This window comes from Carcharhinus amblyrhynchos, chromosome 3 (genome assembly GCF_965287045.1).
Source record: "Carcharhinus amblyrhynchos chromosome 3, sCarAmb.v2.hapA, whole genome shotgun sequence".
In the NCBI taxonomy this organism is placed as follows: domain Eukaryota; kingdom Metazoa; phylum Chordata; class Chondrichthyes; order Carcharhiniformes; family Carcharhinidae; genus Carcharhinus; species Carcharhinus amblyrhynchos.
In genome coordinates, this window is record NC_137326.1 from 110,974,592 (window position 1) to 111,218,384 (window position 243,793).

At 40.9% G+C, this 243,793-nt stretch overlaps 2 protein-coding genes across 4 annotated transcripts; one reads left to right on the forward strand and one right to left on the reverse strand.

Annotated features, from left to right (window-relative positions):
* Positions 1–32,194: 32,194 nt before the first annotated feature.
* psmd2 (proteasome 26S subunit ubiquitin receptor, non-ATPase 2) lies at positions 32,195–77,225 on the reverse strand. Its single transcript, XM_080185708.1, has 21 exons — positions 77,075–77,225; positions 70,377–70,433; positions 69,827–69,991; positions 64,353–64,474; positions 62,719–62,943; positions 61,490–61,648; positions 57,114–57,258; positions 51,195–51,255; positions 50,051–50,197; positions 49,861–49,967; positions 47,581–47,708; positions 46,267–46,354; positions 44,410–44,572; positions 41,857–41,958; positions 41,103–41,248; positions 40,164–40,247; positions 38,548–38,716; positions 35,890–35,984; positions 34,930–35,056; positions 33,411–33,529; positions 32,195–32,618 (listed from the first exon to the last, which is right to left on the reverse strand). The coding sequence occupies exons 1-21, from the start codon at positions 77,195–77,197 to the stop codon at positions 32,436–32,438; spliced, it is 2,715 nt and encodes a 904-aa protein (XP_080041834.1). The 5' UTR covers positions 77,198–77,225; the 3' UTR covers positions 32,195–32,435.
* Positions 77,226–88,916: 11,691 nt separating this feature from the next.
* On the forward strand, positions 88,917–243,574 carry ece2b (endothelin converting enzyme 2b). 3 transcript variants are annotated; one of them, XM_080185711.1, is made up of 19 exons: positions 88,917–89,148; positions 157,275–157,361; positions 160,137–160,281; positions 165,613–165,828; positions 194,901–195,025; positions 209,370–209,516; positions 211,878–211,943; positions 213,635–213,823; positions 217,204–217,346; positions 221,670–221,784; positions 225,699–225,809; positions 227,891–227,989; positions 233,323–233,400; positions 235,743–235,846; positions 237,194–237,304; positions 237,404–237,471; positions 239,372–239,562; positions 241,094–241,189; positions 241,836–243,574. In XM_080185711.1, exons 1-19 carry the CDS (start codon positions 89,116–89,118, stop codon positions 242,010–242,012), a joined length of 2,301 nt encoding a protein of 766 aa, XP_080041837.1. In that variant the 5' UTR covers positions 88,917–89,115; the 3' UTR covers positions 242,013–243,574. The 3 variants fall into 3 exon arrangements, with proteins under 3 accessions (XP_080041837.1, XP_080041838.1, XP_080041836.1); XM_080185712.1 differs by lacking the exon at positions 88,917–89,148 and adding an exon at positions 140,768–141,014; XM_080185710.1 differs by lacking the exon at positions 88,917–89,148 and adding an exon at positions 142,049–142,302.
* The last annotated feature ends 219 nt before the right edge of the window (positions 243,575–243,793 follow it).

The window sequence follows — 243,793 nt, forward strand, 5'->3', positions numbered from 1 at the left end:
GGGAATCCTGTCTATTGCCTCATTGTTAATAGATGAGGGTCGGTTGAGGACAGCTTCAAAGTGATCAGCCCTTCTCTACAGGATCTGAGACTTCTCTCTAACTCATCTGTACTCAGGAGGGGGGAACTACTCTGAGAGATTGAGGTCCGTAGAGAGCGTTGAGGGCTTCATAGAACCTTTTCAAATCATTTCTGTCAGCATATTCCTGTATTTCAACTGCCCTGGTGCTCAGTCAAGCATTCTGCATTTTACGCAGGACAGTTCTGGACTGTCCTGCATAAAGTAGGGCCTGTATCTCCTCATCATTCTCATTGAACCAATCATGCTGCTTGAGGGTAGAGGGTCCGAGCATCTTCAGTGCAGATAAATGGACAGCATCCCTGAAGCGTTCCCAGTCATCCTCAGCACTGCCTGTGAGGTGTAGGTCAGCAAGCGTAGTTTCTAAGTCTTCAGCCAATGCTGAAGCTATGCTGGAGTTCTTTAGCTTGGCTGCATTGATTCTTTTCATAACCTTGCTTCCTTGTGGTTGTCTCTTGGGTCTGATGCGGAGCCTCATTTTGGAGACGATGAGCCTGTGATCTGTCCAGCAGTCAGCACCACACATGGCCTTGGTTTCTCTGACATCCTGCCTGTCTTTTCTCCTGACAATGACATAGTCAATAAGATGCCACTGCTTAGAGCGGGGGGTGCATCCCGGAGGTCTTGTTATGGGTAGGTAGATGGAAGGTTGTGTTGGTGATGAGGAAGTCATGTGCTGCACAGGTCTTCAGTAAGAGTAGGCCATTACTGTTACACTTGTCCACTCCATGCCTACCAGTGACTCCCTGCCAGATTGCAGAGTCACACCCTATTCTTGCATTGAAATCGCCAAGCAAGATCAGCTTGTCGGTACTGCTCACTGCTGATAATAAGGCTTCTAGTTCTTCATAGAACTTGTCTTTCATCTCGTCCGCGTTGTTCATTGTGGGGGCATAGGCGCTGATCAGGGTGGCTTGACTTCTGTTCTGTAACAGAAGCTGTAATGTCATAAGCCAGCCGTCCACACCTTTGGGTAGACTATCAAGTTTCCGAACAGGGTGACTCCTGATGGCGAATCCAACTCCAGCATCACGACGCTCATCGCTGCCACAACCACTCCAGAAAAAGGTGTATCCACCTCCAGTTTCAGTCACTGACCTATGTTGGCAAGACGAGTTTCACTCAGGGCTGCAATGTCAGTGTTGTATCTTGCAAGCTCTCTGGCAAGAAAGGCTGTTCTTCTCTCTGGTCTGTCTGCTGTAGGGTTGTCCAAAAGTATGCGCACGTTCCAAGTGCCAATGATAAGTGGGTCACCTTGTGTTTTATTTTGTTTGTTTGACCACAAGGTGGATCCCCGCCAGTGGCGGTAAACTGACCATGGTGTAGTGAAGCAGGCAATGTTTAGGGCACCTTTTCTAGCCCCTTCCTCATTCTACAGAGGTGAGCAGTGCGTTCCTGAAGAGGACTGCTCAGTCACCCAGGTAGACGCCGAGTTCCACTGCTGCTTCAGTCAGTAGAAAATGACCATTGGACCTGAGCTGCCTGCGTGCACGTCCATGACTACAGCTCCCAGTGTATCCACACCTGCTGCTTCATCGCTCGCCCATTGCCACAGGACTTCAAAGATTGAACAGGACGATGATGATGATGATGATGGTGTCGAGACTAGCGTTTGATTTGGATTAAAGTGAGGGAGGGTTGCGATCGTCAGCCTCACTCTCTCTTCCCAATTCCCACCTGGATCCAGTGGCAAGACAAGAGTCGAGGCGGCTGGAGATGGGACTAGGTGTGATGGATGACCAAGACGTCTTCTGTGTTTTAGGAGGTGTATGGAGAGTCAGAGAGGGGTAGTACCTCTGGTGGGGGAACATGTCGCGTCCTTTTCAGGGCAGTTTGTCCATCCTTTGTCCCCACCTGGCACTCAGCTCTCACCGGTGGCTCCCCATAGCTGTTTGCACGCGACAGCAGCCACACACCGGGCAACGGCCTCAACAAGCCGGCTAAACCAGGTGAGGGTAGCCGACAGGTCTCAACCCTCGGTGAGATAGGGAGATGTCTACCACAGCATGTGAAGACAGAGTCCGGCGGATTGAGCAGAAGAGACCAATGGAAGGTCCAACAGTCAAGAAGGCGGCCTCGGCAAGCATTGTGGAACGCGAAGAGCAGGGCAAGACACAGAAGACGCCCTGGTCATCATCATCTGCTGAGCCTATGTACAGTAAGAAGTCTCACAATACCAGGTTAAAAGTCCAATGGTTTATTTGGAATTAGGCGCTGCTCCTTCAACAAAAGCTTGGGATTCCAAATAAACCTGTTGGATTTTAATCTGGTATTGTGAGACTTCTTACTGTGCCCACCCCAGTCCAATGCCAGCACTTCCACATCATTGTTATATAGGCTTACTTGAATAGCACGTGCAAGTACTTTCTCAATGTGATGAGGGTGTCTGCCTCTGCCTCCCTTTCAGGCAATATGTGCCAGATTCCCACCATCCTGTGCTACGATCTTTGCTTGCTAAATCCAAGCTGACTCTTCTTGATTAACCTGTGTTTTCCTCATTAATGATGAATACAGCCTCTCACAGTATCTTCCGATAATTATACCCACCACAGGGGTTAAGCCATCAGTCCCACAACAACTTAGTCTACCTGTGGGATCTTCCAGTGCTGCTGAAGGTGACTCTCAAAGCCGTTTCCCTGGTGGTGGGATGGGTGAGCCACACAAAATGGCATAGACATCTGCAGGACTGGAAGATCCCACTGGCAAACCATAGGCAAGACGAACCATTGCAGAAAACACACCGCAGAGGGGAAGGTGTGGCAGAAAATATCATCCTTTCTTTTTCTCTCTTTTTAAACAATGGTAAATCATTAGCAGTTCTTCAGTCCTCTAGCACAATGCTTGTAGCTGGAAAGGATTGGAAGGTGGTACTTGGAACTTTGTATTTCCTTCTCTTAACAACCTGCAAAATATTTCATTGGAGTCTGACAATTTTTGCTCTTCCTTTCTCACTAAGATTATCCCTTTCAATATTCCAAACTCCTCGCCCTTTACAATAATGGTTGAAGTTTAATGACTCCTACACATTCCCATGCACCCACCGTGCACGAGAATTCAGAGTGGGAATTCTGCTGCCTCCCTGCTAATTAAGTCTGGGGTGGGAAGGTCTTTTCAAATGGACACCATTTGATGAAGCCCACTTAAGGGCTTCATTTCCCCCCCTCTTCCAGTATTCAACCAGCAGGAGGTGGGAAGGCAGGAGAAGGGGAGTGTAACGATACAGAGAGACCAACAAGCAAACCCTGGGTTTGCCTGTGGCCTAGAAGGAGTGGCCCTTCAATTAAAGATACTCAGTGCCTGATTGAGAGTCCTGACACAGAAAGGAGAAGTCTGCTCTGAACCACACCACTTCCAAGCCCTCTCCTCTGACCACTGTACCCCCACCCTGATGGTGACACCTCTATCTTGTTCTCACTTACCTTTCTCCAGGATCCAATGATACTTCCTGGTGAAGGCCCAAGTATATTACCACCAGATGGAGGAAATGTAGATAAGGAGCAGCCATCTATTCTGATGCATATCAACTAAACAGCCATACCTTGAAAGTGGGAGAATAACTCCCTCTAACTCTTGTAACATCAAGTTCTTCTGCAAAGCAGCTTTTTGTTAACTCAACTACAAGAGGCTTCACAGCTTACTGACAATCCTCTGCATTATAAGACCCTCACATCAACTAAAGCATCAACTCATTTAAGAAACTTCCTACAGAAGACACTGAAGCAGCCATTGAATTGTGATTGTATTTATTTCCCTCATCTGTATCTCATCTTTTTATGACTGATAATGTTGAATGATTGAGTGAGTGAAATATCACACTTCAATCAGCAAGTGTGTGACAATAAATAACTTTCCTTATATTTAAATTCACTAAAAGCTTGCTACTTGAATTACTTACATTGGAATAATAACTCTGAAGCTAATAAAACACACATCCCTCAACACAAAATGCATTAACCGTGGGCAGCGAGAAAACATGAATTCTGTCTGTGACGGTTTATGTTCACTTGACCAACTGTGGATCCACAGACTTAGAATTGTTACTAAGTTCAAGCTACATTTTATAACAAAAGTGTTTTGCTGATACTCTTGGTACAATTCCAAGAAGTGTGACAGAATTGACATGTTTAGCTGAGAGTTTCCTGCATGCCAGAAATACATAATGAATGATAAACAAGGGTGGAGCCCCAAATTTGGCTGAATACCTGTTCATATTGGCACAGACATGCAACGTAGACATATTGCATAATTTAACACTTGGAGGAAGATGTATTGCAGCAATTTATTAAGTGCATGATATTAACTAATGCAAGCTTACCCTTTACAAACAATTTGGGGCATTAATCTGCAGATAGTGATTCTGACAGTTAAACCCAGGTTACATCAACCAATGCCCTCCAGCACTGAGTCCTGTACAGCCTGTGAGATCAATAGGAAGGCACCTTGTTAGCAGAGATCCAGTGAGTGCCTGTGCCACCATATGTCTCTATCACTTGTGGGAATCTATGTTGCCCAGCAGTTGTCCTGTAAGGGTAGTCTCAAACTTGTCTCCAAAAGACCCATTCTTCCCTCTTTTGGACAGCATGGTAGCACAGTGGTTAGCACTGCTGCTTCACAGCTCCAGGGACCTGGGTTTGATTCCCGGCTCGGGTCACTGCCTGTGTGGAGTTTGCACATTCTCCTCGTGTCTGCATGGGTTTCCTCCGGGTGCTTCGGTTTCCTCCCATAGTCCAAAGATGTGCGGGTTAGGTTGATTGGCCATGCTAAAATTGCCCTTTGGTGTACTAGGATGCTTAGGTTAGAGGGATTAGTGGGTAAAATATGTAGGGATATGGGGGTAGGGCCTGGGTGGGATTGTGGTCGGTGCAGACTTGATGGGCCGAAGGGCCTCTTTCTGCACTGTAGGGTTCAATGATTTTGGCCTGCTATAAAGAGATATCAATATTACAGTTCCCTGCCTTCGGGGTCCAAACCACTCATTGAATCACTTCCTGCCCTTTCACCAATTTGTGTGTGGCTTCCTTTCACAATTTGAGGTATGTCTCAAGGGTCACATGTCTCAGTCCCCTGTGTATTGCTGCATTCCTCTCTAATGAAGGGAAACTAGAATTCCCTGTGTAGTCCCCTGCTGACATGGCTATCTTGGAATGAACACCTCTTTCAAGGTAGAGCTAGATTTTTCAATGGCAGTCAGGACTCAGTCTATCTAGGTCTCAGTCCTTTTCAGAACTGTTCTAGTGGATTTCTGTCAGAGTTTTGGCAGGTGTCTCGAAGAATGCTGAGGAATTTTGCCTCCAAAGTATTTACAGAAGTATCAGCTTCCAATTAATGTTCCGTTAAGGTTATTCATTGTACTCAGCGATAATGTTTAAACATTGGGCAGAGGAGGGTGGTGAGGGAATGGCAGAATGGACAGAGAATAGCACAGGAGATCCAAAACAGCTTTTACAATATTGGGATTTAACCAATTGATTGTCCCATCAGCACTGCTGCCTCTCAGCACCAGGAACTTGGGTTTGATTCCGGTCTTGGGTAACTGTGTGGGTTTGCATATTCTCCCCATGTCTCCGTGGGTTTCCTCTGGGTGCTCCGGTTCCCTCCTGCAGTCCAAAGATGTGCAGGTTAGGTTGATTGGCCATGATAAATTATCCCTTAGTGTCCAAAGATATGTAGGTTAGGTAAATTAGCCATGGTAAGTGTACAGTGTTACAGGGATAGGGCAGAAGGGAGAACCTGGGTGGGATGTGCTTTCAGAGAGTTGGCACATACTCGATGGGTTGGATGCCTCTGTGCACTGTAAGGATTCTATGGTTCTATGGTTAGTATGAGGGCACATTGACGTGAATCACAACAGGTCTCCCACGACATGCACCTAGCAAGCAGAACCTGCCTGAGGCTCACATGGCCCTTCTCCGCATCTACTCTATCCAGGCCTTGCAGTATTCTACAAGTTTCAATAAGATCCCCCCTCATCCTTCTCAACTTCAATGAATACAGACCCAGAGTCCTCAACTGTTCCTCATATGATAAGCTCTTCATTCCAGGGATCATTCTTGTGAACCTCCTCTGGGCCCTTTCCAAAGCCAGCACATCCTTCCTTAGATACGGGGCCCACAACTGCTCACAATACTCCAAATGGAGTCTGATGAGAGCCTTATACATCCTTAGAATACATCCTTGCTTTTGTATTCTAGCCCTCTTGATATGAATGCTAACACTGCATTTGCCTTCCTAACTGCCGACTGAACCTGCATGTTAACATGAAGAGAATCTTGAATAATGACTCCCAAGTCCCTTTGTGTTTCTGATTTAAGAAGAACATAAGAACATAAGAAATAGGAGCAGGAGTAGGCCATCCAGCCCCTTGAGCCTGCCCCGCCATTCAATAAGATCATGGCTGATCTGAAGTGGCTCAGTTCCACATTCCCGCCTTCTCCCCATAACCCTTAATCCCCTTGCCTATCAAAAACCTATCTACCCGCGTCTTGAATATATTTAGCGAGGCAGCCTCCACCACTTCAACGGACAGAGAAATCCAGAGATTCACCACCCTTTGAGTGAAGAAGTTCCTCCTCAAATCTGTTCTAAGCATTTCCTAAGCATTTTCCCATTTAGAAAATAGCCTATGCCTCCATTCCTCCTTCCAAAGTGCATAACCTCACACTTTTCCTCATTGTATTTTATCTGCCCCTTCTTTGCCCACCCTCCCAACCTGTTTAATTCTTTCTGCTGCCACCCTGTTTCCTCAATACTATCTGTTCCTCTACATATCTTTGTATCATCTGCAAACTTAGCAACAGTGCCTTCAATTCCTTCCTCCAAATCGTTAATGTATATTTTGAAAAGTTATGGTCCCAGCAATGACACCTGAGGTACACCACTAGTCACAGGCTGCCACCCTGAATAAGACCCCTTTATCCCCACTCTCTGCCTTCTGCCAGTTGTCTACTTTAGCAAAGCGTTTGACAAGGTACCACATGCTAGGTTGTTGCATAAGATTAAATCTCACAGGAGAGGGTGAGGTATCTAAATGGATACAAAATTGGCATGATGACAGAAGACAGAGGAAGGTTGTAGAGGGTTGTTTTTCAAACTGGAGGCCTTTGACGGTGTGCCTCAGGGATCAGTGCTGGGTCTGCTGTTATTTGTCATTTATATTAATGATTTGGATGAGAATTTAGTAGGCATCATTAGTATGTTTGCAGATTACACCAAGATTGGTGACATAGTGGACAGTGAAGAAGGTTATCCCAGATTGCAATGGGACCTTGATCGATTGGGCCAGTGGGCTGATGAATGACAGATGGAGTTTAATTTAGATAAATGTGAGGGGTTGCATTTTGGTAGATCGAATCAGGGCAGAACTTATTCAGTTAGTGGTAGGATGCTAGGGAGAGTTATAGGACAAAAAGATCTAGGGGTACAGGTTCATAGCTCCTTGAAAGTGGAGTCACAGGTGGACAGAGTGGTGAGAAGCATTTGGCATGCTTGGTTTCATTGTCAAAACATTGAAACAGGAGTTGGGTTGTCTTGTTGAAGTTGTACAAGACGTTGGTAAGGCCACACTTGGAATACTGTGCACAGTTCTGGTCACCCCATTATAGAAAGAATATTATTAAACTAGAAAGTGTGCAGAAAAGATTTACTAGAACCAGGACTTGATGGTTTGCGTCATATGGAGAGGCTGGATAGACTGGGACTTTTTTCTCTGGGGTGTAGGAGGCTGAGGGGTGATCTTATAGGGGTCTATAAAATAATGAGGAGCACAGATCAGCCAGATAGTCAATATCTTTTCCCAAAGGTAGGGGAATCTAAAACTAGGGGGCATAGGTTTAAGGTGAGAGGGGAGAGGTACAAAAAGATCCAGAGAGGCAATTTTTTCACACAAGCTGCCAGGGGTAGTGGTAGAGGCAGGTACAATTTTGTCTTTTAAAAAGCATTTAGACAGTAACATGGGAAAGATTGGTATAGAAGGATATGGGTCAAATGCAGGCAATTGGGATCAGCCAAGTGGTTAAAAAAAGGGACAGCGTGGACAAGTTGGGCCAAAGTTTCCATGCTGTAAACCTCTATTACTCTTTGACTCTATCTGACACAGGAGCTTTATCATTTCCAAATTTTAGTGCTTAATCTGTTCCACCTCATAGTAACTGCCCCATATCCCTGACCAGTTGGAGAGAATACTTTCGCTGAGCTTGACTATCCTAACTCATGACCACTATTTGCACTTTTAGCCAGGGTTGTTGTGTTGCAATCAGGAAAGGGAGCCCTGACCGACTCTCTGGTTTCCTGCCTGGAATACTGCTTTCAGTTATAGTTCAGCTGCTACCCCAGCTGAAGTCAGCCAATTCTGCACAAAGCTGGGACTTTCCTAGTTTGAATGCCTCAGGGGCAGAGAGACCATCTTATTCCATCTATTAGTTGCATGTTTAGTGAAAACTGATAGTGACTAGTGTGGAAATACTTTTAGTCCAGGGGGATCATATTGGCCCTTATTCAAATTTCAGATATGAAGTAATCTATGATCCAGTTAAAAACAGCTCATTTAAAGGCATTCATTGAACAATGTTCACCGTATGAGTTAGAAACATTTTCACAGAATTATCCAACACATTACTTAGCTCCACCCTAATGTAAACTTTAAGATGACCCCTGGTCCTCCTGCACCTTTTCAGTTGAAATAATTGGTCTACATAAACACAGGCTGGTCCCTTCATTATTTTGTCAACCTTGATTAAATCAATCTAAATCTGTGTTTCTCGAAAGTCTAAAGGCCCAGCTCATTGAATCTATCTGCATAAATAAAATGTTATAAATTAGGAATTAATCTTTACAGACGCCTCTGCACCTTTTCCAAATCCTCAAAATCCCCAAACTTTCGAGGAGATCAAAACTGGGCACAGTATTCAAACTGAGGTCTTGTACAAGGTCAAAACAATGTCCTTTGTTTTATAGCCAACAGTCCTGGGAATGCACTGTAGAATTCTTTTTGCTTTAACTATATGGTTAAAATATTTTAAAAATAGCAAAACACAACTGCTAAGTACAGCTGTGTTTATTGACAGGTGCACTAACTGTTCTAATCTTGAGTATGTTTCAAATTGTTTCCTCATAGATCCAAGACAGGGATCATTAACTGACATGTATTAAATACATTCATCTTCAGTTTCCTTCACATCAAGAACTCATGAATTGAGTAATCATAATCTATGGGATCATACACCATTGTTTCATTAGATGATAGACAATATGGCATTTTTGTGAGCTTTGTTCCATGGTACAACATTCAATACATAGTGAAAAGTATCAAAATAGCAAATTCAAAATAAAGATTCCACTATCTTCAATAGCCAATTTGAGCATCCAGTTGGTGTGGCATAATTCCAATTTTTTGGTTCAGATCTCCAATGGAAGCACATGATGACAAGTCTTCACCTTTTTTATGTATAAAGGTGCCTGATGATAAAATCATTGACTCACACGAACATACGTATTAGGAGCAGAAATAGGCCATTTGGCCCCACAATACTGCCTACTCCTCACTTTAATCCCCTTGTTTGTCAAAAATTTATCTAGATTTGCCTTAAAAATATTCAGTGATGCTGCTGGGGAAGAGAGTTCCACATATTCACAACCTGCTGGGAAAAGAGATTTCTCTTCAATTCTGTCTTAAATGGAAGACACCTCATTTTTAAATTGTGATCCCTTGTTCTGGTCCCACCCACAAGAGGAAATATTCTTTCAGCATGCACTCTAGAAAGCCCCTCAGGATCTTATATGCTTCAATGAGATCACCTCTCAATCTTCTATACTCCAATTGAGACAGGACCAAACAGTCCAACCTTTCTTCATAAGATAACCCCCTCTTCCCAGGAATCAGTTGAGTCAACTTTCTCTGAACTACTTCTTGTGCAATTATCTCCTTTATTAAATAAGGAGACCAAAACTGTACATGGCTGTGGTCTTACCAATGTGCTCACCACTAGATGTGATCTTACCAACTGTACAATTGTAGCAAAATGTACCTACTTTCATATTTCATTATCCTTGAAAGCTATTCTGATCAGCTACAACACTGGCATCTACTTGGCAATGTAGAAAATTACCCAGTTATAGCCTGTCCACAAAAAGCAGGTCAAGTTCAATTCAACCAATTACTACCCCATTAGTCTATTCTCAATCATCAACAAAGTGATGAAAAGTGGCATTGACTGTGCTGTCAAGCTGCCCTTACTCAGCAATAATCTGCTCACTGACACTCAGTTTGTGTTTTGCCAGAATCATTCAGCTCCTGACCTCATTTGAACCTCGGTCCAAACATGGACAAAAAGCTGAACACCAGAAGTGAGGTGAGAGTGACTGCCCTTGACATCAAGGCAGCATTTGACAGAGTGTGGCATCAAGGTGTTCCATCTCCAACTTCCATTTTCTCTCCAAAGTCATTGATCAAAATGTGTCACCTCCCAAATCTATGTCCACCTTTCCCAGAACTCCATGTTGGAATCTAGCCCCTGTCTCAATATCTGCCACAGTGCCCAAGGACCTTTTCTTTATTCGAAAACACAGCAAGTTTTCGCATTTAGGCTGATAATACCCAAATCTTCCTTACCACTACCTCTCTCCATTCCTTCACCATCGCTAAGTTATGAGACTGCTTTCCTGACATCCATAACTGGATGAGCAGAAATTTCACCCATTAAATGCTCAGAAGATTGAAACCATTGTCTTTGGTTCCTGCTATTCCTTAGCTATCAACTCATCCCTTTTCCCAGCAACTATTTTGAGGTTGAAACAGACTGTTTGCAGAGTATCTTATTTGACTTGAATATTCCAACACACTCCTGGCCTACCTCCCACATTCTACCCTGCGTAATCATCGAATCCCTACAGTGGAAAAGGAGGCCATTCGGCCCATTGGGTCTGCCCCTCCGACAGAGGATCCCATCCTGGCCTTTTCCCGTGCCCCTACGTATTTACCCTGCTAAACTGCCTAACCTACACATCTTGGGATATTAAAGGGTAATTTAGCATGGCCAATCCACCAATAAACTTGAGGTCATCCAAAACACTGCTGCCCATACCCCTTTCTTCACCAAGTCCTGTTCAGCCATCAGCTGTGTTCCAGGGTCAGGTGAAATGGTGCTTCTCCTATTTCTGGGCCACCCCATCTCTAGGTATTTTGCCTACCTGCACATAACCGCTGCTTCACTGTTTTCATTGTGCATTATAAACCTTGCCTGTGTACCAGGGCCTTCAAAGCGAGGCAGTGAACATGAAAACAAGTAGATATGTTTGGATAACTTCCTTTTTACCATAAGTCCCAGATCAGTAAATGAGAGCAAATCTCTGAAATTCATCTTTTTTGGTTTTTCTGGCCTGTTGCCCCTTCTTTGATCCTGGCTTCAGAACACATATTAGCGGGTGTTTGGGCTTATCCCCATTGCCGTAGTATTTTAGTTGCCAAGTATTTCAACTGCCTTTGTGCGTACCAGAGAGGTCCCTAGTTCACTCTACAAACACTTCATTCTTGCAGTGTCAGAGTGGATTTACATATTTAAAGCTGTTTTGTTCTTCATTCACATTTCCTTCTAATTGTCTTCAATTAGCTGCCTGCCATCGCAGAAGTTAAGCTACTCCATAGAATTACTTCGGTACTTAACCATAGAAACACCAGTGAGATATCTACTGTGCTATTGTGCTGTCAGAAGCTGATTAGTTGATGATGAATGCAAGAGGAAGTCTAGAAATCCCGGTGAAGATATTGAGCAGAATTTTAACTGGGAATAAGATTTAACTTGCAGGTGGCATATGGCTGGCACCAAAAGAAAGCTCCTTCAGCAAGATCATGGAACTTCATAATTTAACCCTTTATTACCTAATGTTGACCTTGTGAATTTTATGCTGTACCACACCCACCCTAGCCTAAGGCAGATATTTCTTTGCTGAGGTTCGAATGCAGTTCTCTATAGATGGGCTCTAACCAAGGTTGTATGAAGTATGATTGTCATATAAGGGAGGATATTGATGAAGTTACATGAGCAGGGAGAGTAGCGGGTTTGTGTGGACCATAAATATCATCATGGACTTGTTGAATGGATTGGCCCATTTATGTGCTGGTTATTGTACATAACTCTATGAAATTCAATCCTCTTAAGATAAAAGTAAACATTTATTAGCATTTTAATTTTATTTGTAACTTTGCACTAGCCTTTGGTGATCTATGCACATGGACACTTCCTTTCATATCCAGAGCTCCTAGTCTCTCACAATTAAGAACATTTTCTTATTGTCTTATTTTAATTCACAATTCATCATGATGAACGCCATCTGACATGGTTTTATCTATTCATTCACTCTGCCTATTTCCTTTATAATTTTCTGCTCCTATCCATTCTCTTTTCAACCTTGGATCTATAACTGTTTGTTCTTATTACCATGTCTTTTACACATGTGGTGAAAATTTGTGGTTACAGATCCAGGACACTAACTATCACACCAACCAATCAGAGAATGTTCCCCTTATCACTACTCTGCCTCTTACCTCCCAATCAATTACTAACCAATTCAGTGTGAACATAGAACATAGAACACTACAGCACAAACAGGCCCTTCGGCCCACGAGTTGCGCCGATCACATCAACACCTACCAATCCATAGACCTATCTATAACCCCCAATCCCACTAAATCCCATATACTCATCCAGAAGTCTTTTAAAAGACCCCAGCGAGTTCGCCTCCACCACCAATGACGGCAGCCGATTCCATTCACTCACCACCCTCTGAGTGAAAAACTTACTTCTGTACTTGCCTCCCCACACCTTAAATCTGTGTCCTCTCGTAGCGACCATTTCAACCCGGGGAAATAGCCTCTGAGAATCCACCCTATCTATTCCTCTCAACATTTTATAAACCTCTACCAGGTCGCCTCTCAACCTTCGTCTCTCCAGGGAGAAGAGTCCCAGCTCCCTCAACCTATCTTCATAAGGCATGCCTCCCAATCCAGGCAACATCCTTGTAAATCTCCTCCGTACCCTTTCAATAGCTTCTATGTCCTTCCTATAGTGAGGTGACCAGAACTGCGCACAGTACTCCAAATGAGGCCTGACAAGGGTCTTATAAAGTTGTGCTTTGCGTTTTGATAATAACCTTTTGTGCATAAAGACAACCCCCAGCTACTCTATTCATCAAACTTGTGACCTCCTCAATATATTTAGTTACATTAATCAGACATGACCTACCCTACATAATCTCTTTGATTAGTCAGACTTGTCCAACTGTTGAGTCATTACATCACTGGTGTTTGATTCCAGTAACTTCCCTATAGTTGATCTTAAACTGACACACCTATATTAGCTGTTTTCTCCCTTCCTCCTGAAGTACTAAGAGTCATATTTGTGTTTTTTCAGTAATAACAGCTGGGGGTTACATTGGTCCTGGCTTTGTGCCAGGAACATAGGAATTAAGAGCAGAAGAAAGCAATTGAGTCCTGTGAGCCTGCTCCGCCTTTCAATAGCTGATCTATCCCTGATCTCAAATCCACCTCCCCACCTGTTTCCCATATCCCTTTAACCTGTTTTAATGTCAGAAATACATCTATTTTCTTCTTGAAGCCATTTAATGATTCAGACTCCACCATGCTTTGGGACAGCGAGTTTCACAAATTCACCACCCTGCGTGAGAAATAGTTCCCCCTCATTTCAGTTTTAAATCTACCAAATCTACCTACCTATACCTGTGACCACATGTTCTAGATTGCCCCACAAGGGGAAACGTTTGGTCTATGTTTACTAAATCAATCTCTTTTAATATTTTACACACCTCGATCAGATCCCCTCTCATCCAACTCCAGTGAGTATAAGCCCAAATGTTTAATGTCTTCTCAATACATCAACCCTTTCACCTCCGGAATCATTCTGTTGAATCACCTCTGAATTGCTTCCAACGCCACCACATCCCTCCTTAAATAAGGGGACCAAAACTGGACACAATACTCCAGATGTACTCACCAACACCCTATAGAATTGCAACAACACATCTCTACTTTTATTCCCTAGTCCTTTATCAATAAATGCTTCAGAAACATCATGGCTATGTCTAACTTTTTCACCACATACACAATCTCTTGAGTTGAGATTGGGGCTTTGGTCCATTTAGTCCATAAACTAATCAAATAACAAGCCATTTATTCTCTTTGTCATTAATATCAAGAGATGTCACAAGCAAACATTTAACAAGAGGCAGAGCAATAATATCTTTATTTTCACACGGGTTTTCGATATTCCTGAGTTTTTTTTGTGGATAAACTATGTTGATCATTGATTGACAATTTTTGCTTATCAATTGCTAGAGCTGTTGTTCCTGAATTTTCACTTACCGTGGTAGACCTCAAAAGATTGGAGCCAACTTTCCAGTGTATACATATTAGCACAGAAAGTTGCTTCATTTGCAACCTTTGTACCGTGACCTTTCATTTCACAGTTTGTGCACGTTGTATGTGTGCATATACGCAAAAGGGTGCTTGAGTTAAAAGTTCTGCATCAACCCAGAATGGAAGGGAGCTGAAGTGTGAAGAGTTGGGATGCTGCTGCTCACCAGGTATCTTTGTGGATGGTGTCTTCAGTGTGTCTTGCTGTCAGTATAAAATTATGCTGACTCTGACCGGTTTCATGATGTGGAGGTCAGTTATTTTTAGGTCATTGTTTGCTTACAGCTGCAGAAATTCTCAATCTTCTGGCAGTAGGCCTCATTGGCAAAATGCAGCTCTCCAACCACCTTGTCCCAGGTAGCAGACTTGGCATGGTAGCAATTAAGGAGGAGAAAAAAGGATTGTGTGAGAAAGTTACATCAATGGGAACAAGGTGGGCTTTCTTACTTTGGAATTTGCATCTGAATGCACCTCCCAGTTTCAGTTTTGCCACGATGGGAAAGAATGTTTGCCCTGGCACCATTGGCAAGAGAGATTTGCAAGGGGTTTGAAAGGTTAATTGGTAAAGATATGAAACCTGACTCCAATCTGCCACAAACCTGTCTACTTCTGGTATAATGAGAGTACATTTAGGGTCCTCCAGCTAAACCTCTTGGAACAAGCCAGACTGCAACTATGATATTTAAATGAATCCCCATTCCTCAAATGTAGAGAAACTTGAAAGGCAGTGGGTCAGGTTTCCTAGGACTGAGTAAACCTGGCAGTTACTAGGAAGTGGGAACTGCCAGTTCCAGTAATTAAGAAAATTTCCAATCCTGAGCCAAGAGAAGAATAGTAGTTCCTCCCATTCCCCTCATGCAAATCTTCTGCTATGATCTGCCTAGCATTCCAGGAACTTCAGACCCATCCCTGCCATCCCTCCCTCACTGTGGTCTCTCCCATTCTTCTTTCTGCCTTATTCTGAGTCACCCCACCATCTCCTGCCATTGTCAGGAACAGCACCTGGTGGTCTGCAGCTCTGGTACACCATTGACTTCCCTGCTCAGCAATAGATCAGCCTCTCAATTTGGCCTTCTGCTGGGTGGGAAGGAGAGTAAGACAATGACGAGACAAGTGAATTTGGCAAGACATCCATGTTCCTAGCATTTCCAGGTTTCCCAGCTGTAAGCACATGCCCCTGTTCCCGATAAATTTGGGCCCCATAAAAAGCAGGGCCCAAATTCTGGTGCATAGAACTCTACATTAATACAATCTATGTTAGCTGTGACATCATCAGAGGTCATATTTTGCTTCCTGTTATTGTTACAAAAAACGTTTAATCAGCTCAAGGTCAAATAACTTTGCAAGTTTTCAATATAATAGGATTGAACCTTAAAAGCTTCCAAGAAGCATCAGATGAGATTTACATTGATAAGAATGTGGTTCGTACCTATTCATGTGGACAGAATGAAACCTAAAATTTACAAAGGGTACTTTTCAACATTGGCATCCTTTTCATCTTCTGGACTGGAGTAGCCTTTGAACGATTCCCACAAAGCAAAACTAGCTCACCACAAGCTTTCCTGATTTATAATGTACTTTCAAATGCCACTCCCACACAGCTGCATCATCACACACAAGACAACAATTTAATTCAATAGAGCAGCCAAAGTTGTGCTACAATCTGTAATAGTGCAACTGAAAAATGGACTCATATTTAAAATATGTGTTTCATGTAAATCAATTGAAAAATAATATATATAGAACCCTTACAGTGCAGAAAGAGACCATTCAGTCCATCTAGTCTGTACGAACCACAATCTGACCAAGCCCCAATCCCTGTAGCCCCACGTCTTTACCCTGCTAGTTCCCCTGACACTAAGGGGCAATTTAACAAGGCCAATCAGCCTAACCCACATACCTTTGGACCATGGAAGGAAACTGGAGTACCCAGGGGAAACCCATGCAGACACAAGGAGAATGTGCAAACTCTACACAAACAGTGACTCGAGGCTGGAATCAAACCCAGGTCCCTGGCGCTGTGAGGTTGTCGGCTAACCACAGTGCCAGTAATCATATGTAACATATTATTTCAAAAATGTAAATGAAGGACCAATTTTATGAGCCCAGGGAGTGTCTATTAGTTTGAATCAACCACCAACTGTGTTTGGAATCAGATCTCAGCTGCCCAAAATTCGCTGAGATCAGTCTTACCAATTTTGTAGTGTTAGCTTATTTGAATAAATAGCATAACCCTGTCGCATCGTTTTAATCTTGCACCAGCAACAAGCCTAATGGGCATGCAGAGCATAAAGCTTTTTAAACTTCAATCTGGACAACTATGTGAGCATGAAAGCTGAGCTAGCTGAAGTAAACCGGGACACTAGGTTATAGGATAGATCAATAGAGTAGAAGTAGCAGGCATTTAAGGAGATAGTTCAGAATATTCAGAATAAGCACATTCCGACTATAAAGAAAAATTCTAAGGGGATGGCCTTCCATCTGTTGTTGAAATTAGGGAAAGTATCAAACTTAAGGAAAAAACACATAATTGTGCAAAGTTGACTGGCAGGTCAGATAATTTGTTAGAATGCAAAGAACAGCAGAGAATAACTCAAAGGATAATGAGGAAAAAAAATTAGAGTATGAGAGGAAGCTAGTGAGAAATGTAAAAACAGATAGCCAGAGTTTCTACAGGTGCTCAAGGAGAAAAGAGAAATTAAAGTGAGTGTTGACCTATAGAGAGTGAGAATGGGAAGTTAATAGTGGATATTGAGGAAATAGAGGATGAAATGAACAAATATTTTGCTCCTGTCTTCACTATAAAGCATATTAAAAAACATTCCTGTAATAGCTGTAAATCAGGAGATGTAAGGGAGAGAGGAACTTGGTGAAATTACAATCACTAGGGGAGCAAACTGATGGAGTTGCCGGCTGATAATCTCTGGGTCCTGATGAAATTCATCTGAGGATCTGAAAAGAAGAAACTAATAGTAGGTGCATTTGGAGGAACGGTCCCATCAGACTGGAAAGTAGCAATCCCTCTATTCAAGAAGGGAGGGAGACAGGAAACTGCAGTCCACTTAACTGCAGTCCACCTGTCTCAGGAAAGGTGTTAGAATCAATCATTAAGGAACTGGGCTCTTAGAAAATCTCAAGGTAATTGTGAAGAGCAAACATGGTTTTACGCAAGGAAAATCATGTTAAATCAATTTATGAGAGTTCCTTGAAGGAGTAACTTGCGCTGTGGATAATGGAAAACTGGTCAAAGTACTCTATTTGCATTTCCAGAAGGCATTTGATAAGGTGCCATATCAAAGATTGTTGAGAAAAATAAAATCTCATGGTGTAAAGAGTAACCTGTTAGCTTGAATAGAAGATTGGTTGTTGGCAGAAAACAAAAAATACGCATAGATATTTTTCTGATTGGCAAGATGTGAGGAGTGGAGTCCCACAGGGGTCTACACTGGGATCTCATGGTAGCTAAGTTTATGGATGACACAAAGATGGGTAGGTGAGTATGTTGTAAAGAGGACATAAGGATGTTACAGATGGATTTAGGTAGGTTGAGTTTATGACAAAAATCTGACAGATGGAGAATAATGTGAAGTTGTTCACTTTGGTAGGAAGACTAAAAATGGAGAACAGTTGCAGAACTCTGAGATACAGAGAGATCTAGGTGCATGAATCACAAAATGTTAGTATGCAGATACACCAAGTAATTAAGAAGGCAAATGGAATGCTGTCTTTTATCGTGAGAGGAATTGAACATAAAGTAAGGCTGTTCTGCTTCAGTTATACAGGGCATTGATGAGATTATGTGTGAAATATTGTGTGCAGTTTTGGTCTCTTTATTTAAGGAGGGATGTAAATGCATTGGAGGCAGTTCAGAAGAGGTTTACGAGATTGCTATCGGGAATGAGTGGGTTGTCTTATGAGGAAAAATGGGTCAAACTGGTTTGCTTCTGCTGGAGTTTAGAAGAGTAAAGGGGACTTGATTGAAGTATAATAGATCCTCACAGAAGGACTTAGAAAGGACCTTTTCTGATGTGGGTGAGTTCAGAACAGGGGGCACTGTTTTAAAATTAGGTGTTGCCTTTTTAGGACAGTGATTAGGATTTTTTTTTCTCTCAGATGCTTGTGTAAATTTGAAACTCTCCCTCAGAAGAGAGTGGTGGCAGAATCATTGAATATTTTTGAGACTCTGGTAGACAGATTCTTGTTAGGCAACAGAATCAGAGGTTATCGGGGGTAGATGCGATTGTGGAATTTGAAAAGCGAACAGATCAGCCATGATCTTATTGAACGGTGGAGCAGGCTGGAAGGGCAGAATGGTTTCCTCCTGCTCCTATTTTGTACATTTGTACCTGGCCCGCGGTTCAAATTTAAGGGAATGTATGCAAATCTTATTAGATCAACTCTCTACCTTTCACACTTCGTACAATGCAATGCCAAATGAAATGGACAGTGTTCTTGGTGTAGAGACAGTACTTTGCTTCCACAAACACTGTGCAGTGGTAAATGCTTCTAGTGCTGTCATGGACAAATGCACTTGTGAGCGATAGAGCAGTAAAGTCAAGGTCAATCTTTATATTGGCTCTCTCACCATCTGTTGTATATGTATTCTGACTCCCCAAAGCCTGTTCATCATCTACAAGACACAAGTAAAGGATGTGATGGAATACTTTCCACTTGTCTGGATAACTGCAGCTCCAACAACACTCGAGAAGCTTGACACTAGCCAGGACAAAGCAGCCTGCTTTATTAGCACCCAGTCCAACACCTTGAACATTCACTCCTTCCATCACCGATGAACAGTGTGTACCATCCATAAGATATACCGCAGGAGCTCACCAAGATTCCTTTGGCCCTGGCTTGCAAACCTAAGACTGCTGCTACTCAGAGAGACAAGGTCAGCAGATTCACGAAGACAGCATCACCTGCAACTTCTCACCCAAATCATGCAATATCCTTACTTGGAACTGTATCGCTGTTCTTTCACTGCCTTTGTAGGGTCAAAATGCTGAAACTCACTTCTTATCAGCATTGTGGGTATACCTACACCACAGACTGCAGCGATTCAAGAAGGCAGCTCACCACTATCTTCTCCAGGGCAGTGAGGGATGGGGAATAAATGCTGGCCTAGCCAACATCAACTACATCTTGTGAAAGAATGAGAAAAATTCTTCAGGACTCAGTCAATGGAGATACTAACAAGCCATTATTCCTGGTGGACATTGGAGCCCCCACCCAGAGTACATTCTGTGTCTTTTCCATCCATTATGCTTCCTCCAAGTAATGTTCAGCTTCGAGGAACACTGATTACTATCTGAAGAAGACTGATAATTGTCCATCAGCAGGAGATTTCTTGCCTATTTTTTGACCCGAGACTTCATGTCTTCTAGAGGCACTGTTGAAGATTCCCAATGCCGTATTCACTGTATAGCGGTTCCCCCATGTCTTGTGGGCCTGTCCTGCCAGTGAAAGAGGAAATATCCCTGGCTGCTAATGGAGCTTCTGGGACTTTGATGGTAGGTCTGAATCTGTAAATATGACTACATTAGGATTTTGTTTGGTTTGTCTGTAAGACAGCTCTCTGTGGCACCAGTTCCTGGATGTTAGTGAGGAGCACTTTGCAGAGTCATCTAGGTTGAGTATCATTTGGTGGAGTCCTCATCTGGTGCCTTGGTTGCAGCCAAGTGATCTGTCCCTGTTTATTCTTAATCTTTGTAGCAGTTTGATATGACTAAGTGACTTTGTGGGCCATTTCAAAGGGAGGTTAAGAGCTGTATTGTTGTGGAACTGGAATCACGTAGGAACAAGGTAAGAGCGGTATTTTGTTCTTGTACACAATCCTGCAATGATTCTTGTATGTGGACACCCAAATCTATTTTCTCCACCACATTTCTTAATGTCTCCAATTGAGAGAATACATCCACTTTTCTTTCTTAGATTCAAAATGGATAACCTCATACTGTCCAACATTGAACTCCATTTGCCACAGTTTTATCTGCTCAGTTAAGCTATCTTTGTACCTTTGCAGCTTTCTGATCCTATTATACTACTTGTTGTTAGAAATGGGTTAACAGACCTTCCAATAAAATGCTAATTTGATGCCAATTATTCAATAGAAGGCACTGATATATAAAGGGGCTACAGGTGTCACTGGGTGTTGGTGGAAAATTGCATGTGGAGTTGGATCAAAGAAATAAAGGTAGTTTATGAAGAAGCAGGACTCATGCCTCTTTTACCAAATGCAACGGGGAAGCTCGAACACTTGTATCTTATGTATCTTCATTGACAAACTTGGATATTAAGCCCTCTATTCCTTCATTCGGGTCACTTTGGAAATATGGTGAAAAGAGGCCCTATATTACATTCTTCATTTGTTGATAACTTGTATTTGAAAGATAGCGGGGGTGATTCTCCCAGAGCCAGGAGACTCAAGCGGAGGCTGTGTAATGGGCCCCTGGCTAGACGCGGTGGCTTTGGCACATTTCCAGCAGCTGGATTTCAGGTGACGTCAGTTCCAGAAATGGGAGAAGCCAACAAAGAAAGTTGTGCAATGTCGGTCTGAGGAATCAGCTGATCCCATCTGGGATTGCTTAGAGTCAGTAGACTGGTCAGTATTTAAAAACTTTATGGTGTCTGCTGTGGACCTGTTGTGGTGGCAGATGAACTGTAATGGATCCAGGCAATGTGGGAGGCCAGAATTGATTTGTGCCATGATTAACCTTTCAAAGCACTTCATAATGATGGATGTCAGAGATACCAGATAATAGTTATTAAGGCGCGTTGCCCGGCTTTTGTTTGGTACCAGGGTGATGGTTGCCTTCTTGAAGCAGATAGAGTATGTTACTAACTTCATTAGTAAGTGTGTAGAAGGCTGTGTGCCAAAGAAGTAAATCCATGTGTTCCCCAACCAGAAACCAGGGATGAACAGGGATATCCACTGCTTGCTGAAGTCCAGGTCTGAGGCGTTTAAGTCAGATGACCCTGACCTATACAAGAAAGCCAGATATGATCTAAGAAGATCCATCAAAGATTCCAAAAGGCAGTGCTGGACCAAGCTAGAATTCCAGGCTAGCCACACAGACTCCCGCCGACTATAGCAAGATCTGCAAGACATAACAGGCAACAAGATGAAGACATGTAAAATTGCTGGCACCAATGCACCCCTCCCCTATGAGCTCAATACATTCTATGCCCATTTCGAGCAAGAGGTCAGCGAGAGCATGCCCTCTACCCTGGAAATGTCGGACGAACCAGTATCCGAGGTTACCATTACAGATGTCAGAGCAGCCTTCTCGAAGGTGAACCCACAGAAAGCAACAGGCCAGGATGGGGTACCCAGACTAGCACTCAGATCCTGCACGGATCAGCTGGCAGGACTATTCACAGACATCTTCAACCTCTCTTTATAACAATCTGAGGTCTCTATCTGCTTCAAGAAGATGACCATCATCCTGATACCAAACAAAAGCCAAGCAATGCACCTTAATAACTATCCTCTAGTATCTCTGACATCCATCATTATGAAGTGCTTTGAAAGATTAATCATGGCACGAATCAATTCCGGCCTCCCACATTGCCTGGATCCATTACAGTTCATCTGCCACCACAACAGGTCCACAGCAGACACCATCTCCCTGGCCCTACACTTAATGCTGGAACACCTAGATAACAAAGACTAGCCTGGAACTCTACCTATGTCAGACTCCTATTTATTGACTACAGCTCAGCCTTCAACAAAATTATTCCAACAAAGCTCATCTCCAAACTCTGTAGCTGCGGAGGGGGAAAAGGGGTATTGGGACTGCTCCTGGACATGTGCAGGAGCCCAGCAATTGGGTGATGTGGGGCTGGGGGGGTCACACGTCCAGCATTGCAGGGTCATGGGACTGGCCAGTGACCAAGCTGGCCAGCAATTGGGAGGCTGGTAGTTCAGGGATACTGCACATGTGCTGATCTCTGCTGTGACAGATTGGTGCATGAACAGTGGCTGGTTCAGTGCTCTGCTGCCAGCCTCTCCAGTGGGAATAGGCCCTGCGCCCTGATTTTTAGCATGCATCACACTAGGGCACTCTGCAGTACATGGAGTGTGGGAGATTCATTTTGAAAATCCGACTGGAAAAAAAGCGGGATTTACTCCAAATTTTATGCGAATTCGGCACTTTTAAGAATTGGTTTGGGAGAATCCCACCCAGTATTTTGTGAAACAATAAGATGCTGATGTATGGACTAAGCTTGCTGTGTGTGAGGTGTTTGTCCAAATAATTCTCCTTCATGCTGTGAACTCCTAGATAAGGGAAAGGTCTTTTCCTGGTTCTGTCGGTGAAAACTAGGATGAAATTGTAGGCCTTATTTGTTGGAAAAGTATGAAACAGCTGCAAGGTATGAGGCTGCAGGATGCCCTAGTATAATGCTCAGAATGATAAATGGCCCAGCAGATATTTAAGCCAGAATTTTGTGGCCCCTCCTGCTGTTGGAATCTTCTGGCCCTGCTGAAATCATAGAATCCCTACAGTACAAAGGAGGCCATTTGACCCATCGAGTCTGTACCAACCACAATCCTATCCAGGCCCTATTCCAGTAACCCCACACATTTAGCCTGCTAATCCCCCTGAGACTAAGGGTCAACTTAAAATAGCCAATCAACCTAACCCTCAAATTTTTGGAGTGTGGGAGGAAACCAGAGCACCCAGAGGAATCCCACGCAGACATGGGGAGAATGTGCAAACTCCACACAGACGGTGACCAAGACCAGAATTGAACCCAGGTCCCTGGTGCCGTGAGGCAGCAGTGCTAACCACTGTGCCACCTGGACATATTCAAAGATCCATCAGTGCACATTTGAATGGATTGCTGCACCCACCATGGGGAGCCTGCCATGGAGGAGCCGACCTTGGCTTTGCCAGAAGAGTCTGGATTAAATAGTTGAGTCCTGCTGAATCAAGGATGCAGCGTTTGACTTGTCATGAATATCATATTCAGTCCCATTTAAGTTGTTTGACAATACTGATTGCACATTTAGGTGTAAAACTTGGTTGGCCTGATAGTGGCTAGGAATGCTTATCTGGAAGCTGGGTATGAAACCACATTCTTATAGATCCAGCATTTAATTCCTCACATGATTGGGTTTCTGTGAGGTAAACAGCTGCTGCTGAATTACTTCACCTCCAACTAGTGGAGCTATCTCTCTGTGGGATATGGTGCTGTGGTCAGAAAAAATATGGCTGGGCACTTAAATATTTTATAGGGAATGGATGACCTTACATCTGTTCCAAGCACAGGGAGAGCTCAAACCTGTGCTTGTCATTTATCAAATGATTGATTTTACCATTCAGGCTTTCTCTCAACATATTTGTGTTCCAAGTGAAAAGAAAGGATCTTCAAATAGAGACACGCCTTTGGTCTGAAAACTGTGTCCATATACACGTTATCACTGCAAAAGAATGTCATTAAAGATATACAAACAGATTAATTCTAATAGATTTCCTAATTTTTGTAATAACCAGAAGCAAGTTGCCAAGCACAATACTTCATAACAGTTTTGCGATTTTGTACAGAGGTTAAAATTAGCATATGTCTTACACAATTTGATTAAATGGCTGGACTTTTGGATGAAAGTCTTTTTGTAGATGTTCAAACTGTGGATAAGAAACTTTTTGTGTCAGAAACATCCCAAAGTGTTTTACATGCAGTAAATTGTTTTGTAGCATTGTTTATGAACATGTGACCTCTGAAACCAATTTTGATTATCGGCTTCAATAGAAACGTTAGCCAGGATTGAAGGAACAACTTTGAATTTATATAGCACCTTCGGTGACCGCGGGGCACCCCAAACAGTTCCATGAAATACTTTTAAAGAGTAGTTTGTAATGTTGGGAATCATAGCAGCCAGTTCGTGCACAGAAATAACTCTCAAACTCATAAGTCAGCATTGGACCTCCAGCCACTAAAGGCCCCAGTGGGGTGAAAATCCCACATCTGAGAACTGCTGGCCAGTCGGACACCATTACTAGCAGTGCCACTGGGAGATTGCTGCTGCCAGTAATGCACTGAGGCTCAATCCCAGAATTGACTCTGGATCCCAAGACACAGGTGAATGAGGGTGAGATAAGAGTCCTGTTTAGGTGTCGCCAAATGGCAGGGGTCCAAAGGAGTTGGAGGGAAGAGCAGAGATATGCTTGCCATTGACATATGTTGAAAGGTCTTGCAGAATGATATTCAATCTGTTTGGCTGCATTATGAACGTAGCTTCCTTGGCCATCAAGTCTTGGGGTTGTACTAGAATCCAGAGCTTCTGGCTCAGCGACAGGGATAGTGCCTACTGTGCTACAATTCCTGCAGACCTATCTATAGTGTATTGAAAATTACATTGTTCATTTTGTGCACTAAGGCTGCCATATACCACAGAGGGAGTCCAGAAAGAGAATAACAGGATCCATGTGTTAACAGCACATGTAGCTTCTCACTGAATCTTGCCCAATCTTACCATTTCTAACCAAGAATGTCACAGTGGCAATGAAGAGGGTGAAAACATGAAACATTGCTTTCAGGTATGCAATTTAGGAAGACCTTTGCCCACTTTCTGCAAATAGCACTGCATTTCAAGTTAGAAAATAAGAAACATATTGAGGTTGTTGGATGCACAAGAAGCATGCCAGCTTGAGATTAGCAAGAGAAAGACACAGTAGCACAGTGGTTAGCACTGCTGCTTCACAGCTCCAGGGACCTGGGTTTGATTCCTGGCTTGGGTCACTGTCTGTGTGGAGTTTGCACATTCTTCTAGTTTCCTCTAGTACTCCAGTTTCCTCCCACAGTCCAAAATGTGCAAAAATTGCCCCCTAGTGTCCTGAGATGCATAGATTAGTGTGGAGATATGGGGGTAGGGCCTGGGCAGGATTGTGGTTGGTGCAGACTTGATGGGCCGCATGGCCTTTTCTGCACTGCAGAGTTTCTATGATTCTACAAAAGACAATGTACACTGGCAGTGAAACTGCAAAAATAATTATGCAATCAAAAAAAAACTTGGATCATCAGAGAGGTTTTTCTTTGAAAGAAACATGATCCTTGGCTATCAATCCTGCACCTGCTGCATTGCTGATCGAGATCTGATATGCAATGAGGACATCATCAGTAATCTCACATTTGTAAAAGTGTTTGTGATGTTTCAAAGGGGCGATGGCAGGTTTTGGAATCACAGGTGACAAAAAGAAAATGGCCTTACTTTTGCGTTATGGAGGTGAAGAATTGAAAGTTACTTTTGAGAAAATTCAGACAAAAATGCACAAACAACTTATTTCATGCCCAATTAAGATGCAGTGTACAAAACAATGCCTTCTAATGTGCTAAGCAAAAAACAAACAAGGCAATTGGTCAATATTGCACACAGTTGAGACTATTAGCAACGAAATGCGACCTTGGTTATGTTAAATGTGTCGAAAAAGAAATCAAAACACAAATAATCATAGGTTGCTCTCTCATCGGCTATGCTGAAAAGTTTACTTACTAGTGTCACAAGTAGCCCGACACTGCAATGAAGGAGGGAGAATATAGCATGGTCCAATCCACTTAACCTGCATACCTTTGGACTGGGAGGGGAAACTAGAGCATCCAGAGGAAACCCATGCAGACACAGGGAGAACATGCAGGCTCTACACAGATAGTGACCAAACAGACCACCCGGCATCAGCCTAGGCACCAGAAATGACAGTGGCAAACCAGTCTATCTTGCAAGTTCTTCCCACAATCTGTGCCAAAATTACAAAAGCTGCCTCACAGACGAGTCAAGACATCACCAATGCAGCACACATACTGTACTGAAACATGAGTCTTGAACCTATAACCTCTGACTTAAGTGAGAGCGCTACCATCTAAGTCAAGCTGGCAATGTTAATTAATTATTGCATTTTTAACAATGTATTCTTTTTGGCACTTTGAATGATTGGGTAGTATATTGGGGAAGAAAAGTTGAGCAGTAAGAAATGTATTAAGGTGACTGCAAGCACAGCATGAACAAGTCTAGTTTCAAGTTTTCACTTGCATCACAGTACTAACTATTGCAATAACTTTTCAGTCAGCTCATAGGTAGATTGAATTCCATTGGTAAGTGTGCAAAGAGTTTAATCAGTTAAGCAGGAGGAAGCAATAAATTGATTAATTACTGCAGAAGTTAGCACAATTACTATGATCATGGGATACACTTCTTATACCATTTAAAAAAACACAAAACAGAAATCTGTCAGAGTTACAGGTGTTAGGAAGATTACTATCACTTTCAGAGTACAGAGCTACTAAATTTGAGGATGCTTACACTAATCATCCTCTCATGTTCAACTCCTTAACTCTATTCTCCAGGAAACGACCTGCAAAGCAACAAAAGTGGGCTCACAAACCAATCTGTCCAAACAATGTTTCCATTGTGGTGGTGCTTACCCACACTGGATAGAATGTCCTGCTGAAGTCCATGAAAAACTCAACCACTTTGTTTACATTTGTTATTCATCAGCAAAATCAACTACCCAATCCCATCAGAAGGATGCCACATATGCTCAGCACAGCAAAATGGCAAGAGAATGTAGCTAATCAGGAATGATGTAAACGCATTATAAGCAGCTCAGAGAAGCTTTACTAAACTAATACCGGGGATGGGCTGCCTTCTTAGGAAAGGTTGGGCAGGCCAGGTTTGTATTAACTGCAATTTGGAAGAGCAAGAGGCAACTTGATTGAAACACTTAAGATTCTGAGGAAAAACAAACAGGTTGGATGTGGAGAGGAAGTTTCCTCTTGCAGGAGAATCTAGAAATAAGGACCACTGTTTGAAAATAAGACTGAGATGAGGAAAATATTTTTCTCTGATTGGATAGCAAGGCTTTGGAAAACCCTTCCTCAAAACTTCATAGAAATAGGCTTTGAATATTTTTAAGACTGACAGTTAGATTCTTGATTTAAAAGAGTGAAGACTTGCTCCCAATTTGTATGTATCCAGAATGTCACTGTGAAAAGCTGGAAGGCCAATGAAGAATCCCAGCACCATCTGCATTGACGGCATCCAGGTTAGTACAAGTGTGACTCCCCTCAGACTCATTACAAGTGGATTTCCTGGATTCTGTGTCACTCTTTTTTTTCCTGCTTCTTCGCCTCAGCTGGACTCATCATGGTGATGGCAAGACATCATTTTTAAATAGTTAAACTCCAGCAACATATGGGAATTACCAACCTTCTCCTTCATTCTCTATAATATATAAGATGGACGTGTCCTGGAGTGTACTTTCTATATCAGGGAAATAGAAACATAACTTGTGTGGATTCCCAGTCACTTGGTTTGGAAACTTTTAGGAATGTTTATGCTTTTGATGAAAATCAGATAGAAATGATAGAAACTGATAGAAATGACAGGAGTCCTATTTGTGCAGCAGATTTAAAGAAATTGGTTTAATCTGTTGAGAATATATTACTTTAATATGGATTTAAAATGTATCTATTTTATAATGAAATAGTGTTTACTTCAGATTCTAGACATTTTGTATCAGAACTTAAAATGCCAAATAATTTGTTTTCTGGAATCAATGATCTTGGAGGGCTGCTACATCATAGAAGGCCCCATCGAAACAGCACAATTCATAACAATTTAAAAGAGAAGCAACTAAATATTTTCAAAAAAATTGAAGGCACAAAGAGTAAGAACAAGAGAAGGGTATTAAATTCATAACCTTTTCAAAGTTGAAACTCATAATTGGGTCCTTTGGTGATGTAAAATTCTATGCTTTATCTACTGGGACAGGGTATATGAAACCGTACCTCAAAGAATCAACCAATAAGTTCAGAGGGAAAGGATAACAGTAAATTTGTTTTGCAATGCATTTTCAAGGGGATTGGTGAAAAATATTGAAATAGATAGCCCACAATTTATATTTATTTCCCTCCTCCCATTATGATGCCAAAAACATTTGAGTATGGCTCAGGTGCAGCAAAACCCATGGGTGTTTTATTCTAATGGTTATTTTTCAAATCAAGAGTTAGGCTGAGACTAGTCCCATTTAATTGGGGATGGGGAGAAGGAATACATCCTATCTGCCAGTTCTTACCTAATATATACATTGTCCTTACTTATCATTGCAAACAAATGGACCTCAGCTGGAAGGCAAATGCCCTTTCTTCATCCTAGGTTAAGTTCATTCTCCTTTTCAGTACAAGGTTGCAATTAAGGATAACATTGCTAAATTGGACTCACATAGGAGCAATGAGCTCAAAAGTTTTGACACAAAAAGATATATGGCTGACAAATGAGATTACTCTTCAGAGGAATTTGGACCACTTAATCTGAAAGTTAAGAGCTGAATGACTAATAAGTTTTAATGTGGATAATTTTAAGGTACTGCATTGTTCATATTTACTTTTCCAATGTATTAATTTGCAAAAAAACTTTGGGTGTGATTTATTATTCATTGAAATTTCGTAGTCAATGTATTGCTATTATTGACATAGCTAATTAAATACTAGCATGCATCTCAAGGGCATTGGAGCACAAGTCAAAACAAGTTATTCTAACCTTGGACAGGTTATACTGAAGGCCACTGGATAAAAGCAAATTACTGCAATTGCTGGAATCTGATACCAAAAGAGAAATGCTGAAAAATCTCAGCAGGTCTGGCACATTTGATATGTTCTGGAAATCAGGGAGTAAGGGTGCTAACTCAAAGTGGAACAGACCAGAATTGTTTTTCACCAGAAAGATTGTAATTCCAGAAGTGAAAATAAGAGTAAGGTTTTGAAAAATGTTCATAAACATAATGTAGATTTCCCAGAATGAATTAATAGGTAAAGACCTCATACTAAAAATTTAAAGGTAAGGACCTTATAACACATCATGCAGAACTGAAGGGTCCCAGGATTGAATGGCGGCTTTCACTAACTATCTGCATCAGCAGTCATAAGCTCTAGGCAGCCTTAATTTGGCTGGGCTAGCAAGGGGTGGCAAAAAGCAGCCAGAAGTTTTGCTCCCAATAACTCATACTGGAGACTGAAAATGTGAACCCTGGATTGTGAATCAGGTAGGCACAATACCCCATGTCGATAAACCAGGGAGTTACGTTTACATTTCTTAACTGTACATTTGAAGGATTAGTGGTGGATATGTGGACAGTTGTCCAGCCAAAATTCAATGTAATATGACAAGAGTCTGATAAAATCATTTTCCATAAAACATTAGGCCGATGTTGAATAATAAAACTGAACCAATATTCCAGTTTCAGCTAATCACCTTTTGAGCATTCCCTTAGTATAATTAAATATGTAAATTGAAACTTTTGTGGTGGATTGTTTATGAAAGAAGCAAGTCAATTTTATCCCACATATTTAAGGCAAGCATAGCATCTTTTAACACAAGAGAATCAGCCTCATCACCAGTAAGTTATGGATTATCACCCAGTATTGTTTAATCCGCTGCTGCTGCTTCTGACATTGAAACACAAATTCTGAATTTCAATGTGAAGTCCCAGATTTGACAAAAATATATTAAGCCTAAAATTTGCTGGAACAAAACATTGAGCAGTGTTTAGAAATGTGAGCTGTTAAAAAGTGTGAAGAGATCTTTGATGCATGACAGGAAAGACATTCCTTAATCAATTAGATTTGAGAAAACAAAGGAATGATGGGTAAGAAAATAGACCGAACTACATTTAAACACGAGGGAGGAAGAGAGAAAAAGATTAAATTTTGGGAACAATTTACTACTATCTTCAAAAATGTAACTGCACAGCTTTAGTTGTAGCCTTTGAGCTGGCAAAGTTGAGTGACATTGCAGGAATACAAACCTTATACAAGGGTCCTTCCATCGTTAAGTGACAGCCTCAACTTTCTGCTGAGAGTTTTATTTATCTTGGCACTTACGGGCAAATAGTACTTGACAGAAGAATAAATTACTTTATCTGGAACTGGAGGATAGAATTATGAATCATTAATTTCTGAACTAGAAATATTTAACATTTAATACAAAATTAAACCGGTTTTGGACATTATGTCCTGAGTAATGAAATCAGTAATCACACACCAAACTGTAGTTTTCACAAAATTGAAATTAGCATGCAGCAAAGTGAGTCAAATATTGTATAAAGAAAATTCACTGTGCTCAAACTGACCTGAGTTTATGTATATTTAAGAAGTATACTTTAACCAGATTGATTAAAACAAAAAAAAATCACTTAACTTAGGTTAAACTACTTGAATGAAATTGAAGATTTAAGTGAAATTCACAGCTAATATTAAAGTTGAATTTTATTTGTGTAGCTAATCAATGGTTTGGAATTGCTGTACAGAATGCAGATCCAGGAACCATACCAGATTATATTGGCATCGGTGCACCATAACATAGCTTTACAAGAATGATACCTGGACTCCAAGGGTTAAAATGCAGGGAGATTACACAAACTAGGTTGTGTATACATGAATTTATAAGATTAATGGGAGGACTTGATAAATGTTTTCAAGATATTAAGGGAAACAGGTGGTGGATAGATCAAAATTATTGTTGCTGGCTGGGGAGTACTTACGTGGTGAAAAACTGCGGCAGGCGACAGTGCAGAGGGACCTCAGGGTCCTTGTGCATGAGTTGCAAAAACCCAGCCAGCAGGTGGTCAGGAAGGCTAATGGGATGCTGGCCTTCATAGTGGGGGGGATTGAATATAAAAGTAGGGAGGTCTTGCTGCGGCTGTATAGGGCATTGGTGAGGCCGCAGCTGGAGTACTGTGTGCAGTTTTGGGCGCCAGACTTACGCAAGGATATTTTGGCCTTGGAGGGAGTGCAGAGGAGGTTTACTAGGCTGATGCCGGAGTTGAAGGGGTTGAGCTATGAGGGGAGGCTGAATAAACTAGGCTTGTACTCGTTAGAGTTTAGAAGAATGAGGGGAGATCTCTGAGACATATAAGATGATGAATGGGATGGATAGGATAGAGGTGGAGAGGCTCTTCCCGCTCAGAAAGAACAGTAGGACTAGGGGGCACAGCCTCAAGATAAAGGGGGGGCGGTTTAGAACAGAGTTGAGGAGGAACTTCTTCACTCAAAGGGTGGTGAATCTCTGGAATTCTCTGCCCGTTGAAGTGGTGGAGGCTACCTCGCTAAATATTTTTAAGACGCGGGTTGATGGGTTTTTGATAAGAGAGGGGATTAAGGGTTATGGGGAGAGGGTGGGAATGTGGAACTGAGCCACGACAGATCAGCCATGATCTTATTGAATGGCAGGGCAGGCTCGAAGGGCTAGATGGCCTACTCCTGCTCCTATTTCTTATGTTCTTATGAGTGTAATATTAGGGGTATGGTTAAAAAGTTAGAGCCAGGTCTTCTACAAACAAAATTAGGAAGCATTTCTAACAAGGGGTGGCAAAAGTTTAGAATTTCTACAGACTGTAACACAAGCTAGAGTAACTGCTAATTTTTAAATCTCAGATAGATATTTGTTAACCAAAGATATTAGGGATACGGGACAAAGGCAGTTAGGTCGTAGATCAACCATGATTGCAACGAATGACAGACTTAGAGTGAAATGTCAGACTCTCAGATCCTGTCCTTTTGATTATGAATTTAATAGACAAACCAGTACTGAATGAAGTTTAAAATGGTTATTTCACAAACCAACCTTATACAATAGTAACATTCACTATTTTAATATAGATAAACACGAACAATTACTGTAAAGGACAAACATTACAAACCTTTATTGGTGGACAAGAAATAACTTTATTTAGATTTGTAGCATTATAACAAAATTTAAATGAAGTACATCCATCATGCGGTAAAGTAATATAAAATAGAAGTTCTGAACCAATAATTAAACTGGCTCAAGAGCAGACTGGTAATCATGTTTACCAAAGGACCAGCAGTACTTTCTGGGCATGGATGGTGACTATTCTCTAAAAGGATCCTCATGTACAAAGCGCCAAGTATTAACCACAAGCTACACACAATAATTGGGATTTTTGCGTAAAATGACAAACCCCTCCAGGATAGGAGTTAGAGGCGTGTACTCTTCAGTTGCCAACTCAGCTCTTTCGCCATGTGCTAATAGCACAGGTGTAGTGTGTGTCTGGAATCCTGTGATGGTCTTGGGCTTGCCTGCTTGGCCTACAACATCCACAGCCTGGAACAAAATCAGAAGAGTTAGTAGATCTTTTCTAATTATTCAATCCAACTTTAGATTACAAGCTTACAGATTCCCTAGTTAAAAAAAAAATCAATCCAGTCACCAACAAATGCTTCTACTAATAAAGAACAAGGAAAATTGCAGCACAGGAACAGGCCTTTTGGCCCTCCAAGTCTGCAGCAATCGTGCTGCCCGACTAAACTAAAACCCCTATCTTTCCCAGGACCATATCCCTCCATTCCCATCCTATTCATGTATTTGTCAAGACGCCCCTTAAAAGTCCCTATCCTATCGGCTTCCACTACCTCCCCCACCAGCAAGTTTCAGGCACCCGTCACCCTCTGTGAAAAAACTGGTCTTGGGTGATGTGGGACAATAGCATCAGGTAAGCCTCTTAAGATTTTCCAAGCTTCACCCTCACCCCAAGGAGGAGCAGGGAAAGAAAATAAAGAGCCTGTCTAAAATGTAGCTTTTTCCACTGTCAGCAGCCAAGAACTCAAACCTGAGAGAAATTATGGAAGCAAAATTTGGATCTTTGTAATTATTGGCTGTGCCATATTGTACTCAATGTATGAAATAATGTAGGAAGAACAAGTAAATACATTTAATACAATTGTTTACAAAATGCTTGAATTGTGCCTAAATCTATAGCAAAAGCAAGTCTACCTTGTATTTATAACTCAAAACTCCATATATGCTGTCTTCCACCCCTTTTGCTGCAGATTGAGCTAAATTATAGTTAGTTCTAAACTTTTAAACAAATTTTGTCATTATCATGCAGTTTCATACCTGACCAACACGTACTGATACTGGCAATGGTTGAAGCTCTTCATCAAACGTAACTAGCATACGAGGTTGCATTGCAGCAACCAGCCCATAAAGAATATAATGGGACTTCCCAAGAATTACTGTAAATAAAGTGATTCATTTTTAGACAACATTGCACATTAATAATCACTAATTTCATGAATACATTTATTTTAATTTGCTACATTTTCCAACTTTGTACAGATGAAGTTTTCACATCTTCCCACTAACACAAAACATTTGAGTTAGAGAAGCCCACTTAAGTAAATAACTAATAAACTCTCCATATACAAATGCCTATTCTTCAATGGTGACTGGCCTGTTAATAAAATGATTTATCAAAGCAGAAAATACTCAGAAGGTTAGGCAGCATCTGAAGAACTGTTGCAAGTGCTGACATGGGGTCATCAAATTACAATGTTAGCGATAAGTAAAACAAGAATCGACATTCAGGCGGTGGTGGTTAAAATTTACCCATGCCAGATATGACTACTGTGTTGAAGAGTCCTTTTTAAAAGAACTGTGCTGCATTGCAATATTGTAGATGATAAATACATTTGATTACACATGAGAACCATGGGGCCATTTATACTGTACTGAAATTTCAATCCAGCTTGTTCGTTTTTTGCCAAACTTGACATAAGGTTAAAAGATAGAAGGATACAACAAGACAAAATATTGCAGAAGGAATCAAATAAAAACAAAAAAACCTAGTAGGTCGGGCAACAACTATGGGGAGAGATGAGACAATACCGTTTAAAAGTCAAGAATAACCCCAAAAAAGTTGTTAGATTTTTGCCACAGCAAAGAAAATTGCAGTGAAAATACTATTGAATCGTAGAATCCCTACTGTGCAGATGACGACCATTTGGCTTATTGAGCCTGCACCGACAGCAATCCCACTCAGGCCTCATCTCCATTACCGCATGCATTTACCCTGCTAATCCCCCAACATTAAGGGGCAATTTAGCATGACCAGTCAACCTAACCCCCATATTTTTGGCCAATGAGGAAACTGGAGCACCTGGAGAAAACCCACAGACACATGGGGACAACGTGCAAACCCCACAGACAGTGCCCCAAGGCCAGAATTGAACCCAGATCCCTGGCAATGTGAGGCAAAACAGCTAACCACTGAGCTGCCCTCAATTGAGAACTGTAAATGATGTTCACACAAATATGCATTAGGTGATTGCAATGAGTTAACAAAATAAATGTTAACCTTGTATATCAGACTTGACAGGAGTCACAAAAAAAATTCTCAGTGGCCTTAACCTCCTGCACTGCTGTAATTTTCTGATTTTTCATTCAACGCAGTCTCCAAAAGGAGGAGAGATTTAAAAAAAGCCAGGAAGTGTTAATATATAACCTGAAGTTAAATTACAAAGCTTCAACTTTTTTGTAAACACACTAAAAATATATTGTTCAACATAGGCACCATTAACATATTAGTACTAATGAAATCAACCATGCAAAGCAAATTATATTGAACAAAACTTACTGTTCTTCACATCAAGAAAAGAGACAAGTACAGTAAGAAGACCAGCCACTGCTACTTGGCTCATTAGTTGTCTGTCACTGTGGTACGGACACAATGTCAGTGTTCCCTTTCCAAGGTGAGTCAAACCCTACAGGAACACAAATCAAACTTAAGTTTGAAATACATGATTTTGCTTTAGATTTCACATGAGATAGTACGTAGTGCTACGCTGGCTTTCCATAAGACAAGATGGCCACTGGCACTTTGCCTTCCAGTGAAACAAGTTACTCCACCTAGTGTTTCAAACAAAAATGGAAGAAATCATTCCAATTGAAAATAAACATGCCCACAACTCCTGAACTCAAACAAATAAGCCACACAGTTACCAATTATGGCACATTCATTGGAGAATTAATTTTATAGTTAACTGTGTTCTCATTTGGAAAATTTAATCTACACTAGTACAAAAAAGTGGCTTTCCAACTGACCACAGCAAACAACTTTCTCTTTAGGAATTTTTTTTTGCTCGTGGAGAGTTTCATTGGTGCAAGACCTTTGTTACAGCTTGATCAAAAAGCTTTATTCAAGTAAACCTTATCAATGAGCATTTGAACACAAGCAGTTTCAAAGCTAAGTCGTCTCTGCAACAATGACATTCACAAGAATATATTTTCAATGTGCACTATGATTTGATCTTTGTTATATTGTAACTCCCATAAAGTACAGATTATTCAATGTTATGGACCCAATTTTGAATTTGTCTCATCTGACCTGCAAATAAATTACAAAGTGGCACCAACTAGATTGAGGAACACTAACATTGGAAAAAAAAAATTTCAGGATTGAAAAGGAGATTAAAAAGTACAGGTTTGATTTTGCATTTCAACAGTTAGATGTTATTTTATCACTTCAAATCTTAATTTATCATCTTAAATGATACATCAGTAACTCAATTTTGATTCAGTAGAACTGTCCACCCACCTGCGCTATTCTAACCATGAAAAGATTATTGGGATCCTTGGCATGGTACTGTGCTAACTGTCGCAGCATGGCTGCCAATCTGGCATTGTTTGTACCTGTAAATAGAAGGATTAATTAAGAATGAAGAGCTCATGGTTTTACAGCATTGTATAACACCTTCACAATGTCCCAAGTGAATCATTTTGAAACTGCAATTACTTGTTTAGAAAATTCTGTCTATTTGCATACACGATTCAACAAACAGCCAATAATAGTTAACCTGATAACTTGAAAGGAACTATTTAGCGCCTTTCATGACCATTGGCCATAATGTACTTTGAGATGTCCAACGAAAAACTTCTGAAGTGTAGCCACTGTTGCAATGTAGGAAATGCAAGCTCTCTCAAACAATGTGATAATGATCAGATAATCTTTTGAGAGATGTTTGAGGGCCAGGACACTGGGCTAATTCCCCACTATTCTTTGAAATAATGTTGTAGGGTTTTCTTTCTACCTGAAAGGACAGACAGGACTTCATTTTAATGTCTTTTCAGATTGCAGCTCTCCCTCAGCACTGAGAATATCAGTTAGCCTAGATTGATGTGCTCAAGTTCTGGAAGGGAACTTAAACCCACAACCTTGTGACTTGGATCAAATGTTTACTAACTTAACTCTGGAATCAAATCCTCCATGTGAACTAATGTTGTTGGCTGGAGGAGGAATGTAGTAGGCAAGGATACTGCACAATTTATTGCTCCTTCCTGAAAGTGCCATGAAATATTTTATATTTAGTTATATTAAACCGTTGGAGATTAATTTTAAAGCCCGACATGAAAACTGCACTGTTGACAATTTGTCCTGCACTAGTGCCATTTAGATTGTGCACCCAGGTCTATAATAGGAATTGAGCAAATCAATTGTCTCATTCAAATATAAGAATTCAACAGAGCCAAGCTGAAAATATAACTCAATTTCACTTGTGTCCATATGGATATTAATTTTGGGTACATTGTTTGTTTGTTAAAAAAATTAAATTTACTTTAAAGATCTAACATTAATTTAAATGTGTATTAAAAGTATCCCAGTACATTAAAGTACACAAATTTTTCTTCCGTCAATGTAATTTGCATGTTTGATTAACTTTCACTGTTAGACCCTGCTTTTATTCTACAGAGTCATCTTCAATGAATTCCATAACAGGTGGCTGTCCCTTGGTTAAAAAAAGGAACAGCTAAACAGAAGAATTGTACACAAGTACCCATCACAAAGTCACATTTAGTCAGAAACTTCCCTCATACTATGATAGGTCTGTTTATACCATCAACAGAAAAACAATTTGCTAACTTACTGCTTGGAGTGATTTTCAGTTATACACATCAAAATTATTTTATTCTTGTCTGTGTAAAATCAGTTTATTTTAGACAGGGAATTTTGACAATTAGGGAAATATGAAATAAAATGGCTTGCATGCACAACCTCAAGTTCTATTAAAGATAGGACCAGGTTACCAGCAAGAAGCTTTACTGTTTAAACTTTAAGTTTATTTATTAGTGTCACAAGTAGGCTTACATTAACAGTGAAGTTACTGTGAAAATCGCCTAATTGCCACACTCTGGCACCTGTTCAGGCGCACAGAGAATTTAGCCAACACACCTATCTAGCATGTCTTTCAGACTGTGGGAGGAATCTGGAGCACCCGGAGGAAACCCACGCAGACGTGGGGAGAACATACAGACACTGCACAGACAGTGACCCAAGGCTGGAATTGAACTTGGGTCCCTGGTGCTGAGAGGCAGCAGTGCTAACCACTGTGCCACCACAGCAAGATATGAGAGAACTATTGGTTGGCAATGATAGAATAGTGCTTCAAGTAAATAAATTATTTACTCTCAGGATTAGTCACATTGCTTCCTTTTGACCAGCATATTGTACTTCCGTTTGTGAATGGTCACAACAGGATTTGAGTTAGTGCCCACAAGTAGGAAGAGTAGTTGTTATTGTTTGCCTTCCTGGATATCTTCGTTACTTCAGAGACTCTCTTAATTTTAAGCAAACTGAGCTAAGTGCTATAATTCATTGCTTTTATCACTGAAAGACATGTCACGTTGAATTACGTGTCCCAACCATAAAAAAAGCTTAAAAGTTGAGGTTTATGAAGTATCAGAAAGTATCTAGATACCAAAGAATGAAACATTTCTCTTTAAAAAAATTTAAGTTTAATAAACAGCGCAAGGCAATGGTCCAAATCGTTAACAGAAAATAACCAATGTCCAAGGAAAATGGCATACATGTTTTAACAAGGTACAGTCATGTCACCAGTATTGTAATTAGTGTTTTAGAATGTTGTCCTTTGACTCCATATTGGTAAAATGAGTTGCCTCCTAGTGTGTTCTGGGCATGAATCAAGAATTCAAGTATTCAGAACAATGCATTGCCAATTATTAGATTTTAAATAACAAGTATCAAAATAATTTTAAGAACATTGACAACAGTGGGATAGAACCAAAATTTTGCTTAATTACTTCATTTACCTCAACAAATATAAACTTGCAGTTTCATGATATAGAGGCTTACTTAAAAACTTAAATTTTGCTGTTATTGAAGACTGACTTGGCACATTGCCATTAGATTTTACTAGAGAATTAGTCAACATTTCCAACATTAGTATATGTTACTCACCACTTCCAACCATGCCCATTGCAAAGATAGAATTATGAGATACTTCTGGGTCAGCATCATGAGAGAACTTGCTCAAAGTGTCCAGTATACTCAACCGTGGATTAGAGACCGAAATTAATGCCAATGCCAGAGGTACAGCACGTCTTAAAATAGGTTCACCATACCTTAACTGCCATAAAAAGAATTCAATGTAATTTTTGGTGTTAAAAATCTCAAGGGTAAATTGCTGTTTTAGGTGGTTTGGGCAATATCCTACATTTTACAATAATTCACTTGAATAATGGGCAGTATTCTAATAAGACTTAGAAATATGTGATTATTCAGTCATTTTAGGTGATAACCATCCTTCTATGTAAAGGTAATCTCAATGGCAAAATGTCTAATATCAAATAGCTCAGAAAGATTTATAAATAAATACCAACTACACATACATACATTTCTGCCCACAGATAGTTGTTTCTCAGCAAACTGCAGAGAATGATAGAACTTTCTTCAAATATACTTACATCTAAACACCAATTCCACACTAATTTCAATTAATCAGAGGAGGTGTATTTGTATAAACCCTTTAATATTAAACTGAACACTTCACAAATGGAGGCAGTAATGCTGTAAAAGCTTGCTTAAAAGGTTATTTTGAACACATATTTGGCTCTCAAGATGATAGAGAAGGAAAATGTGAATATCTACTGAGTTTTCAGGTCAGACTTTGTGCCTAGACATGAGCTTACTGAAGGCAGGCAGACAGATAGGATCTGATTATGGTCTTCAAAAATAATTGCAGGTTGATAAATTAATGGAGCCAGATAAAACTAGGAACCGTCCATTTGAATTTAGGGAGCAAAGAATGATGGAAAATGAAGGACTTTCATATGTCTGGCTTCAAAGGGTAACTGCCAGGTAGGAAAGTATTCCAGAGGTGGCAGAGAGTGTATACCTTTAAGTGTTATGTTCATTTGTGCAAAACTACAGGATCACAGGAGAGTGAGATTGAAGGTAATTAAGTTGCAGTCTCTTGAGTTTGTCTGATCACCATTAAGGGATCAGACAGGATTTTAAATAGAGTTTCCTGAACTGGGTACAGGACTTAATTCTTTCCTCTTGCCTTTCCTTGTAGTTGGGTTTATAGAGATGAATCCAGGAAGAAAAAGAATGAGTGATTATGGGTCCTTGTCCAAGAACAAAGTTTTAAATGGAGCAGAGAAAGTGGTGTGGTTGCGTTCAGGCAGGGAATGCAAGAGTTGGTGTAGCTGAAGACATGAGAGATGTACGAAAGAGTTAGACCCCCAAAGAATACTGCTGGACAATTACGATTGAAGAGTTGCAAAGAAAAGATGAACAAGATCATGATGGGATTTAAATTAGTTATTGCATATTTGCAGAAGGTAATTCCAAAGAACATGAAACTAGATAAACTATCAGTACAACACAAATATACTGTTCTGTTCAATAATTGACTAACAGGGCCAAGGACTCCTTATAACATATGCTAATAACTGAACAGCAAATATGGGAATATAGCTACAACTTCAAAATGACCAACACTTACTAAAAGTAAAACACTTAATAAAAGTAATTTTCAAAAGCAGAATTTTAAAATTCTCAGAGGAACTTACCAAATGTCCAAATGTACGCAGAGCCATTTCTGCTCCAATCTCTTCTCCCATGGCAATTAAAGCAATACCAAGCACTGCTACTCCCTACAAGTTTCAAATCATAACTAAATAAATTATTTGAGTCATTAATCATCACTGAACTCTAAAGTTGTTATAATGCCAAGTAAAAAAGGTTACTTTTGAATTCTGTACTTTTTGATTTAATCAATTATAAAGTCAGATAATGACATTAAAATTAACTTGCGCAGTTAGAATTAAAATTTGTCACAATTATTTCTTTGAAATATGCTTTCCAGTATTTTCTCTGAAGCATTGGGAAATTCCATTTTTGGCCAAAACTCCAGATTCAAGTTGCGAATGAACAATTGTATGGGCATTTTACTTCGAAAGCAACTTTCACTCAATTGCATCACTGTGTGAGATGGTCTCATACTAATATTCCATTAATTGCAAGGGGTAATTAATAGAAAGGCAACAGGTCTTGTAAAAGTGTTCTTAAAAATTAATAAATAATTGACCTTTTCTTGGTAGATATTACTGTTAGTAAATAGGTTACATAGATTAAGTCAATGAAATCACCAAGAGAAGCATCCAATCACAGTCCTGCATCTCCCTGAAGCAGATGTAACTTAGCAGGTTGAAGCAAAAATTGTAGAACAGTAATTTGACTCATTGCTCTTCCCTTGTTTAAATTTGACATGTGAACTCATTCCATTTAAATATGATTCACAAATCTGTAGTTATAAACAAATTACTTGGTCACAGAATGTAAACAATTTTATATTTCCTAAATTCTATATATATGTAAAAATCTGTAAGGAAAATAACTTGGCAACTTCCCATGGCAGTATCCATTTCAAATCTTGCAAGAGGAATGGATCTTCATCATGCAACTTTAAATATTAGACAACAGTTACGTTCTGCTGGTTTTCGTCATACCTGGTGTGCTCCCATATCTGCGGCATTCTCTTTTTTGTCCTTATCTTTCTCTTTCTTTTTGTCTTTATCATCTTCTTTCTCTTTTGAATCATAATGTTCACTGCAAATGTGGAGTAATTGCTGGACTTTCAGTACATTACCAGAACCTAGAGAATTATCAATGAGATAATGGAAACAGAACATTGCCTACAAATCAATTAAAATAGTTAATTCCTCATTCAGTTTATCAAAATGACTTCCACTTTCTCTCCTGTGCAGCTCTCTAAAATAGCTACCTGGAGATAAACTCTCAGCTCTCTGACTAATTTAATCATTAGTAATTCTTAAATAACTCAGTCGACTAGTTATTTCTCTTTGGGAAAAGCGCTCTATCAATATAAGGAAATTGATATACATTTGATTACAGGTATGAAACCAATTTACATCATGTGTTGGTGCGCCAATTCCTGTGCAGCAAGGAGATTGTATTTTCCTGCACTGTACTACCAATCAGGAGGTATAGCAGAAAAGGTAGATGGGATATGGGTCCCTATTGTTGGATTCCTGCCTTGCAAGTGCCACAAGTGATCTTCCTAACCTTGTCAGCACTCTTACTTCTCAGTTAAGACATTAGAATAATGTTGTTTATTCAATGTCAAAAAAGAGGAGCATTATATTTTACTGTCTGGTGAACAAAAATGCCTTACCCAAACTATTTCAACCTGTCAAGATGGCATCCAAATCAGATTAATTAGATTTATTTAACTATACCAACCTGCATATGCACAAACATCTACCAAAGTATTGGCAAAACTACGAAATGGCTCAGACACGACTTCCAGGGCAGCCAGAATTGCCTCAATGGCCTCACCTTTTCCTGTGAACCAGAAATACATTTTATTAAAAACCTTACACAATTTTAACTTTATTTTGCAGCATGTCACACACAAATTTTATATATGCACAATAAGACTAAAATAGTTGGTTTGGAATTGCAACGGAAGAGAAAAACCACAAGTTTAGTAAAATCTGAATGTTGCAATACATAACTGGCGAATAATGAACATCTTAAAAGGAAAAGACAAGCTTCTGTGTTGACTGAGAACTTCCATTAGAACTCAGTGTTCAAAACAAAAATGCACAGCATTACAACATATTAAGGCTATGTGGTCCAACCAGTTCATGCCGCTGTTTATCCTTCATGCAAACAAGTTATTCTATCCACATTTATTCACTCCATTTCCATCTCCCCTTAAACCTTTCCCTTCATTCATTTTCAAAATTTAATCTTTATTTTTATGGTTTCCGACTTTGCCCTTAAAACAGAAATGAAATACACAGTTTCACAACTGTGTGGGTAAATTTTTCCTGATTATTATAAATCTTATGTTTAATCTTGTATCTATGCTCCCTTGTTCCAGATCCTCGAAGTACCAAAAAAAGTCTGTTTTTATCTACCTTGGCCCAATCATCGATAATTGTAAATATTCACATACCATCCAATAATTTGTGCTCTAATGAGAAACAGATCTTAATTTTTCTAAAACTATTATATTTCGTTATGAAGTATCATCCTCCATCTCAATTTCCCCCAATATCTCCCACATGGTCCTCGTCAAAAAGGCTTTTCTGAAATCCACATGCAGCACACGACCAATCATGGCTGTTAACACATCAAAAAGTTCTCTTGTAGGATTCCCTACAATGCAGGAGGTGGCCATTCAGCACTTTGAGTGTGCATCAACAGCAAACCGACTCCAGCCCCTATCCTCCTAACTCCACGTGTTTACCCTGCTAACTCCCCAATATTAAGGCACAATTTAGCATGGCCAATCAAGATAACCTGCACATCTTTGGACTGTGGGAGGAAATTGGAGCACCCAGAGGAAACCCAGAGACATGGGGAGAATGTGCAAACCCCACACAGTAATACAAGGCCAGAAGTGAACCCGGGTCCCTAGCACTGTGACGCAGCAATGCTAACCACTGTGCTAATGTGCCACCCAGGTTTATCAAAACGATTGCTGGCTATTTTGTTTATCTAGGTTCATACATCATCCTTAAAATACGATAAAATCTTCCCTACCTCAGTTGTCATTACCAGGTTTAGCACAGTCTTTTTCAAAATGAGCTGACACTGGCTGCTCACCAGTCCTCTGATGCACACCCACCCAGGAATGCCCTGAAGTACAATTTCCAGGTTCTTGATTTGTCTTTTTCCCTTTCTCCCTTCTTTGTATGGATACTCAGTTCTCAGTCATCTCAGCTGTGTCATCCTTTAACTTGATTACCTTTTCTAAAATGTTCCTTTTATCGGCAATGATGGTGTCCATCTTGCTCGACCACCTCATGATCCACTTTTTCACTGATATCTTTCCTCTTTAGTCAAGAGTCATGTGGATGCATTAAATGCTGTAATTTTTATCTACAAACTGGCAACCCTCTCAAGGTCCCAGCTCATCTTTAAAAATTCCCTTTTTATTAATGTAAGTGCAAATATGCCACTTATTTTTAATGGTTTTTACATTTTTCTTCATACTTCCCCCAAAGCTTTCTTTGTCCCATTTTATCTTCATTCTCCTTCAGTTTTTTTTCATTGCTTCTTATTGGCTTTCTTCAATTTTAAAATCGGTTCTAACCTTTATTGTGGCACCCTAACTATTAGCACTCTTGCTTTTTTTTAAAAAAGGAACCTACTTATGTTGTGACTTTTCAAAATTTAATATATTTTAACAATTGCTCTAAATCCGTGTGCCAAACTCCCTTCACCTAATAAAAAACAAGAGCGAGCACAATAATTTCAGCAGAATAACTAATTTAAATGTAATAATTATTTTTTCCTCTCCTCTCAAGCTGAATTTTTCAGCAACATGCTGAAATTATTCTCCATATGTTGCTTTCCTTCCAGCAAGCCTATCCACCATCAGCACTATCCTATCCTAAACCAGTATTATCGCTCGTTTAGTAAAAGAACCTGTGAATCAATGATTGGCAATTAGGAATAAAAAAATTACTTTTCACTCCTTAGCCCAGGGATACCAAAGCAAACTGCTGGTCAAGCTGAGGTCAATTAAGCATATCAGTATTTGGAAATCTCATTGGTGTGCATGTCTGTTACCTGATTCCAAGTCCAATTTAATTTAAAATCTAAGTTGGAATAAAATAATGACTTTGAGTATGCAGCCCATGTGCTGCCAAGGCCAGATCTTCAGAAAATTTGCTGAAATAACTCAAATTTTGAGAAGTCCTGAACAAAGCAGAAAATTAAAATAATTAAAAGCAAGTCATTTTATAGAATTAGCACTTGTCTTGCTGCAATACTTCTTACCCAAATGGTTGAGACCTAGGCCTAAGGGTAGCCACCTGGCATAAGTGTCCTTCAGCTCCTGTTCTGATTTTTCCATTATAGTTTCTAAGATGGTGGAAGTAACTTCTCCATTGCATGAGCCCACTGCAATCATACCACATGCCAGAGCAGTCACACCTATTACCTGCAAGTTAAATTTGAAAGCAAATAGTTAGGCAACTACATAGAACATGCTAATATTTATGACTTAGTGCATATGGAAATGGAATAAAGGCAACAACCCAAGAAACTGCTTTCAATAATACAAGTACACATTTTATTTAAGTTTCAATGCAACATTAGTAGGACCCAGGTATATCTCATTCATTCATCTGCTGTGGCTGTTGAATTTCTAGCTTCACTGATGTGAGAAAATCCAGGTCACACCATCCACCTTTCAGGAGAAACCTTTAACAATATTCTTCCAGCAACCAGATCAAACCCAAATTTAAATAATTTAAAGTTGGATCCCTGTCTGAATCAACTCCACAACTATTATGCAACAAATGAATTGAGTTAATTGCATGAAAACTAAGCCATTATAAAAGAGCCTAAAAGGCAAAAGAAATCAGTGGTAAAGTTGGCACATGCTGAAAACTGCTGAAAATGCTTGATAACAATAACAGGTGCTAAAACCAAAATTGTTCTGTTCAGCAGCATTAATATTGCTCATCTTCAGGAGTTAAAATTTTAAACAAAATATTACTCGTGATCAGCTCATCTATTGTTATTTTTGTTTCTAATTTCACCATCACATCCACTGCCAGAATCATACCAAATTACAAATGAGACTTTATGCTGACAGAATGATTCATCTATTTGGCATGTACTTAACTAAAGAGATAGAAGCATTTGTTCTAATTAATCGATTTAAGACAAAATAATTTACTGCATCTGCAAAAAGCAGTTGGTTGATGGACTTCATATTTACAATTATACTACAGTTTATATGTTTTTCTACAACCAATGCCAAATAGACACGTATTGCTGCACTGATTAAATTATAGATGTCTGAAGATTTTCCAGGTGTTGTACAAGACAAAAATTTTGCTAAGAGTTTTAAACATTTTAGGAAAAGTGGTATTTCAAAATGATATGTTCCCTATAGCTATTTTTCCCACTTCATTTTTCCTTACTTCGAAATTCTGTCTCTAATTCGCTTTAGTGTACATCTTCACAAATCTAATGATCTATTGGATACCCGCTCTTAATTGTTCTGGGTTAGATAACTTGGGCTTTACCTTATTTAAAAATTCAATTTTCAAAAACAAATACATAGCAAAGCATCAGACCTTAATGTATCAAAGCACTTAAGGTAATAAAAGTAATTTCACTGTAAAATCTAAAAATAAGAATCAAATACAAGCAAGTCTCATTCATCATTTCTTACAAATCTGCAATTCATTCAAACGTACAAAATTTTGCTTTCACTATCCTATCCAGAAAACTATCCCCAATATAAATAGTTTTTGTGGTCGTCCATTATCCATGTTTTCAAATTTCCTTAAATCATTGAACCCAAAAGCAAAGATGGAAACCATTCAGCTTAACATGTTTATGCCAGTTTTTTTGAAAGACAATTAATACCATATCCTGTTCTTTACCCATAGCTCTCAAATGCTTCCTTCAGAATAGGGAGAGAAGAATGGAATATGAATTTCACCACCCAAAAAAGTCCCCCACTTGCCCGAAGGTTACTTAGGGTAGCAACTGACCAATGCTCTGAAAGAAGATCTCAATCTGATTTTAACCTCTCTCTTTCATTCAGCTTTCAACTGATATCCTGCAACATTTTCAGTTTTCATTGAGAATTTCAACACCGGCAGTTTTTATTCATACCTCCATGCTGGATTTAGAATCTCGTGTCACGGGAAGGAGGAGAGCAAGTACGTCTTCCCGATTTGAGCCTGCATAAGCAAGACCAAGCCTGCCAACCGAAAAGTTAAAGAAATTACACTAAGACACTGCATACAATCAGAATCAGGGGAAAACTGTCCACTAAGTTTAAATTCATCTGTATGTTTCACAACTCTATATACTTCTCCAATTAATATCTAGAGATTGATGATGCCAAAATTAAAAATATATTTGGAGAAATCATGCATAAGATTAGAATTCTTCATTCTACAAACTATTCTTCTTGGCAAATGGCCTTTAAAATCCAGATGTTGGCATTATTTCATACAGAAAGCGAGTTCCTTATTAATCTTTAGCGAACTGGACAATAGAACTTCTGAAGATGTTATATGGACTCGAAATATTAACACTTTCTCTCTCTAAAACTGCTGCCGGACCTGCTGAGATTTTCCAGCAATTTGTTTTTATTTCAGGTTTTCAGCATCCGCAATATTTAAATTTTGCTATAGAAGAGAACTTGTCAATGCACTATCAGGATGTTGGCACTGCAAATCTGAAAATTAATCCTGCAGCAATAGCTTAACATGCAAAATAGTAAATGATCAACTATGACTAGAACTCTAGAAATTAAACTGGCGAGAAACCAGCCTATTGTTTCAATAAACATTTTGCAAGTTCCACCTCAAAAATGAAAGCAACGTGAAGACAAAAGAAATATTTTAAGTTGAACAGAAATTAAAGACATGGCACAGAATACAGATAAAATGATAGGAAGAGAAAGTGTTCTTAAAAATATTTTTGCAGCATTGCATTACAATTAAACAAATATTAATGTTAAATTCAGGAATGCAGAGGTGAAGAAGTAGGAAGTCCTTGGTTCAGGGAAATTTTTGTCTGCTATATTCACTTGTAGTCATTCAACATCCATATTTTTTCCGTCAGGTGCTTTATTATTTCTAGTTTAGCTTCCCTGCTGTCATTCCCTTATTTTCTAATTGGGGATATCACATTTCACCACTGAATAACTGATTCTGTTTTTAACATTTCAGTGTTTATTAATTCACACATTGTAAAAATGATATTTAAGTGAATATAAAAGCAGCTCATTCAAGAACTGATGGTATTTCATTTAGCCACCTTTCAAAATAAAACTAAATTAAGTTTGCAACATGGTGACTAAAGTTCCAGAATGACCCAGTAAGTTTTGCCAATCTTTTGAATAAACACTGTCAATAAAGTACAATTGGGATCAGTTAGATGGAGTTTACAAAATGTGCAAAAGAAGACAATGCTTACCCAAAGATGGCTCCAATTCTCATCGTATTACTGCTGTGTAGGACATAGTCTGAGAGAAGAGCAAGTGCTGGATCACACTCATTTCGGACACCAGAATTTACAATACCACATGCAAGCAAGGCACCAGACTGGAATAGAAGGCATTGATGGTTAATTGTTTGATCAAATGATAGACAACTTAAAAATTGCCCTGACATTACTCAAGAGTTGTAATTTTTCCGAGCACTGTTTGTTAAGTAGGGATGGCAGCACAGTGGTAATATTACTAGACTAGTTTGTAAAGAAGTATTTCATGAGATGCAGGTGTTGTAGGCAAGGTCAGCATATATTGTGCATCCTTAATTACCTTTGGACCAAGGGCAGCTAAGTTTCAACCACATTGTATCTCAAGTTACATGTAGGCCAGACCAGGCAAAGATGGCAGATTTTCTTCCCTCAAGGCCATTAGTGAACCAGTTGCTTTTTTGCAGCAATTAATGGTAGATTCATGGTCACCATTATGGAGACTAGCTTTATATTCTAGATTTATCAATCAAATTCAAATTCAGCGCACTCCTGTGATGGGATTTTAAGCCACGTTTCTAGTGCATGAGGCTCGACCTCTGGTTTACTAATCCAGTAGTATTACCACCAAGCCACTGTCTCCCCAAAGGCCCAGATTAATGTGCCAAAGACAAGAGTTAAAATCCCTTCATGCAACTGGGGAATTTAAATTCAATTAATTACTACATCTAGAATAGAACGCTTGTCTCATTAATAATGTCAACACTATCAGATTGTCGTTATTAACCCATCTAATTCACTAATATTCTTCAAGGGAGGAAACCTATCATCTCTACGTGGTCAGGTCTACACAACTCCAAATCCATAGCAACACGGCTGATTCTTAACACTGTTCTAAAATGGTCTAACAAGTCACTAATGGGCAATAAATACCACCCTTGTCTGTGATACCCAAATTCCATGAAAGAATAAATAATAAATGGTATTTACTCTGAATAAATGTGGTTGAGAAAATTACTATAGCACTTACAAGTATTTGCATCTGTAGTAACTAATTATATTACATCTAAAATATCTGAATTGATAAGATACTATTAAACAAATCATGGTCAGAAAGTATTTTAAGCCAACAAATTAATTTCTGGTGCACCCGAGACTTGAAGATTGATCTTAAATGAAGCTTGCTCCAGAACGCCCAGAACAAAAAAGGAAATAGGTTGGACTTTTATCAAAATGCACTGGAATACAACTTCCTAGAAAGACATTTTAACTATTGTATTGCTAAAATCTATAATGTAGAGCTTCTGCTCATTGCATTTTCATCAATTGCATGAAATAGACAATAGATAACAAACAGGACTAATATTTTAGTGCAAAAATAGGGCCTAAGTCTTTATCCAAATGCCAAATTTAAAAAAAAGCACACAATTGTTGGCAAAAGTTGTTCATAAGGAATAATTGTAGCAGAATTCAATTTTTTAAAGGAATCAAATCACCTGGCTTTATTTCAAACTGCTCTTTAAAAAAAGACTTTATTCAGGTTATGTATAAGCAATACCTTTCTAATCAAAAATTGAACTGGAAGAAAAACACAAGTTCCTACACAGTGATAATCCACTACGATAAGGATTGTCTGTAATTTTTGTAACATATAAAATCTTTAAAACATAATGTGTAAAACTGCTCCACAGAATTGGGAGGAAACACAAAGGAGCAGTTATTTCCCCCGAAATAAAATGGTAGGACTGGAAACTAAGGATGTTAACAAAAATAATTCAATTCACAGCAAAATCAGAATACTACTAACAAGTGAATCAGCATTAGTGACAAATAAAATTACTTGTTTAGAGAATCCATTAGCAGAGCTGTATTAAAGTGGAATTTTTTGCAAGCTGTCAACTTTAAAAAAAGTTTAGAGTGATTTTCCTGAAGCTTTCAGAGCAGTAAGTGGCCTACGTTGGATTTTCCTGGATACATGGGCTGGAACTCTACTGATGTTCACACCAGCAAGATTCTCCAGTTTTCAGCAGTGCACCCCCGCCTGCAGGATGTCATTATTGGGCATTCCCATTGACAAAGGTGGGAACCAGAGAATCCTGCCGCTAGCACACAATCTGCCACCTCCCGCTGGCAGGTCAGAGAATCTCACCCAAGATGTCTGGATATCTTTTTACATAACATATGAACAGCTTGGCATCAGGGAACATAGTCAGGGATCCACATAAACTTGTCAAATAACTTTAGACATATGAAATATATTTGGAATTTAGGCCTCACCTTAATATAGTCTTCCGAAGAGTACAAATACTTGTCAATTTGTGTCAAACCACCATCCACATCCCAAAGTAGTATCATACCTAATGAAGCAGCAGCACTTAGCATGCCTAGTAACAAAAAAATGAAATGGATCAATTACCCAGCCAGTACATCATGCTTGATATTTTAACAACATTCGGGAGGTACTTACCATGGTCTTTGTTTTTGTATAGCCATTTATTACCATCTTCTGTCAACAGTTTATCTTGTCCAAATGCAGCATTTACAAAACCATTGACAAACGATGAAGCGAGGTTCATACGAGCAGAATCAATCTGGGAGCCAGTGCTACCAAAACCTATAAATTAAAAAACTTCAGTACTTTAATTTCTAAACACAAATTTTTCTTATCGAGCACACAGCAGTACTCTTACACTCCACCACTAATAATACATTAAGTATTTCGTAAAAGGTCCTAATTATTCCAAAGTTTCATCTTTTTATTACATCCATTAAATCTTCTTCCAACTCTAAATGTTGATGTGCCACTGCTCCACACAAGTGAGACCTTCTGGTACCTTGCTCAAATAAATATCTTTCATTTGTAAGTCCATCAGCTGTTGGCTGCCTATTAAACCAAGACAGTATCACAGTACTGTCCTTTCATAATGGCTATACACACATTTTACAGGTTAGAGTGTTTGTTATTTGATGTCACTACTGTAAACCTCTGCCACCATCCTCTTGATGGGTGATTTGGGAGGATGCTGACAGAAAAGGAATTGGCTTCATTAGATTTTCCTTGATACATGGTGCCTGGATATCTTTTCACGTGGCATATCTGCACTTGCAACAGCTTGGCACCAGGGCACATAGCAGGTTGTTAGAGTCAATAGCTTTGGCTATGTGCTGGCAACCGCCTGTAAGTGCTTATGGGGCCAATTTAATGGGTCAGACAACGAGGACGCGACTGCTCAGCATATCATCCATTTGGCATTTTCGGAAAACAGGACAACTTCACTTATTGGCCTCTCATTATTGAGAATGGATATGTTCATGGATCTCTCTCTTTAAACAAGGTATAACCATTTATTTGAAATAGCTTTAAGAGATAATGAGAAAATAGCATTCAAATTCCATTCGATATTACTTCACTACACAGATTTCTATCAAGGCAACACAAAATTACAAAAAAGTTAAAACAAATTTTGTCTCCCAAAGTCAGCCAACACTAAAGAGCTAGAAATGTTGAGACTAATTTCTATTGGTATCACATTGAGAAATGTTAACCTTCACTAACAGAAAAAGACAGTAATGATTATAATAGTCCCACTTCTATACTAATGCAAACTTACGGTTATTTTCCAAATGTGTCTTGTAAATATCCTCTGGTACTTTAGGCTCCATAATGTCCAGCTGGGGAGAAAACAGATATTTCTTGTATCTAATAGTATAACTGAAATTTGTAATAGATTGTGCTTCTCTACATTAATAGGCAAATTTAGATTAACCTCTCCCTGTACCATTTCCTTTATTCTTTGGAAAACTTTCACCTTGCTGTTCCCCATCTCTAACCTCTACAAGTTCTTCAACTCCTAAAAGTTTGGCATCTGATGCATCCTTCCTCTTTTCATTCCACAGCTGGTAACCCTGCCTTCAGTACACAGGATTCATGCTTAATTTTCTCTAAATATCTTTCCAGCTCTGTCCAACATTAAGACTTTTTAAAAAATCCGTCTCTAATATCTAACTTATCAACAAATCCTCCTGCTTTGGATCAGTGATGATTTTTCCTGATGCAGCTGTGAAATGCATTGTAGTACTTAGCTATCTAAAAATCAGGCTGCTGTTTGCATGCATAACAATAGAATGGGGGGATAGCATGGCTGAGCATTGCCAATCAATCAGGCCATGGGCTTAGCACAATGCTTTTCTCAATTTGAAACATCCACAAGCAGCTTCTATAGAGTCATACAGCTCCACAGCATGGAAACAGGCCCTTTGGCCCAACTTGTCCATGCCACCTTTTTAAACCCCGAAGCTAGTCCCAATTGCCTGCATTTGGCCCATATCCCTCTATACCCATCTTATTCATGTAACTGTCTAAACACTTTTTAAAAGATAAAATTATACCTGTCTCTAACATCATCTCTGGCAGCTTGTTCCAGACACTCACCACCCTGAGAAAGAATTGTGCATCTGGACTCTTTTGTATCTCTCCTCTCTCACCTTAAACCTATGTCCTCTAGTTTTAGACTCCTCCAGCTTTGGGAAAAGATATGACTATCTAGTTGATCTGTGCCCCTCATTATTTTATAGACCTCTATAAGATCACCCCTCAGTCTTCTACATTTGAGAGAAAAAGTCCCAGTCTATCCAGCCTCTCCTTATAACTCAAACCATCAAGTCCCGGTAGCACTCACGTAAATCTTTTCGGCACTCTTTCTAGTTTAATAATATCCTTTCTATAATAGGGTGACCAGAACTGCACACAGTATTCCAAGAGTGTATTTAATTGAAGACTGTCAGAGACAGCCAAAATGTGGAGGATAAAGCAGCAGCGTAGAGACAGTAATATAAGTATTGGATTCCAAAAATTATGTCGTAGCTGCAGGTGAGGGCATCACTGAATAATGTATAAGAACATAAGTAGTAGGAGGAGTAGGCCATCTAGCTTGCCCCGCTATTCAATAAGATCATGGCTGATCTGAAGTGGCTCAGTTCCACTTTCCCGCTTTCTCCCCATAACCCTTAATTCCCTTGTCTGCCAAAAACCTATCTACCCGTGTCTTAAATATATTTAGCAAGGTAGCCTCCACCACTTCAACGGGCAGAGAATTCCAGAGATTCACCACCCTTTGAGTGAAGAAGTTCCTCCTCAACTCCGTTCTAAACTGCCCCCCCTTATCTTGAGGCTGTGCCCTCTAGTCCTGTCCTTTGAGCGGGAAGAATCTCTCTACCGCTACCCTATCCATCCCTTTCATTATCTTATACATCTCTAAGATCCCCCCCTCATCCTTCTAAACTCTGAGTACAGACCCAGTCTATTTAGTCTCTCTTCATAGTCCAGCCCCCTCATCTCTGGGATCAGCCTAGTGAACCTCCTCTGCACTCCCTCCAAGGCCAAAACATCCTTGCGCAAGTGCGGCGACCAAAACCACACACAGTACTCCAGCTGCGGCCTCACCAGTGCCCCGTACAGTTGCAGCAAGACCTCCCTGCTTTTATATTCTATCCCCCTCGCTATAAAGGCCAGCATCCCATTCGCCGCCTTGATCACCTGCGGCACCTGCAGACTGGGTTTTTGCGACTCATGCACAAGGACCCCCAGATCCCTCTGCACCGTAGCATGTTGCAGCTTTTCACCCTTTAAATAGTAATCCCTCTTACTATTATTCCTGCCAAAGTGGATAATCTCACACTTGCTAACATTGTAATCCATCTGCCAGGTCCTCGCCCACTCGCTCGGCCTATCTAGATCCCTCTTGCAGACTTTCCACACCCTCCGCACAATTTGCTTTTCCACTTATCTTTGTGTCATCAGCAAATTTTGTCACCCTACACTCAGCCCCCTCCTTCAGATCATCTATATAAATGGTAAATAGCTGAGGCCCCAGCACCGATCCCTGCGGCACTCCACTAGTTACCAACTGCCAATCAGAATAGCACCCATTGATACCAACTCTTTGCCTCCTATAAGACAACCAATCCTCTATCCACGCTAACACCTTACCTCCAACTCCATGCCCCGTAACCTTCTGAAGCAACCTTTTGTGCGGCACCTTGTCAAACGCCTTTTGAAAATCGAGAAATGCTGTCTACTGCACTAGTCACATCCTCATAGAATTCCAAAAAAATTTGTCAAACACGACTTCCCATTAACGAATCCGTGCTGAGTCTGCTCTATCAAACAATTCTTCTCAAGGTGCCTCGCTATTTCATCTTTGATGACGGATTCAAGCATTTTTCCAACAACAGACGTTAAACTAACCGGCCTATAATTCCCTGCCTTTTGCCTGCTACCTTTTTTTAAACGGTGGCGTAACATTAACCGTTTTCCAATCTTCCGGCACTTCCCCAGAATCCAGCGAAGTTTGGTAAATAATCAGTAAGGCATCCACTAACACCTCTGCCATTTCCTTCAGAACCCTGGGATGCATTCCATCCGGTCCTGGGGACTCGTCCACCATCAGTCCCGCTAGTCGATCAAGCACTACCTCTCTAGTGACAGTAATCGCATTCAGGCCCTCAACTCCTACCATCCTTCTATCTTTAATATCCGGCAAACTATTCGCGTCCTCCTCCGCGAAGACCGAGGCAAAAAACTTAAGGTCTCAGCCATTTCCTCAACTCCCACCACTAAATCCCCCTTCTCATCCTTTAAGGGTCCCACATTCACTCTAGCCAGCCTCCTCTTTATATATTTGTAAAAACTCTTACTGTCCTTTTTTATATTTAGTGCTAGTTTAGCTTCATAGTCATTCCTTCCTTTATCAACTTCTTCATCAATCCACTACTTTTAGCCACTCTAAAAGTATCAGCTTTTAATTTAATACTCTCCTTTATCCCTTCTCCCACATTCCTTCTTTACCATCGGAATATATTTCTGCTAAACACCGAGAAAGATCTCCTTAAAGATCCTCCACTGTTCCTCAGCAGTCCTACTGACCAATCTGCTCTCCCAATCTACATTCGCCAATTCCTCTCTCATCCTATGTCCATAAATCCTGCATAAAGAGGAGTTAATTGATGAATCCAATGATTTAAATATAACTGGCTATGGAAGATTGAAAAGATTACAGTAAGAACTCAAACTTAACTATGTTCTAAATCATATTTGGGGAAAATCTTTGGACTGCACAAGTTTGGATTTGAAACAAAAACTTTTCCCATTTTATGTTATTAACATCAGTGGCTGTTCTGCGTGGAAGAGTAAGGTATCTAGCAAAGAAACCCTAATCTAAGAGTGATCCAATTTGTTGTCTTTCAATAAAGAGGCCAAGAACCATTACTTCTCAATTCCAATGTAATATTGTATCCACTGCTTTAGGAGAGTTGATACCGCCCTGGTGGCAATCATATCCCCTCTGCTTACTTCTGCAACATTCAAGACAAATAGATTGAAGGACAAATAAGGCTGATCTGGTACATGCAGGTTATGCAGGATATTCTCAAAACAAACTTGAGCTCGGAAGAACACATTCAAATTTGTTTTGAGACAATCTTGGACATTGGTTTTTGAAAGCCACAACATTCACTGCCACTCAATATTTGTACTTTGTTTTGTATAGCTCTATGGCTGTCTAGCACTAACTGGCATAAAAACACTGGAAATATTCAGCAGGTCACGTGGCATCCTTTGAAGAGAAACAAAGTTAATGTTGATGGCTTTTAATTAGAACTGGAAGAAGTTAGAGATGAAGTATAGACTCAGGAAAAGGAGAGAGAGAAAAGAACAAAAGGGGAAGGTCTGGCCAACGTGTTAAGCAATTCCAGAATTTTCTGCTTTTATTTTACATTATACGCATTTGCAGCTTTTTCCTTTCCTTTGGGTGTAGGGGCAGCGCAAATGGGAATAGCAGAATCATAACTGAAAGCTGTCCAGAACAGGGGCAGAGATTGTGATCTGAAGTTGTTCAAACACTGAATCAGGAGTTCCATACAGTGTCTAACTAAATGATGAGGTGTTGCTCCTCAAGAGTATGTGGAGCTTCATCAGAATAGCACATGGGTCCAAATGGGAGAGGGCAGGGAATTAAAATGACAGGTGACCAGAAGATTGGGGTCAGACTCACAGACTGAATGGAGCTGTTCCACAAAGTAGCCAGGTAATTTATTTGGTGTCACCAGTGTAAAGAAAACTTCATAGGGGTGGGCAATACATCCTGGCTTAGCCAGTTACACCCATACCCTGAAAATGAAAGCAGCAGCAAATACAGCAATATGTAATTGAAAGAAACACATGTACATCTCCAGATGTACAGGACATGTTGTTTGAGGGGAGGGTTGTTTGGGGTAATTTAAGACTGCATCAAGGGAGGAGGAAAGATATGTCTGGATGTGGCATCACACTAGAGGTGACAGAAATGACAGTATGACCTGTTGAACATGGAGGCTAGCGAGGTGGAAGTTACGGACAAGAGGAACTCCATCATGGCTCTGGGAGAAGGCATCGGGTGAAAACCAAATTGTAGGAAATGGGATGGACCTGGTTCGAGGCAGTGTCAAACATGATGGAGGGAACTCCTGGTTGGGGAATTTTTCTACAGAACAGGATGGGAGGAAGTGCAGTCAAAGCTGCTTTTGTTTATACTTGGTATGTTCGATAGCCCAGATCCAGAAATGTAGACAGAGAAGTCAAGGAAAGAAACAGCATCAAACTGAAACTGTAACTCCATGTTTGTCTCTCTACAGATGCTGTCTGATCGGAGTATTTCCAACACTTTCTATTATTATTTCAGATTTCCTGCACTCTCCGTGTTTTATTTTTGTATTGGAGCCAAACGGCATCTGGTTTGCTTCTCAACATCAGCTATATGATGTTGAGACATCTGATCTTAACAAGGTTACTAGTTCAGTGCAAGAGTGATAATTCCTTGGAGGACCTTTGCAATCTTTCCTTTTTATACACAATTACTGTTGACATTCTTTTGCTGCCAAATGGTGCTAGCAAGATCCAAGTAAATGTTATCTGGATATCATCAGTCAATGCTGGCATATTGCAGCACTGAAGTCTTTGGCACTACATGGCACAAATGATCTTTATTACAGACTGTTAAAGATAATTGCATTTCAGCGACGTTATTCAGTCAACTTCAGAAGTCTGATTTCTCTGTTCAAAGTGCCTAAAGTTTGGCCGTAAAAGGACTTGCCAGTCAATTTTCCCTCCAATTAAGGAAAGCTAGCATTTATCCGTTAGCATCCCTGGCTGCCAGTACAATTACATAATGACCAGAATACCCTGTCAATCATCTCACTGCTGTTTTCCTGTCTCTTTAAAATACTTTCTCACTTTATCAAAATAACTCTGATCTCAGCAGCCATCACTAGCTCCCACACAGTTGGTTTGACCTCAATAAAACAGTAAATATAAAATGCTTCTGAAAGTGTTTTTCATCAGTCTGTAGAATCCATATTGAACAAATATTTTCCATAATCCAACCAAATATTTCACATTTAAGTTCAAAATAGCGTTATTTGGAAGCACTGCAGAATAATCTTCCTTTTGTCTACAGCAAACTTCAAATAGTTGCATTTGTTAAACTGTGCCTTACCTCTCTTGCAAGGGCCAAGAAGTTGCTGTTCAATTGAACATTTGACATTATCTCTGTCAGATCTTCATAGTCCTCCACATCCTCATTTAGTTCCAAGAATACACCATGGCGACCCAACATAAATGCTACCTGCTTCTGAATAACACTGTAAATCAAGTAATATTAATGAACAATGATCACAACAAACAAGTGTTTATTGTAGCTTTGTATCACTACTTGATTAGCATTAGAAAATGCGTTCTATAGTTCCACAGGCTCAACTGCCCCATAGGGCCTCACACGGTTGCAAATGCTCAAAGTACATACTGTTCATAGGCTACACCATATCAACCATTCAAGCCCAAACCTATTTTCATTTTGTCTGCATATAATCGGAGTGACTAGCTTATCAAGGATGCCTAAATCTTAATATGGAGAGGCAGTGGCATAGTGGTAGTCACTGGACTAGTGATCCAGAGATGCAGGGTTCAAATCCCATCACAGCAGGTGTTGAAATTTAAATTCAATATAAATCTGTAATTAAATATCTAATGATGACCATGAAACCATTGTTGATTTTCATAAAAATGTTACTAATGTGCTTTAGGGAAGGAAATGGACCATCCTTACCTGGTCTGGCTTACGTGTGACTCCAGACCCACACCAATGCAGTTGACTCTAAAATGCCATCCAAAATGCCCTAGCAAATCACTCATTGAATCAAACTGCTGGAAGAAGTTAATAAGGAAATGAAACCAAAGTTAAAGTTCATTTATTAGTGTCACAAGTAGGCTTACATTAACACTGCAATGTAGTTACTATGAAAAGCCCCTAGTTGCCACACTCTGGTGCTGGTTCGGCTACACCGAGGGAGAATTTAGCATGGCTCAATCCACCTAATCTGCACATCTTTGGACTGTGGAAGAAAACTGGAACACCTGAAGGAAACCCATGCAGACACAGGGAAAACATGCAGACTCCGCACAGTGACCAGACGGACCACCTGGCATCAGCTTAGGCATGATGTGGGAATGCTGGCGTTGGACTGGCGTAAACACAGTAAAAAGTCTGACAACACCAGGTTTTAGTCCAACCGATTTATTTGATAATACTCACAAGCTTTCGGGGTTAGTCCCTTCGTCAGGTGAATGGAGTGTTCTGGCCTCAGACAGAGCATATAAAGCACAGACAGTTTAGAGATTACTGATTAAAATGCGAATCCTTACACCTAACCTGCTGTTCAAGACCTGAAGTGGCTGACAACGTGAGTGGAAGGAGCACTGATCACAGGTTACAGAGATGTGTATTGTCTCCAGACAGTACAGTAAGTGAGGTTTTGCAAACCCAGGCAAGTCACGGGGGTTACAGATAGTGTGACATGAACCCAAGATCCCTGTTGAGACCGTCCTCATGCGTGCGGAACTTGGCTATCAGTCTCTGTTCAGCGACTCTGCGCTGTCGTGTGTCGTGAAGGCCGCCTTGGAGAATGCTTACCCGAAGGTCAGAGGCTGAATGCCCGTGACCACTGAAGTGTTCGCCAACAGGAAGGGAACAGTCTTGCCTGCTGATTGTCGAGCGATGTTCATTCATCCGTTGTCGTAGCGTCTGCATGGTCTCCCCAATGTACCACGCTTCGGGACATCCTTTCTTGCAACGTATCAGGTAGACAATATTGTCCGAGTTGCAAGAGTATTTACCATGTACCTGGTGGATGGTATTCTCACGTGTGATGATGGTATCCATGTCGATGATCCAGCATGTCTTGCAGAGGTTGCTGTGGCAGGGTTGTGTGGAATTGTGGTCACTGTTCTCCTGAAGACTGGGAATTTTACAACTCATCCGCTTTATCCTGGACCACAATGTCTTCACCTTCAACAACCAGTTTTTCATCCAGACACATGGAACAGCCATGGGGACCAAATTTGCACCTCAATATGCTAACATCTTCATGCACAGGTTCGAACAAGACTTCTTCACTGCACAGAATCTTCAACCAATGCTATAAACTTGATACATCGATGACATTTTCTTCCTTTGGCCTCATGGTGAAGAATCACTGAAACAACTGTATGATGATATCAACAAATTCCACCCCACCATCAGACTCACCATGGACTATTCCCCAGAATCAGCTGCATTCTTGGACACACGCATCTCCATTAAGGACGGTCACCTCAGCACCTCACTGTACCGCAAGCCCACAATCTCACAATGCTCCACTTCTCCAGTTTCCACCCTAAACATGTTAAAGAAGCCATTCCCTATGGGCAAGCCCTCCGTATACACAGGATTTACTCAGATGAGGAGGATCATGACAGACACCTCCAGACCCTGAAAGATGCCCTCATAAGAACAGGATATGGTGCTCGACTCACAGATCGACAGTTCTGATGCGCCACAGCGAAAAACCGCACGGATCTCCTCAGAAGGCAAACACGGGACAGTGGACAGAGTACCCTTTGTCGTCCAGTACTTCCCCGGAGCGGAGAAGCTACGACATCTTCTCCGGAGTCTTCAACATATCATTGACGAAGACGAACATCTCGCCAGGGCTATCCCCACACCCCCACTTCTTGCCTTCAGACAACCACACAACCTCAAACAGACCATTGTTCGCAGCAAACTACCCAGTCTTCAGGAGAACAGTGACCACAATTCCACACAACCCTGCCACAGCAACCTCTGCAAGACATGCTGGATCATCGACATGGATACCATCATCACACGTGAGAATATCATCCACCAGGTACGTGGTAAATACTCTTGCAACTCGGCCAACATTGTCTACCTGATACGTTGCAAGAAAGGATGTCCCGAAGCATGGTACATTGGGGAGACCATGCAGACGCTACGACAACGGATGAATGAACATCGCTCGACAATCAGCAGGCAAGACTGTTCCCTTCCTGTTGGCGAACACTTCAGTGGTCACGGGCATTCAGCCTCTGACCTTCGGGTAAGCATTCTCCAAGGCGGCCTTCACGACACACGACAGCGCAGAGTCGCTGAACAGAGACTGATAGCCAAGTTCCGCACGCATGAGGACGGTCTCAACAGGGATCTTGGGTTCATGTCGCACTATCTGTAACCCTCGTGACTTGCCTGGGTTTGCAAAACCTCACTTACTGTACTGTCTGGAGACAATACACATCTCTGTAACCTGTGATCAGTGCTCCTTCCACTCACACTGTCAGCCACTTCAGGTCTTGAACAGCAGGTTAGGTGTAAGGATTCGCATTTTAATCAGTAATCTCTAAACTGTCTGTGCTTTATATGCTCTGAGGCCAGAACTCTCCATTCACCTGACGAAGAGGCAGTCCCCTCGAAAGCTTGTGAGCATCAGCTTAGGCACCAGAAACGACAGTGGCAGACCAGTCTATCTTGCAAGTTCTCTCCACAATCTGGGGGTTTGTACCACAATCATGACAGCTGTCTCACAGATCACTGTGAGGGAAAGCCACTACCAAACAGCACACACTATTGTACTGAAACGTGAGTCTTGAACCCATAACCTTCTGATTTAAATGAGAGCACTATCATTTAACTCATGCTGGTAATATTGAGTAATTACTGCACTTTTACCAATGTATCCTTTTTGGCACTTTTAATAATTGGATAAAAAATTAGAATGGAAAAGTTGAACAGTAAGAAATGTATTAAGGTGACTGCAAGCACAGCATGAACAAGTCTTGTCTCAAGTTTTCACTTGCATCACAGTACTAACTACTGCTATAACCAGGTAGATTGAATTCCATCAGTAAGTGTGCAAAGAAAATGGTTTAATCAGTTAAGCAGGAGGAAGCAATAAATTGGTTAACTACTGCAGAAGTTAGCACAGTTACTATAATCATAGCTTAGGATACGTTTCTTGTGCCATTAAAGGACACTTATAAAAGGAATAAATATCATTAACTTAAACTTCTGCGTAATAACATGCAGTATATAATTAGGATCTTTTTTGTTCCACGCAGGTTTCTGTACCCTTCTTAAATTTGCCACTTTGAGAAAAATATTTTCTCTGTCAATCCACTCCAAATGTCCTGAGTAAAATTGTACAGCAATAAGCAGTACAGATCAGAGGAATCTAGGTCACATTTTCAATCTGTGCTGTCAGCCAATTTCAGCTGAAATAATAGTTTGGATTCTACAACTGATTGCATGACAGAATGAACAAGGGAAAGGTACTTGAATACAAACAAGCACAGAACTATGGTTCAGCAAAAATCAGTACTTTAGAAAAGAAAAGGAAAACAAATGAATTTGGTGGACTAATAAACAATAGTAGTGTATTAGAAATGCATTTTTCTAGTTTTTAAGGCAACTCTTTCCACTACAGACTTTACACGAAACATTTTAACAATTAATCAAATACATATTGATTTGAAATTATTACATACACATCTTTACAGGAAGTAAAAATATCTTCAACTAGTTCCATGTCATTTAACATCAGAGCAAGGCGCAGAGCCTCAGGGAAGCGATTGAATTTCCGGAAAATACTAAGAGCACATCGAAGTAAAGCAGAATTTTCTGGTTCAGGAACATAACTGACACAGCTGAAAAAGAAAATTAAAAAAAATCACTTGAAGCACAATATACAAAATAACGCACCATAAAATTTAAATAATATTCGATCACAGTTAAGGTCTGCATTTTATCAAGCCAACTCATTCAATAAAAAGAATATCTTACAAATTGCAAGACTTGCAGTAAAAAATTTCCAGTAAATTCTAATCAGAAACAAAATGTGTCTAATGTAGAAAACAAATAATGATGGTATGTAATACAATGAATTATGACAAAAAATTGAATCGGTAGAATCTAAAGATAAGGTTCACAATCTTTACTAGATTGTAAAGAGGTTTAGTAATGCAACTTTTACTACAACTTTTCCTCAGACAGCAAATTTCTACTCAGCCACTCGAACAAGAGCTGGGCATGCACATGAAGCTGATTTTGTTTAAAATCATAAAGGAGGCAAATAAAACTTGATTTTCTAATTCAACACAAACACATACTATACTCAGCAAGCCATGACGAAGTGCAAACCTCAAGTGAAATGGAACAAGCAGGCTGGGTCTGATCAGACGAGAATCTGATAGCAATTAGTCCCCAATTTTAAATCACATATTTGATCTATATTGTTTGATTGATATTAAAGTCAAGGAACCAATCGTAAAGGAATCTGGGAAGCAAAGAAGTTAACTTATTTGGCATGGGAATTTTTCACAACAGGTCGAGAGGCAGGAAGGTGCACTGGTAAGGGATTGCAGCGTTTCCATGGGCTGAATGGCATAATTGCTGTGACAATTGATGTAGAGTTTCCATTACAAACCTGAACATAGAAATTTATAATGTAAAGATTAACAGGAAGATCATAAGAATTAAGATAAGCTACTTAAATGAAAATATTATACAGATAATGATGGGATAAAGTTATTCAAACGCCTTTTTGAGTCAGCTAGGAGATTTTTCACCTTTCTAACAGAGGCAAAAGGCAGTCAAAAGTTGAAACTGTATTACACATTGAACAAACTCAAGATGTACTTAAAGCTATACACAAAGTTAATTTCCAACTAATATTATAATTCATGTTACAAAAGCTGCAGAAAGATGCTTCACACACCTTGTTAAATATAAGCAGACTTTAGAATACGCATTTTCGTCAATATAATCTTCCAGCATATTGAGATGTTCAATCTCCATGAGAAGATCACATGCCTCATGCTCAGCATTGTGAGCCATATTATACGGAACTACCTCTTTTACCAAGGTGAGTAGTATTTCATGCTGAGCTTTATCATTCTCATCTACCTCCTGCCATTCTTTCGCAACCTCACCTGCCAGATGCCTGGAAAAGAAAATAATGTTAAGATTTCAAAAACTTAAGAAACCACCTGTCTGCAGTCAGCTGTCACAACAATCATAAATCCTGAAAAAAATTAATTAGAACACATAGAATAGACATTTTCACTTATGAAAAGTACTCTCATCAGATCTGAGTGCTAAATGACATGCACAGCCATTCAGATTTAACTATCACTTGTGCTTCACCTGGACAAGTTTGTTATTTGCTCCATCTCTTATAAAGCCCCAGGAGACATCATGCCTTTGGGCTGGATAATCCCCTCGTGATGGGCATAAATGCTGGTCTAGCTGGTGATGTCCACATTGCGTAAATTAATTTTTAAGAATCAGATATTTACATCAATAGCTTCAACTGAATTAATGCTAACTGTCAGGAATAGATATGGATATAAAAAAACAAAAAAGATAAAGACAGAAGTGTTGAAGAAGCTAAATATAAAGGTAGCAATACAAGGATCGAACTCAATACTATTGACGAGTAAGTTTGCTCTGGTTCCTAGAATTTTCTTTTTTGTTATATAATTTCAGATGTATGAAAGACTGATAGTTCATGGTGGCCTGCCTCTTCCCTTGCCCCACACCTGCAGAGATATGTCCCTCAAATTATACATAACCAATCAACTCTTTCTAACAAAGATAGATGTCTATAGTCCTTTGTAGGCTATGACTTTTGTATCTGCAATCTGAATATTGACCCCCTGTTTTATCCTCTATATGCAAAACACTTCAAATATTTTAGATATTTAATTTCCCTTACTATCTTAAAATAGTTATTTATATAGCATGCTATCACAGCCCTTAAATATTCCAAAGCTTTGAAATGAATTAGCTCAAAACAAGGTCACAGATTTTATACAAGGCAAATATCACAACTATTCTGCAAACCAACAACAATAAATTGAGTAACCAGTTAAACTTTATTTAAAGACTGATGTTGGTAGAAATTTGTAATCAGTAAACAAAGCACCTTTTTCCTATCAAGGGCAATTTTATACTAAGGAAATTTATCATAGGTTACATTATTAGTAGACAGCTTACGTTTCCTTTTAAATTCTATCAGGCTTGTTCCAACATTATTGGACTGGTTGTATAGGTTTAAAGTAAATTGGCATTTCTACCTTAACATAGCCAGGTTCGTGCAAAACATAATCTAGAATACCACCATATGGAATTGAGTCACCTGGCCCAGTTCGTTTGTGCCTGCGTTTTTCATGAGCCACCTTGTTTGCTTCAACTTTCCTATCAACCTAATATCTTAATATTCCACTTTTCCCAAGTAACTATGTAAACACCTTTCATAATTTATGCCCTATGGCAAACAATTTCACACAATAACCTCAACATGAAAAATATAATAAAATAATGAACGAGAGTTTTTTTGTTAAAACACACCTGACATATTCATGCCCCCATGAAGCCAGTTCTTCCTGAGATCCTTGAAGCCTATATTTCAGACATTCCCGGTCTCCGCTCATTGTCATGGCTAAGACTGACACAATGTCAGCACAAAACCTCTGTAAGAAAAAGATTACTTCTTCTTTAATGAACATTCTCACTTTTCCTTATAATTCAATTAAACTGGCTCCTTGAATGAGGCAGTTGATTCTTGTGTTAAGTTTTGTCAACTTACAGAACAGGTGCAGCTCTGCATTGAATAGGTGCCATTTGAGCCTCTCTCCCGTAGCTCAGCTGGTGAAAATAGTTATCAGTTCAAATATACAGTTCAGAAACTCTTAGGATAAATATTGTTTCAGACAATGATTAAATTTCACCTGGTATAAGAATATAGGCATTTGAAGACTAAAATTGTCAGGTTGTTTAGCTCTGATCCAGCTACTCCATAAATATATCAATATGACTAGAGTCCGACTCCTGTACCATGACATGTCCACTGTCAAGCAGGCTAACATCAATGGCTAGATTTTAATTAAGTGGAATTCTATGTATCTAAATACCAAATTACAATCAGTGTCTGTGAAATTATATCAGGTAGGACATGTACACCTTGAGAACGGGACAGAGAGATGAGTAGAGGGTTGGAGAGCAGAGGGGAAAGAAAAAGATCTTCAGAATATTAAAAATTCACCAGTAAACTAATGGGATTTTGTACTATTTCAAATCTTCTATTACGGAAAAGAACATTTAAGTTGACCATAAAATCCACAAGAAGTGTTTCTATGCAAGTACTTTAATCACACTTCTGTAGTGCTCCGTAATAAGATATTTAAATAAAGAGCAAAGTCACAACTAAGAACTTTAAATCTAAAGGTCAGCAATGTTTTAGTATATTAGTGAAGCTTGCTTGTCATTGCTCAGCAAGTATGTGTGCGCTATTTTATAGCAAAACAGGAATACAATGTACTATCCTGCAACTGTGTTTATTAAAGCCACTTGCCCTTTTGTTGTAAGTGAAGATGCATTGAGAGAAGTACGATATTTAATTGCCATTTTGTCAAGTACTATGAAGTTTGGAACAATTTTATGCTGCAGTTCAAAAATACAGTTCAGAAACATCCAGCATTTAAATGCTGTTTGTAAGTATAAAAATCTATTTTGAAACACATTGTATACAAATAATGACCCATTGGGTCGTCATGGCGAATCTCAATGTGTTACAAATACATTTTTCTACGAGGCGAAGTCATAGACTGGGATATAATTTACAACACAAAAACAAGCCAATTGGCCCAACTCAGTACACACAGCTCCAAAGCCCACAAGGTCATTATTTTTCTCATCGTGTCTGTGTTTGCAAGGCAAACTCATTCCATTACCCAGCTCTCTCCCCATTGCCTTGAAACTTCCTCCGCTTCAAAGAGTTATCCACTTTTACCTTAAAAAATATGCAAGGCCCCTTAACTCAACTTCTACCCTATAATCTTACATGATACAACCGTCTTTTATGCCAATAATTTCTTATAACCTCTTTTACTTTCTCCACGACTGCTTTAAGTTGATGATTCACTGCCAGAAGGCATTGTCTTTTCTTGCGTCAAAATTCTTCATAATTTCATGAACCTGTTAAATCTCCTGCACTCAATGGAAATAATCAGTTTCAAAGATCTCCTTCTAACAACTTCCTGGCCTCAGCTTTGTGCCCCCTCTCTGGCTTTCCAAAATGGGACACCCAAAATCACAGATGCTATTCCAACTTGCCTAACTGATATCTAGCATGACTTGATCAGTATAAAATTTAAATCAGATTTTAGAAGTTATTTCATTTACATGTACAGAAATTTAGAAATGTGCATTATTTCAGCTTACAGGGTTCAACATTTTAACGTCTTTTCCTGACAATAAAAGTTCTACAGTACCTAGCTTCAGCTTCTAAAGTAAAGTTTATTTATTAGTTATGAGCAAGTCTTACATTTACGCTACAATGAAGTTACTGTGAAATTCCCCTAGTTGTCACACTACGGCACCTGTTCAAGTCAATGCACTAAACGTTTACTGGTTGTTGTGGGAAAATAAGATTTGCTTTAAGTTGTTTCCCTTAAAGTTGCACTTTTCAGAAATGTGACAATGTTAGGTGAGGAATTATCACATCTTAAATTACCCATTTTTAAAATCCAAATTTCTATTGGCCTTTCCTATTTGCATTTTCACATTATGTAATAGATCCCGTGGCTGTTGCTGTTCATCCACTCACATCTGCTACTTGCCTGCTCATTTAACTAACTGCTGCATACCACGCTGAAGTCTTTCATAGATCTTGTGTTTACTGACCTTTTACCTTACTTCATACCCAAGTCTATTGCACCAATATCAACTTCAAAAACCCAATTCTTTCAATTCTTCTCTTTCGAGGAACATCCTAACTGCTTCCTATTCATCAACTAACCCACTATCCACGTTACTGCATTTCTTATGGCATGTACATGAATTCTCTATTAAAGTCTTTTATGAGACAGTTCCTTCTGAAAATCCATAACCACTATTTGTGTTCTCTTCATCTATGCAATCAGTTTCGCTTTCCAAAATGCTTATTTGCCTTTAACAAATCATACTGACTTTCCTCAAATAACCCATGCATTTCTAGAAGCTTATAATGTTACTTTCAACTACAGATTCAAAATAAAAACAGAAAAAACTGCTGGAAATGCTAAGGTCTGGCAGCCCCTGGAAAGAGAGACAGTTAATATTTCAGGTCTGTTGCCTTTCATCTGAGACATTAACTCTGGTTTCACTCTCAATAAATGCTGTAACACTTGGAGTATTTCCAGCATTTTCTTTTATTTCAGATCTCCAGCATCTGCGATATTTTGCTTTTGTACTTCTCTACATTAAGTTTTTCACAACTGACAAAGCTGTTCTTCCATTACCTGGTTTCCACAACACTCCCTCAAGAAATATTGATACATTGACTATCTACACTAGAGTTCCTTGCACTTTACATGTGCAAGGATGAACAAACATGGGCATTGCTTTTATTTCTCCTAACTTGCCTTAACAGTCTATGATGGGTGTCTGTCCTATGGGTGTACTTCATAAACTATCAAGTGCTTGTCAGTTTGAATTCTAGGTTACAGTCTGATTGATTTTTAAAAGTTAATGGTAACATTTGTTAGACGTGAATACAAAGAATGAATAGCTGAGAATTTAGACATGGAATTTAAATTCATTTTGAAAATTAGATAAACATTAATTTAATTATTCCTAAACTTTTTAATGTGAAATATTGAAAACCAAGCTGACAATGTTACATCTGAGCTATTAATCATTATAGCTGCTGACAGACCTGTTGCGTTTTTGTAAAAATTTCAAGTTGTGCTGTTGTGTATTCCTAGTTCTTGAAATAATAGGGAAAGCATTTCCAAGGTATATGAGAAATTGGGAGGAATAGATTGCATGACCTGACCTGTTGCCATCAATCAGATCAGTATTTGGCACAAAGATCCTTCAAAACCAGAAAGTGCTGAACCAGCAGAATTATTTGTGGCTCCTGCAATCAGATTGTCTTTGAATGGTTAACTGGCCCACAGCACAGAGAACAGGTTAGAGGAATTCACTTATTCTTCAGATTGAAGAATCAGGAAATCACCATGATGCATAAATCTCACAGGTGATCATTACAAATACAAGACATATCTTCCATCATTAAAGCAGTTTTGAAAACCACACCACCTAAAAAATGTCCAGCAATACTATTATAGTTCTCAGAAGATTAAGTTATGCCTTGAAAATAATAGTATTTTATACTCAAATTTGAAAATGATTACTTCATTTACATTCACAGACATTTGGACTACATCCCAGGAGGTCCAAAGGAGATAGCTGTGGAGATTGTGGAGACATTGGTGGTGGTCTTTCAGCAATCACTGGAGTCAGGGAAGGTCCCAAAGGACAGGAAAAGGCTAATGTAATACCCCTGCTTAAGGGAGGTAGGCAGAAGGTAGGAAATTATAGGCCAGTTAGCCTGACCTCAGTAGTGGGCAAGATCTTGGGAGTCCATTATTTAGGATGAAATTGCAGAGTACTTGGAAATGCATGGTAAAGGGAAGCTGAGTAAGCATGGCTTCATCAAAGGGAGGTCATGTGTGACAAATCTGTTAGAATTCTTTCAGAAGATAACAAAGTTAGATAAAGGAGAGCCAGTGGACATGATTTATTTGGATTTCCAGAACACCTTTGACAGGGTACCTTACAGGAAGCAGCTAAATAAGCTAACAGGCAATGATGTTAGAGGCAAGATACTGGCATGGATAGATTAGCTGACAGACAGAAGATGGGGATTAGGGGATCCTTTTCAGGATGGCAACTGGTGACCAATGGTATTCTACAGGGGTTAGTGTTGGGACCACAATTTTTCACTATATATATTAATGATCTGAAAGATAGAACTGAGGGCATGGTTGCTAAATTTGCGGATGATACAAAGATGTGTAGAGGAAGTGGGGAGGTTACAGAATGATTTGGACAGGCTAGAAGAGTGGGCAAAGAAGTGGCAGATGGAATACAATGTGGGAAAGTGTGAGGTTATGCAGTTTGGTCGGAAGAATAGAGGAATAGACTATTTTCTGGATGTGGAAAGGCTTTGGAAATCTGAAGCACAGAAGGACTTGGGAGTCCTGGTTCAGGATTCTAAGGTTAAACATTCAGGTTAAGTTCGCAGTTAGGAAGGCAAATTCAGTGTTAGAGTCAATTTCTAGAGGGTTAGAATACAAGAGCAGGGATGTACTGCTGAGGCTGCATAAGGCTCTGGTCAGACCTCATTTACAATATTGGGAGTAGTCTTGAGCCCCATACCCAAGGAAGGACTTGCTGGCCTTGGAAGGGGTCCAAAGGAGGTTCACAAGAATGAGCCCAAGAATGGAGAGTCTGTCATACAAAGAGCAGTTGAGGAGACTTGGCCTATACTCCATGGAGTTTAGAAGAATGAGGAGTATCTAATTAAAAAACTTACAGAATACTGAGGGGCCTAGATAGAGTGGACATGGAGAGGATATTTCCACTACTGACAGCGACTACAACCCGAGGGCACAACCTCAGAGTGAAGGGACACTCCTTTGAAACTGAGATGAGGAGAAATTTCTTCAGCCAAAGGGTGGTGAATCTGTGGAACTCATTGCCACAGAGGGCTGTGGAGGCGAGGTCATTGCGTGTCATTAAGACAGAGAGAGGCCCTTGATCAATAAGGGGATCAAGGGTTATGGGGAGATGGCAGGAGAATGGGTATGAGAATCATGTCAGCCATGACTGAATGGCAGAGCAGACTAGATGGGACAAATGGCCTAATTCTGCACCTATACCTTACGGACTTGAATGGAAACTTGATATTCAAGTAAATTGCAACATATGAAATCATGGAATTATCTTAACTATTTCATTAAAAAAAACGTGATATTCATTACTGCACAAAAAGTTACCTTATTTTCTCCTGATGGCATTTTTTCATAGATTTCCTTAAGTTTGTCATAATGTGGTCGAAGAAATTTAAGTGGCTTTGGGACAGATGTCATAGAGGTGGTGGATGAACGAATCTGCCTCCTAAGTTCCTCCAGAGCAGCCCGATAAAGTTTTGTGTCCGATTCCTGGAAGGAAGTTAAATTTCCCAGATTTAGAAGCATGAGGGATGTAACAAAATGTTCTTTTGAACTATTATTTAGTTTCACGCAAATAGACTTCAATCTCAAGTTGCAAAGTTTAATGGTAAAGCAGAGAAAATACCAAACTTTTACAGTAACCAGAGCACCTGGAAACATTTAAGATAATGACATAGGAATGCATTTAAGAGGACCACTCGGTAAATTTTTCTTTTGCAAATTTCAGCTAAAATACAGGACTACTACAGGTCTTTGCATACTTGTCTGAAATATTCAAAAACTTCACCTTTTGAGATACAATAGGAAATGTGGACACACACTTCACTGTTAGGGAACAAATCTCACAAAGGAAGCAAATGTAAAAGGGACTTACACTCAGCCTTTCCACAAGCATCTCTAGTTCTTCCTGTAACTGCTTATCTTCGTCAGACTGAAAAGAAATTAAATCAAAGATGGGAAGTTGGCGTGCAAATACTTTTATAGAACAAGGCAACAGTTTACCTATTAATTACCAGGCTTTTGATTCATTTTGAAGAAACAACATATAATTTATAGATTACACAGGAAAAACTAAATTCACATTGAATCTTCCTAACCCCACAGCATACCTATTCTAATAGACATATTCTAAATGGTAGCAAATTAAAGAGATAGATACAGTGACGTTTTATCCTATTTTTGAAGAGCTGGAGTTTAAAACAAAATGTAGCACATGTTCTTAAAGCTGATTTGTAATATCGCGTTTACACTAAACAACTGAAATCCAATGAGGAATACTTTAAACAAGATTGAGTACTTCTTATTTGCTAGAACTCTTCCATTCCCACACATTTCTCCCTGAAAAAATTAAACGTAACAAAAAAACATTATTTCAAAAGTTTAAGACATTCCCCTTTGATGTTACTTTAACCCCTATCCATTTTGCTTTTTCACTCAATTTGATGGTCACCAGACAGCTCTATATTTCTTTACTGCTTTTTATGGAAGTAATATTACTCGTCAGATGTCCTGCAAGAGGTTCTGGCCTGTTCTCTCGTATGGCCTTGGATTGCACATCAGCGACTTGCATTTTGGATCAGCCTGAAGACCGGAGGGTTTTTGCAAACTGTCAGTGGTTCACCGACCACCAGAAGACCAGTGCACAATCAGAATCTTTAATAATTTTAAAAGCCACGGTATACAACATGTCATTCTTTTCTCCACAATGAGGCATGGTTGTGATGCTGGTCAACACCACAGTGGCCATCAATTCAAAAAGTTCAAATCTATGCCAAGATATGAAACTGAGTTTAAGAAATATGATAAGATGCTGTAATTACTCAACTGGTTCATTTCTGTCATCCCTACCTAGTATTGCCTATACGTCTCTCATTATCTGGATGAGATCAACCAGGGCTGGACACTAAATCCTTGCCAGTGTAGAAAAAGAATCATTGTAACAAATATCAACCCCAAACTTAAGTATTTCACCCACTGGTATCTCAACGCAATTTTTTTTTTGCAGAAACTGATCTTCGATGCACTTATTTTACTTTGGGACATGTGGAAGAGCATCAGGTTAACACACTGATGAATTTCAATGAATAAAACATTGCACCACATTGTAATGAAATGTCAGTACATTGCTCAGCTTATTAAAGATTTAAAAACGACATGATCTGGAAAGAATATTTATAGTTAACACCTTATGAAACATCCAGTTTCAGTGCCCCATTAGCATTCAAACATCGATGGGCCACAATTTAAAATAACATCAGTTATTTCATTTTTCAAGGGGAAAATGGGATACTAAGAGGATTTTTTTTATTACTTGTCTCAAAATTCTAAGAGCAATGGCAAACTAGATTAGATTAAGCTACTCAAAAACCAAAATTCCACAAATCAGCTAATTGTGGGGTAACTGATTTATTAAGCTTGAGGTGGATGTATGAAGCTTGTGGTGGATGTATGAAACATGTACTGTCACCTGAATGGCAAAAAACATCCAGGAATATTAAGTAGGGTCTTTCCTATAGGTGCTGCCTTTAAGTCATTGTTCAGCCACAACTTATTTAGGAATCAAAATCATACAGCACAGAAAGATGCCATTCAATAATCATGGTTGTGCTAGCTATCAAGTACTGGCTTTTTGAAAGAGGCCTGTGCTTAACCCCCTCTCCACTCACATTGTCTATACTTTTAAAACTTGATTACCTGTAAAGACCCACATTCCAACCATTATTTGTAAATTGAGTTGTGTCTATATATACCCTGTTTGTGAACACAACTCCCACTCACCCGATGAAGGGGCAGTGCTCCAAAAGTTTGTGCTACTGAATAATCCTGTTGGATTCTAACCTCATGTTGTGGGGCTTCTTACTATTTTTGAAAGAGCTATCCAATTTAGTCTCACCGCCCAGGTTTTCCCTCCAGAAATTTTCCGACAGAATCAGATTCCACCTTTTCGTGGAGTGTTTTTTAAATCTTAACACCCCGTAAGAAAAAAAAACTCACTTCTCTCATTCTTTTGACAATTATTTTAAAACTATGATCTTTGTTTACCAATTCAATCATGAGGTCAACAGATTCACCCCACCTCCTTGATCAAAACCCTCTATTATGTTGCCCATTAACCTGCTGCATTGAGAACAAAGCCAGCTTCTCCAACTTTTCCAAATAACCAAAATCGTTCACCCTTATCATCAGCCTGGTAAACCTCTTGTATCCAGTCTACAAGGCCTTCGGATCTTTCCTAAAATGTGATGCCCAAAACTGTAAACAATAGTTATGCTGCAAATAGTTATTTATGAAAATTCAGATGACTTTGTTTTCGTTTTCAATATTTTTATAAAAACAAGCACCTCTCACACTTTCAAAGATTCATGGATATGCACCTCTTTAGTCTCTCTGCTCTTGGATCACCTCAAAATAGTCCCAGAGCATACTATGTCTCTATGCTGTTTCTCCCATATATGCAATAAATTACATCCACCGTGCCATCCTTGTTTATTTCACTGGTTTCCATATGTTCTCCTGGAGTGTGCCACTGTGCATCTCAATATTAACTATATTACTGAGTTTAATATCATCCATAAAATTCAATATTTCATAATCAGAAAAATACTGCTACTCATGGTCTGTTTTTCAGGATGGTGATGGGAGAAACTTGTGGCAATGAACCAAAGCTTCTTTTACATTGTCATGCAACATAAAAACAGTTTAATTGTATTACATGATCTATTTCACCTCTAAGCAGCAGTTCCCACACTGAGAAGCTTGGACGTGAGAAACAGCAATTGCAAACATCCCCTCCCTTACGCCTTGTCCAATATGTCGCAAGTATAGGATCGTTCTCTTCTCAAGGCCATTTAAAAATGTTGCCTGCCGGGCCACAGCTACACATTTGTTTGAGCTGTCATAGTTGCTATGTCTCCCACTGGTGCACCCAAACATGTGGGAGAGATGTGGTCGGGAGAGGGAGAAAAAGCACCATAAGATACAAAGAGGAGCTGTACACAGCTTCTGTCATTAACGAGAGCGCGCTTGGCTGAAACTGCAATGACCAACAAGAGCATATTATGTCTATAATAGCAAAATACTGTGCATGCTAGAATCTGAAACAAAAACAGAAAAGGCTGGAAAACGTCAACAGATCTGACAACATCTGTGCAGAGAAAATAGAGCCAATGTTTTGAGTCCGTATGACCCTTCATCAGAGAGGGGTCATCCAGATTCAAACATAAGCTCTATTCTTTCTCCACAGATGCTGTCAGACCTGCTGACATTTTCCGTTTTTGTTATAGCATATTAATGTCTGTTGTCTATTCAGAAGCACGCCATTTTCCCTGGTGTGGGGGCGGGGGGTGGGGGTAGCATGTCTCCACATTCAGTTCCTCATTGCCCTTGAAATTTAAGTCTTTTTTTCCCCAAAGCTGTTGTGCGCGCAACAGAATCCACAGTGTAACTGCAGCCTTTGGGATTATATCAGTGTCATTTGAAATCCTCAGCAGAAAGTTAAAAGTTTATTTGACTCAAATCACATTAATTCAACAATGCTAAAATGGTCTTTAGGGAAACTTGGTGTGACACTGCTACAGATCAGTAATGCTGACTGTAAGGACAAACGTCAATAATATCTGTTGCTGCCCAGCTCATGAGAGAGAGCAGCTCGGATTAAATAATGTACTCCTGGGACTGTAAAATAACATTTTTATAAAGCATGTTAAACACAGATTTTTCAAATTTATATGATGTATTCTGTATTAATCTATAACACACACAAACCAATTATACACAATTTTTTTTTTGTTTGGTTTTTGTAGGCATCTGAGATCATGTTAGTTTTCAAGTGTTAAAATGAGGTCATATTGGAAAATAGCTTGAGAAGCACAGCTTTAAAGAATATTGTTAAAGTGATTATTCCTACAACCGCATCTTCAAACTCAGTGGCCTGGGGCTTGACTCCTCCCTCTTCGACCAGATTCTGACTTCCTAACCCACTGACCACAATCAGAAAGGATAGGCAACAATATCTCCTCCATGATCATCCTCAACATTGGTGCCACTCAAGGCTGTGTCTTGAGCCCCTTACTATACTCCTTATACACCTGTGACTGTGTGGCCAAATTCTCTTTCAACTCAATTTTCAAGTTTGCTGATGACACCATCATAGTGGGTCAGATCTCAAACAATGATGAGACACAGTACAGGAAAGAGATAAACAATTTGGTGAACTGGTGCAACGGTAATAATCTCTCTCTCAATGTCAACAAAATGAAGGAGATAGTCATCAATTTCAGGAAGCACAGTGGAGGACATGCTCCTGTCTACATCAATGGGAACGAAGTGGAAATGGTCAAGAGCTACAAGTTTTTAGGTGTCCAGATCACCAACAATCTGTCCTGGTCTGTCCATGATGTGGATGTGCTGGCGTTGGACTGGGGTAAACACAGTAAAAAGTCTGACAACACCAGGTTTTAGTCCAACCGATTTATTTGATAGTAAACGCACAAGCTTTCGAGGTTTCCCTCTTCGTCAGGTGAATGGAGAGTTCTGGCCTCAGACAGAGCATATAAAGCACAGACAGTTTAGAGATTACTGATTAGAATGCGAATCTTTACACCTAACCTGCTGTTCGAGTCCTAAAGTGGCCGACAATGTGAGTGGAAGGAGCACTGATCACAGGTTAAAGAGATGTGTATTGTCTCCAGACAGCACAGTGAGTGAGGTTTTGCAAACCCAGATAAGTCACGGGGGTTACAGATAGTGTGACATGAACCCAAGATCCCTGACGGTCTCAACAGGGATCTTGGGTTCATGTCACACTATCTGTAACCCCCGTGACTTGCCTGGGTTTGCAAAACCTCACTCACTGTGCTGTCTGGAGACAATACGCATCTCTTTAACCTGTGATCAGTGCTCTTTCCACTCACATTGTCAGCCACTTTAGGACTCGAACAGCAGGTTAGGGGTAAAGATTCACATTCTAATCAGTAATCTCTAAACTGTCTGTGCTTTATATGCTCTGTCTGAGGCCAGAACTCTCCATTCACCTGACGAAGAGGGAAACCTCGAAAGCTTGTGCGTTTACTATCAAATAAATCGGTTGGACTAAAACCTGGTGTTGTCAGACTTTTTACTGGTCTGTCCATGTCAACGTTATTGTTAAGAAAACCCACCAATGCCTCTACTTTTTCAGAAGACTAAGGGAATTTGGCACATCCACGACGACTCTCACCAACCTTTCCGGATGTACTATAGAAAGCGTTCTTTCTGGTTGTATCACAGCTTGCTATGGCACCTGCTCTGTCCAAGGCCATAAGAAACAAGGAGTCATGAATGAAGTCCAGTCCATCACTAAAACCAGCCTCCCACCCACAGACTCCATCTACACTTGCCTTAGAAAAGCAGTAAGCATAATTAAGGGCCCCACACATACTCTCTTCCACCTTCTTTCTTTGGCAGAAGGTACAAAAGCCTGAGACATGTATCAACCAACTCAAGGACAGCTTCTTCCCTGTTGTCATCAGACTTTTGAATGGATCTGCCTCGTATTAAGTTGATTCTTATTTACACCTTAGCTATGACTGTAACACTATATTCAGCATTCTCTTCTTTCCTTTTCTATGTGTAGTATGTTTTGTCTGTATAACACACAAGAAACAATACTTTTCACTGTATACTAATATATGTAACAATAATAAATCAAATCAAATATATTACCTAATACCCCTATGGCAATTTGTCCCAACCACCAGAGCTATTTACCTTATTTAAACCAAGATGCTCATAATAACTATGCACAAGACACCTTAATGAAACATTTTCGTCAAACAGATTTAATGCTCAGTGGAAATAAACCACTGTAGCATAAATAAACAACTGAGACACTAACGGGGAAAAGCCCTCATGAACTTCCTATTCATATATTTAAACGCTGCTTTGGATTTCAAATTCATATCGTCACACACAAGCATTAAAATCGCCTTCATCCGGCTGCAGAGTTTACATTCATCGGAGTTAAAAACATTATTTAAGATAACTTAGAAAGAGGGTGTTTCAAGGTACCAAAAATTAGGTAGGGATATTTAAAAGCCAATTTTACGCCTCCCGGAAGGCCAGTGGGGCAACAGAGCTGGAGTGGTTCAAACACTCCACACATTATCAATAAACAACTTGCTTGGTTAGAGACAAACTCCAAGGTATTTCATTCTTTAAGGAAACATACCACATGCTGAGAGCGTTAGCGCCGGAACCATTCTCAGCATAAATCGCTAGCCCGGCGATTCAGGACCATGTTTAATGAAGGCGGTCATTAATGGGCTGGGAGTCACGGCTTTAACTAGGAGCGGCCTAGTTTGTGCTGGGAGGCCGATGCCGGCTCGGCAGCCAGGCAGGAAGTTTGTTGGTGAGGGTGGGCTAGTTGGCAGGAGCGGGGGGCGGGGGGAGATGAAGAGAAGGTTGTTTAATGGGGCTGAAGATTGGGAGAGAAGGCCTCAGCCTGGCTGAGTGACTCTGCAGGAACCGGCTTTGGCGCTGTTTTTACCCGGCCGCAACATGGCCGAGGCGGAGCCGCCGGCAGGATGACCTTACCAGCTCCTGCTCCTTGTCCTCATTCTCCTTCTTGTCCTTGCCGCCACTCCCCGCCGCCGCTTTCTCCTCGCCTTTCCGCGGCACCGCCGCCTGCTGCTGCTGTCCTTTCTTCGAGTCCTCCATCACCGCGCGCAGCTCCCACACTGCGGAATGCCGGGTAACCGCTCCCCGCGCCGACGTCACCACTACGGCGGCCGGGTCGGGCCGGGCCAGGAGGAGAATGCGTTTTCACAACAGGCCAACTGCCAACCGCTTGTTCAAAACAACGACAACTTAACCAGCTCTGACCAATTCTCTAGTCTCTCTCCACAGATGCTGTCAGACCTGCTGAGATTCTCCAGCATTTTTCCAGGGTTCTATTTGTTTCAGATTCCACTGGAAGTGGTACTGCAGTGTTTTATCTTTAACAACTTCTTTTTCAAACCTTTCTAAAAAAAAATTTTTATTTCGTCCAAAAAAGACCAAATTCTGAATGAATCCAATTCATGGGGCAGGATTCTCCAACTGCACTCGCCTCAAAACCGGAGAATCCTGCCCAAGGTCAATGGATCTTTACAATGTCTGCCCACACCCACTTCCCGCCTGCTACAATTCCCATGGTGGGCAGGATGGGAGAATTCTGGCCATGCTCCCCACTATAGGGTACAAACAAGATCCAAGCTGATATGATGAGGCATTGCACCCCATTCTGGGCTTGATCCAAACTGATAGGATGTGGCATTGCACCCCATTCTTGGCTCGATCCGACACTTCATCCTAGCCCATAGGCCAAGATGGCTTTGAAAAATTTCATCAGGTGATGCCTTGGTTGAACCTCATCGGCAACCCCGATCATTAACTCTACCCTAGCTTGGAAAATCAACCTGCCTGTGACAATGCCCTGAAAGCAATGTGGTGCTGCCTGCGAAGTCTGGCACTGATTCCTGTGAACGCTGCATGATACAAAGAAGGAGAAATAGCTTCAAATTGACGAGTGATAGGCAGATTGTCAGGTGCAAGTTGCTTAGGTATCGTTGTGAAACATGTCACTCTAATTGGATGTCAGTGTGCCTGGATGATCCAGTGTGAGGGAATGATTCTGGAGAGGAGTCCTTTTAATGAGATGCAAATATTTTGAAATGGTGTTTATAACAGACCACAGTGAGAAACACAGCATGCCATTTGAGAGCTGGAGCGCACAATTGTGACATAGTTTTACATCAATGTAAAACCAATATTTTAGCCTTTCCATGCCCACCGTGAAAGGGAGGGGAAAATTCCAGCCTTGATGCTGAGTCAGATGTTGTGGCTTCAAGCTGTACTCTAGGAATTTGAATCAATATTTAAAGGCGACATTGTGGAAATGCTGCACTAACCAGCGTGCCATCCTTTGAGTGAGTGGGCATAGTGCATTCTACACTACAAAATCAAAAAAAGGGTTGATGCTGGAAATCTGAAATAAACACAGAAAATGCTGGAAATACACAGAGGGTCTTCCAGCATCTGAGGAGAGAAGAAACCGAGTTATCAGACAGAATCCTGTGCTTTCACTACTGGGGAGCTTGGCAGCAGATATGGAATATAATTAGGGAGGATGGTGGCATACCAGATCCCTACCTTCTTCCCTCTTCTGCAAGAATTAAATTCTAGATGGGAAAGGCTATAGTCAGCCTTTCAACCCTGCTGTGTTTTGAGGCCCTTAAATGGCCAATAAATGACCACTCATCCTGTCACTATTGGTATTGACCCAGTGGTGGATGGACCCATCGACACACAGCATACACGACCGGTTTGTTGTCTCTGGTGGGGGGCATTGTCCCTCAGTCAAAGACACTCAGTGCCTGATTGAGGATCTGGATATGAAGAAGTGGAAAGGAGCTGCCAGAAGCAATCGCTTGCCTTTGTTGCAAAACCCAACACCTTTTTCCCAGTGAACCCCACCCCACGAAATAACTCCCACTACCACCATCACCACCGTCAACATTACCTACCTGCAGCTTGGGTTGCTCCACGGCCCTGGGAATGGACTGCCTATCATTGAGTCATAGAGTTATAGAAGTTTACAGCATGGAAACAGGCCTTTCGGCCCAACTTGTCCATGCCATCCTTTTCTTAGAAACCCCTAAGCTAATCTCAATTGCCCACATTTGGCCCATATGCCTCTATACCCATTGAACACATGTAACTATCTAAATGCTTTTTAAAAGACAAAATTGTGCCTGCCTCTGCTACTTTCACACATCTGTGTGAAAGAATCGCCCCTCTGGACACTATTGTATCTCTCCCCTTTCACCTTAAACTTATGCCTTCTAATTTTAGACTCCCCTATCTTTGGGAAAAGATATTGAATATCTATCTGATCTGTGCCCCTCATAAGAACATAAGAACATAAGAAACAGGAGCAGGAGTAGGCCATCTAGCCCTTTGAGCCTTCCCCCGCCATTCAATAAGATCATGGCTGATCTGTCGTGGCTCAGTTCCACATTCCCGCCCTCTCCCCATAACCCTTAATCCCCTCGCTTATCAAAAACCCATCAACCCGCGTCTTAAAAATATTTAGCGAGGCAGCCTCCACCACCTCAACGGCAGAGAATTCCAGAGATTCACCACCCTTTGAGTGAAGAAGTTCCTCCTCAACTCCGTTCTAAACCGCCCCCCCTTTATCTTAAGGCTGTGCCCCCTAGTCCTACTGTCCTTTCTGAGCGGGAAGAGTCTCTCCACCTCTATCCTATCCATCCCATTCATCATCTTATACGTCTCAATGAGATCTCCCCTCATTCTTCTAAACTCTAATGAGTACAAGCCTAGTTTATTCAGCCTCTCCTCATAGCTCAACCCCCTCAACTCCAGTATCAGCCTAGTAAACCTCCTCTGCACTCCCTCCAAGGCCAAAATATCCTTGCGTAAGCGCGGCGACCAAAACTGCACACAGTACTCCAGCTGCGGCCTCACCAATGCCCTATACAGCTGCAGCAAGACCTCCCTACTTTTATATTCAATCCCCCTCGCTATGAAGGCCAGCATCCCATTTGCCTTCCTGACCACCTGCTGCACCTGCAGGCTGGGTTTTTGCGACTCATGCACAAGGACCCCGAGGTCCCTCTGCACTGTCGCCTGCTGCAGTTTTTCACCACGTAAGTAATAGTCCTTCCTACCATTACTCCTACCAAAGTGGACCATCTCGCACTTGCCAACATTAAATTCCATTTGCCAGTTCCTGGCCCATTCGCCCAGCCTATCTAGATCCTTCTGCAGACTCTCCACACCCTTCACGCAATTTGCCGTTCCACCAATCTTGGTGTCATCAGCAAATTTCGACACCATACACTTGGTTCCCTCCTCTAGATCATCTATATAAATGGTAAATAGCTCATTATTGCCCTTGATAGGATCACCCCTCAGCCTGCTACGCTCCAGAGAGAAAAGTCCCAGTTTTTCCAGCTAACTCAATCCATCAAGTCCCGGTAGCGTCCTAGTAAATTTTTCCTGCACTCTTTCTGGTGTAATAATATCCTTTCTATAATAGGGTGGCCAGAATTGCACACAGTATTCCAAGTTTGGCCTTACCAATGTCTTGTACAACTTCAACAAGACGTTCCAACTCCTGTATTCAATGTTCTGACCAATGAAACCAAGCATGCCGAATGCCTTCTTCACCACTCTGTCCACCTGTGACTCCACTTTCAAGGAGTTATGAACATGTATCCCTAGATCTCTTTGTTCTGTAACTCTCCCCAGTGCCCTACCATTAACTGAGTAAGTCCTGCCCTGTTTCAATCTACTAAAATGCGTCACCTTGCATTTATCTACATTAAACTCCTTCTGGCAAAAGCCATTGTCTCCTTGATGACGCTGCTGAGCACAAGAACTACCAACCTCTAATGGGCTGGTAGTGCTTGGTAGGTGAGGCTTTAGTTTACAGCGTTTTGATTCCAGGGGAAGGCCCACTGTTAGCCTTGCCAATGCCTGATCTGCTTGTGATTTGACTTGCCTTACTGAAATGAGGCAGCACAAATTCCACTATTTAAGAAAGGAGGGAGAGAAAAAGTGAGGATCTACTGACCTGTCAGATTCTAGCAATTCTACTGCTACTGATGCCAGTCTATCATGAAAGATGTAATAACTGGACCCTTAGAAAATAATGGTAGGGTTGGGCAGAGACAATATGACTTTAAGAAAGGAAAATAATTTTTGACAGATCTGCTGGAGATTTTGGAAGATGTAACTAGCGGAGTAGATAAGGGAGAACCAGTGGATATGGTGTATTTGAAATGTCAGAAGGCATTTCAATAAGGATCCACTCAAACGGTTAACAAACACAATTAGAACACCTGGTGTCGGAGGTAATATACTGGCATAGATTGAGAATTGGTTAATTGAATAAATTGATGAATTGAATAAAAAACAGGGCAACAATAAATGGGTCATTCTAAGGTTGGCAAGCTGTGACTAGTAGGGTATTGCAAGAATCAGTGCTTAGGCCCAGTGATTCACAGTCCATGCTGACAATTTGGTTGTGGGGATCAAATGTAATATTTCCACGTTTTCTGATGATACAAAACTAGGTGGGAATGTGAGTTTTAAGGAGGTTCCATGAGGCTTGAAAGAATTTAGATGGGGTAAATGAATGGGCAAGAACATGGCAGATGGACTATAATGTGGCATAATGTGAAGTTATCCTCATTGGTGTGTAAAACAGAATGCAGAGTATTTCCTGACCGGTGAGAGATTGCGAAATGTTGACATTCAAAGGCACCTAAGCACCCTGTTCATATGGCAGTAAAAGTTCACATGGAAGTGCAGCATGCAATTAGAAAGGCAAGTGGTATGTTGCTCTTTATTGTAAGAGAATTTGAATAGAGGAGTAATGATGTCTTGCTGCAATTGATTTGATTTGATTTAATATTGTCACATATATTAGCATACAGTGAAAAGTATTGTTTCTTGCGTGCTATAGAGACAGAGTATACCGTTCACAGAGAGGAAAATGAAAGAGTGCAGAATGTGGTGTTACAGTCATAATTAGGCTGCAGAGAAAGATCAACTTAATGCAAGGTAGATCCATTCAAAAGTCTGATGCAGCAGGGAAGAAGCTGTTCTTATGTCGTTTGGTGGGTGACCTCAGACTTTTATATCTTTTTCCTCTTGGAAGAAGCTGGAAGAGAGAATGTCCAGGTGCATGCGATCCTTAATTATGCTAGTTGCTTTGCCAAGTTAGCGGGAAGTGTAGACTGGTCTTACCTAAGGAAGGATACACTTGTCATGGAAGGAATGCAAAATAGTTCTCCAGAATGATTCTTGGAATGGCAGGATTGTTCTATGAAGCAAAATTGAGACTGTATTTTATAGCGTTTAAAAGAATGAGTGGTGATCTCATTGAAATACACAAAATTCTCATAGGGCTCCCCAGCGTAGTTTCAGGAATGCTGCTTTTTCTTGGCTGTGGAAAATTTAAAACTGGGGAGCATAGTCTCAGAATAAGATGAAGGCTATTTAAGGCTGAGATGAGGAGGAATTTCTTCATTCAGAGGATGATGAATCTTTGGAATTCTTTATCCCAGAAGGCTATGGAAGCACAATCATTGAGTATGTTCAAGTCAGAAATCGATTTGAGTTCTGGATTTAAAGATATAAAGGGATATGGAGATAGTGCTGGAAAATGACACTAAGGTAGAACATCAGCCATTATCTAGTTTTATGATGGTATGGGCTCAATGGGCTGAATGGCGTACTCCTGCTCTTATTTCTCAGGGGCTCTCTATCTGGCAGGCCAGGTAGGAGGTGGTGGCATTGTGGAAATGGACTGGAAATCCAAAGAGCCTGGATGATGCACTGGGGGCCTGGTTATGAATCCCAGGAGATAGTGAAACTGGAACTGAATAAAAAAAATCTGGAACTAAATGTTTAATGATCACCATGAAATCATTGTTGATGGTTGTAAAAACCCATCTGGTTCACTAATGTCCTGTAGAGAAGGAAATCTGCCATTCTGACCTGACCTGGCCTATATGTAACTCCAGACCCATATTAATATGGTTGACTCTTAAATGCCTTCAGTTCAAGGACAATTAAGGATGGGCAATAAATACCAGCGCAGCCAGCGTCCATATCCCAGGAATAAATTTTTAAAAAGCTGGCAGGCCAGATTTGCATACCTCAATAAAATTCCACCCAGTAGGTCATGACTTTTCATTAGAAACATACGAGGAGAGGCAATGGATAAGTGATATTATCGCTAGAATATTAATCCAGAAATTCAGCTAATGTTGTGGCCACGGGCAGATGGTGGAATTAAGAATCTACTGACGACCATAACTATTGTCAATTGTTGGAAAAGCCTATCTGGTTCACTCATATCCTTTAGAGAAGGAAATCTTCTGTCCTTACCTGGTCTGGCCTATATGTGTCTCCAGAGTCACAGCAATGTGGTTGTCTCCCAACTGCCCTCCTAGGGCAATAAAGGACAGGCAATAAAATGCTACGTTCTACATCATCTCCTTTCCTTCCCTGTGTACAATGTGCTTTGTCTATATAGCGCGCAAGAAACAATACTTTTCACTGTATACTAATACATGTGACAACAATAAATCAGATCAAAATGCTGGCCGTCCAGCTATGCCCATGTGCCACGAATGAATGAAATAAAGATTTCATGGTACTTTTCAAAGACTAGCTGGGAGATTTCCTGCCGTTCCAGCCAATCTTTATTCTGCGGTCAACATCTATAAAATAGATGATCTAGTCATTTTTTTTAACAGTTTGAGATACCTTACTGTCGGCATTTTGGTTCCTGGGTTTTTCTGCAACAGCATCGACCCTTCAGAAGTACAATCAATATTGGATGTCCTTAACACGCGAAAAGCGCTTTATACTTAGTTCTTTAATATTTTGCAGGCTTCATTGTAGCATGGAATGCATTTTCACAGTTGAGGAGGAAGTTTATATATATGTATATATGAATTGAATAGCCGCGAAATCAAATACTATTCCATATTCAAAATCCTTCAGTCTACAGATGTGTGTAAAGAAGCTCAAGCGGATCTAATTTATGGAAACTTTTTTGTAGTTACCGGAATATTCAGGCATATTCCGGAAATGTCCTCAAGGTGTCACTCCGATTCTTTATGTCGAATACCAGTTCCATCAGCAACACTCATAAATAAAAGCAAAGAACAGTTTTCCCATCGTATGAAGGCACATGGCACATCTTGATATTTGATAAAATCATACGTATATAACGCTCTATAATTAGAAAAGGAAAGGGACATAATACTTAGAGGACAGGAATGTGTTTGTTTATATTACGATGAATATTCAAAACGTCTTTGAACACGTATGATTTACCAACTTGCATTTGTCAGGCTGTGGATAGGGTATTAAAAAGAAACAATTTTCTGGTGAGCTGGCTGGTAAAAACGATCTCTCTCTTTCTCTTTTCAGTACCTAAGAGATTATAGTTATACTTGGCAAAGTGTTGTCTTCTGTAGGTTCTGACTGACCAGGAAATTCTCCTAAGCAATACAACTGTCTATTTAATAGTTGATTGCAAACATCTTTTCCCCTCCAATTATTATATATTTGAAAATATCGGCTCGCTGCACGTTACATTTTGCATGATTTTTAAAGTTGGAAGGAGTTACTGATTACTTATTGGACAAGAGGTTAAATTGGTACAGATTATGCTAAAAATACTATGTTAATTTTATTATTGCATAAAAGATTACGAATTCATGCATCAAATAAAATTATACAGATTACCCTGTTCGTTTAGGGTAATGGTTTTCTATGTAACATTGAAATCAATATGAAGATAATGTAATCCAATCTCTTCTGCCACAGACTATTATTGTTACCATTGGTCATGTCTAATTATTATGAATTTGCCAGAGGCCAGACCTCTTATATTCTTTATGACCCTTGCACTGCATTCTAACACTTGAAACTAAAATCGTTGTTGTTATTCTGACAATTTATAGACCTTTAATACAGAAAAAAAACACTGTTAAACTGCAATACTCATACCCATTTAATCTGGTTTGGATTAACTGCTGAACAACATAAAATCCATCTTTTAGTCAGCTCTTTTCTGCTAAATTCAATAATTGTATCTAAAAGCTGTGTCATGCAAATGTCACTAACTTGTAATGGCCTTCACTGATTGATTACAATTTCTATATTGTCTTTCTTATCGCCTTGCACTCACAATCCTCTGCATAGTCTGGTCCAATTAATATTGGATTTAAATAGTTGTTTGCATAAAAACATTTTAAAAACTGTCTAAAGCAGAAGTGGTTTTAAATTTAATGTGTTAAGAACACTACTGATGTTAAATGCTAAGGTATCTCAAACCTGGAAGAGTAATTGGAACACCAGTTCTTACTGGTGGCCTCTTTTAAGGAAAACTTTTCATTTTCTCCATACGTGCAGCATTGAGAAAATTGTCGCGATGTGTTGCAGGATTTCAAATCTGACCTCGAGATATGTAAATCCTTTCATCAAAAACAAAACTTTTTTTTCAAATAAACAACCGGCATTTGGGACCAAAACTGGCAACAGGTGAGGGCTCATCCAGGGTTTGAACCCAGCACCTCTCGCATACTCATGCAGTGAAGTCCCCAAAGCAAGGATCATACCACTAGACCAGCGAGCTGTGGAAATTTCCAATTTGGTCTCATGTGAGGAAAGATATGCAAACTAATGAGAAACAGTCAGTCTTGTTACATTCAATTAATAAAGGATATTTATTAACTTAAAAAAACACAAGAATGACAATTCACTGCAACAGTCCATCTGTCTAAATTAATAGCAACACACATACCGTATCACATGAAATTAACCCCAATTATCTACATTCCTGAATCTGAGAAATGCCCCTTTCCCCAATCAACATCCAATATTTAATAACTTGAGCTAATGACAGCATATAGTTATTACCCGTAAATTCCCTTTCAGTTTTAGAAAAGCTTTCTTCAGTTCAGCCAAGCCTTTTTTTATTTTTAAACAAAGGCTTATATCACCAGCTTGTTTTCAGGACAGCCTGCTCTCTCCTCCTAGGTGTGACTATGGTGGTGGCTGCTTCCCTCTCACTGTATTCAGTTATCCTACAATGGATGTATTGTTTCCCTCCTTTGATGTTACCCTATCTAGATAACACCATAGACCAGACTTTTAGCATATAGGTGCAAAGAATTTTCTTATCTCTGCACTTCAAACTCACCTCTTTCACAGTTTGGAACATCTTTTTCTATACACCATTGTTCAACTCCTAGTCACTTAGATAAACACTTGTTTTCCTACTGCTACACTAATTCACATAATCAAAATCATCCCATCAGACAACTACACTCATTGGTTCTCCTTTGATCTAATTCTTTACTTTATTCTATCCCAATTTCTTTTTAATCTTGATTTTACTCAATTCTTGGATTTTCCATTTATTCCAGAGCCCTGATGTGGAAATAGACAAATGACTAGCCAGCACTTGAATGAAAAAACAAAGGCAAATGTTTCCATTGGGTTCTTTCATCACAATATTGTGTTCTACTGAAGGGTTGTAACCTGCAAGTTAACCTATTTTTCAGTAAGATGCTAATTCCAGTCTTTACCAAAGATTTTCCCTTCTTTGTCTTGAAGTAGTCTTCTTTCCAATGAACAGTTAAGTCAGTGCTATTGCCAAGAAGTGTAGGAGAGTTAGCCATTGTGTTATGGTCACTATTTATTCCTCACTCAACATCACAAAAACAGGATCTGGTCAGTATCACATTGCTGTTTGTGGGAGCTTACTGTGCACAAATTGACTATTGGGTTTCCATTGCTGCAGTAGCAGCTCTCCCTGGATTCTAGGATGATATCCACTCAGGGACATGAGTTTTTGCCATGGGTCATCATGTGATTGATTAGCACATGATGCAGGATGTCCCATCTGGACAACCTGTCCAGTCCATCAATGTTGAATTTGCAGGTGTCTTACATCTGAATGCTTTTGGAGCTAACTTCAAGAAGAATACTTATGTTTGTTCAGTGCAGCTCAGGAATAATCAATAAGCCGCCATTAATAGTGCTTATGTCCTGACCCTAGACTCTGGTGAAAATGTTAAAGGTAAGTTCTAGTTTGACCTTGATGAAGTCCTCACTCCATCTTGAATGGAATCATTGGGCAAAATAGGATGGGAAATGCTAATACAAATAGAGTCATCCTGCCGACAAAGTATGCATAGCATAGTCTCTTGACAACAAACACCCTCCTTCATGAAAAGAACAAAGAGGCATTCTCGACCAAAGCATTGGCACTTCCTGAGTTACTTCCTGTTCAGGTCAAAGATCTAAGTAACGGGTGTATCACTGGATCTATATTGGTGACTCTTGCTTGCTAGACAGATTATAGGCTGTTTCCTATATTATAATAGTGACTGCACTTCAAAAGTATTTCATTAGCTGTAAAGCACTATGAGAGGTCCTGTGTTATAAGTGCAAGTTATCTCAAGGAAAAGATGAAGATGTAGTCGTAATGTCACTGGACTAGTAATCCAGTGGCATTAGCTAATACTTGAGGGACATGAGTTGAAACTGCACCATGACAATTGATGGAACTTAATTCAATTAGTTAATAAATTAAATAAAATTTTAAAACTCTGGAATTAAAAACTTGTCTCCCTAATGGTGTCTATGAAGCTATAATTGATTGTTGCAACAATCCGTCCCCTTTAGGGGAGGAAATCTGCTGTCCTTATCTGGTCTGGCCTATATGTGACTCCAGAGGCACAGCAGTGTGGTTAACTCTTAATTGCTTTCAAGAAAAATTAGTGATTGTGGGTTTCGACACGGGGCAGTTGGAGGAGGGGAGCTGAAAGGGTTACTGGCGTGTAGGGGTCAGCAAGATAGTGGGGGAAGGGTAGATGGGGTGCCAATGGGTTGTAGTGGGAGGGCGTCCAGTGAAAGCGGGACGAGTCAGTGTCACAGTTGCTTCGGGATTAGAAATGCATTAAATGCTTCTAACTTTCCCTGGGTTACCATTCTGCTAAGATAGTGGAAACCATCCCAAGTACCTGAGTTACATCGGAATATCGATGATATAAGATAATAAGGTAATTGCCGATCGGATTTTTAAATTTCCTGGACAGTCCTTGTGTGGGGTCTCCGGGCAGTTGCGTCTCTCTGTGTGTGCGGTGTGTATATATATACAGGGAGGGGATAGTGTCCTAGTGTATCTTCTGGGTTGCCTCCTGAGTATGAACACTCCCCACCCCCAAAGAACGAAGTGCTGGGTCATTATTCATCAGCTTTTTCCGAAGAAAATACACCAACTTTCAGGGCGTCAATTTGACTGTAATGGGTCTATACTTTTAAGGAAGCGTTTACACTGTCTCCTTCAGCGTGTCAGACTGAACGCTGTCATTTGTCAAATGAATATTCCACAGTACCAATCATGCTCCAACTCACTGACCAGTTGCTAATAAAGAAGCCCCTTTAGCCTATGTCGGAGTTTGTGTGTATGTGTGTGGCGGATGTGAATAATCTCAGTGTAATTAACCAGCCCCACTCGCGTGTTCACGGTGTCAGTGTTTAGCTGTTGATCACTTTCCATCTCCCAGCCTCATCAGCATGAAAGCTGAACGGCTGACAGACCTGGAAGCGGAATGAAATTCTAGTTGTGTTTTGCACTGAATAAATCATGATCGGAGCGTATATATTGAGGTGCATATGCCTTTGCCACACCTGATGTGTTGCCGGCCAGCTCCGAGCTACAATGGATTGCTTGTCATAGTAACGGGGTGCGCATTATGTGATTGGAAGAGAAGCACCTCAGCAGATTGCTGGGCCTCCAAGGCGCGGCCATCCTCATTCTGTGCATCCTCTGATTCATTTAGCAAACAACAAGCACGTCGCCGATTTTGAAAATAAACAACAAAAAAAACCCGTTCTTTATATTTCTACAAATAAGTAAACAAATACATCCTGGACAGCTTTCCGCAGGCTGCGATTAATACGACAAGCCATGTCACTCACTGATGTTTTGATCGCCGAAATGTTAGAGGCGTGAGAGACCATAATCTGTTTCCAGCATGAACGTGGCTCTACAAAATCTCAGCAATAATGTAAGTTCCGAGCCGGCTTTGTTGATACTTGTATGTGTAGTGGTAGACATGCAGTGTGGGCACTATGTGATCGCGTTTATTGCAGAGTGAATTCACCAAATCAAAAATAACAGGAGGATTAAAGCCTCTCTTGATGGCAGTAAATAAATATTTGTTTTAAATGTAAACTGTAAGCGGTGTTTAAATAATCCGGCGACCCCCATAAACACTGCTTGCAAATAATAATTTATGATTGGCATAAAGGTTTAATGGAAAAGTACTGGCAAGACGGCTGTCCATTCTGCTTTCGAGTATGAAAAAGGACCTTGTGTGTTTCGGCATCACTACGAGATGTTTTTAAATATGATACTTTACAAAAATGATCTGCGGCATTGTTGTGGATCTTTGCACAAATAAGGAACGTAATGTGTTCCAATCGCGGTTTTGTTATAGTTGTAAAGCGGGCCATAGTTCATTTCCCTGGACCGCAGAGAGAATGGTTTTATATGTGGAACAGATCGATCCTGAGCTGTTGTACGAATTGAATTTTCTTTTTTTTTAAGAAAAAAGCTATGGGGGCGATTTTTCTTTGCAATTCCTAATACAAAAGTTGGAGATGAGAAATGAGCACTTTCCAACATGCATCTTAATATCGCGCGTCTGGGTACAAACTGCCCCGGTGTGAGAATATTATTGTCATGCAGTGATTTCCTGGAAAGGGAACAGAAACATTTACTTTGCCTTTTTGCTCCTTTTTGCTTTTTGCCTTTTACTTTGAAATCAAAGTAAACTCAGATAGTCTTTAAAGGGCGAAAACAAAAATCGCTCACCAATGATATTCGTGTAACAGGTGACCGCATTGAGAATTGCCAGTTTGTTTGTATTTTTATGAGCACCGAACCCAATCTAAAATAATTTTATTCTAGCCTGGTATGTATCACCGTTGTGCTTTGGTCAATTGTCTCTACAGGACAGGTAAATTGGATTAAATAAATGATTTCGCTTTAGAGGGCTTGTGTACTTTTTCTGCTCAATTTTGAATACTTACATGTTGCAAATAGATATTTATTATCCTTTTCCCATATACTAATTTATCTGCACGCCAATTAGGTATCTGAGGTTGGTAAATTGACACCTACTTATTGCAAACGATATTTATTTACCAATACAGAAACATGATACCAATGGTAGGTTTAACTGGTGGTTTAGGACATTTCTCCATTAGCCTCATGGATTGAATTAGCCCTGCACATTCCTGTGTTTCTTTAAACAGTGATTTTAACAAGTACTTATGTCATGTGCTACCATGGTGATGTACAGATGATAAACATTGTACTGGTTTATGGGCTTGGGGGAAAAAAAGGTGCTGATTAACATAATATAATTCCCAAAAAATGTTTAACGTTCAGCTATAATTACTGGACGGAATTCATTTTATATTAATATCAATATTTCTTCGCACAGTCAACAATACTTAAAATGTTAGACTGAGGAGAATTCATCACTGTATAAATTGTGATTCTCCCTCTTATTACCATTAAGAGCTTTTGATAATTGGTGTTAACAATCCACCTCTTTTCTGAATGCATCTCTGTATTACAATAATGCATATTTCAATACAATATTGCTCCAAGGTTTATCTGATGACATAATACATAATCAATATTATCAGAAAATGGTTATCTGATTAACCTTAATGTAAAAATAATTAAAGGTGCTAATCTGACAAACACCGAGGAGCAAAATCGAATAGCTCCGATAAACAGACAACGGATCATAAAATGCAGTTAAGCTTGGTCATTGCTTTTATCCTGCCTGTCAATTTAAATGAATATAGTATGCAGCCCAGTGCTCAGTGAGTGCATGTCTCAGTGGGAGCCCCAAGTTTATGCGAGGCTCCCACCATTTAGAGCCGACCTGCCATGCATAAAGTCAGCTGCACCTCTTACAAGATATAAACATTTTAGCTAGAGAAGTGATTTGGGAAGAGAATCTGAACAGGTAGAGTAAGACTAATGGGACAGCAGGGGAAAGAGCCATTGTTCTCAGATACCCCAATGGAGGCTTTGATGCAGGAGGTGGAGAGAAGGAGAGATGTCTTCTATCTAAAGGAGCCCACTCAAGCATATACTGCAAAAACAGTGTGGGACCAGATAGCTGTGGCAGTCAATGATAGAATCTTGACTCACGGTCCTTGATGGAGTACCATGAGAAGCCTCACATGAGTTGTAAATGTCAGTGAGTGTCTCTTCAAATGCCATAACCATACCATATCCCACCAACTGCACCTCTAGCCTCATGCATTGCTCAATTCACCACACTTCTAGCACTCAGCTACCAAAAATCTCTATCAATCTAATTCATGCCTAATATTCATAGCTTCATCCAACCCTCACAATTAGCACTGCTGTAAGCCTTATATCCACATCTCATAACTTTGGACACACGGGCAGATGTTCAACCACACCATCCAAGTATATTGTACCGTACTTGGTGACACATTTCCTTATCTTATGCAGGACAAAATGAGACATAATTGAAAGCAAAAACACAATTTATAAGGTAAAGGTACAGATCTATCTCCTTACCACCATGGAGGACACAGCATTGCCATCATTGGAGTCACCATGACTGTGGCCCTTGACAGTGATGGGTTGAAGCCATTAAAGATATGTTCATACCTACTTCTCCATCTCCTTCCCCCCCATCATTCACTCTCATACTTGCAACCATCAGCACAGATATTGACACTTTGCATTCTTTAGACAGTAGCTTAAAGGAGGAATCTGCATGAAGTATGACACTGGACCTCAATAACCTGCAGCCAGTGCAGAAAAGAGTTTGCACAGCCTGCCAGAGTGCAATGTCACACATTTATTTTGTTGCAGAGGACTCACTTAAGAACTTTGAAGGGGTAGTCTTTAGGAAAAGACTGAAATAAAAGCAAAATACTATTGATGCTGAGGATTTGAAATGAAAACAGAAAGTGCTGGAAAAACCCAACAGGTCGAGAGAAACAGAGTTAACAATTCTTGTCATTATGACTCTTTTTCAGAGTCAGACTTGCTGAGTTTTTCCAGTATTTTCAGTTTTATTTTCGAAGAAGGCTGATGGTTATACATTTTTGAATGCTTGGTGCATTAGCTGGCCTGATTAAAAAGCATAAGGTTGTTCAGGAGCATGGAGGAATCTGGCACCAACTTGACACAGGGTTTTGTGCAGATCTTGGAGACCAGGACTCGCCAGTATGGAAGTGGTAGCCTACTCTATCAGACCATTTGCAGATTCAACCATTTTGTAAGGTCGGCTCATTGATGTCTCAACTTTCATTGCAGTACAAGAAATGAAACCCCAATGTCTAAGCGCTGGCTTGGAAACTTCAAAATTTATTTATTAATCACGAGTAAGGCTTACATTACAGTGCAATGAAGTTACTGTGGAATTTCCCCAGTTGCTACAATCCTGTGCCTGTTCAAGTCAATGCACCTAACCAGTATGCCCTTCAGGAAATCAGAGCACCCAGAGGAAACCCATGCAGACAAGGGGAGAACATGCAGCCTCTGCACAGACAGTGACCCAAGCAGGGAATTGAACCCAGGTCCCTGGCACTGTGAGGCAGTAGTGCTAACCACTGTATCATCCTTATGAATGTTTCTGCCCGGTTTCAAACCAGGGACCTTTTGCATGTTAGCCAAGTGTGATAACTACTATACTACAGTAACAAGTGACAACTCAGTAACAACTCAGGCTGAAGTCACGCAAGCTCAGCCTGATGTCATGCAAATTTAGATTACACCCATAAGCTCAGTTTGCTGCTGTGCAGGCTTAAACTTTTAACATCTTAGCTACTGGATTCAAACAAGCTAACATGATTTCACAGCAGTCCAAGAAGCTGTTTTCCAATGCAATAGCAAACAGGGATAAACTTTCAAGGGCAATGAATGTGCACTTTGCTGGAGATGTTCACATCCCAGAAATGACTATATATAAATAAAACATGGATATCCGATGCGTGGGAACACCTCCACTTCCAAGTCCTGATTTGGAAAGATATTGTCACTGTTGCTGGATCAAAATCCTGGAACTTCCTCCAAAACAGCACTGTGGGTGTACTTACCACAAAAAGATTATAGTGGTTCCAGAAGGTGGCTAACCACAACATTCTCAGGAGCAATTCAAAATGGACAATAAATGCTGGCTTTGCTTAAGTACCCACATCCTAAGAATTTAATTTAAGAAAGGACTGGAGTTTGTGAGATTCTGAATTCGAAAGAAAGTAACTCTAGCGTTATTTTCATGTGTTCTGAGCCTTCATGGAAGAGATTTTCAGTGCACAATTCTTTCCTGAATTTGTCATAAATGTGCAACAGTTAATATCAGTCTAGATTTTGCTTGAGTATGATATCTTGCTGCATGCCCCATTAGTTTATTTTTGCTCACCTTAAAATGTTTTGTCTTGTTTGCTGATGGAGGTAAAGCTGATATTGGTGCATCGGATCCAATAGGACATCTGGGATGTCAGTGAATGATGGGATCAATGGTCTATCTCCTTAAAAAATGAGATTTAAGGATTAAGAAAATTTTTAAAAAATGTAAATTAAAATCAAAACAGGTACAGAAAGAGAAATAAGAGAGAAAGGAAGATTGAGTTAAATGGGACGGAAAAGAAAAGGGTAAAGTAAGAAAAACATATAAACATATTAAATTGCAAAATTTTAAAACTTTGGTGATATTTATTACTTGTGGGAATAAGATATTGCAGTTTAAAATGTTTCCTTTCAGGGAAATTGAGTGGCATTGCAGGAACTTAAATTCCTAATTCAAAATGTACTTGCGATGTTAAGTAGCAGCTGTAACAGTGTGTGTGAGTTTAATTGATAACTAATACACACATGCAGCAATTTCAAGAAAACACAAGGAGGTTGAAGGTGAGCTGCCATTTTCTTGAGGCTAATAGTGAGTGGAGTGTTGCAAATTGTCCAGCAACCTGTAGCTATTGCCAATTCACAGGGTGTCTCTTCCTAACTACATTGGTGGGTGTCCTTTGTTGCCATTAGATTTGAATATTTCAATATTCTTTTGAAGAAAGAACAAAGGTTGGTTGGTCTCTCACTTTATATCCTCCATAAACGTCAGCTCATCTAAACCCCTTACTGCTAATATCCTAACTTACACCACATTCAGTTCACCATTACCCATGTTCACTGTCCAACATCGGCAATGCCGTAATATTATAATTCTCATCCTTTACTTAAAATCCTTGGATAGCTTCACCCTTTCCCATCTCTGTATTCTCCTCCAGCCATACAATCCTGAGAGATCTTGGTGCTCCTCCAATTCTGGCTACTTGCACAATCCTGATTTTCTTTGCTCTGCAACGGGCAGCTGTGCCATCAATTGCCTAGGGTTACTCTCTGGAGTTCTCTGACTAAAAATTCCCGCCTTTCTTTCCTCCTTTATGACACTTATTAAGATCTACCTCTTAGTTTAACTTTTGGTCACATGTCTTAACATTTCCTAATGTGGTTTGGTGCCACATTTGTATCATAAGTCTCGAGGAAAGCAGCTTCAGACATGTTGAATGTGCTGTATTATTACATTACATGGCCTTAAAATGTGAGGAGAGAAATGGAATAAACTAAATATAAAGATTTTAAAATTGATAAAGGAGCCATGAGATATAAAAGAAATAATTATTCAGTAGATTGTATGATCTTCAGAATTCTTCATGATTGAAATAAGTGTAATTTAATCAAATGCTCAGGAACTGAGCTTGGTGTTTGGTGTACTGTTCAGATGGTTAATTTTAGCCATCTTTGTTCATTGATAGATTTTTGTTGGTGTTTAATTTGATGCATCAGATGTGCAGAAACCATTTTGTAATTCGTTGGTGCATGGTAGCAATCCTTCAATTTTTCCATGGATTACACAAAATCCTTAATGAAACCGTGTTGTTCACATTACTGTTGATAAATCATTCTCATTCAACTAAACCGCATCCAGCCTGAGGTTATAATCGAAAGATAATATTGATGAGACATTGCCTAGGTTAAATCCTCGAGCTAAGAGATGACATCCCATTCAGGGACTAGGGTTCACATGTGCTGCTGAGCCATGAGAAGACTCTTCACTTGTAACCCAATCCTTCTGGCAATTTTTTGATATGCACCATGAAAAAAGAGAGTGAGGAAAAGTAAAATAGGAAAATAAAACAGCTTCAGTCCACATAACACATCTGACATTAATCTAATCTAGTGTCTGCTTGAAGACAGTGTCCATCTACTTAATTAAACCATCTCCATGTCCATGTCAGTGTCCGGTCCATTCAGCTGTATACCAGCATGGTTATATTACATAAGATCACATAATATGAGCTAGACATTGCTGCAATGGAAGGCTGGTAATTTCTAAAGGCTAGCAAACTCGCAACAACAATTTTGTTTCAGATCAATAAACTGAAAATCTACACCCTTATGTTTTTAAGAATATCTGCACAGCCTTGATTTCTAATTAAATTTTTAGTAACATACCCAACAATTTTAGTAAAGCAACACTTCTGCTAACATTTATGTTTGCTTGTGGAGTGATGCCTTTCCTTCATGAGATCACCCTCCCCTCTTCAATAAGCTGCTTCATTAACATCTGGGAACTGATCCCCAAGTCACGAGAGTCAACTCGCTGGCAGGTCAGCCAAAAGACTGGCATTGTTACACTCCATCATCATTCCTGATTATGTCCTGTCCATTGGCAGGACAAATCCATGCCAGGCATGGGCACAGTGGTATAGTTGGGGTGAGGTGACCTTTAATTCTGGTCTCCATGATGGCTCATTGTTTCAGATGAGATATGGGCCAGGATACGTCCTGCAGCTTGCAATCTACTGACCTTCCTCAGCTGATGAATTGATACTCCTCCATTTAGACCAAAACTTGGAGGGAACGCTGAGGGTAGAAAGGGAACTGTATGAACTCTTGGTGGGATGTAATCACCATGAGTGGCTTTATGGTGCCAACCATTGTCTGAGCTGGCCAAGTTTTGAAGGAGATAATTGCCACACTACCTCACTGTGGTAGCTGATGAAAGAACTGACATGAGACAATAACCTGCGTGACTTTGCCCTCACCAATCTACTTGTATGTAGCAGATGTATTTGTCCATGACCACATTAGTAGGAGTGACCATCACACAGCCCTTGTAGATACAAGTTTCTGTCTCCATTGTGTTGTGTGTCAATACACTATGCTGAATGGAATAAATTAAGAGCAGATCTGGCAACTAAAACTGAGCATTCACGAGGCAATCAGTTCCTGACCTCTTCACAGCCTTGGTCCAGATACGGACAAAAGAGCTGAACTCAAGAGGTGAATTGAAGGACACTGCCCTTGACACCAAGGTGGCATTTGATCGTGTGTTGCATCAAGGTGCCAGAGGAAAACTGAAGTCAATGGGAATCGGCCAAATGTGGGCAATTGGGACTAGCTTAGAGGTTTAAAAAAAATGGGCTGCATGGACAAGTTGGGCCGAAGGGCCTGTTTCCATGCTGTAAACCTGTATGATTCTATGCCACATTTTGGAACCTTCCAGAAAAACTGGAATGAGAGAAAGGTTGATGATGAAATGGGTTAAGCCCTGCTGAAAACGATAGAAAAGGTAAAGACCCAGACCTTTCTCAAGTTAATAGAAGTGAAGGGTCAGAAGACAGGTTTAGTTCAAGGATTGGCATGCTACTTTTGTGAAGGTTGAATGCTGGAAGTTAAAGAGCAAGTCTGTCACGTTTGTTTCATCGAGAGATGTTCTCCAAGTTGATAATGTCCTGGTAAAGTTCATAACAGCGGGGGGAGTTTCCCCCATATTCAGAGAGGGTCCCATCAGGTGAGGGAAAGCTTATAGGGAATTTTTTCTCAAGGGTAAATTATTCCTATGTTCATCTGGCGAGACAGGCAAGTTATTTATTATCCTTAGTGATACAAGATTAGCATAGTCACTGATATTGGCAAGTGGCATAAAGCTTTCTCCAAAAACCTTGCTGAATAAACCAGTATTTATTTGGGATATTAATGGAAATTATTTACTCATCCCTTTATTTAAAGTTTACTTTAAGTGTGGCTTAGTTACTAGTCCTGTTACTGTGAGTGCCATTCCTACTTTACCTTGTGGAAGATGGAAATTTCATGTTTGGAAATGATTGGTTGGGGATAAAGTATAACCATTTCCAGTAATCTTGAGAAAGTCTATTGAAAGTTGAAACTGAAATTGTACAGGAAAAGTTGGGTGACACAAAAGACCCAGCTACCTTTTGTAAGCTTGCCACTAAAATTAATGTTTTGATTCATGATGTTTTTCATAGCATCATAAATTCAGTCTTCTAATTTAAAAATGACATGAGAGCGTCAGGCTGAAAAAGAAATGTTAAGAGCAGGTGAAGACAATGTAAAGCCGCCTGAATTAAAAGTGCAGAAAGTGTCTGAGCAAGATGAAGCAAAACAGATAGCAAGAGTGCTGAAAGCTAATGATGATAAAGAGGGAACAGGCTTCGAAGGAGAATGGAAAAGCTGAAGCCAGTTGGCCCTATGGAGCTGCAAGAAACAATGTGTTCTTGAACATCATTTTAAAATTTTAAAATGAAGAGCCAATCACTCTTGCTGGTAATGAATTAGATAAATGATAAGGGCACAGCTGATGTTAAATGTGAGGTTATTCCAATTCTGAGAAGGGAAACTTAAACATCTGCTCTCCACTGTATATTTGCAATTTGGTATAATGCAAGGAAAGATATGAAAGCCAGTGAAGGATGTCCCAGACGTCTGTGGCAATTTTAAATAAAATAATTGTTTATCAATACAGTACACAAGAAAGTCAACTAAAAATAAACTCACCAACTGGAAGGCTACACATATTAACCCCAAATTTACCCTGTTCCAACAACTTTATTTCCCTAATTTCAGAGCTAATCCTCTCCGAGCAACATCCTGCAGGATTTCAAAAACTATAGGCATGATCTAGTAATGGTTACCACACCAGGCACTAATATATATTTTGTTGTTAGTGCCTGGTGTGGAAACTATTTCTGGATTTGGGTGTTGCTTCTGATGTAGAGCAGACAACTGGCTGTTCAAACAGGCTTCTCTACAGGCACAGCTTGCTGGGAGTTCAGAGCTTTTCCTGCAGCAGGCTGAGGTCTAAAGCAGCTAACTTGTATAATTGAAATTACTTCTGGTATACCATTTCCCCCCTTAATCATCTTTTATCTGAATTAACATACTCAGAAGTCACTCTTAACTATCTTAATTTCATGTGTCTGCCTTTTAGAATGTACTGTAATTGTAAAATTCATAACTTATCTTATCCTTTGACCTCTAACATCTTACTCAAATCTTTCATTTTCTATTCCCCTTTGTTGCAATTTGCCTTGGGTAAACATCTATTTACAGGGTTATTTGGCTTATCAACATATCAAAAGCACTAGTTCCATCAAACTAGCCAAATTGTCTACACCACTACACAATTTCCATTTTTAAATAGTTCTTTTAAACATTCAGCTGGCAGAACACATTTCCAATTACTGGATTTTCATGAGTTATCACGATTTTCTGACACAAAGCTCAAATGGAGTGGGAGGAAGAAAAGAAATAAAAACATTCAGGAAATGAATAAAAGAGAGCATCAAGTGTTCTTAGCTGAGCATGGACGTGGCTTGAATTAAGTTCTTAAAGCAACCAAAGAGGATCTTACTTGAAAGAAAAATGAACTGCTTGCATAACACCTGCAAAAGAAAGCTGAGTGGTTAAATCATGGAGAAGAGCCAAAAGTTAAACACAGTCCTAAATTTCAACAGGATCATGAAGTGAATCCCATAGTTATGTGGGACAATTTAGATGTGTGGCTGGTTCAGACTTTCTTCACATTAGAAAAAAACATGCAGACATGGAAGAAAATGGAAATCAGAAATTGGAATCTTAACAGAATGCCTCAGATTCTGTTTGAAACAGTGAAAACCCTGATGACAATTTGTTGTCTAGCACAAGAGACAAACACAAGAAATTGCTGAATTCAGATGGTTAGACGTGATGTGATAGGAGGATTTTGCCTCAGACTCCATTTCACAGCGGCCAGTACACTGAATCCAGATGGTTTGTCGGCAGTCAGCAATGCTGTTCCTGACTAAGTTAACCAAACAAATTGTAAAACCTTTGGACTCCTCACGAATGCTAATCCAGTGTCCTGACTGTACAAAGTTCAATACAGATTTTTAAAAAAGCAACATGAAGAGTGCAAAACCAAGGAGCACATATTGCTTCCATTAGTGGGCCAGACTAGTTGGTTAGTCAACAAAAATGCCATGCAATATTGCAGACTTGGTTGGTTCATGCATTGGGTTTCCAAGGCTACCACAGGGAGTTAATTTAAATCCAAACTATCATGAACAGGTCTGTTGCCTTGATCCCACTTATCAACCAGCCATAGATACAAATTGATTGTTGTATTACTGACTGCTTGGTTTCTGCCGTTGGGAGCTGTGTAGCTGGCACCAAAGAACCCTATGAGTGACTTGACGACCAGTACAGTCGATCATAAAATTGCATTTGTTCCTGATCACAGTATGGATACATACCCGGATCCATCAAACAGTGGTTCTATAATTCGGAGGTATAGCTTCTATTTTTTGAAAGCCAGTCAATATTTATTGAGCGTGAATTGTGTTTTTTTTAATTTAGTCATGGTTTACGTATGTTTTTGGCAATGCTGGCATTTAATGACCATCTCTTGTTGCCTTTGAGAAATGCTGTAAATCTTCTTGAACCACTGTAGTTCATGTTGGTGAAGGTGCCCCCACAGTGCTGACAGGTTGTGAGCTCCAAGCTAATTGATCCAGTAACAATAAGGGAACAGTGATGTATGTCCAACTCAGTATGGTCTGTGACTTGGTAAATGGGGGGAAGGGTGGGGGGGAACATGGGGCTTATCGTGTACTCTTGCATCTGCTGAACTTGTCTCCATGCACCTGATATACCTGGTCTTCCAGGTAGTGAAAGTTGTGGTTTGAGAGATGCAGTTTCAAAAGCCTTGATGAGTTTCTGCAGTGCATCCTGTGGATAGAGTGCTGATAGAATAGTGCTGATGCTGAGTGACACTGTGGTTAGCACTGCTGCCTCACGGCATCAGTGACCTGGGTTCGATTCCAGCCTTGTGTGACTGTCTGTGTGGAGTTTGCTTGGGGCTTCCCCTCAAATGCATTTATATTATTTGCCTTAACCACTCACTGTAGTAGTTAGTTCTACATTCTTAAGATTATTTGGGTAAAGATGTTTCTTTTGAATTCTCTATTGGATTTCTTGGTAACTATTGAATGTTAATAGCCTTTTGTCATGCTCTTCGCCACAAGAGGAAACAATCTCTCTATATCAACTTTACCTAAATCTTTCAGAATTCTATAGATCTCTAAGTCATCCCGCAGGCAGTTTTTAGAAGAGAATTCGAGCCAATTCAGTGTTACCTCATCAGCCATGCAACAGACATGTTCTTTTTATTCATTCGTGGGACGTGGGCATTGCTGGCAGCATCTATTGCCTATCCCTAGTTGCCCTTGAGAAGGTGGTGATGAGCTGCCTTCTTGAATCACTGCAGTCCATGTTTGAACTTAGGCTGTAATGAAGTCAAGAGCTGAGTGATCTTGGCAAAACCCAAACTGGCCTCACTGAGCAGGTTATTGCTGAGCAGGTGACACTTGATAGCATTGTTGATGACCCCTTCCATCACTTTACTGATGATCAAGAATAGATTGATTGGACAGTAATTGGCCAGGTTGGATTTGTCCTGTTCTTTTGTGTACAGGACATACCTGGGCAACTTTTCACATTGCTGGGTAGATGCCAGTGTTATAGCTGTGCTGCTAGAGCTTGACTAGGGAAGTGGTAAGTTCTGAGCACAAGTCTTCAGTTCTGTTGCCGGAATGTTATCAGGGCCCATTGCCTTTGCAGTATCCAGTGCTTCCAACTGTTTCTTGATATCATGTGGAGTGAATTGAATTAGCTGGAGGCTGGCATTTGAGATGCTGAAGACCATTGGAGGAGGCGAGATGGATCACCCACACGGCACTTCTGGCTGCGAATACTTCAGCCTTGTCTTTTGCAGTGATGTGCTGGGCTCCTCCATCATTGAGGATGGGTATATTTGTGAAGCCTCCTCCTCCAGTGAGTTGTTTAATTGTCCACCATCATTCTTGATTGGATGTGAAAGGACCACAGAGCTTAGATCTGATCCATTGGTTGTGGGATCGCTTGCTCTATCACTTGCTGTTTTTGCCATTTGGCATGCAAGTAGTCCTGTTTGTAACTTCACCACGTTGACACCTCATTTTTAGGTATGCCTGCTGCTGCTCCTGGCATGCCCTCCTGCATTCTCCATTGAACCAGGGTTGATCCCCTGGCTTGATAGTAATGGTTGAGTGGGGGATATGCTGGGCAATGAGGTTGCAGATTGTGCTGGAGTACAATTCCACTGCTGTCAAAGGCCCACAGTGCCTCATGGATGCCCAGTCTTGAGTTGCTAGATCAGTTCGAAGTCTGCCCCACTTAGCACAGTGATAGTGCCACACAACACAATGGAGGTTATTCTCAATGTGAAGGCAGGACTTTGTCTCCACAAGGACTGTGCAGTGGTCACTCTTGCTGATACTGTCATGAACAGATGCATCTGCAGCTGGCAGATTGGTAAGGATAGATCAAGTATATTATTTCCTCTTGTTGATTCCTTCACCACCTAGTGCTGACCCAGTCTAACAGTTATATCCTTTAGGAACCAACAAGCTTGATCAGTTGATGAGCCATTCTTGGTGGTGGACGTTGAAATCCCCCATCCAGAGTACATTTTGCACCCTTGCCATCCTCAGTGCTTCCTCCAGATGTTGAATGTGGAGGAATACTGATTCATCAGTCAGAAGGAGGATGGTACGTGGTAACCAGTAAGAAGTTTTCTTGCCCATGTTTAACCTGAAACTTCATGGGGTCCAGAGTCAATGTTAAGGATTCCAGGGCAACTCCCTCCCGGCTCTATATCACTGTACCGCCACCTCTGCTGGTCTGTCCTGCTAGTGGGACAGGACATATTCAGGGATGGTAACGGTGGTATCTGGTGTGTCATCTGTAAGGTATGATTTGTGAGAATGACAATGGAAAGACTTAGACCAGAAAAGCTTGGTGTTCTAGCCAAAGGAAATGTGGAAAGGATTTTACAGCCTTGCTCAAGCGAGACTGGAAATTCCTGCCCGAGTTCAACGGACATTTCCACTGTCCACCCTTCACCCGCTCCGATTCCATGGCAGGTGAGGCAGTAGATTTCTGGCAGAAATGTCTCACTTGTACATCAGTAGGAAAATATGCTATTTTTAAAAATATGCTTTACTTTGATCTCTTCTGATCTGCCCATACAGTGTGTGTAATATACTGGTTGTGAAGATAGCTCATAAGAACATAAGAACATAAGAAATAGGAGCAGGAGTAGGCCATCTAGCCCTTCGAGCCTGCCCCGCCATTCAATAAGATCATGGCTGATCTGTCGTGGCTCAGTTCCACTTTCCCGCCCTCTCCCCATAACCCTTAATCCCCTCTCTTATCAAGAACCCATCAACCAGCTTCTTAAAAATATTTAGCGAGGCAGCCTCCACCACTTCAACGGGCAGAGAATTCCAGAGATTCACCACCCTTTGAGTGAAGAAGTTCCTCCTCAACTCCGTTCTAAACTGCCTCCCCTTTATCTTGAGGCTGTGCCCCCTAGTCCTACTGTCTTTTTTGAGCGGGAAGAGTCTCTCCACCTCTATCCTATCCATCCCATTCATCATCTTATACGTCTCAATGAGATCTCCCCTCATTCTTCTAAACTCTAGCGAGTACAAGCCTAGTTTATTCAGCCTCTCCTCATAGCTCAACCCCCTCAACTCCGGTATCAGCCTAGTAAACCTCCTCTGCACTCCCTCCAAGGCCAAAATATCCTTGCGCAGGTGCGGCGCCCAAAACTGCACACAGTACTCCAGCTGCGGCCTCACCAATGCCCTATACAGCTGCAGCAAGACCTCCCTACTTTTATATTCAATCCCCCTCGCTATGAAGGCCAGCATCCCATTCGCCTTCCTGACCACCTGCTGCACCTGCAGGCTGGGTTTTTGCGACTCATGCAATTGACAGTTTTCCCAAACTTGTGTTAGTCTTATATGTTCAACGCCAGAACATGCACAGCAATAGCCTGAGTTCACTCAGCCTCTATCTTATAACCCCTTTTCTGCTTTTTGTAGCCTTGCATCATTTCTTAAATTCCAGCATATCCACAGGGTTTCCCCATCAGGTGATTGGTAAAATTGGAGAGAGGGTGTAATTGGCTAAGAATAGCCATTTATACAATTTCTTCTAGTGAGCCACTGATCATGAGTTGCGAATCAGGAAAATCCAGTTGGAATCCAGAGCTTTGTTTTCTATTAATTTCTCATTGCATTCAATGATCTATTGTTATGAAATAGTGGCCCAACAATGGTTTGACTGCCAGCCAATCAGAATTGTTTGAAATACTGCAGGGCTTTGGACTTAATCTTATTTTCTCTGCATTTAACCTTTTGGGCTTTAACTCCTGAGTTCCCCAATATTAGATTTAGGGGTACCCCAAAGATACATTGGGGAATCCCTCTTAGAGATTCGCAGCTAAGGGTTTGTAAAGCTATTGCCCAGAATCGCAAACTTCCTCTGGGCAATTGTCCTGCACTGAGGACTATTTGAAAATGCAATTTTAATCGCAAACTTTGGATGGTTTAGACCATGTTACACCAGTGGTCAGCCAGAAAATGTTAACAGAATTAAAACCTCTTCCAACTTCTGGGTAACTGTTTTACAGACCCAAACCGAACCTCCATGGGACTCACCCCACATACCCATGGGTCTTCTCCTGACCTCACAAGGGATTCCACATTCCACACCCACCCCCCTCCCCCACAAGGGATTCTCCCACCCACGAGACTCCTAACACCACGCACACCACCACCATCCCCCCAAGTCTGATAGGACCTGATCTGATGTGTACCCTCCACTTCCCCCGAGGCCTATATAATTCCAAACATTTCTTTGTTTACTATTGTAATCACTCCCTTCACTCTGTGTCAAATTTAATTAATGTTTTTATTATCTGATGCAATATATCTGCCTGCATCACTCTATCACATTGCAATTTTCACATTTCTCAGTTTCAAAATTGCTACATGTACATGCTTATACTGTGTTGTTGCATTATCTCCTGAGGCATACTTCCCTGCTTGCTTTTAGAAAAAACAGACATTTGATTATTATAAAGTTACATTTGGTGTAATTTTTAACATGGTATTGGTTTGTCCATTTCTTTTACTCCTGCAGATCACAGACAACGGAGGCTGCAGGCAGCAAACATGGTTTTGATTTTCTCTCCCCCTTACAGTGGTAATTTAGACTTGGGTATTGTTCCACAGGCACTGGCAAACAGCCCCATAAATCGCAGCAAGTTCAAGGCACAGAAAGAAGCCTCTTGGCCCATCATGTCATTACCAGCCGAAAAGTGAGTCAGCCAGTCCAATCTCACTTTCCAGCATTTGGTCTGTAACCCTGCATGTTATGGCACTTGAGGTGCATATCGAGATGAGTGGAGGGCTTTTGCCTCTTCTACACTTTCAGGCAGTGAGTATTTGCTTTTAACTAGTTTATTAATACTGTATCTAAACAGGATATAGATTAGGCTTGTTGCTCCTGAGCACGGTGTGTTCCATCCTCTCACTCAAGAATCTAGCACGTGGCTGACTAATGATATATCATCATTATATATCACTCTTTAGCATATCCATGTACTAACCCATCGCGGTCAGAATCAATCCTGTCTTTATCCAATATCTGTACTTGCACTTACCTGTTGTACTCTTTCTCAAATTAAGGAAATCATTTGCATTCACATAGTGCTTTTCATGACTGCAGGATGGCCCAAAGTGTTGTGCAGTACTTTTGAAGTTTAGTCTCTATTGTCATGTAGAAAAATGTGGCAGCCCATTTACAGAGTGGGGTCCCATAAACAGAATGGAGATAAGTGACCAGATTATATTTTTTAGTGATGTTGTTTGAGGGGTAAATGTTGATATTTACACTGGCAGAATTCTTGCACTCTTTAAATAGCTGTTTGATCTTTTACATCCACATGTGAGGACTTACAATGTGAATGTAGCCCAATCCATCACGCAATCCAGCCTCCCATCAATTGACTCTGTCTATGCTTCCCGCTGCCTCAGCAAAGCAGTTGGCATAATTAAGGACCCCATGCATCCCAGACATTCTGTCTTTCACCTTTGTCCTTTGGGAAAAAGATCAGATCTGAGGTCACGTACGAACCGACTCAAGAATAGTTCTTCCCTGCTGCATCAGATTTTTGAGTAGACTTACCTTGCATGAAGTTGATCTTTCTCTACACCCTACTGTAACACTACATTCTGTACTCTCTCTTTTCCTTCTCTATGAACGGTATGTTTTGTCTGTATAGAGCACAAGAAACAATACTTTTCCCTGTGTGTTAATACATGTGACAATAATAAATCAAATCAATTTTTGAAATGTAATAACTATTGCAATGTGGGGAAACGTAGCATTTAATTTGCACGCAGCAAGGTCTCACAAACAACAATGAGAGTAATGATAAGATATCCTGTTGTTTGGTGTTGTTGATTGAGAGCTAATCTTCAATTGTGCCATGAGATCTTTCACAGCTCTGAGAGAGGAGATATTTAGTCTTAGCTGAGAGATGACACTTCCAATGGTTATCAATCCTGCACTGAAGTGTCATTCCAGAAAATGTATCCAAGTCTCCTGAGTGGGGCTTGAAGCCATGTTTTCTTTTCAGCAGCAGGAGTGATACTATTGACCTAAAATTAATCCATTTAGAGCAAGAAGCCAGGCATTTTTTGTAAGTTTTTAAAAAATTGTCTTCCATATTTTCATTGTCTCACACATAACCCCTAAAATAGTTCAAAAAATTGTCTATACCACTCAGACCAAATGTCTTGTACTCATCTCTCAGACCCAGTGAACTGACCCACACTTTTCACTGTGATACTGTAACTCTTTACCAATACCTGTTACCTGGCAAACAGTTATTCTCCCTTTGTTGGATCTATGAAGTCTTCGACCCTGTCTACTCAACAAAGCTGGGAGAGCACTATACACCTAATGAGCTGATTATTGGGCTGACCCTGCCTCCAGTTGTAGCTGCCACCCGCTACTACTGGATTCTTCATCATTTGTAGTTCCTCTAATTTACTTGCTACCCATCCTAATGACAATCTTTGGGCTGGTGATTGGGAGTGAGGCAACTTATGACCACTTATCCTCCTCCTGTGGCTGTTCTCCTGCAGGATCTTGTTGAGAAGGATGCAAAGGAAAGAGAAATGGAATAAGAGTTAGTCTGGCACTGACAGTCTGAGGTACATGAAGGGTGTAGGTAATAATTGGAGTCTGTTTCAATAAAGCCCCATCCTCAGAATCTCCGCTATAAATGTGCTCTCAGAGGCCACAGATCTCGGGAGCTTGCTGCTCTAGTTAAGAGAGGATCATGATGTTACAAGCTTTTCCCTCAGCCTTAACTTCTCTACTTTTTGCTATTCACCTTTCTTTCCTTCAGGAGAGAGTGAAGTTTATGAGTAGCTAGTGAAAAGATAATGCATGTATGAGGTCTGTGCTTGTTGCACAAATGCTGGGGGAAGGGGTAAAGTAAGATACATGATTGGATGGAAAGTAAGTAGCTGGAATGCAAAATGAAGGAGATATCAGAGAATTCCCATTTTTGGAAAAAGCTGCTGTCAGTTTGGATTGAGAATAAGGGGGTGACTAAAGGTAAAGGATGTGATGCAGTGCAGGAAATTGTTCAGAGTTCTGGGGTATGGACCATTGCCAATTGTTATTCAGGGAGAAGCACAATTAAGAACTGTACTCACCTTTGCTGCTCGTCAGGTTATTGAAATATTTCTTGCATTGAACCCAGGTTTTGGACATTACAATCCCAGCCACCTCTCTCCAATTCCAATGGATCTTCCTCCTTTCTCACTCATTCCACTAGTATCTCATCAGAGAATTAGGGATTTGGTGGGCCATGCAGGGATTTTAACTCAAGCCATGAGCACACTATCAGCTTCACCTTTCCATCCAAGTTATAAAGCATTCTGACCTGGACTTCCATCAATATTCCTTCCCAATTGCTGGATTTAAATTGTGGGATTTCATACCTCACATCGCCACCATAAAGGACTACATCAGTTCCAGGAGAAAGCTCAACATCACTTTCTCAGGGCAACTAGGAATGGACAATAAATACAACCTTGTATTACACATAACTTGCAAGAACAAGATAAAAGACTTGCATTTATATAGTGCCTTTCATGACTACTGAACATCCCAAAGTTCTTTACTGAAAGTGAAATGCTTTTAACGTGTAATCACTGTTGTAGGAAAGGTGGCAGCTAATGTATGATAAAAGGGTTAAATGATTTAATCTGGCCTCAGGTGTTTTCTGAGCTTGCTGAGAGTTTCAAGAAGCACACGTGAAAGGCAGAAATTTCCAGTGAAGAAGACACTGTATAGATACATATTGGACAGCTTGGCTACATGTCTACACAAAATGCTCTAACCACATATGAGTGGTTAGCACCTTAGAGAATATCTAAGGTAAAAACCTAAAAAGGTAAAAATGTAGCAGAGGGTTTTACTTACTTTATGTCTGGAATCATATCTTATGGTAATGTAATGATGACTTAAAATCCTTCTCAGAGAAGTATTCACTTTCTACGATCACAAATATACTGTAATTTTAGCAAAAAAATATAATTTTGCAAGCAGCCAGTCAAAAGGTGTAGTTCAGACAGTAGGGTTCAACACATTTATATTGCATGTGTTTTTTTTTAAACACAGCTTAAAAACTCACCAGAAATCACTTAGTGATGCCAAATAGATCTACAGAGTGATAAAACAAATATAGCCAGCTGTGCCCAGCATATTATGGCTGACAGTGGGGAACTATTGCATATTGTAGGGCACTGGGGTGGCTCTAGGATTTGCCAATAAACGGTATCTATAGGAGGAAGAAAGAGAAGATATACTGCAGGTTGCTCTCCCAAATCTGTTAAAACTCAATACGCATTCTGGGCTAGAGATGACTGAAACTTTCTTGAATTTGTTTATTGAATGAATCTTATAAATGTTCAGTGTGATCTTCAATGGTGCTACCTGGGTGGTAAGCTGGACATAATGGATTACCTGTCCACTGCAAAGCCCATCTGATTTTCATGTAATTGACTGTCAGAGTGTGGCTCCTTTCAGGTCACATGACCCTCCCGCGTCTCTCAGAACAGAGCACACGAATCTCAGCTTATCAGATGTTAGGACGTGGGTCCAGGTAGGTGGAATCTGCTGTGTGAGCCTGGGAGTCAGTAGGACTAGACCTGTATCTGTACTGAGTGTGTCTGTACATAATGATAACTGTTCAATAAGTCATTGCTCTGAATGAAGGCTTCCTTGTCATATTGCCTCATGCTACAACAATGGTGGCCAGAACATAGTGGCTACAGTCACAAAAAGTCAACATTTGGAGGGACAAGGATGAGTCCATGAAAACCTGAAAGGAAGATTAAAAAGTCATTTTATCAACCATAGTTGAACAGCTATGCTATTATTTGAGAAAATTGATTTATTTGGACCTGAGGTCAAAAGTTGGGGCCAGTACATTGAAAGGCTTCGATACTTTTTCTGCTGTCAACTAAATAATTTCTGAAGTAAAGCAGAAAGTTATTTCACTCAGTTTGCGGCCCACAAACAAATAACTTTGTAAGAAGCCTCACTTCTTTGGAGGCACTGGATACCAAACCCTTTGACCATCCAGTCGCACTATGAGGGACCACTATAATCCCCAAGCCTCCATTATTATGCAGTGCTGTAACTTCCATCCATCCATAAGGGACAAGGGGAGACCGTTTCTGTTTTTGTCACTAAGCTTTGCCAAATGGCTGAATACTGTGTGTTTGGCCCATCTCTAAGTAATATGTTACGTGACTGTCTCATATTAATAGTTTGAGCATTCAGAAGAAGTTGCTGGTAAAAACTAAAATATCCCTGGACAAGGCAGTTGAATTGGCTCGAGTGACTGAAAGCGCTGCAAGAAACGTTCTGAACTGCAAGACATGGGAGACCAGGTGAATCAAACATGATGGGAAATGAGCAGCACAGCGGAGCCCGAGAAAAGGAAGTCATCAGCCAGATGGGTTTGACCCGTGTCATCACTGCGGGGGAGACCATCCCCAAAACAGATGCAAGTGTAAAGAATTCATTTGTTTCAGATGCAGTAGGAAGGCTACATGCAAGTCAATGCAGAGTCACACTGCCCCTAGTTTCCAAATAAAACTGGAGGACTTCAGTGAATACTTGAGGAAGATTGGATGAAAAGTCCAAAGTTTACAAACTCACCATTCATAGAATCATAGGGTCCCTACAGTGCAGAAGGAGGCCATTTGGCCCATTGATCCTGCCACGACCACAATCCCATCCAGGCCCTATCCCTGCAACCCCATGTATTTACCCTAGCACTAAGGGGCAATTTAGCATTGCCAATCAACCTAAGCTGCACCCAGAGGGAACCCACACAGACACAGGAGAACATGCAAACTCCACATAGACAGTCACCCAAGGTCGGAGTTGAATCCGGATCTCTGGCACAGAGAGGCAGCAATGCTAACCACTGTGCTGCATTATAAAGATATATAAAACATCCCCCATTGATATTTTCTTATGGTTAATGGGCAACCATTACCTATGGAGGTCCATACCGGCACTTTGGCTATGGTAATGGGAGAGCAAACGTACAAATATTTGCAGGACGGCTTGCAACCTTTTAAAGCTTAGCAGTACAATGGCCAAGTTGGCAGCTGATATGGAGAAGGCACTGAAGACAATGGGCACAAGGCCAACACCAGTGTCCTATCAGCACCAGTCTGCTCAGCTATCTTTGATGATAGTGAAAGGACAGGGGCCTAGTCTTATGGGATGAGATTAGTCAAAGCAATCAAATTGAACTGGCTGGAAATTTTCAGCATTAGGAATGGGGTTTACCAGGAACTCTTGTGCAAATATTAAGGAGTCTTTGAGAGCACTGAGGTGCATGTGAGGAGTTAAAGCCAAATTTGTGTGAATTCTGGATCAATGCCAAAATGTTTAGAGCCTGGCCTATCCCTTATGCCCTACATCAAGACGTTGAAGCGACTGGAAGACCTAGGATAATTTAAACCAGTACAATTCTCTGAGTTGTACCAATAGTCCTAGTGTTAAGATCAGACCGCATAGTAAGGATTTGTGGTGATTATAAGTTGACCATGAACAGGGCTACCCAAATAGAAAGATATCCAATTCCTAGGATAGAAAATCTTTATTCAAAACTGGCAGGGGCCTCAAGTACACAAAATTGGATGAAGGTCATGCATACCCGCAACTTGAGTTAGAGAAAGACGCAAGGAAGTTTATCCCATTAATACACATAAGGGCTTCTTCCAGTATATGAGGTTACTTTTTGGTATATCATCTGCATGCACTATTTTTCAGTGCACATTGAATGACAAAGCACAATTAACCTCTTACCTGGTAGCTTACCATAAGGAAAAAATGCCCTACACCAATGAAAAATTTGATGAGGAGTCAGCTGAAAAACTGAAATGCATCCTGCTTAGTCATAACAGTGCCTCGAATTTGCAATATTGCTGAGAATTTAGAATGGCAGCCTATTTCTCAGTTAAAATTAGCGGGGGAATTTCTCAATGCAACTGGATGAAAGTATGGACATTACAGATTGTGCAACCTTGTCAGTTTACATTCAGTATGTTTTGCACAATGAATTTCTTGAGGACTTTGTGCTGCTGGACATCAACTAGCATGGCTAGTGCACAGATCTTTGAAGCGTTGAATACTTGTGTGGTTATAAAGTGCAGGCTCAACTGGGTTAATTGCTAAGGAATCACAAGTGATGTGGCAGCCAGCACAACTGGGGAGAAAAAAGAGTTATAATAAGAACTAAGGTGGTCAGGACATTGTTTGGAATCATTGCTTTATTCACTGTGACGCATTGGCATCAAGAGGAATTCCATCCAATCTTGAAGTGGTTTTGAAGGAGTTGTGAATTTCATTATATACGCACTCAATACCAGTCTTCGAGGCTCTGTGTTCTAAATGGGTCAAAGCACGCACATTTATTGTTCCACACAGGAGGCACACTGGCTTTCAAGGGGGTCAGGTGATTGGCAGAGTGTTCAAAGTGAGGGATGAAATACGCATCTTCCTCCTTGAGAAATTGCCCCCCTGACCAATTTGTTTGGTGACAAAAATTGGATTTTAACTCTGACTTACCTTGCAGACATCTTTTCAATTCTAAGTGAATTGAACCTAAAATTGCAAGGAAAGAATGAAGATTTTTTTTCGGCACTGGGTTAAGTAAATACTTTCTAGAAGTCAATGCAAGCTTGGCAAGTGTAACTAAAAAGCCAAAACTACTACACATTCCTCACACTGCTATGTCACACTGAAAAAAAAGTCAGCAAGGAAACTGTCAATAGACTGACAAGCTGTATTCAGTTGCATTTGGCTGCGCTGATCAACAGTTTTTGTCTCTCGTTTCCAGAGGAGAAGTTTCAGATGTTGAAAGAGAAGAGGTGGGTGAAAAATTTGAACTTGAGAGCCCAGAGTCAATTATTAACTTACAGTTGACTGCAAATGGAGAAGTCCTGACCTGTGATAGCACATTAAAAACACACCATGAGGTGTCAGCATTCTGGATTAGCATCTCCAAGGAGTATCCAGTGCTGAATACGATGAGCATTTTGTCACTATTGCCCTTCACAATGAACTACATGTGCGAGGTGGGATTTTGCATTCTCATAAAGATGAAGAGAGGACAAGGAAGAACTGGCTGAACTCTGCCCCTGATATGCGCGTTGCCCCTTCATCCTGTGAAACTGATTGAAGTGAGATTGTGAGGACCAAGCAGACTCACCTGTCACATTAAGTGAATGTGGCATGGGTAGTGAGGGATGGCCATTTGGTAAATGTAGGTTGCCAGAAAAAACAGTTTAAAGCCCTGTCTTACATCATGAATGCTCATTTTGCATAGAAACTTTTGATGGGGTATCAGATGCCTTTTGGAAATCTAAGTACAGTACATCCACCAGTTCCCCTTTATCCACAGTATATGTTATTTCTTCAAAGAACTCCAATAAAGTAACTGAACATAATTTCTCTCTTGAAAAACAACATTGACTCTGCCTGATTACCTTAAATTTATCTAAGTGCTGTATCTTTACTAATAGCTTCTAATCAATTCCCTATAACCCATGTTAAGCTAACTGGCTTGTGGTTTCCTGCTTTCTGAACTCCTCCCTTTTTGAATAAAGAAATTATGTTTGCTGTTTTCCAATCAACCTATCCCAAATCTAGGGAATTTTGGAAAATAAAATATCTCAAAATCAATTCTCTCACTAGCCATTTCTTTTAACACACCAGGACTTGTTCCTGCAGCTCCAACAATCTTCTCAGTACCACTTCTCTATTGATCAAATACTCTTGAGTCCCCTCACTCTTCCATTTTCTGATTTACAGCTATTTCTGGGATGTTACTTATATCCCCTATTGTGAAGACCAATGCAAAATACATGCAAACTTCATTGCTGCCATTCTGGAAGGAACAATTGCCAACAGGTCAGTTTCCCCACCAAAATTGTCCCATTACTGTTGGACACCCTGAGCAGGATTTTCCGGCCACGCTTACCCCAAGGCCAGAAAATCCCACTCAAAGTCAATGGACCTCCGCATGGTCCATGTCTCGGCTGCTACGATTCCGATTCCCATGGCGGGTGGGGTGGGAAAATCCGTTCTTTTTAACTTTTGCACTTTCCAAGCTATTTGGTACTCTACTGCAAACAGCTTGCATAGTGCTGCAGATGCAGTTGGTGGACTCCTCCAACTTGTACACAGTTGCCATTACATATGTGGAAATCACATGGAGTACAAGGGGTTAAAGTTCCCTTATTGTTCGTCATTCAAGCTGGATCTCAGATACCACTGTACCTATGCTCCACTGCAGACCTGTGGCTCTCCCTCCCCAGCTCCTTCATCATCTCATCACCATCCCCACTGCCATCACGGCTATCTCCTCCTGCTGGAAATGTCACCATGTGGTATTCCCTTTTTATCGTTATTTTCATCTCCCAGACTTGGTGTATCTACATGGCTGCTTGAATGTTTGAGGTGGGGGGCATTATGCAGTCAGTGAGGCTAGAGTTGTGGTTATTGCTTTGGGAAGGATGACAATTCCAGAAATATTTTCTGTGGCCTTTATCTATTTATAATAATTAAAATCTCTTAAAATGCTGTAGGAGTATATACAGAACATGCAGCATTTGATTTGTTTTTTTCTGCTATAAACAATTCATTTCATGCAGATGTAGCAAATGGCACAGGGAAAGATCAATGTGCATTAAACATACATCTGCGTGGGAAAAACAACAACATGTCCAATTTATAAAAATGCACTTTAATGAAAAATATTCACTATTTAACAGCCGTGCTGTTCGATTGAGTGAATGACGACTGATGAAACACCATTTTCTATTAGCAGACAAAGTATTGATTGATTAGTCTATTCAGTCCTGAGATGGTTCTGTTAACAATTAACTGTCAGGATGTACTAATAAATGATTATGTCACCGTTGACATCAATGGAAAGGAAAATTGGATGGTGTATACTATTGGGAAGGGGAGCTTTCACATCATGTGCATTGGTATAATGAGGGGGTGATATAGGTTTCCCACCATTTGCACTTTGTGTACTAGGGGTTGGGGGAAGGAAATTTCATACAAGCTGACTTATACACCAACCAGAGTTGAATGTAATCTGACATTATTTCACAACAATTCTAAAGAAAAAGCTACAAAAAAATTATACTCTATCACATTTTAGTTTTGAAGAAATAGGATAAAACCATTTGAGTAATGGGATTGCATTTTCTTTCTGTAACTCATCTTCAACCCATGTGCTCTTCATATGGGGCTTTCCTCTTGGAGCGCAGAATTGTTCACCTAATGTATAGAACATGTAGAAGAAGAGATTGCTGCATCTATATCCTTCTGGATTGAATACCAAAGTAAAGCCTATTTATAAGACACAAGTAAGGCTTAGACAAACACTGCAATAAAGTTATTATGAAGTTCCCCTAGTCATACTCCAGCACCTGAACAGGTGCATTAGGTCAATGCACTTAACCAGCATGTCCTTTAGAATGTGGAAGGAAACCAGAGCACCTGCAGGAAACCCACACAGACAGTGACACAAGCTGAGAATCAAATCTGGATCCCTAGCATTGTGAAGCAGCAGGGCTAACCACTGTAATACCATGCCACTCTATTTGCTAAGGTGGGATTTAAAAGCTGAAAATAAGGTGATTTTAAGAACATAAGAAATAGGAGCAGGAGTAGGCCATCTAGCCCTTCGAGCCTGCCCTGCCATTCAATAAGATCATGGCTGATCTGTCGTGGCTCAGTTCCACATTCCCGCCCTCTCCCCATAACCCTTAATCCCCTCGCTTATCAAAAACCCATCAACCCGTGTCTTAAAAATATTTAGCGAGGTAGCCTCCACCACTTCAACGGGCAGAGAATTCCAGAGATTCACCACCCTTTGAGTGAAGAAGTTCTTCCTCAACTCCGTTCTAAACCGCCCCCCCTTTATCTTGAGGCTGTGCCCCCTAGTCCTACTGTCCTTTCTAAGCGGGAAGTGTCTCTCCACCTCTATCCTATCCATCCCATTCATCATCTTATATATCTCCCCTCATTCTTCTAAACTCTAACGAGTACAAGCCTAGTTTATTCAGCCTCTCCTCATAGCTCAACCCCCTCAACTCCGGCATCAGCCTAGTAAACCTCCTCTGCACTCCCTCCAAGGCCAAAATATCCTTGTGTAAGTGCGGCGACCATAAGTGCACACAGTACTCCAGCTGTGGCCTCTTGCCCACAGGAAGTTTGCTCAGGTTACTTATCAGCACTCAAAGCACAGAAAATCTTAGTTAGTTCATGCTTTTTAGCCTCCTTAAGTAAACAGCTGGCAAAGACTCTTGCCCACAGCCAGTGGAGACCTTTTGTACATATATACATGCCCAGGTCAGTTGTTGTCATTGAGTCCTGATTGTAATCAGCAGCTTGAGCAGGAATTTGGAATGACCTGTCAGGCCAACATTCCAAATATCAGGACCAAAAAATGTACATTTTAAACATCAGTGTGTGTGTGTACCTGACAAGACCAACATTTGATTCCCATTCTGAATTGTTCTTGAGAAGATTGAGGTGAGCTGATGCCCTGAACTGCTGCAGTCTGTGAGGTGAAAACACTTCCACAATGCTGATAGGTGGGAAGTTATATGATTCTGACCCAACGAAGATGCTGAAGGAAAAGTGATGTATGGATGGTGTGTAATTTGGAGATGAATTTGTAGGTGATGGTGTTGCCATGCACTTGTTGCTCTTCTACTTCTAGGTGCTAGAGGTTGTGTTTAGAAAATGTCTTGGTAAGTTGCTGCAGTACTACAAGATGGTACACACTGCTCTACCATCTACTAGAGGAACGAATGTTTGAGGTGGTGAATGTGATGCCAGTCAAAAGGTGTCTTGGATGGTGTTGAGTTGAAAGAACAGGACATACTCAGGGATGGTAATGGAGGTGGAGGAGTCTGGGATATCGAATGTAAGGTATGATTCTATGAGTGTGACTATGTCAGTCTTTTGCTTGAGTAGTCTGTGCTCATCTCTTCCAATTTTGGCAGAAGATGCTCGTGAAGAGGACTTTGCAGAGTCAATTGGGTATGCCTTTGATGTCTTCTGAATTCAGTGGTGAAGTGGGTGATCTGGCCAGTTCGATTCTTTTTCTTGTCTTTCAAAGTAGCTTGATACAACTGAGAGGCTTCTCACAGCATTTCAGAGGGCAGTTAAGTCCTACCTATTGCTGCAGGTCAGGAGTCAGATATAACCATGTCCAGTTAAGGGCAACAGATTTATTTCCTAAAAGGCATTTATAAATAGATGAATTTTTACAATAATTTGATAGCTCCATGGTCACCAATACTGACTTCTACTCCAATTTTCTTCCTGCACCAAGTGGTGCTCTAAAACAGTTGTTTCCATAGATAGTTTTTCCTGGAACAGGTGGCTAAAGGCTTATAGCTTGAGGGACGTTATTCCACATCAAGCATGGCTGACCAGGAGTTCTGCTCTTACCACACTAGTGTGTGGATTTGTAGGTTGATTTGTTCAACCCACGTGGCTGTGTTATGAATGCATCTTCTTTGACCATCAAGTCTTGGGTGGCATTCGAACTTGGAGCTTCAGGCTCAGAGGCTAGGATGCTACCCACTGCCCCACAAGACCTCCACCATTATTGATGCTAGCTTTTTATTCCAGATTTATTGAATAAATAAGTGTACTGAAACCCTTCAGTTACTATAGTGGAATTTGAACTCAGCCCACTGGATTACTCGCTGTGCTACTCCACACGGGATAGTCCAGAAAGAACATGAGTGCTGCTCAAGGGCCAGCATGAAAGCTTAATCTGACATTGTCGTGGCCTTGCCCCCTTGTCTTGATTACAAGAACCCATTGTACAGCATTGGCAGTCATTTGTAACCTGGCCTCAGTGAGGAAGGGGGTGGTCTTCAGGCCACATGACTTTCCTCTGCTTTCTACCAACTTCCTGACAGGAACAGATGAAAAATTAGCAGGCTGAATTAGAATGAGCTCCAGGAGATAAAATTACCTGGTTTCTGTTGACAATCAGGTGAGTTTCTGACTCACACCTCTACTCAGCTGCCTAAACGTGATTGTGAGTTAACATCAGCTGCAGACTAATAAGCTGTTAGGGGTTAGCTGTATGCAGTCACAAAATTACTCCTTTAGCTTCTGGCTGCAGTTTTTTCCATGACTGTTTCTGTTGCAATTATATAATTAGTATACTTGGACCAATGTGAAATTACCTACATGTGTATTTCTCCTGCTGAAAATCTGTTGATTTGCTGCTACAAGAAGGTTCAGTTTGTGAAACCAGGGAGACACATTGCAGCAGAGCCTGCTGGATGTTTTTATTGTATTTTATTTTATAATAACTGGGATGTGAAACATGGCTCTGTTACTCTGCTGGCTGATGACACCACCATAGTGGGTCGGATCTCAAACAATAATAAGACAGAGTACAGAAATAAGATAGAGAATTTGGTGCACAATAGTAATCTCTCCTTCAATGTCAACAAAACTAGGAAGATTGTCAGACTTCAGGAAGCGTAAAGGAGAACGTGCCCCTGTCTACATCAACAGGAACGAAGTAGAAAGGGTTGAGAGCTTCAAGTTTTTAAGGTCTCCAGATCAACAACAACCTGTCCTAGTCCCCCCATGGCAACACTATAGTTAAGAAAGCCCACCAATGTCTCTACTTTCTCAGAAGACTAAGGAAATTTGGCATGTCAGCTATGACTCTCACCACTTTTACAGATGCACCATAGAAAGCATTCTTTCTGTTTGTATCACAGCTGGGTATGTATGGCTCCTGTTCTGTGCAAGACTGCAAGGAATTACAAAAGGTTGTGAATATAGCCCAATCCATCAAGCAAACTGGCCTCCCATCCGTTGACTCTGTCTACACCTTCCACTGCCTCTGCAAAGCAGCCAGCATATTTAAGGACCCCCTTCACACCACACACTCTCTCTTCCATCTTCTTCCTTGGGGAAAAAGATACAAAATTCTGAGGTCATGTATCAACTGACTCAAGAACAGCTTCTTCCCTGCTGCTGTCAGACTTTTAAATGGACCTACCTTGCATTAAGTTGATCTTTCTCTATACCCTAGCTATGACTGTAACATTACATGTCTTTGCATCACCCTAGTGCTCCTACACAGTGCTACCCTAGTAGCTGCAAGCACTGCTGGTGGAAGGCTGCTGATCTTCACTGAGGGAGATTGCAGATGACTTTGCTGGTTATCTTTGAGCAACTCTGGGCCTTGAGGGCCAAAACTTGGACTGTACCATCTTCGTATGGCAATAGCAGCCTGGGCTGGCTGACCAATACCAGCTGAGAGAGGACAAATGGCTCGTGCACCATAAAGGCACTGCCACACCTTTGGGACAGGGTTTCAGCAATCCTAGTCATTTTCTAAAGGATAGATTGCTGGACAGCCTCAATGTCCTGTATAATTGTAACAAGACCTCTTTATTCTTACACACTAAATCCCAATTATGGCTGGAATTTTCTGACCGTTCATGCCAGTGAGAGTTTCCCCATCCTGCTACAGTGAACAGAGGCTTGTCACCAAATTCTCCATTTTCACTGCAGTGGGAGCGTACCTCAGGTAGTAAGATCACCCCCAATAAGTTGCACCATTTTAGATTATCCTGATTTAAAGTTGCATATAGTTGAGGGCTGGTATTTCCAATTTTTATCTTCAATTTACTATTCTTTTGCATTGTTTCATGTTGTCATTTTGCATCATTTTGCCTCATTTTGTGTCATTATGTGTAGTCATGACATGTACTCATAGAATCCTGCAGAGCAGCCCTTCAGCCCAACAAGTCCGTACTATCGCATTAGAAACACCAGAACTCCCACCTAATCCCATCTGCCAGCACTTGAATGTTAATAGTCATTGTGTGCCACTGTTTTGCTTCTTTATGTTTTATTGCGCATCACTATTTCAAATTGTCATTTCCTGTTATGTAACATAAAGTCCCATGACCCGATTGGCACCGTTCCAAAGCAAGTGCAACTGCAAGTGTTCATTTGCACTGGTGGGAACTGCAATTTTTTTTCAAACAACTCTGATGCAAAATTCTCAAATGAAGAATATCCAAACAAATAGCATTTTTTGAAAAGAAGTTGAAACCTGCACCGTACTTATTTCTGTGCATTTCTAGACTCTGCAAACCAATTTCAATTTTAGAGCCCCAAGTGTACTTGCTGTGAAATTTACAATGGGAGGCAGCAAGGCCATTTAAGCTGTGAGTGTGAGGGAGAGCTATTTGTTACTGTACTCGGGTAACATTGCTTGCCTTGTCTGGGTCAAAATACAGCGTGCAGCACTTAGCCTTCAGGAGTCTGACTCTGCAATCTTTTTATTAATTTTGGAATGCCAAATCTTTCAATTTTGCAGTAGGTTCAGTAAAGAGGTTATTATAAAGCCATTGAGAGAGATATATTCTGAAGGGAAAATCCATCATTGAGGCACTAATCACTCAAAGCCATATTCACTGAAACATTTTATGGATGTCTTCAAATAATCCATGAAAGTGACAAACGTTTCCACCAACTGGCTAACTAAAAGGGGAGAAGGCTGATCTGCGAAGGCACCAAGCACAAAGAGACTTCAATGGGAATATGCAAAGAGGAAGTCGAAGTGATGGAGAGAGTGCCAAAATCTCCAAACAACTGGACAGTAGCAGAGGCTGTAAATTGCATATTGAACTTTTCAACCATTACAGAACCTAGTGAACCAATGTGGAAGTAAGTCATCCTGAACCTGAGAGACTACCCAAGAAGAAAGAGACTGGTGAAGCTTATCTAATTTGAATTTATACAGCGTTCCTTTAATACTTGATTTATTTTAAGTTATTTCAGGTAGGAATGCACTGTATTACACATATGGTACAGTATTTCAACCTGCACACTGCCTGCCTGGAAAACCAATGTCCAAAAGAACCTAAAAATGGTTTTAACATGGATTCCTATGGAAACCTGGGTTTCACTTAAAGTAAAGATTCTATGGAGTACAATTACCGATACAACTTTAAGTGTGGACTTACTGTACTTCAATACTTCAGTTACAAAACCTAACAGCCATTTGCCTTCCTAATTACTTGTTGTATCTACATGTTAACTTTGTGATTCATGTACAGGATCTTGTTCAGATTCTAGTTCATTGTTCCTTTGACTTCAGTCTTCCTGGAACTCTTCTATCCCTTCCCTGGTTTCTGGGACTTCTTGTTCTTTAGATTTGGATTGGCTTTCTGTCCCTGTGTACTGTCCTGCCTGTTCTAGCAGTTTCTGGGAAAGCTGCTTACGCCTGGGTAATCTTTTTCCAACTACCCTGTTTCTGCTTTATTGTGTGGGTGCCTGGTTGCTAAGCAACAGCCTAGAATTTTAAAAACCCTGTATTTGCTTTAACGTCATAAAGTTTCATTAAAATCCAGGCATCTGAACCTACCGACAGATTGGCAGGCAGCTTTTCTCATGAAGCTAAAAATGAAGTTTTAACCCTTTCTTAGTACATATGCAAACACAAATAAAGCTTAAACTTAAAGCTATACATTAATTCTATCATCGCAAAACAAATGTAAACTACTTACAACTATTTCTATTTCCTAATACCTCCCCCTTTGAAAGAAAGCTTCACAATCATTATTTACAATGGCATCACATCTTCTTCATACAAATTGAACATTATAAATGTCTAACAAAATAGCTTATTGCAGCATACAAATAAACATTTTATCTTATTTCACAACAATGCATGTCATATTATGAAATTACAAGGAATTAACTAAAACAAAGTCAATAAATATAACATCACGATCATAGATCTTGTGTTCCTTTTTCATTCTAGTTCCAGTTTTTAACTCAGCAAAGAATGTCTCATTTAAGTCTGCAGCCTAAATAATTCTTTGTTAAGTGTAGATGTAATTCCAATCTCAAACACAATTTCTGAACTAAAATGTGATAAATTCTCATTTGGATTTAACAAAGTCAAAATGGCATTTTTGTGCATTCTTCTCTAATCAAAGTCTTTGTCTTTTCAAGGATTTGTTAAGTAGCTTCTTACATTCAGTCAAAAGATATGGACAGTACAGTGGTTAGCATTGCTACCTCAGAACACCAGGATCCCAGGTTCAATTCTGGTCTTGGGTCACTGTCTGTGTGGAGTTTGTATGTTCTCCCTGTGTCTGCATGGGTTTCCTCCCACAATCCAAAGATATGTGGATTAGCCATGCTAAATTGCCCCTTAGTGTTAGGTGGATCAGCAGAGTAAATATGTGGGGTTGTGGAGATAGGGCCTAGGTGGGATTGTTGTCAGTGAAGACTTAATGGGCCAAATGGTCTCCTTCTGCACTGAAGGGATTCTATATTCTTGCTTTTTTCTCTTTGAAATTTTATGATTTTTGCCTTTTCTCCAAATCCCATTTTGAGCAGGGCTGTTCCACTATTTGAGCATTGTCAATTACCTTTTCCCTCTGGAGTTTCATAGTACATCCTAACCCTCCAACTCTTTTACATAATTTATGAACTATACCAGTCCCGTCCTCAGCAGATTTTGAATGGTCTTTTGCAAGTGGTTCACTTGCCTGCATACTGCTGCTGTCTCTTGAGTATCATCACTGGCAAACATTCTTAAAATCAGTGTCTCTGGTTTGTGACCTGGAAAGATCATTTTGCGATTTAGTCGACAATTTGTAATTTGCAGGCACTTCAGTTGTTTTCCTATTGCCCATTATTTAGATTAATACATGAATATGATTACTTGGATCAGGTTCTAGTTCAACTGTATCACAATTTGGCAATGAGTTTTTATTCACAGGAACAACTTCAGAACTGTGATACTCCATACCATCCAACTTCTCCTTCACTTTCTCAGGTCTGCTTTGAAGTTCGAGAACCTCATTGCTCTGGTGGTGACAAAGTTCTAACAGTTGCTTATTTTTGGTTTTCAATACTGCATTCAGCCAATTATTCTGATTTAGCTTCAATTCCTTTTCCTGTTCAAGGCACTTTTCACAAGACCTCAGAAGCTTCTGCTTTTTAACTGTTTTACCTGAATCCAATTTTAACTGAAGATCACCCTTTGCTAAGTTTGCTTTTACAAGTTTATCATTTAGACAGTTCAAATCCTCCATCAAGTGCTCCACTTTCTGTTACTGATTCTCAAATTTTCCTCACCAATTTTCTTTTTCCATTAGCAAACTTCCCTTTCATATCTGAAAGTTGGCGTTCTACGTTCATCAGGTTTTCCTTCAATTGCTTGTTATTTGCAACAAGTGTCTCATTTTTGACCATAGTAGCTCTCAAGAATTGATCAGGATCAATTGTCTGTTCTAATACAGTTATCACCCCATTACTCTCTCCACTAGCTAAATCATTACTCAGAATAAAATATATCCCATCAAGGAGTGATTTAGGAATAAATCCCACTAACAATTCCATTGACAAAGGCACTTTTTAAAATTTACTTTGTGGGCAATTGGGGCTAGCTGAGGGGTTTAAAAAAAGGGCAGCTTGGACAATTTGGGCTGAAGGGCCTGTTTCCATATTGGAAACCTCAATGGCTTCATGCAGAGGAACATAAAATGGTTCATAAATTCCATTAAGAGTGCCTATTAATACTTTGTCCTTCATGAAATTGGAACACAAATTGTGTCATTAGCCACCATCAATGATTGATCTGCCCTGTATCTCTCAATTTTAATTTGTTAACTTATTTTGTTGGAGAAGCAAGGGAATACTCCCTTCAAAATAAAATATCCAAAACCTCTTATAACCTGATTTCTTTCACCAGGACTGAAAAGAAGAATATTCGGAACAATCCTGAACCATAATCTGCTTTCCCTGAAGTTATACTTTTTACCTGTATCACTGTTGCAGTTTTAACACAGTAAGAAGTCTGACAACACCAACCGATTTATTTGATAGTAAACTCGCAAGCTTTCGAGGTTTCCCTCTTCGTCAGGCGAATGGAGAGTACTGGCCTCAGACAGAGCATATAACAGCACAGACAGTTTACAGATTACTGATTAGAATGCGAATCTTTACACCTAACCTGGTATTCAAGTCTTAAAGTGGCCAACAATATGAGTGGAAGGAGCATTGAGCACAGGTTAAAGAGATGTGTATTGTCTCCAGACAGTACAGTAAGTGAGGTTTTGCAAACCCAGGCAAGTCATGGGGGTTACAGAAAGTGCGACATGAACCCCAAGATCCCTGTTGAGACCATTGACACATGAAGACGGTGTGATATGAGGACATGTCACCTTGACACATGAGGACAGGCTCAGTGTAGAAGATGACCTCTTTCTTTCCTTCCACCTCCAGCACTGAGATTTCCAGCACTCTGTTTGAGAAACTGGGAACCCTCTCTGAACTGCTGCTCCATTTTCTTCCTGCTCAGTAAATCTTTCCAATCCACGTCTGGTATCTGTTGCAATCAGAATATGTTTCACCTTTAAAAGATGCAGACTGGCTTTAATTGATGCTAGCCCAAGCTCGCACGAGCCTGGGGCACCCTGCTGAGCCATTTAGCAGCTCGTGTTTGCAATGGGCTGCATGCCACAATCATGCAGATGAGCAGGCAACTTAAAATGTGCTGGTTACATCACTTCCATCAGACACGGGATAATTGCACATTGCAATTCCTGTGCATATTTATGAGCCTGATCCAAATTGTAGCCCTGACATGTCAACATTGCCAGGAACCAGTTCTGATCCTGGGTACAAATTCACAGATGAGAGCAAACTGATGGTGTCAGCAGAATGACAATGGGCTAATCAAAGCTAGGTAAATTTGCATGTCTTTGCTTGTAGTGCATCCATTTTTTCACATTTTCTTATGTAAATTGAATAAATCTAGTCTTGTGAAGATTTTCACAAGTTCAGGTGAAATTCTGTGACCAGCATGTAAATAAATGCATTACATTGAAACACATTTGGTGTGCTCTGAAGTGTCTCCTGCAGCAAGCTTGACGTTGTTTTATGAAATGCTGGCCTTTTTGTTTGACAGTAAGCATCTCTGTACTTCTGCATTTAACATCTCGTATACTTTTATTCCCGTTGCAGTTTTGCCTTTCTGCTGAAGCCATCAGATTACAAAAAACTCTTTTCTTTAGGCTTCCCATGCTGTAGCGCTAGTTATAGAAATTTAAAGCTGCAAGGATGGAAATTCTTTTGGACGTTCCACAATGTTGCCTGAATTGGATGAGAAGGGTCTCAGTGAATCCAAAAAGAAAATGCTAAACTCTTGGCTTGATTAGTCATGCAAGCAAACTGCTAATGAATGTGTTTCTTGGAAAACTGAAGGTAAAAGTGGAGGGACAAGCAGAATTTAGATGAGGAAAAGCACAAGAGACACCATTGTTTGCCCAAAGCTACTAATTGAGAAGAGCACAGGAATGAATGAAATCCTGCTTAAAATGAGCTTCTCCATGTACTTGGCAAGACTATTTCACCAGACACTCTGACTAACAGTGGTTATGTTGAGCTATGTATGCATCAGAATCATTCCGTATTTATTAAGGAATGAAACAAATACTTTGACCGCGCACCTTATAAATTAATGTATATCTTCAGGATGTGACAACAAGATTTTCTAGCACTTAAATATTGGAATTGAATAATTGAGATGACAAATTAACAATATTCTTTTTGAAGATGATGTTTGTTCAACATTAATACAGAAGGTGTAAGTAAGTTTTAAGTTTATTCATTAGTGTCACAAGCAGGCTTGCATCAACACTGCAATAAAGTTACTGTGAAAATTCTGTAGTCACCACACTCTGGCACCTGGTTGGATACACCGAGGGAGAATTTAGCATAGCCAATGCATCTAACATCTTTCAGACTTTGAGAGGAAACTGAAGCAGCCAGAGGAAACCCACACAGAAATGGGGAGAACGTGCAGATTCCACACACTCAGTGACCTAATCAAACCTGGGTCCTTGTGCTGTGAGGCAGCAGTGCTAACCACTGTGCACCATGCCATTTCAAATCAAGAGTTAAGGAAAGGCATTTAAAACTAATTGTTAAGGTAAAGTTAACAGTAGGTGACACAGTAATATAAGGGTAACGTAGAAGAGAAAATTGAATAAATGAGTTGATTTATCTTTATAATATATAATTTGTTGCTGTAAGATAAAACTGATGTAGCAAGGAATTGGTACTGCCTCGAAAAGGAGCAGCAAAGCTGAGCTGATAGTTATTGAAAAAGTAGATTTGGATAATGATGGTAAATTTCTGATTTGGTATATTGGTGCCAATCTCAAGGATTGACTTTGAGAAATATTTATTGCTGTCTGAGATGTTTGTTTCCATTTCTGAGAATTTCTATGCTTAACAGAACTTTGTTAGCTCAAATTAATTTTGAAACTTCCAAGATATGGCTGATTTATGGTTTTTGGAGCCTTTGAGGACTGGAGAAGAGACTTTTTCGAAAGTCTCCTTCCCTATCAGATTGGCCTTAGAAATGCACACTACAATAGACATATCTATTATAGCACAATTTTATAATGCCTCTCAAAGTGACCCTGGAGGTCACATCAAAATCAAGTTGTTTTCAACAATTCAAACTTCTTACGATCATAAGAAATTGAATTTTCAACCCCTTCTCCTACAGATTGTTTAATGAAAGGTTGTTATCCTAAAGGAACCAAGTTTCCAAGATCATTAGCATTTTTTCCCGTTTGTTACTGACCACAATGGTGATATTTTGGGTAATGGATTTCCAGAGGCAAGGATCTTTTTGGATGTCAGATTCTTGGGTGGTGACCATGCAATGAGACCCCAGGACTGTAGACCTGTTTTTCTCTCTTCTCACTGAGGGCTCCCTACTCACTGGTGTAAATGCAAAAAACCTAAGCAAATGTTTGAACACTACCTGATGCAGGGAGCAGGATTTCTGCCCCCATATGGGAGCAAATATGGAGGAGGATTACAGTAAACTTCACACTGCCAGCTGACATGCCGGTATTGCCATCATCCCGTTACTGGACCAAGAGGCAGAATTGGCAGCCAAAAATGCTACTTGCCTAATTAAGAGTAGTTAATATCCTACTTAGGCCTATTGTCAGAGGCTGACCTGAATTTTTCAGTTAGTCTGCATGTTTGCTGAAGTGTCAGGAGCCAGACCAGCTGTCTAGAGGTGGCTTACTGGTAGCAGACTAAGAGACCTATGTTTCAGAAAGACTTTGAGGCTTTCACAGCCGACCTTGTCACAGCTGTGGCTACAGGCCAACCACAAGTTCCCTCTTCACAAAGGTGGCCCAGTGTGGCCATTTTTAATTTAAAAATTTTAAAAGTTACAAAGAGGTTGCTTCAAGATGAAGCACCCTTTCTTTCGAAATTGCAGGCCACAGCTGCTTCTGTGCTGGAGAGCCTCCTATTAACAGTTTAAGCATTACATTTTTTAATCTATACACTACTGTTATGACTATCTTATTTGGTATTCCATTCACTTCACAGATTGCTGAGTCCACTAATATCCAAGGTCCCTGAAATAAGATATTAACATAGCAATGGTTCATGTGTTTGTCTGAAATTTCTTTCTTTACTATTTGATGGAAACATGGAGCAATTTAAACCAGGTTTTTTTAGTATTGGATAAAACACATTAAACTTTTTGGATGTGCTTGCACACGGAAAGTTAGCATGCTAAGTGCAGAAAGCAATTAGGAAAGCAAATGATATGTTGGCTTTGATTGCAAGGGGAATTGGAGCATGAGAGTAAGAAATATTGCTACTGTTTTGGTGGGACCAACCTGGAGTATTTGGTGCAGTTTTGGTCTCCACACTTAAAGGAAATACTTGCATTGGAAGCAGTACAGTGAAGTCCTGGCTGGAGGTAATTCACACCTTTTTAACCTGTGCTTTATCCTATCTCCACTCACATTGTACAGTGAACGTTCACTAAATTGTTTTCCTATGCTTTAGTGCAGCATGGTGGCACAATGGTTAGCATTGCTGTTTCACAGCGCCAGGGACTTGAGTTTGATTCCCAGCTTGGGTCATTGTCTGTGCAGAGTCTGCACGTTCTCCCCATGTCATCTTGGATTTCCACCAGGTGCTCCGATTTTCTCCCACAGTTTGAAAGGTGTGCTAGTTAGGTGCATTGACACAAACAGGCGCAGAAGTGTGGCGACTAGTGGAATCTCATAATAACTTTATTGCAGTGTTAATATAAGCCATACTTGTGACTAATAAACTTTACATTATGCTTTTTTAAAAATTTAATTATGGGATGTGGGCATTGCTGACTGCCCATCCCTAACTGCCCTCCATTTCAGAAGGCATTTGAGAGTCAAGAATATTGCTGTGGATCTAGAAATCTAGGCCAAAGGATGACAGATTTCCTTTCCTAACTGCCATTAGTGAACCAGATGGGTTTTGATGACAATCGACAATGGTTTGATCGACAAGAGGGCTGCTGTTGGTTGTTTCAAGAATAGCCTAGTACTTCACGTCGTTAGTGTACGCTTAAACTGGACCAGATGCTGGGCAACACGACAGCTCAGTGACTATCACTGTTTGCTGTGCAGATACATGGATTTGGGCCGGTGTCTGTGGGAGTTTGCGCATTCTCCCCGTGCTTGCGTGGGTTTTCTCTGGGTGCTCCGGTTTCCTCCCACACCCCAAAGATGTGCTATTAGGCTGATCGGTATAACAAATTGTCCCTAAATTAGTCTTTCCTCAATGTGGAATGCCATAAGCATAGACAAGGTCCATGGGTGGAGGGGGACTCATAATGTTAAAATGGCAGCACGGGCTTATTGGGCCGAAGGGCCTGTTTCCCGGGCTGTTTTTGTTCTTTGTTCTTTGGTTTCATGGTCATCATTGGACTTTTAATTCCAGATTTTCTATTGCAGCATTTGAACCTGAGTTTTTGGACTACCAGTCCAATGACAATATCACTGCACTGCTGCTTTCTTCCACTGAGGCCCTGAGTAAATTGGGCTTATATTCTCCGCAGTTTAGAAGAACGAGAGGTGATCTCATTGCAACCTACAAAATTCTGAAAGGGCTCGATGGGCTGAGAGGTTATTTCCATTCGTGGAGGAATCTAAAACATGGGGCACAGTTTCAGGGTAAGGGGCCAATCATTTAGCACTAAGATGTAGAGAAATTTCTTTATTCAAAGTATTGTGAATCTTTACAATTCTCTATTCCAGGGGATTGTGGTTGTTCTGTTGCTGAATACACTGGGAATAGTGGGATAGGCAGATTTTTGGTCTCTCTGGAAATGACAGGAAATGGGCTGCAATTCTCCCATCCCGCTGTGTTACTTTTTTTTAATGCAGCAGGCCAGGAGAATCATGTGGTGGTCGATTCGTGGGGTTTGCATGTGTGTTGAGCCCCACTTGCGTCTCCCAGCGCTGGATTTCCGGCGGCATCTGCTCCATGCCAGAAATCGGTGGGGAGACGTGGAAATAATATAAACAATCACTTCCCTACAATTTAAATGAGATTAGTGGGCGCAGGATTGAAGTTTCGGGGCCCACTAGCCTCCCCCACCCTGCCAAAATGTTTCACTCCATCGGGGATTACACTAGCTACCCACCTTTGGGGAATCAGTGGCCCGACCCCGCTGGAGTGAAGGGGGGGGGCAATTGAGCCCTCCAGGGAGTCAGGTGGTGTGGGATCATGCCACCTGGGCATGGATACCCTGGCAGTGCCAGCCTGTGCCTCCTGGCACTGCCCAAGGAGCAAAGTGTCAATGCCTGTTGGGCATCAGGTAGTGCCTAATGGGGTGCAGCCTAGGAGATGATCCATGGCAGCAGGACCCCTTGCAATCTACCTAGGAACTGGTCAGGGAAGGAGTGAGACTAGCGATCGGGGAGAGCTGGGTTGGGATGGGTCAGCTAAGGGTGCTGTTAGCCTGTTGGCTGGTTGGATCTGGGGGGAGTAGGGGGAATTGGGGCTGGACCCAGGAATGATCAGGAGGCCAGCGATTGGGTTGTGGAGGGGTCGGAGGGCTGGCATTGCTGGGGCCGCGGGGCTGGCTAGTGATTGAGCTGGCCAGCAAAAAGGGCAGCTCTCAGTGCGGGGTCACTACACATGTACCGATCTCGGCACTGACTGGTTAGCACATGCGCACTGGCCCGCTCAGTGCACTGGTTTCAAGCTCTCCAGTGTGAATAGGCCCCACCCCCTTCTTTTTTATAATATTCATTCTAATAGTTTCTGCAGTGCATAGAGTGTTGGAGATTCTTGTCTGAACTCCCACTGAAAAAGCCAGCGTGAATTACCCCAGTTCTCAGTCAAATTCAACACTTAGAACGCTTTAGGAGAATTCCGCTCCTGGAGAGCAGGCGGGAAAACAGAGTTGAAACCATGGATCAATCATGATTGGATTGAATGGTGAAGCAGGCTCGATGGACCTTGTGGTCTATTTCTTATTTCCTACATTAGTATCTCAGCCTAAATTCAAAGCTTAGATCCCTCTTAACTTTCCCTTAGCTAACTTAACAATATTGTTAAAGTACATGCGATGTAATTTTCCTTATGTGCATTTATTTATCACTATGCATACTACATTGCATATTTGGCAGCACAGCGATCAGCACTGCTGCCCCACAGTGCCAGGGACCCAGGTTCAATTATGGCCTTGGATGACTGTGTGGAATTCCACACATTCTCCATGTATTTGTATGGGTTTTGTCAGGGTGCTCCAGTTTCCTCCCACACTCCAAAGGTGTGCAGGTTAGGTTGATTGGCCATGCTAAATTGCCCCTTAGTGCCAGGGGGTCTTGCTAGGGTAAATAAGTGGGGTTATGAGGATAGGGCCTGAATGGGATTGTGCTCTGTGCACACTCAATGGACCAAATGGCCTCCTTCTGCACAGGAATGTTTTTGTGCAACCTGTTTTATAGAATTTAGTTCCTTTTTCGAATTTAGACAACTTCTATTCCCTCACTTTGGTATCAGCTGCAAATATAGTTTGTATTGTGTTTCTAAATTGAAGTTGATAAATTAAATTTCAAATAGTAGGGGTCATGATACCAATCTTTGGTTCGTTCAGCACACTTTCCACCCTAACAAGTACCTAAAAAGCCATTATTCTGGACTCTTCCTTTGAACATGCGTAACTCATTCTATGTCAAATAATTAATATTGCAAACGTTGATTTCATTTATTATTGTCACATGTATTAGTATACAGTGAGTTGTTTCTTACATGTTGTACAAAGCATACTATTCGTAGCGAAGGAGAGGGTGCAGAATGTTGTGTTACAGTCATAGTTAGGGTATGGAGAAAGATCAGCTTAATATGAGATAGGTTCATTCAAAAGTCTGATGACAGCAGGGAAGAAGTTGTTCTTGAGTCAGTTGGTACGTGATTATAATTGAAAACTAGAGGAAAGAAAACACATCTTGCATTATTACAAGGATAATTAAAAAGATCACACTATAAGATTTTGATGATTAGATTTCCAGACAGTAAGTCAAAGTGAAGACCTAGAAAGGCCTGCGAATTTTTTGCTACATCTAATATGGCCATCCTGTAATAATCCTCCCTGGAGTAAGCTGGCTGGTGTCTCCTTGGGCTGAATACTTCAAGAATTACCTGCTGACAAATGATTGGAATGAAGTTGTTTCTCAGGCCTGGTAATCCATAGTTGGCTCAGACATATATGTTGAAATTCAGGCTAATGTAGCAAAATTTGTGAATCAGCCTAATTTGTAGAGACCAGAGTGTTGAATCTGTCAGACTAAACTAATATTCATTGACTCCAAATAATCCCATTAGTGTTCTATGTCCATTAGCCTTTACTATTGCCAACCTCCGTCTAATCTTACTGAATGTAACTAAGTGGGATACATCCATTAGCCTTGCTTACTTTTTACCCTTGTTCTTATTACTTCCTGATCCCCCAGTGCATCCAATTTAAAATTGATTCATCACTATGTCTTGAATGAATTGAAACTCCATTTGCATGGATTTTTCAGTAATTGCATTTGGGGATTCAGACATAAAAAGGTAATCCAAGGAATTAAGGGATATGGATTTAGGCCATGGATCAGCCATGATCCCATTAAACGGTGGATCAAGCTTGGTGGGCTGAATGGCCTATCCCTGTCATATGTTCCTATGACGATAGGTTTTCATCTGTGACCTGGCATATCAAAAAAAGGCAACATTGTGAACTGTCAGAGACGATAATGGAGAGTAGAAGTAAATGACCAAGGAAAGTTTATTCAAATGAGAACATCTTAACCCTTAAAACTGGTGGGTTTGGATCGGATGTAACCTTTCAGTTTCTAAAATATCTCTAACCTGAACCCATTCTGCCTCAAATCTGCTTGCCTGTTTCCGGTTTTAACAGAACCAGCCTGCTCCCAGAAGGTGGAATATTTATTTAAATATTTTAGTGAGGATGCTATGCCTTTTTTGGAAACGTAACATCCAATAGGGGCTGAAAACCACTGTGTGAAAGAGGTAAATACCTTTCTAGCACGTCTTGTGGGTCAGGAGGAGCAGGCTGGTTCCTTCCAGTCCCTTAAGCAAACCTGCTTCCTTGCCTGAGGTTGAATTCTCCAGTCCCCTCCATCCCTCCAGCACTATCCCACACCCTCATGGATCAGAACTGTCCACATGTTCAGATCTCCCCTGCAATATCAATACCTCACCATTTGCCTCTGAACTCCATCACCGCCCCCTCACCCTTCCCCTCCTGTCCTGCCCTATCCCCACTGCTGTCTTAGCAAACAGCAAGAACTTAACAGCTGATGGATTGTGGCTTCTGCTATATTATCATCTGACCCAAAGGAGGCAAACAGGCAGGAATTATATGTTTTAAAAAAACATGCATATTGTTTTATTCCAGAAGACACACTATCTCCTGAGAGCAAAACAAGACATATAAGCCTAGTTGAGAAGCCCAACTAAGTGGTTATCAGGAGTGTGTGGGGGTGGGAAGGGTGGGGTGGGGTGGGGGAGCAGTGCAGGGTTGCAGAGAGCAGAATATGGGAACTTCTCTGGCTGCTAAAGGCAATGGAAATGAGTTTGAGTCTGGTCACATGATGAAGGTCTAATACCCTTTAGGAAAAGAAAAGCCTCCTGACATCTTAACCTGGTTCCATGGTTACAAAATTTATACATGCCATCTGGCTCTTCTCAACATAGCAAATTAAATAGTTTATTCACATTGTCACAATTTAGCCCCTCCATTATTTTAAAGACACCAATCAAATTTTCTCGAAGTTTGAACTTTCCAAGAGTGAAAGGATCCAGCTGTTTAAATATACCCTGGTAACTAACAGCTTCATATTAATCTAGCGGCCCTCCATTGAACTCTTTTGATGTTTCCATATCACCCAGCATGTGAGAAGACCAAAACAGGACACAATATTCTAATTGAGGCCTAAACAAGGACTTAATGGAAATTTAAAAAGTAAATAACATACTGATTACATCTTGCGCTTGATCAGATGTCCTACCATAGTAATTACTTTCTCAGTATCTCCTTTACTTTGTAGAGTGTGAGTTAAGCTTTAATGATTATTAACACACTATTAAACCAGTTGTGGCACGGCTCAAGTATTTAAGCATCTTAAGCAAAGGGATCATGTAAAGATATTTTAGTTTGACCCCTATAGCAAGTTGATGTATTAGGCCCAGAAATTTCCTGTTTACTCTTGACCAAGAATAGAGATTGCCTTGGAAACAGAAACAGAGTTAACATTTTAGGTCAATGACGTTTCATCAGAACTAAAACATTAGTTGGAACTTTCTGGCTGTTCATGCCGGCAGGATCGACTGCTCCTGCTGACGGCACACCCTTGCCATGGGTTTTCTGGCAGTGAGGGGTACAATCAATGGAAAACCCTGTTGACAATGGCGGGACTAGAAGATCCCACCGCTGGCCAATGGCAGGCCACCAACTCTCCATGACAAAACACATGGCCGGTTGCTCAGTTAATCTGTTGCTCTTTCCACACATGCTGGCTCATTTGTTGCATTTTTGTCTTCATTTCAGATTTCCAAAGTTTACAGTATTTTGCTTTTCAGTATATGCATGGTTCTTTCCTCATGTGTTTTTGGTGAAGGGATCTGGACCGTCACCGTCAGAACAAATCCAGGCATATTTTGCTCATGTGAGCTGTTCCTCTACTTCAATCTGTCTTTCTCAGCGCCACCTTGTCCATCCTGTGATTATATATGTTATTTTAGCCATCCGTTATTGCTGTTTAATATTATTTTTGTTTCTTGAACCTCTGCCACAATAAATTCAAGTCATGTCTCATTGTTCTCCCAATCACAATTCCACTGCTACTGCAGTTACACATCTTGGCACTCCATCACATTCTTGGGGACTAGAGTCATCTCTTCCCCTTTACTGCAGCACATTCATCACTGGCAGAGGTTAGGGGCCATCAAGCCGCTGTGTGCATGCTACACCTGAGATTAGTATCCACATCAACGGCAAACAAGTAAAAAGAAAAGCATAGCTATTGTGGAAGATTGTACAGGTACAGATATCTATGCTGAGGCCTCAAATCTGGCAGTACAAAGTAAACATTTATCAAATTTAATCATTAAAGCTTAATTCATACTCTACAAAGTAAATATATTGTAATACTCTGGATGTCAGAAATTTTAATGAAAAATACAAGTTCTGAGCACTCACTATAAATTGGTATTTTTGAATCAAATCAAAATTCTACTTACTATTGAATTAAAATATTATAATTTAAAATCTGCCCAACTGATTTTGTTGAAAGTTATCAAACAGTCTCTGAACTTTCACTAGAATCTATGAATACAGATAAGGTTTTGCAATGTACTATTTTAAAACAATGGACAAAACATTGCCACCTGATTTGGAGGTCACAGTGCTGAGATATTTAGTTTTTTATGAAGAGCTAGAAGGAACATAACAAAGAAAGACAGAAGATCTTTCATGATAATCTCCACTATCTAAAACTGACATCATTGTCCAGCTATTCATAATAAATTGGGTGGGATTTACTTCAGAGAGGCCTTTATTGGGTGATATACTGAGCACAAACATGAAGGAGCAAGAACTGGAAGAAAGGATGGCCCAGGATATAACGAGCCAGAGGGTGAGCTTGCATCCTTGCTAGGTAATACATGGTATTGAGGAAACTTCCACGGCCAGTCTGTAAAAGGAGGTTAATGGCTGTGCACCAGCAGTTAATGCATTGTATTGCTTGCTTTTCAATGTTGAACAAGGTGAAGGTGTGCAACTGTAATATATGTATAGATAGCATCCAGATTATTAAATCAATGAGTGAACCATAAATCACATGATTACTTCGATGTACTCAGTTATGAAAACAGTGGTGAGAGCATTGGAAGGTCAAACTGTGATGGGTTGCATCATCTTCACCACTTTCTCTGTTAAGAAGGAAAGCATTGATATGGTCTTCCAAATGATCAGATCACTTCTACACTCTTCTCACATAGATTGGCAGAACTGAAGTGTAGTCCCAGGCAATCGGCAGTGGTGCCCTGAGTAAGACATACGCTATCCTCCTGAACTTTGAGAAAGATCATCTGGACTCGAAACGTCAGCTGTTTTCTCTCCTTACAGATGCTACCAGACCTGCTGAGATTTTTCAGCATTTTCTCATTTGGTTTCAGATTTAAGCATTCGCAATAATTTGCTTTCATACACTATCCTCTCTCAGTTTGCAAGCCAGCCCCTCTACCATCTCCTTAATTAATGCCTGTAATGTGGACAGAAAACTAGTGGGCTAGACTGCCCCAGTTAACATGTTGCATTCTATAACCGGGTCCTTTCAGGCCAGATATCTTTGAAGTCTCCCGCAGTGGCCATCTCAAGTGAATAAACATTATCCTTCTACCTACAATGTTTTAATTATTGAGATAAGGATGGAAGCACTAGATTAGGCAAAAAAGCTCCCGTAAGAGTGGCCTACAGCTTATATAATTATAAATGACTTAAAATCACTGTTTTACCTCAAGTTCTTGTTATGGATAGTTTCTTTGGTGTTTGTTAACCATACCATGTGATTTGACCGAAATACCAAGGCTGGCAGCTGGCAAGTTTGGTGATCTTTTCTTCCTTTCAGCATCTTGCTGTTTCTCCTGCCTCTGCAACTCTACATCTTCCTCCATAAGATGGCGCTCAGGTTTGCTCCTTGGCCATACAAAGTAATGAAACATGATGGAATGTGCAACAGATGATAGCGAAATTTTCACTTTCAAGGATACTTTGGAAATGCCTTCAAATGTAACCTTTATTTCAGGATGTCTACGGTTTGCTCAGTCAGTTCTCTGGTACAGCCATGGCTTCACTTGCATTGCTTCTCTGTGTCTCCTTATGTTCCTGGCAGGTGTCACAAACTTTGTATCCCTTGTTCTTAAGCAACCAATAGTCTGTGCAAAAGAGATGAGGGAATTGAGAACTGCTGCAAGATAAAGACACCATGATAATTGCCTGGAAACTGTGCGCAGATATGCATAATACATTTCTTGTCTTTGCACACTAACTAATGTCCAGTAAGTGGATGCTCTATTTGTATATAATCCAGGGTCTTTATATGGAACACACAGGGTTTGTGGGTACAATCTACACACTGAGGTTGGGCGAATCCTGCAGATTGATTATTGTACCTACATGAAGTAATTTGCCTTAGCGAACAGTGCATCCGTTGCACTGTTGCTTATGTCACTTGTTGGGCAGGATTTTCCAACCCTTCTCACTGGTGAGATTTTCCAGTTCCAAAGATGACTCCAACCATAGGCTCCCCAATGACAGGGGCTGGCGAACCATGAAAAATGCAGTAGACTTTGGCAGGACAGGAAGATTCTGCCAGCTGCCAATGGTGGGTCACCTTGAAGTGCTTAAATTCTGGTCATTGTAGCTGGGCATGATGCCAAAGCATAGAAATTACAGGGCCTTGGTTGCTTTCAGAATCTTTGACAATGACATGTGTCACCTGGAGCTGGGCTGCAGTTGATGGTCCAGATAAGTGAGAATCAATCTTTGTCTCCTGTAAACCCATGTGCTTAAGACCTCCTGCATCATTCCATCATTCTCCTTCTTTTCCCAGCCACTGCAGGTCTCTTCACTCTTGCTTGCTCCTCTTTCTGCTCCTGTCCTGCGAATCACCGTGGAAAACCAAATAGCACACCCATGTTGCCAAAGGATATTGTATAGAGCCCCTGGCAGAGACTGTCCCTGGCTCCAACATTAACTTGCCACATTTTTTTGCAGCTATCTGCAGCAGACAACACGCCCAGAAACAAACATAAAAGCTCACCTGCTGTCTTAGAAAAGGTACTCGCCCAACTGTGGCTGAGGATGCGTTTAAAGAGCACTGGCAGAATATTGCTCATGGCTGTTCCAAGCATGATTTAAAGATGTTTTTTTGAATACAGGAATCCAGTGCTCAGAAAGTTAGAAAGGGCAGAGGGGTCCTGAAAGATTTCTGGAAAGACATCCAGGATGACAAAAATGTGCTCAACTCAAAATAGCACCAGGCATATTACCACTGAACATCAGGCATGAGAAATCCCCCATACAAAATATGGAAGTTTGGCATCCATTTATCGAAGGTAAAGGGCAACCACGAATTGAAAATCTACTACAACATCTTGAGAAGGATTGACAAACGTTTAAATTACTCTTAAGGGTTTGGAAAAACAAACATAAGATAGTACACAGTGCAATCTTTTTATGTGCCCCACATTTTTAGTATAATCCTCCTACTGCAGAAGTATGCTTAAACTCCCATGTGGACTGTACCGTAATACGGAAATATTTTACAAAAACAATATATTTGGTTGCTTATGGTTTAAACCCAATGAAGCTTTCAGTTCAGAGCAGCAATAATAAACTATCATCCTGCAAGTCACAGAAATAAGTTTATTATAGTAACAAAAGTTCAGGGTTGCGAGTTTGGATCCACTGCTTTATTAATCCCATAATTCAAGGGTAAGCACCCTTTGTGCGCTCCCATGGAAGGCTATTGCTTTCACAAGGTCTGTAGTGAAAATGATTTGTAATTATTAGTCTTCCTTCACCTTGAGACATTTTTTCTGCTAAAGGTGCTACATGCAGTGAAATCTTGATGACTCAAACTTGGATGGCATTAAATTCTGATTATGTCAAAGTCATCAATTCCCACCAGAAGAACAGCAAATCTCTCAAATAAAAGCAAATTACTGTGGATGCTGGAATCTGAAACCAAAATAGAAAACACTGGAAAATCTTAGCAGATGTGACAGCATCTATAAGGAGAGAAAGGCGCTGATGTTTTGAGTCCAGATGACCCTTTGTCAAAGCTAAAAGGCATAGAAAATGGGAGATATTTATACTGCAGGATGAAGGAATGAAAGATGAGTCATAGCCATAGAAACCAAGGGAAAGGACTGCTAGTAGCTGTCCAAAGAGAGAATAAAGACGTGAATGGCCAAACGGCAGAGAAGCTGTAAGCTGTGACAGATAAAGATGTGGGGAAGGGGGAAAAGATGAGACAGAGGTAGAATGTAGAAAAGGGGAAGCGGGGGGGAGAAAAGGGGAAGCGGGGGGGAGAAAAGGTAAGGAAAGGGGGATGAAGTAGGGGGAAAGAGTGGGGGGGAAGAAAAATGAAGGAAGACAATAAAGAAATAAAAGATAGAGAATAGTAAAAAAATTAAATAAAATAGAATGAAAACAAAGAGGGTTGAGGTGGGGTACAGCAAATCGTCTGAAGTTGTTGAATTCAATGTTGAGATGGAAGGCTGTAAAGTGTCTAGTTGGAAAATGAGATGCTGTTCCTCCAGTTTGCATTGAGCTCCACTGGAACATTGCAGCAAGCCAAGTACAGACATGTGGGCATGGGAGTCGGATTGTGTGTTAAAATGGCAAGCAACCAGAATGTCAGGGCCCTGATTGCGCACAGACCGAAGGTGCTCAGCAAAGTGATCACCCAGTCTGCTCCTGGTCTCTCAGATACAGAGGAGACCACATTGGGAGCAGTGAATGCAACACACCATATTGAAAGAGGTGGAAATGAAACGCTGCTTAATTGGAATGAATGTTTTGGACCTTGGATGGTGAAGAGATAAAGGGACAGGTGTTACACATCCTGAGATTGCATAGGAAGGTGCCATGTGAGTGGTGTTGTGTATAGTGGAGGAGTGGACTAGGTTATTCCGGAGGGAACGGTCTCTGTGAAATGCTGACAGTGGGAGTGAAGGGAAGATGTGTTTGGTGGTGGCATCACACTGGAGTTGGTGAAAATGGCAGAGGATTAAGCTTTGCATGCGAAGGCTGGCAGAGTGAAATGTGAGAACAAAGGGGACTCTATCCTTGTTCTGGGAGGGAGAGGGGTAGAGGGTCATGGCGCAGGAGGTGGACTGCAAGCTGTTGAGAGCCCTATCGACAACTATAAATGGGAATCCAAAAGAGCACATACTAGAAGTACCACTTTGGAAAATGGCATCATAAATGCGATGGAGGCGAATGAGCTGAGAAAGGGATGAAGTCCTTACAGGATGTAGGTGTGTAGAGTGTAGTCCAGATAGCTGTGGAAGTCAGTGGGCTTATAATGAATATTGGTAAGTAGTCTATTGCCAGAAATGGAGACAGAAAAGTCAAGGAAGGGAAGGGAAATATCTGATTTGGACAGGTGATGGAGGGATGGAAGCTGGAAACAAAGTTGATGAATTTTGAGAGGTCTGGATGAGAGCATGAAGCGGCACCAAAACAGTAATTGATGTACCAGTAAAGGAGCTGTGGGAGGGAACCTGGGTAGGCCTGGAACAAGGAATGTTCCACATACATACCCCATAAAAATCCATAGCTAGGACTCATGCGGGTACCCATTGCTACTCTTTTGATTTGGAGAAAATGGGATGAGTTAAAGGAGAAGTTGCTGAGAGATAGAATGAGTTCAGCCAGGCAGAGGAGCGTGGTGGTGGATCAAAATTGTTCAGGCCACTTTTCAAGAAAGAAGTGAAGAGCTCTCAGGCTGTCTTGGAATGGAATGGGGGCATAGAGAGATTGCACATCCATGGTGAATAGTAGATGATTAGGGCCTGCGAACTGGAAGCTGTCAATATGTTGTAGGGCATCAAAGGAATCCTGGATGTAGATGGGGAGGGAATGGACCAGGGCATAGAATGATGCCCATAATAAGCTGAAATTCCACACTCCTAACTCCAGATTCGTCCAACTTCTCTGAGTTTGTCATATGACTGCACCGACCAATCAGAGCAGAGGTAGACCACACAAGAGCCTGAAATTAAGCACTGTTGGCCATGTCATCATTTGACACTGAGATCTTCTTGTGAAAGTATGGGCACCATCTGTGAGTATAGCCAAGTGAAAAGTGTGGTCCACCGGGGAGAAGGTGAAGTTGATATAGAAAGTGGAAAACTATGACCTGGAATGGATATCGGGAAGGTGTGGAAGATTCTACCTTCGAGTTTGTCCACCGTTATGAAACACAAGGCAAACATCTTGGAACGATTTAACAAGCAGGAATTCTCTCCACCGCAGAAGGGGATGAGAACAACTGTCCATACCAATGTTCAAGAGCATTTGCTAACATTGTTGACATGGGAAGAAAAAAATTACCGTTTTTTCTGGAGCTAACTCCTGACGTTTTCCATCACAAGACTCTGGCCTCTTACAAGGTCATGACATTGTAAGGTTTGAACAAATTGAACAAAGACTTTTCACACACTTACCGTTTTACTGTGTTTTTACTTGGCATTTGAATCTATGGTTTTTGACGTCGGCATATCAGGTTAAATAGAAGCTCTGAAGAGTCATGCAGCCGCAAAGGATTAATTTTATTTCTCTCCATACATGCTGCCAACCCTGCTGAGCTTTTCCAGCATTTTCACAAATTTACGGATGGATCCTATGGGATTCGACTCCTTGGGATTTTACTGTAAAAAATGAATTGGTTTTGTTGTCTGAAAGACTTTATATATTCGGACAACGCTTTTTGGATACAGCCCATTCAACATGAAGCTAATCAAATGTAATATTTTTCTTTATTAGTGTCACAAGTAGACTCACATTAACACTGCAATGAAGTTATTGTGACTAATGAAATTACACTTTAATGCATACATTAAAAGTGGGATTATTTCCTTCTTTCAGAATGTTGAATAAAGCTTGACTTTGCTGGGTGCCAGTGCACCCACTGGTAGCAATGAGCTTTGAGAGATGCCCGCACTGTCATTATTCCCGTTCGAGCAGTTTTCAAAAATAATTATCAGTCTACACGGTGAAGGGAAGAACTCTCTCTCTCTAGTTGGCCATTTGTCTTTTCTTGCATGGATGAATTGGGTATTGTAATCGTTCCTCATGGTACGTCCATTCTCTGTATTAAGCATACAACCTGCATAACTTTTACGGTATTTTTCTCGCCCTGTTCAGGTTAGGCTTATAAGCCTGGTATCGTGAATGATCTGGGGTTCACACTCACCGGCTTTTCCACAAGTTCAGACAGGAATGACTGTTGAGAATATCAACGCACCCGTGTTGGCGTGAAATTAATTTATTTATTTGCGATATTATCAGAGCCTTTAACCCACTTAAAACACTTCCCTTATAAGGTTCACAGAGGAATAGCACAATAAAGTGTTAAATGTTAAATTTAAATTCACTTTCTAGGGTTGAGCACAACCTCCGAAGGTCTACGTGGAGTTTTAAAGTTTTAACGTGTGCTTGTGGTGGGATTTACCCATTGTTGAGCTGAACCAGAATTCGACGTGCATAGTATTACTCTGCTGAGGGCATCCTCCCTTTAAGAGAACAGTTTGCAGGGTGCTGTGCTCCACTCTGCAGCCCAGAGGAGTACTAGTCCGAGGAGCCGGGAAAAGGGAAGGGTTTCCTCTCCTAGTGTTGTTTGCTTGAAGTTAATGAAAGGCATTGGGCCAAACCAAACCCACACAATAATATTTTGGGACCAGTGAGACTTAATTCGAAACAGTAGCTGGGTGCGAGGATTTTTTTTATTTTTGTTTCCTCCTGTCAGTCAGTCAGCACCTGGAGCAAAGGGTAACAGCAATCTCTTGCGCCGGGAATTCCTTAGACACTTCAGGATGGTAAGTGGAGCGGTCAAGCATTGGGGACATTTATTCTTCTCCATTAACTGGTGACTTGCCTTATATAAGACAATGGAGCAGAGCGTTGCTTTTATTGTAATTAATTAAGATTGTAATTTGGATACGTTTTCAAAAATAAAACAATGTGGGGACATTGCTACATTCTTTTACAAAAGGAGCATGGCTTCTATGAAGATAATTAACACGCAGCGACATTAGCACAGGCCAGAAGATCATCAGGCGGAGAGGATGGATTGGAGAGAAAAAAACATGTTCTTCCAGCCCTGCTTTCCCTGACTGACTCTCTGGGCGAGAACCAAAGAGTGGGCATCAGGTTATATCGGGTTTCCTGGGAGCCATGAACAGTCAGCCGGCGAGGGTGGCTGCAGTCAACTTGACGGCGGTGTAGATTTATTTATTTCCCCCTGTGTTTATATCCTCACATTTACCCTCAGCTGCATCACAATCCATGATTCGATCTCCCCCACCCCGGGAGATGATCGGTGGGCGAGATTCAATCCAGAAGGAAGCAATAAAAAATATTGTTGTCCTCCCCATGTTACATCTGAAAGCCTCTCCCCCCTCCCCTTGTACCAATTTTAACCCCCCCCCCGCTCCCGCTCCCCGAATTGTATCGAGTTCTATTGAATAACAAATCTGGGTAGAGAAGCAACGTGTTGCCTGCTGTAGCTGTTTTCAAGGCCCAGGGGAGTTTTATTTGTGAATGTTTATTGTGCTATGTTTTGGGTATCCACCCACTCTGAGGGAAGCGGGGTCTGGGGGGAGGGGGGGGGTGGGCAGCTGCTGCTGCGTGCGAATGTGGATCGTTCAGCATTGAATGGCTGGCTGCAGACAGTCCAGGTTCTTCTTTACCATCCAGCCCCGCTCCCGCCTCCCCTTATCCGTGTAAACTTGCGGTAACAGGAAGGATGTTTATGGAATGCAGTTAGTGTCTGCAGGCGTCTGAGGCACTGTTTAGCATCAGCGGCAAATGATTGGCCGTCCTTTCTCTCTCTCCCTCTCACACACACACACACAATCCCAGTGGGTCGTCTTTCATTTTCGGAAAACCCGGTGTGGTGGAGGGAAAAGGACTTGAGTTGAGGGCGCTGTACGGTGGTGGAGGATTTCTTTCCCCCCTCCGGCTGGCTGCTGCCTGTGTGTGTGTGGGTGAAAGCCCGGCCGCAATGAGAACGGCGGGAAGGGGCTAATGAGCAGCTGTGCGCTGTCAATCCCAGCCTTCCGGATGCAGCTCTCCTCAGAGGAAAGTTTTGCGGCACCGCTCATGGTAAATCAACTTTTAATCGTTCAGCTTGTCTCATTAGCATTTCCACCCGCTGCCAAATTCGAGCTCAGGTTTGATCTCCGCTGCCGAGGTGGGCGATGGTAGCCAAAAGTTTAAAAAGGGCACCAGTTTTGTCTGCGACCCCATCATTGCGCTTTTAATCTCCTGGAGGGGAGATGTCTTTGTTTATCATTCAATAACACGCGCAGGTTGAATGTTTTCAACTCCAGAGGCGCAAGCGTGATATTTTCTTACTGAAGTGGGAAGAACGATCTTGCGAATTTGGTTTTAAATCTTTCTGTTAGCTAAAAAAATCACCCCCGCAATAATCTACCAGGTCCCGATTTCCTACGTCTTTTCAGTCCAAAGATGTACGGGTTGGGCGGATTGGCCATACTTAATTGCCCCAAGGGATTTGCGGGGTAAATACGTGGAGTTACGGGGATAGAGCCTGGGTTGATTGTTGTTGGTGCAGGCTCGATGGGCCAAATGGCCGCCTGTACTTCTCGGTATTCTGATTCTTGTCTCCCTCAACTGATGGGCATGATCGCATTCTGCCTGGCCATGTAACATCTGCATTCTGAAGTTACATAAGTCTGGTCTATTAAGACTTTCAACAACAACAGCTACTACAACTTGCATTTATATAGCACCATAAAACTTCAAGGTGCTGCACAGAAGGATTATTAAACAGGCTGACACTGAACCACATAAAGAGATATCAATATAGATGACCAAATGCATGGTCAAAGAAGTCAGCTTTAAGTAACATCTTCAAGCAAGAAAGAAAGACATGGAAATTTTAGGGAGAGAATTCAAGAGTTTAGGTCCTTGGCACAATCGCTAATAATGGAACAGTTAACACTTGGGATGCTCAAGAGGCCAGAATTGGAGGAATGCAGAGATCACAGGGTTATAGGGCTGGAGGAATTACAGGCATTCAAAATGGAAGATTAATCTGCTGAATGGCACTTTCAGCTCCAAAGAACTCATAAGTAGACCACTAATGTGACAGTGGTTAGCACTGCTGCTGCACAGTGCCAGGGACCTGGATTTGATTCCTGGCTCGGGTCACTGTCCGAGCAGAGTCTGCACATACCCCTTGTGTCTGCATGGGTTTCCTCTGACTGTGACAGTTTCCTCCCACAGTCCAAAAGATCATCATAGAACCCTACACTGCAGAAAGAGGCCCTTCAGCCCCTCGAGTCTGCACCGACCACAATCTCACCCAGGCCCTACCCCCATATCCCTATGTATTTTACCCACAAATCCCTCTAACCTAAGTATCCTAGCACACTAAGGGGCAATTTTAGCATGGCCAATCAACCGAACATCTTTGAATAGTGGGAGGAAACCAGAGCAAACCCACGCAGACACGAGGAGAATGTGCAAACTCCACACAGACAGTGACCCAAGCCAGGAATCAAACCCAGGTCCCTGGAGCTGTGAAGCAGCAGTGCTAATCACTATGCTACCATGCCGATATGCTGGTTAGATGCATTGGCCATACTTAATTCTCCCTTAGTGTACCCAAACAGGTGCAGGAATGTGGTGACTAAGGCATTTTCAGTAATTTCATTGCAGTGTTAATGTAACCCTGCTTGTGACACTAATAAAATAAAAATTGATTCAAAAAAATGTACACTGGCCTAAAGCCATTAAGCACTTCATTGTACAGTAGCACTTTTTTTTGTTGTGGGAGACTTATTTATTTGATAATTCATAGAGTCATAGACCCCCCACTGTGCATAAGGAGGCCATTTGGCCCATTAAGCCTGCACCGACAACAGTCCCATCCAGACCATATCACTGTCCTGTGTTTACTGTGCTAATCCTCCTGATATTAAGGGGCATTTCAGCACAGTCAGTCAACCTAAACTGTACGTCTTTGGAGTGTGGGAGGAAACCAGAGCACCCAGAGGAAACCCACTTAGGCATGAGGAGAATGTGCAAACTCCACAAAGTTACCCGAGGCTGGAGTCAAAACCAGATCCCTGGTGCTGCAAGGCAGCACTGTGCCACCATGCTGCCCTGTGAGTAACTTTTGCATTTCTCATGAACCTTACATAATAAAAACTCGACATATGAACATACAAATTAGGAGTGGGCCACTGGGCCATTCGAGCCTGCTCTGCTCGTCGACAGGATCATGGCCCCATATTCCTCCCTACCCCCATAACCTTCCACTCCCTTGTTATTCAAGAATCTATCTTGCTTTACCTTGTCTTTTGTGAATGTGTGACCTTTGTAGGGAATTTGTTGAAATGTGGCAGACATGGCATTTATTATTCTCCTGGATAAAAGTAAATTATTGGGGATGCTGGAATCTGAAACCAAAAGAAATTATCGGAGGAGTTTATTATTCTCTCCTGTTTTGCAGAACACTGTAATGTGAAGCTAATTTAATCTTTTGCAAAGTTGTTTTTATCAGCCTTGTCTCAGTGCAGTGAAATGATCTTATCAGTTGGAGCTATTAATTAAGAAAACTTGCATAAATAATTTATTTGATGCTGCACTGCATAAAACAAAGGTATTCCATCATGTTTGGGAGAAGAGACACATCTAATATTGTACGGTTGATGACACTTGAATTTAACTGCATATTTACTCACAAAAGAACATAGTCAAATTGCACCTCATTTGAAATTCTGCTGATTGTATCCTATACTACACTAATTTCTACTTGCCTGACATTGGGTGGCACAGTAGCACAGTGGTTAGCACTGCTGCTCCACAGCGCCAGGAACCTGGGCTCAATTCCTGGCTTGGGTGACTGACTTGTGGAGTTTGCATGTTCTCCCCCCTTGTGTCTGCATGAGTTTGCTCCAGTTTCCTCCCACGTTCTGAAAGACGTGCTGGTTAGGTATGTTAACCCAAACAGGCACTAGAACATAAGAAACAGGAGCAGGAGTAGGCCATCTAGCCCCTCAAGCCTGCCCCGCCATTCAATAAAATCTGAAGTGGATCAGTCCAACTTACCTGCCTGCTCCCCATAACCCTTAATTCCCTTATCGATCAGAAATCTATCTACCCATGATAGAAACATTTTTCAATGAGGTAGCCTCCACCACTTCAATGGGCAGAAAATTCCAGAGATTCACTACCCTCTGAGAGAAGAAGTTCCTCCTCAACTGTTCTAAACTGACCCCCACTTATTTTGAGGCTGTGCCCTCTAGTTCTGGCTTTCTTTCTAAGTGGAAAGAATCTCTCTAGCTCTACCCTATCTAGCCCCTTCATTATTTTATATGCCTCTATAAGATCACCCCTCAGCCTTCTAAACTCCGATGAGTACAGGCCCAATCTACTCAATTTCTCCTCATAAGCTAACCCCCTCATCTCCAGTATCAACCTAGTGAACCTTCTCTGTACTCCTTCCAAGGCCAGTGTATCCTTTTGCAAATAAGGAGACCAAAATTGCACACAGTACTCTAGTTGTGGCCTCACCAGTGCCTTGTACAGTTGCAGCAAGACCTCCCTGCTTTTATATTCTATCCCCCTCGTGATAAAGGCCAACATTCCATTTGCCTTCTTGATCACCTGCTGCACCTGCAGACTGGGTTTTTGCGATCTGTGCACAAGGACCCCCAGGTCCCTCTGCACAATAGCATGATGTAGTTTTTCACCATTTAAATAATATTCCATTTTACTATTATTTCTTCCAAAGTGGATAACCTCACATTTGCCAACATTATACTTCATCTGCCAGATCCTCACCCACTCACAGCCTATCCAAATCTCTCTGCAGACTTTCTGTGTCCTCCACGCAATTTGCTTTCCCACTCATCTTTGTGTCATCAGCAAACTTTGTTACCCTACACTCAGCCCCCTCCTCCAGATCGTCTATGTATATGGTAAACAGTTGAGGCCTCAGCACCGATCCCTGCGGCACGCTACTAGTCACCAACTGCCAATGAGAAAAGCACTCATTTATTCCAACTCTCTGTTTCCTGTTAGCTAGCCAATCCTCAATCCATGCTAACACTTTACCCCCAACTCTGTGTACCCTAACCTTCTGCAGCAACCTTTTGTGAGGCACCTTATCAAATGCCTTCTGGAAATCTAAAAACACCATACCCACCAGTTCCCCTCTGTCAACCGCACTAGTCACATCTTCATAAAAGTCCAGTAAATTCGTCAAACACGACTTCCCCTTCATGAATCCATGCTGCGTCTGCTTGAGTCCAACGCCGGCATACCCACATCATGACTACTATCGACACCACAAACTGCCGGATCCAAGTGGAGAGGATCTCCAAGAAGATTGCGCATATCGACACAGAAAATAGGTTGGACTAAAACCTGGTGTTGTCAGACTTTTCACTCTGCTTGATCGAACCATCCTTTTCCAGGTGTCCTGCTATTTCTTCTTTAATGATGGATTCCAGCATTTTCCCAACTACGGACGTTAAGCTAACCGGCCTGTAGTTACCGGCCTTTTGTCTACTTTTTTTAAACAGCAGCGTAACAGTAGCTGTTTTCCAATCAGCCAGTACTTCCCCAGAGTCCAGTGAATTTTGATAAATAACTACTAATGCATCTGCTATTCTGCCATTTCTTTCAGTACCATGGGATGCATTCCATCCGGGCCCGGGGACTTGTCTACCTTCAGTCCTATTGGTCTACCAAGCACTACCTCTTTAGTAACAGTAATTGTATTAAGGACCTCACCTCCTCCCAACCCTCGATCATTAATATTCAGTAAGCAATTTGTGTCCTCCACCGTGAAGACTGACACAAAAAACTTATTTAAAGTCTCAGCCATTTCCTTGTTTCCCACTATTAAATCCCCTCTCTCGTCCTCCAAGGGTCCAACATTCACTCTAGCCACTCTCTTCCTTTTTATATATTTGTAAAAACTTTTACTATTATTTTTTATATTTTGAGCTAGTTTAGTTTCAATATCTATCTTTTCTTTATCGCTTTCTTAGTCGTTCTTTGTTGTTTTTTTAAAGCTTTCCCAATCTTCTAATTCCCCCCTGTTTTTGGCCATTCTGTACGCATCAGTTTTTAATTTAATACTCTCCTTTATTTCCTTCATTATCCATGGCTGGTTATCCCTTTTCTTACAGTCCTTCTTTATCACTGGAATATATTTTTGCTGAGTACTGAAAAAAATCTTCTTTAAAAACCCTCCACTGTTCCTCAGCTGTCCTACCAACCAGTCTGCGTTCCCAGTCTACATTAGCCAATTCTGCCCTCATCCTATCATACTCCCCTCTGTTCAAGTAGAGGACACTGGTTTGGGACCCTACTTTCTCACCCTCCATCTGTATTAGAAATTCAACCATATTGTGATCACTCATCCCAAGAGGATCCCTCACAAGAAGATCATTAATTCCACCTGTCACGTTACACAGTACCAGATCTAAGATAACTCGCTCCCTCATAGGTTCTGTAATATACTGTTCAAGGAAACTATCCTGACAGCATTCTAAGAACTTATCCTCAAGCCCACCAAGTCTGATATGAGTTAACCAATCAATATGCAGGTTAAAATTTACCCCCATGACTATTGCCGTTCCGTTTTTGCACGCATTCATTATTTGCTTGTTTATAGCCCTCCCCACCTCAAAGTTGTTATTTGGGGGCCTGTAGACTACGCCCACCAGTGACTTTCTCCCCTTACAATTCCTTATCTCCACCCACAACGATTCCAGTTTTTGCTCCTTAGAGCCTATATTGTCTCTCACTACTGGCCTGATATTATCCTTTATTAACAGAGCCACCCCACCTCCTCTTTCTTCCTGTTGATCCTTCCTAAATGTCTAATACCCCTGGATATTCAGTTCCCAGTCCCGGCCACCCTGCAACCACATTTCTGTAATAGCCACTAGATTATACCCATCTGTGCTGATTTGTGCCATCAACTCATTCACTTTGTTTCGAATGCTCCGTGCATTCAGGTAAAGTATCTTTATGCCAGCCTTTATCTGGACCCGATTTGTTGAAACGCTACTAACCTCTCCTGAGCCCTCTACTCCTTTAACTTGTTGAATGTCCTCAACATTAACCTGCACTCGTACCCTCTCCTTTACCTTTGATTTTGTAATTCCCCATACCCCTGCACCCTCCCCCCACCAGTTAGTTTAAAGCCCTATCTACAGCCCTAGTTATACGATTTGCCAGGACTCTGGTCCTAGCATGATTCAGACAAAGGCCATTCCATTTGAAGAAGTCCCATCTGCCCCAATACTGGTGCCAATGTTCAATGAATTCAAACCCATTCCTTCCACACCAATCCTTGAGCCAAGCATTCACCTCCTTAATCCTATTGATCCTGCGCCAATTCGCGCATGGCTCAGGTAGTAATCCAGAGATTACCACCTTGTTGGTTCCGCTTTTTAATTTGGTTCCTAGCTTTTCATACTCCCTCTGCAGATCCTTTGTTGCTGTTTTGCTTATGTCATTGGCACCCACACGGACTACGGCAACTGGATTCTTACCCTCCCACTCCAAGTTCCTCTGCAGCCCAGATAGGACATCCTGGACCTGAGCACCAGGCAGGCAACACAACCTTCGGGATTCTCTATCCTGGTCACAAAGAACAGTGTCTATGCTCCTAACGACACTATCCCCAATTACCACTACATTTCTCTTTACTTCCTCTGCTTCAACGGCTCCCTGCACCACAGTACCGTGGGCAGTTTGCTCGTCCACCTTGCAGTCTTCGTTCTTGTCCACACTGGGAGCAAGAATCTCAAACCTGTTGTACAGATTCAGGGGCTGAGGCTCTTGGGACTCTACTCCCTGCCTTCTTCCCCCCACTCCCTGCCTCCCCCCCACCCCCGACTCCCTGCCTCGCAGCCACCTCCTGTTGTCCCTGACCCCCGGCTGAGTTAGTTAGTCTAAGGGCTGTGACTTTCTCCTTAAGCACATTATCCAGGTAACACTCCCCCTCCCTGATACGTTGCAGTGTCTGAAGCTCAGAGTCCAGCTCGTCTACTTTGAACCAGAGCTCCTCAAGCAACCAGCACTTACTGCAGACGTGTTCACTGGGAATCACCTTGGGGTCCCACATCATGCAGGAACAGCACATCACATGTCCCTCCATCTCAATTACCTAGTTTAAGTTAGTACAAACTACAAATTAATCCTACCTTGCCTCGCCCTTCTTGCCTAAGCCTGATGAGCCAAAGCCTTTATCCCTCACTCTGCTCCCTGCTCACTCTGCTGCCTGCTGGTTAGTGTGGCCTCCCTTTTATACCTCACGTGCTTAAAAAACCCTTCCCAGCTCACCCTGAGGCCCACTTCCGCTTAACTTTTAAAGTGACTTTTTCAAAACCAGAAACCCCGCAAAAAAAGTTTAAAAAAACAGTTAATCACTTACCTGCCACAAATCAATCCTCTCTCAGCTTGCTCCAATGAACAATGAGCTGTGATGACTAGGGGAATTTCACAGTAACTTCTTTGCAGGGTTAATGTAAGCCTTACTTGTGACTAATAAATAAACTTTAAGACTTTATCTTACCAGTGAATGCTTGTGAAAAAGATATAGGCTGCTGTTACACAAGATTTACTTCATCAGGTGCATGCTTACTAGAAAGACTTGCAAGGTCTTTTATAATTTACATTCGTGCTCAGTCCTCTGACATCTCAAACTTCAGGTTCCCAAAAGGTGTAAACGTAATGACCAAGTTCCCCCCTTTCTTTGCAAGTTCCTCCAGCCCTACAATTCACCCTAAACTAAACTCTTTGTTCCTGTGATGCTGGCCCCTTGTGTGTAACCTCCCCAGTACCTTTCAATTGCCTGTGATACAGTTAATCAGCTGAACTAAAAATGCAGTAATTCCCCTGTTTCCCCATTCCCGAACCCTCTGGACTTCCCTCTTTGTCCAAGCTTTTAAAAGATCTCTTAATACCTTCTTCTCTGACCTGAAACTACTTTTGTCTGATTACACAGAAGTGCAATGGCTTGAGTTTTTTTTTACATTATAGGTACTATAAATGTAAGTGTTGTCTAGTGAAATCTGCAACCTAAACTCTTTAGTTTTATGGCTGGAGAATAGTACGATAGATAACCATCGGAGTTTAGAGCACTAAAGAAGGCCATTCTTCATTATGCTGTGTTAGTTATTTGCTAGTCAAAGTTATGGAAGTCAGCATAAAAACACATGTTTTTGGGATGAGGAACAAAATTAAATATTCTTTATGACCTCGCCCTGCCCACAAAAATAACTTCCAAAAGAGAATGTTAGTTCAATCATCTTGCTGAAGCCTACTATTATTTCACATTTATGAATTACATGATCTGGAAAATCCATGCCAGCAAAGTCTAGTGGAAAAAATAACTTGCTGAAGCCTGTCATTACAAAAGATTTATAATATACTTGATCAGGAGCAATTTTACCAGAAAGTCTTGCAAGGTCAATTTTAGGTCAAAAAAGACAAGCTCTCCCTGTTTTTAAAACATTTTTTATTCATTCATGGGGTATGGGCATTGCTGGTTTGGGTAATATTTATTGCCCATCCCTAATTGGCCTTGAGAACGTGGTGGTGAGCTGTGTAAACTGCTGCAATCCATGTGGTGTAGGTATGTCCACAGTGCTGTTAGGGTAGGAGCTCCAGGATTTTGGCCCAAAACAGTGAAGGAACAACATTATATTTCAAGTTAGAATGGTGAGTGGGCTGGAGGGAAATTTACACATGGTGTTCTTATGCATCTGATGCCCTTGTCTGTCTAGATGGTAATGGTTGTTAGTGTGGAATGTGGGAGTGGGGGTGGGGGCGGAGGCAATTCTCCCAGCCACTACACTGCTTGACTAGCGCACAGGCGGGCGACATCAATGAGGGCCCTTTCACAGGCATCCAGTTGGGCATCACAGCCTCCATACCTCTCCGGCATGAAGTTTTTTTGCATGTTCAGCTCCATGCTAGAAATTGGTATGGAGCTGATTACAATGTGGAAATCTTCATTTCCATATGATCAGCAGGCTCAGACTAAAGTCTCTGGGCCCACTAGCATCTCCTGCCTATCCAGCCAGGAGAGGTTCACTCCAGTAGAGTTAAAACTTCTCCCCACAGATGGGGATCAGGTGACCCTACCTGTCTGGAGGGGACATTTCCAGAGTGAATTGCGCGAGGGCAATCTGCAGTGCACAGTGTCAGAAATTCATTCTGATAAGCATGCTAGAAAAAGGCAGTATTTACTGGGTGAATGTTTGTGGGTATACTGCTACATCCTGGATGAGCTGCACTCATTCAGGCAAGTGGAAAATATTCCATCACACTGCTGACTTGTGCCTTGTTGATGATGGACAGGCTTTGGGGAGTCAGGAGATCCTGGCTGGGTAGGCGGGAGATGCTAGTGGGCCCAGAGACTTTAGTCTGGGCCAGCTGATCATGTGGAAATAAGAACATAAATGAAAATTTCCACATTGTAATCAGCTCCATACCAATTTCTAGCATGGACTTGATCTGACTTGCTGCAGAATACCTAGCCTCTGACTTGCTTTTGTAGTCATGGTATTCAAATAGCTAGTCCTGTTTAGTTTCTGGTCAATGGTAACCTCCAGGATTTAGATAATGGGGATTCAGTGATAATGTTATTGAATATTAACAGATGATGATTAGATTCTCACTGTTGGAGATAGTCATTGCCTGACACGTGTGGCGTGAATGTTATTTGCCACTTGTCAGCCCAAGCCTGGATATTGTCCAGTCATGCTCCATTTGGACATGGACAAATATTAACTTTAAGCATTAGAATAAAATACATCCAACAAAGAAAAAAATGGGGAATGCAGTCCACGTAAAAAGTAACAAAGTACTCTTTTCTTACTCAAATGCACTCAAAATATATTTTACTAAAAAGCTTACATTCCATTCAGTTGTATATTTGCACATCTAAAATAATGTTTTGTTAACAGAAAATGACAACTACTATCAATTCTGCATTTGAAACATGCAGAATTGACTTTTAACATCCTTTCTTGCCAGCCATTGGCTTTACCCAGAAGCAAATCATTTTAAACAGGTTTGCAGTGAGCACCTGCATAAAACTGAGGTGCTGTCACCATAGTAATCTCAGAGCTTCTCAAACGATGGATGTTAGAGTAGGTTTTATTCCCCTAAGATTTTTCACTTGATTTCCATTTGCTTACATTTCCGTTTACTCTAGGAAACAATGAATTGTTTGGAAAAAAATGTTCTTCCGTTGCTGAATCATTGCATTGTGTTCAAGGAACTTGCTAATTGAAATTGTTGCAACACTGTTGGAATGAAGAATGGCCGTGGACCTTTGCAAATGAATGAGTTCAATTTTCATGGTGGTCTTGCACCTGTTTGATGCCTGTTTGGAATTAGAGGATTATGTCAGTATGATCCCACTGGCCGGACCTTCTGCCAGGAAGTGGGCAAGAAAATTAGCTGCTGCTGGTGTCAATATCTTCTGGATGCTGTAAAGAAATCAGCATTTAAAAATCCACCAGCCCATCCCTAATCAGACATTCCTAAAAGCAAAAGGGATTTGAATACACACCATTGCATGTTTCTGCTAGATTCTCTGATTGGAGGGTATTGCGTGGAAGGTCTTAGGCCCCTTAAGAAGATGGAAACTACAGAAAAGTTAGTTGGGAATGCCATCTCCTCTCTTGTTTCCACCAGAGTTAAATGGCCATCTACTGGGGGCGCATGCCAGCATCTTTCTGGAAGCCCTAGGGAAGAGATCTTCATTACAAATGTTTAAGTTTTTTCTTGACAGTGGTACCTTAAGTAAAGGTTTTCCCTGGGCCCTCAGCCACATTATTCCAGTTAGAATGCAGTTAGAATGACATTTTTCCATTGATGTGACGTGGAAGTCACTTTATAGCCAAGAAACAATGTTAGGATAACTCCAGAGTAAAGTCTTGATCTGACTCTAAGAAGCTGCTGCACCAATCTCATACCACTTTGTCTTGGAGTACATTTCCAGTGCAGTGCCAAGTGGAATTGATAAAGTGCTGTTTGATCTTTCATGCATGTTACTACCTAAAAGTTTGAACAAAAAATGTTTTGGGAATGCCTACACTCTAACACATGGTCCAAGGTGGAAGAGAAGCTTTTTACACTTAGAGAAGTGCTCATTTACACAGAGCTCTGTCTCTTCTAGCCACAAAACTCCACTTCCAGCAGGGAATGAATGTAAGCCAAGTAACACCAGCTGAAAATTGATGTCTAGCTGCCACTGGTAGCACAACTTCATGGTTGTAGTCCCCATCCTGTCTTTGTCAGAGATTCCTTGGTAAGAAGTCTCACAACACCAGGTTAAAGTCCAACAGGTTTATTTGGTAGTAAACAACACTAGCTTCTTACTGTGTTTACCCCACATTCTGAAAGCTAGTGGCGTTTACTACCAAATAAACCTGTTGGACTTTAACCTGGTGTTGCGAGACTTCTTACTGTGTTTACCCCTGTCCAACGCTGACATCGCCACATCAGAGATTACTTGTACAGGGTATTCTGGTTCAACTTGCAGCTTTTCTTTCCTGGGTAGTTCTGTGTTCAATCGTGAAACATACGTTAATGCACAAACCATTGTCCAGAGCCCTAAACACTCCTTCCATTTGAGATATGTAATTTACCTGTACTTCTCGAATTTAGTATGCTACATTTGCTGTCTATGATGTGATTTCCCATACTTAGGGAAGATCAAAAGCAAATGAGTATCTGCTTTGAATATGATCATTCTGTTGCCATCTGTGATCCCACACTCACTATGGCTCCTCATTTTAATTCTCCTATACCCAGAAATCATAGAATGCTCCAGTGCTGAAGGAGGCTATTTGACCCAGTGAGTTTGCACTGACCACAATCCCACCCAGGCCCAATCCCTATAACCCCATGCATTTATCCTAGCGAGCCCCCTGACACTAAGGGGCAATTTAACATGGTCAATCCACCTAACCCCTCGCATATTTGGACTGTGGGAGGAAACCGAAGCAAGTGGAGGAAATCCATGCAGACATGGGGAGAATGTAGAAACTTCACACAGTCAGTTACCTGAAGCTGGAATGGAACCCAGGTCCCTGGCGCTGTGAGGCAGCAATGCTAACTGCTGTGCCACTGTCTCTTCTCCCCCCCCCCTCTTTGGGGATGCCTGTTTTGGGAATTGGCCCTGAAATCTAATTTTTCTCCTGATTGTTTTGCATTCCTGTGATCTGAATATTGAGAGGGGTGAATGTAATCTTGGTGTTCCTGCATCCCAGTTTTCATTTTAAACGTACATCTGTAAATTTCTTTTTTGAGCTCTCTTTGCCTCAGTTACTGTCATTCAGTGACAGGAAACAAAGTAGTGGTGATTTTTTCTTGGATTGGAGAACAGTATATGGTGGGATTCCCCAGGGTCACTGCTTTTCTTGATCCATATTAATGATCTATACTTGTCTGTGCAGGGAATAATTTCAGCATTTGCAGATGATGCAATAAATGGCACGATGTGAACTGTGAGGAGGACAATGCGAGAGTTCGAGAGGATGCAGCAAGCTGGTTGAATGGGTGGACATGTGGCAGATGAAATCTAATGCAGAGAAGTGTGTAACAATACATTTAGGTAGGCAGGCAGGGAGAAGAAACATAAAACAAAGGATGCAATTCTAAAAGAGGGGTGTGGACACGCAGTCTGCGGCTATATGTGCAAATATATAAACATAGGAATTAGAAGCAGGAGAATGCCACATAGCCCTTTGGGCATGCTCCGCCATTCAATAAGTTCATGGCTGATCAGATTGTAACCTCAACCCCACATTCCTGCCTACCTTTGATAACCTTCCACCACCTTTGTTAATCAGGAACCTAGCATGAAGATTCTGCTTCCATCACCTTTTGAGGAAGAGAGTTCCAAAGACTCATGACCCTCTGAGAGAAAAACAATCTCCTCATCTCTATCTTTAATGAGCAATCCCATATTTTTAAACAGTCACCCCTAGTTCTAGATTCTTTCACGAGAGAAGACATCCTTTCCACATCTGCCCTGTCAGGATCCCTCAGGATCTTGTACATTTCAGTGAATACAAACCTAACCTGTCCAATCTTCCTTCAAGGTAACCAACCCATTTCAGGTATTAGTTCAGTAAACCTTCATTGAAGTGCTTCTAATACATTTATATCTTTCTTTAAATAAAGAAACCAAAGCTCTGCATAGCACTCCAGGGGTGAGATTGTCCAGCCATTCTCGCTTCAAAACTGGAGAATCTCACCCCAGGCCAATGATCTTTGCAAGGTCCAGCCCCCTGTCCTCAAGTGTTAACATGGTGGGATGGATGGGAGAATTCCAGCCCAGATGTTGGCTCACCAGTACGCTGCACAACTGAAGCGTAACCTCCCTACTCTTGTAATCAGTTCTCCTTATGATGAATGATAACATTTTATTAGCTTTCCTAATTACTTGATGTACCTGCATGTATCAGGGTTTTGTGATTCATGCAATAGTACACCTAGATCCCTCTGGATCTCAGGGTTCTGCAACCTCTCATCACTTGGATTATTCTTGCTGCCAAAATTTCAAATTTCACATTTTCCAACATTATACTCCATTAGCCAGATCTTGCCCACTCACCTACCCTACACTAACCTAACCCCATTAGCCTCTTTATGTCCTCTTCATAATTTACTTTCCTACCTTTCTGCCATTAGCAAATTTTGCAATCATTCCTCTGGTCCCTTCATCCAAATCATCTATATATATAAAAATTGCAAAACTTAAGGCCCCAGCACTGATCCCTGTGGCATGTCATTCATTTCATCCTGCCAACCAAAAACTGACCAGCTGTCTGTTTCTTGTTAGCTAGCCGATCTTCTCTTCATGCCAATGTGGTCCCCCTCATACTATGAGCTTTTATTTTCCATGATAACCTTAAATGTGGCACCTTATCAAATGCCTTCTGAAAATTGAAGTACAGTACATCCACTGGTTCCCTTTTACCCACAGCACATGTGACTTCTTCAAAGAACTCCAATAAATTGTAAGAAATCCCACAACACCAGGTTAAAGTCCAACAGGTTTATTTGGAATCATGAACTTTTGGAGTGTTATTTCTTCATCAGGTGAGCATTTCTGGGCAGCACACTTCAAAAAGGATGTGAAGGCATTGGAACAGGTATTGAACAAATATATGAGATTGGTTCCTAGATGAGCTTCAAGTACCTGCATAGATTGGTGAAGTTAGGATTGATCTCCTTTGAGAAGAGGAGATTGGGATAACATTTGACAGAGCTGTTCAAAATCTTGAGGGGTCTGGACAGAGTAGTTAGGGAGTAACCAGAGGGCACTGATTTAAAGTGATTGGCAGAAGAACCAGATGTGACTTTTTTTTTACAAAATTAGTGGTTAGGATCTAGAATGTACTGTCTGGGAATGTGATGGAGACAGTTTCAGTTGTGGCTTTGAAAAGGAATTGAATAATTATCTGAAGAGAAAAGATTTGCAAGGCTATAGAGCAAACATGGGGGAGTATGACTGGCTGAGTTGCTCTCAGAGAGCTGGCAAGGACATGAGGGGCCAAATGTCAATCTTTTGTGCTGTAACCATTCTAAGATTCTATAATTTTTAAACCATTTTCCTTGGGTGTGCCATTTGTTATCATAGCTTTTCACATGCTATTTTGTTGTTTCATTGCTGTTCCTCATTGAGATTATCTTAATATCATCCAGTAACTTGCTGTTTTTTTAAAGCAAATTTCATGCATTTTGTACTTGCTTCCCTTTCTGTTCTGAAGAAAACTTCCACTTGAAATGTTCACTTATCTTTGCTACTGGCCTGCTGCAAATGGCTAGTACTTTCTCTTGATTTTGAGCAGTCTTACTTGAAAGTCAACCCTTTGAATATAAGAAAAAAAATCAATTTAATTCTATCATTCTAATATTCAGTTGTTTGCAAAGCTTTTGACCATGGTTCATGAATACTATATATAGATTGCATATAATAATGCAGCCATACATAACATTTCTGGTAGCTGAAAGTTATTTAACCAAGAAAACCATTTTTATTCCAAACCTCACAGATGTCAAACTACAAGCGTGCAACTTTTGAAGATGATGATCCCACAGATACTGCAGCAGATGGAAATGCCTCACCAGAAAGTGTGGAGGTTTGTAGAATTGGCTGATTTTTAAACTGCTATTTTCATGAAATCATGGTTTCTTGTCTAACGCAATGCACATTTCCTTTATTTGTACACATGATGGATGTTTAGGAAGTTGTTTGATGATATGGTATGCACACTGTCCCAATTTATTCAGCAACAATGTACACAGGAAAGTGCTGTTACTGCTACTGCATAATCAAGAACAGCCACACTGTATCCTTTGTTTTTACATTTTCTTTTGATTTTAAAAGATGGTGACTAACAATTTTTTCTTTGTTGATAACTGACACAATCTGTGGAAAATTCAACAATATTTATTATGTTTCCTTGCAAGCAAAACAAAGGTCCAAACTTCTGATATATTTAGTGATTTTTCTGCCCAGTATGCATACTTTGAGAATCTACTCTTTTGAAGTGTTTATTGATCTGCTTCTGAATTTGGCCAGATTCTGAATATGATGATGCTTTTAATGAGCTGAAGCTTCAAGAACCCTCACTATGTTTTTGTGAATGGGTGACCCCTGCTGAAATCATGGACTTGGCGCTTTTTAGCTCTAGCTGAACAGCATAGCAGAACAATTTGTCTTTGTTTGCTTTTAACTGTAAAGCTCCTTTTTTTTACTTCTTTGGAGTTTCATAGATGACATTTACATTCATATGAAGACCTTATTATGAGTGAATTGAAATTTCGAGGGTGAAGGGGTTGCCTTATGAAAAAAGACCAAATAGGTTGTGCCTATGCTCATGGAAGGTTTGAAGAATAAGAAGTGATCTAGAATCTGAGGAGGCTTGACAGGAATAGATAGTGAGAGGATGTTTCCTTTCGTGGGGAAATCTAGTGCCAGGGGACATGTAAGGCATCATTTCCCATTTAAGATGGACGAGGAGGAGGAATTACTTCTCTCAGAGGATTGTTAATCTTTGGGATTCTCTACAACAGAGAGCAATAAAGACTAGGCTGAGTTAGATTTTTTGATCTACAAAGGAGTCAAGGTTTATGGGGGGAGGGAGATGTAGACAGGAAAGTGGAGTTAAGGCCACAATCAGATCATATTGAATGGTGGAGCAGGCCTACTTCTGCTCCTATATTTTGTGCTCTTATGCTGAAATTATTTTATGCATCAAGTATCAGCATGATCATTTATAGATCAGGCATAAATTAGAAGCTTGCTTAAGCTTGATCTATAGTGCCCTAACGTCATAAGAATATTCGATGTGCCAATAGCATTTCCATTCTGCATGCCAGGCATTCTTGACACACTTGCTTCAGCTTGCCAAATTAATGCTGATAAACATGCATATTGGTACAATGAGCTTATCCAAAAGAAAAGAGATTCAGATTTCATGTAAAACAGTCAATTTGTATTTGTATCCCTCATTGGACATAATAGAACATGCCAAAGTGCTATGGATTGTTATGAAGAACATTGCAACACCAGGCCAGACAAGGCTATATTAGGGCAGATAACTGATAAATTTGGTTGAAGCGGTAGGTTTTAAAGAATGTCTCAAAGGAGGAAAAATAGGTGAAGAGGCTTAAGAAGGAAATTCCAAAGCTTCAGGCTGAGGCAGATGAAGGCTAAGGCTACGTCTGCTGCAGCAATTATCATTGGGCTGCTTAACAAGGCAGAATTAGAGGAATGCAGATATTTTGGAAGGTTGTGGGGCTGGTGGAGATTTCACAGATAGGGAGGAATCAAATCCTGGAGGGGTTTGAAAACAAGGGTAAGAACTTTAAAACTGAGGGTTGCTTAACCAGCAGCCCATGTAGGCCAGTGAATGAAGGGATAAAGTTAAAGTTAAATGTTTATTTATTAGTCACAAGTAAGGCTTACATTGAAACGGTAATGAAGTTACTGTGAAATTCCCCTAGTCACCACAGTCAGGCGCCTGTTTGGGTCAATGCACCTAACCAACACATCTTTCAGAATGTCAGAGGAAACCTGAAGGAAACCCACGCAGACACGGGTAGAAGGTGCAAACTCCACACAGACAATGACCCAAGCTAGGAATTGAATCCAGGACCCTGGCGCTCTGAAGTAGCAGTGCTAACCACTGTACTACCGTGCCACCCTGGATAGTGGGTGAATGGGATTTAATGCAAATTAGGATACGGACAGTATAGTTTAAGATGATAAATTTATGAAGAGTAAAATATGGAGAGATTAATTTCATCCTACTTCGGAAATCCCCCGGAATTATAATAATTTTATTTTTGAACAGATAGTTCATGCTCAGTGATGTGTATTTTTCTAATTTTGCAATAATTTAGTTTATAGTGAGCATGATTTCCTCTTGTTTCCCATCTTGATAATGTATTTCCTGAATTGAATGCACAAGCTGAAGAGAGGAGTGGTTTAAGCTCAAAAGCCTGTAATGTGATAGACTGCTGAGTATTAACATCTTTCAGTAATTATTTTTAGTATAGGCTTAAGATGGACCACAATAGAAATTCTTAATTTATGGTGAATTAAATATTTTCCATGTTGTAGTTTTTAATTTTCTTCTTTGTTTTTTCAAGTCTACTAAGGAGTATCTCTGGTAGACGGGTTCAGATTACAAAATCTCAGTAAAGTGAATTTTTTCAGTGGTGAGCTTTGTGGTCAAGTAATTACACTTGTTGATTCTTCTTTCACAAGTAAATTTTAGATTTAATTATAATAATGTCTATTCTTTGTGCTTATTTTGCTTGAGGCTTGTTGACCTATGGCACTTACTCAATTTACATTGAAAAGGAAAGCACTGCTTGTCTTCAACTTTTAATTATATCTCTAATAGGTTGGTTTCAGAAAAGGTAAAGCTGTTTCACTTGGATCAATTGGGACAAGAACACAGTTGGAACTCACCCTGTCAGCAGTTCTTTTGGTTGTGGTGATGGCACTGATTGGGTGTATTATTACTCTGGTAATAAAAAATGCTCAAGGTAAGCTAAGATTCAGTAATTTATTAGTGTCAGTTCAGTTTTATCTGATTATTGATCTGAATGACAATCTGTTTATTCCTGCATATTGGGAATACAAATTTTGCTTCTCTTTCGTTCCTTCTGCTCTTTAAAAAAAACCTAGATGCATTTTTTAAAAAGCAAATAAGAAATAAAATAATGAACTTGCATTTATAGAATCATAGAATCCTACAGTGCAGAAAGAGGCCATTCAGCCCATCGAGTCTGCACTGACTGCAGTTCCATGCAGGCCCTATCCCCCATGCCCATGCATTTACCCTAGCTAGACCACCTGACACTAAGGGACAATTTAGCCTGGCCAATTCACCTAATCTGCACATCTTTGGACTGTGGGAGGAAACCAGAACACCTGGAGGAAACCCATGCAGACACAGGGAGAACAAGCAAACTCCACACAGATAGTGATCCAAGCTGGGAATTGAACTCAGGTCCCTGGTGCTGTGAGGCAGCAGTGCTAACCACTGTACCACCCTGCCACCCACTTACATTCACACCCAGTGACACTTATATCACACCTTTTACAAATTTGGACCTAAAATGCTTTGTGATGTAGTCTTGTTGTGAAGTTGGAAATGTGACAACCAATTTAAGCATAGTGGTGACCCATAAATAGCAATGAGAGATACGACTAGACGATCAGTTTTAGCACTGTTGGTTGAGAGGTTAATATTGGCCAGCACAACAGGGTGATCCCCCTGTTCTTCTTCGAAATATGCCACAAGATTTTCTACATCCATATGGGAGGATAGGTATAGTTTACAGTCAGTTATCATTGATATATGACCATTTCTGTAAATCTGACTTTTACTGTGTATACTGTCAATGACAGGGCGGGGGAGGGGACAATTTAAAGTGCTCTTATTTACATTTACATGCACACACCTATTGCCACTATCTCAATGGCTGCTTGCCTGGAACACCTGTTTTCTTCCCAGGTCCAACAGTCAACAGTGACAGCCTTGATGCAGTTCCACTGCACAATATGTCGTGTCAGCAATGTGGGGCAGGTCATGTTGAAATCATTGTGTTAGAGCAGTTAATGCTTAGGCCATTACTGGATATTAGGATCAAAGGTTAAAAGCAAAATACTGCAGAAACTGGAATGTGAAACAGAAATGAGGAATAATCTCAGCAGGTCTGACAGCATCTGTGGGGAGAGAATAGAGCCAGTGTTTTGAGTCTAGATGACCCTTTGTCAGATCAAAGGTTATCTTTGTTTGAAGTTAGGTGGAGCAGACTGACCGTCTGCTGATCCATTGTGTTGGCTTGGTTGGAATGTTTAGGTTGTGCAAGGAGTGTTACATTCCAGACATTTGAGGTATTAGCCTTTGATAACTATGGCATTGCTCATAATCTTCAGCATGTGTCCAACTGGAGCCACCTTGGGAATTGCAGCAATTATCCATTTTGAAAAGCATTAAAAAAATTGACTTTATTAAGTAGTCTAACTGACTTTATTAAGTAGTCTAACTGACTTTTCTTCTTGTCTTGACAGTGGCAGTACTTTATACTATTGCCTGAAGATCGTAAGTGAAATGGATTGAATTGTCCCAACTCAGTGACTAATGGACAAGAGTCCATCATTTGTGATTAATATTTGTTAGCGTTGATACTGCTAAAATGGGCCAAAGGCTGCACCCTGTATTGCAATTTTTGTGATTCGTTGGTTCATGTATTTTAACCAAATAATAATTGTGTAAAATGACAGACACTGAATTTTAAATAAATGTGTTAGTCATTGCACCACTGTAGGAAATTAGATTTCAGAATGGCTAGAGTAAGAAATAGCAATTGACAACTAAGAATTGCTTCTTAAGTTTGCATGTTATTGGGACAAAAGTTTCTTCTTTGAGTACATAGAACAGTACAGGCCTTTCGGCCCTCGATATTTTACCGAGCTTTGTCCGAAACCAAGATCAAGCTATCCCACTCCCTATTATTCTGGTGTGCTCCATGTGCTTATCCAATAACTGCTTGAAAGTTCCTAAGGTGTCCGACTCCACTATCACAGCAGACAGTCCATTCCACACCCCAATCACTCTGAGTAAAAGATCTACCTCGGACATCCGTCTTATATCTCCCACTATGAACCTTATAGTTATGCCCCCTAGCAACAGCTACATCCACCCGAGGAAATGGTCTCTGAATGTCCACTCTATCTATCCCCCTCCTCATCTTATAAATCACTATTAAGTTGCCTCTCATCCTCCGCCACTGTAAAGAGAAAAGCCCAAGCTCTCTCAACCTTTCCTCATAAGACCTACCCCCCAAACCAGGCAGCATTGATTTTGGGTGGAGAATATAACTTTGTTGCATTTGTATTCTATGACCCCATCAGTAAAGTCCAGAATACAAAATGCTTTATTAATTGTTCTGTCCACCTGTCCTGCCATGTTTATTGATTTATGCACAGATACATCCAAGACCCTCTACTTGTGCACCCCATTAAGAATTTTACCCCTTCTTTTGTCTCTCCAGATTCTTCCTATCAAAATGCATCACCTCTCACTTCTCTGCATTGAAATTCATCTGTCACCTACCTGCCCATAAGAACATAAGAAATAGGGGCAGGAGTAGGCCATCTAGCCCTTCGAGCCTGCCCGGCCATTCAATAAGATCATGGCTGATCTGAAGTGGATCAGTTCCACTTTCCCGCTTTCTCCCCATAACCCTTAATTCCCTTGTCTATCAAAAACTTATCTACCAGTGACTTAAATATATTTAGCAAGGTAGCCTCCACCACTTCAACGGGCAGAGAATTCCAGAGATTCACCACCCTTTGAGTGAAGGAGTTCCTCCTCAACTCCGATCTAAACTGCCCCCCCTTATCTTGAGGCTGTGCTCTCTAGTCCTGCTATCCTTTCTAAGCGGGGAATCTCTCTACCTCTACCCTATCCATCCCTTTCATTATCTTATATGTCTCTATAAGATCCCTCCTCATCCTTCTAAACTCCAACGAGTACAGACCCAGTCTATTTAATCTCTCTTCAAAGTCCAACCCTCTCATCTCCGGTATCAGCCTAGTGAACCTCCTCTGCACTCCCTCCAAGGCCAAAATATCCTTGCGCAAGTGCAGCGACCAAAACTGCGCACAGTACTCCAGCTGCAGCCTCACTAGTACCCTGTGCAGTTGCAGCAAAACCTCCCTACTTTTATATTCTATCCCCCTTGCTATAAAGGCCAGCATTCCATTTGCCTTCTTGATCACCTGCTGCACCTGCAGACTGGGTTTTTGCGACTCATGCACAAGGACCCCCAGGTCCCTCTGCACCGTAGCATGCTGCAGCTTTTCGCCCTTTAAATAGTAATCCCTCCTACTATTATCACACTTGCTAACATTATACTCCATCTGCCAGATCCTCGCCCACTTGCTTAGCCTATCCAGATCCCTCTGCAGACTTTCCACACCCTCCATGCAATTTGCTTTTCCACTCATCTTCGTGTCATCAGCAAATTTCATCACCCTACACTCAGCCCCCTCCTCCAGATCATCTATATAAATGGTAAAAAGCTGAGGCCCCAGCAGCGATCCCTGCGGCACTCCACTAGTCACCAACCGCCTATCAGAATAGCACCCATTGATACCAACCAACTCTTTGCTTCCTATTAGACAACAATCCTCTATCCACGCTAACACTTACCCCCAACTGCGTGCACCCTAACCTTCTGAAGCAACCTTTTATGAGGCACCTTATCAAACGCCTTTTGAAAATCTAAAAACACCACATCCACCAGTTCCCCTGTCCACTGCACTAGTCACATCCTCATAGAAATCCAATAAATTCATCAAACACGACTTCCCCTTAATGATTCCGTGCTGCGTATGCTCGATCAAACCACTCTTTTCTAGGTGCCTCGCTATTTCTTCTTTGATGACGGATTCAAGCATTTTTCCAACTATAGACATTAAACTAACTGGCCTATAATTCCCTGCCTTTTGTCTGCTACCTTTTTTAAGCGGCGTAACATTAGCTGTTTTCCAATCTTCCGGCACTTCCCCGGAATCCAGCGAATTTTGGTAAATAATTACTAAGGCATCCACTATCACCTCTGCCGTTTCTTTCAGAACCCTGGGATGCATTCCATTCGCTCCTGGGGACTTGCCCACCCACCCACAAACCAATCTATGTCCTTTTGAAGTTCTGCACTGTCCTCTACACAGTTTACAATACTTCCAAGTTTTGTGTCATCTGCCAATTTTAAATTGTCCCCTACACACCAAGATCTAGCTCATTGATATATCAGGAGAAGCAAAGGTCCCAATTCCAACCTCTGGGGGAATACCACTGTAAACCTTCTTCTAGTTTGAAACACACTCATTGACTGTTATTCTCTGCTTCCCAATATTAAGCCACTTTTTAAATCCATGTTGCTATCCCTTTGATTCCATAAACTCTCACTTTTCTCAACATCTGTTGTTTAGTACTGTATCAAATGCCGTCTGAAAGTCAATGTACACCACATCATCAGCATTATCCTCATCAATCCTTTCAGTTACCTCCTCAAAATACAGCAAGTTAGTTAAACATGATTCCCCTTTGGAAACCCATGCTGGCTCTTCCTAATTAACCCACATTTTCCATGAGACTACTAGTTCTGTCCAAATAATTGTGTCTAGAAACTTGACTACCACTGATGTTAAACTGGCTTATTTGAAAATGATGGGGCTGTCCTTACAACCTTTTTATGGCAAACATTTATTTCTTAATCAACTCTACTAAAAATCAATTATTTAATAGGTTATCACATTGCTGTTTGTGTGTCCCTGTGTGAAAATTTGTTACTGTGTGTCCTTATTTACAATAGCAACTACACTTTATTTCATTGGCTAGGAACCACTGAGAGATTCTGTGATTGTAAAGGATGCTATAAAAGTTCATTTATTTCTTGTTCTTTTTTAGATGTTCAGCATTTTAATGAAATTTAAGTCTGTTGCTTTGAAGTTCAGAACTTGAACTTGAAACTGAAACTAACATTAATATTGCAGTGATATGAACATAACTGTAGACACTACCCCACAGTATGTTTTTGAAAAATGCATTGCTACTTATTCTATGATCTACATGTTTTGCTTTTTGGCTCTCTTTTACATAATCTCATTTTATGTTTAATGTTTTTTCTGCTTGTTCAACTATAGATCTGTTGATTTTAACCAGCTTAGCTGAGTTGAATGATGCATCACATGAGGGTCATGGGGGGGTGCACACACAAGACCTCAAAATTAATTTATCGTTTTACATTTATAAATTTGTATTATGAAAGGAAAATCCATATGTATTTTTCTTTCTGCAGACCCTTCACATAAAATTTGTCTGACAGAAACTTGCATCATGGTGGCTGCCAAGATAACAGAATCCCTAGACCGTACAGTGGACCCTTGTGATGACTTTTATCAATATGCCTGTGGTGGATGGATCAAGAAAAATCCATTGCCAGATGGAAGGTCACGTTGGAATACTTTTAATAGTTTATGGGACCAGAACCAGGCAGTCATGAAGCATCTTTTGGGTAAGTTGAAGGGAAAAGTTTTTTTAAAAAAATTAATTTATGTGCTAACCAGTGATGCCCATGTGTGGTTTGATAAGGCAACATGTGGCATATGCAATGTTATCTTGTTCACATATGTTCATTACAGATTAATTTAGCAAATATTTAGTTTTTGTTATTTATTATTCTTAATATTCATCTATACAATAGGTATTTTTTACAAATTAAAGCATTACTTTATTTATAATTGCAAAATCTATCATGATAGTATTTTCTGCATTGCTAAACACAAAACAGACTTGGTTATAAATCATTGTGACATCTGCAACCAATGAAAGATAATAAATAAAGGTTTGTTTTCTGTGGCAGTGCTCAGTTCACTTTTGAGCATTAGATTCCATTAATGAACTGTTGCAAATAAATTTTTTTAAAAATCCTCCAATGCATGCTTAAACAAGTCTTGGTAAAAATTTTAGCTGCAGAGCAGAAATTCTAAGGTAATACATTGAAATTTGAGAGTACAAAAAGAATATGTAAAGGCATTCAACAAAGCAAAATTACCTACTAAAAATCTTTATTGTTTGTGAAATCTTGAATTAGCCTATGTGATTGACATAATTATATTGATCACAGATATAAATTTACAATATGGGCATGATTAAACTGCTTCATTTAGTGTTGATCTGAATAAGCAGAGCAGTTAACTAACTCATCAACATTTCAGGTTGCAGTAGACTAACTATTGCATAAGTTATTGGCCTTGTGATAAGCTTGCCTGCCAAGCTGAGGCTGATGACTTTCTGCTTTTGGGAAATCATCCCAAGGGACTTGGGGGCAAAATAAATTAAACATAAAGTGTGCTTTGTATGGCTGATATTAGGACAGATTCAATGGCGGAAGATGTTGCCAGTAATTTTCATGCCTCTGCAGCTGAACTCAAAACAAACTGAAGCTAGATCGTGCTTTTTCAGCTCATTCACTTAGTAAAGTCCAGTTATATTATGTGAAGAGAGAAGAGCTCTTAGCAGAGAGGGGGTGTGGTGAAGGCAGATGAAGAAAGAAGGCATGAGTTTGAAGTCACTTGAAGCCAATTTGGAACAATTAAAGGAAATAAATTCTAATGCAGGAAGCTTTGAAGCCAAATAGAGTCATTAAAGGGATGAAATGAGATCAATGGGGTTGTGTTCATCTGCAAGGTTCTGTGTCATTCCATACAAATTATTCAAAATCATTGTACTTGTGGTTGAAGTCTTTCATCATTTATGATTAGAAAGGTTTCTGTAGCAGAATGTTGAGTGGCTTTTGGCTTTATAAGTTGTATCATCTTGCTGATGATAAAGTGGCAGGTTTGGATGGGTTTTGTGATGAAATCTTTGAAAGCTTCTGCAGGTAAAGCAGGCAGGAGTATTGATCCTTGAGTTTAATGCAGAAAATTGCTAATTCAGCTAGGAGATGTTTTTCTGAGTTAGGAATCAGGATGTGGGAGGTGTATGCAATTAAAAAGCATTATCTTTAGCTCTTCCATCAATTACCTTCCCTCTAACTTAGTCAGAAGTGGGGTTGTTACTCACAACTGCACAGTGTTCATTACCATTCAGTTTCTCACAACTGAAACAGTTCCTATTTATGTGCAGCAAGACACGGACAGCAGGCAGGTTGGGCTGTTAAGTAACAAGTAACATTCATTCCACAAATGTGCCAGGTACTGACCAACTCAAAGGAGTAGTCTAACCATCTCCCTTTTACGTTCAGTGATGTTACCATTGCTGAATTCCCATGATCCTGGGATTACTTCTTTAAAAAATTCATTCAAGGGATGTGGGCGATGCTGAATAGGCCAGCATTTATTGCCAATTATACCGTTCAGTGGTAGGTTGCACTCAGCTCTGTGTCAGGCGTGAGTCAGACATTCACGGAGGATAAGAGGTAAGTCAATCTGCACTTACTTCAAGTCATCATCATTCTCCAGCTGCATCTGTTAATGTTGTTTTCACACCCTGGCCATGAATAGTGTAGTCATCATGATGATCTCCTGCTGGCAGGACAGTAGTGAGAAGATGTTAAACCCCATGGGGGGGAGAGGTCTTGGCATCCTAGTCCTGATCATCCCCAAACAGAGAGGCATTGAGGGTGTCCCTAGTCCTGTGTCTCATGTAGATCCTGGCCATTGCCTGAGGTCCTTCCTCTGCTTCCTATGTGGGCTACTACTCGCCACCCATCTCCAAGCTGCACCTCATCCAGCTGCTCACCCCATTTCAGTGCCAGGAGGTTGTGCAATATGCAGTGCACCACAATGATGCGAAACACATTCTGGGGTCTGTATTGAGGGACTCCCCCTGTCCGGTCCAGGTACTGGAACAGCATCTTCAGCATCACCTGCTCAACCAGCACATGTGCGGATGTATGAACCTTGTTGCACCAAGTCACAGCAGGTGTTTGGGACCTCTGCACAGGTGTCGCCAGCCACCTCCTCAGTGGGTATTCTGTGTCCCCAAGGAGTCATCCTTCCAGCTGCTGGTATCTCTCAAAAATGGTTAGGAACCGTGAGGGTTCTAAGATGTAGATGTCATGGACGCTTCCCAGGAAGTGGCCAGAGCCTGTCTGCAAGTGACATCCAAGAGGGTGATGGCGACCGGAGCGCTCACCTCCAATTATCCCCTCCAGAGGTGAAGCCACAAAGTTCTTGCTTTTATACAGCTGTCACGCTGGCATGCAATAAATATTCAATGAATGGGGGTGGGGTGGGAAGTCCTATTGGGATGTATTACAAATAAGATGTTAAATCATGTAAATGAGATTTCCAACTTTCTGGGGCAGGAACCTCGTGGTGAGGGGCGTGGAAAATCATAAATTCAATCTCGCTGGCGAGTATCTTGTCACTATTCTCACTGTCAGCTAACACATGCTCAAACTTGCACCTTTATGCGGTAACACTTTTGAGAGGAAAATAGAAGATCAACAGGAACAGAACAACATGAAGAAGGAATGGGAAAAACACATCCATGCTAAAGAGAAGGTAGAATTATTGGAAACTTGGACAACCAACCCCACGCACCTCAAAGCACTGGAGAAGTTCCATTAGCAGAACTGTAGCATGATCCCTCAAATCCAATGGGAAGAAACGTAGTCCAATAGCCTCTTCCCAAACCAGCATCAAGGCACTAATCAGTGAAAATCAGCTCCTCTGGGCAGGACACGTTGTTTGTGTGCGTGACATCAGACTGCTCAAGCAATTGTTCTACTCAGAACTCAATCGTGACAAGAGACATCTGAGGAGACGGTGGAAATGTTTCTGGGATGTCCTCAAGGCATCCTTGTAGAGGTCAAACGTCCTTGTTGATTCATGGGAGTCCTAGGTTTGTAACTGATCAAACTGGAGAAAGTTCAATCAGAAAGATGCTGAACAAATTGAGAGACTTCATTGGGAACACAAAGAGGTGAAGTTGAAAGGTTGGAGAGTGTGCACAACAAATCATCTGCCCAACCCTCCGAGTAGCACCTACTCGCATGAGGCAGCCTGCTGATCCTGACTTATTAACCATCTCAGAGCCCATCAAAATGGAGTAGAAACAGAACGTTGCCAAGGGATTGCCTAAGAAGAAGGAAGGGTTAAGACAATTCTGAGATGGAAATGGCAAAGCTGGTTCAAGCTCAAATCTGAAGTTACTAAAATTAATTATTTGCATAAAATGCACACTGCCAACAGCCCAGGTGCTCATTTTATGTGAAATAAAACAAAATGCTGGAAAAGCTTGGCATCTATGGAGTGAGAACCAGAGTTAACATTTTGAATCCACCATGACTTTTCTTCATAACTGGGAAATTCAGATCCATTTTGTATGGTCAAGCAGATAACAACATAACATTATGCTGGTGTAAGCGAAGAAATAGTGTTTGTCAACATAACATTAGGCCTAATTTTCCTGTAGCTGTAAATTCATAGATGCTTATGATGCAGTACAAAGTCTATCATATTGCTAGCACATTAAGTAAGTTAAAATCTCACATAATGAAGTTCTGTTTCATTTCCCAAATATGTTACACTCATTTTGTGCTGCTTAAGCAGGCATGCCCATTCATAAAATATACTGTTGGTGCTGAGCCTCATTTAAAAAAAATGTTGCCAATAGAGGGAAAAATTGTTATATGGTGTCAGCTGTGACTCAGTGCTGGATCTAGTGCCTCGTGAGTGGTGGATTCGACACACCATTCTAGGACTTGGGTACAACAGTCTAAGCTGACACTTGACTGGCAGTTTCAAGAGAGTTTTGCATTGTCAGAGGGTGCCATCTTTCAGGTAAGATGTTAAACTGAGGTCCCATTTGTCTGCTTGACTGGATGTAAAAGGTCCCATGGCACCACAATATTTCGAACAAGGGCAGGAATGTTATCTCTGCTGTCCTGGCCAATATTTATCCCTGAATTATCATCACAAAAATTATCTCTTCGCTGTTTGTAGATATTTGCTGTGGGCATATTGGCCTCTCATTTCCTCAGTACAACATGATCGTACTTTAAAAGAGCAAGCGTTTTGAGATATCAAATGGTTGTGAAAAATGCTATAGAAATGCAAGTCTCTTTGAAGTATCATTACTTAGCTGGAGTTCTAGCGCATCTGGTGGAATAGGGGACAAGTTTGTGACAAATGTAAAGTTTTTTGAAAATATTTTTGTGTACATAGTGGTATTCTATAAAAAAGACTGTGTGTCCACGATTAATTAAGATGGGGGGAAAGTTAATAGAGACAGCTTATATGTGAGAGCTGAAAGATAAAAGGGCAAGATGCTGGGCGCATTTGTAATGAGAGGCTATGGTAAGTTTAGATTTACAAGTAAGTAGGTTGGGTTTAAAACTTGCATTAGAAGATAGATAACTTGGTTTTTCAGCTGTTAAATTTCAAAGTTTAGAAGTGACAAGGGACTTCTACAATTTATAAACGGGGGGAGAGAGATATTAAACTTCTACTGACCCAAAAATTGAGATGATAGGAAAACATGAAAGCTTTTTATATTTTGGAAAAGTTGAGATCAGAAAGATATTTGGGAACAATGGAATCTTACATGAAAGATGAAAGGTGAAAAGGACATTTAAGGAGAGATGTTGAGGTGGCTATGTAGGGATGTGCCCTGAAACCAACTCTGTGCTGAGAGAAGGTGCGAACTCTGAAACAGCCATCCATTTAAACTAGAAAAATCTTTCTCTTCAGAAAGCCTCTTGTTTTTGAATTTTCTTGGATCTCCACAGCCAAGTGGAAGTGTGCTAAAGTGACAGCAGTTTTTGCCCAGGGTAATATTACTGGATTTTTATAGTTCAAAATTTATGAGAGTTTTTAGGGGATATTTTGTGAGACTGTTTTAACTGTACTACTGTAATCTCACACGCTTAAGTGGTTTTCTTCCTATTAATAATTTGTTTAATTGTTAAAATTCTAAAAGTGATAACTAGCGCTCTATGCTTCTGGGATCAGTAGCTTTTCCTCCTCTTCTGCAAAATACAAATGAAAAGCTATGATAAGTAAGACAGGTTTCCCTACATGATCTGGCTTGCTCAATTAATAACATCTCCTCTGGTTGTAACACAATCCAAAGCTACAGTCCTAAAGTAACCTTTAGTTAGCAATAGCTAACTAAATTATGCCTTGTATCTTTTGGCACAATACTTCATCTTAACCTACGCATGCAGCGCCACACTGAACCACCAAAGATAAACTAAAAGCTATATAATTACAGCCATGAAAATGTTGCAGCATCAATGTTTTTCTATCAAACTTCAAACAATAAACACATGGAATCTCAAATAAACCCATTTTCTTAAAAGTTCTGTGCCTTGTTAACATTTATGTTTGCTTATTGGAAAACATTTTTAACTGTTACAGATTGTGTGAAATGTAACATTTCTTTCCCCAAATCTTCAAATTATGCAGAATTTACCTGTCAAGTGCATTCATTTTGAAGTATTATGATCCTATGACTTTTTTTAATGAAATGTTTGAAATAACTTACATACTGTCAGGAATGTGACATCTTGCCCATTTTTATACATGTAATTATGATGTGGAAAATTACTGAAATGGTGTGAAATTCTCATTTGATAAAACATTCTGGGGAAAACAAGTTTCAATGAAGTTGAAATAAAGCCAAAATAAAATACTTGGCATTTGTGTCAGAAGCTAAAAAAGAAATTCACTCTAGTTTACAGGAAATGAGACTTGATAAAAAAATTTGTTCCAGTGAGGGCAAATGTTTAATTCATGGCCAGGCAATTTTATGTTACTTGGAATTTTGTTCTTGACATTTCTTAAAGACCTGATAAGCTTTTGTTCTTCCTGCTCTACTTTGTCTTGCATTTTGAAAGATGAAGCATGGTGCATGGATGCTTAATTAGTTTTTTCCGTTTTCTTCCAATGCAACAATGGTCTGATTTTCCTTATGTGTGTGGAAACTATGACTAACATGTGCATTGACCATCAACCCACACGCTCGCAATATCTCCAAAAAAATTCATTTAGCCTTTTCAATTTATGACTATTGAGAGAAAAAACCATGAGCACAGTTCTCAAAAAAATTAGAAGTATTGAATTCGCAGGAAAACTGGAGTAATTCACGTAGGCTTTTTCAGTGGAAGTTCAGAGAAAAATCTCTCACACTCTATGCAATGCAGAGGCCACCAGCGTAAATATCATTAATTTTCAGGGGCCGGGACCTAATCCTGCTGGAGAGGCTGAAATCAGTGAGCTGAGCGGGCCATTGTGCCTGCGCCGATCTGTCAGTGTCGAGATTGGTGCATGCATAGAGGTCCTGCATTGACGGCCTCCTGATTGCTGGCCAGCTCAATTGCTGGCCAGTGCTGCGACCCCCACAACACTGGCTCGCCACTCAACCACCATCCGATCGCTGACGACCCCCCCGCCACCGTTCGCAGGCCAAGCCCCAAACTCTCTTCCCGGCCCATCCTGATCTCCAGCTCCCTGATCACTGGCCTCCCTCCTTCCCCCGCTGATCCCGACTGCAGAGTGGCAGCAGCACCCACACTCCCACCAATCACCCCTAGGCTCCGTTCCCAAATATGCCCCCCTTGGCATTGCCCAATGCTTGATGGACAGTGCCAGAGTGCCCCTGGGCATTGGCCCTTTGCCTGTTGGACAGTGCAGGGGCCACTGGCTAGCACTGCCAGGATGCCAGTGCTCAAGGGGCACCCCCCTCATTGTCCAACCCTCTCGGGTTCCCTGACTGCCCCCTGTTTAGTCCGGCATGGTTGGGCAACTAGGTTCCCATTAATGGGGAGCTCATGCAATCCCTGCTGGAGTGAAACACTGTGGTGGGGTGGGAGAGGCTGGCAGGCCCGGAGACTTCAGTCCTGGGCCCACTAATCTAATTTAAATTATATTGAAATGACTACACAAATGATGTTTGCGCCCCCCCCTGCTGTTTTCTGACACGGAGCAAATACCGCTGGAAATCCGATACTGGGAGTCGCTAACAGGGTGCTAACATGAGCATGAACCCCGTGAATCACCTGCCACAGGATTCTCCCAGCCTGTTGCGCTAAAAAATCAGCACAACGGGATGGGAGAATCACTCCCCCGGACTTTAAATTGAATCAATACATCTGATTATGCTTTCACTATTTAAATCTCTGGATTTTGTACTGAGTATACAGTACAAATCTCCTGTGACATTTCACACAGTGGTTAATCAACCAATAGAGATACAGTCGTGATCTTTAAGGGGGTATTTCAGAATTCACAAAAAAAATACATTCAAATGAGAAAGGAAAATTCCTCGGGGAGGATCAACCCCATGTTTAATGAAAAAGAATGAAAGACGCTATTAAATTTAAAGAAAAAGCATGTAATTGCATAAAGATAGGCACGGTGGCACAGTGGTTACCACTGATGCTTCACAGCACCAGGGACCTGGGTTCAATTCTGGCCTGTGTGGCTGTGTGGAGTTTGCAGGTTCTTTCTGTGTCTGCATGAGTTTTGTCCGGATGCTCCAGTTTCTTCCCGCAGTCCAAAGATGTGTGGGTTAAGTGGATTGGCTGTGCTAAATTGTGTGTTGTGTCAGGGGATTAACAGGGTTATGGGAATAAGGCCTAGACGAGATTGTGATTGGTGCAGACTGGATGGGCCAAATGGCCTCCTTCTGCACTGTAGGAATTTTATGGATGTGTAGCAGGTCAAATGATTGGACAGAATATTAAAAAAAGCAAAGAATGACCAAAAGATACATAGGGAAGGAAAAATTAGGATACAAGGGAAAGTTGGCAAGAAATGTAAATAAATAAGAGTTTCTAATAATAATTTGTATTATTCAAATATCAACAAAGTCAGTTTTGGTCCTGTAGAAAGTGAGTCTGGAAAATAAGGAGATGACAGATTAATTGAACAAGTATGTTGCAGTGGTCTTCACTATAGAGAATACAGACAACTTCCCAGAAATAGCTGTAAATCAGGAACTGGAAGGGACGAGGGAACTGAGGAAAATTACAATTGTTAGGGAAGTGGCGCTGAGAAAACTGTTGGTGCTGTGGGCAACTTAGCAACTTCCACAGGAACAAATACCAAACAAATATACCTTGAACCCTCACTGTTTAAAAACATCAGAGATGTTGGGGCAGATTTTCCCGTTCTGCCCACCACGGGAATCGTAGCGGGCGAAGGGCAGATCATGGAAAGATCCATTGACCTTGGGCGGGATTTTCAGGCATGCGTGGCCAGAAAATCCTGCTCGCTGTATTTGAAGGAGACGTTAAGCTGAGGTCTCATTTCTCTTCAGGCTTACGTCCTGCCACAACTCTATTCAAATAAGGACAGTGGATGTCACAGTCGATGTATTTTCCTGAGCAAAACCATTTTAACAGATTATCCGATTATTATCTCATCAGTGTTTGAGAGACTTTGCTGTGAACAAATTGATTCCTATGCTTCCTAAATGATAACAGTGGCTACACTTCAAAGCAAAATATTTCCTCTCTTGAAAAGTGATTTATGATATTTGAAAGTTGCTAAGTGCATTATACAGACTATACAGGGGGCAATTTTTCCCAGCCTACTCTACTGCTCTAGCAACGTTATGGGCTGGGAGATATCAGTGGAGGCCGTTTCATGGACTTCCCATTGGGCACCCGGGCCTCTGCGTGTCACCCAGCTCAACAGGCAGGCGACCTTGCTGGAGTGAAGAGAGGCTATTGTAGTCCTATCAGGAGGTAAGGGGTAAGGGCGGGTGCCCCCTGGGCAGTGAAGCGTGGCAGTGTCAGCCTGGCTCCCTGACACTGCTCAAGGGACAAACTGGCACCTTAGCACTGCCCACCAGGCATAGGCATTCCAAGGGGGTGGGGCCAGAGGGGGCAATGCCTATTAGAGGAAGGGCTGGTTGATGAGTGGGGGTGGAGGGGGGACTTGCTGCCAATCTGCAAAAGGATCACAGGCAGAGGGAGGTTGGTTGGGGCTGGCCATCCTGGTGGAGGGTGGTTGGGAGGATCAGATCTGGTCAAAGGTCGGGGAGATCGGGGGAAGACATCTGGACAGGCCGGTGAGTGAGGTGGGGGGGTGGAGACAATGGGGCTGGCCCAGAGATATCTGGGATGCCAGTGATTGGGGATTGGAGCGGTCAGAGAGGCAGAAGGGTTTGCAGGGCTGGCCAGCAATCGGGAGGCTGAAAATACACATGCGACGATCTGAGCGCTGATGGATTGGCATATGCACAGTGGTGCACTCAGTGCTATGCTGCCAGCCTTTTTGATGGGAAAAGGCCCTGCCCCCGGATTTTCAGAGGGAATCCCGCCAGGGTACTCTGCAATGCTCAGAGTGTTGGTGATTTAATCTGAAGATTGTTTTCAAATTGGGGACTTAGAATTTTTTTGGGTGAATCTGGCTACGTCTTTTTTTCACGTTTGTATTTTAACAGCTAGCTGAGAAAAAATTTTACAATCACTTCAGTCCTGTGATATTCAAAACCGGTGAACTTTAACATTCTGGTTTGAATGTTATACAAGTATCCTGCCACACTTCCAGAAAGATAACTTTAATCAGATGCAAATTACAGGATTCCTGGGATAATAGTCTTATCCTTATTATAATATTTGCACACATGTTCCACTATGGAAATGGGCACATATGCAAACAGCCAACTTTGAATTTATCACATCCTTGAGAGCAGTTGGAATTCTGGGAAATTCTACCTCTCTACAACTCGGTCTCTGTACCTGGAAAAGTGTCTTGGATTTTTGCACCCTCTTAGTATTAAATCTTACCATTATTATGCGTGTATTTTTTTCTGTAGTTACTTGCATTGTTTGTCTAAAATTTATACATTGAACTTTGAGACCTTATGTAGTGGGTGATGTTGGAAAATTATAGGTGGTTTATAAAATCACTGGCAATACTGCTGTCATTTTCTGATGAATCATCTGCTGCCCTCAAGTTCTTGCTGGTGGTATAATGTCGCTGAAAAAAAATCACCCTTCAGGTTTGCAAGAAAAGTAATTCAAAAACTTTCTCAGAAAATATCAATCAATTATAGAACTGTCCACTTATGCATTTGAACAACTGTTGACACATAGTATATTTAACATTTTGCAACAATTATTATTTCAAACATGGTTAATCTGCAGTTCACAGCTGAGTCTGCTATACTTTGTTTTGACTTCATTTTCATGCCTTGCACCAACTGTCCTGATTAATATTTCAGTCTCACCGTTGTCTGCCCTGGCTTCCATCTTATTTCTTTTTTTGCCACCGTCCCAGATTCCTTTAACTGCTATTTGCAATAGGAATCTTTTGATCATTGCCAGGTACAAATCCCAAACTCCAGGAAGCAAGGGTTCAGCAGTTTAAATCTAGATTGTGTGCCAATGATGGTCTTTCTGGAAGGTTATTATTTTTCACACATTTAATTCATTTGACAGTAGATAAGAACAGAAAGCAAATACGGTGTGAGCACACTGGTATAGTAATCCAGAGACCCATGGCAAAATCTGGGTTCAAATCCAACCATCACAAATAGTGAAATTAGAATTCAATAAAAATCTGGAATTCATTGAAACCATTGTTGATTGTCATAAAAATCCATCTGGTTTACTAATGTCCTTTAGGAAGGAATTCTGCTGTCCTTACCTGGTCTGGAACGTCCTTGCCTGTGACTCCAGACTCACAGTATTGAAATGGAGGGCAGTAACCCAGCTGACCTAGCCAGTGATAACCACATTCTGTAAAATAATATGAAAGCGTGATGTAATTTAGCAGCAATAAAGTGCACATGAACCTGGATGGCACCGTGGTTAGCACTGCTGCCTCACAGTGCCAGGGGCCCTGGTTCAATTCTGGCCTCGGGACACTGTGTGGAGCTTCCACATTCTCCCTGTGTCTGTGTGGGTTTCCTCCAGGTGCTTCGATTTCCTCTCGCAGTCAAAGATGTGTGGGTTAGATTGATTAGCCATACTAAAATTGATCCTAGTGTCAGGGGGATTGGCAGGGTAAATGTGTGGAGTTACGAGAATAGAGCCTAGGTGGGATTGTGGTTGATGCAGACTCGATGAGTTGAATGTCCTACTTCTGCTCTGTAGGGATTCTATGATTCCAACTCCTTGTTTTGCTTACTGTAAGACCTTTGAATGAGCTTCTCTCAGCCAATGTATAAACTTCGTGGAAGTCAAAATTGAGTGCATGATGATGTGACTGCAATCCATTATCAGAAAGCTTTTCAAGGCTAAAATTGCTTCCAATACATTCTAATTCTACTAACACTTGCTCCCTTGTAGCATGAGTATGATTGTCCAGTAGGATGTGATTAGTCTCTCAGTTTAAGGAATATCGTGGGTAATGTTGCAATGCAGATTATTTGAATGAAACACATTTTAGTATACAACTTGCCTTAAAATTAAATGGTACGTCAATCTGCAGTTCTTGGAAATTATCTCAATTCTAGGTGGGGTGTAGATATAACTGAGCTTAAGGGAGGTTTTTTTTTGCTGGGGTGTGGTGGACTCAAAGGTGTAATTAGGCATGGCATTTGATTTTGCGCTGACTTGCCTTGGCAAAGTGGGGGGGGGTGAAAAAACAGCACTTTGTGAAATTCTCAGGGTATGTGTAAATTAGTCACCTCTCTCAGTGAGAAGAGAAAAAATACAAGAAGAAGATTTTTGTTAAATTGTCTTAGTGCATTTGATTTCATAGTGGATGTTTAGATCTCTGTCTCTTCAGGTACTAGGCTGTAAGAGGGTGTTGCCGATCATGAACTTATATGTCGATTGTTGTGCTTTGCAAAGTGCTGCAGTGGTTAGTAACAGCCTTCTGTAGGTTCTGGCTGCTCAGGAGACAGAAGTTTAACTCAAATTGATGCCTACATGTTTTATTTAGTAAAACTTTGGTGGATCTGATATGTTCCTTTTCTAATGAGGAGAGAGGCTCATTTTCCCTCCTGCCCCATCATTGACATTTATCTATTTGTCGACAACATTGTTTCTGTCTGCATTTCATTTGTTTGACTGTCTCTCAAGATATTGGCCATTTAGCCCTCCTTAATGTGTCCAACCTGAATAACCCTACACATCTCTCATCCAAATTATTCCAGAATTTTTCCCTTCACCATTCTGCTAGTAAGTATAATCTAAGGCTCAATCACTGAGAAGGGGCCTCATTGAATTGGTTTCAATGAAAATTTGGCAGCTAAAACCAGGTTTTAACTCCCATGTGGTAGATTAGGTATCTATTTCCAAATCTCTTGAATCTTTCCTGTTGTCTTGCATTCTTTTTACATTGTGGCTTTTTTTCTGCAAGACTTCCAGCACTTGTTTCTTGATGGCCAGAACGGTACACATGACACAAGGTCTGTTCTAATTGGAGCATTAGGGGCGGCACAGTGGTTAGCACTGCTGCCTCACGGCTCCAGGAACCTGGGTTAGATTCCCGTTTTGGGTCACTGTCTGTGTGGAGTTTACACCTTCTCCCTGTGTCTGCATGGGTTCCTCCGGGTGCTCTGGTTTCCTCCCACAGTCCAAAGATGTGCGGGATAGGTGCATTGGCCATGCTAAATTGCTCCTTAGTGTCCCGGGATGTGTAGGTTAGCAGGATAAATATGTGGGGTTACGGGGAAAGGGCCTGGATGGGATTGTTGTCAGTGCAGACTTGATGGACCGAAGGGCCTCCTTCTGCACTGTAGAGTTTCTGTGATTACATTTTGATTATGACCTGTCGCTATAAAGTTTTTGTTTTGCTCTATTCATTCAAGGAATGTGCATGTCACTGGCTAGGCCAACATTTATTGCCCATCCCTAATTGCCCTTCAGACATTTGGGTGGTGAGCATGATTGTTGTGAGAAACAAAAATCATAAAAGTTCACTTAAGCCCCTTTAGAAAAGGAAATCTGCCATCCTGTGTTCTCTGGTCTACATGTGGCATCAAATCCACAGGTTGACTCTTAACTACCCTTTGAAATGGCTTATCTAGCCACTCAGTTCAAGGGCAATTTGGGATCGGCAACCTGTGCTGGCCTTGCTGGCAATGGTGACATCCCACGAAAGAATAATAAAGGCATTGTTGTTCCTTCTTTGTCACTGGATCAACATCCTGGAATCAGGAAACACCTTTACCACCTGGTGGTTTCAACAAGACTGACCATCATGTTATTGGGGCAACGAAGGTTACGCAATGAATGCTGTCTTGACACCCAGATCCCAAGGATTGATTTTTTTTAAATCTTAAGAGAATTTTCTCATGGTTTAAAGTGAAAAAGAACAGAAAGGGGGAAAAAAACGATTGGAAAGTCTAAGAAATTAAAAAAAAGTTATAGTCAAACAATGAAAATTTCTAAATGTAGCAGGGAATTTCAAACTTCCATTGTAACTTTCCAATCAGTGGCTCAACAACATGTAAAAGCAAATTACTGCAGATGCTGGAATCTGAAACAAAAATGGAAAATGCTGGAAAACCTCCGCAGGTCTGACAGCATCTGTGGAGAGAGAATAGAGCTAACATTTCAAGGCTGGACAACCCTTTGACAGAGCTCAACATCATTTATTGTCAAAGATGAAAGAGCCTTATAAAGTCATTCATAAATTGAATGTTACTTCTTTATCTTTTCATGGGAGGTGAACATTGTTGGCAAGACCAGCATTTGTGGTCTATCCCTAATTGCACTTAGAGAGTAGTGGTGTATTATCTACTTACCCACTGCAGTCTGTGTGGTATAGGTACAGCCAGAGTGCTGTTGGGAAGGGAGTTCTACATTCACATCATCAGTTTAATTTTCTATGGAACATGCAGTTTAAACTGAATGCAACATCTCAATTGTGGAACTGAGAGATTTCAGGGCAAAACTTGGAAATATGTATAAACTTGATGAAGGGTAGAAAACAGTGGACACCCACCTTTCATCTACTAAGTTCTTGAATGTTTTATTTCCTCCTAAGTACAAGCCCAAACTTTACACAACCCTTCAATCAAATTTCCATTCTACAACAGTACAGAACCATCTGAGAACATGACCAGCTCTCCTCAATTGCAATATACAAAGGTACCTGGAGCAACCACAACCACCAAGTCTTGGGTTCATTTGTCAGTAACCAACATGAATCTGAGGGCAGAAGAATCCACTCCTCCCAAACACAGCACCGGAGGAGCAGGAAAAATGGCTAGAATTTTACTGCCTTGACCGCCCTGATTCTGGAGCGGGTGAGGCTCACAGAACAGAATTCTTTGTTGGCTTTGGGCGGGATTTTACAAGCCTCGCCCAAGCAAGGTCATAAAATTCTGCCCAATGACTCCATAAAGCACATTCATGACTATTGATTTTTTACTATGACCTTCCTGACCTTTAGTATTTTTACTGTGACTTGTCATTATATTCCCTAAAAGTAATCACAGCAAAATCACTAGGATAAGCATCACATTTCAAATTTGTAAGCTTCAAAGAAAGGCTTTTTGTAGCATGACCTGCATTTTGAAATTGTGCTTCTTACATCTTGGAGTCAGTAACATAGAAAAGTGGCTCTGTTACTCCTTTTCATATCATTCATTTGAGCTGAGAAATTGCGGGATGTGTCAACATTCCAGCAATTCGTATATTTAACTAGTGAATGTTGGTAGACTGACCTGAAGCCACTAAATAGCCTTGATTTCACAATAAAGAGGAGCTTGTTACTAGATTTGTCTTTCATTGATTCAGAACCAATTACTATGCATTTCTTTGGTTCTTGAAGTTAATTGGGTTTAAAATTGATTATGGTCTGTTTATTGCAAAAACTCATGATGTGTCCTGTGTCTTCATTTCCATTGATACTTTATGATATTGAATGGACAACACAGTGTTTTATTCAGTAAATAGATCTACTTTGACAACAAAGAAAATTCAAAGGTTGGTGCAGATAAGTCTGCAATAACTGAAGATACTACTGAGGGTTGTAGTTTTGAGTGTATGCATGCTTCTTTTCCTAATCACCAACTCTACCTTTCTCCCAGGCAACTATTAGATGCTAAATCAGACTGTTCACAAACTCATATTTGATTCTGAGATAAATATTTGATCACATACCCACACTAATATTAAGACCACCTATTTTCACCTCTGTTACATTTGCTGACCCTAGAACTCTGATTCAACTCATTAGCTGCTGAAATCCTTATCCATTCCTTTCTTAACTTTAAACTTGACTATTTAAATGCATTCCTAGTTGATCTTCCACATTCCACCTTCTGTAAATTAGAGATAATTCAAAACTCTGCTGATTGTGTCCTTACTATCGACACCCGCTCAAACATCACCCCTATGCACATTCACCTATGTTTGGCACCCAGTAAAGTAATGACTGAATGTTAAAATTCTCATCTTTATTTCCAACTCCTCCATGATCTTTTCTCTCCCTACCTCTGTTGTCTCCCCAGCCTCACAAGCCTTTGTGATATATGTTCACTTCTAATTCTGATCTCTTAATCATCTTCGATTTTAATTGCCATTGATAACTGTGATTTTAGTCACCAAGGCCTTAAGCTCAAGGATTCCATTCCTAAACCTCTGTATCATACTTTTAAGATGCTCCTTTAAAGCCTCACACTTTGACAAAGCATTTGGAAGGTGAAAGCATTGCTGAGTTTATGGCAACCTTTAAAATGCTGGCAAGATGTGAATTTGGTGAGTTGTTAGAAGACTGTCTTTGAGATTGTCTTGTTTGTGGACTCCAAAATGGGCTATCCAAATAAGTTTGCTTACTGAACGTGCTTTAACTTTAAAGGCAGCAGTCGAAACTGCTGTGTTGGTGGAACTGGCTGCTACAGAGGCTTCAGAATTTGGTGCAGATCTGCAAGTTGGGAACTGCCCATGAGAAGTCAAGGCACCAACAAGCATGTCACAGATATGCCAAAAGGGATCATTCAGTGGATAAATACTGGAACAAGGATAATCAGTGCAAGAATTGTAACAAAATGGATCACATTGCAAAAGCTTGTTGGGCTGGACCAGCCTCCCCTCAGAATATTCAGAAGATGAATCTGGGTACATTCAAGAAGATAAGTTACAACATTGAGGAAAAGAAGTATGACTGTGAAGAAGAGAATGTCCAGAAATGTGATGAAGATTTTGAAATTAACATCCTATCCATAGAGGGTGAATCTCAGAAGTGGCTGACCTATTAGGATGGAGGTTGATATTGTGATGCTGTGTCTTTAATCGCTGAGACTACATACCAACAGAAGTTGAAGTGTTGTGTGCTGATAAATATCGGCTTCCTTTAATTGAAAATTTGTTTACTGGGTTGTCAGGTAGGCAGAAATTCATCAAGATTGATCTTTCACAAGTATATTTTTAGATGAATGCAGTTGCTGAATTGCAACAACTGCTAAGCATTGTTACTCATAAGATATATTTCGATATAAAATATTACCTTTTGGAAAAACTTCCTATTTTAAGTGGTCTCCCTGGTGTACAATGTTACCTGGGTGATATTCTAATTTCAGGGTCCAGTGAACAGGAGCACTTGAATAATTTAGAAGCACAGATGGAGGCCTTATGGTGCAGTGGGTAGTTGCCTCTGAGCCAGAAGCTCCAGGTTCAAATCCCACCCCAGGACTTGATGGCATTCATAAAGCGGTCAAACAGGTTGACTATGTCAGCCTGCAAATCCTTCCAATAAGCCGTTGGCTGGGGACAAGAGTGGGCAAGACTCCTGGTCAGCAGCGCTTTATGTGGCATGGTAATCTTGAAGCTTCCAGCCCTGAGCGACCTGGACTTGGAATTACCAGCTATGGCAACAAATGAAAGTCTGTTTTTCTGCACCACTAGCCACTAGAAGAGAATTAGATCAGGAACTAAAGCACCTGTATCCCCAAGAAAACGTTTCTAGATTGGCAGCTCAGGCCCTCTGATCTCAACTGCCAATTTTGTAATGTTTGTTTACACACGTTAAGTGGTTTCAGGGCTTCTTGGTTTTTGTTATTGATTTCTTAAAAAGTCTTGATTATTGACACTTTCATTACCATGTAGTGAAATTATATGCTTTTCAAATAAAGAAAATGTTATGATGAATTACTTGTTTTGAAGCTCCTTCATAAACCCCACTGTATACCATAGGTTTCATTGGTTCTAGATAATGTGTATAATGGGCCATTGGAATGGATGCACCGTAGCTTGGCATAAGGGGCCTGAGGGGTGGGTCAAAGGGCAGTGCTTGACGTATAGGTATGAGGAGCCTAGGGGGGTTTGATGTGGTGTGGAATATGTGTGGTTGAAGGCATAGCTTAATCTGGGAGAATGAGAGGGCTCTCTTGGACTTAGCTCTTGGAGTGTTCTCTCATGCTGACTAGGTTTACAACTCTTCTGAGGAACTGTGAACCATGTCTCTCTAGAACCTTATCCTACTCCATGAAAATTACAGTCTAGCAAGATACATTTGTCTTCACAATGCAGTTGACCAGGTTGTGAGTGCTGGATTATGGCTTTTGGTAAGAGTGAACCTTTAATAGCACTCCTAAGAATCAGACAATCCAGAAATTCTGGAATGTGGACCCACCTGCCATTTCTGAAGGACACCTGAGTTAACTTGCCTCATTGAAAATCAGGCCTGAATGTCAAGGTAAAAACTGGTGACACTGGTAAGTCATGATGTGAAGATGCTGGCGTTGGACTGGAGTAAACAAAGTAAGAAGTCTTTCAACACCAGGTTAAAGTCCAACAGGTTTATTTGGTAGCAAACGCCACTTTTTTTTGGTGGTGTTTGCTGCCAAATAAACCTGTTGGACTTTAACCTGGTGTTGTGAGACTTCTTACGACACTGGTAAGCTCAGTGTTTGTTTTTCCTATAGTACTTTCATAGCTGTTTACATTGGTTATTCCTAACAAGGGCACAGCATTCTGGGTTGAGGCAATTGATGTTTGATCTAATGGTGAAAGTATGTGTACTCTATATCAAACAAATGGAAACACTGTAATATGGCTTTCTCAAGTATGGTGTACTTAAGACCTCTGCTTGTCGGACATCTAGTGAACACTATTAAAATGTTAACACAGCGAATGTGTTCTTATTCTTTCTATATATATAAAACAGTAAAAGAGAGCCAGGTTGCTTTCTGCTTTGATGACAATTGCAATTCTGTTGGGTCTTAAAAGAAATCTTCACTGCTTGTTGCCATGGTGCTAATCCAGTCCTCTGGAAACTGCTCACATTATCTCCAGGAGTTTTAAAAATAAACTTAAACTGTTTACTGCAATTTAAAATAATATAGAGGCAGAGTAGGAAGTTGTATAAAAGAACATACATAAAGTTAAAATTACTATTTTTTCAGTGTCTAAATAAAAATCTGATCCTTACTGAATGCCTCTTTTCAATTTATATTCAGATGTTTAAACTAGGCTTCTAAATAGCTATCTTTTCAAATTCTTGTTGATGTCATTGACATTTTATCAAATTAATTTCATACTGCAGTTTTATTATGTTAGATATGGCTTTGCCATTTTATTCAGCACAATTTACTTAATTTCTAACTCTGAATTCAGGCATTTTTTATGAAAAGTTAGAGTCTTTGTTACAAAAATATAGATCTTCCTGGAACTATTTTAAAATACATTTAATCTGGTACTTCTAATTGGTAATATTGACTAGATGAAAAGCAGTTTTTTCTATTTTCTTTATGAGCTAATAGTTTATCTGCTGTTGACACCTAGAAACATCCAAAGGTGTGCGGGTTAGGTGGATTGTCCATGCTAAATTGCCCCTTAGTGTCCTGGGATGCGTAGGTTAGAAGAATTAGTGGGGTAAATGTGTGAGGTTATGGAATAGGACCTAGGTGGGATTGTTGCGATGTAGACTCGATGGGCTGAGTAGCCTCCTTCTGCACTGTAGGGAGCCTATAATTCTAAACCTGTGAGCTGACACCAGTTTATGTGTCTACTGAATTTATTGATTATGTCTTAACACTTGTAAATATATCATCATTGAGTGATATCTGTTCACCAGGGAATTCACCCATAAACTGTTTTTGCAAAATAAATTGAAGTTCAGCATTTCATTTTCAGTTCTGGGATGTGATTAAACAGAGGATTCATCGATGTGAACACATGTAACATGTGTTGCATTTTACTTCCGTTCAACAACAAGACAGAGAGGGGTGAGAGATTATAAACAGGTGGAATTTGCCAATCCAAATCTGATATCCAAAGACATTATGGATATTACTCAATTTATTTCTGTGTTGCCAGATTTCTTCTCTATTTCCATTTAACTCATGGGAGCAACATGAAAGACAGTTTACTTTGATGAATTTGTGATCATGGGTCATTAATTTAAATCTGTAATTGAATCTGGGGTAGGATTAATAATCTGCCCTTCATCTGATTACTCAAAGACAGCTGAGCTGCATCCTGCACACAGGAAAGTGCCTGTGGCAAGACCAAACATCAAACTGCTGTCCTTGCTCAGAATAATTTACTAATGCTCTCATAGGGTGAAACAGTGGCATAGTGGTTAGCACTGCTGCCTCACAACGCCAGGGACCCAGCTCTAATTCCGAAATTGGGTGACTATCTGTATGAACTTCGCATGTTCTCCCCGTGTCTGTGTGGGTTTCCTCCAGATGCTCCTGTTTCCTCTCACGCTCCAGAGATTTGCAGGTTAGGTTGATTGGCCAAGCTAAATTGCCTCCTGGTGCCAGGGGAACTAGCAGGATAAATATATGGGGTTACAGGATAGGGTGGGATTGTTGTTGGTGCAGGCTCAATGAGCCAAATGGCTTCTTTCTGTACTGCAGGCATCCTTTGGTTAGGACAGGGAAGAATATTGTTGAATAAATGTGTGTACATTTGAGGGTTGACGGAAAATGGAATGGCTGATGCTGAATGTTTTCATCTAATTGTGCTGTAAATCTTTGGGGTCATTTGATAAGTAATTAATCATTTTAGCTTGTAAAAGCTCTGGTCAAAGTATGATATCCACCCTATTTGAAAAGTTCAACATTTGGCTAACCACATTTGATTAGATTATTACAGGTAAGAGTCATAGCTAACACATGCAGTCTCCAAGGCTATGTTGTAGGAAAACTACAATTTCCAAATGATGCTAGGGAAAGAGATCTGCTTAGAGGACAAAAAAAGCACTAAATTACAATAGTCTCTGGCATGCTTTTTTTTCTCATTATGTGTATCAATTAAAGTCAACAAGATCTAGCCATGCTTACTTGATGGGCAAGTAGAAACATATTTTTGAGGAATACTTGCAAATTGGAATTACAATCTGAGGTAATATCTTGATCAACAGAAATGCCTACCAAAAATCTCTCTGGTTTACATGTCAGGTTGCAGGTAAAGCTATTAAATCATGCATTTGATGAGAAGCAACTCCTTGAGGATCAGGCAGAGGAGATGCTTTAAATCCTGGAAAGATTTAAAAAAAAGTTCTTATGAGCAGATCATTCCAAATGTGGCCTGTTATTTGCTGCTTAATAAAAGCTCTTGCAATGCTACTTTCCAGTGAACGAAAATGGAATCCCATCTTTTGAATCCGCTTTGTAAGTGGTAATTCTAAGGTATAATAAAGCTTGACCCTGAATTGATCCAAGGAAGTCTGTGTTGTTGCACCAAGATTTGACTTAAATATACATAAGAAAATTTAAAGGAGATTAGTAGACTAGTTGGCACCGCCAATCTCTTCTACATTCAAAAAGGTCATGGGCTGTATTAATTCAGCTATGCCTTCACACCCATACTATTTCCATATCCCCTGACTTGCTTGGTATCTAAAAATCTGTCAACCTCTGACCTGAATATACACGATAACTGTGCATCCACTGCTTGCTGGACTAGAGAATTTCAATGGTTCATAACTATTTGAATGAATATGTTTTTTCTGATCTCTGTCCTAAATGGTGAACTCCTTTTGTCTGAATCTATGGCCCCTAGTTCTAGATTCCCCAGCCAGGGGAAGCATTCTCCCATCTATCCTTTAAGTCTCTTAAGAATTTTAAATGTTTTAATGAGATAACCTTTCATTTTTTGTAACTTGCTGGAATACAGGTTTAGTCCACTCAATATCTACTCATTGGATGATCTCTTCACATTAGAAATCAATCCAATGAACCCTCATTACATTCTGTCAAAGTTAAGTATATTCTACCTTGGGTAAGGAAACCAAAACAATACTCCAGATGTGGTTTCGCCAAGACTCTATACAGGACTCTAAGGTATCTTCATTCTTGTACTCCAATCCTTTTGTAATAAAGGCTAACATACATTTGTATTCCCAATTGCTTGCTTTCTCTGCATGTCAACTTTCTGTTTTATGTCAAGGACATCAAATTCTCTCTGAATATCAACATCTTCCAGTTTCTCACCATTTACAAAATATTCTCCTTTTTTCTTTCAACCAGAGTGGGTAATTTCACATTTCTCTACATGATGTACCTTGGACGCTGGTATTGAATTGGAATTAGTATGTGGTGAATCACTGGGTATGGGTAGGCTGTGACTAGACCATTGGAAAGGATGGTTCATTTGCCAGCTCACAAAAGGACACAGAGGCAGCAATGAGACTTCACTTAGTGCATTCTGAGAGAAGTTGGCGCAGTGGGAACAATAGGACACTAATAAGTCTGTTTGTCCACAGATCTCTGAAAAGGGCAAGGGCATGTTAGTAGGTGGTGAAAAAGGCATATGGGACACTTGCCTTTATCAATCGATGCATAGATTACAAAAGAAGGGAGGTCATGTTGGAGTTCTGCAGAATTTTGGTGAGGCCACAGCTTGAGTACTGTGTGCAGTTCTGATTACCACATGATTGGAAGGATATGATTGCACTGAATGGGGTACAGAGGAGATTTACCAACCTACGAAGAGAGGTTGGGTAGGCTTGGGTTGTTTTCATTAGAGCAGAGAAGACTGAGGGGCAACCTGACTCCACAGTTTTGCTCAATCTCCATGCCATCTTGCAAACCAAGAGGCCGAATTGGTTCAACCCTTATACCTGTGCCAGCCTCTTTGTCGGCAAATGCAGCAGTTGAAGATGCAACAACACTCCCTGTTCATTCCAGCAACTCACCACAGCATCTTCAAAAGCACTCTACTGTACTTTCCAGAGGATTTGCAACAGGGGAGGTTATTCAAAACTACTTCAGCTTGTAAGTTGGATGCCTGACCCCATTAAGTAATGCTAATGTGGGAAGTCTCTTGCAGCTGAATGCTTGTTCTTTGGTGAAGAATAAGTGAATTCATCCAACAACCAGCATGGTGCCTTGAAGGGGGAGGCAATGGCCTAATGGTGTTATCCCTAGACTATTAATCCAGAAACTCAGCTAATGCTCTGGAGACCCAGGTTTGAATCCCACCAAGGCAGATGGTGGAATTTGAATTCAATAAAAAAATCTAAGTAAAAACCTACTGATGACCACGAAACCATTGTCAGAAAAACCCATCTGGTTCACTAATGTCCTTTAGGGAAGGTAATCTGCTGTCCTTACCGAGTCTAGCCTACATATGACTCCAGAGTCATAGCAATGTGGTTGACTCTGAACTGCCCTCCAAGGGCCGTTAGAAATGGGCAGTAACTGCTGGCCAGCCAGTGAAGCCCATGTCCCATGAATGAATATAAAAACAGGAGCCTGCTGTTCCAGTAACTAAGCTCATGGCTATGAGTGTCAAATCAGGTGACAGAGCCTCTGGCTTATTCTAGACCATGAAAATAGTTTTCATAAATTCTTTGTACATATACTTGTGCTGTTCAGAATATAGCTCATATGTTTAATATCGGCAAATAATTTTGGAAGGTGAATTGGAAACCTGGCTAAAGCATAAATATTGATGTATTGATGTTGTGGCCTTCAGAGAGGCTTGAGGAAAAATACATTGTCATAGGTATTAGTGATCAAGAGATGTGAGAGTTCTTAAGGACAGAAGGTAAATGTGAGGCTGGAACCTCTGATTTGTAGGGATTGTAATGTCATTTTACAAAAAGTGGGAAAAGAGTGTTGAAAGAGAGGACAATTCCCAAAAATAGATCCTTAAAATGTATTTCAGCAAGCTGTGAGAGATGCCTGTGCAATCTCTGTGCGTATTGAAGGGAAAACACTTGAAATATCATTACAACAGAGACGGAAGTGAATAGAACAATGCGGTTTCTGCTCAAAAGAAAGAGTACAGTGGCTTTTTGCAATGCAAGTCAAGGAGGAGCCAGTGGGCTCTGAAGCATGAAGAGTGAAGAAAGCTCTGGACCTCGAGCAGGTACAGCTACAGCTCATTAAATCAGGCAATCTTGGGAGCAAGATTGTGTGTGATTTTGGTTTGGGCAGTTCAGGCTGTGGACAGATTGGGCCAAGCCTGGTTAGAGGTCAATAGCATGGTATAGAGCACTGTGCGAAGCTGATGACTAGTCTGGAGCCACATTGTGCCAATGCAATAGCTAAATAAATTGTCTGGGTTTGTTACATTTAAAAATTTTACACAATTAAAATGGGTGCGTGGAATATTCTAAGAGTCCGGTTTTTAGATAATCCCTGTCTGTGGACTGCCAGATTTAAGCCACTATACTGTGTTAATTTGACAGTAGATCTGTACTAACTATTAGCTATTACAGTATGACAGAAAAACAATACACAAGGAATTTTAGGCTCTGCTTGGAGACTGTTGCTGTGCTGTCAGGATCAAAAAGATTTGTGAGGAGAGTCAACTAACCACTTTTCACATAACAATAGTGGTAAAGGTCAGCCATTGAGCTCATTGTTTATACAGCAGCAACTCTCCAGGCACCAATATAGGAAATCTCAGGCATTAGTCCCTTTCCCACACACTGCACTAAATGAACCTTATTCTACCATCCACCCTACCACACAATTAACAAAAGTTGAAGTAAGTTTGTGGCTTCCCAAGATGGAGAACATTTTCAACTGTGTATATATCGTCATTCACACACCCACTCTCAACAGTCTGTAATTGGCAAAATCAAAAGGACTATTATTCTGTCATCCTGCTTAAGTCTCTGTGCATGTTTTCCAGGAAGTAAGCACTGCTTTAATTCTGACGCACGTGGCAGCTCTTTATCTTGGTAATCCAAGCATGGAAGGTCATCATACTAGAGGCCAGCATAGGAACATGTACCCAGCTTAAAATGATTTAAGCTCTGAAGAAAATTGCTAAGTTGAGATGAGCATGAGTGATTGAGACATGCCAGCTATGGACGTAACCCTATATGAATATAGGTAATGATGCAAACAAAACAAGTCACTGGTGTCAATTGTATTTGCTTGAGTCCTTCTGCACTAGAAATATAATCTAAAGGGAAGTAATAAAAGAAAGTTAAAATCTCGCATGATTCATCCAAAAGAGCAAAAGTTTGCATACTTAAAGATTAATGGCTGACTGGGTTTATTGAAATATCTGACAACTATAATGCATTCAGCTAGTTCCCAAACATTAACTCAAGATATTTTAGATTTGGGTCAACTGCAGGATTAGTGTCAAAAGTATGCAATCTGTGATTGAAGGTATAGATAATGATTTAGGCCGTCTTGGTTTCTAATTGTTGAAATTGTGGCTGATCAAAGACTGGATTTTGTACAATCTGACAATACAGATCAAATGGAGAGTTCAAGAGAAGGGACGGTGAGATAGCGCTGAATTTCATCTTGTACATATGGAATCTAATGCCACATCTTGGGATGAATTTCCTGTGGACCAGCATGTAGGTGAGGAATAGAAGAGGATCAAGAACCTTCCTAATTGTGGTACCAAATGAGGATGGTTGTACTCAGCCAGGCAACAGAGGAGAAGTAGGAAGAGGATTCTGCAGTCAACTTTGTCAAAGACAGCAGAGGTGTTAAGAATTAGGAAGATTAGTGCACCATTGTCATAGATGATGTAATTTGTGTTTTTGAGGGACACAATCTGATTTACAGAACTTCAAACTTGGATCATTCAAGGATCTAGAGGAGTATAAGGCTTGTAGAAAGGAGCTTAAAAAGGAAATTGGGAGAGCCAGAAGGGGCCATGAGAAGGCCTTGGCAGGTAAGATTAAGGAGAATCCCAAGGCCTTCTACAAATATGTGAAAAGTAAAAGGATGAGAAGAGAACGGATAGGACCTATAAAAGGTGAAGGGAGAAAAGTCTGTGTGGAACTGGAAGAAATGGCAGAGGTGCTTAATGAGTACTTTGCCTCAGTATTCACGGTGGAAAGTGACCTGGGAGGTTGTACTACAGGTTTGCGGCAGTCTGAAAAGATTGAGTGTGTGAATGTTAAGGAAGAGGATGTGTTAGAATTTTTAAACTCTATCAAGATAGACAAATCGCCGGGACCGGATGGGATGTACCCCAGGTTACTGTGGGAGGTGAGGGAAGTGATTGCAGAGCCCCTGGTGATGATCTTTGCGTTGTCGATGGAGACAGGAGAGGTTCCGGAGGATTGGAGGATTGCGGATGTGGTTCCTATTTTCAACAAAGGGAACAGAGATAGCCCAGGAAATTACCGACCGGTGAGTCTGACCTCAGTGGTTGGTAAGTTAATGGAGAGGTTTCTGAGGGACAAGATTTATGAGCATTTGGAGAAGTTTAGAATGATCAGAAATAGTCAACATAGTTTTGTCAAGGGCAGATCGTGTCTTACGAGCCTAGTTGAGTTCTTTGAGAATGTGACTGAGCACATTGACGAAGGAAGAGCGGTAGACGTGGTTTACATGGACTTCAGCAAGGCATTTGATAATGTCCCCCATGCAAGACTTATTGAGAAGGGGAGAGGGCATGGGATCCAGGGGGCTTTGACCTTGTGGATCCAGAACTGGCTTGCCTGCAGAAGGCAGAGAGTGGTTGTGGATGTGTCTTTTTCTGCATGGAGGTCGGTCACCAGTGGAGTGCCCCAGGGATCTGTTCTAGGACCCTTGCTGTTTGTCATTTTCACAAATAACCTGGCTGAGGAAGTGGAGGGATGGGTTAGTAAGTTTGCAGACGATACGAAGGTTGGTGGTGTTGTGGATGGCCTGGAGGGATGTCAGAAGTTGCAGCGGGACATAGTTAGGATGCAAGACTGGGCGGAGAAGTGGCAGATGGACTTCAACGCAGATAAATGTGTAGTGGTCCATTTTGGCAGGACCAATGGGATGAAGGAATACAATATCAAGGGTAGGAGTCTTAACTGTGTTGAAGAGCAGAGGGATCTTGGGGTCCGGGTCCATAGGACTCTTAAATCGGCCTCGCAGGTGGAGGATGTGGTCAAGAAGGCGTATGGTGTACTGGCCTTCATGAATCGAGGGATTGAGTTTAGGAATCGGAAGGTAATGCTGCAACTTTATAAGACCCTTGTCAGACCCCACTTGGAGTACTGTGCGCAGTTCTGGTCGCCTCACTACAGGAAGGATGTGGAAGCTATTGAAAGGGTGCAGAGGAGATTTACAAGGATGTTGCCTGGATTGGGAGGCATGCCTTATGAAGATAGGTTGAGGGAGCTGGGACTCTTCTCCCTGGAGAGACAAAGGTCGAGAGGCGACCTGATAGAGGTTTATAAGATGTTGAGAGGAATAGATAGGGTGGATTCTCAGAGGCTATTTCCCAGGGCTGAAATGGTCGCTTTGAGAGGACACAGATTTAAGGTGCAGGGAAGCAAGTACAGAGGAGATGTTAGGGGTAAGTTTTTCACTCAGAGGGTGGTGAGTGAATGGAATCGGCTGCCGTCGGTGGTGGTGGAGGCGAACTCGCTGGGGTCTTTTAAAAGACTTCTGGATGAGTATATGGGATCTAATGGGATTGGGGGTTATAGATAGGTCTATGGCTTAGTAGGTATAGAAGTGATCAGTGCAACTAGCGGGCCGAAGGGCCTGTTTGTGCTGTAGTGTTCTATGTTCTATGAAAGGGAAGTTAGAAATGAAGCACTTGTTTATAAGGTCACAGAGTAAAGATTCATTCTTTTGAGGAATGGTTGGTGACAGCTGGTTTGAAATAATAGGAACAGTATCTGGGGAAGGGGAACCATCTACAATGCCAGCTGGCTTCAGGGCTCAAAGAGAAGTTGGCTGTTAAGAATTTTAATGGGAATAAGCTCAAGAGTGTAGGGGGTGATTCTTGTGGACAGTCACCTTCTGACACCCCAAGGTTTGTGCACCACAAGACTGTGATAGAATACTCCCACTTGATTGGGTAAGTGCAGCTCCAATAACATTCAAGAAGTTTGACACCATCCAGGACAAAGCAGTTTCATCAACACACCATACACTACCTTAACCATTAAGCCCTTCCAGCACAATTTGCAACATTTACAAGATGCACTTCAACAACATGCTAAACTTCCTTTAATGGCGCCTTCCAAACCTATAATCTCGGCTGTCCAGCAGGACAAGGATAGCAGGTGCATGGGAACACCATCACCTGTGACTTTCCCTCTTAAGCCACACACTTTACCAAAATAGTCCACCTAAACAGTAAGCCATGCATCCCTGAAGATTTTGCGGTTGTCAGAAGTACTGACCGCTTATCCATTTTGAAGATGCTATCGTGGAGTTGGCACGCTGTGAATGGCATGGATAATGTATAAACTAAAGAGGTATAATCTTTCAAGTTAGAATTATTGTAATTGCACAGTTTATCTGTTGTAATGTAGTTCTGCGGTTATAAGGCAGACTGTGTTGCAATGCAAAATAGTCATTGTGCTGTGTGCGTACCAACAAATATACTTATATTGTGTTGGTATGCACACAGCACAATGACTATTTTACACTGCCTTATAACCGCAGAACTACACATGTCATAAGCCCAAGAAACAGCTAGCAGAGAGTCTTATCATAGACCTCAACATAATAACTAAAGCAGGCACCAGCACTCTCAAGGACATAAAACATTTAGGGGAGGAATTCAAGGAGAGTCGGCCCACTTGTGTGGACCTGGCTGAAGTGAAAGTTGAAGAGGGACTGGCTGCTGCTGAATAGACATTGCTCCATTCTCAACCCTGATGAGTTTATTTGTGTTTCCAGCCTCAATTCAGCTATCAGTACTTCACTCAGCTCCTTTCTTCAGACCATACTGCACACTGTATTCTGTATGTTTGCAGCTTCTGTTATGAAGCAAAGACTTTGTGCTCTGTAGACCAACATTAGTTAACTAACAGCAGTAACGGCATCAGCAAAATAGCCTGGAGATATTAAACAATTAGAGTGTCTGAGGAAAACTTCTATTGCTGATTTTGTGACATGATGCTATAATAGTCAACTTCTGCATGTTTGAAGACAGATTTGAAACAATAATGAGGGAAAGATTCCAAGGCTTTGCACTACAACAATACGTTGAATACAGAAGTAGCTGCTATGAGGACATGATCTCTAGGGAAACCAAAACAGACTGGAGGCTTTCAGTTACTGGCAGTATCTTGCCTGGAACTGCCAGAGAAATATCCAAAAGAATGCTTGCCCCTACAGTTGGAATAGGGCAAGATGTTCATGGCCTAAGGTAAGAAAGTCTGGAAAAATGCCAGGCAGCTTCATAACTGACTTCTCAGGGAGTTTCAATACCTACTCTTCAAATAGCACAAATAAGAGTAAAAAAAATAAATATCATGGCATGTTGATTCAAATACACTTCTGACAGGATAACGCATATCTATTAAGTGCTCATTTGTTAGATTGATGACAATTCCTTCTCTTTTACAGAAAATTCCACTTTTAATTCCAGCAGTGAGGCAGAACGGAAAGCCCAACATTATTATCTGTCCTGTTTGAACGAGCAAAGAATTGAAGAGCTGGGTGCACAGCCTTTGATTGATCTCATAAATAGGGTAAGCCTTATTTAGAATTAGGAAGGTCATAAACATTAAGGCTTTATTTTGCTTCTATTATGACTTTGCAAACAGAATAGTTTTTCCTTCCACTTTAAAATTTTGCTGCAAAGTTTTGGAAGTATTGGTTTAATTCTGTTATGGCATGAAGATTGTATAACTATCTATAGCCACCTGACTCTTCTAAATCCTGAAGAGAGCTGCATTTTAATAGTGTTTTATCCATTGTATTGTGTTTCATGATTTTCAGCTATTTTCTCACAGATATGATTTCATACATTTATGTTAAACTGCTACACTTAAAACAAAGTGAGATTATAATTTTTTTTAAAATCCACCTTACAGCTGGATGCACTGACACAGAGGAGATTGGGTTTGTTAATGGCCACTCATAGCAATTAAATACAATAGAGGAATTGTTCCTTGTCTTAGATGCAGTTAGTAAGCATTCAAACGATAGGAATATGAAATGTTCTATCCTCTTGAACTTCATGTGGTTAGCTTTGGTTGATTAGGGAGGATCAGAGATCACACTTGCAAGTTACGAGGACAGAATCAGATTGGCTGTTAGGCAGTTCATCTTTCCCCAGAGAATATGCATCCATGGCATTGATTGCCAGTTTTTACAATGAATGGGGTGTGCACAGTGGCACAGTGGTTAGTATTGCTGCCTCACAGCATTTGTCGAAGTACCCTCTTGGATAAGTGCCCTCTATCATGGACCAGCATGAACACCAACATTGCTATTGTTCTCATTCTGCTCATAATTTTCAGTATGAGAGTGAATAGTTACACACCAGGCTCACATTGTCCTGATTCTCTGAAGGATGATGAAACTTCAGCAGCATGTGTGCTTTCTGAGATGTGATGCTAAGTGGAGGAGGGAGTCTCAGCATCAGATATCAAGCATCTCTCTAGCATTCCAGTCGTCACAGCACCCTACAAGAACCAGGAACTGTTGCATGATCTTCAATGATCTTGAACTGTATGACTTCAGTGTGACAAGGCTCTTCAGGGAGATCAATTTCAAGCTATGTAACAATGCACTGTGTGTAACATCGATGGTGAATCAGATAGTTCACACTTGGCACACCAGCCAATGACATTCTGCTACAGTGAATCCATTGAGAGATGACTCAGTTGTCAGTGATGCAATCTTCCAGATCACACTGACGTTTGGCACTCTCAGTTAGGGATCTTTTTTTCCTTACCTTAATGTGTATGCAGATCACCTGAGTGTGATGATGTCACAAACTTGCCTGCCACATATTAAAATGCTTCCTCTTTGTAACACAGATATTGTGCCCTCATGGCCAACCTTGGCCTTTGCCAAGTCCAATATCCAGACACATCACAAAGCCGTCAGGCCATGTGTCATTGCTAATAAAGAGCGTACTTCAGCTTTAGTACATCCTCTTTGCTATCCCATTCCTTCCCTCCACATGGTCTAAAGCAACCATGTGCACTTCCAAATCATCCTCAAGGCCTCTATTGCCCACCAGAAATCACCATTTGGAATTAGCATCAATGACCTTGGTTCATGTGAGAGGATGCACTGTGCTCTATTGCTACTTTGTGATGAAGGTCTTGTCCCCACTAGACAGAGAACCACGGGGTGAGGTTGGATGTTTAAGTGCCGGAACAGTAACATGGCGGCACAGTAGCACAATGGTTAGCACTGCTGCTTTGCAGCGCCAGGGACCCAAGTTCAAATCCTGGCTTGAGTCACTTCCTGTGTGGAATTTGCATATTCTCCCTGTGCCTGTGTGAGTTTCCTCCGGGTGCTCCGGTTTCCTCCCACATTCAGAAAGACATGCTGGTTAGGTGCATTGATCTAAACAGGCGCTGAACTGTGGTGCCTAGGAAAATTTCATAATAACTTCATTGCAATGTTAATGTAAGCCTTACTTGTGACTAGTAAATAAACTTTTAAACTTCTTTATGGCTGAGAGGTGCCATACTTCATCACTTTGAGGTGACAAAGTTTTCCCACTTATCAGTGAGTTTAGAAGATGTACACTCTGGAAGTCAAAAATGCAGTTGGCTGACAACAATGCACACAAGCTCTGTGAATGAAAATCCTGCTGAGAGACAGAGAGCACGTGGAGTTGCATAATACGTGACCCTTCTCCACGTGTTTCCTTATACACTACATCTTCATCTTTCAAGAATCAGATAATATAGGAGAACACTTTTGCCTCAATTTTACGCAGCTAAGAATAATCATGACCTGACTCTGCAAAACACGTGAATGAGATTTGTTTCACAGGTACACTTAACATTAAGGTTAAGATGTCACTGATGTTGACAATAGTGTAAAAAGGGGCACCAACTGTGGTGATATGGATGGCCTGCCTACATCTGCTGTGGAGCAGTTTGTGTGTTCTGTTCTGACTGGATTGTGACTCCGAGCCTAGAACCAGCTCCCACTGAGCTGGTTCTCTGCGCTGATGGAAAGTGTGGGTGAGGACTGACAGGTCTTGTATGGTGCTCTCCTCTGATTCATCATCCAAGGTGTCCTGAGGTCTGGAATTGCAGGCCTGGCTTGTGGATACCATTGGGCACTTTACAGTGATGCCGATGAGAGAAAGTAGAGGTAATTAGTGCTTGGCAGGTCACTCTGAGCGTTTTGTCCTGCTTTACAGTGTGGTTGTCTAAGGATTGAGCTGATGCAACATCGTCATTTAGGTGTGCTCCACCATCCTCACCATTGGTGCAGGCATAGACAACATCTCCTGTGACCAACTCAGTGGCTCTATTTTTGATCTTTGTGAGGAGCTTGATGTCAGGCACTCCATTCCTAGTCTGCAATCTGTTCCTTTTATTACGCATGAGCTTATCCTGCATAAAGATAGGCAGAGAAGATATGAGCAAGACACATGCCAAGGAAGATAGTGAGGATGCCTGTCATATATGGTTGTTGAAGGGAGCTGTGGATCGCATGAGGATATGGTGTCCAGTGAAGATGAGGCCTGACAGATGTGAGAGTGTATGTCAGAGTGAATAGTGATATCCTCTGAGCTGGTAGTGAGTGAGATGCCAATGAATGTGCGATAGGCTTGTGAGTTGAAAGTGATGTGATTGTGGACTTAACCAGGCGGCATGGATAAGACTAATCGTCCACTTCCTGCACTGGGTGACAGCCTTCTTCAGCACCATGTTGGCAATGATCACCACTATCATCATCTCCCAAGCTGGATTGGTCACCTTGTAGATCTTCTGAGGCCAGAACAGGGGCAGAGGACATGGCTGAGGGCCTTGACTGTGTCCAGCAGATACTCCAGTGAGGCATCACTGAATTTGGAGGCTGCCACCATTTTGGGTTTCAGGACCGTGTCTTCAGTGGAGCAGTTCTGGGCAGCTGACATTGAGAAGACCGTGCGTGGCTGCATTTTAAATATGGCATCCAGAGTGAGGAAGCGTAGAGTAGGTGAATCAGAGGTTGCCTGCAAGTGACCCAGTGTGTTTCACATGTAAATATAATTAATGAGGTGGGGAGTTGTTGATATGACGTGATAACCCAGCATTATGGTCAGGAGCTAGAATGCCATTTTTTCATGCCCACTCCTGTAGTTGGTAGAACAAGGGGGAACACCCTGCCCGCTGTCACAGGAGATTCACTGAATTGAATTGATTTGATTTATTATTATCACATCTATTGGGATACAGTGAAAAACATTGTTTCTTGTGAGCTATATAGACAAAACATACCAATCGTAGAGTACATAGGGGAAAAGAATAAGGATAGGGTGCAGAATATAGTGTTACAGTTACCGATAGGATGAAGGGAAAGATCAGCTTAAAATGTGATAGGACCATTCAGAACTTTGATGGCAGCAGGGGAGAAGCTGTTGAGTTGTTTGATACGTGTTCTCAGACTTGTGAATCTTTTTCCTGACGGAAGAAACATAGAAGATCGAAGCAGGAGGAGGTCATTTGGCCCTTCAAGCCTGCTCCGCCATTCATCACAATCATGGCCGATCGTCCAACTCAATAGCCTAACCCTGCTTTCTCCTCTTTCTCCTGCTTTGATCCCATTCACCCCAAGTACTATATCTTCATTGTTTTGGCACCAACTGCTTCCTGTGGTAATGAATTCCACAGGCTCACCACTCTTTGGGTGAAGAAATGTCTCCTCATCTCCATCCTAAATGGTCTACCCTGAATCGTCCAACTGTGACCCCTGGTTCTGGATTCCCCCACCATCGGGAATATCTTTCCTGCATTTACCTGTCTAGTCCTGTTAGAATTTTATCAGTCTCTATGAGATCCCTCCTTCATTCGCCTGAACTCCAGTGAAAACAATCTTAACCTCGTCAGTCTCTCCTCACATGTCAGTCCGGCCAATCCCCGAAATCAACCTAGAAACCTTCACTGCACTCTTTTGTTGTAAAAAAAAATCAGCCTGTTTTAACCCTTATACGGTGGACAAATAACTTTGAGTAGACGTCTTATTAGTACAAACAATATTTATTTAAACCCACACAATCAATAATCACCCACCCGACCAACAATAAGTTATCTTACAGAAAATACAAGAATTCAAGTACAATACAAGACCTTGACTTAATTGTGTGTGACTGACAAATACCCAAACAGATACTGGCCTTTATCTGTATGCTGGTCTTGGTAGTTGTCTGTGTAGTTTGGTCCTTTGCTCTGGTCTGGCATTCTGGCTGTAGTCTCTCTTTCTTCCTTCTCGGGTGTGGTGGCTCTCCTCTTGCTGGCGATGTTCACCATTGTTGTAGCTCGTTCGTGGGATCAGAGAGAGAGAGAGATTCCTGGTTGTGCAGCATCCTTTATACCCCATTTGGCTTCACGCCCTTTTTTTGGCCATTGCCAATCAATCGATCAGGACTTGATCACCCTGATCGATAAGAGTCCAATCAGGTGCTACCACACCGATCTCTGGGTGTGTCCCCGGTGGCCATGCCTGTAGGTGTTGTAGGCACATAGGTCACATACCTTCCTCCTAAATAAGGATTCACGGTGCCTTTACGTCTGGCACACAACCCAGTGTGATCAGAAAGTCTCTTTCATCCTGGAGATGGCCCATATCCTGTGTATTCACTCATCAGGGTTGTAGCCTGTTTGTCTCTGTCTTTAAACTGCAGCCAGTCAGTTTAGTTTCTTGCCCAGTTATCCCAGAGTGCTTTACAAAACGCCATTTTAGATGGCCTGTTTGGCTACACTTTCGAGAGCAAGAACATCCTTCCTCAGAAAAGGAGATCAAACCTGTGCACGATATTCTAGGTGTGGCCAAGAAGATGCAAGAGACTATGTCCGGGGTGCGTGAGATCCTGATTATAGAACATAGAACATAGAACATTACAGCGCAGAACAGGCCCTTCGGCCCACGATGTTGTGCCGACCAGTTAAAAAACAATGACCCTCTAACCTAAACCAAACCCTTTCCATCCATAAACCTACCCACGGATCTCTTAAACGCCCCCAAACTAGGCGCATCCACAACTGCAGCAGGCAGGGCATTCCAATCCCTCACCACCCTCTGGGTAAAGAACCTATCCCTGACATCCGTCCTATAACTACCACCCCTTAATTTAAAGCTATGCCCCCTCATGCTAGCTTTCTCCATCCGAGGAAAAAGGCTATCACTGTCCACCCTATCCAAAACTCTGATCATCTTATATGTTTCAATAAGGTCCCCTCGCAGCCGCCTTCTTTCTAATGAAAACAACTTCAAATCCCTCAGTCTCTCCTCATAGGACCTCCCCTCCATACCAGGCAACATCCTGGTAAACCTCCTCTGCACCTCTGATTATGCTGGCTGCTTTTCTGAGACAGCAGCAAGTGTAGATGAATAAAAAGTAAAGTTTATTTATTAGTCACAAGTAGGCTTACGTTAACGCTGCAATGAAGTTACTAGTCACCACACTCTGGCACCTGTTCAGGTACACTGAGGTGACCTATTCACCTAACCTGCACATCTTTGGATTGTGGGAGGAAACCAGAGCACCCGGAGGAAATCCATGCAGCCGCAGGGAGAATGTGCAAACTCCACTCAGACAGTGACCCCAAGCTGGAAATTGAACCAGGGTCCCTGGTGCTGTGAGGCAGCAGTGCTAACCGGTGTGCTATCATGCCACGTTATGGATGGGAAGCTGGTTCGTATGATAGACTGGGAAACTTTCTCAACTTTTTGTAGTTCCTTGTAGTCTTGGTCAGAGCAGGAGCCATACCAAGTTGTGACACATCTGGAAAGGATGCTGTCTGTAGTGCATCTGTAAAAGTTGGTGAAAGTGTAGTGGACATGCCAAATTTCCTTAGCTGATATTTATATAAATGTTTTTTTAAGTAGCCAGTGCAAATCAGATGCAAGAATTAAAAGTGCCTAAAGAACAGTATTAAAGAAAAACAATTTTTTAAACCCAGAATCCAGAAATTCACCATCACCTGGCGATTTAAAAATTTAGGGAAAGTTTTTGTGTTAAAGGTCTGGTGGGTAGCAAATTTGATACCCTTCTGTAAAAAAAAAGGAAAACTTTGAAATTATAGCTATAAAACCAGTTCATTTGTCAGTAAATTAACAAGCCTGCTTTTTCCAAACAAAAAATGGCAGAGTTCCATCAAACAGGATCTCTCACTGTGTACTGCATGCAATTTTCCGTGGGTGAGGAATGCTGACAGTAAGATCTCTAGTCAAACAGGCTGGAACTTACTTTAAGAATTGACTTGAGGTGGACATAGGGTAAAAAAATGAAACATTTTTGTCTTTTGTTATGTTCTGAACTCCATTTTATTGTGGGTTGCAGATTGTGGACTGACCAGCTGGGCAGGGGAAATTTCAGATAACATCCGCAACTGTGCAGAGGATCATGATGATCTTCACAAGATCTCCTCACAGGTCTTGGACAAGGGGCTAGGATTGGTTTCTGTGGGCTGTATAATTATGGTACAGGAATATGCACTTTAGTCTGGAATTGGTAGGCAAATAATTTGTGTCTGAGTTTCCATTAGTAACAGAGAAGTTAATATGTTAATTGTTTAAATGGCTAAACTTTTTATTTCAACACTTGAGAACTACAGACAAATTGAGACTTGTTTTGCATGCATATTCTGAATACTGGAAATGACAGCCAGTTTTGTTCATGTAATTAAAATTGATAGTTTGTTACTCTTTGCTCTGACATGTCTTCATACATTCTTAAATAGATATGCTCATATATCTGACATATATCAAAGAATTGAGATAGCCTGCAGCATTGGTTTTGATTGATAACTGTGTCTGAAACTTGTTTGAAGGTTTTGGGAAGACTGTGGCTCCCTATGGTGTTAGCCTCTCGTTGTGAATGTATTAGAAATTGCCTGAGCACAATTAGTCAGTCCGCAGTTGATTGCCAGGAGAGGTTTTGAGCTGCCTTGACTGATATGATGGTCGTTTTCTCATATAACATACTTTCAAGGATTAGGTTATGCTGAATGATAGGTAGGAGGAAGTATTTTGGTTGTTTTAATACATCATGAAGAATAAAAAAGTATTGAAATTACTCGAAATTTACTTTACATTTACCTCATTTGTGTTAAAGAAAATACATAATCAGTCTGTCCACTAAAGTTGAGGATAATCCCAAACCAGTGAGTGGTTCACTCTGCTCAGCTTTGTGTTTAATCTTTGGGTCTATCTGCCATTTATCTAGATACTGGGCAAGCATAAACACATTGTGGTTATAGAAGACATGTTTGGTTTATAGGACTGATCAATGATGCCCGAGTAGAATATTTGGTGTAACACGCAAAAATCTGACAGTTATGGTTGCAACCTATTTTTGGACATCCTAAAGTGCAGCTGCCAATTCCAAATGATGCCCATGTAAAATGGGTGTCCCAAAATAATTGCTAAGGAATCAGCTGTGGGTGATAGTTGATTTGAGCCGTAAAGTAAGTAAGTAGAACCTGCTGTTTCAAATCTCCAAGAAAAAAAGCTTTGTCTGATTTGTTTTTCATTCTGCTGTTTAGATTTCCCTGAACCTTTGTAATAATTGTTCTATTTTTACTTGCTTCCCCCTGCTGCACTTGCACCCAATTGGTTTTTCTTATGGGAATCCTCCTATTTGACATCATAAGAACATAAGAACATAAGAAATAGGAGCAGGAGTAGGCCAACTAGCCCTTCGAGCCTGCCCCACCATTCAATAAGATCATGGCTGATCTGTCGTGGCTCAGTTCCACATTCCCGCCCTCTCCCCATAACCCTTAATCCCCTCTCTCATCAAAAACCCATCAACCCGCGTCTTAAAAATATTTAGCGAGGCAGCCTCCACCAGTTCAACGGGCAGAGAATTCCAGAGATTCACCACCCTTTGAGTGAAGAAGTTCCTCCTCAACTCTGTTCTAAACCGCCCCCCCTTTATCTTGAGGCTATGCCCCCTAGTCCTACTATCCTTTCTGAGCAGGAAGAGTCTCTCCACCTCTATCCTATCCATCCCATTCATCATCTTATACGTCTCAATGAGATCTCCCCTCATTCTTCTAAACTCTAACGAGTACAATCCTAATCTATTCAGCCTCTCCTCATAGCTCAACCCCCTCAACTCCGGCATCAGCCTAGTAAACCTCCTCTGCACTCCCTCCAAGGCCAAAATATCTTTGTGTAAGTACGGCGCCCAAAACTGCACACAGTACTCCAGCTGCGGCCTCACCAATGCCCTATACAGCCGCAGCAAGACCTCCCTACTTTTATATTCAATCCCCCTTGCGATGAAGGCCAGCATCCCATTCGCCTTCCTGACCACCTGCTGCACCTGCAAGCTGGGTTTTTGCGACTCATGCACAAGGACCCCGAGGTCCCTCTGCACCGTCGCCTGCTGCAGTTTTTCTCCACGTAAGTAATAATCCTTCCTACCATTATTCCTACCAAAGTGGACCACCTCGCACTTGCCAACATTAAATTCCATTTGCCATTTCGTGGCCCATTCGCCCAGCCTATCTAGATCCTTCTGTAGACTCTCCCCACCCTCCGCACAATTTGCCTTTCCACCAATTTTGGTGTCATCAGCAAATTTCGACACCCTACACTCGGTTCCCTCCTCCAGATCATCTATATAAATGGTAAATAGCTGAGGCCTCAGCACCGACCCCTGGGGCACTCCACTAGTCACCATGTGCCAATCCGAATAGCACCCATTGACCCCCACTCTCTGCCTCCTATTTGACAACCAGTCCTCTATCCACGCTAACACCCTACCCCCAATTCCATGCCCCCTGACCTTCTGCAATAATCTCTTGTGAGGTACCTTGTCAAACGCCTTCTGAAAATCCAGAAAGACCACATCCACCGGCTCTCCTGTATCCACCGCCCTAGACACATCCTCATAGAACTCCAGTAAATTTGTCAGACACGACTTCCCTTTAAGGAAACCGTGCTGCGTCTGCTCTATCAAGCAGTTCCCCTCAAGATGCCTCGCAATTTCCTCCTTAATGACGGATTCTAACATTTTACCTACAACAGATGTTAAACTAACAGGCCTATAATTCCCCGCCTTTTGCCTGGCACCCTTCTTAAACAACGGCGTAACATTAGCCGTTTTCCAATCTTCCGGCACTTCCCCGGAATCCAGCGACGTCTGGAAAATAACCACCAAGGCATCCACTATCACCTCCGCCATTTCTTTCAGGACCCTCAGATGCATTCCATCCGGTCCTGGGGACTTGTCCACAATCAGCCCCTCCAGTCTGTTGAGCACCACCTCTCTAGTAACAATAATGTCATCGAGACCCTCCAGTCCTACCACCTTTCCATCTCTAACATCCGGCAAATTATTCACGTCCTCCTCCGTGAAGACCGAAACAAAAAAGTCATTCAAGACCTCCGCCATATCCCCATCCCCTACCACTAAGTCCCCCTTCTCATCCTCTAAGGGACCAACGTTCACCCTAGCCAGCCTCTTCCTTTTTATATATTTATAAAAACTCTTGCTATCCTTTTTTATATTAAGCGCTAGCCCAGCTTCATAGTTTCTCCTACCCTCCTTTATCAACTTCTTTGTTGACATTTAAACCTCTCCCAATCCTCTTCTCTCCCACTACTCTTAGCTACTCTAAACGCCTCCGCTTTTAATTTAACACTTTCCTTCACCTGCTTCGTTATCCACGGCTTATTACCTCTCCTCCTACGGTCCTTTTTGACCATTGGAATAAATTTCCGCTGAGCACCAAGAAAGATCTCCTTAAAGATCCTCCACTGCTCCTCAGCAGACCTACCTTCCAAAGTGCTCCCCCAGTCCACATTCGCCAATTCTTCTCTCATCCTACCGTACTCCCCTCTGTTCAAACAAAGGACACGTGTCTGGGAACCCACTTTCTCCTCCTCCATCTGCACCAGAAACTCCACCATACAATGATCACTCTCCCCAAGAGGATCCTTCACCGCAAGTTCCCTAATTCTACCTGCCTCATTACATAGCACCAGATCCAAGATAGCTCGCTCCCTCGTCGGCTCCAACACACACTGTTCGAGGAAACTATCCCGGCAGCATTCCAAGAACTCCTCCTCGAGCCCACCGCTTCCAACATGGGTCGACCAATCAATATGCAGATTGAAATCCCCCATAACCACGGCCGTTCCATTCCTGCACGCCGCACTTATTTGCGCGTTAACAGCCCGCCCCACCTCCAGATCATTATTGGGGGGCCTATAGATGACACCCACCAGCGTCTTCCTCCCTTTGCTGTTCCTAATCTCTACCCACAACGATTCCACCTTCTGCTCCTTGGCTCCAATATCATCCCTTGCTACCACCTTGATGCTATCCTTAATCAGCAGAGCTACGCCCCCCGCTTTTCCCTCCTGCCTATCCTTCCTAAACACTTGATACCCCTGGACATTCAGCTCCCAGTCCCTGTCACCTTGCAGCCACGTCTCTGTAATGGCCACCAGATCATATCCATTTGTGTCGATCTGCGCCACCAACTCATCCACTTTATTCCTAATGCTTCGCGCATTCAGATAAAGCACCTTCATCCCAGCCTTCACCTGGGCCCTATTTGCTGGAACGCCACCAACCATACTCACGACCCTTACTTCCTCTATTATTGGGACATCCTCAGCCTCAATCCTTACCTGTACCGTCTCCTTAACTTTAGACCCTGCAATGTCACCTACCCTCACACCCTCCCACCCTCCCTAATTAGTTTAAAGCCCTGTCTACAGTCCTCTTTACATGATTAGCCAGCACTCTGATCCCAGCACGGTTCAGACCAACCCCATCCCACCTGAACAGGTCCCACCTACCCCAATACTGGTGCCAATGCCCCATAAATTCAAACCCATTCCTCCCACACCAATCCCTGGGCCACCCATTCACTTCCTTAATCCTATCAACCCTATGCCCGTCTGCACTCGGTTCAGGCAGTAGCCCAGAGATGACCACCTTGTCGGTTCTACTTTTTAATTCCATTCCCAGCTTTTCATACTCCCTCCCCAGATCCTCAGTTTGCATTTTGCCTACGTCGTCGGCACCCACATGAACAACTACGACCGGATTCTCACCCTCCCACTCCAGGTTCCTCTGCAGCCCAGATGTGACATCCCGGACCCGAGCACCAGGCAGACAACACACCCTTCTGTGCACTTTGTCATTGTGACAAAGGACAGTGTCAATACCCTTCACCCCACTATCCCCAATTACAACTACGTTCCTTTTCCCCTTCTCTTTGCCTATGGCCTGCTGCATCACTGTACCGTGTGCAGTCTGTTCACTGACCTCACCTCCCTCGTTCTCGTCCAGACTGGAAGCAAGAACCTCAAACCTGTTATGCAGCTTGAGAGGCTGAGGCCTCCTCTCCCCACCCTCCTTCCTCCTCTCAGCAGCCCCCTCTTGTTCCTGACCCTTAGAGTTAGCCAGTCTAGGGGGGGTGGATGTTACTTGCACCCCATTGACAATGGCACCCTTTCTCCCCCTGATGAGCCTCAGCATCCGTAGCTCAGAGGCCAGCTCATCTACCTTGAGCTGGAGCTCCTCCAGCAACCTGCACTTACTGCAGACATGGTCACTGGGGAGGACCCTGGGGTCCACCAGTTCCCACATCATACAAAAACCACACATCACATGCCCCTCCATTATTCACTGCAGTAATTTTGAAAATTTCCACACGAACTCACCTGGCCCTTTTTCTCCTCAGCCCTTTTGATATTAAGCCCTAATTGCTCACTCTACTTCCCTCTCACTCCACTGCCCGCTCAGACGCTGCCCGCTGTCTACACCAGGCCTCCTTTTAAACCTGGCGCTGATTTAAAGCTGGCTGGCCCACAACTCCTAACCACTCCCTCAGAATTCTTAAAGCAGTAAATACAATAAAATAAATGCTTTAAACAGTTCTACAAAGAACAAAGTGCTTTAAACTTATTTAAACAGGTTTTTAACAGGTAAAATCTTATCTCTCTCTGCTCCTTCACTCGTCTGCTCCAGCAAACAATGGAAGGCTTCTGACAAAGTGAAAAGTGAACATTTTCCCACAGCTTCAAACCAAAGCTGAGCAGAATGAACCACTCACTGGTTTGGGATTATCCTCAAGTTTAGTGGACAGCTTTATGACCAGGAGGAAATGTTAAGAAATGACTAATATAATTGTTTTTGTAAGTCAGCATTGTTTTGTAGACATTGATAGATATACTGCAGCAAAGCAAGAAGACGAGGAGAGATTGCCTTGGGTGCCCAGCAAGTTAAAGGAAAGATGATATCTAGCAGATGGTATCATAGGAAATTGCTCCCTGCAGTACATTTTTTCTGTTTATTTCAGTGCAATATAATTTATATGACCCTATTTTGACTTTATTCACTCCTTGCTGTATTGTCTCTTAAGATAGCATTTGTTGCATATATGTTTTGCAGCTTACCGTGATAAGCATATGGACAGCTACTTCATCTTTACGTTTATATACACTACTATCTAATTTCTTTTCTGGCCTGTCTTACAGTTGACACATACTTGACCAGTTCACTTTTGGCCATTTTAAAAATGAGTTCCTGAGATTCATTTGTGATCAATTATCCTAGATAACAAAGGAATGTCAGCGAATAACATTTAGCGGTGAAAATTCAACTGTACATTTTGCAGTTCATTAATAAAAGATAGAATATTACATACAGTCTGCAAATGCACATTTTTATGAAATGCACGCAGGAGGGCAGGAGTGGGTACAGCAGAATTTTATCTCATTATTGCCTTCGGCCATTCTTTCTTTGGATGTAATGTTCAACTTTTTTATCCTATTGGCGAAAGACGAATGCAACACATCCTGTTTTTCTTTTCCTCCCATGTCAAGGAACAGTTACAATTATTAAACATCAGTAAATATTTGTTTGGGATTTTAGCACTTTGATTTTTGGTTCTTAAGGAAATAAATTTATGGTAGAACTTTCTGCATGTTGTGAACATTCCAATAATGGTGTTTGTTTAATTACTGCACAATAAATAAATTACTTTGCAGACACCTTTCCGAGGTTTGTAAATATGATTAATGCAGAGGCTTGCTCAGTGTTCACTGAGTGCAATTGTGGGTGTCTGTTTTGATGTGCAGCAAGCAACCGCAAGCATTTTGACTATTGGTCCTCATTTGAATCTCATGGGCAAATTGACTGTATATTTATAGCATTTGTGGAGTGGAATATTCAAGATTTCTCGCACCAGTAGCAGTACCAAAACAGTCCAGTAATTACAAAAGAATCCTCATAGAACAAGTACTCTGTCAAATCTGTCTGTCTGTACAGGACTGTGCTGTGGGGCCTATGCAGCCCCCATAATCAAGTTCCAAAGTTTGACTGGGGGTAGAATGCAAGGTGAAGGGGGGGTTGGTTTGTGGCCTAACAAAGACATGGGCACCAACGTGCAAGGAGGACTGCAAGAAAGGGGGGATAGGCGAGTGCTCACAATGGCATGCAGAGGGGCAAGGAAGTGGATAAGGATGATGAACACTGGAAGGCAGAGGGAAGACCAAGGGTAGGGAAGCTGGACACTGACAAGGCTGCACGATAAAGCTCACATATAAGGGGGTCAAAGGGATACCACATTGTTCACTGGAAGGGGAAGCAGGAAGACTCCAGATGCAGTAGTTAGAATTCTGAGTAGGGCATGGGGCCTCCCAGATGATGGGCTCAGGGGAAACTTTGTTACATTTTGCTCTGAAAGATCTTAACAATAAAAGCAATAAAAAAAACAATTTTAGCCCCACTTTTTCAGAGCAGGAAAGGTGGATGTTAAAAACAAAAAAGATATTGGTTTCCACTTGTTTGTTGAATTTTTGCTAATTTTAAACATAGACTCGCCAATTATCAGAGAGATCAGTAATATGAATCAAGGTCATAATTTTGTGTCTCTAATGCAGACAGGAGGCTGGAATATCACAGGTCCTTGGGATGAAGACAACTTCATGGAAGTGCTAAAAGTAGTTTCTGGGACATACAGAGCAGTTCCTTTTTTCACAGTCTATGTTAGTGCAGACTCCAAAAGTTCCAACAGCAATGTCATCCAGGTATGTATGTTAGTAGTGTATGAAATTGTTTAAAAAAGAACTCAATATGTAAAATGTGTAAATATTCATATTTATTTATGAATATATATGGTGAAACTTGACATTTTAAGATGACCCATTCTTCTGTGTAAAGCTGATCTCAAAATTGTTTCCTCATTAGAGGGAGATTGCAAGATGCAATGTAGTGTTCATAATTACAGCTCTCGTGTTAATGGTTGATGAATTAAATCCAATTGTTTCCATGTTACTAGCACAGATTGTCAATCACTGCTGATGGGAAAGACCAAGCACTACTCTCAGTTCAAGGGATTTTAACTTGAATTTCGTAATCACAAATTGCTCCTTGTATGTCTATCTCAGAAATTTCTCGTAATTTGTCTATTGATAAATCTTGATCATTTCAAGAAATAGAGCTTTTATTGTTTTTCATTTTAAGAGGGAAGATGGAAGAGTTTATTGTCTGTAATAACTATTTCAGAACACTTCCTATCAATGGTCTAATTCCTGCAAAAAACCATGGTAACTTTTCAAACTAGTCTGAATATAATTAGCAAGTGAATGGAGATGATTAGTAGGTGTAATTACATTGAACTGTGAGTTTGCACCTGTCTTTTAATGTAAGACTCATGTTATGGAGAAATTAAGAGATGCACAAATGTATCACAGGAAGACCAATTATAATGAGTTGTGTGCTGGTTCCTGGATTCATTGGTTTTATACCTCCATAAGTATGCTTTTAGCAGTGGAGTGGGTATAATAGCACAGTGATTATGTTACAGGACTAGTAAATTCATTGATTTTTGCTTAAAGATCCAGGGATATGAGTTTAAATCACATCATGGCAGCTGGAGAATTTAGATTAAGTTAGTTCAATAAATCTGGAATACAGACTACTCTCAGTAACAATGACGTTAAAAAATTGGACAGCTGTAAAAGCCAAACTGGTTCACTAATAGCTCTTAGGGAAGGAAATCTTCCATTTTTTTCCCAGGTCGGGCCTACATGTGACTCCAGACCCACAATGTGGTTGATATTAACTGTCCTCTGAAATGGCCTAATAAGTCATTTGCCTCATACAAATCATTACAAAATATTAAGAATCAAATTGAGGTGCAGTACATGTTAAAACACAGCCAATCCAGTCAACTTGGCAGAATCCTGTTCACTAACTTATGGGGACTTGTGCCAAAACTGGGATACATTAGTGAACCAAATGGGTTCCGTAGCATAGTCAAAAAATAGTTTGATATAGTCACACTCACATAAGTATATCTTTCAACTGATATATCTGATCCATCTGTCACCATAAATGGGTATATCCTGTTTCACCAGCAGATCTACTCAGGTGATAGCACAGGGGTATATAGTCAGGAGGGAGCCCTCATTATTAACACTGGGCTCTCATGCCATCAGTCAACCATGAGAAAGGAAACTAGGTAATTACCATCTAATATCCTCCCTCAGCTAATGCTTCAAGAAACATCTTCTTCTTATGGTCAGAAGTATGGATGTTCACTACTGACTTCAACTTCTCAGATAACGCAGCAATCTGTGCTTGTGTGTAGATCTGGACTTCATTTTAGGCTCTGGCTGAAAAGTGTCAAGTGACATTCACATCAGACAAGTACCAGGCAGTGACTGTCTGCAACATGAGAGAGTTTAATCACCAAACTGCTAACGTTGCTAAATCCCCCACCATCAACATTCAGGATGTGATTGTTGATCAGAAACATAATTGGAACCTCCACATAAATACCAAAGCTAGAAGAGAAGATCAGAGACACTGTATTCAATAGTGAATAATTCACTGTATGACTCTACAAAGCCTTGCCACCATATATAAGGCACAAGTCAGCAGTGCGATAGAATATTTTCCACTTGCCTGGATGAGTACAGCACAGAAAGCGCACCATGTAGGCAAAAGCAGTCTGTTTGATTGTCAACCTCGTCCACCATCTTAAACGTGCACTCTCTCCATGACTATGGCAGTCTGGCTGCAATGTGTACTATTTACAAATCACATTGCAGCAAATCACACTGTCTTTTTAGACAGCAAGTTCCAAACAGGTGACCTCTGTCACCTAAGTAGAACAAATGCAGCAGACATGGATCCCTCAAAGTTGCACATCACCCTGACTTGCAATTATATTGTCATTCCTTCATCCTCTGGATCAAAGTTCTGGGGCTATCTACCTAACAGCACTTATGGATGTACTTACACTGGGACTGCAGCAGTCCAGGAAAATGACTGACTTCCTCCTTCTTGAGGGCTTTTCAGGGATGGGTAATTAATATATTGATGTCCACATTCCATGAATGACATAAAAAGAAAAATGTTGTGGCTTTTATTTTCTCTTTCAGGTTGATCAATCAGGCTTGTTTCTTCCATCTCGTGATTACTACTTAAACAAAACAGCAAATGAAAAGGTAATGTTTTGGTGCAAATTTATTTCATTTTGCTTCTTTTGTTTCATTTTTTAAGATCTTTTGCAGCAGGGAAAGGAGGAAGTGGATGCAAGGAGTAGTAAACATTTACTTTGATTAAGGATTAAAAGATTAATTTATATGAAGATTTGAACATATGTCTAATTACATATTCGTGACCTACCTTGCGTTGTAACTATTTAATTGATATGCAGTTTTCAATTGCCTACTAACTAACCAACCAAATTTAATTATTTTACAATTTATAGACCAGTAAATGTGAGGTTTAAAAACAGCTTTGTGTCAAATTACAGATTTACATTTTTAAAAATTATGCATGTAAATATAGCGTAAAGATAGTTTTAGGAGGTTATGTAAAATTAGACTTGTAAAATTTAGCTGAATAAGTATTTCCTGATGAGCCGTGCCATTTGGAAATTTCATTAAGTATTGAGAAAAGCATCACTGGGAGTTGAAACTGATGGATCATCATAAATCTGAATTTAGTATGCAGACACTATCATTGTGTAACCAATTTTGAAATCTAATGGAAATAATCTTCTGCAAAATTTCCCTTATTTTTATAGAATCCCTGCAGTGCAGAAGGAAGCCATTTGGCCCATCAAGTCTGCACCCACTCTCCAACAGGGCATCCCACCTAGGCCCTATTTATCCCACTAATCCCCCTAACCTACACAACTTGGGACACTTAAGGGACAATTTAGCATGGCCTGTCGATCTAACCTGCACACCTTTTGGACTGTGGGAGGAAATTGGATCCCACAGAGGAAACACCATGCAGACACAGGGAGAACATACAAATTCCACACAGACTGGAATTGAACCTGGGTCCCTGGCACCGTGAAGCAGCAATGCTAACCATTGTGCCACTGTGCTATCCTATTATGGACCTCTTCTTTGACCAGATGTTCAGATGGAGCAGCTATTGAGATAATGTCCCTGGAATTTTTCTTTTTTGTCTCTATAAGGGTAGAACCTTGGCAACAGAGGTGGTCAGGGCCTGACTGCTTTCTGTTTCCTGGTCAGTTTCTAGGAAGTTGAAGTAAAAATTGAGTGAGGGAACAATGTTATTTTGGTGAAAAACAACAGCAGCACCAATTGGAAGTTCCACCTCGGCTCTGCTGTGCACTTTGATGTTGCTGTGCGTACCGAACTGAGAAAGAATAGAGGCTGTAAGAAGGATTGACATCTTATAAGCGCCTACCAGTGTTGTACTTCACTTTGGGTGGAATCACAAATGAGCTTTCCCAGTGAGGAGGCCTAAGCCTGGAGAGCAGCCAACTGTTTGTTGGCTTTGTCTCTGTCATGAGGAGCTGTGCTGCAAATAGTGATCAATCTATCATCTCTTCTAAGTTAATTTTGTTCATTTTTGGGGTGCGTACAGCTGCTTGAACTAGAGTACTGTGGTCCTAAGCCAAGAATGTTCTTGGAGTTGCTCTTGTTCCACTGCCCTATCATCACCAAAGCTACAGCAGCAATATTTCTGTTGAATTTCTGGAAAATAATGGTATTAGAGCAAGAATAACTTTGAGGAAATTATCAGCCCTGGTTTCTCCACACCCAGATTATTGACTCAACAAAATATATGCTCATAGATGTCCTAATGCCCGTTCAAATTGTTTCTGTTTAATGTGTTTAATCTTGAGTATTGCACTTTTTCAAATGTTTTATAGGTACTGAATGCATATCTGGAGTATATGGTTGAACTGTGTGTCCTTCTGGGAGGAGAACGTAATTCAACCTACACTCAGATGCAGCAAATATTGGAGTTTGAAACTATTCTTGCAAATATCACAGTTCCCCAGGATGAACGTAGGGATGAAGAGAAAATATACCACAAGATGACAATTTCAGATTTACAGGTACCTAAATACAATAGCTTTGGATTGAATTGGATATGTTATGCTGCATTGCAGAACAACAGCAACAAGTTGGAAATCTAAGAAAAAGTTGCATCAAATTGATATCATAAAATTACCAGGAAAGCCTAAAATTGAAACACAATTCTGAAACTTTTCTTGCGTGGTTATGAATTTGTTATTCTTCAGTCATCATGCAAAAGCTTCAGTTTAATTGTACCAAACCAATAATGTTATGTCACATGTTCCAAATGTCAGTATTTTTGGCAAGGAACCCTGTAATATTTGGATTTAAAAGAAGTCCTTGAGTGCTGCAGCTTGCAATAAAAGTTGGAAATTTATGATAACGGCAGGAAAGTTGGCTAATTGCTCATGAGCAGTAAGTGGATAAAGCTACTCTATTTCATGCTGCAGAGTTGTAAGTCTTGCTGTAGAAGGTGCAATGAAACAGGCACACCATTTGGGCTGAAAGGCACCTTCCAAATTATTGGATGGCTCATGCTGTCACTGCAGTTACCTAGGCCCAATGTATCCAGCTGCAAATGAGAAAAGAATTTATTGGAACTAAGAGGAATGCAAACATAATTATACCCATTAATTTTGCTCACATTTCCTGTGGGATCCAACCTTTGCTTGTAACTGATGTAGCCTCTAGAAGATACTTTATTAAGCATTGCCCTCTACCATTGTTCTTTTGCATATGTTCTCTAATTGTGCCTGACGTGTTTTTCTTGGGGGGGTCCAAACTACAGTGCTTCTCTGTTGCTTGGGGTTTTCTTGGTGGGGCCAGCAGCCATGGATGCCAAAATTGGCACTTATCTCCTAAAAGCAACCCATTTGCTCTTTGTTTTAAATAATCTGGGCCCTGTGGTCAATGAAGTCATCCTGGCTATTTCCTGGATAATGACCAAAGGCAGTCAAAATAATGTTACTGTGGAGAAATACTGCCTACTTTCACTGATGCAAGCCATTATTGCTTAATGAAAGCTGTAGAATCAATAAGAAACCCTGATGCCCGCACGAATACCATTTTTACTTTCGTTGAAAACTGCCATTCAGCAAAAGTAATACACATTGTGCGGATGATTTGTCTCTTCCACAGAAAAAAGTGATGAAGATGTCACCCTTGTAAGTATGCAGCTTGTCCCTTCCCTGATAGCAAACTGCGTGACACAACAGATGTCACCTAAGGTCGCCAGAAACAAGCCATTGTAAAACCCTTTGGGTTGTCAGTTTGCCGGCTTGTGTTTCTCCTTGCCTCAGGATTTATTTTGAGTAAATGATTCACCCAGACCTGAAAGCATTTTAGCCTAGGAACTCTGTGAGGATTCTCCAGATTTGACAATATAATCTTGGTATGAGATTTGTGGGGGTAAATGGTAATATACATTGCTATGATGAGACATTTCATGGCTGACTGCAGAGTGTTGAGGATATTCGTTAAAACAGTAAGTTGGTAATGAACTTCATAATAGCTTTTGAAATTTTCAGGAAACTCCCTGATGGACAGTCCAATGAACTCAGCATTACTGGTGTTCTCCTTTCATCTTTCTTTTCTTAGCTAGGCTGCAGGAGTCTAGAAGTCTCATTTCTCTTCAGAAGGACAGAACATGGCTGTCAGCTCATTCCTTATCCTTCCTTGTCATTTCTACTTGGTCTGATTGGTGATCCCATCGTAAAACCCCCTCCAGATCACTCCCTATATAAGTCATGCGGTGAAGAGTAAGATGCAGTGAAGGTTATCTTCTTCAATCTATCTGACTTCAGTGGTTTGAGTTTTTTAATTATTTCAAGATGCACTGCAGGAACTCACCATGGCTCTTTAAGCAGCGCCTTCCAAGCCTCCAACCACTACCATCTGGAAGGACAAGAACAGGTAGCTGGGAACTATAACCTGGAAGTACCCTTCCAAATCACTCACGATTCTGACTTGGAAATACATTGCCATTCCTTCATTGTTGCTGGGTCAAAATCCTGTAACTCCTTCCCTAACAACACTGTGGATGTACCTGCAACTCAGGGACTAAAGTGATTTGAAAAAGCAGCTCTCCACCACCTTCTTGATGGCAACTAGGGATGGACAATAAATGCTGGCCTAGTCAATGATGCCCATGTCCTGTAAATAAATAAAAATAAAAGTTCTGGACTCACCCATTAGAAGAAACATCTTTTTCATGCCTACATTTTCAAGATTGAAGGATACCAAGATCTTGGACAATCAAATCACCCCTTGCTCTTCCAAATTCCAGTGGAAACCAGTCCAGTTTGTCTAATCTTTCCATGAAAGACAATCTGCCCATTCCAGATATCATCTATTAAATCTCCTCAGAATCACCTCCAACGCATTTACATCCTTCTTTAAATAAGGAGACCAAAACTCCACAGATTATTCAAGATGTGGTCTCAACAATGCTCTGTACAACTGAAGCATAACTTATTTTTATTTTCAATTCCTCTCATAATAAAATATAACATTCTATCAGCCTTTTAAAATTCCAGCTTACTAACTTTTTATAAGTCATGCTCTAGAAGAGCTTGATCCATTTGCACTTTGGGATTCTGTAGTTGTTCTCCATTTATATAATTGTAACGACTTCAATCAGGCCGCTGAGGTTGACCTCTTGGAATATGAATTCTCTGATTAAAGAGTTTCCTTTCCGCTTTGTCTTTTATTTTGGGCGGTTCCCCTCCTTTTCGGGAGCTGCCCTTTTTGAGTTGTCCCTAAGTTAAAGTTGATTTCATTATTGTTGAACACAAAACGATGTCCCTGATTAAAAAGTCAATTGATGAGCCAATCAGGGAGCCTTTTCCTTGTATTCAACCATTTCCTCTGGGACTCCCCAGCGTAAACTATTGACTCATAGCACTCTGTGTACTGCTGTTGGAATTGTAAATAAAGGGATTTTGGTGAAGGGACTTCTGCCTCCAAAGACTTGTTACAGTAATACTCTGCTCTTTTATTCTTGTTGCCAAACTGAACAGTTTCGCATTTTCCCACATTATACTTCATTTGCCAGATCTTTGCTCACTCACTCGAAATATCTATATAAGTCTTCAACCCCAATGTGTCATCTTCACAATATTGTTTCCTACTTATCATTGTGTCATCTATAAATTCAGCTGCTGTGCCTTTGCTCCTCTCATCTAAGTCACTGATATAAACTGTTGGCAAGATTTGTTTATAACTGCAGTATGTTGATGAAAACTAAAATAATAATAAAAAATAAAAATAATAATTATTGAAGGTAGAATGAATGATTTGTTATCTCCAATAAACTAATTTCTCTTTGGATAACTTGGTAATTTGCCAAAATGGAAAGGAACTTGCTTCTATTCGCATAGGTTTTCAATTATGAAGCTTCTTTGTGCTTTCTTTCCCTCAGAATTTAGCTCCTGCCATTGATTGGTTGGATTATTTATCATTTGGACTGGCGCCTCTGGACCTGAATGAAACAGAACCAGTAGTTGTCTATGCCAAAGAATATCTGCAGTTGGTGTCTCATCTTATTAATAATACTGACAAGAGGTAATTGCAGATAGCTTGTTCATTAGTACACAATGCTTTGTATAATTGTGTAATTCATATCAGAAGGAGTCCATCTTAAGACAACAGAAAATAAGCAAGTAGTTGCACAATTATTTGCTAACAAACATTAGGTTTTGAAAGCCAAAACATGCAAAATAAAATCACCCCCAAAAAAGGTTTAATGTGTAGCAGGTGAGAATAAACTCAGCTGCTCCTCCATTAAACAGATCTGGGATCCCTGACATTATTATGATCTCAAATATAGACTTCCCGTCCAGTTGGCTGCTGCAATGGAAAACCTGCCCAATTTCTGATGTGTCAGCCAGAGGCCTATTTAAAGCAATGCTTCATTCCCTACTGCAAATTGGAGGTATTTGCAAGTAGTGAGCAACAGCATTGACCACTTCAAGACCTCAACAGGCCCAAGTGCAGGTAGGCTGACTGACGTGTTGCCCACCCACTGTAATTTAAGAGACAGTTTGGAAGTGGGTTAGAAGGTGGTGGGTAGGCCACTTGTTTTAGTTTGCAAGCACACCATGACTATTGAAGGAATTTAAGTTCAGTTAATCAATGCATTTGAAATAACATGAGTTTTATTCATAATGAACTTGACACTGCCGGATTGTCGTAAAAATCCATCTGGTTCACTAACCCCTCATAAGGAAGGAGATCTGGTCTTGCCTGGCCTGGCCTACATGTGACCATATACCCACAGTAAAATGGTTGAATTGGCCTTGCAAACTGCTCAATTGTATCTGGCTTGCCACCACATGCTCAAGGGCATATAGGGGTGGATAATAAATGCCAGCCTTGCCGGCAACACTCAGATACTAAGATAGAATTTTAAAATTGAATGCTCTATTGCTTTAAAAAGTTACCCAAGGATAACATTTTAATTAATTGTTTCTAGAACTTCATTGAAATTTAACCTCATATTAGGTATAAAATAGATGTTTTGATAGCCATGATTGTTTTTATTTTGTATGAATATTTGAGTTTATGTGTGAAACATGTTTTACAATTGGTAATGAAAAATGACATGCAGTTGCTGAAGGCAGCCCTAATCATATAGTTTATTTGTTAAGCCATTAATACCATGTTTTCAGTACACTCTCATAATTCAGATAAAATCTGAGCTGGACACTCTGCCTGTACAGTCTGCAACCCACCCCACATCAGTAAATCAGAACCATTGCCCTTAAATGTGCACCTGTTCAAATCTGTGATTGTGTTCCGAGTTTTTTTTTCAGAATCCCTACAGTGCAAAAGGAGGCCATTTCAGCCCATCGAATTTGCACCAACAACAATCCCACCCAGGCTCTATCCCCATAACCTCACGTATTTACTCTGATAATCACCATGACATTAAGGGGCAATTTATCATAGCCAGTCAACTTAACCCGCACACCTTTGGAGTGTGGGAGGAAACCAGAGCACCCAGAGGAAACGCACACAGACATGGAGAACATGCAAACTCCACACAGATAGTGACCTGGGCTGGAATTGAACCCAAGTCCCTGGCACTGTGAGGCAGCCGTGCTAACCACTGTGCCACCATGCCGACCATGTTAGGCTATTCTGTTTGGTGCAGCATATTCTAATTGTTTTTCCGGCAAATTATGGCATGAATTTTCCACTGGAGGATCTGGCAACATACTTTATGCCTGCATTGGCATACTTTTTGGTACATTAAACCTGTGGCGGTAGTGTCTGAGTTTTAGAGCAAACCAGAGCACTTGAAGTGTGACCTGTTTAATCATCAACGTATGTAATATGTTAGGGAACTTGGTTGTTAAGGTTTGCCTATGTAAGGAGTGGGTCGGACTCACAAAGTATGTAAAATGTTTTCACGACATGTAACCTCATTCTGATGCCATTCTGTGCATTGGTTTCTTTGATGCTATCTTAACTCCAGCCATTAACTACAGATGGTGCTGTCTTGCTCCAGTTTTGAGCCATGTAGTTTAATTGGGTTTAGTGAAGTTGAAACAGCCAAGACAAAGTGGTAATTTGATTGTTCTCAATGTTCCTCAGAACTCGATATTCAAACAATTTTAATAATACACACAAAAAGAAATAAAACAGATTTCTCTTTCAAAGTATAAAATGGTAAGACAATATATTGCCCGTATTTTCATTACTAACCGTTTTCTTCCAAGAGGGTAAGTTCTCCTTGATTATTCTTTGCAGCATCTATTTTGAGTAATTTGGAGTTGTGCTTTTACACTCTTTTATGCACATTGTTGTCTCCCAGAACTTTTTCCTTGTCTTTTTCTTCCATCATGTAGTTGCCTCTTAGTTACATTGGGTTCCAGTTCCATAGGGTCCTGGCTGTTTGCTGATACATTCTGGGATATACTGAACCAATAGGGCTTCAGTATTTACAGGGGTTGGGAAGGTGGCCCAGTCCTGGAGCAATAATGTAGAGGACCCAACCATTAAAACTTCCCAGACTCTCATTTGACACCAAGGGAGATTCACTACCAGTCCAGTGAGTGGGAGCAGAAATTCTGCACGTTGAAATGGCTCCAAGCTGTCATTGGATTCTGTTGGCTTCCACCTAAAGATAGGAAGAGCTAGAGAATCCCTGTTTGTGCTGAGATTGCAAGAGCTGGAGACTTCTGCTTTGCAGTGCAATCAGTGGTGGGAAAGGACTGCTAATCCTTCCTTGTGATGGTGGATCAGAGGGCTGAGCATTCCCTGAAGATTAGGATGTCTGGGAGTGTCAAGGACTCCATGAGGGGTTAGGAGACACAGTTCACCTTCATTTACTATAAGCCTGGATCAGGGCAGTAAATATTAGGCTGGCTAGGAATGCAGCAGAATTTAGATTTTTGTGATTTCAAACATTTGCTTAATCCTTTGCTTTGTGGTGGCATGGCAGAGAGGGATAGTGGCAATTAAGATCAAGGCCCAAGTCCCAGAAAGCTTTTCAATTTGAGGATGTAATGTTTGAGCTCCACCCTGTCTCACCTTTCTATTGGTGACTACCACTTTCATGGAGTGAAATATTCACTAAACTTTGAACTCGTTGGTTCAGTTTGATTTTAAACTCAAGTTTCAGTGAGGAATGGATAATGTTCTTCACACTGTGCTCCCCAGTTGGTATGGATCACCCCAAATCTCTTCTTTCATGTGTTTATTCACATTTGCCATGCATTATACACCATGAACTAAAGATACAATTGTTAACTGTATTTTCCATTACTGCTCAAGAGTCTAGTCGATTAAATTACTTCTAATTATAAATGTTGATGATAAATGCAGTGAGGATTGCTGTTTACCAGCCTGCAAAGAATCTTTCTATGTTGATTTTTTTTTTGTGAATGATCATCCTTTTTTCATTCTACATTGTTCAAACTAATATGCAAGACATTTATTTAGGACTTCCGGATCACGGGCCCCTGAGATTGCTCTTTCTGTGGCCTTGTGGAGTCCGTGGACCATGTTTACATTTCATGTTATAGATTGCACACCCTTTTTGGTTTTCTCCAACACCTTTCACTGATGTTTGTTTGCACTTCAGTCCCACGCTCCTGATCTACGGACACCTGGTGCGGAGAGGGGAGGGTCGGGATGCCGACCTGCTCCTGGGCCTGGCGAGACACGCCATCAATAGATCCAGGCAGTGGGCGATCGATGGGGTCGTCCATCCTGACTGTCTGCCCCTCTACCACAGCTACATTCGTGACCAGGTGTCCCTGGAGAGGGAGCATGCGGTGTCCGTGGGCGCAGTTGATGCCTTCCGTGACCGCTGGGCGCTGCAGGGGCTGGGGTGCGTTATAAACCCCGACAATCACATTTTGATTTGATGTGTCTTAAGTTTCCTGTTGTACTTTTGTTTTTGTTCGGGCTGTTCCCCTTCCTTTTGGGGAACTGCCCCTTTTACTTCGTCCTAATTTAATTTGAGTTTGTCTATTTGATTTGACCTTAAAAGAGGAAGAGGTAGATATTTGAAAATGAAAACTAAAAAACAACTGCTGCTTTGTTGAATTTTGCAGGAAATAGATTATCAAGTCGTGTGATAGTAAACACTGTCATAAATATAAATTGAATTCCATGTATTACAGCATGGTCTGTGTGTCTAATTTGCCTATTAAGTGAAGGAGTCATATGAATTTTGAGTTTTACATTAAAACAACAGAACTGAATGAAAACATTTACATTTTAAGTTAGATACTTAAATAATGCCTGTGTGAATCAGTCTTTGATGAAAATGTTGATGTACTTTATAAAATTAACAATCAGCTATCTGATTTAGTTTGTGATATTAAGTATTGTATCTGAAGATTAAATTGTTTAACAATGTTTTAAATCACTTAGCATTTTGAACAACTACATGATATGGAATTTAGTGCAGAAGACAGCGTCCAACTTGGATCAGCGGTTTGAAAATGCACAAGAAAAGCTTATGGAAACTCTGTACGGTACAAGGAAGGTCAGATTAAGAATTTAGATTGTTCATTGAGAAGCAAATGATGAAGAAATCAAGATTAAATATTTGAAATATGAGAGTAAAAGTTTATGTTACTTATGTTACTGTGGTCTAATGGCCCAGAACTTGTCAATTGAGCTTGTTTGTCATTTTCATCAGTTTAGTTTGGGTGGCACAGTGGTTGGCACTGCTGCCTCACAGCACCAAGGAATCGGGTTCAATTTGAGCCTTGGGCGACTGTGTAGTGTTTGCACATTCTTCCTGCATCTGCGTAGGTTTCCTCTGGGTGCTCCAGTTTCCTCCCCAGTCCCGGTAATGTACAGGTTAGGTTGACTGGCTATGCCAAATTGCCCTGTAGTGTCAGGGGGATTGGCAGGGTAAATAATTGGGGTTATGGGGATAGGACCTGGGCTGCTGCAGGCTTGGTGAACCAAATGGCCACCTTCTGCATTGTAGGGATACTATTATTCAATGGAATAATATTCTGTTCTGTTGTATTTTGATGTAGGAATTGTTGTTCCACTGTTTACACTGAATTGCATGGCCACTTTGGGGTTTGTAGCCAATATCTTTTTGGATGTATAATTTCTGGTGCTTGTGTGAATGTTTACTTGGCTGGTCAGTCCGTCTGTTTTCAGTTGGTCGATGTCTGCTGACACTTGTCACAAGTTTGAACATAATATCAAATGATAATCAATGTCTCATTTATTAATAGTTAAATCAAGTATATAAAAGCAACAGGAAATTAAAAAACAATTATAACAATACAGGAATCAAAAAAGTTTAGCTCCTGCACCTAAATGAAAGATTGAAAAAAAATTATCCTGTTTGATCTCAGAGCAGATGTTGACAATGTGGTTACTTCAAATTCTTCAATGGCCAGGCAACTTTCCAATAGTTTGCTATTTAAATAGTTGCGTTGTTTTCTGGCAATTAGGTATTCTTCCAATAGCTGGTTAGCCTTCATTGTTGCCTCTACCACAAACTCAAATGTTATTGGGTCTTTAAATGCAGTCTGCCTCCCCCAAATCTCCCCTCCTACTATTCAGGCAAGAACCTCACACTGTGTATGGAGTTGTGGTTTATTAGATCCTTACTTATAACTTGTATTCCAAAGAATTCAAGCTGATCAACTTATTTGATTTGTCACATGTATTGGTATATGATGAAAAGTATTGTTTCTTGCATGCAGACAAAGCATACCATTCAAAGAGTACACAGTGGGGGGAAGGAAAGGAGAAGGCACAGAATATAGTGTTACAATCATAGCTAGGGTGTAAAGAAAGATCAGTTTAATATAGGCTAGGTCCATTCAAACTGATGGCAGCAGGGAAGAAGCTGTTCTTGAGTCAGTTGGTATGTGATCTCAGACTTTTGTATCTTTTTCCTGATGGAAGAAGGTCAAAGAGAGTATGTCCAGGGTGTGTGAGGTCCTTGATTATAATGACTGCTTTTCCAAGGCCATTCTTATGGATAAAATAAAGCCAAATATTCAGTGAGGTTTGTACGCAATAAAACATTACTTTTGATTACTGTGTCTACTTGTGGCAATGCTATTATGCAAATAGTCCCCATGAATTAACATTTATTCTGGATCAAAATCACAGTATTAATTTACAGATTTATTTTTGTTTTTTTAAATATGTTGTGAATCAGTCTGATTCATAAAGTCATAGTCATAGAGGTTTACAACGTGGAAACAGGCCCTTTGCCCAACTTGTCCATGCCGCCTTTTTTTTTTAAACCCCTAAGCTAATCCCAATTGCCCACATTTGGCCCATATCCCTCTATACCCATCGTGTGCATGTAACTATTTAAATGCTTCTTAATAGACAAAATTGTACCCATCTCTACTACTACCTCTAGCAGCTTGTTCCAGACACTTACCACACTCTGTGTGAACGCTCTTGTATCTCTTCCCTCTCACCTTAAACCTATGCTCTCTAGTTTTAGACTCCCCTACCTTTGGGAAAAGATATTGACTATCTAGCTGATCTCTGCCCCCCATTATTTTATAGACAAGATCACCCTCAGCCTTCTATGCTCCAGAGAAAACAGTCCCAGTCTATCCAGCCTCCCCTTATAATTCAATCCATCAAGAATCGGTAGTGCCCTTTTAAATCTTTTCTGCACTCTTTCTAGTTTCATAATATCCTTTCTATAATGGCTTGAATTATTGAATGTAGTTTCGTATGTATGAGTCATTGTAGTTTCATGTGTGGGTCATTAATAAATAGTGGAAATTGTTCACACTCAAGCTTTCAAAGAATTATTGGAATGTTAACATTTATTGAACATTATGATAGTGAACACTCTGTGCAAAACCTTCCAGGATAACATTCTGATGGACCAGAATTTTCCCAAACTCTACCCTATGCAAGCAGAAATTGTAAGTGATTTGATAGACCACCCACATGCTACTTCAGGAAACAAGCTACGAGCCTGTTATTAAATTGAAGATTAGTTTATTTATGCAACTAAAAAATTGACGTTTTCATTAGAATAACCATTGAAACTTAAAATTTTCAAAATAATCTATTGTAAATGTAGCTATTTCTCAAGCAAATACTGTTTGGAGAACTAAGCTACAAAGTGCGCCATGTTATTACTTCCCCTTTGTTCTTAGATGTAAAATATTCCCATTAGTTGCTTTGTTTTGTCTGCTGGTTATAGAATTCACAAATTCTCTAGAGATAATGTACTGCATTTCATGTTATGTCTAATACAAAAGGCATTTTTGGATTATACCATGAGACGCTTTTCTGATCTGCATAGAAACAGTTACAGGCACAATATTTCAGAGTAGGATGTTATAACGGAATCCCATCTATATTTAAGTTTTAAGTGAGGTGGCTTATTTTAGAATAGAATAGGATCCCTACAGTGCCGAAGAAGGCCATTGGGCCCATCAAGCCCGCACCAATAACAATCCCACCCATGCCCTATCCCCACATATTTACCCTGATAATCCCCCTGACACTAAGGGACAATTTAGCATGGCCAGTCAACCTAACCCACACATCTTTGGAGTGTAGGAGGAAATCAGAGAACCTGGAGGAAACCCACGCAGACATGGGGAGAATAACTCCACAGAGACAATGACCCGAAGCTGGAATTGAATCCGGCACTGCGAGGCAGCAGTGCTAACTACTGTGCTATCATGCCTTATTTCATTGTTATCAGCTTTAACTGAATGTTAACTATGAACACAATATCTGTTTAAAGCGCGATCAATACAGCCAGTGAAAATTTGCTTGATTTTTTTGGAGGCTAGGTGACTTGCATTGTTTTAGAATAGGATACAGAGAACAAATGTAATCAATCAGAATTGAAATTAATCCCAAGTGCAAGATATCTGTTAAATATCTGTGATTTGTGTTTGTCTGCATTTCTCTGCTTACATTGTAAACTGCTCAAGGCTGATCCATAAGAAACTGTTTAATAAGAATGTTCCCTCTAGTGACCTCCTGAATGTAATGATGGAAAACCTTGATGTCGTTGCTGGTGACCTATCTGCTCAAGGGGACTCGGATTCCTGTTTTACTCACTTTAGTGAAAAATTAAATATAAACTCAAAGCTGTATTGAATATCCATTTTTTTAACAAAAATTAATGGACAGGAATGTCTTCCACAGGATATTGGCTCATACTTTGTGTGGGAGCTGACTAACAACATGAAATGAAGAGCTTTGTAGAGTTACTTGGGAATCACAAAATATTTATGCTGTGTTAATAAATTGGTCCAAAAGAAAAATCAGGTCTTAGTAAGTCTTTAATATGAGGAGATATCAGCATTGATTTATAATTATTCTAAATGACACGATTGTATTTTTGTAGGAGTCAGTTCAAGTAGCATATAACACATTTCAGGTTATGTTCAATAAATGCAAACAATACTAAAACCTGATTTCTTCCAGTCCTGTACTCCTCGATGGCAGACATGCATTGGAAATACAGATGACACCCTTGGATTTGCCTTGGGAGCTTTGTTTGTAAAAGCTACTTTTGACAAAGACAGCAAAGTAATTGTAAGTGTTCTTATGTTTCAAACCTTATTAACACTCATTGATCAAAGATTGTCTCTGAACTAAAAGAACATAAACATTCTTTATAACCAAACTTGTGATTTTATTACATATCACAAGCAGGAAATTACCTATCAAACAAACTTCATTAACCTTCAAGAGAGTGCGTAAAGTGTACTAAGTAGAGTACAGACCTTTGCCACACTGTTAATTCAACTTTAAACTACATTATAACATTTATGCACTTCTGATTTTTGGTCCCATTAATGTGAGGCTTTCTAAAACAATCAATAACATTCTAAATAAAACAACTCACAGCATCCTTTAAAAAAGGTCAATTCGTCTTATGTCCCAATGTTAATAGATCTGTTTAATAATTCTAGAATTATTCACCAAAGGGAATCAAATTCCAGGAAATCAAATGATTTCAACCTCAATGTGATATCTCTGTATATACTTTTGCTATGATCCAGTTAAGGCATTGCATAGTGTTTAGTTAATGATGTTGATAACTGTGGATCTTCTTTCCAAACAAGGTCAAAATTTGCAGTAGACAATTTGTACTATATTTATGTTAATTAAAACAAAATTGCTTGGATTATTATAGAAACTTCAAACTGACTGACTTTGGTTCAACACAAATAGCTCTGTGCTATTTACACTTCCTGTTTTAGTCCAAGTCAGCTAGATTTTAAGTTTCAGGGTCAGCTGAGTTTAGCTGTTAAACCAGGTGCTGATAAGGTTCATTCAAGGATACTGAGGGAAGTTAGGGTGAAAATTGGAGAGTTATTGTTCATAATGTTCCAAACCTCCTCAGATACAGGGTTGGTGCCAGGAGATTGATTGCATTTTTTTTAATGAGGTAATAGAGAGGGTTCATGAGATTAATGGACTCCCAAAAGGCATTGGACAAAGTGCCACATAACAGGATTATCAGCTAGCCTGTGAAACAAAATGGGCAATGGCAGCATGGATACAAAATTAGTTGAGTAGTGGTGAACAGTTTTTTTTGGACTGAAGGTATGTAATGGGTTCTGCAGGGATCAGCATCAGGATCACTGGTTTTTTTGATATGTATTAATGACTGAGATTTATGTGAGGCACAGTTACAAAATTTGCAGATGACACAATATTTGGAAGTATTACAAACTGAGGGGATAGCAATAGACTTCAAGAGGCCACAGACAGGCTGGGGGAACAGGTGGAGATGTGGCAGATGAAATTTGATGTAGAGAAGTGTAAAGTGATATTTTTGGGTAGGTACAATGAGAAAAGGAAATATAAATAAAACAAAACAATGCTGAAAGGGGTACAGGAACAGAGGAACCTAAAAGTACGTAAATCATTGAAGGTGTCAGGACAAGTTAAGAAAGTGATTAATAAGGCAAGTGTGAGATTCTCTGCTTTATATTAAAAAAGGCATGAGTGCAGCTCTAACAATGTACAATTTGACACTATCCGGGACAAAACAGTCTGATTGGCACGCCATCCATCACTTCAAACATTCAGTCCCTCCACCACAATGACAGCAGTGTGTATGATCTACAAGAAGCAGTGCATCAACTCATCAAGACTTCATCAAAAGTACCTTCCAAATCCCCAATCTACCTCCAGGACAGGAGCAGTTGGTACATGGGAACACCAGCACCTGCAAGTTTCCCTCCAGGTAACACGCCACCCTGATTTGAAACTACATCACCGTTCACTGACCATCACTGGGTCAAAATCCTGGAACTCCCTCCCTCACTACACTGTGGGTGTACCAACGCCACATGGACTCAGCAGTTCAAGAAGGCAGCTCACTACCATATTCTCCAGGGCAATTAGGGACAGGCAACAAATATTGGTCTGGGCAACAAATGCTGGCCTAGCCAATGACACCTACATCCTGTGAACAAATCTGAAGAGAAAAGAATTAGAGGGCTACGGAGAAAGAGCAGGGAAGTGGGAGTAGCTGAGCTGATTTTGCAGAGCCAATATGGACATTATGGGCTGAATAGTCTCCTGTACTGTAACTATTGTGTAATTTATGATATAGCCTGTGGTATAAGTTTGAGTAATTGTCTCCTTCCTTTGACATTCAGGCAGAAGAAATGATTAATGAAATTCGAACAGCATTTAAAGATGGGTTGGACAGGCTTACGTGGATGGATGATAAGACCCGACAAGCTGCTAAGGAAAAGGTTCATAATCTCATAAATTCATAGAATCCCTACAGTGTAGAAGGAAACCATTCAGCCCATTGAGCCTGCACTGACAACTATCCCATCCAGGCCCTATCCCTGTATTTACCCTGCTAATCCCCCTGACACTAAGGGGCAATTTAGCATGGCCAATCAACCTAACCTGCACATCTTAGGAGTGTGGGAGGAAACCAGAGAACCCAGAGGAAACCCAGGCTGACACAGGGAGAACATACAAACTCCACACAGTGACCCAAGGCCAGAATTGAACCTGGGTCCCTGACGCTGTGAGGCAGCAGTGCTAACCACTGTGCCATCGTGCTGCCCACAATTGTTCAGCTTTCCTAGAGAATTCAAACTTTTTGAAACACAGAGCCAGTATGTTGTAATTGAAAAACTACAGAAATACTAGCCAAACATATCTCTTTAATATTATGTATTAATCTAACCTTACCAGCTGTCCACTTTTACTTCAATAAAGAACAAAGGTAGTTTTCTTTGCAACATTTTAGTCAAAAACAGAAGACTATCTCTCTTTGTCTTTCTTGACCTGTGTGCAGCTTTAAACATGGTTAAACTGCATCATCCTACTCAACTGTCTCTCCACCATCATTCAGCTGCCTCATCCAATTCTATTCTTATCTTTCCATCATAGCCAAGAATCACCAGAAATCGCCTCTTTTTCTCCAGCTGTTACCTCAAAGATTCTCCAAGAATCTATCCTGTCTTCATCAACAGGCTGCCAGTTGGTGAACATCATCTGAAAACAGTGAGAACATAAGAACATAAGAAATAGGAGCAGGAGTAGGCCATCTAGCCCTTCGAGCCTGCCCCGCCATTCAATAAGATCATGGCTGATCTGTCGTGGCTCAGTTCCACTTTCCCGCCCTCTCCCCATAACCCTTAATCCCCTCTCTTATCAAGAACCCATCAACCCGCTTCTTAAAAATAGTTAGCGAGGCAGCCTCCACCACTTCAACGGGCAGAGAATTCCAGAGATTCACCACCCTTTGAGTGAAGAAGTTCCTCCTCAACTCCGTTCTAAACCGCCTCCCCTTTATCTTGAGGCTGTGCCCCCTAGTCCTACTGTCTTTTTTGAGCGGGAAGAGTCTCTCCACCTCTATCCTATCCATCCCATTCATCATCTTATACGTCTCAATGAGATCTCCCCTCATTCTTCTAAACTCTAACGAGTACAAGCCTAGTTTATTCAGCCTCTCCTCATAGCTCAATCCCCTCAACTCTGGTATCAGCCTAGTAAACCTCCTCTGCACTCCCTCCAGGGCCAAAATATCCTTGCGCAGGTGCGGCGCCCAAAACTGCACACAGTACTCCAGCTGCGGCCTCACCAATGCCCTATACAGCTGCAGCAAGACCTCCCTACTTTTATATTCAATCCCCCTCGCTATGAAGGCCAGCATCCCATTCGCCTTCCTGACCACCTGCTGCACCTGCAAGCTGGGTTTTTGCGACTCATGCACAAGGACCCCGAGGTCCCTCTGCACCGTCGCCTGCTGCAGTTTTTCGCCTCGTAAGTAATAGTCCTTCCTACCATTCTTCCTACCAAAGTGGACCACCTCACACTTGCCAACATTAAATTCCATTTGCCATTTCCTGGCCCATTCGCCCAGCCTATCTAGATCCTTCTGCAGACTCTCCACACGTAAAGCTGGTGGCACCCAACTGTACCTCAGCACCATCTCTCTCATCCTTTTCACTATCTCGAATCTGTTACAAAGCTTGTCTGACATCCAAAAATTTCCTCATTCAAAATATTAGGAAGACCAAAGCCATTGTTTTAGGTCTCCAACACAAACAACGTTCCCTAGCTGCTGAATCCATCCTTCCTGGCAACTGACTGAAGCTGAACCATTCTGCTTTTAACCTCAGTGTTACATTTGGCCCCAAAGTAAACATCCAACTATATTTTCACTCCATTAGCAAGACCACTTACTTTCTCTAACATTGTTTGACTCTGCCCTGCCTCATTGTATCTGTTGCTGAAACTCTCCTTCAAGCTTTTATTACCTCTAGACTTGACTGTACCAATGCACTCCTGGCAGGTCTCCCAATTTCTGCCTTTAGCAAACTTGTAGTCATCCAAAACTCTGTTGCCCGTGCCCTGCCTTTACTCCAAGTTCTATTCACCCATTACTTCTGTGTTCACTGACCTACATTGGCTCCCACATAAGCAACACTTTGATTTTAAATTTGTTAACTTGTTTTGAAACTCTTGCTTCATCAGCTTCTGTGATCTCTTCCATCACTACAAACATTTATGTGCACTCCTTCAATTCTGGTCTCTTGAACATCTACAATTTTAATCAAACTGTGGTATTTTTAAAAGATAAGCTTGCAGACCACAAAGGTACAAACAAACAATCATTTTGGAAAGGTGTTTCTCTACAGACTGCGCAAATGGCCAATTATGTCATGTGATCAGACTCTTAAATTGGCCTTGTTCCAACTAGGAATAAACATGATTACACAACACACTCCACTGTTGGGGTCTATGCCAATGCACTGAAATTTCCAGTCTAAACCTCTCGACTTCACAATGTGTCTTTTCTCCTTTAAAGCTTGCCTCTTGACAAAACTTTTCATGGTTTGGTGATAAATGTTGTTTGCTGGCACTCCTGTGATGAGTGTTGGGATGTTTTACGATGTTAGAGAGTGGTCTACAAATACAAATTGTTATTTTCATTGAAATTTGTCATTTACGAACATTGATGACATCCTTGTGCTAATGGCTGTATGATATCCATGCATTAACTGGTAATATCTGAAAACCAAACATACTGGCCCCAAAATCCTTTCCTGTTATTAGCATTTCTGTGATACAGAATTGATGAAACCTGCTCAGATTCTGAAATTTAAGTTCATTTGAAATTTTATTCAGGAACAGATTTGTAGCAATTGTAATTTGTTTCAGAATGTTCCATTCATCATAATTCATTGTGCAACTTAATTTGTGCAAAAATACATTAAAATTAGAAGACTAATACTATTGCTAAGAAGATTAATATTCGATTCAGTCAGGTGCTTTAAAAGAAATTTAAAGTCAGTATTCCCTTATTTTATTTAAGTCTAGCCAAATGCTGAACTTACAAAATACTGTTCCTTTCAACAAATTCATTATTATTCAGTGAACTCTTGTATATTAACAAATTTTATTTTGCAGAAAATAACTTCCTGATGATGAATAAACGACAATTAAAAGTGGCCCACCAAATTATTAGCCATAACAAATGTAGCCTTGAGCTATTGTGTTGGAACCTGCAGGAAGTTCAAGGAATGTGCCAAGATATAATTCAACAGGGCCTCTATCCTTGACACTTCACTAGAAAAACATGCTATTGGGATGCTTAAAGTTTTTTTTAAACTTCTGAATGTTGAATGTTTTGTCCCCACTCTATCCCTCTCATATTCTTTAGCTTTGTGTGCCAGTTTACATCTTGTTGACGAGTGAATTAATTGTTATCCATTATATATCATACATCAAGTTGCTTTTGCTAGAGACAGACAATGCAAAATGCTATTCACTGGGATGTACCTGGAATCATTAAGAGAATTTAAATATTCTCCTGTTGTGCTTATCAACATTGCCTCCTCCTTCAACGATTCCCTCTGTCCTTTGGCATAGCCTTCAACCTACTCTTCCTTTTAAAGCACTTTGGGAAATTTATAGACAGTAGATAAGTGCAGGCTTTTGTAATTTATGGAGTATCAGCTGGCATTTAGATCAGGCCTTTTGTCTTTGTTAAATTTCCAAGATGTACCAATGAAATGGCATCCTATTAACTGAGCCTCCTTTTGCCCTTGTGAGGTGGCTGTACAAGCTTTGCATCAACTTCCTGGACAGTTTCCTTTTCTGCCACTACTTAAGCCTTGTTCTCCTCCTATTCTACTCCAGGGCAGTGCTCCTTTGCAGGGTGAAGATAAGTAAAATATAGTAAACTACAGAAAAGCTGAAAACCTTGGCCAGGCCCAAGGTATACATCCTCAGACAGGTCGTCCCATATAAACTTTTCTTTAAGCATCCCAATAGCATGCTAAATCAAGATCTGTGTGCCATGTGCCTCATTCTCCCCAGCACTCATTTAGCTATTTTCTAAGTAATTTATTTGCCAGGGCAGCGGCAGTTTTCTGTTGGTCACCAATCCAGTCTTACTAACCCTTCAAAATACTTAACACAAATCAACAAATCACGAGAGCTGTGAGGATAGCAAGCATTAATTTGCATGATCCTTTGGGTTCATGCAAGGAATCCGTTGAATTTGTGTTAAGAACTCCATTTATGTTGAATACAAGAGTATCCCAAATCCCAGAAGGATAATTGACTCACTGGTTTTCAGTCGTGTATATTTTCAATTTGGTATAATGTGAGGAAAGATATGCAAGCCAGAGAGGAACTGTAAAATCTTGTGATCATTTAATAAGCAATACTTATTTATTTAAAGCAAACACACACTTAACTACAATAATGACCATACCCACACAGTATCACAAGTTATCCTTTGTTCCCACCTATCTATATTTCCTGGACTCTGAGAACTGCCCTTTTTCCAAAACAACATCCTATGCTATATAACTCTATGAACAAAAGACAATATATAGTTACCACCCCACAGATTATTTTCCAGGTTTGGGAAGCTGTCTTCAGTTCAGTGTAGAAATTGTTTTCTGATAAGAGTTTTGGTTTAATCAGCAGCCTTTTAGCAACAACTTGTTTTTGGGAGAGCCAGCTTTCTAGATCTGGGTATGGCTATGATGGTAGCTGATTCTCTATCCTCCTTATCTTGCTGTGGATATGTTGTTTTCTTCCCTTTGATGTTACCCATCCTGTGGATCAGGCTTGTTGCATATGGATACAAATTATTCCCTTATCTTTCCACTTTGAAGCCACCTCTTCTATACACCATTGTTTCCCCTTGGTCACCCAGGTAAACACTTGTTTTCGACTGTTATCTACTCCCTTAACACCCCTTCAAACAGCTACACTTATCAGACTCCTTTTATTCTATTTATTTTATCCCAATTTCGTTTTTTAATCTTGATTTTCCTTCATTCTTAACACCCGCATGTTGCATCTGCAAATTTCAGTTTTGGACACTTAATACCTACTGTTGCTTGAACCCTGTGATAGAAACATCTTGATGCAGCTGTATGCAGGTGGCAAGGAAGCCCTTTCTATTCATAATGGTGGGCAGCACAAAGTCTATCAATTTCCTGCAGTTTGGAACTTGTTTGTAACTCATTTTAAATTGTTACATTATTATCGATTATCAAGAACTTAATGAATACACTTCTGTTTATTTTTTACCCCATGTTAGGCTGATGCCATCTATGATATGATAGGTTTTCCAGATTTCATTTTAGACATAAAGGAGCTGGATGAAGTTTATGATGGCGTGAGTAAATATTCCTAAAAGGATTGAGATACTGAACCAATTTCTTCTTTTATTTGTTATTTTGCTTTGCAAACTTTGCTCGTCTGTCTCCAAAACATTTGAATCTATTTGCAGATTTCTCTGAAAATAATGCAGTGCTTATCCAGCCTGATGACCCTTAGAACCATAGAATCTCTACAGTGCAGAAGGAGGCCCATCGAGTCTGCCCCAATTCTCTGTAAGAGCATCCTACCTAGATCCAACCCCCACATATTTACTACAGCTAATCCACTTAACCTACACACCTTTGGACACTAAGGGGCAATTTAGTGTAGCCAATCTACCTAACCTGCTCATCTTTGGACTGTGGGAGGAAACCAGAGCACCCTGTGGAAACCCACGGAGACAGTGTGAGAACTTGCAAACTCCACACAGTCACCCAAGGCTGGAATCTAACCTAGTTCCCAGAATTTGAATTTGATTTATTATTGTCGCATATATTAGTATACAATGAAAAATATTGTTTCTTGTGCACTATACAGACAAAGCATATCGTTCATAGAGAAGGAAAGGAGAGGATGCAGAATGTAGAGCGCTGTGAGGCACCAGTGCTAACCACTCTGCCACCTTAGGAATGATTAATTTCTAATTTAATCTCACTAACCAAAATGGTTATTGGTCATTGGGGAAAGGTTGGAAACCATGTAATGCAAAATTTGTAGTGACTTAAATGGCAGTCATGGTTTTTGTACAGAAAACTGCTTGTTACTTTGAACAATGCTTCGCAACCTACAGTCTGAAAGTGCAGGTGGTCACATAAACCATGGACAAAAACATATCTTTCGAAAGTGACCACATTTATTGAACATTTCCACCACCATTATGACCTGATAATGTTTTAAAATTACAACTATGTACAGTTAAAATGACTCAGAAATTGATATACATATGAATGTTTCCACTTAACTTTAACAGCATGATTTAGAATATAAATTTGCATTTATGCATATTAAACTAATCCACATAAGAATTGATGCACAAGTATCTTTCAGCAGAACTATTGCAAATGTTGATCATCTTGTGAATAGCTTTAATGTATTTTTAAATTATCATCTACATATCACAGGTAAGCCAAGCTTTGAGTACAAATCGCTACAGAAGTGAGAAACATTATTTCATGTCACAGAAATAGTCTCTTTGTTTCTGTGTGCTTTTGTTCAGATTTCAGGAACATTGCAATGTTCATTGTGCTCCAAGATTTTCTGCTTATTTAAAGAGACAATGAATCCAACACAGCTTCAGTACCAAGGTCATTTACTATTTAGCTTGAAGGCTTAAAACTTACAGTCTGATTGAGGCAATGGAAAGTATTTACAGAAAATTATGGGGGAGAAATTTGTTTTTATAGCAGTAGTGCTCAGACCAGTGTCAATTCCCTGGGGCAAGCGGTGCCATGGGCTGATATTGGCATGGCTTGAAATGGCAACATGCAAACAATTTTTTTCCACCCTGCACGTTAACCATGTGCAAAGCTCAACATGATCCATGAGGAGTTGAGTGCAGCCAAATGACAATGCAGTGCAAGGGCTGGATGTCAGAATCATAGAACGTAATCCCTACAATGCAGAAGGAGGCCATTTGGCCAGTGTGGCCTGCACTGACAACAGTCCCACTTGGATCCTATTCCCGTAAACCCACATATTTATCCTTATAACCCCTGACACTGAGGGGCAATTTAGCATGGCCAAACAATCTAACCAAGACACCTTTGGAGTGTGGGAGCAAACCTGAGCATCCGGAGGTAACTCACACGGGGAGAACGTGCAAACCCCACACACTCACCCAAAGCCAGAGTCAAACTTGGGTCCCTGGTGCTGTGAGGCAGCAGTGCAAACCACTGCGCCACCCACAGAATAGGAGTACTTCATGAAGCATAATAGAGTTTTAGACCTATAGCTTTCCCTTTGTTACATCGACTATCACACAGCCATCAATGCCTAACTTCTGACAAAGATATATACCCATATTTTTCTCAAGTGGCACTATCTCACTCCTGCTAGTGCCCAACTTTCTAGCTTCGATCACTATAGCACCCTGAAGTGCAACGACAGTATTTCGATTAGCTAATTACTCATTATGTGTGAGATCCGCACATTGGGATGAAGGTGTATGCAGCACCTGGGGAGCAGCAATCACAGTAGCTCCACTCAGGACAACATTATCTGCTCTACTACTTAAGAATTGTCAGTGATATTCAAAGGAATTACAAATAAAAGTTAATTTCATTTAAACTTAACGTGCATCATTCTTCAAATTTTGTTGAGCATCTAACAATAATTTGTATCTTTTCATTTTTGCACCAGTATGAAGTATCAGAGGATTCATTCTTTCAAAATATGTTGAACTTCTACAACTTTTCAGCCAAGATTATGGCTGACCAGCTTCGGAAACCACCGAACCGTGACCAGTAGGTGTTCTGAAATTTGTGTTCACCTTACAAAGCAGCACTATTTTGTTAAGTATAAAAATAGGAGAAAATAACATGGAAGGAACGCTATCAGTAAAAAGATTCATTTCTAATTATAACCTTTTCTTTAAATGATGTTATAACTAACCACATTGCTTGGATAGTACAAGAACATGTGATATTTTGAAATATCTGTATTGTTTTCTCAAAATGTTCTGACAGGCTTGAGGATTTTCAAAGTTGCTGAGGCATTTCAGTATGCTGTTTATCATAAAATAGAATCATAGAATCTCTATGGTACCGAAGGAGACCATTCGGCCCATCAAGTCTGTACCAATCACTATCCCACCCAGGCTTTATTCTCGTATTCCCACACATTTACCCTGCTAATCCCCCAGACACTGAGGGGCAATTTAGCATGGCCAATCCACCTACCCTGCACATCTCTGCACTGTGGAATAAAACTGGAGCACTCAGAGGAAACCCACGTAGACACTGGTAGAAAATGCAAACTCTACACAGTCAGTGACCTGAGGCTGGAATTGAATCAAGGTTCCTGCGCTGTGAAGCAGCAATGCTAACCACTGTGCCACCCTGTGAAGAATATTACAGGAATAAATTTGGCAAATTCAGAGGCTAGGAGCATTGTGGAGCTCTGGCGATCAATGGTTTAAGCAGAAGTTTTTGTATGTTTTAATTGTCAGAAGCTACTGTAGAGGCCACTGACCATCCAAATTTCCAGTGTGCACACCTGGGGCAAAGAACATAGTTTCATAAAACCTATATACATGCACATTTTGCAAGGTGTAAATATAAGTCAGAGGTTTAAATAGTGCTCTGGTTTATTGAAGCAATTTAATGAATATTGAATATATTTTCTGTGAACCTTCTACTGTTATGACATTAGTACTGTTTTAAATTCTGCATTAAAATTTTAATATATGAACAAGAAAGAAATAATGTTTTGACAGAATTTCTCCATGGGAACAAATGACTGAAATTAAAAGAACGGACTTCAGGCAACATTTCTTTCCATAATGCACCCTGAGAGTGACTTGTAAATAGTTGCTAAACTTTAGATTTTTATTTCCTTTTGTATGTAATGAAAAAGTACCCTTGCATATTAAATTTTATCTCTCAAAATTTTAAGAAAAATAACCTAGATAAAATTTACCAAAATAATGATCGCTGCACGATGTAATTAATTCTCTAGTGCAGTTGGAATATTTCTGAAAGCTGGAATAATGCAATATGCAAGTAAAGTGCTCTTTCTTCTTTGGAAGACTGGTATAGTACATTAATAAACCAGAATTAACAGTGGTTCCTGTACTTTTCTTCTAACTATAGATGGAGCATGACACCACCTACTGTAAATGCATATTACTTGCCAACAAAAAATGAGATAGTCTTTCCTGCTGGTATTTTGCAAGCACCGTTCTATGATAGAAGCAGTCCAAAGTAGGTACTTCAGTCTGTGTTTTTCTCCGCTTTGATGTCTTCTTTAAATGCTGATCAAAAAAAAGCAGGTCAAATAACAATATTTCTTTTTAATAATAGATCTTTGGACTTTGGAGGCATTGGAGTGGTGATGGGTCATGAATTAACACATGCCTTTGATGACCAAGGTACACAATAGAGACAAGCTCAGAAATTCTCGCAGCATAATGACACTACCAGGCATGAACTTGAGGTGCCTATCTGGTCTTGCCATGATCCCACCCTGAATTCCAAGAATGGGATTTTTTTTAAGCATTAAAGGGTGGAGGTCCATACCAGGACTGGCAGTAACCCTGCTTAATATTGAGGCAGTACATTGCTTCTCCATGGTGGATGGCACTAGCCAAGCTCATTGGAGATTTGTGCAACAAAACCATCTTATTGCTGTTGCTCCGTTAGAGGTGGGCCTCATTTTTGAATGGAATGGATCTATCGGGAATTAATTACCAGTTGATATAGCATTGATGGGGTCCATAGGCAATCTTGGATGTCAAGTACACATTCTTTGTGCAAGCACCCTTGTCGTTTGCACAAGCGAGGGGTATGTGAGGGGCACCTGATAGGGAAACCAGGGGTCCCAGCAGAGATAATTATAAATAGAATATCAGGACAGAGTGATGTGTGGGGAAGAAATTTCTTCACTTCCGAAGTTCTCCTAGCAAGCAGTCTGGTGAGATTTGTTTCTATCCCAGTTTCTTGCCACACAAAAGAACAGATTGTAATGATTGTGTGATGTTAATGTTTTCTGTGTAACAACAGCAGGGATAGTACAAGAAAATGGTGTTGAAATATAAGGGATGAAATTCTCCCCAAAAAAATTCTAAATGTCGAATTCACGTGAAAACTGGAATATTTCACGCCAGTTTTTCAGTGGGAATTCAGAGGAGAATCTCCCACACTCTGTGCACTGCAGAGGTCTTCAGCGTGAATATCATTAAATTTCAAGAGGCGGGGCCTATTCCCACTGGAGAGGCTGAAATTAGTGTGCTGAGTAGGCTACTGTGCATGCGCTGATCTGTCAGTGCTGAGATTGACACGCGCGCAGTGGCCCCACTCTGAGGGCCTCCTGGTTGCTGGTCAGTCCCCCAACATCAGCTCTCTGCCACCACCCCCCCCATGGCCCGTTCGCTGGCCACCCAACCATTTCCAGGCCTAGCCCTAACCCCCGTCTCCCAGCCTGCTGTGATCGTCAACTCTCCCCCACCGACAGTTACCCCCACCCCTGGAGTCAGAGACCCCCTTCCCCCCACCCCTGCAGTGCCGAACACCCCCCCCCCCCCACCCCCCTTGCTGGCTGACCGCCCCACCTGGATGAGCACCCCCCCCTCAGCCTGCCCCGATCACCGGCCTCCCTCCTTCCCCCACCGATCCCTGTGCAGAACAGCAACAGGACCCCCACCGTTCGCCCCCTAGGCCCCTCTCTGGACCCTGCTCCATATGCCCCACCCCTTTGGCACTGCCTTATGCCCAATGGACAGTGCCAAAGTGCCCCTTGGGCATTGGCATTTTGTCCATTGGGCAGAACCAGGGGGCCCAGGCTGGCACTGCCAGGGTGCCAATGCCTGGTGGCACTACTCCCCTGTGGCCTGACCCCTTGGGGGGGGGGTGGGGGGCACAATTGCCTCCCCCTTCACTCCAGTGGAGTCATGCTGCCTGAAAGTGGGGAGCTAGTGTAATCCCCACTGGAGTGAAATATCCTAGTGGGGTGGGAGACGCAAGTGGGCGTGGAGTCATTATTCCCAGGCCTGCTTATCAAATTCAAGTAATATTAAAGTGACCGTTTAAATAGTCTGTTCATCTCCCCACTGATTTCCAGTGCAGAGCAGACACTGCTGGAAATCCGGCACTGGGTGATGCAAGTACAGTGAACCGGACCAAATTCTCCCGGGCCACTGCAGTAATTTCTTAGTGCAGCAGGATGGGAGAATTGCAGCCAATATTGGCCACGATCACATTGAATGCTGTGGTGGGCTCAAAGGGTTGAGTGCCCTACTCCTCTTTCTTATGTTCTCAACTTCTCTTGTGCAGGGAGAGAATATGACAAAGATGGTAATTTACAACCATGGTGGCAAAATTCTTCAGTTGAAACTTTTAAGAATAAAACTGAGTGTATGGTGAACCAGTACAACCAGTATACAGTAAACGGAGAACATATCAACGGAAAGCAGACGTTGGGCGAAAACATTGCAGACAATGGTGGCCTCAAGGCTGCTTATCATGTAGGTTGATCATTTTTGCATAAGGTATCTATTATGAAAGGAGACAGACAGTTTAAATAAACAGTGAGATAGGTGGCAAACTAAATTATTTAGAGAAATATGGAGTAGTAAGTATTTGAGAGAATGAACAATGAAGGGAAGTGTACCCTAAACAGCAAACGTGGTGAAATTAATCTTGCCAAGCGAGCAGATACACAAGGATGTAAATTCTTTCTGGGTAATAGTACAATAATCACCTGTCCATTATACCACTCGCCCATTATTCACTCTCATATGTATAGAACTGAGTATCAAAAGCAGCATATAACAGGCAGCTGCTATGCTTCCACCTAAGACAAATTACTCTTTAAAGCTGCAAAATATCTGTTGGGATAGCAAGAAGAGATCAGAATGAGTTGTTGAGGAACTAAATTGCCTCCCTTGCTGTAGAAGTGACGTGATGGTTTAATTATCTAACTCAATGTTATATGCAATGAGTCAGGCTGAGAAGGAAGAAGAACTAAATGCAACAATGAACTGCAATTGCCACTTGACTTCTGACTTCCCCGTCTCCCCCACCCTCTCTCTGTCTTTACAGAGACAGTATGGCTTTCTTTTCAAATGTGTTGGAAAAGTAGAGGTTGTAGGAGCTGTTACGAATGACCATCTTTCCCAGTGTTTATGCACTGCTTTCTCCTACAAGGAGGATGATGATGTTGAGTTGATAGATTGGTTTTATTGCTTGCGTGCACTGATGGGAGTAGAACTCAATCCTGGGGGATGTCACATTGAAAACCAATTACAGTGGATAGATGAGCCGACTTATACACCAGGTGGGTCAGCAACAAGATCTCAAATTTGCAGCCTCAGACCCTATCAAACTGATCCATTAGGCATGATGCCTTCATGATCTGTTGGTGGCTGTACCTTGCCAAGTATGCAGGATAGTATTTCAGGATACTGAGGTGAATTTAATGTGAATTTATTGTATTTCACTTGCTCACCGCTTTTAGGTTATCCAGACTGTAACTTAAAATATTGAGGATTCTATAATCAGACATGTTAATCACATGTCCAGCCTGGTGAAACTGAACCTTTATAAGCCATCAGTGTTATGCATGCTGTTTTGTAACTTGACACCAATGATGTTATCACAGCACAGGTGGAAAAGGTCAAATCACTTGATGTGACGGCAGTGGTAGATTGACAACCCCCACGCTTGCAGTATAATGGCAAGCACAACTTGGTATATAGTGACTTGTGATCAGATTTGAAGCCAGACTGAAGTGATTCATAGAGGGAGTTTTGGACAAGCTTGAAACAGAGCTTGGAGATAGCCAAAGGATTTTAGGGAATAAAAGGAGATTGGAGAGAGTTGGCAGTGGAGAGGGCAAACTTCTTAAGTGTGTCTTTTTAAATAAGGGATAATAAATCTAGTGTGGATCTAGCTTTTATTTCTTAAAACAGTAACATTCCTATCCATGTCCATATTCTGTGTTTGACAAATTTGTAAATTGCACATTAGCTCACCTCTGTTCCATTCAAATCTCAGGCTTATAAATCATGGGTGAAGCAGAACGGAGAAGAAAAGATATTGCCTGCTGTTGACTTGACCAACCACCAGCTCTTCTTTGTAGGGTTTGCACAAGTAAGAATTGTGAAAAGTCAATAAATTAAAAGATTTTGATTCACTTATTTTCTCAAAATTGTAAGTTTTTCTTATTGAATGCTTTAAAAAGCCACTTCCAGAAACCTTTTGTATTTGAAACTCTGTTTAAAAATAACATTATACTCTCTGAATAATGGGCACAATTGTTCTGTTAGTTATTCTGACAGGGATAAGAGGGATCAGTCGAAAAGGTATTTGTAGGATACTTACCATTTTCAACTGTGAGGGAGAGGGATTTAGAAAAGCTTTGACACTTTCAGCTACATTACTACTACATTGAATATCATAGTTGTAAACAGAAGCAAATTTTGTATTTAAATGAAAAACTGAGGCACACTTCATATTGTCCAAAGTAAAGTAAGAAACTCTGGTTAAAAGCAATTGGCAAATACAGAAATACCTGACTCTTAGTAATATTGTAATCATGTTCACAGTGTAATTGAGACAATTATGATAGTAATTAAAATGAATGGACTATGAATTGGAATATGTTGTGAAATTGTTTTAAATATCAATGTTAAAATGTTTGTAATATAATACTACTTGTATTATTTTGTTTGCCTTTTCGATTCTATAGGTGATACATATGTAACACTGATAGATTTGATTTCTGTTTCCCTAACAGGTATGGTGCTCAGTGCGTACACCAGAGAGCGCACATGAAGGCCTTATTACAGACCCACACAGCCCAGCGAAATTCCGGGTTATTGGAACATTATCAAATTCCAAAGACTTTGCGGAGCATTTCAGCTGTCCAACAGGGACTCCAATGAATCCTGGAGAACAATGCGAAGTGTGGTAGTTGTGAATGTTGTACTGATGGAACTTTACACTGGATAGTTCTCAGAAATTTGAAAAGCTATACTGAAGCTCTGACTGAAGAGGAAATCATGATAAAATAAAACATACATTAATCATGCACTTTTTTGTACCACAAACATTAAAAGATTATTAAATGTTAAAATGCATATTAAATGTCTGCGTGTTTCACTATCTTGTGCACACAAAATCTTAATATGGTAGAACAATCTATAGCTTCATTATGAGGAGACAATAAGGATGAAATATTTTATGTGCTGGAAGATGTACATGATCCAATGTATGGGTTGTGGAGTCATGCTTGTTTCCCACACTGAGTAATAGTGTTCATATCATTACCAAACAGCCTGATGCTGTGCTTTTTTTTGTACCGTCAACTGAAAATTGTAGCCTGGTGATTGGCACACTTCGGGGTGAAGTTTTGATATGTTTTGTGTTATAAGTCTTTAGCCTATTGTACAGTGCCATGCAAAAATGAAATTGCCCAAGATAACTTGAAAATAAATAGTGTTTTGCCTTTGTAAATTCGGTATTATGGCAAACATTCTGAAACTGAATAGCCATCTTAGCCCTTCATAATAGTTTATTTTCAGTGGGAAAGCTTAAGTAATTTGTCTGTATTTTTTCAGCCCTACTAAAACTAACAGAACACACAGGGGAGACTCAGCTATACTGGTAGTCTGCATCACTGTGGTATTGTAGGTGAAAGGGTTACAGATCTTTGTGCTTGTGTGCTCAAAGACAGACTGCGATTAAAACACTGGAAAAATAACTCTGAAAGGCTGAGGCACACTTCTTATCAAAGTGAAGAAATGTAAGTTACAAACTTAACATCATTGTTAAAAGCAAATAAATTAATTGTCACAAATAACTAAAACATCTTACCACCCTTTGCAAAACAATAATCCCACATTTTGAATTGAGTACTATATGAAAACATTTAAAGGCATCCAAAATAAATGAATCTTTGAAAGAATTCTGTAATGTTGAGTTGTAAAAGAAAATGATGGAAAAATGAAAGATTATAAAGACTGGACTGCAATGGAGAGTGATTGGCATTTCAAAACCAATGTGATCAGATTGGAAAAATTTAAAGACTTTGGAAAATATGAATGACTTTTTTTGCTACCTAGAGTTGCCAATCAATGACCAGCTACACCATGGGTGCAATTTACTACCCTCCTTTGGTGGGTTTGGTGAGGGACGTTTAATCAGTGGGGATGGTGGTGGATGGGGACTACACTGCCTTTCCATCTCCACCCAGCTACATCCATGTTGGAAACATGCATGGACAGACTCACCAATTAAATGGGCAATTAAAGCCTCCTTAAAGCAATTGCAGTCGGAGGATCTCACTAAATGGGGAGCATGATGAACAAACCTGCGTGGGGTTTGCTTGTGGACTCCCCGGGGTTGGGGTGAAGTCCCTTGTTCAAAGATTTTAAGTGCCTGATCAAGGGACCCGGCATGAGTAAGGAGGGAAACCACTGAAAGCCACCCATGCCCTAGCTATTGATCCACCTCACCCACTACCACCATACCTCACCCCCCCCCCCCCAACCACCACCACCACTGCCCTTCCCCGCTCCTCCCCATCACTCACCAGTGAACTGAGAACCATTGACAGTACTAAGCCTTAGGTGGGTATCATGCCATCAGCAGCCAGCACCTCTCCAATGGCACCGCTGTTCAGTAGAGCGGCTGACCTCTAGGGGTCCCTGATCCTGGGCCAGGTCTGCTGCTGCTGCCCACCTAAGTGATTGA

Coding starts and splice junctions, on each gene's coding strand:
- psmd2 (XM_080185708.1), bottom strand. CDS start 77,197: ATGGAGGACTCGAAGAAAGGACAGCAGCAGCAGGCGGCGGTGCCGCGG. Junction 69,992..70,376: donor TGCTTGTGGAAAGGCTGAGT/GTAAGTCCCTTT, acceptor ACTTCCTTCCAG/GAATCGGACACAAAACTTTA. Junction 40,248..41,102: donor CAGATATGGGAGCACACCAG/GTATGACGAAAA, acceptor TGAAACTTGTAG/GGAGTAGCAGTGCTTGGTAT.
- ece2b (XM_080185710.1), top strand. CDS start 142,225: ATGAGCAGCTGTGCGCTGTCAATCCCAGCCTTCCGGATGCAGCTCTCC. Junction 217,347..221,669: donor ATTAATAATACTGACAAGAG/GTAATTGCAGAT, acceptor TAAATCACTTAG/CATTTTGAACAACTACATGA. Junction 239,563..241,093: donor GCCTCAAGGCTGCTTATCAT/GTAGGTTGATCA, acceptor TTCAAATCTCAG/GCTTATAAATCATGGGTGAA.